Source organism: Carcharodon carcharias, chromosome 15, assembly GCF_017639515.1.
Source record: "Carcharodon carcharias isolate sCarCar2 chromosome 15, sCarCar2.pri, whole genome shotgun sequence".
Classification (NCBI taxonomy): Eukaryota; Metazoa; Chordata; class Chondrichthyes; order Lamniformes; family Lamnidae; genus Carcharodon; species Carcharodon carcharias.
Genome location: NC_054481.1, coordinates 10,799,612 through 11,029,845, shown reverse-complemented (window position 1 = coordinate 11,029,845; position 230,234 = coordinate 10,799,612). Strand labels below are relative to the sequence as shown.

Sequence of the window (230,234 nt, the reverse complement as noted above, 5' to 3'; positions counted from 1 at the left end):
AACATGTCCCATCTCATGAGACTCTGTCACATGAGGTGGGGACATGTTCTTAATTCCAAAATAAAGTTTACATTTAATGTTTATTTGCTTTAGGGAACCTCTTTCCGCTCATGGATGAGGTTTCCCAAAATATGTAAAGGCCGCTCGGCCTTTTCGCCTGCCCACCAACCATAAGGTTGGATGGGCAGCGTAAATTTGAATTTAATTAGCTTGTTAATGGCCTTATTAGGCCTTTTAAGTATCGGCAGTTATGCAGCCGACTCTGGCGTGCGCCAGCCAAACGAAACATCGCGCAAGTGTCGGGATGCACGCCCGACATCATCCTGCGTCATTTTACACTCGGGCATGTTGGACACGCGCCCACACGCCAAACATAAAATTCTGCCCAAGGAAGCTTTTTTTTCTCTCAGAGAATCGTGCGTCTTTGGGACTCTCTTCCCTGGAGAGTGGTGGAAACAGGTTTAATATTTTTAAGGCAGAGGTATATAGATTCTTTATTTATGGGGGAGTCAAAGTTTATTGGGGTAGACAGGAAATTGGAGTTGAGGCCACAATCAGATCAGCCATGATCTTATTGAATGTCAGAGCAGGCTCGAGGGGCCAAATAGCCTACACCTGCTCCTAATTTGTATATTCATATGATTGATCCTGCTTGAAGCTACACAAGACTGATGGGAGAAAGGCACTGAAATTTCCCTAATGCGAATGTCTTCAAATTCTACCAGAAAGTAATACGCTGTTTTCTCCATGCCTCAGGTTTCATTTAGTTGTCTCACCTTCCCCAATCCTACTTGATTCTCATGCGCACCACCCATTTCACAGTCAAGAGCAGCTATGCAATCTTCTAGGCGTCAGACAATACCATTCTCTAGGTAATTGACATTATCTGCGCAATAGCAGCCTCAGGTGACAAGCAATTTGACTTATCAACTACGATGGAAGTTTAAACACCCTTTGATGGCTCCCCATGACAGCACAGCTGACATCAAATGCACATAATGTGAAGGATCATTGATACAAATCCAAATTCTATCATTCTATATCACACTGCATTACTATCACATTTCACTGATGTGCAATTTATCTATTATATGTTAAAAGTGTTGAATGTGTTAGAACATTTCTTTTAAAATTGCCTAGTATCACGGACAGAAGGGGGGTTAATTTAAACAGCCCTGATTTCTCCTCTCACCACCATAAACAGAAAGGTGTTTTGATTTGCTTCCCCCTTTATAAGCAGTGGTGCGTTTCCCAACCATTCAGTTTTGGTGTGATCCAATTTTTCTATAAATAACCCACAGCAAATCGAGATAGGATGAACTCAGAGGGTTAGTTTACTTGCACACACTCAAACGCGGGAGGAGGGTAGCAACAATGCCTCCTTTTCATTCATACAGTAAAAGAGGGATAGAGAAAGAAAGATTTACAGGGCAAAGACCACAGAGAAAATAATGATTATTTCATGTGAGTCCAGAGTCCAGAATCAAAGTCCAATGGTGTAATTTTTCCACAGAGGTCAGCAGGCTGAACTGATGCTGGATAATTCACTTTTCCTGTAGAGCTGACTTCCACGATGAAATAGGCCCGTAGGGATAAATTAGTCTTGTAGGCGATGGTACAAAAGGTTCAGTAGAAACAGTATAGATGGGGCCAGGTATCCAAACCTGGACAGAGACTCTTTTCTATGCTGTTGCTAAGTAGATGGAAAGATGGCAGACTGAGGTTTCTTCGTATCACGAGGCAATATTATTGGTTCCACCAGCTAGGGGATCATGTCACATGACTCCCACCTCTCCACTTTGGTCTTGATGAAGGATGTGTACCCCTTTTTCTGGGTCCCTAAGAGAGTTAACATTCCAATCATTAAGTCTTGAATGGGAGGTTACGGGGCCCTTTGTCCGAGCAGATGAATCGGCTCTAGTTGGTCAGGCCTGGCTTAGGAAATGTAGATGACCTTTGTTTTTGAATTTGGTCTTGACAGCCCACAGGGGGTCATTAGGGTTTCTTCAGAGATAACGAGGTGCAAATTTCATTGATACTGCCAAATAGTTCCTTTTGTTCAGGCAGACATAGCTTCGGCCATTTTAAAAGATCATTGCGTAGTTTTTAAAATTTTAGAATTTAGCCATGAGGATATCTATAAAAATATATTTTATAAAAATATATAGTATGAAGTCTTAGCCCCTTGACAATGGCACATCCCCATATCAGGCTCAGCCAATGGCTAAAACCATTATAAAAATGTCAACATGCACTGATAGTATAATGTACATCTTATCATGGTAACATTAGCAAGAATACTAGTTTCCCACATACTGACCAACTGTTGAACACTTTTGCAGCTGTTTCCTCAGACCTCCTATTAATAAGGTCTTTTCCCTGAATGCCCTGTTACTGCTGCTTCTGATTTGCATAGGCAAATTTTGTGTTTAGACTGATGCCTAATTGCTGTTATTAAGTAAGCTCTTTCTCTCAGAACCTACCCCCCCCGCCCCTGACTCACAGCCCACCAGCAATTTGGCTCTCTGGTCCCTCCACACAGTAAACTCAATGTTCCCACCACATTCCAGGTAGATGGCCATCTGATCAGCAAACTTGGATTCTGTGACTCCCGCCTTATTGAATTTCCAGCTACATCTATGTCCAAAGCTCCTGACACACTCCTGCCACTCACCACCCCAACCCCCCTAATTTGGCCCGAATATCCCATTGTATTTTGTGCTGAAACTTCACCCACTCACTTTACAGAATTACATTTACCTTCTATGGGACACCCCTACCACCATAGAACCCACCCCCCCCCAACCCCCCACCATTCTGAGACAAAATACAAGCCATCATAGGAGGTCTTCCCCTTTCAAAATAGACACAGCTAGAGGCTCTCTGGATATGTCTGTCTCACTATTACCCTATCTGCCCCCTTCCTTATCCTCCTTCTCCACCCCCCACCTCGATTTTCCCTCTTCCATCTTCCTATCTCTCTCTCTGCCTCCCTACTTCCCCTCTCTATCTCAACTCCCCCTTCACCTTGTCTGCCTTCCTCCATTGTTCTCTCCAATCCCAATTCACTCCCACTCCTCTCTCCCTTTCCCAATCAACCCTTGCCTCTCCCCTGTTTTCCACTCTCTCTTGCTCCCCCCTGCCACTCTCTGCTCCCCTCCTCTTCTCTCTGCTTCTGAATCTGGTCATCCCCTTGCCTTCCAGCCCTGTTTGACCAGAATTGTACATTTGGTCTTTACTTTCCATGCACAACACCACAGAAGATTGGCTAGTATTTTTGATTAAAAGATATTTTAATATTTTCCTTCATCACTCTCTCTTGAGTCCCTATGGTAGGGGCTCAAGAGATGGGGTAAGAATGACTTCTCTTGACATCAAGCCAGCATTTGACCGAGTGTGGCATCAAGAAGCCCTAGTAAAATTAAAGTCAATGTGAATCATGGGGAAAACTCTCCACTGTTTGGAGTCATACCTAACACAAAAGAAGGTGGTTGTGATTATTGGAAGCCAATCATCTCAGTTCCAGGAGTTCCTTAGGGTAGTGTCCTTGGCACAACTGTCATCAGTTGCTTCATTAATGACCTTCCCTCCACCATAAGGTCAGAAGTGGGGATATTCACTGATGGTTGCAGAATGTCCATCATTTGCAACATTTAAGATACTGAAGCAGTTTGTGCCCACATGCATCAAGAACTGGACAATATTCAGTCTTGGTTTGATAAGTGGTAAATAAAATCTGTACCACCAAGTGCCAGGCAATGACTATCTCCAACAAGAGGGAATCTAACCATCTCTCCATGACATTCAATGGCATTTCCATCATTGAATCCCCCACTATCAACATCCTGGGGTTACCATTGACCAGAAACTGAACTGGACCAGCCATATGAAAACTTTGGCTACAAGAGCAGGTCAGAGGCTGGGGATTCTGTGGTGAGTAACACACCTCCTAACTCCCAAAGCCTGTCCACCATCTACAAGGTACAAGTCAGGAGTGTGATGGACTATTCTCCACTTGCCTGGATGAGTGCAGCTCCAAGAACACTCAAAAAAACTTAAGATCATTCAAGAGAAAGCAGCCCACTTGATTGGCACCCCATCCACCACCTTAAGCATTCACTCCCTCCACCACCAGCGTACATTTGCAGCAGTATGTACCATCTACAAGATGCACCACAGGAACTCTCTAAGGTTTCTTCAATAGCATCTCACAAACTTGCAACCTCTACAGCCTAGGAGGTCAAGGGTTTCAGGCTCATGGGAGCACCATCATTTCCAATTTCCCTTCCATGTCACACACTATCCTTCATCATCTCTGATTCAAGTTCCTGGAACTCCATACCTAACAGCACTGTGATACCATCTTCTCTACAGGGACAGCAGCGGTTCAAAAAGGTGGTTCACCCCCACCATCTCAAGGGCAATTAGAAATGCTCATCTTTCCAGAAATGCTTACATCGCATGACCAAATGAAAAAAATTGCAAGTCACCCTTGGCAAGACCTATTCTCTCATTTTCTCAGCCTCATCAAATCTAAGCAGAAGTTCCCACCAGGATAACTAAAATTCTGATCTTAGTATGTACCCCACAATGTATGAAACCTCAATTGTAAACACATATCTTCCACACTTTGTACAGTCCATCAGCCCCCAGTACACTGAGACATTGCCACTATTCATACACAATGGTATGATATACGCTAGAATATATTATAGACTTTTAGAAAGGCTTGCAGCATGCAGGGAGCCAAGCAAAAATAGCAAGTTTAGCTTTCAAAATAAATTTCACAAAAGCCTGTACTTCGCTTCCTCTAAAGATGTCAATGAGACCACATAATCACCTTCTGCGCATCCTGCTTTTTGCCTGCCCTTATCTAGCCTTACAGTAATATACATTCCCCATTGTAAGCAGCTCAGCAAGGCCAATGGAATAGCGTGCAGCACAAAACCATTCCGAGGCCTTCTATGTCTGGTAACCTATCATGATAAAAATAAAAATGCATTTAAATAGCCTTATTTACTTAATCCTCTCCCGCTGTAGTGATTATCTGTGTGGTTTTCCTTGTTGGACCAGCTACGCAAAGAGCTCAGGGCAGCCCCATATTGCCCACACGCCTCACTTTAACAGCCAGTCACAAAAGCTGCAATTTGCAACACCGTCAAGCTAAAAATGCTGCGCAGCTGCTTTTATAGATTAGGGAATGAACCCTATGTGGCTGCTGAGAGCTGTTTTTCCTGACTCCGTCTGCCTTTTGATGGACCTTTTTTCATTTTTCCCTGCTCAGAACGAAAGAGAGACTTGAAAGCAAAATCCTACCAACAAATAACCTTCAATAAACTTATCAAGAAAAGGTCCAAGTATTCTTCAAGTCACCTTCTTCACCGAGGGGAGGGTGTCTTTGAAAGCAACATAGAAGCAGCTACTCGGTGATAAAGGGTTAGTGGTGATAACATAGGACTGTTCCACAGTGTAATCTATCCAGCTGCTGAACTCAATTAATAAAATACATTGCACTGATTATAGGGTACTGTTTCCCAATAAATTTCTATCTTCCTGTGAATTACCCATTATCAGGAGGATTGTGTCGTGATTAAGGTGAGTTATTTGTTAACTGCTTCACATTTCCATGGTCTCTGAGGATTGTAATGCAAAGCTGTGGTGCTTGGGCAGCCAATCGCACCACACTCTGTAAATTTACAAGTTTATGGAACTTGTGGGACATTACCACATGCAAAGTCAGAGCAAAATCAATCATTATGGGATGCATAGAAAGAAATGCTTTATGGTAACGTCCAGCACCAAGAGGCCCTGAAAGAAAAACCTGCAAGTTCAGCTCAATAAAAAATTCAAAAGGGGATGACTGGTGTGTATTATTATGGGATGACTTGTGTTTATTTTGGTTTCTTTATTATCACTGGCAATTAACCACCGTGTGATGTGGAATTATAATAGAAAAGACAACAAGAAATACCAAACGGTTGGTGGACGGCCTATTTTCAGGCCTCTGTTGATGCTCCTGTAACGTTTGCCATTGTAGTGTGGTGTTTTTGGTTTTCCTGCCCCCACCCCTTCAACTCTTAGATAATCCAGGTAAAATCGGTAAGTCTCATCGCGTGGAGGCTGCGAACACAAACAGTCTCACTCCCACACTCTGTAATGCAGAATGTTTGTACCCAGCTCTACCTGCATGAACTTCTGTTTCTAATTTCATGATCGACAAGGAAAAATGAGAAGCCTTGAGGAAGCCAGATCCAATATAATCCTTCTGTGTCAAGGCAATCCTTTTGTTTTGTTGTCAGTGAAACTTTGACTGCTAAAATAAATCTAAACTTAAAGTTGTTGCAGGCCTCCTTCTCTCACTGGTGTCAGGACAAGCCCTTACGAGCCCGAACAGAGTGTGGGGAACATAGCTCCCGCCTCCTTCCTGACAGTAGCTCGCCAAAAGAAGCAATGAAAAGCTCCCCAGTAGGCTGTGAGCAGCCAGCGTGACCTGGAGATTAAAACATCAGCCGGTCACAGCTTGGTACCAGCTCAGCTCTGCCAGTCACTCATTCAGTTGTGTGCAGCTAAACAGCTGGTAAGCAAGGTGAAGTCATAGTAGCCAGAAACTGAGCAAGATTGGGCCTGTTACACTTGAGTTCTGATTTACAGTGGCTGTATTCATTGCCTTAGAATGAAGTAAAGACTGACAGGATTGTGATGATGCTCATAGTCAATCGGATGTCTGATAGCAGACCCAGTAAGGCACAGAGAAGCAACTGGGATTTATCATTTTCCCTGTGAGAAAGACTTAACTCTGCAAAAGAAAAAAACACTCCTACAGTGTATTGAGAAGTTGACATACTGACAAAATAACTAATACTGTTGAGTGAATTTTCTCTACCCAAGGTCAAAACCAGATGCTAACTCCACAGGAATAATAGAAGTTGATGTTGTAGTTGTTATTTGAGCCTGCTTTTTCTCCATAAGTCTTGCTGTGTATTTGCCATGATTGGTCTGTGCCCCAGCCAAGAAATAGGTCGCACAAACATGCATTTCTCAGGTTTCCAGGGCATGTTGCATATCCACTCATCCTTTCGAACTGGGTAAAGGTCATAGAGAATTATCAGTTCATTGATCCCTCCCCCACTTATCCCATGCTGAATCTCCCACCAGCACCACACACCCCGCGCCCCCCCCCCCCCCCCCCCCCCCCCGCCACCGCCTTGTGATCCAACACCACAACCCACCCATAACACAAACTCACTATGCAGCAAATCACAGGCAGGAACATATATCCATTGCACCAAATTAATCACATCCACTGCATTATAAACACTCAAATAGCTGAGCTGGCTTGCTTTACAAATAGGAATATTTAGACAAGTTTCAATTCCAGTCTTATGTTTTTAATCAAAAGTAGTGCAGTGATTAGTTCACTTTAATTCATTCTGGGAATGGTGACACTGGAGCTGGCTTTTGGTTTGTCATTATGTTGTGGAACTGTACAGAGAATCTGGGCTTGTAAACAGAACATATTGGGTAGATATTTTTAGATTATGAATGGTGCTGCAAACCTATTGCCATGTGATTGACTCACCGATTTTACAATTATGTGCAGACTTTTTTTTTATTTTACATGAGTCAGAGTGAGACTGAATGAATAACCCAGGTCCTACGTTGTGTTAATGAAATGAGATGACAGACAGAGATAGTGCAGTTGAGGAGTGAACAATAGGGAAGGGGAGATTCCACTGTTGGGTACACAAGCATGATAGGGTGAGCAGGGAGTCAGTTAAGTAGGTCCGCATTTCACCCAGTTTAAAAGAGGAATGATGAAGCAGCAAGAAAAACAAATGCTTTTATATTAAAATTGCAAGTGCCTCATTACTGATGCAGATTTATGTTAATGACTACCAGCTGCAATTTTCCTGCCTTTCACCAGGATTTTGCTAACAGAATTGCAGACCCATATAAAATGTGCATTGGAGGGGAGGGGGTAGGGTGTTTTGGCCTTTGAGAGTTAAATCTAAATTTTGCAGTACAGGTGCAGCCATAAATGGCTAAAATTGAATGCTGAGCTCACCTGAAGTGCATGCTGACTGCCTGCATTTTTCTGTGACTGACTCACTAGCATAGCGTTCATACTGCAGGTGCAGGGAGTGGCAGAACTGGTAATTACAATTCAGGTTAAAATTTTAAGGGACGTGGACATTTAAAGAGGCATGGCAGAATAGAGGGTCAAATGTTGTTGCAGCTTTTGGAAAAGCCCCAAAGGTATTTCAATTCATTGGCAGTCTGTGTTTGAAGTAGATTGGATGCAACCTTTAACACGAAGGCCTGAATTTTCGCTCCCATGTTGGGAGCGCAGAATCGGGGCAATTCCCAGCTTCACAAACCTGACCCAGGAAAAAGTGCCCCAGAAGTTCGGATTTTCAACCTTGGGAGAGGGGAGGTGAGTGGGGGCGGTGGGGGGGGGGGGGAGAGTTCGGAGGCTGCAAGGTGAAGAGGTGGGCTTGAGTGAAAAGCCAGCCTTGGGGACCTGGCACTTGGTTGGAAAAGAGAATAAAACAAAAAAACAGCCATCCAGCCCTCACTGATCACACCAACTCACACTCCCCATGCCCCATCCATGTCAACTCATGCTACCTCTTGCCCCTGCCAACCGCCACGGTCCGTCATACCCTCCACGCCAACCTATGCCCCCACTCATCCCTATAGGCCGACATGCCAACTTGCAGCAACTCATACCAATGCATTCTCTCCCCCCACCACTTTGCCCTTACACCCTCCATGCCAACTTACCCAATATCTACCATGGGCAGACCTCAGGACCCATGTTAACATTAAATAAAATTTTGAAGTGTTTATTGGTGAATTCACTATTTTATTTAAAAAATACACTGTCATTGATAAAAACCCAGTCACTACATTTAGCTTCCTTAAATCCCTTATAAAAATAAGCATTTGTATTCATAGCCCCACTTCAAACGCTTTATAAGCATTTGGAGCTGTCACCTAAACTGTAAACTGACAGGCACCCCACTGTGATAATGATAGGTTGTGGAGTCAGTCAGTCATGCAGCACTAATCCTATAATGGTAACACTTAGCTTATGTCAACAGACAGAGTGATATAGCAAGCACTTCTTTTTAACCCTACAGACAGTTTATTCAGATATAAAAGGCAGTAGATTTAAATCGCTTGACAGCTCCCTTTGACAGTTCTAATGAGCTTTACAGTTCCATTGAGTTTATGCACTTTTTATGCACACTCATGTCTAATTTTAACAATCCCAAAAGGCACTTGACCTCTCACAAAGGACACCTTACCTCACCAAAGAATTCTGGTAAAGTTAGACCTTCACCTACCAGGTCTAATATGCACAAGTCGTGTTTGGCACATCCCACTAGTGAACATCAGATCTGACTGAGGCAGCTGCACTATAACATATGTAGATGTCTTCCTGAACCACAGATGTGTAAATTAGAACCTGCCCTCATTACCCGTCCCCCTGCGAAAATGGAGGGGATTAGGTTCACAGCAGGACTGCCAGATTCATGCCTCAACAGCCACTTTTAAAAATAGGGAAAGCCTCTCCATCTGCATGAAAATTCAGGCCTAATAGATTAATTAGTCAGACTTTCGCATATTTATATTATCGGACTCACTGACCACTGCAACACCTTTCCATGAGAAATGGAGTTTCTTATTCCAGTAGTACTGTGATAAATTGAGGTATGTGCACCACTGTAAGTAGATGTGGGTGGACGGGTACCAGCAGATGAACACAGGGCACTATGGTGCAACCTGGTCCAATTTGGCATCCCTCCATTGGTCCTTCTCTTCTAAGAAGATCAGATATTTGGAGATTCATATTGTGAAACCCAATGGAGTGTAGGGGGATACGTAGTGACAGTATCTCTGCTACAAAGGCTTCTGAACACATAAATAGAAGAAGGGAGGGAGGAAAAACTTATTAAAAACCACATGCAGAAATGGCCTAAAAATTGTTCAATGAATCTTCATACAAGGATTGCCAGGTGTTTGGTTTTCCTAAAGGCAGAACACGTGTGACCATCCAAAACAGGTGACACCAACCCCATAACAGCTGATGCCCAATCAGTCATGAGCGTCCATTATATATGGGCAGGATGAGAATACTATAACTTAAACACACCACGCAGAAATGACCAGTTTACCCATTGCTTAATTTATATACTGGAGATCAGTTCCTTAGGAGGAATCAAGAGGCAGCTGTGATTACCCTGATATTTGGTCTTACACCACGGATCAAGCCTATAAAGCAAGCAGGAAATCTGCCTTCAATACCTACACTTCGCAATGGAGTCAATGACTGAGTTGTGTCATCTCCTTGAGCAGGGAATACATTGAGAACAAATGGCTGTGAAGGTATCGACAGCCTTAAATTTCTGCACCCCTCGATCATTTCAAACTACTACAAGTGATATGTGCGAAATGTACAGACACATTAAGTACAGAAGTATTCTTTGCACCATTGCAGGGAGAATTATCATAGAAAATTGCAGTATCATGACAGGGCACAGAACCTTTTCTCGATGGCAAGTTTTCCCAAAAGTGGCACATGTGTGACCCTCCAATCTCCCACCATCATTGCCAAAGGGGGAATCTAGAGTCTATCTCAGCTTTGAATATGCTGAATGGCCCAGCCTTTACAGCCTTCTGCAGTAAAGAATTCCACAGATTCACTACCCTCTGAGAGAAAAAACTCCTAATTTCTGTCTTAAATGGGTGACCCCTTACTCTGAGATTATGCCCTCTGGTCCTAGACTCTCCCACTAGGGGAAATAACCTCTCAGCATCTACCCTATCCAGCCCCCTAAGAATCTTATAATTTTCAATCAGGTTGCCTCTCATTCTTCTAAACTCCAACCAGTACAGGCTCAACCTACTCAACCTGTCCTCATAAGAAAATCCCTCCTTGCCCGGGATCAACTAAACCTTCTCTGGACTGCCTCCAAAGCCAGTATATATTTCCTGAGATAAGGGGACCAAAACTGTTCACAGTATTCTAGGTGTGGTCTAACTAGTGCCTTGTATAGTTTTAGCAAAACTTCCCTATTTTTATACCCTATTCCCTTTGAAATAAAGGCCAACATTCCATTTGCCTTCCCTATTACCTGATACTAGGGTGAGATGAAATACAATAGGAGGAAACTTGTGTGCAGCAAAAACCAGCATGGACCAGTCAAACTGAAACAGCCTGGTTCTGTGTCATAAATTCTGTGTAATCTATGCAACTTATGGAGCAGTGTGCAGAGTCAGAATGGGGAGTTTTGTACAACGAATGCACAAAACCTCTGGGGCCATATGGATCAAAGAAAGCAAATTAATACTCAATACCCTGGTAACATTCGGGCACATTTATTTTGGGGTAGATGTTATCAATCTGTGCTACTGACACAGGGTGTCACATGTCAAGAATAAATATCAGGAATGTCTGTGCAGAGGTCAGAATTTTTCAACCACTAAAATGAATAGCTGGAAAACTCTGCAGGCTTCAGCACTGAATAAATATCAGCATTTCCCATTGAAGTTTCAGATTTCCAGCATCTGCTGCAATTTGTTTCTTAAAATAAACTAATTTCATTTCTCTATACTTGAGCAATGTATGTCAATATCTTTCCTTTAACCTCAGCTCCACTCCATGCAGTACCTTCTGCAACCTGGTTTAGAGCTCCTTCTAGTGCTTCTTGAGTGGAAAGAGTGGTGACTGGGCGCCTGAGGTCTGTGCACAGAGAAGGTCCTGTAATTCTACATGCCATTTCATGACATGACCTTGTGACTCCTGGCAGTATGTCAGATGCTGCAGTGACACTTGTCTGCTGCCCACTGTCTGGTACTTGTGACATGTGAGGGGGCGGCTGAGTGATACAGATGTGTGAGGGCTGATCATTACCTGGAATGAGTATCAGGCAGCAGCTGGTGGTTGGGCAGGATGCTAAGTGGGGATGGGGGTGGGGTGGTGGGGGTGCGGCGTGTGGGACGAATGCAAAACCCACCTAGTGGCCTGAGTTTCGAGCTGATGTTTTTTAAACTCCTGAGCTTTATTTAGCTCTGCATTGATCGCCAGCAGCAGAAGTAGGCCATTCGGCCCGTCGAGTCTGCTCTGCCATTCAATGAGATCATGGCTGGTCTGATGACCCTCAACTCCACTTTTCTGCCTTTTCTCCATTACCCTTGATTCCCTCACTGATTAAAAATCTGTCTATCTCAGCCTTGAATATACTGAATGGCCCAGCCTCTATGACCCTCGGCGGTAAACAATTCCACAGATTCACCACCCTCTGAGAGGAGAAATTCCTCCTCATTTCTGTCTTAAATGGGTGGCCCCTCACTCTGGTCCTAGACTCTCCCACAAGGGGAAACAACCTCTCAGCATCTACGCTGTCAAGCCCCCTAAGAATCTTATACATTTCAATAAGGTCACCTCTCATTCTTCTAAACTCCAATGAGGCCCAACCTACTCAACCTCTCCTCATAAGAAGATTTCTCCATACCCGGGATCAACCTAGTGAACCTTCTCTGGACTGCCTCCAATGCCAGTATATCTTTCCTTAGATAAGGGGACCAAAACTGTTCACAGTATTCTAGGTGTGGTCTAACTGCCTTGTATAGTTTTAACAAGACTTCCCTATTTTTATGCTCCATTCTCTTTGAAACAAAGGCCAACATTCCATTTGCTTTCCCTATTACCTGTTGAACTTGTATGTTAGCTTTTTCTGATTCATGCACAAGGACTCCCAAATCCCTCTGTGCTGCAGCTTTCTGCAGTCTTTCTCTATATAAATAGTATTCAGCTCCTCTATTCTTCCTGCCAAAGTGCATGACCTCACATTTTCCCACATTATATTCCATCAGCCAAGTTTCTACTTACTCACTGTGTACGGGCAGAATTTTCTGCCTGTCGGGTGGGCTGAGAGGAAAAGGACACAGGCAGACGCGGACCTGACTGGCACGCCCGATTGGGTCTGCGCAGCCATTTTACATGGGCGGGCCAATTAAGGCCCCGCCCAGCGTGATGCACACAAAAGAGCGCAGAAATGTGCCTCAGGGAGATTAGTTTCATGTGAAAAAGTTTAATAAAGTGGCGAGAAAATTTTTTATGACGTGTCCCGTCATGTGAAACTGTCACATGAGCTGGGACACGTGCATTAATGTCAACAAAACTTTTTGTCAAAATTTAAAATCATTCATGGAACCTCATCCCTCCCGTGGATGAGGTTCCATGAAAAATGGGAAGGCCGCCTGGGCTCTTTGCCTGGCCACCGCCAGCATTAAGGTTGGACGGGCAGCTTCATTAATTACTTTAATTGAGAGTTAAATGGCCTTAATAGGCCTTTGACAGTTCGACGGGGGCACCCGCCGAACTGAAAGTTTGAATGACGCGCAGTGACATTGAGACCCATGCCCGCCATCACCACGCATCATTTTACCCCTCGACAAGCGGGCCCTGATCCTGCTCGACAAGCCGACGATTCAGCCCAATACCTCTCTGTAGACTCTGTGCCATCCTCACCGCTTGCCTTCCCACCTATTTCTGTGTAATTCTCAAACCTGGCGATAGTACATTCACTTCCCTATTTAAGTCATTCATATATATTGTAAATAATTGTGACCCCAGCACTGATCCCTGTGGCACTCCATTAGTTACAGGTTGCCATCCTGAAAATGTCCCCCTTATCCCAACTCTCTGTCATCTATTAGTTAGCCAACCCTCTATCCATGCTAATATACTACCCCCAACACCATGGGTTCTTACCTTATTAAGTAACCTTACATACGGTACCTTATCGAACGCCTTTTGGAAATCCAAATATATTATATCTACTAGTTCATCTTTATCTATCCTGTTTGTTATCTCCTCAAAAATTCTAACAAATTTGTCAGGCACGATCTCCCCTTCATGAAGCCATGTTGACTCTGCTTAATTATATTATGAATTTCTAAATGCTCTGCTATTACATCCTTTATAATAGACTCCAAGATTTTCCCAATGACGGATGTTAAGCTAACTGGCCTATAGTTACCTATTTTTTGTCTTCCTCCTTTTTTGAATAAGGATGTTACATTGGCAGTTTTCCAAACCTCTCGTACTTTTCCAGAATCTAAGGATTCTTTGAAGATTACTACCAGTGCATCTACTATCTCTCTAGCTACTTCCTTTAATATCCTAGGATGCAACCCATCAGGTCCAGGGGACTATTCAGGCTTTAGCCCCCTTAGTTTCCCTAGTACTTTTTCTCTAGTGATAGTTATTGTATTTATTTCCTCCCCCACTTTTGCCCCTTGATTATTTAGTATTTTTGGAATGCTCTTAATGTCTTCTACCCCGAAGACCGATGCAAAGTATTTATTCAACTCCTTTGCCATTTCCTGGTTCCCCATTATTATTTCCCCAGCCTCATTCTCTAAGGGGCCTATATTCACTTTGGCCTCTCTCTTCCTTTTTTATATATTTAAAGAAGCTCTTACTGTCCATTTTTATATTACTGGCTAGTTTACCCTCTCAGTTTATTTTCTCCCTCTTTACTTTTTTGGTCATTTTTTGTTGGTTTTTAAACTTCCCCAATCCTCTGGTTTACCACTAATCTTTGCCACATTGTATGTTTTTTCTTTCAATTTGATACTATCCTTAACTTCCTTGGTTAACCATGGTTGGTTTATCCCCTTCCTAGAATCCTCCTTCCTCACTGGGATATATCTTTGTTGTGAGTCATTAACTATTTTCTTAAACGTCTGCCATTGTTCATCAACCGTCTTTTCTGCTAAACTCCTTTCCCAGTTCACTCCAGCCAATTTTGCCCTCATTCCTTTGCAATTACCCTTATTTATGTTTAGCACAATTATTTCTGACCCAAGTTTCTCACTCTCAAATTGAATACTAAATTCTACCATGTTATGGTCACTTTTTCTTAGGGGATCTTTTACTCTGAGGTCATTTATTAAACCTGCCTCATTATGCATTACCAGGTCCAAAATAGCCTGATCCACGGTTGGATCCACAACATATTATTCTAGGAAGCTGTCCCGAATACACACTATAAATTCTTGCTCATGGCTACCTCTGCCAATTTGACTTAACCAGCCTACATGAAGATTAAAGTCACCCATTATTAATTTACTGCCTTTTTCACATGCCTTCATTATCTCCTGATTTATTCTCTGTCCTACAGTACAGCTACTGATAGGGGACCTATAGACTACTCCCACCAGTGTCTTCTTCCCCTGGTTATTTCTTACCCCCACCCATATGGATTCTATATCTTCCGATCCAAGATCATTTCTTGCGATCATACTTATTCCATTTCATACTAACAAAGCTACCCCACCACCCTTTCCTTCCTACCTGTCCTTTCAAAAAGTCACATACCCTGAATATTTAGTTCCCAGCTTTGATCTCCTTGTAATCATGTCTCCATAATGGCTATAAGATCATACTCATTAACATCTATTTGTTCCGTTAATTCATTAATTTTATTCCGAATACTACATGCGTTTAGGTAAAGAGATATTAGTTTTGCCTCTTTACCATTTTTTCCCCCGTTGACCTTATTTTTTGCTTTTTTTTATGCTTGCACACTCTGCCCCTTCCTATCACACTCTGGGTATCATCACCTAAATAGCTGCCCTGCAAGGCTGCCATATCCTTTTGCTTTGTAAGCCTACGTAACCCCTCTCCAGAACCTACCCCACCCCCCCCCCCTCTATTTGGTTTAAAGCCCTCTCTATAACTCCCAACCTAACTGCAATGTGGGCTTATCTTCACCTCATGGGCTGCAGCTGTCCCAGGCAGTGGCTCACCATCAACTTCTCAAGGGCAACTAGGGATGGGCAACAAATCCTGGACTGGCTATTGAGACCCTGTTCCAAGAATTTATTTTTAAACAATGAGTGAGGAGAAGACATAGAGTGACTGCAAGTTGAGGGAGGTCAGGAGGCCCTTGGGCATTGCTTTGTAAGTGACCCAGAGAGTCTCGCAGGAAGACATGTTGGGAGTATTGGGAATGGTAAGCCACGAATTTCTTTATAGGGCGCAGAGGACCACTTACTTTCCGGTCTTTGGAAGGCCTCTTCGTCCTTCCCACCAACTGCTGACCTGCTTCAGCGTAGACCATAAGACATACGGAGCAGAAATTAGGCCAATCAGCCCATCGAGTCTGCTCTGCCATTCAATCATGGCTGATAAGTTTCTCAACCTCAATTTCCCGCCTTCTCCCCGTAACCTTTGATCCCCTTACCAATCAAGAATCTATCTATCTCGGTCTTAAATACACTCAATGACCTGGCCTCCACAGCCTTCTGTGGCAATTAATTCCATAGATTCACCACTCTCTGGCTAAAGAAGTTTCTCCTCATCTCTGTTCTAAAAGGTCTTCCCTTTACTCTGAGGCTGTGCCCTCGGATCCCAGTCTCTCCTACTAATGGAACATCTTCCCCAGGTCCACTCTATCCAGGCCTTTCAGTATTCTGTAAGTTTCAATCAGATCCCCCCTCATCCTTCTAAACTCCATCGAGCATGTGGAGGAAGAGCTCTGTCCAGACCCCTCATGATTTTGAACACCTCTATCAAATCTCCTCTCAACCTTTCTCTTCCCCTAGGAGAATACTCCAGCTTCTCCAAACCAGCCACATAACTGAAGTCCTTCACCTCTGGAGCCATTCTAGTCAATCTTTTCCACACTCTCTTTACAGGCTCCACACCCTTCCTAAAGTGTGATGCCCAGAAATGGACACAGAACCCCAATGGAGGCTGAACCAGTCTTTTATAAAGCTTCATCATAACTTCCTCGGTTTTGCACTCCATTGGTGGAGTGGGGGTGGGTGGGGGGGGTGGTGGGTGTGTGGTTATGGAGCCCAGAAGAGCAGAAACATGGCATGCAGGATGACTTAATTAGGCGAAATGCAAAATCTCAATTTCCTGACGGCAGGCTGAAGTGCAGAGGTTAAGTCAGTGGCGTGTTTGCGGCATGTCGAACCTCGCACCAACCCGAAGCAGGTTCCTACTTGTAATACATTTGCATTCCATGAATATTCATTAACGCAAAGCATTTTTTAATCACGTCCTACATTCAAGATTAAGTCAGCAGCGCACGGGAATCTCCTGGCGCCTGGTTCACGTTCGCTTAAATGTGGCGTGCAGAGGTCGGCTCGGTTGTGCAGTTGTGTCTCAGGTCAGCGGTTTTGTTGAACTCTACGGCACACGGAGGGGACGCGGCGGAGCGGGAGATTGGCAGCTCGCGTGGAGGCTCGGGACTGGCAAGGGCGAGTCAGGGTGAGCCGGGTTATGGGGCGGGGTCGAGGGCGTGGAGGAGTAGAAGAGGAATCCAGGGGAGGACAGAGGGTGGGGTTGGGGGTATGGAGGAGTGAAGTGGGAAAGGCCTCGCATCCTGGGTGTGGTGAGGAGTGGTGCTGGGAACAGTCAGTCAAAGTAAGAAAATGAGGGGCCTAACTGGAGGTGTCAGTGCTGTCCTAATGTGTGTCCATCTCAGGGCATTGGCTGGCAAAGTCCTTAATGGGCTTTGGGTTCACTTAGAACATTTGAATTATACCCACTGAGAGTGATCTTGGACAATGTCCTTTACAATGCAGAGAAGGGAGGGCCAACTGAGCCTGTAAGTTCAGCCACGTCCCACAGAGCGATGAGTACAACACTGGGCACTAATATAAACATTTAATGAAGGGTGAACAAGGAAACACAACATTGGGCAGGATTTTCTGGTCCCATCAGCAGCTGGTGTCATGGCGGGCGGAATGGGAAAATGTGGAGAAAGGCCAAAGGTCAGTTTCCGACCAGCGTAAAAAGAGTTCGCAATTTTCCGCTCCCGACTTTCATGGTGGGTTTGGTAGCCCATCGTGTCATGTCAGGAACCGCGTTTACATCCATTTGAATATCATGAATACTCATTAAAGAGGCAGCTCGCCAGAATTAGCCCCCAATCCGGATCAAATGGCCACACCGGCGGCAAATTGAAGTGGTGTGATTCACAGCCGCATATAAGTGACGTGCACCTGGCGAGCACCACTTCACTCATGACCAAAAGGTACGTTCACCTACCTTTCATTGTGCTGCACTCACAGCTGCTCTGACTCTGTGCCAAGGCTGCCAGGCAAGACCGGTGGGAACTCCAGGAGGGATCAGAGCCAAGGTTTACCATGAGAAACCAGTGGGAAGGTGAGGTTGGGGGGGTGGGGGGGTGTGCATGGTGGTGTGTTTGAGGCAAGACAGAGGCAAGGGAAGGGGTTGGAGGGCAAAGGCTTGACTGAGGCGGGAATGGCTGGGGAAAAGAGCGAACAGTCACATGACTGTGGGGTGGCGGGGGGGGAGTCGGAAAAATTAGTCGGGGCCAGAAAGCCTAGACGGTCCCCGTCCAGTGAAAGGGTGGGCTCGTCGTTCCTGTGTCAGCCATGCCCAGCATGGTGCACAGGCCATGGTCAGTCCCTCACACACGTTGGTCCTGGGGTTGGTGGCTTGATACTAGGCCGCTGATGGCACAGTCGCAGTCGGGGGAGGCATCTGCAGCCTGTAGGTGGGGAACAGGTAATGTTGGGGTTGGGGGGAGCGGGGGTCACTCAACAGTCTCGTGGTGGGGGAATCTCTGTAAGTCAAGGTAAAATGGTCTTCAAGAAGGGGAGGAGTCAGGTCTACATGGGACATCGGGAGATCAACATCAAATAGCTCAGGTGGGAGGACAGGGACATCAACAACTGTAACAATGGGATCAAGGGTTAGAGGGAGATGGAGGAGAGGGATTAGAGGGAGGGAAGTCTACACGTGATGCTCCTCCAGAACAATGGGAAGGGTTTTGATGGGCACAGTGTGTGTGGTGGGGTTGGGGGGAGAGGGTGGGGTGGGTGTGTGTGGCCTGATAGTAAAACCTGAGCACCATCATTTTTCAAGCTGATCCAATGAAGCGGTACAAAAACAAGCTCTGTGGAGGGCTGTCATGGGTTGTGGGAGGAGTCAATGACAGCACTTGTGGGCCGATTGAAGGGGTATCCTACTAATTTCCGCTTTTCCAAATGGTGAGAAAGGGACAGCTGAGACATGTTAGGAATAGCCTAATGCCATTGAAGGGAATGTGGCACCTTACCTCATGTTGCACATTCTTGCAAAAGTATAAACCCCACTGGGGCCATTGAAAGATTGGCTTCCAAAGACCCTTTGTCTGTCTTGTGGGAAATCCCGAGCGTCAGAAGGAACCAACTGAAAAGGGGCCACGGCAAAAACGCATCTAAACCTTCCAGTTGGCAATTTAAGATCCAGGAGGCCCACCTCCCACAATAAAATGAGTGCAAGTTGGTGCTGCTTTGTAATCCAAAGGATACAGTCTGACAGTGCTTTCACTGACACTTCTATCATGTGGCAAAACTCAGTCAGATCCAAGCCCTTGTGTCTAAGTCCTGTCACGCCGGTATCGTTTGCAGGGTGCGGGCAGGGGTTTGGGTGCCCTGCCAGTGGTCCAGAAGGCTGTACTAGCACTCCAAGGGACTCAGTGGGGATGTAATGTCTGGGATGAAAGTGACCCATGGGCTCCACAATGACTGCCTAGTTAGCGACTGGAAAGTGACTTTTGCAGGCTTATGTTCCTTCATGTTTCTGTTCAATGTTTCTGCAGACACGAGCACAAGTGCCTCATAGATGGAGCAGGCAACTTTGCATTTATCCAGGCAATCAGACAACTAAGAAGGAGGAGATTAAGGGTCCGTTGCTGTCAGGCTGGGCTAAGGGAAGAGCCTCATCCTAAGGAATAAGGGCCAGCAAGGTACCCCTCAAGACCCAGAAGCTGAAGCTGGCAGGGCATTGAGTGGAGGCATCTAGCAAGACCAAGGGTGTACAGAAGGTGCCTCTCATACCTCCAGATGAGTGAGAGACAGTGTTATAGATGCCTTCGCATGTCTGGGGATGTGGTGTTTCACATCTGCCATAGGAGGGCAGAGTTAGCACTGCAGGGACTTGGAGGCCACCCATTACCACTGGCTCTTAAAGTGACCACCGCTCTGAACTTCTCCGTGAGTAGCTTGTCCCAGGGCTCCACTAGGGATCTCTGCAGAATTTCTCAAGCACCTGCTCGCAAATGCATTCAAGAGGTTATGGATGCCCTATTTATCAAGGTGCACAATTATATCCAGTTCTCCTTAGCCAGGCTGCCAGGGCAGTGGATTTGCAGTGACCTCCAGATTCCCACTGGTGCAGGGTGCTATCGACTACACTAATGTGGCTTTAAGAGCTCCTTGGCACTTCAATTTGTCATCTGACAACCCTGCTTGATGTTCCCATGTCTGTTTTTGCAGCTCCAACATCTGGGTGAGGGCTGAGTCCAGAGGCTCATCACCTGGCCTCCAGCAGTCCCCTGAGCGCCAGTGACCTTGGCTGTCCCTACCTCCGCCTGCTGTGAACCCGAATCTGTGCTGTGCTCCCCAGATTGTGACCCCCCCCCAAGCCTGATCCACAACGAGGCTCCACCAAGGTGTGTGCCTCCGGACTGGTGGAGGGTGCGGGGGGGGTGAACGCTGTGATGGGCCTACATCTCGTGGGTCCTCAGTATTCTTATCCGAGGTGGTGTGGGGGCTGGGGCTGACAGGCTGGCTGGCCGTGGGCCTCTTCTTTTTGCTGCTGGTGCCTGTCAAATAGAGAAGAGATAATTAGTGACTGGCTGCATGGTCACCAACATTGCAAAACACTCACAGCTTCGTTGGGTGACCGATGAGCTGTTGATGAGTCCTCACTGGCTTGAGAGACGCCAGTCTCACCCTTGGTGCAGACGCAGTTCCGGTCCTAGCCAGCTCTATCCCATGCTCTTCATATTGAGCAAGGGCCTGCAGCTCCGGCATGTCCCCTCTGGTCTGGGATCTCTCCCTTTTGTGTGGGCGAGCTTCTCTTGCATAAAGACAGGTGGACAGACTGTGAGCAGGACGGATGCCAAGGCAGGTGATAAGGACGCCCGACTTCTGTGTGTACCGGCTGGACCTGTGTCAGGGCTGAGGACGTGAGCTGCACAGGTTCGAGAGGAGATGAAGATGCCAAAGTGTGTGTGAGAGAGTCAGCGGTGATGTCACTTGTGCTGGTAGTCTGTGAGATCCCTGTAGACTGTAACCCTGCGAATGCCTGATGGGCTTGTGAGAGCGCGAGTCGAGATTGAGGGGAAGGTGGACTTAGCCCTGGTGGAGCGGATGAAATCATTCATCCTCTTCCTTCATTGGAAGGCGGTCCTCCTCTGAGGAGGGTTGGCACTGAACGCCTGGGCGATCTGCTCCCAAGCCGGCACGATGGGAGTAAAGAATGTCCTGGCGTGCCTCCACAGTCTCCAGAAGTGCCCCCAATGCATTGCTGCCGCACTTGGGGACAGTTGGCGTCTTACCTCTCGGGGGCCATCACTCACCTAGCCCAGTCCCGGGCTGCACAGAGTGAATGATGTGCGGGTACGCAGTTTAAATATGGCGCCCAGATAGATGATCCGATGAGACCGTAGCGGGCAGTCAAATCCCAGCCTGCCCTGTCACGAGATACGATGTGCTTCATGTCCATACATATATAAAGAGCTGAAAAAGCGGACGGTGTGGAGCGGAAACCTGCCAGGCTGCCCACCAGAGCAATTAGTCTCCGGAGCGGAAAATTCCACCCAGTGTTTCTTCCACAATAAAGGAAATGTCCCTAACTCCCATGCAACCCGCAATGTGTGTCAACCATAAGGCGTCCTAGCTCTCTGACTAAACTGGTCTCAACAAATAACAACGATGTGCATATGAATAAAGTGAAACCAATGCAACGTGAGATATTACAAGTGAAATCTAAATTTGAAAAAAAAACACCTTTGTGCTCTCAAGTCTTATGTTACTGGTAATGGAGTTGGGCAGGGAGGGTTTTGGCCATAATGTAGAACTTCCCTGTTTGACCTCTTTTGACCCTTCCCTACCTGCTGCATTGTCAGCTGACGGTGGGTTTCACCAATGAAAAGCTTCCCCTGACACATGATCAGCACTTTAAATTTTAATTGTAATCACGTGGGAAATGGGAAAAAGTGGAAGAGGTAGCCACTTCTGGTTACGCCATGGGGAACAGCGCAGTGTTGACAAAATCACCCCCACACCCCTTCCCTCTAAACCCCCGCAGTTCTCTTTATAAGACCCAGGATCATGTTTACTTTTTTCTCAGCCTACCCTGCTACCTTCAATAAGTTGTGCACATATGTCCCCCAGGTCTCTCTGCTCCTGCACCCATTTTGAGAATTGCACCATGTAGTTTATATTGTCTCTCCATGTTCTTCCTACCAAAATGTATCACTTTATTGCTCTAGGTTAAATTTAATTTGCCACTTGTCTGCCCATTCCACCAGCCTGTCTATGTCCTCTTCAAGTCCCTCACTCTTCGCCTCAGAGTTCACAATACTTACAAATTTCGTGTTTTCAGAAAATTTTGAAATTGAGCCCTGTACACTTAAGCCTTTATCATGAATAAATACCAAGGGAGAGCTGTGACCCTAATACTGGCCCCTTCAGAACTGTGCCATTAAGTCCGTATTGCTTCTCCTATCCCTTCTGCCAAAATGCATCACCTCCCACTCCTCTGTATTAAATGCCATCTGCCTTTGTCTGCCCTTTCTGCTGGCCTATCCACATGCTGCTGTGGTTGATGTGTATCATCCCCACTGTTTGCCACAGTCTCTAAGTTTGGAATCATTGGCAAATTTTGAAATTTTACTCCGGATTTCAATATCCAAGTCATTTATACATAACAAGTGTTCGCAGCCCTGATGGTAACTAATCAGTTGCCCGCTGGCTAAAAGTATGTTTAGGGTCCCCTCCCTTATGCTGTAGAGTTAAACAAGGAAAACTGCTGACCTTACACAAAACTGTACAAAGCCGACTGCTGCACAATTGTGAACCGAGTACCAGGAGATCCCCATGTGCCACTGACTTTCTCTTGGAATGCAGAACGTGATTTTAAGAAGTTTTACGCTAATGAATATTCGTGACAAGCAGCCGAGGAGGAATTGCCTCAAGCGTTTGGGCTCATTGTCGGGGGGGGTGGGGGAGGTGGTGGTGGGGGGGGTCCTGCTGCGCCAGCAAAATTCTGGCTTAGGTGTGAGATTTTGGGAGTCAGATGAGGGAGATATTAGAGGGTGTTGTCTCCTTGCGCAGAAACAACATAAGTCCACCTTGATTTAAAACGATCTTATCAGGAAGTCAGAGGAAACTTTGGGTGAAATACTGAGGTGTGAAGCACAAGTGGAGGGGTGGCAGCATAAAGACAGGAAACATCTGTCTGGAGGGCCAGCTTGAGCTCTTCCTCAGCTTCCTGACATCAGCCCTGAAGGATCCAGCTGTATTTTTAAAGTTATGTCCCTTTGTCCTGGACTTACCCAGCAGAGGAAATCGTTTCTCTCTATCTACGCCATCAAATAATTTAATCATCTTAAACACCTCAATTAGACTATCCCTTAGTCTTTTATGCTGAAGGGAATACACGCCTAGGCTTAGCAACCTGTCCTCATAATTTAACTGTATAAATAGAAGTTGTTGTAGTTAATGGTGCACGTTTCATTGAGAAATGACTCGCAGTTTACTACCAGGAGGAGTATGTATTGTACTGATGCCATTTGAATTTGAATTAATTTGATTGTTGGATGTGTGTGTGGTACAAAGTAGCTTTATAATGAATAACGGTAAGCTACTGCAGTCTACTTGGTTGAGTTGTAGTGATTGATGAGTCACCTAAGTGCAACACATTCCCATGTCCTTACTGCAAAGGAAGCATTTAATAAGCAATAAGAATAATGAGCACCAACTGTTTGGAGAGACATTTAGGCTGAGGAAGGTGAGTCTTCTGACACCCAGTGACAGTACCAAGCTGTTAGCCCCAGCTCCCATTATGTGATAGTGATAGCCACGCACATGTGGTTAGTGACAGAGTCTCAGATGGGAGAGAACCCAATTTCAGTATCGAAATAGGAATACCAATGATGTGAATATTTAAGTATATATTATATATATATAATGTCATAGCTGATAGGTAGATTGTGGCCGCATGTTGAGTTAGAATGGTTATATTTGCACTGCAAATGCATTGTTCCCACATGTTGAACTATGCTCTACACAAACTGCATGGGACGTCTTTATGTTGATATTGCAGCCTACTCCAGTCCATTCCATTCGATTCTGAACCTATTCTGCTTCACACTACCGCAATGGGACACATCTATACCTGCACTGCCTCACAATCCAAGATGACATTTATTAACTTGATGAAACTATAGTGGAGGGTAACTTCGATTCCTATGTGGCAGATTGGGCCACCTGTCCGTTCTAGAACTCGCCTGAGCTTCGTTCCATTGACTGATGGAAATCAGGGAATCTCTACAATAGGTACGCAATCCATTCAGGCAGCACAGGTAAAAAGGGATTGCCCAGATCACCATCAAAAGGAACAAACTGAGTAAGCAAGTGCCACATCTCACCAAGATATGATTTACACATGTGATTGTGCAGAGAGTGAATTCCCAACTCAGCAGAGGTGGGGCACACTCCCACAAAGAGAAAAGGGAAAGCAGAGGGTTAGTTAACATGGATACCGTCATATATCTCCCAGTGGCTGGTTACAGTGCAACACTGACAAAGAGCAAGTCCCCTACCCTCCTAATCAGAAGGGAAACAGCAGAGGAGGCACAAGACCGAAGTGAAATAAAGTGTAAAAGAAACACATCATGAACAAAGCAAACCCAAAGTAGTAAAATACAACAACAATAGCATTAAAACCATTCAGCTCAGAAAGAAGGGCTTGCATTTAGTCTTCCATGGCCTCTGGACATCCCAAAGCATTTCACAGAATTTGAAGTGTATACACTGCTGTAGGAAATGCATCAACCAATTTGCATACAGCTAGCGCCAATAGACAGAAATTAGCTAAATGGTCTGATAACCTGTTTTTTTTATATATATATTCTTTTGCAGGATGTGGGCTTCGCTGGCTGGGCCAGTATTTATTGCCCATACCTAGTTGCCCTTGAGAAGGTGGTGGTGAGCTGCAGTCCATGTGGTGTAGGTATAGCCACAGTGCTGTTAGGGAGGGAGTTCCAGGATTTTGACCCAGTGACAGTGAAGGAACAGTGATATATTTCCAAGTCAGGATGGTGAGTGACTTGGAGGGGAACTTCCAGGTGGTGGTGTTCCCATGTATCTGCTGCCCTTGACCATCTAGATGGTAGTGGACATGGGTTTGGAAGGTGCTGTCTAAGGAACCTTGGTGAATTCTTACAGTGCATCTTGTAGATGGTACACACTGTTGCTACTGTGTGTCAGTGGTGGAGGGAGTGTATGTTTGTGGATGTGGTGCCAATCAAGTGGGATGCATTGTCCTGGATGGTGTCATGCTTCCTGAGTGTTGTTGGAGCTGCACTCATCCAGGCAAGTGGGAAGTATTCTATCAGGCTCCAGACTTGCGCCTTGTGGACAGGCTTTGGGGAGTCAAGAGGTGAGCTACTCAGTGCAGAATTCATAGCCTCTGACCTGCTCTTGTACCAGTACATATATGGCTAGTCCAATTCAGTTTCTGGTCAATGGTAACCCCCAGGATGTTGATAGTGGGGGATTCAGTGATGGTAATGTCATTGAACGTTAAGGGGAAATGGTTAGATTCTTTCTTGTTGGAGATTGTCATTGCCTGGCACTTGTGTGGTGTGAATGTTACTTGCCACTTGTCAGCCCAAGCCTGGATATTGTCCAGGTCTTGCTGCATTTGGACATGGACTGCTTCAGTATCTGAGGAGTCGCGAATGGTGCTGAACGTTGTGCAATTATCAGCGAACATCCCCACTTCTGACCTTATGATGAAAGGAAGGTCATTGATGAAGCAGCTGAAGATGGTTGGGCCGAGGACACTACCCTGAGGAACTCCTGCAGTGATGTCCTGGAGCTGAGATGACTGACCTCCAACAACCACAATCATCTTCTTTTGTGCTAGGTATGACTCCACCAGTGGAGAGTTTTCCCTGATTCCCATTGACTCCAGTTTTGCTAGGGCTCCTTGATGCCACACTCTCGGTTAAATGATGCCTTGATGTCAAGGGCAGTCACCCTCACCTCACCTCAGGAGTTCAGCTCTTTTGTCCATGTTTGAACCAAGGCTGTAATGAGGTCAAGAGCTGAGTGGCCCTATAGGAACCCAAACTGGGCATCAGTGAGCAGACTATTGCTGAGCAAGTGCTGCTTGATAGCACTGTTGATGACCCCTTCCATTACTTTGCTGATGATGGAGAGTAGGCTGATGGGGCGATAATTGGCCGGGTTGCATTTGTCCTGATATTTGTGTATAGGACATAGCTGGGCAATCTTCCACATTGCCAAGTAGATGCCAGTGTTGTAACTGCACTGGAACAGCTTAGCTAAGGGCACGGCAAGTTCTGAAGCACAATCTGTACTATTGCCGGAATATTGTCAGGGCCCATAGCCTTTGCACTATCCAGTGCCTTCAGCTGTTTCTTGATATTATGTGGAGTGAATCGAATTGGCTGAAGACTTATATCTGTGATGTTGGGGACCTCCAGAGGAGGCTGAGGTGAATCATCCACATGGCACTTCTGGCTGATTGTAGCAAATGCTTCAGCCTTATCTTTTGCACTGATGTGCTGGGCTCCACCATCACTGGTGGAGCCTTCTCCTCCAGTGAGTTGTTTAATTGTCCACCACCGTTCATGACTAGATGTGGCAGGACTGCAGAGCTTAGATCCGATCCATTGGTTGTGGGATCATTTAGCTGTGTGTGTCAAGCTGCTTGTGCTGTTTGGCACACAAGTAGTCCTGTGTTATAGCTTCACCAGGTTGACACCTCATTTTTAGATATGCTTGGTGCTGCTCCTGGCATGCCCTCCTGCCCTCTTCATTGAACCAGAGTTGATCCTCTGGCTTGATGTTAATGGAAGAGTAGGGGATATGCTGGGCCATGAGGTTACAGATTGTGTTCGAGTACAATTCTGCTACTGCTAATGGCCCACAGTGCCTCATGGATGCCAAGTCTTGAGCTGCGAGATCTGTTCAAAATCTATCCCTTCTATCACAGCGGTAGTGCCACACAACACGATGGAGGGCATCCTCAATGTGAAGACAGGGCTTCATCTCCACAATGACTATACCGTGGTTATTCCTATCGATACTGTCATGGACAGGTGCATCTGCGACAGGCAGGTTAGTGCTATCCAGTATGTATTTCTCTCTTGTTGGTTCCCTCACCAACTGTCGCAGACCCAGTCTAGCAGCTATGTCCTTTAGGACTCAGCCAGCAATGTTGCTACTGAGCCACTCTTGGTGATGGACATTGAAGTTCCCCACCCAGAGTACATCTGTGCCCTTGCCACCTTCAGTGCTTCCTCCATGTGGTGTTCAACATGGAGGAGCACCGATTCATCAGCTGAGGGAGGGTGGTACGTGGTAATCACCATGTTTGACGTGATGATGGGGTCCGGAGTTGATGCTGAGGGCTCCCAGGGGCAACTCTCCCCTGACTGTATACAACTGTGCCACCATCTCTGCTCGGTGTGTCCTGCCAATGGGATAGGACATACCCAGGGATGGGGATGATGGTGTCTGGGACAATATATGATTCTGTGAGGATGACTATGTCAGGCCATTGCTTGACTAGTCTGTGGGACAGCTCTCCCAATTTTGGCACTAGCCCCCAGATGTTAGTAAGGAGGACTTTGCAGGGTCGACAGTGCTGAGATTGCCGTTGTCATTTCTGGTGCCTAGGTCAATGCCGGGTGGTCTGTCTGGTTTCATTCCTTTTTTGAGGCTTTGTAGCAGTTTGATACAACTGAATGGCTTGCTAGGCCATTTCAGAGGGCAGTTAAGAGTCAACTATATTGCTGTGGGTCTGGAGTCACATGGTAAGGATGACAGATTTCCTTCCCTTAAGGACATCAGTGAACCAGATGTGTTTTTACAACAATTGACAATGGTTTCTTGGTCATCACTAGACTATTAATTCCAGATTGTTATTGAATTCAAATTCCACCATCTGCCAAGGCGGGATTCAAACCCGGGACCCCAGAGCATTACCCTGGGTCTCTGGATTACTAGTCCAGTGACAATACCGCTATGCCATCGCCACCCCCCAACCAACCCCCCTCCCCACCTCAGATTTGTTAAGATCCTTTCAATAGAGCATAAGTCTGTATTTATGATTATACTGACTGGTTTATTAACATTCATTGAGGAATAAACATTGGCCAAAACCTGACTGGGGAGATCTTCTCTGCTTTTTTAAAATAATGGCATGTGTTCTTTTCTGTCCACCTGAAAGGAGAGAAGGGCCTCACCTGAAGGGCAGAAGCTCCCAAACTGGAACTGGGTCAGTTGAGATTTTTGTGCTCAAATCTATGAAGCGGAGACTTGAACCCACAACCTTCATGACTCAGAGGCGAGAGTTCCACTGAGACATAGCTGACACTGTACACTCATACCAACAGCCACAGCTTTGGCTTTAGGCAAGAGACAAACTCCAGATAAATTACACTGACCTTATGAATGCTGTAGATACCCAGGGAGCCCAGCTGCTATGAAATGCTGAAGATTTTGAGCATTGTGTCACAATACTCCCAGCTACTGCTGCTGTAACATGACAGAAATAGAAGAGAATTGTAAGAAATTGCTGCAACCTCGTAATTAAGGGCAACGCTGAAGCTGAATCTTTCAACAAAAATGCAATGAGTGCATGGGCAGTGCTTAAACCCCTCACTGATACTAACATGAATAACGTTGTAAATAAATTACGAGTCTAAAGGAACCGTTCAGCTTTGCTTTGCGCTCACAGTGGGCTCTTTGTCACTGGTGCCTTGTTGTCTTTCTAAGCAAAGGGAGTGTTATTATCAGCACATGCTCCATGTCACAAAATCCTATAATTTTCTCCGCATGAAGGTAAGTCATGACCACCAAACCCCAACCCCCACCCCCACCTTTAGCAGTAAAGAGAACAAACAATTCATGACACACTGATGGTAAAAAAATATTGCTGTCAGTTAAAGGGGACACCCAATCTGAAGCACAGGAAATATCTGGGAAACAATTCATTCACCTCAAAATATTCCCTCAGATTTCTTAAGATCCTTTCAATAGCGCATAAGTCTGTATCTATGATTCCACTGACTGGAATTTGTGTCGGAATCTTTCCTGGGCTGGAGCTTATATTTAGCTGTGACATGTTCTTGATAAGGTTTCTCCCAGGTTTGCAGTGGGCCAGAGATTGCTTTGCTCTGGAATTTTCAACAGAGTAGCTTTTTTGTTGAGTGGAATCTATATTAAAGGAGGGTTACTTCTGGAATGAGCTATGTATTACGATAGGGATCGTTCAAGAGAGTGATTTATGCTAAAGTGGTGTTTGGATTGAGAATTCGTTCATGGGTCGAGAATTGGTTAGTAAACAGGAAACAGAAAGTAGGAATAAATGGGTCTTTTTCGGAGTGGCAGGTGGTGACAAGTGGGGTACCGCAAGGATCAGTGCTTGGGCCCCAATTATTCACAATATATATCAATGATTTGGATGAGGGAACCAAATGTAATATTTCTAAGTTTGCTGACGACACAAAACTTGGTAGGAATGTAAGCGGTGAGGAGGGTGTTAAGAGGCTTCAAGGTGATTTAGACAGGTTAAGTGAGTGGGCAAATACATGGCAGATGCAATATAATGTGGATAAGTGTGAAGTTATCCACTTCAGTAGGTAAACAGAACGTTGGCCTTCATTGCAAGAGGACTTGAGACAGGAACAAGGATGTTCCTGCAGCTGTACAGGGTCTTGGTGAAACCACAACTGGAGTGTTGTGTGCAGTTTTGGTCTCCTTACCTAAGGAAAGAAATACTTGTCATAGAGGGAGCGCAGTGAATGTTCACCAGACTGATTCCTGGGATGGTTGGATTGTCGTATTAGGAGAGATTGGACCGACTAAGCCTGTATTCACTGGAGTTTAGAAGAATGAGAGGGGATCTCATTGAAATGTATAAAATTCTGACCGGGATAGACAGGCTGGATGCAGGGATGATGTTTCCTCTAGCTGGGGGACTCTAGAACAAGGAGTCACAGGATGTGAGGTAGACCATTTAGGACTGAGATAAGGAGAAACTTCTTCACTCAGAGTATGGTGGACCTATGGAATTCTCTACCACCGAGGGCTGTGGAGACCAAGGCACTGAATGTGTTTAAGAAGGAAATAGATTTCTGGACTCTAAAGGTGTCAATGGGTACAGAGAGAGTGCAGGAGTATGGTGTTGAGATAGGGGATTAGCCATGATCATATTAAATGGTGGAGCAGGCTCAAAGGGCCGAATGACCTACTCCTGCTCCTATTTTCTATGTTTTTTTGTTTCCATACCCTAGAGCGAACTCTGTATTAAAGTGGGGTTTATTCAGGAGTAGGATTTATTTTTGGATGGGAATTTTTCTGGCGTGGATTTGTACTAAAGTATTGTGTTCTAAATCACAATATCACACCCTTCTCAAAAGATCTATCCTTGACCCTCTATTCTTGAAAACTATCGCCTCCATCTACAATCTCAAAATTCCTTAAACATGTTGCCACCTCCAGAATCCACACTCATCTTTCCCCCAGATCCATTTGAATCTCTTCAGTCAATATCACAATGGCGTTCTTTGTGACTGTAAACATTATCCATCCCATTCCCCATCTTCCTTCTCAGCTGCTCTGCACCTTTTGACCCATTGACAATACCATCCTTGTCCAATGCCTCTGCTCCATTGTCTGGCTCTGTGGGACTGCACTTGCTTGGTTCCTCTCTAACTGAACTCACAATATCTCCAGCAATGCCTTCTCCATATTCCCATAGCATCACTGCCAATTCCCAAAGATCCAGCCGCATCTTCCTCATTTACATGTTGCCCCTAGGTGACATCATCTGAAAACAAAGGGGTCATGTTCCACATGCTCTGAAGAGCAAAAAATTGCGAGACTATGTGGGAAAGGGCCGGGGAGTGAGACTAACAAAATTGCTTATGCAGAGAGCTGGTGCAGACTCCATGGGCTGAATGGCCTTCTGTGCTGTAATCATCCTACAATTCTATTCTATGATTCTATGTATGCTGACAGCAAATAGCTCAACCACTTGCTTCATTCTTTCCACTGCCTCTGTGTCCTTTTGACTGACATCCAGTCTTGGATGAGCTGTAATTTCCTCCAGCTAAATATCAGCAAGACCAAAGCCATCATTTTAGCCCCATGAAGATCATCTGTACACTTGCCATTGATTCCATCACACTCGTTGGACACACTCTCAAGCTGAACCAGGCTGTTGGCAATTTCAGAATCCTTATCAATCCTCAGCTGTTTCAAACCCCAAGCTCTGCTTCCAAATTTCATCAGAAAGACCGCCCCTCTCATCTCTGCAGCACTATTCACCACCACCTTCAACCCTCTACATGACCCCCTCCACTTCAACAACAGCCCCTCTGCTGTTGGAGTTGTCTGCCATGCCTTTGTCACCTCCAGACTCGACTAACCTGCGCTCTCCTGGGAGACCTCCCCATTCTCCATTCTACACCTTCCATTGAGCCTATGCCACCTAGAAGGCTGCTGCCTATAACCTAGCTGGAAAGGTCACCTGACTGAGTTCTTGGAACAAGATAAAAAGGCAACAGACAATGATTTCAGTATAACAAGTTAACAGAATTTATGAAGTAACTGACTGAACAAAAATACTTAATAGGCGATAGCTAACAAGCAGCTTACGATCCTTGCTCCTCAAAGTTGCCTGGACACAGGTGATGTTGGCTTCGGTTCTCTTCACAGGCTCCTCCTCCTGTGATGTTGTGTGCTTCAAAGTCCCTGCTTTTATACCTTCTCAAGGGCTGCCTGTGTGCAGTTCTGCACATCAACCCCCCCCCCCAAACCCCCGCCCTCTGTATCCCTCTCCAAACTCCCAACCTCCCTCCTCTAACTCTGGCCTATTATGAATCTCACCCTCCCTTCACCTCTCCATCGCTAGTCACATCTCTCAACTCCTCCTTTAGGACCCTCCTTAAAACCACTGCTTTGACTTTTGATCACCCCCTCCTACTTTCTAATGAAATGGTATTCATTCATTCCCCACTGTGGGAAGCACGTTAAGGATGTGTTTTATTTCTGTTGAAGGTGCTTGGTGTTGTAGCTATGTTAATAATGGACTAGCAACAAAGTGGGGGTATTAAAGCGGGGTTTGCTCTGAAGTGGAATCTGTATTAGCAGAAAACTTTGATTGCTGGGAACCTGAAATAAAAACAGGAAATGCTGAAAACACCCAGCAGGTCAGGCAGTGTCTATGCAGAACCATTTGCAGCATTTTCTGTTTTTATCTGTGTACTAGCATGGGGCCTGCTCAGGATTGAAATTTGCCTGGGAGTGGGGTTTGCCTATATTGAAAGATGTCTGCATAACAGCAACACTCTTTATGGAAGAAGTTTGTACAAAGTTTACATCACAGCCAGGCTACATTTGGGATGAGGTGGAATTTGTACCAACTAGAATTTTTAATAGAGTAAGATCAGGGCAAGGTAATATTTCTACCACAGTGGGGAAGGCTAGAATTTACTCTAGAACACCTTGCATTGATTTGAACTGCAGTGAGGTTTACTGGACTGGGGTGTGTGTATGTAGAAACAGAAAAATTGCCAATTTCAGAGATGTGAAATTTGCTTTATTTGGCAATATGAGTCAGTTTACTTTATAATTAAGTTGATTTACAGATACAAATTATATACTTATTAATGTGTGCATCCTTTGAGAATAATGACTATATGAACAAACTGCCATAAAAACGATATGCCCCAATAATCATATTTTAGTCATTTGCTCTTGCTCCTCCTTCATTATACTGATTAGTTTAACATAGATGGCATCTAAATTTCTTGAACTACAGGCAAAATGTGTTTTCTGATTAGCCTAATCAGTTCATTTACATCGAATAATCTTATTCCTATTCACTTAAGAAATGCTCCTCCAAGCTTCTCAAAGCTAGCTGATACATTTTGTGAGTTAGTTAAAGTGGAAGATTGATAGCTATGACACATCTTCCCCTTTCTTCTTCTTACATATTGTCATGTAATGGACAAACAGCGGCACATCTCCTGTATGTATACTTGGACTGGAATTAGACTCCTGCAGAAAAGCCTGCATCAAATCTCTCAAACAAATTAATTGCTGCCCATTGGGAATAACTATTCAAATCACAGGATTAGTATAAATGCTCTAATTTATAGACTTTAAACGTAGCGTAGTTTCTATTATATACCCCTAAGGAACATGACCTGCAAAGCCTGATTAATGTTTTAGTGTCTTATACTATGGCCCATTGTACAACAGACAGCGTGGCACTGAAGGGAACATTACATCAGACGGTGTTAGTGGCATGGTACATCAGGGATGTTCTCGTGAATGGCATGATATATCAAGCAGTGGTATATTGGAAGACATGGTATAGTGAAAGATATGACATATTAGATAGTGTTATATTGTGGGGCATTGTTCATCAGACTGTTACAGTCAGAGTGTGATCCATCAGACAATTTGAGAGTGAAGAATGTGATTGGACTGTATTTTAGCAAGTAATGTAGTACACCAGAGAGCTTTGTAGGGACAGTATGATGTGTCAGACGGTGTCATAGCAAAGGTGTGGTACATCGTTCAGTGTTAAAGTGATGTTCTAGAGAGGAGGGAGATAGATCAGAGTGTTTTACAGGGAAAATGCAGAAGTATTTTTGTGAAGGACTCTGTTAAGCCATATCATAATAAAAAGGTGTGGTATATCAGGAAGTGAGGTGTGTCGTATATCATGTAGTGTCATAATGAAGTATGAGACGTAGCAGAAAGACTTGTTGTGAGGTCAGGAAATATACAATGTTACAATTCAGTTAGGGATTGTTAAAAGTGAAAAGAAACCCAAATACCTCATTTTAACCAATAGAATTATGCCACAAGATTTCACCTTTATTTTTAGCAAAACAAACTTTATTATATAATAAAAGAATTAAATAAAAGAAGCACGATTAACTTAACAATATTGTTTATAACTATATGTGTTATGTGCTCAGGTTTACTTCCTACTTCCACCAAGAATCGTCTTATAAAACACATCAACCTTAAAGCTATTTATGGACCACCCATAAGTATGCCACAGTCCTCAAGAAACATTTCCTCAGCTCTAGCTGTTCTCAGAGGTAAAACTTTAATTTACCCTCTCTTGACTGTGGAGACCTCAGTTCCTTGTTTTGGTTACTTTACCAATACCCCCAAGCTAATCTGCTGGTTACTTCCTTTTGCAATAAGACACTATAAGGCCGTCTGTAGATTCACCCACGAGGCTCAAACTAGAAAATCTTCCAGCTTTGGTCCCTCACAAGATTCAAACTGAGGTTAAGCCTCACCCACTTTACAACAGTCAGTGATGAAGTTAGGGTTTTACTCTGCTTGCAGTGCAGGTCTGTCATTCATTTTGGCTAACTTCTCTGTGAGCTGCAAACCACAGGAGGTCCAAACTTTAACTAAAAATCTCTCCCAGGAAAACAACCAAAGAGCCTTCCTAAGCTCCACCCATCTGCATGATGACATTGCCTGCCCTCAAACTGACCTTTAAGCTGATTAACTCTCAGTTGCAATTGCCTTTTTGATCTGATGAAGTAAATGGATTTTATAACCTTTCAGGGTTCACTGACTGCTTTTAAGCTAAGTTAGCTCTAATTCGCAAACAAAAACATCTCTCTGGACTGCCCTTCTGTGCAAGCAGTGCAGACATCACAACTCCAGATGTTTTGCTAAGTAAACCTACCTGTGGTTTTATGATCATACCTTTCTAGCTGTTAACCTCTTAAGGTAACTTGGCCCCAACTTTTTCAGTGTAATAAACTCCAATCTGCTTCAATTGCATTTATCCCATTTTCTAGTCAAACTTTAGTTCCTAAAAATAAAAAAAATATACACTAAAACTCATGAACTAGATATTTGCAACAACATCTTTATGTTCAAGAAGGTTAGAATTAAATTTAAGTAATGATCCAGGACAGAGTTTCCCAATTTTTTTTCCCACTGTGACCCCATTTTGGGGGAGGGGTGAGGGGGCGCAGGGTGAGCTGTGAGAGCAGGGCACGGGAGAAAGAGCTGTGAGGTGGGGTGGGCGGGGTGGCGGTGGTGGTGGCGGTGGGGTGCTGTTTGAGCTGCAGCGTTTTTTAAATAAAAAGCACCTACCTTTTCACTGACTTTTTTGGAACAGGAATCAGGCCTCAAAGATCTGTTAGGCCACACCCATAAGTTAAAAAAACGTGAGGATTTAAAGGGGCCTTGCAGTTGTTAACACTCAGTCTGAGCTTCAGTGCAGCCTTTGCTTCCTTGGAGCTCACGACCCCAAAATTTCATCTTCGGGTTTGTGTTTGACAATTCAGAAAGCCTTGCTCTAAGGGTCATGCTTACATTTGGTTTGGGCCATATAAGTCCATCATATTTTGGTACTATGTATGTTGTAATTTGTAACCAGAATTAAGCGACAAAGACAATATTTCCTATCCAGAGATATGCCAGACCAGGAGTCTAAAGGGCCTGATGAATCACTGGTGACTCTCTGTGTTGCTGATTAATCTTGTAACACCAGAAAGATGATGGCTGTTTACTATTCATCAGGGAACTCCTGAAAACTGTCTGCTGGCTTCATATTGTTAATGTTCATCTCCTGATACACAACCATTCTGACGGATTCCTTCAAAAACGATCCCAGATTCTTACCCCTTGAATGGTGGGTCTGTTTAGGATCAAATCTTCTGTTTTGAAAAAGGCCTTCAACATCAAAATGGTCACTGGATTCAAAGAAGGGAAAAGATTAGTGGCTTCATTGGAGAGGGAGGATGACAGTGCTTTCCAATGCTGTGCATTTCTCCTGTGAGTGATTCATTCCCTGTCTCTCTCTTTGCAGCTTGGGGCACACACGCTCATTTCGGAGTTGTCAAATTGCTGATATTAATGTCACTGGGAATACAGGTGAATGCAAACCAGCCTCTGACCCCTCCCTGACCCCACAAATCATTTGTGCCGCTCAACAGTAAAACCCATGTTTATGTTTTTAAGCCAGGGACATTTTTTTTGCAGTAGAGCTGCTCACTTGTATCAACCTTAAAAAAAATAAGATTTGGAGCCAAGGCCTCAAAATTTCAGTGGGCCATTTACATTGGTTTTGTGTAGTTGGAAACTTATCCTTTGCAATGTTAGCCCTGCTATGACTTGAGGGGACAACGCATTTAAATGTCCATGCTGAAAGGGTTGCCAATCCCCCAGTATTGGCCTGGAGTCTCCAGGAATCGAAGATCAATCTCCAGGACATTGCTGTGTGCGACCCTGGAGAAAAATCATCAGATCATTAAAACTTTCTTTGATTTACCAGATACAAAGATATTGAAAATGGTGGGGGGGGGGAAGAATAGTTGTTTGGCTGACACTCAAGCCTCTTCCAATTGGGTATTGCGTCTTTTTGTTTTCCAATTGGTGTAGAAAGGCAGCGCGTCCCAAGGATGTATGTGTTTGCCAACTAATAGCTGGAATGTGGGGGGTAAGTCATGTGATGAAACCTCCAGGAATACAATTTAATCATAGTTGGCAACCCTATGGAAAATCGACCAATGCACCGGGACTATGGCATTGCATGGAAAAGAAGAGCATACAGTTTTAATAAAATTGACCTTCAGACCTTCCCAGGACTAGGCAAACCCAGCAAATGGGAGGGAGGGGGATAGGGGGGCCTTCCTGGGAGGAAGCCACAGAACAGGGTTTTGCACGCTGTGTGGAAGGAGATAGCAATGGTGCTATGTACCACCTTTCTCACATCTAGAACCACAGTCCAGTTCTGGATTAAGCTCAATGACCTGATGGAGGCAAGCAAGGTAAAACAATAGCCACTCTCCTCTTCTTCCTTGCACACCCTCAAAAATATATAACTTACATACGGCGCGATTGTTTGGCATCTCCCAATCTTTGTTGTTGTCTCCCTGAACAGCAAATACATCCATGCAGGAATTTACAAGCCCTTCCTTCACTTCTAAAGAGCGATAGCAGCAGCTCTATTATATCAGATATCTGATGCCACTTGGGCAAAACTCCTCAATTACATAGAAACATAGAAAATAGAAGCAGGAGTAGGTCATTTGGCTCTTCGAGCCTGCTCCGCCATTTAACATGATCGCGGCTGATCCTCTTTCTCAACGCCGTACTCCTGCTCCCGTTTTAGCCTGGGCCTCTGGATTACTAGTCCAGTGACATTTTAACTACACAACCATCTCCCCCAGTGATGCTGTGTGCAGCTAAATAAACAATCTCCATACAAGACCACATAGCAGGCAGGTAGCCTCAATGTGAAACATTACAGTAAGAGCTTAAACTAATGCTTGCACAGCCATTTGGGCAGTGCCTAAAAGGTATTAAGATCAAACAACAATGCCAAGAAACGATGACGCAGATGGAGAGGTATAGGACCTTTGTGGTCTATGACTTAACAGGTTATGATTAAACATGCAGTCATATCTATGTGCAACACTAGAGGCTGGAGTCGGCTGACTAACTCTGTGTCACAGATTGAAGCTTTTGTGTTCAATGGATCCCATCCCCAGGTTCAAGAGAGAGCAAGGCACAGGTATAGAAAGCAAAACAGTCTATCAACAAAAGCACATGGCAATTCCCTTGTCTTGGATGAAACATCACATGTTGCTGTTTCAGTGACTTTATTTGCGGTACAGTGCTACACGTGGCTTCACAGCACATCAGTACACCTAAGTCCTGGGGTTTTCACAGATAGTATGGGTTAAATCCACATCAATTTGGATTTGTCCCTTCTTTTCTCTTTCACCACTCTTCAATTTTTTTATAATGGACGGGTATTTTCCTGCTAACAAGCTATTAGCCCTATCATTCTCCTCTTCAGGTTTCTGGTCTTTCACTAACCTTGTGCTCTCTGATGCATTGCACCTGGATCTGCTCGTTTATGCATTTGAGCGATGATCACAGTTTGCTTAAAAACCTCAGAAAGGCCCCCCACTGAGTTTTATACTCGAGTGCTAATTACCTGCATTATTTCTCTCTTGTTGATCTTGTTATAGACCGGACTCAGCACCCTAACTCTGTTAAAAGCAAGGATAAATGTTTTCAGTCATCAGTGGTGACGGACAATAAAGGGTCCAAAATTGCACAAGGGCCCTCCCACTATCTTGCCATCGCTTTGTGAGGCCACCTGAACTTGCAGGGAAATGGCGCCAATGCCGAGAAAAATGGCCATCGCGCTGGATATTCTGCTAGAGATACAGCAGGAGAGCAGGAAAACCCCCACAACATTTGAAGGCCACAAATTCCAATTGTAATTGTCGAGGAGAAAGTTCATAAGAACTGAATGGCGAACTGTCTCTGTTATATAAACCACAAATGTTTTGGAAGAATGTTAAAAGTTTGGGGCTTGCATAACTGAGTGAGCCAATTAAGTTCAATCTTACTTTATGATAATTAATTCTTCAGATGGATTATAGCTGAATCACAAACTGAAACATAAAAGGCCTTGTTGTCTAGCAAAGTGTATGCCTTTCACACTTCAAAATAGTATAAGTAATTCATTAAAAAAAAAGGAAAGTTGTCACTCGTTGACCTGGAGGCTGAAATATAAAAGAAATGATAAACACCCTCTGATTAGCCTCAGTGCCTTAATAAGAGCTGCAAATAACTGGGCTTGCCTGTTTAGATCAGTAGCTTGAATTGACAGGCCAAGTAAGTTGTTGAACATCACAACCATACTTCAAATGCATGACTGTTGATGAGTAAACCCATGGGAGATATGACTATATACATATTAATCAGTCTCCCATGGCATTGCATATGGGTGGGTGGGGGGTGTAGGGTGAGGTGGCAGGGCCGGTGGTAATTTTGACATTAGGTGCTAATTTAAAATTGTTGACATTGGATTCAGACAGAAATGAAAATTGAAAGGCCAATCCAATAGCACCTGCTTTGCTCGATTACCTGAAGTCAAAAATCCCTTCATTGTGTTGTATGGCACTACCGCCATGCTAAACGGGCTAGACTTCGAACTGATCTAGCATTTCAAGACTAGGCATCCATGAGGCACTGTGGGCCATCAGTAGCAGCAGAACTGTACTTCATCATGATCTGTAACCTCATGGCCTGACATATCCCCCACTCTACCATTACCATCAAGCCAGGGCACAACCCTGGTTCAATGAAGAGTGCAGGAAGGCAAGCCAGGAGCAGCACCAGGCACACCTAAAAATGAGGTTTCAACTTGGTGAAGCTACAACTCAGGGCTACTTGTGTGCCAGACAGTGTGAGCAGCTAGTGATAGACAGAGCTAGGCGATCCCACAACCAACAGATCAACCGTACAGTCCTGCCACATCCAGTTGTGAATGGTAGTGGACAATGAAACAACAATGTGGTTAACTCTTAAATGCTCTCTGAACAAGGGCAATTAGGGATGGGCAATAAATGCTGGCCTAGCCAGCAACACCCATAGGAACGAATAAAAGAAAACTCACTGGAGGAGGAGGCTCCACAAATATCCCCATCCTCAATGATGGAGGAGCCCAGCACATCAGTGCAAAAGATAAGGCTGAAACATTTGCAAGAACCTTCAGCCAAAAGTGCCGAGTGGATGGTCCATCTTGGCCTCCTCCGGAGGTCCCCAGCATCACAGATGCCAGTCGTCAGCCAATTCAATTCACTCCAAGTGATATCAAGAAATGGCTGAAGGCACTGGATACTGGAAGGTCTATGGGCCCTGACAATAATCCAGCAATAGTACTGAGGATTTCTGCTTCAGAACTTGCCATGCCCCTAGCCAAGCTGTTCCAGTACAGCTAAAACACTGGCATCTACCCAACTATGTGGAAAATTGCCCAGGTATAACCTATACACAAAAAGCAGGACAAATTCAACCCAGCCAATTACCGCCCCATCAGTCTACTCTAGGTCATCAGTAAAGTGATGGAAGGGGTCATCAACAGTGCTATCTAGCAGCACTTGCTTAGCAATAACCTTCTCATTGATGCTCGGTTTGCATTCCACCAGGGTCACTCAGCTCCTGACTTCATTTCAGCCTTGGTTCAAACAGAGACTAAAAAGCTGAACTTCAGAAGTGAGGCGAGTGTGACTGCCCTTGATGACATGGCAGCATTTCACTGATTGTGTCATCAAGGGGCCCGAGGAAAACTGAAGTCAATGGGAATCAGGGGGAGAACTCTCTGCTGGTTGGGGTCATACCTAGCACAATAGAAATTGGTTGTGGTTGTTGGAGGTCAATCATCTCAATTCCAGGACATCACTGCAGGAGTGTATCCTAGGCCCAACCATCTTCAGCTGCTTCATCGATGACCTTCCTTCCATCATTAGGTCAGAAGTGGGAATATTCACTGATGATTGCACAATGTTCAGCACCATTCACGGTCCTCAAATACTGAAGCAATCCATGTCCAAATGCAGCAAGACCTGGACAATATTGAGGCTTAGGCTGACAAGTGGTATGTAACATTTGCGCCACAAGTCAGCCAATGACCATCTCCAACAAGAGAGAATCTAACCATCACCCCTTGAAGTTCAATGGCATTACCATCACTGAATCCCCCACTATTAACATCCTGGGGGTTACCATTGACCAGAAACTGAACTGGATGAGCCATATAAATACTGTGGCTACAAGAGCAGGTCAGAGGCTAGGAATTGTGCGGCAAGTAGCTCACCTCCTGACTCCCCAAAGCCTGTCCACCATCTATAAGGCACAAGTCAGGAGTGTGATGGAATACTCCCCACTTGCCTGGATGAGTGCAGCTCCAACAACACTCAAGAAGCTCGACACCATCCAAGGCAAAGTAGCCCGCTTGATTGGCATCACATCCACATTCACTCCCTCCACCACTGACACACAATGCCAGCAGTGTGTACCATCTACAAGATGCACTGCAGGAATTCACCAAGCCTCCTTAGACAGCACCTTCCAAACCCACGACCACTACCATCTAGAAGGACAAGGGCAGCAGATAGAAACATAGAAACTTGGAGCAGGAGTAGGCCATTTGGCCCTTCAAGCCTGCTCCACAATTCGATATGATCATGGCTGATCCTCTATCTCAAAGCTATATTCCACTTTCTCTCCATACCTCTTGATGCCCCTAATATCCAAAAATTTATCAATTTATTTCTTAAATATAATCAGTGACCAGGCTTCCATGGCCTTCCGAGATAGAAAATTCCCCAGGTTGAGCTGTGGAACAGGTTCAACCCTTCGAGTGAAGAAATCTTTCCTCCTCTCAGTTCTAAACGGCCTGCCCCCATATCCTGAGATTGTGGCCCCTGGTTCTAGACTCTCCAGCCTGGGGAACACCACGACCTGGGAGTTCCCCTCCAAGCCAGACTTGGAAATATAATCGATAAAAGTAAAATTCTGCGAATGCTGGAAATCTGAAACAAAAACAGAAAATGCTGGAAAATCTTGGTAAGTCGAGCAGCATCTGTGGAGAGAGAAACAGAGTTAACGTTTCAAATCCGTATGACCCTTCCCATGTACTCGAAACGTTAACTCTGTTTCTCTCTCCACAGATGCTGCTAGACCTGCTGAGTCTTTCCAGCATTTCCTGTTTTTGCCTTGGAAATATATCGCCGTTCCTTCACTGTCGCTGGGTCAAAATCTTGGCACTCCCTCCCTAACAGCACTGTGGGTGTACCTACACCACAGGGACTGCAGCGGTTCATGAAGGCAGCTCACCACCACCTTCTCAAGGGCAACTAGGGATGGGCAATAAATGCTGACCCAGCCAGCGACGCCCACATCCCATGAATGAATAAACAAAAAACCCAGAGAGTCAAAACCATGTGTTATTCTAAAACAAAAACAGAATTACCTGGAAAACCTCAGCAGGTCTGGCAGCTTCGGCGGAGAATAAAAGAGTTGACGTTTCGAGCCTCATGACCCTTCGACAGAACGTTCTGTCGAAGGGTCATGAGGACTCGAAATGCCAACTCTTTTCTTCTCCGCCGATGCTGCCAGACCTGCTGAGATTTTCCAGGTAATTCTGTTTTTGTTTTGGATTTCCAGCATCCGCAGTTTTTCGTTTTATCTCTGTTATTCTAAAGTTGGTTTTGGAGGGTTAGAAGAGGGGGAATAATTGGATCAGGTTGTTTAGATGTAATTCAGTCTCCATTTGCAATTAACTGCCCTAAACACATAATGTAACCATTGCACTGTCGGAACTGTGGCAGTGCAGAGCTTCCATCTGCCTCTAGATTGTACTGGAGCACTGATGCCCCATCCCCACATTAATTCAGGGCTCGATTAAATTAAATACTTAGAATTGTGCAGAAAGCCTCAGGTATCAAGGGGCGTGAAGAGAATTTCTCCCTTCTCACCTAACTCAAAAGATCACCAATGACAAGGAGATCCCACACTGGACCAGCTACACTTGTTCTACCTCCTACAAATTACGGCAGCGAAGGTTTGACAATAAACATCTCCGTAAGTCAACAGAAGAACATAAGAAAAAGGAGCAAGAGTGGACTGTGCAGCCCATAGAGCCGAGTCCGCCATTCAATATGAACATGGCTGATCTTAGGTTTTAACACCCTTAAATATATTCAGTTATGGCACCTCCACAACTCTCTGGGGTAGAGAATTCACAACCCTTCGAGTGAGGAAATTTCTCCTCATCTCAGCCCTAAATGATCGGCCCTTTATCCTGAAGCTGTGCCCCCCTGTTCTAGTTTCCCCAGCCAGGGGAAACAATGTCTCAGTATCTATCCTGTCAAGCCCCTTCGTAAAATGAATGTTTCAATGAGATCACCTCCTCCAAACTCCAAAGAACATAGTCTAAATTTACTCACCCTGTCGTCATAGGACAATCTCCTCATCCCAGGGACCAATCTAGTGAACCTTCGCTGTACAAGTATATCCTTCTTTAATTATGGAGACCAAAATTGCATACAGTATTCCAGATGTGGTCTCTTCAAGACCCCATTCAATTGTAGCAAGCATCTTTATTGTGGTACTCCAATCCCCTTGCAATAAAAGCTAAGATGCCATTTTCTTTCCTAATTGCTTGCTGTATTTGAATGCTAACTTTGCGTGTTCCTTGTATGAGTACACCCATGTCTCTCTGAACATCAATATTTACAAGTTTCACACCTTTTAAAAAATATTCTTATTTTCTATTCTTACAACCAAAGTAAATAACTTCACGCCTCCCCACATTTGCCACACTCCCTTTGTCACCTTGTTGCCCACTCACTTAAAATGTCTCCATCGCTTTGCAGTCTTTTTGTGTCCTCCTCACAGCTTACATTCTCACCTAGCTTTGTATCACCAGCAAACTTAGATACATTCCGTTTCCTTGTCCAAATCATTGTTGTAGATTGTAAATAGCTGAGGCCCCAGCACCGATCCTTGTGGCATTGCACTAGTCATAGCCTGCCAACTTGAAAATGTCCCATTTATGGATCCTGTCTGCTTCCTGTCCATTAACCAATCCTCTATCCCATGCTATATCACCCCAACCCCCAACTCCATGAGCCCTTATCTTGTGCATTAACCTTTGGTGTGGTACATTATCAAATGCCATTACCCATATCACTACCCTGCCCTATCCTTTCTCTTTAACTTTCCAAATCTCCACTCAAATAAACCTTTCCCACCACTATTTAGTTTAAAGCCCTCTTTACAGCCCTAGTCATATGACTCGCCAAAACACTGGGTCCCGGCACAGTTCAGGTGAAGACCATCCCAACAGAACAGCTCCCACTTTACCCAGTGCTGGTGCCAGTGTCCCACGAACTGGAACCCATTTCTCCCACACCAATCTTTCATCTAACTCCCTGATCATATTTACCTTATGCCAATTTGCTTGCGGCTGAGGTAGTAATCCAGAGATTATGACCTTTGTTGTTCCTCTTTTTAATTTAGCCCCTAGCTACATATACTCCCTCAGCAGATGATCTTTCTTAGTTCAACATAAGTCATTGGTGCCAATGTGGACCATGACAAGCGGATCATTCCCCTCCCCCTCCAAGTTTCTGTCCCGCACAGCGGAGATGTTCTTAACTCTGGCACCAGGCAGACTATAGCCTTCAGGACTCACAGTCTCAGCTACAGAGAACAGCATCTATCCCCCTAATGATACTGTGCCACACTTTTTCACTCACCCCACTTGAATGGCTCACTGCATCACAGTGCCCTGGTTAGTTTGTTCATCAATCCCCTGCTCACATCCACACAAGCTTTTAGAATCTCAAATGTGTTGGACAATTGCAGGGGCTGAGGCTCCTCTATTGCTACCTTTTGGGTCCCCATACCTGCCCCAGTCACAGTCACACCTCCTGCCCGTGACCATAGACCTAAGGGGTGTGACTGCCTTCTGGAACAAAGTGTCCAGAGAACTCTCTCCCTCTCTGATGCATCATAGTGTCCAAATTAAGCTCAGGCTCCAAGCTCATCAGCTCTGAGCCAAAGTTTCTCCTCCTGCACATACTGCAGGTGTGGTTGGCATGGATCACACTGATATACACCAGCTCCGACATGCTACAGCTACAGCTACGTGTTGGATACTACAGCTGCAACACATCACCTGCCCTGTCGTCTTTATTGTGTTTTATTTGACTAATTATGTTTCAAATTTAGAAATATCACTCAACAGTTTTCTGTAGTTATTTTTAAGTAGTTTAGTTTTAGTTTAAATGGTGACGCTATACTGTACACTACAACCTAAGTCTTAGTTGTTGTCACCACACTCCTGTACTGCGGTGAGTCCTGGACTGTGTATCAGCGATACACAAGAGCACTAAATGCCTCTGCAGCATCCTCCAGATTCAATGAACAAATGCTAGTGTCTTTCTTGAAGGCAGCTCCACAAGCATTCTGGCAAAACTTCTGCAAAATCAACTTCAATGGGCTGGTCACTGTATCTGCATGGCTGAAAATCATCTGCCCCGCCAGGTCTTTTTCTCTTACCTCTCAAATGGCTAATGTTCCAGGAGAGGACAAATTAAGCACTTCAGAGAAGCCCCTCTTGAGGTGCAGCTGCATTGATATTAATGACTGGGAGAATCTTGCTACCAATCATTCAAAATGGTGGTAACTTGTCCATCAAGCTGCATCACGCTTTGAGTCCCACTGCCTTAGTCATGAGGCAGAACAATGGCAGAGGAGGGAAGAAAAGGAAGCAAATCCTGCATTCTGCATTCCACAACCTTGAGGGATGCCCTGCCCCTTGTGCCCAAAGATCCTGGATCGGAAATCGGCCTGTTCAGTCACATGAAGACCCATGGCAGAGACTCACAACCTTGAGTAGACAACAAATACTTGCCAGCGAAACTCAGATTCTAGGAGCAATAAAAAAAATCCTCTTAATTCAGGCCCATACTTCCTGTCCATATTTTTATTTCATGCTTTTGCAAAGTTCACAGCCATTTAGCAAGCAGAGATGTTTGCCATGTTGTAGTCTCTCTGCAGTATAGGAGGGAGACAAAACTAAGGTACTGCAGCACCACCACTGGCAGGGGAGGGTGTAACTACAGCTCGGCAAGTTTACATATGCAGTTTCCATTCTAAAAGTTGACATCAAAATTTATAATGGAAGGAGTTAACTTAGAAAGTGAAAATGCTTCCTAAGCAGCTAACTCCTCTTAATTCAAATTATTAAATGATACAAATGATAAAAACAAATAACTGCGGATGCTGGAAATCCAAAACAAAAACAGAAATACCTGGAAAAACTCAGCAGATCTGGCAGCATCGGCGGAGAAGAGCAAAGTTGACATTTCGAGTCCTCATGACCCTTCAACAGAACTAAGTAAAAATAGGAAAGGGGTAAAATATAAGCTGGTTTAAGGGGGTGGGGTGGAGAAGGGGGAGAAGGGGGGTGGGTGTTGTTGGGATAAGCAAGCAGTGATTGTTTTGGTTATCTCCTCTTATCACTGCTTGCTTGTCCCAACAAAGCCCGCCCCCCCCCACTTCTTCCCCCCCACCTTAAACCAGCTTATATTTCACCCCTTCCCTATTTTTACTTAGTTCTGTTGAAGGGTCATGAGGACTCGAAACGTCAACTTTGCTCTTCTCCGCCGATGCTGCCAGACCTGCTGAGTTTTTCCAGGTATTTCTGTTTTTGTATTAAATGATACACTTTTGTTTGTGCAATGAATGATTAAATTATCAGAAGTAGACTATTGAAAGCCTCGAATAGAGGTTTAAATTTGCTTTTATTTATGAATCATTTGTATTTATGAATATTGATTGTGAATTCACTATACAACTTTCACATACATCTTACTGGAATTAAATCCTGTCACTCCATTGTGCACCAGCATAAGAACAGAAGAATGTAAGAAATAGGAGCAGGAGTAAACCACACAGCCCATCGAGCCTGTTCCACCATTCAATACGATCATGGCTGATCTTGGGCTTCAACTCGATTTTCCCATCCGCTCCCGATATTCCTTAATTCTCTGAGAGACCAAAGGTCTGTCTATCCCAGCCTTAAATGTATTCAGTGATGGAGCAATCCATAATCCACTGGGGTAAAGAATTCCAAAGATTCACATCACTTTGAATGAAGAAATTTCTCCACATCTCAGCGCTAAATGGTTGGTCCCTTATCCTGAGGCTCTGTCCCCTTGTTTTAGATTCCCCGACCAATGGAAATGGCCATGTGTGACCAAAACCCAAAAGAAAAGAAAAAAAATTACCTTTTAAGTCGGAGTTCGGGTCCTTGGAGTTCAGGAACGACAGTTCCCAGCGGGCCTCAGCAGTCTCTGCGCCTGCGCTGGCCCTGGAATAGCCCCACGTGCGCACATCATTCTTTATTACATTCTTCAGCTTCTGCGCACGCACCCGCCGGAGAATGACCACACAGGGTCAGTCGTGGCACGTTCTCACCTTCGTGCCGGTAAACAGCCCCGCACACATACGCAGTTTGTTTTTTTAAATCTTTTTTCAGGTTGGAAGCCAGCTCTGCGCTTACGCAGAAGAGGAGTGTAAGAAAGCAAAGCAGTGCAAAAAAGGTGGTCTGGTGTGGTGACCTTCTATGTCTCTGCAGAGGAGCGCCGTTCTTCAAAAAGTGCCAGAAGAAGCAGAACGCAGGAGCTGCAGGGAGCAGGTCTCAGGGCAAAGAAGATAGTCCCAAAAACCAGGGAGTGGGACCGAAAAAGGTCCCAGGGGGACAGTCAAGTCAAGGGACAAGAACGGGAACCTGAAACAAGTCCTGTTAAGTGAAATCGAAAGTAAGGAGCAAAAGAAAAGTGTGATGTTTGCGTTTAACATTTATGCTTTTTAGTAAAAGGACATTTTCATTAAAAAGAATTGTTATATAAAAAACTTGACAGTAGGGTGTGCTAAGTCCTGGATGCATTGCCCTCTGGGGTGGAATAAGGAATAGAGGGACCTTCTGTTTTGTTACAAAGGAAGTTGGGGTTTAGAAACAGATAGCTGTGTGTGTGTGTGTGTGTGTGTGTGTGTGTATGTTCTTAATTGTTAAGAAGTGAAAAACACTTCAAATGGTGAAAAGGATGGGAATCATCATTATTAGGGGTTTTAGAGGCTTTTGATCCAGCTATTATGGACTTTGTAGTTTATGTCGAGCAAATGGAACAGTTTTTCCATTGTGAATGAGATTGAAAAGGAAAATCAGGCCTCAGTGTTTCTCACAGTCATTGGAATGAAAAATTTCACTTTACTGAGAAATCTCGTTGCTGCTGACAAGCCAGCAGATAAAAGTTTTAAAGAGCCCGTGGACATTTTGAAAAAGCGCTTCGATCCCAGACCAGCAATTATTGCCGAGATTCTAGTTTCACCGAAGAGAACAGCGTGAGAGTGAGTCTGTTTCCCAGTTCCTGGCTGAGTTAAAAAAAATTAGCTGAACATTGTGACTTTAAAGGTTACTTGGAAGAAGCGCTGCATGATCGCTTGGTTTGTGGACTAGGAAACGAAAGAATTCAGTGTAGATTGTTAGCGGAACAAGAGTTGACACTGAAGAAAGCGTTCGAGATTTCGCAAAGCATAGAAAAGGCAGAGAAACAAGCTGGAGATTTGAAAGCGCATTCTAACAATGTCAAAGTTAAAATAGTAAAGTCAGGGTTTACTCACTTTCAAACATGTTACCGCTGTAATGGAATAGGGCACAATGCAGACGCCTGTAAGTGGAAAACCCACTGATTGTTGCTGTTGTGGAAAAAAACGACACATACAGCATGCATGTAGATCAAAGGGCTGGTCACAGTAAAGCAGTACCACCAAGAAAAGGGCATCACGAGGAGCACACAGACAAGTCACACTTGAAAATAAACAGGCAGTTTAAAAAGGCATTCCTTGGAAACAAAATACAAAAATAATGCAAGTCCAGACAAAGTGACACTAACAGCAACAATGAAGAAGAGCAGTTGTATTGCATTCAGTCTGATCTGAAACTAGATTAAGGACTAAAAGTTGGCATTGCCTTAAATGGTAAAATGATCGAAACATAGGTTGACAGTGGAGCATCTGTTTCTATTACTTCAGAGAGGACATAGGAGAAAGTTTTCAAGAAATGCCTATTGGAGAAAACCCTGGAATAAAATAAAGTGCATTGCAACCCCATGTTGCAGTCCTTGTTGAGACAAGCCTACTGATGTCTTCAAAGAAGGTCTTGAAGTTATTAAAGACATTGAAGCCAAACTTGCTGTGAAGGCCGAAGCTTCTCCAAGGTTCTTCAAACCATGTTCAGTTCCCTACTCAATGTGACAAAATCGAGCAGGAGCTAGAAAGACTTGAAAATTTTCAGATAATTGAACAAGTTGATTATGCAGAGTGGGCAGCTACAATATAACCAGTAGTGAAGGATGACAGGTCTGTCAGAATATGTGGTGACTATAAAATCACCATTAATCCTTTCCTGGATGTGCATCAGCACCCGCTACCAAAAATTGAGGACCTGTTCACTGCTCTGAATGGAGGTGAATTATTCACAAAGCTTGACCTATCACAGGCATTTTTGCAAATGCAGCTGAGTGAAGATTCCAGAAAGCATACAACCATCAGCACACACAGAGGTCTATATCAATATAAATGACTACCATTTGGAATTGCATCATCACCAGCCATATTCCAGCAGGCCATGGACAAAATACTGCAAGGCCTCCCTGGTATAATCTGCTTCCAAAGTGACTTGCTCATCACTGGGAAAAACCTCCCAACTCATTTGGAGAACCTTGGCAGAATCCAGAGTTGACTGTAAAAATACAGCATCCTCTGTAAGAAATCCAAATGCTCATTCCTGAAGCACTCAGCGGAGTACCTGGGACATGTGAGCAATGAAACCGGTCTCTCAACCTCACCCAGAAAGGTGGGAGCAGTGGTGATCCAAACCCAGGCCCACTACCATCTAGAAGGACAAGGGCAGCAGATAGATGGGAACACCACCACCTGGAAGTTCCCCTCCAAGTCACTCACCATCCTGACTTGGAAATATATCGCCATTCCTTCACTGCCACTCGATCAAAATCCTGGAATTCCTTTCCTAACAGCATTGTGGTTGTACCTACACCACATGGACTGCAGTGGTTCAAAAAAGCAGCTCACCACCACCTTCTCAAGGGCAACTAGGGATGGGCAATAAATGCTGGCCCAGCCAGTGAAGCCCACATCCCCTGAAAGAATAATTTAAAAAAACACAGCCCAAAAATGTTAAGGAGCTTTCCTTGTTTTTGAGACTTGTGAATTACAACGGCAATTTCATTTCCAGTTTGGTTACCAAGGCAGCAGCACTGAATAATCTGCTGAAGAAGAATGCAACATGAGATTGGTCACAAGTCCGTCAGGAAAGTTTCAAGGAAGAGCTCACTTCTGCTAAAGTCCTGACACATTTCAATGAAAAGTTGCCTGTCAGCCTGGCTTGTGATGCATCTGGATATGGTGTTGGAGCTGTCATCTCCCACACATTTCCTGATGGCAGTGAAAAGCCCATTGCATTCGCCTCATGGACACTGTCCAAGGCAGAACAAAATTATACACATTGAGAAGGAAGCTCTTGGACTAATCTATGGAGTCAAGAAGTTCCACCAATACTTGTATGTGCGTAAATTCATGTTAATTACAGATCACAAGCCATTGAACCTGGTTACTTAGCCCGAAGTCACAAACCCTGACACTTGCCGCCGCACACCTACAACGGTGGGCACAGATCTCATCTGCTTACCAGTACGAGATTATATTTCGCTCTCCTGAGAATTATGGAAATGCAGATGCACTTTCCAGACTTCTATTACACCACAGCTCCACAACCCGAAGTGAAGTCACTGCTTTCAATGTGAACCAGACAGACATGTTACCCGTTAAAGCGAATCAGATTCGACTTGAAATGAAGAGGGATGCTGTGCTCTCAAAAATTTACCTGCACACACAGAAGGATTGGTGTGTACCTCAAGAAGTGACGACAGCTTAAACATTACCATGTACGTAGATTTGAGCTGACTCTGCAAGGTGGTTGTTTGTTATGGGGAATCAGAGTTGTTATTCCTCCAAAATTCCAAACATGAGTGTTAGAAGAACTTCATCTCAGTCACATGGGAATCATCAAAATGAAAGCATTGGCTCATCTACATGTATGATGGCCACACTTGGATAAAGGCATCGAAGGCATGGTCAAGTGATTGCCTTCCATGCCAAGAAATGAAGTCTTCGGCCGCATCTGCTCCATTACATCCGTGGGCTTGGCCTGACCACCCATGGCAGAGACTTCATGTGGACTTTGCCGGACCACTTCTCGGACACACGTTCCTGATTGTGGTGGATGCCCACACAAAGTAGCCTCATGCTATTCCCATGAAGTCGACTACTTCAGCAAAGGTCATTGATGCTCTCCGGAATGTGTTCACTACTTTTGGATTGCCAGAGCAGATTGTGTCTGACAATGGCACACAGTTCACATCATGTGAATTTCAAACATTCCTGATAAATGGGATCAAGCTGATTCTCATCTCACCTTACCACCCATCCTCAAATGGTGAATGCACTTTGCACTTTGTCCATACATTCAAAACGGCCATATTGAAGGGGAGGACTGGAAGTTGAAGCTGAAGAACTTTTTGATGTATTGTAACACTCCACATGCAACAACAGGAGTATCTCCTGCTGAGCTGATGTTTGGAAGACAAGTGCGTACTAGAATGGATTTACTGTGTCCGGGTTTGAAAGGAAAGATGGGTTCAAGGCAACTTGATCAGAAAAGGTCACATGACACAAGTAAACCAGCTCATGAGTTTAATCTGGATCAGTCTGTTTGGGTCCGAGGTTACTGTGGGACACCAAAGTGGCTCCTGGGAAGAATCATCAAGTGTCGAGGACCACTGACCTATGATGTTGAATCTTCCTGTAGAATCTAGAAGAGACATGCTGACCAGATTAGAGAAGCCAAATCCAAGGAACCAAATTTCCAGGGATCTTCAGTCACAGTAGAAGATTTCTGGGAAACATCTGCTCCATTTGGTGAAACCCGACTTGACTCAACTGACAAACCTGTAGCTGCAACTGTTGAACCTGAACAGCAACAAGTGGAACAGGAGAACTTTCCATTTCTAAGCAAAGAAACTGAGATACCTAAGCCAACACTCCTCTTTAGACCAAACCGCCTGACCGATTTGTTCCTGGCTAAAGGGGACAGAGATGTGATGTTTGCGTTTAATGTTTAGACTTTTTTTATAAAAGGTCATTTTAGTTCAAAAGAAGTGTTATATAAAAAAACCTGACAGTAGGGTGTGCAAAGTCCCGGATGCATTGTCCTCTGGTATAGAATAAGGAATAAAGGAACCTTCTGTCTTTTACATAGGAAGTTGGGGTTTAGAAGTGTGTGTGTGTGTGCATGCAAGCACGTGTATATTCTTAATTGTTAAGAAGTGACAAAACATTTCAAAAAGACTCCGAATTAAAGAGACAGAGCTGCAAAGAGCAGACTTGAAGCAAAATTGGCTTGAGAGAAGTCAGAAGATTCGAGGAGATAGCCAAAGTTTGGTGACACCGCTTTCGGAGCGATTGCGTTCTGTTGTCACAGCTGAAATCCGAGAGTATGCACGTGGAAGGTGAAGCTTGAATGCAAGTTGAGATCCAGGAAAAGAAATATCGGAAGGGGAGCTTGAAACCCTGGAGGTGGGTCAATGTTGAAGACGTCCAAGTGAAAGGCAGGATTTTCAGCTTGGCGTGCAGGCATGTGCTGGACACACACAAGCGTGAAATAGCACGCGATGATGTCAGGCGAGCATCCCAATGTCATCGCGCACTTGCATGTTATTTCAGTCAGCAGGCACACGTGGGAGTCAGCAGCACGCCTGCCAACCATTAAGAGGGCTGTTAAACGCTATAATCAATTAATTAAAGTGAAATTTTCCCTGCCTGACCAACCTTACAGTTGGCGGGCGGGCAAATAAGCCAAGCAGCCTTTGCATTTTTCGCGAAACCTCATCCACAGGCAGAATGAGGATTCGAACAGTGATTACAAAAAGCAATAAAAAAAATTTTTAACTAATTTTTAACATGTCCCTGCTCATGTGACAGAGTCACCTGAACAGGGACATGTTTACCTTATTTTTGAAATCTTTATTTTTAATGTTAAAAATCTTCAAGTCCCTGAGGCAGCTGTGTACCTTCAAGGAGCTTTCAGTGAGCGCACCAGCGTTCATGCGCACACTTCAGCATTCACGCTCCTCCCACCACTGCCCAGGCAGCACTGAGGTTATCAGCGCGTGTTTCATGCTGGCTGGCCGTTAATTAGTCAGACAGCGTGAAACTGTGGTCGGGGCTAAATTGCGGGCAGCGGATTGTTGCATGGCCACTCCCAGCCCTGCCCGCTGCACCCACCTGACAAGGTTAAAAATTCTGCCAAAGGGTTATTTGGGGGAGAATTTCCAAGGTGAGTTCTTCGAGTGTGAAGATTGGAAACCCTCATGAGGAAGTCAGAGTTTCAGTGAGAACTTATGGTGTGACGAGCAACTTGCAGGGGCTGATGGGAGACCCATAGAATCTACTTTGGTGTTATCTGTCACCTGGTTTTGGAGTGTGGAGTGTCAGACCACAGGTTGCCTATTAGTTTACATGGACTGAATACTTACTGTGAACATTAGAGTATCAGATAGATTTTTTAACTTGTGTTATCCTTATGACTTTGCATACATCTGTAAAGGTATATTGGAGTGAAGGAGCAGTTCATCTTTTCTGTTTAGTAAATTTTTTTGTTAAAAGTACGCTAGGAGACTCCAGTGAATGTACTCAGTAACCACTCTCCCCATTTCTAAACAAAAAAAAATATAAGTTAGGATCTACCAAGCTGGGTTTCACCCTGGGATCTGACTTGTCCAGTAGTAACATCAGCTGGGATCATAACAAGTTGTCAATTTAATGCTGAGACACTTGTGAGGGGTTAAAAAAAGTATGGTGGCTCAATTATTCAAATAATAACGCATCCCATCTAATATTTACATAAAACTGAAGAATGGCAGCTTTTCCAAAGGTTTATGTATTATTAATTCAAATCCCGCTTGATTGGGATTGCAAGCTGCAAACGTGTAAGTGTGTAAAAGTGTGTGTGCTGTTCCTGTGCCCTTTCACTGTGTAAGACTGGGTGACAGGACCTGAATCGTTGGGATTCTCTGGAGTGTTTTATTTGGCTGTCAGGACCTAACCATCACAGAGCTGAGATCTTATAAAAATGATTGGAATTATGGCAAGGCCTTTGCTGACTGACACTGTCAGGGACAGGTTAGGCTGCTGATGACTACTGCACAGCTGTTGTTATGGAAACCAACATCTCCTAGCAACAGGATGTTTTCTCAGCTTGGACAGAGGCTTCTTGGTGTGTTGCTGTTTGGCAGAGTAATGTTGGAATAACTCTGGGCCAGGATCTTCAATGTTGCATTAGCTTTGACTCTAATATCAAAACAAAGCTATATGAAAATATCACTGGACACCCATCCTTTGACACAGAGAGGCTTGGAATAAAATCTGGATTTGGCACAGTTTCTGGTACCACAATACATCGATTGTCATGGAGTTCTTCAGCAACTTCCTGAGGCTAAACTAGACTGTTCAAAACCTTGGTGTCATATCTGACCCCAAGATAAGCCTCTGACGACATATCCACGCCATCACAAAGACCACCTACTTCCACTTCTATAACACCGTCCAAATCTACCCTTGTCTCAGCTCATCTGCTACTGACCCCCTCAGATTACCTTTGTTACCTCTAGACTTGACTATTCTAATTCAGCTCTGACCGCCTCCCACATTCTATTCTCTGAAAACTTGACTTCATTCGAAACTCTACTGCCTAAGTCCTAATTCGTACCATGTTCAACTCACACATCACTCCTGTGCCCATTGACCTACATTAGCTCCAGATTAAGTAACACCTCGATTTTAAAATTCTCCTCCAAATTTGCAAATTCCTCCATGACCTTGCCCCTCCCTGTGGTATAAGGGCCTGGCACATACATGGTTAATGTGGACTGAGTACAGTACTGCCTACACAGTGATGTAAGAAGGTACATAGCCCAAACCTAGGGTCAGCATGGTGTTGAGCAGAGACATATAAAGACCTAGACATGAAGATAGTTCCTTGCCTGTACCCTTTACTGTACATATGTACATAGTTACAAGTAGTTAATAAAGACTTGTTAACCTACTGAAGACTAAAAAGACTTCTTTAAGAGACACCACTCTGTAACCAACACCCTCCCAACACTCGCTATCTCTGTAATCCCCTTCAGCTCCACAACCCTCCGGAATGTCTGCGCTCCTCCAATCCTGGTCTCTTGACCAACCCCAATTTTAATCGCTCCACCACTGATGACTTCATCTGTCCCAACTGTAAGTTCAGGAATTTCCTCCCTAAACCTCTCCACCTCCCACTTTCCTCTTTTGAGATGCTCCTTAAAACCTATCTCTGAGCAGACTTTTGGGCATCTCCCCTAATATCTCCTTATGATGCTCGGTGTCATAGTTTCTGTTACAATTCCCCTATGAAGCACCTTGCGGCTTTTTGTTACATTAAAAGTGTTGTGTAGGAACAAGCTGTTGGTGAACCAAAGCAGAGGATTCTTCCAGATGTTGACTGACCTGATGTACAATCTCTGTTATTATTTATTATCTCGCTTCCTGTTCTACTCAGTGCCAATATGGCTGTGAAGGAAATCTCTGGCAAATTTCCTGATTTGTATATTCAACATTCACTCATGTGTGTTATTGCCCGAGGATAGGTCCTTGGCTCATTGTCTGTTGATATTTCATCCCAAGCCTTTTTCTTGGCAGCTTTTGTCAGTGGTGGTTTGCCATTGCCTTCTACTCTCAGGAGCAGGGCAGGAGGCAGGTCCCGAGTCTACCTCAGACCAGAAAAGGAATCAAACCCATGCTGTTGGCATTATACTGAATCACATGCAAGCTAGCGAGTCACCTGAGCTATCTGGCCCCCTACATCCTATACCTATTAAATATATTCAGTACATATTCAAGGCTGAGTTAGACAGATTTTTGATCTACAAGGGTCTCAGGAGTGATTGGGGGGGGGGGGGACAGGCAGGAAAATGGAGTTAAGGCCACGATCAGATCAGCCATGATCTCACTGAGTGGCAGAGCAGGCTCGAGGGGCCGAATGGCCTACTCCTGCTCCTATTTCTTATGTTCTTACAACATGTTGGAACTCAACTCTCCAGCTGCTGATATTTACAAATCATTAATTAATTGATGTAAACAATGGCACTTCCTTGAATACGACAGCAATAAGATTGGGAGTGCAAACTTAGTTCCCATAGCATTGCTGGAGTTGACATTACAGAAGCCAAGCACTCTCTTGCTGGTGTGCACTATGTTGCCAGCACTAACCACTTCTGGTACAACACATGCTGTATGTCTTGAGACAGGTGCTCATGCAGGCACCCCTCGCCTGCATTGGAAGCAATTGATTCGGCACCATCCTGACATCACACTGTCTTGCTGGCTGATTGGACACTCATCTATCAAATTTGCGCCACGCAGGTCCATTCAACAAATTCACACGTCACTCACAAAAAAAAAATCAAGCATTTAGCTGGAAGGTGGGCCCTGCACTAGTGTTACTTAAAGGGCCAGGCAGTCAACTTACAAGTAAGCTAATTTTGGAGAAGTTCTGCTATTAAGCGTTTTTGGAGGTGTTGTGGTGAGTTTCTGGATTTGGCAAGGAGGGTTGCTGCATCCTCACAGGAAGACAATGGAGTAGGTGACCTGTCCACACAAAGGCTGCAACAGGTGTAGGGGAGGCAATGGCGTAGTGGTATTGTCACTGGACTAGTAATCCAGGGTTCGAATCCCGCCACGGCAGATGGTGGAATTTGAATTCAATAAAAATATGGAATTAAAAGTCTAATAATGACCATGAAACCATTGTTGATTGTTCTTAAAAACCCATCTAGTTCACTAATGTACTTCAGGGAAGGAAATCTGCTGTCCTTACCTGGTCTGGCCTATGTGTGACTCCAGACTCTTAAATGCCCTCTGAACAGGGGCAATTAAGGATGGGCAATAAATGCTGGCCCATAGCCAGTGATGCCCACATCCCATGAATGAATTTCAAAAAAAAGGTGTGGGAGTGGGGGGAAAGCAATTGCCGTACCTCTGGATCTGCAACACAACAGGGAGATGGAGAGGGCATGCTCTGTACAGTGCCCAGTGCCAAGTTTAAGTCAGATCCCTCCATGCTCCCTGACAGTGACAGGAGGCTGTCTGCCAGACCAGCCAATGCACCAGTGTACATGCCATCAGCATTTTCTTGTATGCTGCCCCATCTGACTGAGCGAGCCATCTTTACCTCTGACCTGACTGTGGAGACCACCCCTGCCTGATGACTCACCATATGCTGCTTCCCAGCCCTACACTGCCCACAACATTGGAATAGGAGGAGATCATTCAGCCTGTCGAGCCTGCTCCGCCATTCAATTGGATCATGTCTGACCATCTACCTCAATGCCACTTTCCTATGCCATCCCCATATCCCTTGATATCATTAGTCCCCTGAAATCTACTGATTTCTGTTTTGAACATGCTCAATGTCCTGAGTGAAGAAATTCCTCCTCATCTCAGTCTTAAATAGCCTGCTGCATATTCTGAGATTGTCTACCCTGGTTCTAGAATCACCAGTCAGGGGAAACATCTTCTCCATTCGTGCCCTGTAAGAATTTTGTAAATTTCAATGAGGTCACCTCTCATTCTTCGAAACTCCAGAGGGTACAGACCCAGTCTCCTCAATCTGTCCTCATAAGACAATCCCGCTATCCCAGGGATTAGTCTGGTGAGCCTTCATTGCACTCCCTCTATGGCAATGATATCCTTCTTTAGCTTTTAATCTAAGTGCTGTGCCAATAGTTGAGCTGATGGTTATGAGTGTCAGGTCAAGTGACAGGTCTTTCTTCATCTCTCCTCATCACCTGTGACTGGGCAGGAGGCAGTTCCTGGTTGTCTGAAAGCAGGAAATCAGAAGGAAAAGGTTGGGGTGAGGGAAAGGTGGACTGGGAAGCAGGAGGTCATTTCTCATGGTGCTGTAAAGATTACTGTAGTTGCAATAAAGTACAAGATCAAAGGAAGTTTGAGAGTCTCTCTGATTTGTATCTCACTGTACCATTATTATGCAGAAATAAGAGAGTCAGTTTAAACCCAAAGTCTGTTCAGAATGGAAAAGGGGTGAGGTGGGCAGGATTCCCTCATTGACTCCTTGGTGTAAGGCTTGGGTCAATCTAACTACCAGACTCTATCAGCAGCTTGTTCGTCATGCCAAATAGCAGGATAATGATGGGCTGGCAGTTGAAAAAGGGCATAAGGCAGCTACATACCATCATCCACCATCTTCTCAGTGAACCTGGATGCCAAGGGCCCTGGTGCAGCTGGCCCCAGGATGTGGAGAACCTCGCGGAGGCTGAGCGTCAACTCGCAGACACTTCCTCCTACCTCTCCCTGGACCATGACCCCACCACTGAACATCAAGCCATTGTTTCCAGGACTGTCACTGACCTCATCTCCTCTGGGGATCTTCCTCCAACAGCTTCCAATCTGACAGTCACCCAATCTCGGACAGCCCGCTTCTACCTCCTACCCAAAATCCACAAACAGGACTGTCCCGGCAGATCGATCGTGTCAGCCTGTTCCTGCCCCACAGAACTCACTTCTCATTATTTTGACTCCCTTCTCTCTCCCCTTGTCCAGTCCTTTCCCACCTACATCCGTGATTCCTCTGACACCTTACGTCACATCAACAATTTCCAGTTCCCTGGCCCCAACCGCCTCCTCTTCACCATGGACGTCCAATCCCTCTACACCTCCATCCCCCACCAGGATGGTCTGAGGGCTCCTAGCTTCTTCCTCGAACAGAGGCCCGAACAATCCCCATCCACCACTACTCTCTTCCGTCTGGTTGAACTTGTTCTCACACTGAACAATTTCTCCTTTAACTCCTCTCACTTCCTCCAAATAAAAGGTGTGGCTATGGGTACCCGCATGGGCCCCAGTTATGCCTGTCTCTTTATGGGGTATGTGGAACATTCCTTGTTCCAGTCCTACTCCGGTCCCCTCCCACAACTCTTTCTCCGGTACATCGATGATTACTTCGGTGCTGCTTCATGTTCTCATCGGGACTTGGAAAAATTTATTAATTTTGCTTCCAATCTCCACCCCTCCATCATTTTCAGATGGTCCATCTCTGACACTTCCCTTCCCTTCCTTGACCTCTCTGTCTCAATTTCTGGTGATAGACTGTCCACCAATATCCATTACAAGCCAACCGACTCCCACAGCTACTTCAACTACAGCTCCTCACACCCCATTTCCTGTAAGGACTCCATCCCATTCTCTCAGTTCCTTCGCCTCCGTCGCATCTGTTCTGATGATGCTACCTTCAAAAACAGTTCCTCTGACATGTCCTCCTTCTTCCTTAACCGAGGATTTCCACCCACGGTCGTTGACAGGGCCCTCAACCGTGTCCGGCCCATCTCCCGCGCATCCGCCCTCATGCTTTCTCCTCCCTCCCAGAAACATGATAGGGTCCCCCTTGTCCTCACTTATCACCCCACCAGCCTCCGCATTCAAAGGATCATCCTCCGCTATTTCCGCCAACTCCAGCATGATGCCACCACCAAACACATCTTCCCTTCACCCACCCCGGTGGCATTCCGTAGGGATTGTTCCCTCCGGGACACCCTGGTCCACTCCTCCATCACCCCCTACTCCTCAACCCTCACCTATGGCACCTCCCCATGCCCACGCAAAAGATGCAACACCTGCCCCTTCACTTCCTCTCTCCTCACCGTCCAAGGGCCCAAACACTCCTTTCAAGTGAAGCAGCATTTCACTTGCATTTCCCCCAACTTAGTCTACTGCATTCGTTGCTCCCAATGTGGTCTCCTCTACATTGGAGAGACCAAACGTAAACTGGGCGACCGCTTTGCAGAACACCTGCGGTCTGTCCGCAATAATGACCCAAACCTCCCTGTCGCTTGCCATTTTAACACTCCACCTTGCTCTCTTGCCCACATGTCTGTCCTTGGCTTGCTGCATTGCTCCAGTGAAGCCCAACGCAAACTGGAGGAACAGCACCTCATCTTCCAGCTAGGCACTTTACAGCCTTCCAGACTGAATATTGAATTCAACAACTTTAGGTCTTGAGCTCCCTCCTCCATCCCCACACCCTTTCTGTTTCTTCCCCCTTCCTTTTGTTTTATTCAATAATTTATACAGATTTTTCTTTTCCCACTTATTTCTTATTTTTAAATCTTTTATGCCCCCCACCCCCACTAGAGCTGTACCTTGAGTGCCCTGCCATCCATTCCTAATTAGCACATTCATTTAGATAACATCATCACCTTCAACACCTCTTTGTTCCTTTGTCTGTGACATCTTTTGATTATCTGCTCCTATCACTGCTTGCTTGTCCCTACAACAACACCACTCCCCCACTTCTCCCCCGCCACCCCCACCCCACCTTAAACCAGCTTATATTTCACCCCTTTCCTAATATTCAATCAGTTCTGTTGAAGGGTCATGAGGACTCAAAATGTCAACTCTTTTCTTCTCCGCCGATGCTGCCAGACCTGCTGAGTTTTTCCAGGTAATTCTGTTTTTGTTGTGGAGAACCATCCATTCAGGGGTCCCAGGAGATTCAGGCATCCTTGCTCCGCATTGGTTTTCTCTTTTTCCTTCTGCTGTATGTCACCTTGTCCAGTAAGAGAGAGGGAAGAATGCCAGTGATTGTGTTGCTTTGTGTTGGGATCTTCAGCCTGCCACAGCTGAGCTAGAGCTATGTGGAGACAGTGCGGGGTGGGTGTGATGCTGGCAGCGTTGGTAAGTGTATAAGGGTGAGGTGGAATATCTAGATATTAGGTGTGAGTCCTGAGTGCCAGGGACTGTTGATGAGTGAGTGATGGTGGTGTGGTCCATTGAACAGCGTGAGAGGCCAGTGGTGTGATGGGTAGATGTCATATGAAGATGAATTCACTCTCCTTGACAACCTGCATGAGCTCATTGTGACCAGATCCTCAAGTCCAGATACCAGGAATTGACCTCAGTGGTCATCTGCTCCCACTGCCTTTGGGGACTGGTCCTTGAGGGCTTCCTGGATCCCACATAATCATGGTGTCTCTCCTCCTTCCCATCTCTACCACTAGGACATCCGTGACCCTGGATCTCTCTCTCTGCCCCAGTGTTACATTTCCTTTATTCAGAATTTCGGCAATAGCATTCTACATCAGCTCTTTGCAGCTGCCCTTAAAAATGGATAGACTGCCTTTAAGAACAGAAAGTTGGTACACCACATACTAACAGCACAACACTGTTCAGCTCGCGACTGTGTGCAGAGGCAGACAATAGCACAGGGGCCATTTGGTCCAACTATCATGCAAATAAGGTAACGGTACCAAATTTGCATGCTGCCCCCCTTCCAACCAAACCAGCTGCATGGGCAGGTCATGAATCATGACCCCCATATCTAAATAACAGCGCTGACAACATTTTTGGTCCTACATGTTGACCATTTTGTTATACATGGGAAAGTCACAGCCTAGTGACATCAGCACAGCCAGCTTATTTTAACTGGAGATGGCAGAGGGCGAAGACCCTTCAGTGAAACCTGGCGGGAGGTAGAATGTGGTCAGGAGAGGCCAAGGGGAGTTTTAATTTCTAGTTTTGTGAGGATTCCTTGTGGGTCTAAAACAGCAGAAGCATTTGGAGACTCTCTAGCCCTGGCATTCCCTCTTCTTGCCAACATAGGCAGCAGAATGGCCTCCTCCTATGCTGTGGCCATTCTATGATTCCATATTTGGAACCCCCTCCCTCCACCCTCACCCCACCCCCCAATCCAGCTACTGTTTCCCTGGGCGTCTGGGGGGTGGGGGGGCGTTGGTGGTTGAGGACCTCATGCCTAATTTCGAACTCTGCCCACCATCTTGTTCCTGCCAACTTTGGGGGGCGTGGGGGAAGGATGTGCAAATAAATGTAACTAGGCCTGGGAGTTAGAAGGCCTCAGGCCTCACACTGAAGAGTCAATGAGGGATTCCCGCCCACTTCACCGTCTTTCCACATTGAACAGACCCTGAACTAAAATCTTATTTCGCTCATAATAATGGCGCAGTGAGATGCAAATCAGAGAGACCCTCCTGATTGTATCTTATCCAAGCTACAGTAACCTTTGCAGCACCATGAAAAATGACCTGACTTATAGGCACAGACAGTCCAAATGGGAAGTGAAGCGGTTTAACATACTTGCCTATCACTTGTAGGGCCTGGGTTTGATCTCGAGATAATGGTCTAGTGTCATAACTGATCATTTCATTCAATTTTCAATCAGAATGGACACTGTCATTGTTTTGCCTTTGAATGCACAGCTCTGAGGAGAAAAGAGATTTAACCCACACACCACCTAATAACTAGTTGGTTGCTTTCAGCAGCAAGCCTACTGGGCATCCTTGTCAGAAGAGGTAAACGTTGGATATGTCAAAAAACACAGTGAATGTTGCAGCTTTGAACAGCTAAGGAAAATATTTTTCACCCTATCAACAATGAGACAGCATCTGTTGTGCAGTCGTCCTCACTGTATCGCTCATTTCAGACAGGGTGCCTGCCTGGAGTGAACTCTATGTGTTTGGAAGTTTGACATCACAGGCCTAGGTATGGAAAGCCCTGATTTTAACCCACTCCTGAGCCTTGGCCCACAAGGGTGTCAAAAAATAAACGTAACCTTGCTATCTGGGCCTCTTCTGTCTCTAGCTCCTCTAGCTGACGGGTTTATCTGGCGGAGAAGACAGGACAATTTCTCCACGCAGACCGCGGGTTAAAATTGCAGTCGGGCCTTGATGACACGATTGGATCCCAATCTGCATATTGAAAGGACTCCGCCTCCTTCCATCAGGCTCCCCTAACAGCTGCTCAAAACGTCAGGTTAAACTTGAGCGCAGTGAGTCACTCTGGCCATTTTAGCTGCCGCCTGCCTGGTTTCCATGGGGAGGGGGAAGGTTAAAAGCAACCCCTTTGCGGTCTGCCTCTGTTTGCAAATAGCTGTGGGGAAAATGAAGGGAATTTGACCACTGGGGAGTATTTGGGTTTGGACGTGGATGGGGGTAAAAACCGGGGAAAATATCCGGGCGTCGGGAAGCCAACTCCAACCTGCCGACTTTCACATTTCACTCGAGTGTATCACAACCCCCTTGGAAGATCCCAGCCGTTGACAAAAAACCTAACTGGACCAGCCTCATAAATAGCGTGACTATAAGAGCACAGGAATTCTGCGTCTCTAACTCACCTCCTGACTCCCCAAAGTCTGTCCACCGTCCACAAGGCACACATCAGGCGTGTGATGGAATACTCTCCACTCGCCTGGCAGAGCGCAAGCTTCAAAACCACCCAAGAAACTCGACGCTATCCAGCACAAAGCACCCAATCCACCACCTTAAACATTCACTCCCTCCCCTACACATCCAGCTACAAGATGCACTGCAGCAACTCACCAAGGCTTCTTCAAACAACTCTTCCCAAATCCGCAGCCTCTACCACCTACAAAGACATTGGCTGATGCTTGGGAACACTACCACCTGTAAATTCCCATCCAAGTTACTACTATCCTGATTTGGAACTACATTGCTGTTCCTTCACCATTGCTGGATCAAAATCCTGGAACTCCCTCCCTAATATCCCTGTGGGATGTACCTACATCACATGGACTTCAGCAGTTCAGGAAGGTGAACACCTAGTAATGGGCAAAAAAATGCTGAATTTGCCAGCAATACCCACATCCCATAAATGAATGGAAAAAATCTCATGGAACATTCCCAAAAAATAATCAGTAACAATCTCACAGCTGTTTTCTTAGTGGCTTGTGGGAAAGGGTTTGCTCGCAGTACTTTTGCTGAGAATTTATTTCTTCGGACATCTGTTCTATTACATCGCTAATTCACCCTCTGTCAACACCTTGGGGGTTACCGTTGACCAGAAACTGAACTGGACCAGCCATATAAATACTTTGGCTACAAGAACAGGTCGGAGGTTGGGAATTCTGCAGAGAGTAACTCACCTCCTGACTCCCCAAAATCTGACCACCATCTACAAGGCACAAGTCAGGAGTGTGATAGAATACTCTCCACTTGCCTGGATGAGTGCAACATTCAAGAAGCTGGACACCATCCAGGACAAAGCAGCCCGTTTTATTGGCACCCCATCCACCACCTTCAACATTCACTCCCTCCACCTCCGCAGTACAGTGGCAGCAGTGTGTATCATCTGCAAGAAGCACTGCAGCAACTCACCAAGGCTTCTTTACCAGCACCTTCCAAACCTGTGATCTCTACTAGCTCAAAGGATAAGGGCAGCAGATGCATGGGAACATCACCGACTGTAAGTTCCCATCCAAGTCACACACCATCAAGACTTGGAAATACATCGCCATTCCTTTACTGTTGCTGGGTCAAAATCCTGGAACTCCCTCCCTAACAGCGCTGATTGTGTACCTACACCACATGGACTGCAGCAGCTCAGAAGGTGGCTCACTACAACCTTCTCAAAGGCAATTAAGAAAGGGCAATAAATATGGCCTGGCCAGTGACGCCCACATCCCATGAAAGAATTAACATCAGGACGAATAGCGGCTTTGGCTGAACTTAGAACCAACCTCAGACGAGGAGAAACGTAACCATAAAATTAGAACGTGTTTCTGATAAAAGATCACATTTCTAACGTTTTCTGCTTTCATTTCAAATTTCCGGCATCTGTGGTATTTCGCTTTTGTACCAGCACCTTCAGCCTGCTGGTCAAACACCTGTTGCTGCACAGGAGAGAGGAGAGCAGCAGAGAATGGACCTGCAGAGAGGGCAGCACCAGAGAGGAGAGCAGCAGAGAATGGACCTGCAGAGAGGGCAGCACCAGAGAGGGGAGCGGCAGAGGAGGGGGGTGGAGTGGGGGGCAACTCACAGGAGGCACTACCTGTGAAATGGGCAGTTGCGCTGACATGTCTGGACAGCAGCATCCCAGGTGGCTTAGGCTGTCACACCGGGCACTGGGGGGGCACCTGCAGCCTGATGGAAGAAGAACTGCTCTCTACTGGATGTGGTGGCCGTGCTTTTCTATTGGCTGTTAAAGTCACCCGCTGCCCTCACCCGTCTTGCCTTCTGATCCTTCCAGATATAATTTCCCACCCACCAATATATGGCTGATGCGTGACTGATGGCTGGTTTTCCAGGGCCAATAAGTATATCACTTGCAAACGTGGCTGATTCCCTTCAGAAACGGCTAGTGTAGTGCCAACAACACTACGATGAATGCCATGTGATCCTCATTGCCAGTCTGAATGGGTAGATGCCATGGTCTGCACCACTGCCCAGCTTCCCACTGACTTGATACATGAGCCAATCCAGGCACCCCCAGAACAACCAGACGTTTTCATCAACTGCAAAGGCTTCTCCTCCATCAACGGCCAGCTCATGTGCTACCGCAAAAAGATATTTCTGCAGGTCTGTACCTGATTCCTGTATCATCAGTGCGGCAAGGTGTGGCTGTGATGCAACAGAATACTCACTGTAACAAACGCGAAATACTGCAGATGCCGGAAGCCTGAAATAAAAACAGAAAATGCTGGAAATGCTCAGCAGGTCTGACAGCGTCGGGGAGAGAGAAACAGGGGTTAGCATTTCAGGTCGATGACCTTCCGACAATGGACAAAGTTAGAGAAGTTATAGGTTTTAAACAATCTTAGAGGCAGGGAAAAGTTAGGGCATAAGAAAAGGGCAGGTCTGTAGTACGGTGGAAGGTAGGAGAGATTCAATGTCAAAAGGGATGATGGTGCAAGGCTAAAGGAAATAGTAATGGGGCAAGTACAGAAAGAAAAGTTGGCTCCAGCGGAGGTGTTAATGGAAATAGCAGAATCATTACCAGCAGCTGCTGTCTGAATACATGGTGGCAGAGGTTATTACTTGAAATTGTTGAAGTCAATATTGAGTTTGGAAAGCTGTAAAGTGCCCTAATTGAAAGATGAGGTGTTTGTTCTCAAGTTTTTGCTGAGCTTCATTGGAACAATTTGGAGGCCAGGGACAGAGAAGTCAGAGGGGTAGTAGTCTGGAGAATTAAATGACAGATGATTAGTATTAAAAGGTCAATAGACCATGTGTTATTGAACCCTTCCCCTCTTCGCCCACCCAACTCCCACAGCACACACGCACACACACACACAGCCTTCATTCCCAGTACATCTCCTGGATAATGCTGGGATCAATATATTTGCATGTTTCTAGCAACAGTTTCCATGGTTTCCATGTAATTGTTAAACAAAGGAGAGAAGAAGCAAAGTATTCACTATTGTTTTCTCACCTACTAACTGTGAGGTAGGAGCCCCCAAAATCCTGTCACATGCACCCTCACTCCATATGGTGGAGTGGAAAAGATACTGAATTCCATTTTTTCCCACAAATCATTGATATATTCCAATCATTCCATAACAGCGCTAATCAAAAGTAACATTTACCACCCTTTAAGTTCAAATCTCTGTGTATGCAGTTCAAAGTCATGTTATTCTGTTGGAGCACTACTACAAGGGCCATGATATTCATTGCTAGTCACCCATCTCTCATCAAAAGACAGTGTTGGCCACTCAGCATGACAAAGCTGCTCCAGCTGGCAGTACAGGATGGTGTAATCAGAAGAGTTTCCATAAAAATTGTCAATGCTGTTTTCCCCTCCAATTGTCTCTCCTCCTAAAACCACACAAGGAGCTGAATGGCCCACTCCTACTTCTATGTGCTTATATTCTAAACAGTCACACCCCCCCCCCGCCTCACCAAGCCGGTCTCAAATCTCTCTGCCCTGTCTTTAAGCTAGTCACTTTTTTTTCTATTTGTTCATGGGATGCAGGCACTGCTGGCTGGGCCAGCATTTATTGCCCATCCCTAGTTGCCCTTGAGAAGCTGGTGGTGAGCTGCTTTCTTGAACCATTGCCGTGCATGTGGTGTAGGTACAACCACTGTGCTGTCAGGGCCATTCCTTTTAGATAATAGTAATAGAGTCAAAGATATGACAGAGAGCCCAACACAGTTGCAAACTGGAAAATAATGGGACTGAAAGATAAGCATGCATGCCACTTTGCCTACACTTAAGATCATATTTGAATTAAAAAACAATTAATTATTTAAATTTTCTAGAAAGCATGCCATCTCCTTAAAAAAAGCACCTGAATCATAAGCGAAGTTCCTCAATATTTTATTAAGATAAATATGAGCTATTAAATAAGATTATTCAACGTGTTTTGCCTCAGTGGGGATGAACTAAGAGCAAATTTACTCAACACAGGTCCTATCTCATAGAGATAAACAATGGAAGGAACTGCAGAAATTGTAACGCAAAATAACCACAATCCTAAATTATAAATTGCACCCGATTTCCATTCTGAAAGAGATAGCTGCCTACTTAACAAAATTATTACATTCTAAGATTTAAAATTTTATCGATGTAATGGAATGGAAAATTGTCATTTGTCAGACCGTTGCTTTCCTGCTGGGATCATGTAAGTTTTTGCAGGTGATCTCAATATCCTGTATCCATCTATCCAGACTTGTTCAGACCACATTTACAGTACTCTGCCTGTTTTGGCCCCATCATGGAGTTGGTAATATAAAGGCTTTGGGAAAGGATTGCGAGGAGGGCCACAAGAACGGTGTCCAGTGTATACAACTTTAGTCACTCAGATAGAATTGGAGAACAGGGCCTATTTAGACACCAGGTTTGGCGGGGTGGGGGGGGGGGGTGGTGTGTTTGATAGTGTTAGTATAAAACAGTAAAGGGCTAGACTAAAAACAAAAAAACTGCGGATGCTGGAAATCCAAAACAAAAACAGAATTACCTGGAAAAACTCAGCAGGTCTGGCAGCATCGGCGGAGAAGAAAAGAGTTGACGTTTCGAGTCCTCATGACCCTTCGACAGAACTGGAGTTCGAGTCCAGGAAAGAGCTGAAATATAAGCTGGTTTAAGGTGTGTGTGTGGGGGGCGGAGAGGTCTGTGAAAGCGGGTTTTAGTAAACACCTTGTCAAACACTAGGAGAGAAATGGAAAGCAATGAAGGTGAACAAGGCAACAGAGAGATCCGGAAATCTTGTCGCAGAGAGGAACAGAACTTCTTCAAGGAGGTAGGCATTTCTTGAAGAGTAGTGGCAGTCAATTAAACACAGAGATAAAAACAAAAAAACTGCGGATGCTGGAAATCCAAAACAAAAACAGAATTACCTGGAAAAACTACATTGGCATTGACGGATTATTTCAACTTGACAGATCAGGGACTATGCCTTAAAGTTAGGCAAGGGTCACACTAAGTTAGATGTTAGGCGGATCTTCAATGCTCAGAAGATAGCGGGACAGGTTACAATGGCACCATGAGCGCTGATATGGCAAAACTGAATGGGAAATGTGGACAGGAAGTTTTAATGGGAAACGTTAACACAAGAATCGTGACAACTGTAAGTAAGATATGTGAGTGGAAAACGTGCACTCTACATTAGACTTTGAAAATAATAATGGTATATCAGCCCATTTACCATTGCTGATGGTCGCAAGCAATATTGGCATCGCCTCTCGCCTAGATATGACCCTTCTGCATTCACATTTGTGCCAGGTTTTCACTTATATTCAGTCGGAACGCATGAATCAAATAGCTCACATTATACAGGATCAATTTAACGTCTAAATAACTTTTTCAGTAGTGAACATACCCAGTGGAGTTTGTATCTTCTAACGCTCTGGTAACATTATATTAGGATTCTTGTATTTGCAGCACTCTGCTCAGGGGAGTCCTAAGCTGATGCTGCAGGTGGTGCTAGCAAATAAATGAGGTACCAAGAGTGAAGTAACCACGATGAACTGACAGATGATATAAGTATGTGTGCAATTTTATGAGGCTTAAATATAGCACAGAGCTTTTCTTCAGTACACTATCCCACAGAAAATAGTACCGCAGATGATTCAATATGTGAGACGACATGGACACTTATACTTGGCTTTTCTAATCTTTGATGTGTAGCCTGGTGCCACCCGAACTCCTACCCCTGCCTGCTGGCCAGGTAGTGATTTCTGTCGCCGATTGCAGCCTGAATATTAAAGTGAGGCCTGAGAGTTAAAAATTTCTCTGGGACTCAACCTGCGAGCTTGTTGCTCACCCAGGCCCTTCGCACAGACCGATCCCATGCCGCAATAAAATCGGGGTCATTATCACAGTTTCACAGGATTGTTACAGCACAGAAGGAGGCCATTCAGAATTGGAAGGAAGAATTCACCTAGTGCCACACCCCCTCCTTCACCCCTTAGCCCTGCATGTTCTCTCTTTCCAGCTGGTAATGTAATTCCTTCTTGAATCCCTTGATTGACCCTATCTCCACCACAGTCTCAGGCAGTGCATTCCAGGTCCTAACCACTTACTGTGTGCAAAATTGCCTGCGATTACTATCTTTTTCTTCTGAATGATCTAAGACTGTTACCCTAACCTCAAACCCAACCTTATCTTTCAGTGAAGGGGCAGACGGATGTGGTAAGTGGCTGCAGTGAGTTAACACTGTGCCCTGCCGTATCCAATAAAATATTGTTAACTGTGAGTGGTAATGGGGTAGATATATATCTTATAGAATCATACAATACAGAAGAAGGGCATTCAATCCATTGTGCCTGTGCCAGCTCTTTCAAACAGCTAACCAATAAGTCCTACCTTTCAGCTTTTATCCAATAGCCCCTCCAAATGTTTTCTCTTCAATTATATCTCCAAAATGCTGTTGAACCTTATTCCCTTGGCTTTTCAGGCACTGCATTCTGTGTTACAAATACTAGTTTTTATAAGATGGTTATGTTTTAGACTGTCTCTTAAATTCGAGGTAAAATGAGGTAATGAAGAGGGTCATGTGATCCCCAACTAGTTTAGCCTGGCAACAAGTCTGTGTGGCCTGGTTGCCCTGGGGACCCAGGATGAGTGTAATTGAAACCCACGTACCAGGATTAACACCCCAAAGCAAAGGGAGTGACAGATATTTTTGCTATTGCAGAGTTACTGTCTCAGTTATTTGGAACAGAGGGAGAGAGTTAGCTTCCAGACAGAGTGCGGGTCAGAAGATATTTTCTGGTCAAAGAGACAGAGCCCATGGAAATTTAAGGACCCTGAAAGATTCATCCCGGCATGGCCGGTGGAAGGAACCCCCATTATGATTTGGAGGAGCGGGGAGAGGCAAACTCATTGGAAGCTGAGAGTGAGCATGCTTGGAGTTATTGGTCATGTTAAGGCATTAATAAAGGCTATCTTTTCTATAGTTTACAGTATTAGTTGCCTACTAAGTAATGATTAGTCGATGTTGATTTTAGATTGTTTGTTACAGTAGAAGTCTTAAAACTTAAAATCTTGTCATGCAATTCCTTTCAATTGGTCACAGGGAATTCAAATCCTTTACTTTAAAGTTATCAGTCTCTATGGGGTTCATAACAATTGAAAATAACAACTCACTGTATATGAACTTAGCACCTATATTACAAAGTTACCACCTACCCAAGTGCAAAAAGGAAGACATTCCGCTTACAGAATCTGTCAGAGCTTCCTTCCTTTACTTCCAATGAAAAGAAAGTCAGTTGTGTTCCATTACCGGTGAGGGGTCCTCCCTAAAACTGAGAATAGGACCACAAACAGAATAGAATGGATAGCTGGCTGGCTGAGAGACAGAAAGCAGAAAGTAAGTGTGTGGGCTAGCTATTCATTGTGGGAGGTGGAAAGTGGGGGTCCCACATGGATCAGTGCTGGGCTCACTGTTGCTGGCAGTTTATATTAATGATTTCTAAATTTGTAGATAACACCAAATTGGGGGTTAGTCAATACTGGTGAAGGCTGCAACAAATTAAAAGAAGACATTAATAAACTTGCAGAATGGGCAGATAATTGGAAATGACCAAGCACACTATTCAAGAAGAAGTGTTTATGTTTACATTTCATGGACTGAAGAGTGCCTTGGCTGAATTAATGATGTTATACCGAGGGGGAAAGTAAACAGCAAAAACATCGCCAACAGTTCAGCACAGGCTAAACAATTGTCCAGGAGCAACAATACTTTCCAGTTTTCTTCAAATCCAGCCACCTGAATTGCGCAAGTGCCTCTGATTCAAAGTGGTTGTAAAACCAATCAGAAAACATGTCCCTGGTTACCTAGGCTCTCTTATTGGCATAATAGTGAACAGGAGATGTCCGAATACCCTTGAAGCACCTGGGGCATTTGATCTTCCCGATTACAGCCAATTTACACTTGTGTGTGCCCTCCACATTGGCACAACCAAGGAGAGTCAACCTATCCTTCGCATCCCCCTTAACACCCATTGGTGGACCCTCCTCAGCCGTTGCTAGTGCTTTCCTAGGGACATATTGCCAGGATAGAACAGAAAGCAATGTTTCTTTCATTTTCTTTCAAGTGCGTGGGTGATTTCTTGAAGTGTGCACTCCCAATAAATTTTGATTTGAGCAGCCATACGCACGCAGTAATTTAATGGGGTCGACCTGTGGGTGACCTGCAATAAATTTTGTTTGTTATATTATCTTTTAAAAAAATAAAAGCATGTCACACATTTCTTGGAAAATAAGAACGTGAATGGGGTAGAGGAGCGAGGGGAACTGTGAGTACAAATACACAAATCACTAAAAGTTGTGATGTAAAAACTCTGTAAAAAACAAGGCCATAAAAATAAACAAACTAAGCAATAGGGTTTATTTTTAAAGGGCAATAGGGTTTATTTTTAAAGGGATAGAATGGAAAAGTAGGGAAGTAATACTAAACTTGTACCTTTAGCATGGGGAGTCTCTGACATGAGTCGACATGACCCAAGCCAACACGAACCTCGCCGACTGCACCCAACCTTTACCACGGGAAGTCAAGTTATTTGTCTGCACCATTTACCTTGCGATTTTTGTGGTGAATATGTCAAAAAGACCATCAGATACCCTCATAGCTAACAACGAGGAAAGGAAAAGGAAGCACAATTCGTTATCAATTGCTAAGAAAGTAGAGCTGTTGCAGAAACTTGGCCATGGTATATCTGTGAGTCAATTGAGTGAGGGATATGGGGTGGGTATCACCACTATATTTGGTTTAAAGAAGCAGGAAGGCAAATTGTTGAAATTTTATATTGAAAGTGATTCACAGAAGTTAATGAATATTATGCAAACTTTGCATTGGCCGAGAAATGATGAGCACAATCGTGTTATGAAGGAGTGGATTCGTAAGAGCAGGAGTGAAAGGTTTCCACTGACTGGCCCACTGGTCATGCAGCAAGCCAAGATCTACCACTGAGGACTAAGGCTTGAAGCCGCCTGTGAATACATGACAAGTTGCAGAAATTCAAGAAGGGTCATGGTATCAAGTTTTTGAAAGTTTATGGTGATAAAGCATCTGCAGACCATTGATGGGTTTGCTAAACTAATTTCAGACGAAAATCTTTCTGCCTGAGCAAATTTACAATGTTGACGAAACGAGTATGTTCTGGCAAATGTCCCTAGGAAAGCATTAGCAACGGCTGAGGAGGGTGCACCAATGGGTGTTAAGTAGGATGCTAAGAATAGGTTGACTCTCCTTAGTTGTGCCAATGTGGCTTGCACACACAAGTGTAAATTGGCTGTAATTGGGAAGAGCAAATGCCCCAGATGCTTCAAGGGCATTCAGACATTACCTGTTCATTATTATGCCAATAAGAGAGCCTGGGTAACCAGGGACATGTTCTCTGATTGGTTTCACAACCACTTTGTAACAGAGGCATGTATGCATTGTCGGGTAGCTGGACTTGAAGAAAACTGTAAAATCATGTTGTTGCTGGACATCCCTGTGCTGAACTGTTGGTGATGTTTTTGCTGTTTACTTTCATCCAGAATAACGTCATTAATTCAGCCAATGGACCAAGGCAATCTTGGTTCCTTGAATTGTAAATATAAAGACTCCTTCTTGAATAATATGGTTGGTGCTGTGATCAAAGGCCTAGGGGTGGAAGGCTTCCAAAAGGAGTTTACAGTTAAGAATGTCATCCACGCATCTACTAATTACTGGCGCCTTGTTGACAAAGACACGTTGACCAACAGCTGGCACAACCTCTGGCCCGCAAGAACGTTCATTGAGGATGATAATATTGATGAAGATTTTGAAGGTTTTTCTGCGAACATGGGAAAAAAGCTGGTAAACCAGCTCCTTGAGTATGGAAAAAGTATATCAATGGGACGTGTGAAAATGCTGAAGGCTGAGGATATTGAGGAAGTGTTTAACATTGATAATATTCTTTGACTGATGGGGAGATTGCAGAAATGGTGTTACCTCAAGATCAACTTGATAAAAACAGCGATGACATGGGTGACATAGTGAATATGGCAGAGAAAGTACCCATAGACGATACTATCAAGATGTGTGACAGGTTGATAGATGCACTCGAACAACATGCATTTATAAGTGAGCAAGAAATAATGTCAATCTATAGAATAAAAGATAAACTTATGAAACAAAACCAATGCCAGTGAGGCAGGTGAAGTTGAAAGAGCTATTCAAGAATGCCTCCCAGCAGAGTACATTGAATGCTCTGAACCCTCTCCTGCAAGCAGAATCTCAGATGGCACCATGGGTGGAACTTTTTACAGTGACCCTGCATTTATTATTCAGTGATACATCTTACTTTTCTTTTCTAATCATTTTATCCACTTTAGACTATAGCTAACCTAGGCTTAGGCTATTTTAATGTAAGTAGACCTCATCCTATATGCCGTATTCGAAAACCGAAGTTACCTGAAATCTGAAACACGATTGGCCCCACGGATTTCGGACACTCAACCTGTGTAGCACCTTGCTTAGATTATACTTGGAATACTGTGCATATTTCTGATTGTCAAATCATTAAAAGGATATAGAGATTCTGGAGAGCATGCATAAAAGACTTACAAAGATACCACCAGAACTGTGAAGGTTATACCTACCAAGAAAGGGTGATCTGGCTAAGTGTCTTTTCTCTTGATAAGAGAAGTCTAAGAGATTTCCCAAGAAGACTTTAACATTAGAAAAGGTTTTGATTGTGTAGATTTGTGGTGCAGACACAAACTAGAGGCCATCAATATAAGATATTTACCAAGAATTGAGAAGAAACTTACTTACCCAGAGAATGGTTAGAATGTGGAAATCGCCACCATAGGGAGTAGTAGTTGACGTGAATAATATCAATGGATTTAAGGGGGAGTCAGAGAAACGTATGAGGAAGAAGTAAATAAAGTAGGTTGTGCTGACTGAGTTAGGCTTGAAAGGATGGGAGGAGGCTTGAGTGGAGCATGGATGAGCTAGACAAAATTTTTCTGTGCTCTATGTTGTATGTAATTCTATGTAAATGATTCTCAATTAGATTTCAGTTCCTCCACAATGTGGTAAATGTCTAATTATTGATGAATGTAAAATGGAACCATCTCCAAACACTCTCCATGGCACTGAATCCTAATCAATGTGATGTGATGTCACTAGTTCTCAATTAAATGTACAGATTCACACCACTCACTCTGGCATCCCACTTAATTTTGTGGGATAAACTAATTCTTCAGATCTATTACATGAATGAATTCTCCCTGATGAGAAATCTCTCCAATGATTACAACAAGTTCGAAGCATTGTTTTTGGATTTTGTTTGAAGGAGACTAGGATAAGCTTTCTGCAAGCCATTCAGAACAAAGAGGCAGGTAGAATAACTCTACTGCTTCTCCAGGAGTGTCACTCGATATTTCAATGACATACTGGAACTGATGAATGAGTGTTACATCAGGAGTATAGAAAATGTTACGGACAGGAGGGGGATTAATTTAAACAGCCCTGATCTTTCCTCTCAGCACCTGTCCATAAACAGAAAAGTATTTTGATTTTGATTTCCCCCTTTATAAGTGGTGGCATATTTTCCCAACCCTTCAGTTTTGGTGTGATCCAACTTCTATGAACCACTCCTCAGCAAACTCAAGATAGGTTAAACTCAGAGGGGTAGTTTATTCACACACACTTAAACATGAGTGGAGGAGTTGCAACATGGCCTCATTTTTCACTCATACAATAAAAGAAGGGGGAATAAAGAAAAAACGGGGTTTACAGGGCAAAAAAAAACACAGAATAAAGAATTATTGTTTCACGTGAGTCTAGAGTTCAGAATCAAAGTCCAATGATGTGTCCTTTCACAGAGTCAGCAAGTTGAAGACTAAAGCTGGATAATTCACTTTTCCAGTAGAGGTGACTTCCATGATGGGATGGGCTTGTAGGGATGAATTAGCCTTGTAGGTGCTGGTACAGAAGTTTAGAAGTTCCAGGAGAAACAGTGAAGATAGGGCCAGGCAGTTAAACCTGGTCAGAACTCTGGTTCCGATCTGCTTCTTGCTAGATGAAAGACGGCAGTCTGAGCTTTGCATTTCCACAAGGCAATATTACAGGTTCCACAAGATTGGGGGGGGGGGAGGGGTCATCATGTGACTCCCACCTCTCTACTTTGGCTTGGACAAAGCATGTATATTCCTCAATCTGGATTATTGAGATTGGTAATGTTTCAACCATTACAACCATTAATAATTTCAAAAGAGATTTCAAGGTCCTTTGTCCTATCAGACTGGTAGTCTCTGTTGGCCAGGCCTGGCTTTAGAAATGTAAATGGCCTTTGTACAATTCCCTTAGATGTGATATTTGCAGTCACAGGGCTCTTAAGTATCTCTTTAGAGATGATAAGGTGTCAGCTTCTCTAAATGCCAGAATGTTACTTTTGATTGAGTCATATCCAGCCATGGCTTCAGTCATTTGATATGAATAATTTTGGAAGCTTAGGTCAGCTGGTTTTCACAAGTTTCCCAGTGATTAAATATCTGATTAACTCACAAAATGTATACAATATAAGCATAACCTATGATAAAGGCACAAATGTGAACTAAAATGCATATATATTGGGTTAAATTTTCCCACAGGCTCCAGGAGAAAATGGGGGACCTGGGCCCACACTTGCTGGGATCAGCACCGATTCAGCAATGTTTCAGGAGGCAGCCTCCTAATTGGCCACCTCCTGGCTCACTCTTCTATTAAGGATGGCAGGTGGGCTCTTGATGTTGTTGGGCCGGCAGCTCTGGAACCTCAGCAGGCCCACCGGGAAAGGTAGGTGCTGCTGAGGCAAGTTGGAGACCGTGAGGACACTTCAACATGGAGGTTCCCCCGCTGGCCTGCACAACTCAGAAGAAACCGGCGGGTCTATAGGGATGGAGGGAAAGCATCCCAACCCATCCCCTCCCTCCCCCAAACTCCCTCCTGATTGGGCACGGCTGAGATTGCAGTCTTTCTTGGTTGCTACCCCTTCAATGGGGCATGGAGCTCTGATGGCACCCCAGTTTGTCACAGGATAGGCCAATTCCATTGAGTTGGCATCCTCCTCATGCTGTGTGGTGCCATTGCCATAGTGGAAAAAAGACGTGAAAAGGCCACTAAATCATCCCGAATTGGAGTTACAGTCACCTTAATTGGCTTCCACCTCTTTACTGCAAGGAGCTGATCCTCTTACTAACCCGCTCTTGGGATACTTCCATGGTGGCAGAATTCATCTGTGGGCTGTTCCAAGCAGCTCCCTCCACATTTCCCAAATTCACCACACCAACGCCCCACACCCCCTCTCCAACCACCCCCCCCCACCCCTTTTACACCACCAGCTCCAGCCCCATCTCCACTTGGCTGAGAAAATCCAGCCCATTAATGCAGAGAGTGTGAGACAAACTAAACTGGAGAACTGGAGTCCATGATTAAAGTCGAAAGCCATGATGGAGTAGCAATCATCAAAGAATGACTGAGCTAAATATTCTTGAATACAAAACTTTCGGGAGAAATCTGGAAAGAAGAAAGGGGGAAAGAAGAGCAGGTAGATTTTCGGATACAGGAGAATCCAAAGATGTGAGCATTGGGCGGAAAAATGACATTGCTGTAAAGGTTCAGCCATGATCTTATTCAATGGCAGAGCATGCTTGCTGGGTCATATGGCCTACTCCTGTTCCTATTTCTTGTCTTCTTTTGTGCTAGTGTGCTATTTAGAGACAATGGGCAGGATTTTACAGGTTTTTTTTTATTCATTCACGGGATGTGAGCTTCACTGGCTGGGCCGGTGTTTATTGTCCGTATCTAGTTGCCCTTGAGAAGGTGGTGGTGAGCTGCCTCCTTGAACCGCTGAAGAGCACCCCACCACCAAAAGAGTTGCTGTAAAAATCACCCCCACTCTGCGGAGTTGCACCAGTACAATTTAACTCTCTCAGGAGCACTAATTGGCTTGCGACAGGGCTTTTACCCCCATCTGGGGAGAAAGTCCAGCCTCTGAGAGCTGCTGGCCAATCTGACTTGCCTGCAGCCCTCTGGTCTCAGCAGTGTCACCGGGATCGGTGTCCACTGCTGGGACTGCACCAGTCCCCAGTGAACCAGATGACAGGTAAATTAGGGGGGGTTATCAGCGGAGCGGAGTAGAAGGATGAGGGGGAAGGGAGGTGGGGTCCGGGTGCACAGGCTAGGGGGGTGGGGACACAAAGGAGGGGCAGACCTTGGGGAGAGGGCCTCCAATTGGACAAGGGGCACTGGGAAGGAAATACCTCCTGCCCAAGGCCCAAGTGGGCTTCCTGTCCATCGCCAACCCTCCATCCACTGGCTGAAAAGTTGCGGCCAGGAAGCAGCCCTTAAGTGACCATTAACCGGCCACATATAGGCCTCAAACGGTGCGAGGGTGTGGGTGTGGGGGGTGGTGGCGAGGGCCCACCTGCTGTCCATTAAATTGCAGTCTGGTCAAGGCTGGGCAGGAAAGTCACCCACTGAATTTTACTGGCACCCCCACCTGAAAACCGGCCCAAAGGAGATCTGTCCAATATCTTACCTGGAGTAAAAGGACTTAAGCGGAAACGTAGTCAAAAAAAAAGTCCTTTACATCGAGTTGAACAGCAAGGGATTATTACATTATCACAACATTGTTCAGAATATATTTTAGATCGAATAATTGAAAGGAAATTTTGAGGTAGATTTGTCCACAAATTAGAAAGATGTTTACTAACAATGCGATAATGATGGTTGACTGTAATTATCCAAAAATAGATGAGGATACGGAGTTGAGAAGATTAAGGTGTGAACTAATAGAGATACACAAGATGCTGAAGGATTACGAATGAGTAGATAGTGTTAGGTTGCTTCCATTGCTCGGCAGGACAGTAACGAGAGGTCACAAGTATAATTAAATCATTGAAGCAGAGTTCACAAGTCTTCTAAAAGAGAGATCTCTAATTTTCTGCAAGAGAATACTAAAGGCTATAGGAATCAAACAGAAAAAAGGGATTAGATTAAATAGCGAGAAACATTGATGCAGGTTTGATAGGTGAACCATTATTTTCTATGCTTAACAGTCACTGATTCCCTGCCGAATGTGCTACTTAACCTTTACCTATGAATTGATGGTACACTAAGATCACTGGAAGCAAAATAGCATTGGTAGAGTGGGAAAGAGAAACATTAGTATACAATGTAAAATAAATTGGCAGCACACAAAATACCATTGGTAGGACAAATGGGATTTTTGACTCATCCATTTTCTTAACCCTCCCGTTGCTTCAACAGTAACCCCACAATCCTTGGGCAAAAATGTGTGAATCACATTAAACCCCGTTCAAGTCCCCATTGGAGGGCTAAGTGCTTCACCTTGTATTCTGTTTTCTTTTAAGGCCCTTGTCAAGCAGCTTTACTTTCCCACAAAGAAGCGACATTTCAAAATAAAATATCAAAAGCTGAACACATACTCTCAACACCAGCGTGCACCAGCTGTAACCATGGCAACTTGCTCCTCAGATCTACAGCTGAGCTCCTTGTGCCATCAATAACACAAACAAAACAAACTAGATGACAGGAAATAATGTACTTACCCATCATAACTAAATTAAAAAATTACCTGCTTAATATAGTCAGATAAGACAAGCTGTTAATATATCTTTAATTGCCGACAGTAATGAAATCATAAGACCAGTACTAAAATAAAATTGAATGAAGCAAGCTTCCTAATATGTCTGGATAAACAGCAGGAGCACACATTCCTTCATTGTATCTTTGACGACCACCTACCAGCTACACCATGGTAATGACAAATAACAAGCTCTGCTCAATGCAGGAGAAGAAGACTTCCACTCAGTTAAATGTTTCAACAAATGTTGGTTTGCAATAAGGTTTAATTAAGGTGCACGTGGAGAAGATGTTTCCACATGTAAGAAGAGACCGAAACTGGGGATCATCAATATGACCTGGTTACCAATAAATCCAAGAGGGAATTCAAGAGAAACCTCTTTACCCAGAGAATGGTGAGAATGTGGAAATTGCTACCACAAGGAGCAATGACCATAAGATGCATTTATGTAGAAAGCTAGGTAAGAACATGAGAGGAAAAGAGTAAAAGAGAGGGAAAGAGAGAAAATGAATTACATTTATAAAGTGTCTTAAGTGCTCTCAAAATGTACAGAAGTTCTTCACATCTAATGAACCGCTGTAATACACTTTCTTTCTCTCTCTCTCTCTTTCACTCTTTTCCTCTCTCCTCTGCTGTTTCCTTAGGAGTGAAGAAAGTTGTTGCTAGGGGCAAGGACATTAAAGACTGAGGTGAGGATCTGATTGAGCAAATTGGTGTCTGTAGGAGGGACGGTCACACGAGGACGGCCGTAAGTAGGAGCGGAATCTTCCGGCCCCGCCAGTAGCGGGAAGTTTGGTGGGCGGAGGAGCTTCATTTGGCAAGAGGCCAAAAATCAGTTCCCCGACGGTGGGATGAACTTTAGCAATTAAGTTCTTGGGACTTTAAAGACAGGTCGAGCTTCCCGATGAACATTGTTGGGAACTCTATTTGCGTGCATTAGCATGTCATGTATGCCCTTTAAAAGGGCACCTCAGCAGAATTAAGCTCCCCTCCAAATTGAGTGCCCCGCCAGCAAGAAATTAAAACGTTCGCTTTTATGACCGCACATAAATGGGGTGTGCCTGGCGAGGTAGACTTCCTTCATGATTTACATTGAGTTGCATTGTCCTCTTTGGGGAGCGTCTGTAAATGCCAGCCTTTGCTTGAGAGGGGGAGGTGGCAGTGCATGTTGCGTGGAGGATGACCAAAGAAAGGAGGAAGGGTTAGCGGGGAAGGGTGGAGAAGTGGCCGGGCAAAGGTGGAAGGGATGGTGCAGGTTGTCTGGGTGCCCTTTAAGTATGGCACCCTGACCTTCGACCCCAAGAGGTAACGGCAGGTGACTTCCTGCTTGCCCCTCGCCATGAGAATTGGCGAGGTCCTCGAAGATGCATATTTAATTAGATGAACAGCGCAAGATCACGCGTGTTCAGCTGTCCCGCAGCATCCCTCATAACAAGGGAAATCACACCCACTTCCATGCCCACCATCGAACATAGACTCCAGAAAGGAAGATTCCGGCCTAGGTGGGTTATAAGAACATAGGAACATATGAAGAAGAGTAGATAGTTCAGCACCTCGAGCCTACTCCACCATTCAAGTAGACCATGGCTGATCTGTACATTAATTCCACCTGCCCACCTTCATTCCATAACCCTTAACACACTTGCCTGACAAAAATCTATCAATCTTAACTTTGAAATTTTCTATTGACTCCCAGGCCTCAACAGCTTTTTGGGAGGGAAGAGTTCCAGATTCCCACTAACCTTTTGTACAAACAAGTACTTCCTGGTGTCACTACTGAACAGCCTAGTGCTAAATATAAGTTTATAACCCCTCTTTCTGCACTCCTCCAGCAGGGGGAACCATTTGTTTCTATCCCCTGCTATGTAGTGGAGCCAGTTAACTCAGTTGGTTAGCATGCGAATCCAATTAACATCAACTGTGTGGGTTCGATTCCTGCTCTGGCTTGAGGTAGACTTTGGGATTTATCTCCTTGCCCTGTCCTTGAGAGTGGAAGCCAATGATAAAAAAACGGCCAAGAAAACAGCTCAGGATGAAGCATCAGCAGATAATGAGCCAAGGACCTGCCTTGGAGCAGAGCACACATGAATGAATGATCCTATCCAGGCCTTTAATTGTCTTAAACACCCCAGTTTGATCACCCATTAACCTCCTGTGCTCAGTAGGGTACAAGCCTATATGCAGCCTGCCAATGTAATTTAACCCTTTCAGCCCCAGTATCATCCTGGTGAATATGGACTGCACCCCTTCTGAGGCTAATCTCTCCTTCCTGACAGGAAGCATCCAGATCTGAATGACAAACTCTAATTGGGTCTAACCAGAGCTTCATCTAACTATAAAATAACTTAAACCCATTTGTATAGAAACCCCCTTTGAGGTAAAGGACCATCACTCCATTCATTTCTTTTTAATTGGATCTCAATTAGCTCTTTGGAGGATAGGGAGAGACAAAGAGAAACTGTAGGTTTATCCAGAAAGGAAGCTAGTCTGGGAGACGTGTACCTTTCCAAAATCATTGTGCTGGATTAACAGGGAGGGGGTGGTACAGGGGCAGATGGCTCACCACTCTGGGAGCAAGTCTTTAGCAGGGAGGGTTTGGGCAGGGCAGCGAGGGAAGCGGGGGTGAGGGTTTAAGGCTGTGGGTGGGTAAGAGGAACGTGGGGTTTCTATCTTAAGGAGGCCAACCCGTAGTCGGCAAAGGGAAGCTCCTGAAGATAGAGCCACCTTCCAAACCCAGGACCACTACCATCTAGGAGGACAAGGGCAGCAGACACATGGGAACACCACCACCTGGAAGCTCCCCTCCGAGCCACACACCATCCTGACATGGAAATATATCGCCATTCCTTCACTGTCGCTGGGTCAAAATCCTGGAACTCCTTCCCTAACTGCGCTGTGGGTGCACCTACACCACAGGGACTGCAGCGGTTCAAAAGGTGGCTCACCACCACCTTCTCAAGGGCAATTAGGGATGGGCAATAAACGCTGGCCCAGCCAGCAAAGCCCACATCCCATAAAATGATTTTTTTTTTTTTTAAATCCCGTTGCCGCCGGGAGTTAACCGGTGGCGGGAGGCCCACTCCAAGTGCCCCAGTTTTACCCTGTGTGGGCTGGTGGCAGGCTGGGTGTTCCCTCCTTAATGGATCCCCTGGGCTTATCAGAAGCCTCCCCCACCCGAGGTGTAAAACAAATTCCTCGCCCCCACCAGCCTTTCCTCCCACCCCCCACCCCTCACTCGCCCCACCTCACTGAGGCCTGCCACCTTGGCACCCGAGGAGTCCCCTGACTCAGCTGCTAGGCGGATCCAGTGAAGCCCGCCTTACGCTCAGCCTGGCTGCAGTACCAGGAATGGCCACTGCTCCCAGTGGCGCTGCCAGTACAGGAGAGCTGTCTGCCTCTGATTGGTCGGCAGCTCTCTGAGGCTGACCTCTTGTGCCTGAGGGGCAGAAGTTCCGCCTCACCTCTCTTAGTTGGCAACCGGGCATATAATGACAGCGAGGCAGCCACCATTCTGCTGGGCGGGCACCACACTGACATGTTAGCTTTGGTGGGGGGGTGGGGGGGGAGGTGATGCTGGGGACTGCGGCACTACAGAATATCCAGCCAATAGGCTGCAATGCTTGTTCCAGGTCCCCACTGTCAGATTGCTGAGGCGGTTTGTGCCGATGCTGGTTACGCTCTGGAAAATCAGTCCTTGGGGCCACCTGTTACAAGCAATGTAAGTTTTTTAAATATACTTACCTGAATGTGAAGCCAGAAAGAGGAGTGCTGCTGACCTCTGACCGTCCCCTCCCAAGGTTTTCCATTGCCTACTTGCCTCTGCTCCCACCACCCCTACCTCCTGAAACACCCAGGGCTGGATTTTCAAAGCGGGGTCAGGAGCCTCACACCCGGGTAAATTCTGAGTCCCGACCCCATGCCCAAACTGCATCTCCTTCCTGATGCTATCTTAAAATGGTAACAGGCTGATTGGGCGCCGAGCACCTCCAGAAGGAGCTACCTGTTTGGCACCAGCCGCAAAGGCAGGCGGCAGCCATGTTGGGGGCTGCTGCGACCAGGTGCTGGGGAAAGAGGGCAGCTCATGAAAGGTGAGCAAAGATGGAACAAAGTTGCCATGACACAAGTCAGGGTACAGCGATCAACCTCGTGCTATTGACCCCTCAAATTTGACAAAAATGACAGACAGGAACAAAGTTCCTTCTGCCCGACAAAGATCATGACAGCTGTATACTAATGTGCACCAGACTGCTTGGGTTGACCCAGAAGAGGAATTGAAAATCCCATTCCGTTCCAGACAGGCCCTTTAACAAGCTCCTGAAGGAGTTTAGAGGGGCATTAATTGGAGGCAACCAGCTTTTCTGTGCCCTCTGAAGAAGTCATATTAGACTTAAAACTTTAGAACTCTGTTTCTCTCTCCACGGATGTTGCCAGGCCTGTTGAGTTTTTCCAGCACTTTCCATTTTTATTTCAGATCTCCAGCACCTGCAGTATTTTGCTTTTATTCCCAATCCCTCCCTTCCTTGCAAGCCCTTTGAAAATTGCAAACTGTCCCAGAGGATGCAGGATCCAGTGCCAGGTTGTGGGAATGCAATTTTCAAATTGCGCCCACAAGCATTCCTGGCCCCCAGAATCCATTCTCCCCCAACCTCCAATCGAACAACCAAATCCGCTCACCGCAGTCTCCAACAACCACCCTGCAGCCTCTGTTCCTTCCCACCCAAACTCCGATTCTCCCCACCACCCCTCCTCCCCACCCCGGACTCTGATCCCCTGGCCCAGTACACCCACGATGCTAACCCCCCCACCACCCCCAACACCCCCAACACCCACCTCCCCCCAGCCCCCCTACCCCCACCCCCTCCGCCCGGCAAATTTTCAAAGTGCCTGTGAATATGAGGCCAAGTCTCCATTACATTTTTATCTTGAACCCTGTGACTGAGTAGAGCTGTGAATACCAGGCCGGTCTGTGTGCCTTCATAAAATGACGATATAACCCACACTGTGCGGAGACTCACTGTACAAATAGATTAGTTATGCACTGGTAGCACGTGGTCCGATTAGACTCATGTATAAACAATGAATAAAACAAATATAAGTGGTTGATTGTAACAACGTACAAACAATCTTATGCTTTATGAGGCCAGACCATTTATCACCTATTCATGAGAAAGAAGCAGGGATTCCTGCAATGATGTTTGGGGACTGATTCGGATCTGGAGCTGGGCAGTGAAAATGCTCCATGAAGGAGCTTCTGTACATTTAACCTGATAACACAGGCTGCACTCTGAATAATTTATTCTTTCCGTGTGTGTGTGTGTGTGTGTATCCGTGTATTTCATTCATGCTCCTTTCAAACCAGCTGCTCTTTATTCTTGGGGTCCACCCACTGTTTATAAGTGCAGGATCAGCTTAACTCAAGCCATTGGCGTCAGCACTTGCGCACACAGACCTGGAGTGGAGGTACATGAAAGCAAACACTGCTCAAGCGCGATGGAAATGATTGTTGCCTCTCCTCTTTGTTCCCTTGTTGCAGAGAGAGGCCAGCCATTGTCCCAGCTGTCTCCTTTTTTTTTAATAGCTCCAGCCTATTCAAAGTTCAGTATTTTCAGCTTTATCCATCTCCAAACAAATGATAACCATTAAACTGTCAGTGCTGTATGAGGGTGAGAGCACACCAATGAAGCCTTCCTTCAGATCCACACTTATTAAAATTTCATTCAGTCTCGTCGGCAGAGATTAAAAATGAATAAACAACAAGGAGAAAGTAGAGTAGAAAATAATCACTCCTTCGATGTTCCTTAATTATTCATTCCTTACTGAGGCTGCCTGAGACTCAACAAAAGGTGAACAAATGAAGGAAAGAAATATCACTGGGCTACTTCGATTTTTGTAAAAATTAATGCTGATTTTTTTTTCTCATTTAAGACAAGAGTTGTACATTGTTAATAAACTAACCCTTTAATAACTTGCTGGCAGCTTTAAACATTTCCAGGTCAGATGTATTGTGGGATAAGCAGATAACAAATACCATTTGACACTACCCAAAAAATAGATTGTTGCAGAAAGCTGTATGGAGAGTTTGGCATTGTAACAACACCAACAAATTGCATTTATGTAATGCCTTTAATGTAGTAAAATGTCCCAAGGCACTTAAGTATGTCCATTCAGTGCCTGATGTCATACTTGACCCCGAAATGAGTTTCCAATCACATATCCCCCGTCATCATTAAGACCACCTATTTTCACCTCCATAACATCACCTGATTTCGCCCCTGCCTCAGCTCATGCGGCTGCTGAAACCCTCATTCACGTCTTTGTTATCTCCACACTTGATTATTCCAATGCCATCCCAGCCAGCCTCCCTCCTTAAGCTTGTGGTCACCCAATACTCTGCTGCCCGAGTTCTAACTTGCACAAAGTTCAGTTCACCAACCAGCCCCCTGTGCTCGCTAACCTATTTTGGCTCCTGATCAAGCAATGCTTTTATTTTAAAATTCTCATCGTTGTTTTCAAATCCCTCCATGCCCTCACCACATCCCCCCCTCCTTATCTCTGCGAGGTGGATGTAGCTCAGGGGCAGAGCATTTGACTGCAGATCATGATATGCCTTGGTTCAAATCCAGGTGGTTCCCTCCCTACTTACCCTGTCTGTTTTCAAAGGTAAGGTTGGCTCATGTGTCACCAGCTCAGGAATCATCCTGAATTTTTCAGTCAGCGGGGGGGTGGTGGGGGGGGAGGTTGGTGGTTGTGGAGCCAATTGGCTCCGTGCCGCCATTTTACACGGGTGGGCCAATTAAAGCCCACCCAGCGTAAGTTGCGAGCTGTAGCCATGTCAGGCTTGCCCCCCCCCCCCCCCCCCCCCCCCCGCTCACCACACACACACCCCCCCCCCCCACCCCCCCCAACCCCCAGCACGCCAACTGAAAAATCCTGCCCGTCGAATAGTATAACACAGAAAGTGGTCACTTCAGCCTATTGTGAAAGACCGAAACTGGTAGATTTCTAGGTACTAGGGATATGGGGAAAGTGTTGTTGAGGTAAGTGATCAGCCATGATCTAACTGAATGGCAGAGCAGGCTCAATGGACTGAATGGCCTACTCCTGCTTCAATGCAATCTCCTCCCACCCTACAGCGCTCTGAGATATCTGTGCTCCTCTAACTCTGGCCTCTTGTGCATCCTTGATTGGAATCATTCCACCATCGGTGGCCACGCCTTCAGCTGCCAATTCCTTCAAATTCTGGAATCCCCTCTCTTCCCTCCTTCAAGAGGCTCCTTAAAACCACACCTCCAGTGTAAAATTCAGCCTGATTGAAGGATTGACTGTCAATGAAAAAAAAAACCCACAAATTTTTGAACGCCCTATGATTTTTCAGCTGCAGTTACGCACAGCAGTGTCCTGGAGATTAATCATTAATTCTTGGAGACTCCCAGAGATTCATTGAAGGTTGGCAACCCTACCTTGAAGCTGATCCAGACTTTGGCTGAAACAGATGTATGTGTATATTAGATATTAAAACCCACTTGTCACGGTGCAGCCAGGCCTAATGATATGTGTTATTGGGGTCATTCGCAGCGTAATTTATCAAACGTATCTCTGACAAGACACGTGGCCTGTGCAGTCCTGAATGAGAATCCGTTCTCCTTGTGTCTTGGTGAACCGCTTTTGTTTTTGTCTAACCATACCCAGCACTTGGTTTGAACTTGGCAACAGAATGGATCAATCAGCTCCTGCTCTCAACGACAGGGATGATAAAAGCTGAGGGGACCCACTTTACAATGTTCTCCCGTTGAATTACATTGACGAGTGCTGGACTGGACACTGTGAAGCAAAGGACTAAGTCTTCTCTACATCAGGGCTATTCATATAGAAAGGCTGGCCTAGTTCTCAGGCTCTGGGGAAGCTGCCGACAGTATATTCCTTTACAAAAAAAGTCCTTCAATTAAAGAGCATTCTCCAGCGTTCTGGTTAATCTGAGCATTTTACTAACAGTTATTTTCTACAAGGAATAAAATGCCATCTTTAGCTGATAAAAAGGCAGGACCCAGGGTCAAACGTCTGGGCTGCACCCTCCATGTCTGCACCCTGTTGACCAAGTGTTAGCCCTGGGACTGGTGGCATGTTGGACTGCCTGTGGATTATTCTGCGGAGCAGTGGGATGTGAACTGGTTTCTGGGCTCCCCTCATAGCGCAAACCTGACCTCATCTGGAATGTTTAAGGGATTCAGGGTCGGGGCGGGGAAGGAAGCCAAGGGAAAGGAAAGGCCGATGAATAGCCCACATGATGGTATTGTACCATAGTTCCAGAGGGCAGAGGCCTCATCGAAACACAGAGCACAAAGTGAGGCCATTCGGTCCATCGTGTCTGTGCCGGCTTTTTAGGCACACCGCCTGCCCCCTCACTCAGTCAGCCAATACAAGGGAAAGGTGCCTAAAGTAAGAGAGAGAATAAATCATTTTCGAAAATGAGACACAAGGAATAAGATCCAAAATTCTCTTGCCAATAGCCGAACTGGACAATCCACTGGCCCAGTGCTGGATTAAATAGCACCACAGACTGATTAAGGCAAACAGAGAGCTAACTCCCAACAGAGCTAACAGCCTGATGAAAGGTTGCCTACATATATCATGTTTAGTGAAGGTGAGCTGCAGTATTAGTCAGGGCACTCTGGAGTATCTCGTGACAGGTTGCAATCTGTTTCAAAACGGTTCCTGGACCCAGGAGACAGTACTTAGATCACCAACTTTCATCATCACAGAACTGAACCAGTTATTTGACAGTTAGCTTACACGTGTCTTCCCAAAATGCCTTGCCAGCTAAAAGCATTATTGCGCCAACTGTGTTAGTGAACTCTGATATGAATTTTATTTCAGTCCCCTGTCGTTACAGCCCTGGGCTCCACTTCTGCACTTACAGACACTGTAATTACCTAGGGAGCTAGCCTGGATGCTAAATAAAGGAATGGATCTTAAAAACAGAATTGATTAACTATTGCTAGAAATTCCTCCTCAGTCTCTGATGGTCTTCATGAGCATTATCATTTTCTGTCCCATAATCCTCAGGTATTGATCTATTCCAAAAAAATTCTACATGTGTTTGCAATCACTCAGATACAAGAGGCCACTTACCAGTCTAAACTGGCAAAGAGCTATATTTCATTTTCTGTATCCACTATTTTTGATGTTTCATACAAACATATGAATTAAGAGCAGGAGTAGGCCATTCAGCCCCTCGAACCTGCTCCTGCATTCAATAAGTTCATGGCTGATCTGATTGTGGCCTCAACTCCACATTCCACCTACCCCCAATAACTTTTGGCTCCCTTGTTAGCCAAGAGCCTATTTACCTCTGCTCTAAAAATATTCATTGACCCTGCCTCCAGCACTCTCTGGGGAAGAGAGTTCCAAAGATTCACCATCCTCTGAGAGAAAAAGTTTCTTCTTGTGTCCGTCTTATAGGAGACCCCTTATTTTTAAACTCTGTCCCCGTATCTAATCTTTCCCACAAGTGGAAACATCCTCTCAGCATCCACCCTGTCAAGTCCCCTCTGGATCTTGTATGTTTCAATAAGATCACCTCTCATTCTTCTAAACTCCAGTGGGCACAGACCCAACCTGTCCAACCTTTCTTCATAAAATAACCACCACCCCGCCATCCCAGGTATCAGTCAAGTGAACCTTCTCTGAACTGTTACTAACGCAACGCATGTGTTCCAACTGCTGCTCATGGGTATTCTGGTGCAATATAGACCTTGCCCAACAGGAGATCCCACACACAGCATGGCTTATTGCTGTAATACGTGAAGCAATAGCAAGGCTGCACTTATCCTCCCATTGTTGTGTCAGAACAATAATGGGATGCACGTTAATGAAAAAGTGCTAACATAACACACAAGACTCCAAGCACATTAACCCAATCTGCCTATTGGGAAACTAGGAGCCCTGGGGTGTTGAATTTTTTTGTGCTCCTATGATGCACCCTGAGATGTTTCCCTATGTTGAAGGTGAAATTTACATGCAATTTGCTGGGTTATTTTGTGTTTGTTAAGACCCCACATACCCTGAGGTGTAATCCCATCCCTCCAGAATGTCATCACACATTGGTTAGAGTTCCAAAAGCGCTTTGTAAAATGACAGACTAAACCTAACTCATCAGGCAGGGACCCCACAGAATTGGATGAAACACCATTTTAATGGAGAGTTAAATTGGGGGAGTGTTGCACCCAATCCCGTCAGTTTCCCAATAGGCAGATTGGGTTAAAATTATCCCCTGAGAATCTTAAGATTGTACCCCAACTGTACAGCATGTATAGAAAATAGTGATTGATTCTCCCATCACTTCAGCAGATGAGTGTTCAGCAAGCGGAAAAAAGATCGATTAGTCTTGGTTGATGTCATCTATGTGTGACATTAGGTCAAGTCTTGATTTGTATAACCGATTGCAAATGTTACATGTGAGGTCAGTGTTGGAGGGAATGCATGGAAGGGTTGGCTTTGTGCCACACTTGCTTTTCCTGAAGGCACGTGACTTTGTTCTCCTCAAATGTCGAAATCGCTGGATGACAGGGACTTCCCTGCCCTGAGTATTGGGATCCAGCTTGCAAGCCCCAAAGGTTGGCTTTCAGACTGTCTTTATACCTAAGTTTAGGACACCCTGCGGTGCCGGTTCCCGTGCTCAGCTGACTGCAGGGTATGCGGGAATCCTCCATGAGAACCACATGACCGACCCAGTTAAGTTGGGCTCTCAATGTCAGGGATGCAGCACTTTGCAAGAACCTTGGTGTTGGGGATGTTGTCCTTCCACCTGATGTTGCAAATAGATCTGAGACAGCGAAGCCGGAATGCTTCTAGTTGTTTTATATGAGGCCGGTAGGCTGTCCAATTCTCGCACGCATAAAGAAGTGACATAAGTGCCACCACCTGGTAGACTTTGATCTTTGCTCCAAGACAAACCCCGTGCTCTTTCCAACCGAAATAAGATCTTCATATAACCTATGGTGCAAATGTAAGCGTTCAAACACCAAGCTTAGAGCAGCCTTTTACCAAGAAAAAAGATTGAGCGACAGACAACGCGCAATGCAGCATATTAGAGCACCAGTGCTTGGCTGCCCAGTGCAGCAGGCACAGGGTTAATCCCATCACACGGCTGAGTTATTTACCTTAGGTACACTATTCCGGGAAGAGGCAAACTGGCATCAGCCACCTCAGCAGCAGCGTTAAAAATGGAAAGAAGGTGCTGGCTGATGCTTCTACAGATTTTAAAAGGTGATTCAAAGCATTGTAGGGTAGCTTGGTGGTTATGTTATTAGAGCAGTAACCCAGAGATTGTGAGCTTGTAATCCCATAATGGCAGTTTACAAACTTGAGTGCAGTAGGAAAAACCTGGGCCTTGCTGTGTGTCTATTGGCTGCTACATTACAATGACCACACTTCAAAAAGTACTTGATAATTCTAGGAGTGGATGTGGTTGATGGGTAAATAACCAGAGATAAAAAGCATGAGAGGCATTGGTCATATTTTGTAAAATGCAGCAGTGTCGTTTGAATTGCATCAACTGTTCTTCGCTAGTCTGCGGGATTCTGAAGATAACCTCAGAGTTATCTGCTACTGCTACAAACTGCCCAAGGAAATTTACCATTCAAATATTTCAAAGCACCATCTAATGGCCCAGTGCCACCCTATGATTTGGCAACAGGAATCCGTGAAATGTCATGATTCAACCTCCAAAAGAAGCAAAGATAATTTGCCACAAAATTCAGCTCTATAGCATCAGTAGTTTGGTTTTTAACATCTTGGTGAGGGCTTTAACAAAGGCATTGCGAGCATGTGGTGAAAGTCTGCAGAGTAAACAGATAGTGAGGTCAGTCAGTGCCTAGCACTGATTTGGCAATTGGACCCAATCAGGGGTCGCAGAAACAGCAAATGTGTTGTGAGCTCCCCCACCTCTGAGACTGCGCATCCCACCCCTCCGACCACAAAGACCAAAGCCCATGCAGCATCCGGTCCTGCTCATCTCGGTCACTCTCTTTGGACCATCGGTTCCTGTCCATGGCTAATAGACTGAATCTTGAAGCTCAGCCCTAATGATAAACTCAGCCATGATTCTTCCATTACTAAGCTGCAGCATGTCTCAGCCCATCACCCTGGCGCTGCATAACAACCTGGGCTCCAACATGACCCACCTAAAGACCCTCAACCTATGCTCCTGCTGCTTCCTGGCCAAGATCCACGAGTTGGAGTGGCTCAGATGATGGACTGGTGAGTACATAAAATAATAACATTTTTGCAAAGTGTATTAAAAAAAGATTTTCATATTTATATGATGAGTTATATGTTGATCTACAATACATGAACTTTAATAATTATATGCTGAAAGTTACTATGATGTTTTGTAGCTGTCTTATTTTTGTTGGCATATGGGGTCATGCTAATTTTCAAGTGTTACTACGGGGGCGTATTGGAAAACAGTTTGGGAAGTGCTGCTCTAGTTAATGCACTCTCTTAAACATGCACAGCTGAAGGTGCATTCAGCAGCACAGTGAACCCACCCTTCTGCCACCAATAATATTTAAAGGGGTCATCATTAACTTGCAGGTTAGTTGCAGATTACTTTCTACCGGCTCTCTTTGAGTTTGTGCAAGTGTTGGGTTTTGGATGGGTTGCTTACAATTTTTGAAGACTGCAGGGATTGGTGGTGCACATGGGGAAGACCATAGTTGTCACGGCAAGGGCTCTAAACACACCATTTGCTGCCACAGTATCAGTCCCAAAGCAGGCTGCAGCACAACAGGGAGAAGGAAAAGAGACAGCAAAAAGGAAGATAAGATTCTGGGAGAGGGAGCAGGAGGCGCAGGGGGGGCGGGAGAGAAGATCTCAGCTGGAGGCCTTATCCATCTAGGGCGTTCCAGGATCACTTCCCGTACCTCCATCTCCAATGTGTGCATTGTCTGCACTTTACAAAGGAGGCACTCACAGATTTCTGTCACCTCTTGTAACCAGACCTGCAGCCTCTGAGCAGGGTGAGGACAGCGTTGTCAATGGTCATGAAGATGACCAAGGCCCTTGAATTTCTTCACGTCAGGATTCTCCCAGGCTGGAGCAGATGATATACATGACATCTCCCAGTTCACCGACCTTCGTTGTATCTGAGAAGCGACAGACGCTCTTTATGCCATGAGAGGGAATTCATTATCTTCTCTCTGAATAGCAAGAAGGGATTATATCAAGCAGTGCTCTTATCAAAGGATTCAGATAACATCATAAATTGTGAAACATGAATCTAGGCTGGTTTACAATTATCCTACAAATATTAAAATGAAATTGCTGCCTACAGAACATCCAACTATTTTAATAATCTAGCCGATCTCTCATGGCTTTGCTCACAGATATTTTGGAGTGAATACAGTTGGGATGTTCAGCTGTTTTTTTTAAGATAACCTATCCATTCAAAGCCATTGTTCTGACGCTCCCTGTGGGGAAGCAGCCGAATTAGACACATCGTGGGATGAGCTAGAGATTAGTTGTCATTAAAGGTTCCATAGATTGACAGCTACTTTGTGGAGAGACCTGGTCTTCAAGGTCATTACAACCAGCTAAAAGTGGCACAGTTACTTTCTTTATAATATTTTCAATGTTGTGGGTTATGATGACCCCAGATGAGATTGACATGTGCTAGTTGTAAGAAGTTTATGTGGAAATACATGAAGAGATTGGGGAAGCAGTGTGGCTTTTATACCTAAATCTTGATGGTATCTCAAGGATTATCCATGCTGATGTAATCTATGGATATTCTGAAGCTGATTGGCAGAAAAAGGATACGTTTATTTTCTCACGCACAAAAGATATTGCAAGATCATAAACTCTTAGCAGCACAGACCAGACCAGGAAACATGTATAATACACGTGGTACTATTATGGCTCCTTGATAATCGTGCTGGAATGCACCAATGATTTAATGATTACATCAATGACTTTAAAACTCTTATAGCTCTTTGTCCATTATCCATCATCTATAGAAAGTTCATTCCCTTCAGAACTTTAGTAATTTTCTTTTGCTCATACTTCACTACAAATAGTTACTAATCCAACGCTTAATGCTTATCACCTTAATAATATTTCATATATTTTTATAGAACAGTGATTCACTACATTTCTTTTCAACAGGCAGTTTCAGTTACTTTGTGGCCCTCACAAAAGCCATTCTGTTATGTCTGACACATTCGGATGCAGAATGACCCCAACAGTGTGAGTTCAATCCCTGTACCGGCTATGGTAATTCATGGAGGCCTTGCCTCCTCGCCTTGTCCCACGCTTGTGGACTGGTACCCCTCAAGCTACAACTAGCCAAAATGTCCCTGTCAAACGGAGAGAGATGTCTATGATCCTTTGGGACTACGGCTAGATATATGTCTAATACTTATTCAATGGGTGGACCCAACAAGAACTTAATATTTATTACTTTTGGGACAGGAGAGAGATTGGGATTTTTTTTTACCATATCACCATTTTTGAAGGTGGCCTAACAATGGACACCACTCATCTTAGGAGATACAAGACAAGGTGAAGCTGAAATATCTTTACCCATTAGAACTCGTGTACCCTTCACACTTAGCTGTTACACTGCTTGTAAGTATGTGGCCTCACCAGCATTGCCCACGTCACATAAGTGATGGAAGGTTTCACAGGATTCAATGCGCAAAGCAGTCATGAGCTTCTGGGGGTGCATTTTGGAGCATTGAAATGCAATTTATCCTTGTGTTTGAGCAGGGAAGAAATGCAGGTTGATGCCTCTGGGTTATGCAGACAAGAGGCATGAACTCTGCATGGTGATGCGTGCTTGGGTAAATGCAAAAGGAAGCGCTACTTTTTCTACCTTTACTCTTTCATGGGAAGTGGGATCGCTGGCAACAGCAGCATTTGTTGCCCATCCCTAATTGCCCTTGAACTGAGTGGTTTGCTAGACCATTTCAGAGGCCATTTAAGAATCAACCACATTGCTCTGGGTCTGGAGTCTAATGTAGGCCAGACTGGGTAAGGATTCCTTCCCTAAAAGGCATTAGTGAACCGGGTAGGTTTTTACAACAGTCAATGATAGTTTCATGGTCACCATTACTGAGCCTAGCTTTATATTCCAGATTTATTGATTGAATTTAAATTTCACCAGCTTCTGCAGTGGGATTTCAGAGTATCAGCCTGGTGTCTGGATTACTAGTCCAGTGATGTTACCACTATGCCACCATCTCCATCTTTTTCTTATTCATACATGGGATGTGGGCATCACTGGCTAGACCAGCATTCATTGCCCATCCCTAATTGCCCTTGAGAAGGTGGTGGTGAGCTGCCTTCTTGAACTGCTGCAGTCCATGTGGTGTAGGTACACCCACAGTGCTGTTAGGGAGGGAGCTCCAGGATTTTGACTCAGCGACAGTGAAGGAACGGCGATATAGTTCCAAGCCAGGATGGTGAGTGGCTTGGAGGGGAACTTGCAGGTGGTGGTGTCCCCATGTGTCTTCTGCCCTTGTCCTTCTAGATGGTAGTGGCCGTGGGTTTGGAAGGTGCTGTCTAAGGAGCATTGGGGAGTTCCTGCAGTGCATCTTGCAGATGGTACACACACTGCTGCTACTGTGCATCAGTGGTGGAGGGAGTGAATGTTTGTGAATGGGGTGCCAATCAAGTGGGCTGCTTTGTCCTGGATTGTGTCCAGCTTCTTGAGTGTTGTTGGAACTGCACTCATCCAGGCAAGTGGGGAGTATTCCATCACAGTCCTGACTTTTGCCTTGTCGATGGTGGACAGGCTTTGGGGAATGAGGAGGTGAGTTAATTGCCGCAGGATTCCTAGTCTCTGACCTGGTCTTCTAGCCACAGTATTTATATGGCTAGTCCAGTTCAGTTTCTTGTCAATGGTAACCCCCAGGATGTTGATAGTGGAGGATTCAGGGATGTTAATGCCATTGAACGTCATGGGGTGATGGTTAGATTCTCTCTTGTTGGAAATGGTTATTGCCTGACACTTGTGTGGTGTGAATGTCACTTGCCACTTGTCAGCCCAAGCTGGATATTGTCCAGGTCTTGCTGCATTTAGACATGGAGTCCTTCAGTATCCGAGGGGTCACAAATGATGCTGAACATTGTGCAATCATCAGTGAACATAAGCTTGGAATAAGATAGAAGAGTATTTCATAGCAATAAATCCATGGGTTAGAGGTGACTGATGCTTGAAAAAACTTTCTGGTTTGGCTTCCTTCATAATTATTGAGTCAAATTCCATTTAAATTTATACAAGATGAGATAAATGGCTCCTCAATCGTTTTCTTTTGTTACCACTGAAAATCATGAAGCTCTTTGTCAGGTATAGACAGCCTTTAATTTTCTCCTGCTGTTTTTTCTATAGTCTCTCCTAAGGATATGCTGACACGGTGCCCTGGGAATACTCACAAAATAAAGCTTGTTTGCTGGATTCACAAATTTACCAGTTGTTGGCACTGTTCAGAATGACATAATCGTTTATACACCTTTCATGGAACACAATTCGTAAGAGAATGTTTCTGTCTATTTGAAGATTTTTTTTTCTTTTCCTGTGTGAAGGTTAGTACAAATCCTTTCATTCATGTCTGCAACAAAATGCAGTTTCCACAGGAAGTCTTGTGGCTCCAATGACCAGAATTGTATACCATACATATTAGTAAATGGAAGCCAGTGCGCTAAAGCACTAACAATTACCCCTTTACTATTCTCACGCTGGAGAGCGCACAGTTTATTCACCTTGCACCTCAAAAAATAGAAGAATAGCACACCGAGTGACCCATATCTGACAGATAATATGATAAGCTAAATTTATTTACAAAAATTAAGATTACAAAGATGCAAGACATGACAGTGGGACTGATAGAAGCAAATACATCAAAACATGCTTTTTGTGTATATAGCTCCTTTAAAACAGAAAAGTTACTCATTGCTCAGTACCTATCATTAGAGTTAACCCTTTACTCTACATATCCTCCCGATCTTTATTTCCATACCATCATACACACAGTCTCCTACACCATCCACCCACTCCGCACCACACCCCCCCCGCCCCCAAAGTATCTTGCGCTGGTGACATCAATCTCCAATTGTGTTCTCGACTCTCTTTGAGGATGTGTAGGGTGTATGCTTTCCAGAATTTTCTCTGTGGAAGGCACCACCTCCTCAGGCAGAGATTTCTGCTCCTGGTCAGCAATATAAAGGCGACAAACGGAGACTTTCCTTTTCTTCACTTTTTTTCTTTCCCTTATTCTTGGTACTTTGGGGAAAGATTGGACCGCTGGTTGCTCTTGCTTGAAAGAATGAAGCTCATTTAGATCCTGTGAAGATTTGTACAGCTGTAGAGGGTCTACAAATTTCTATTGCTGTAATGAACAAAGTATTATCTAATGCCTTATCCATGAACGAATCAGGTGGCTGAAGAGAAGGATGAAGAATATTCCAGAGAAAAAAACGATAATTGTCTTTAGTTAGAAGTTCAACTTGCACACTATCTTCAGTGAATTTACTCCTCAGCAAACCTAACTGTCACTGGAACTTCATCAGAATTTATGCTGTCTTCCAAAGGTTCAGCATCTCATCCTGTGACAAATCATCGATATCAGTGGCAGCTTGGTTATCATCCTCTTCCACTCTTTACTGAATGAACAAATTAAAGTCTAGAATGTCATCTCACGGCATGTAACCTTCATCCCTGGTGCACCTGTCTCCCATTTCAATTAGCCTCTCCTCAAAGAGAGATGAAAGGTCTACAATGTCCTCCTGTGGTCATAGGGATAGAGTTTTGTCAATGAAGACTGATTCACAGCATTCTGAGTCAACTTGAATTTCTGGAATGGAGGCTCCTCTAACAGATTTTTCCTTCTTACTCTAGAAGAGATCTTGCTGGAGAGACTGGTCAATTGTTCAAAAATATTTATTTACATGCTAACTATTTACAAAGGTTAAATAGGACCAAGACATAGCTGGAGCTACTCCCGGAACTGCTTCTCACTCATCCCTCTCATTGCTTGACATCCCTGTGACATAGATCTTTATGCGCATGCCTTGTAGCGAGCGTTAGAGTTAACCCTTTACTCTACAGCCTCAAATCTGCTTTCCTGCTGGCCCCCCAATTACCCCTAGCTCCTTTGTCAACAAAAATCTATCTAATTCAGCCTTGAATATACTCAATAACCCAGCCTCCACTGCTCTCTGGGGAAGAGAATTCCACAGACTACCAACCCTCTGAAAGAAAAAAAAATCATCCTCGTCTCCATGCTAAATGGGAGACCCTTAATTTTTATACTGTGACCCCTAATTCTAGAGACCCCCACAAGGGGAAACACCCCTCAGCATCCATCCTGTCAAGTCCCTTCAGGATTGTATATGTTTCAATAAGATTGCCTCTTATTCTTATAAACTCCATTGGGTATAGGCCCATCCAGCTCAACCTTTCCTCATGAGACAACCCCTTCATCCCAGGATTCAGTCAAGCAAACCTTCTCTGAAGTTCTTTGAATGTAATTATATCCTTTCTTAAGTAAGGAGATCAAAACTGTACACAGTACTCCAGATGCAGTCCCATCAAGGCTCTGTATAGCGGTAGCAACACTACCCTACTTTTCTACTTGATTCCCCTTTCAATAAATGCCAACATTCTAATTGCCTTCCGAGTCACTCGGTGTACCTGCTTACTAACTTTCTGTTATTCATGTGTCAGGATACCAGATCCCTCTGTACCGTAGAGTTTTGCAAACTCCCTCTATTTAAACAATTTGCTGCTTTTCTGTTCTTCCTGCCAAAGTGGACACGTTCACATTTTCCCACATTATACTCCATCTGCCATTTTCTGTCCACTCACTTAACCTATTTATATGTCCCTTTGTAGGTTCTTCATATCCTCTTGACAACTTACTCTCCTACCCATCTTTGTCAGCAAAATTATACCTAATTGTTTATCTCATTGGTGTTTGTGCTGTGAATTCCCCACATAACAACAGTGACAACGCTTCAAAATTACTTCATGGGCTGTGAAGTGGTTTGGGAATGTCCTGAGCTCCTGAAAGATAAATAGGAGTGGGGGGGGGGGAAGCAATTTTTTTCTGGTTGCTTGGCGGCATGAAATGAAGTAAACTGAATGGGTGAAATAACAGATTCGCAATTGCTACACTCCACTCCTGGTGGTAATGCTCAGCATGGTGAGATCTAATATCCACACCGCCACCAGGAGGTACCCAGTGGTACTGCAGAAGTTTGAAGCGACCCCACAATTTTACTTGCGCCTCGAATTTTACCTTTGGCGGGCGGGCGGGCCTGGGAGTGGTCAACAAACGGGTCCCCCGGCTGCGATCGGCAGCCAACTGGCCAATTAACAGCCAGCCGGTGTGAAACGCGCGCTGAAAAGCTCAGCGCTGCCAGGGCGTGGGGCAGGAAGGGTGGGGGGGGCGATGACGTTTCCGCTGGCCCGGGGTGAGCGCTGCGAGAGAGAGAGAGAGAGCGCCTCCCCCTGGAGGCAGACGGCTGCCTCAGGGAGCTGCAGACCCGAAAATGTCCAAATAAAGGTTTTTCTAAAAGCTGAAAAAAGAAGGTCCATGCATCACACTCCATCGCCTGAAAATATAACTGATGAAAATGCTTCCCACGGATATATTTATTTTTATTTTATTCCGTAACGGAAAAATGCAAAGGCCGCCCAGCCGATTCACCCATCCGCCGACCGTGAGGTTGGACGGGTCACGAAAACTCGGAGGCAATTGTGCCGCTAATGGGCTTGATCGGCCTCTTAATTGTCAGCAGGCGCGCTTCCTACTTTTGAGTGCGTCTGCTGCGAAAAATATTGCAGGATTGCGCTGTGCCGTTGGGATATTTGCCCGACGTCTTCTCGTGCGATTTTTAGGCTCAATCGGGTCGGGCATGCGCCCCACCCATGGGACGTAAAATTCAGCCCTTGGTGTTTGCCAATAACTTAGCACACGCAAGTCCAAAGTTTTACATTTCAGTCATTCTTTGGGCATGAATGAGCGCTCGAATGCCCTGCAGTATTATCGGCTGGCATTCAGCAGGGAAAGGCATAAACTTTAGGGAGACAAGTAGTAAAGTAAGTACTGTCCAGAGGTGTCATATGAATTAGGAGCAGGGGTGCCCCTTCGAGCCAGCTCAGGTGGCATGAAAGAGGGACAATGTTTGAATCCCATTGAGTAGCGCCAGTTGAGATGAGATGGGCGAGACAGTTTGAGCACAAGGTGTCAGCTGCAGTGGTCTTCTACTGTGGCATTTATTTCCCTTGAAGTGAATGTACACAGCCAATTTTAACTCTGTGCGAGTGGGTGAGTTTTGAATGAGTTAAAATCTAAAACGTATGTAAGTCTGAAATGTGAGGCTATCCCCCAGTTAGTGATATGTAATGGAGTCTTAGCCTGGTGCAGACTGGTTACATGGACTCACTGCAAACACACGTCCATGCCAGGTTTCATAATTGCAGTGAGAGGTGACAATAACTCCAGTATTTCAGTGAGTTAGTGTTGATGCATGAGCATCAATGTTGCCAGACCAGGAGGTAAAATGCCCAACGACCATGTCACCATCAAGGTGCACTGGGATATAAATGCGAAATTTGTGTCATACACTTACTGGTACACTGACTGCCAAATTGAGTTAATCTGGAGCATTAATGATGAAAGTGCATCAGGATCTGCAGTGTTCTGAACTTTCTTCTTACAATTGGCAGGCTTGCAGTACACCAGTATCAATTATAACAACAATGCAGTAAAGTTATTTACCTCTGAGTGCTCAGCACTAGAGGTTGAATTTCTTTCATCCGTTGTTCAAATGGAACATTTACTTCTGTGGAAAAATCAGAACCTGAACCTCATCAGAACCCCAACCCAAACAGACTAACGGGACACAAGATGAAATGCCAATATCTAGTCTACATGAAAGATTAACAGCCATGGCAATATTTGTAATGCTGCAAGAGAAATCCAGAATCCTTTCTTGACCAATGCAAACCTTTGCAAGTGCCACTCACAAAGGAATGGTGGAACATTTTTTTTGTTTCACATCTTAGCTAAAGCTTTGACTTGATGGCGTTCAGCATCTTACTATAGCAATACCCCAATGCCTTAGCTGGAAAGGCGACTTGCTGAAAGAAGAAAATGTAACAAAGCCCAAAGAGAGGAGGAAAGAGGAGCAATAGAAGAATAACAACAGGTGCCTGAGAGCATTCTTTTAGTCACCTATTCCTGCTTCATTTTTAAATATTACTAATTAAATGATGACTTATTTTTCTATCTTCAGAAGATATTTTAAAAATCGACACACCCCTCAGCAGCAGTAACGTACTGTGTTTGTTGTAACAAGATACAATCTACTGCAATGAATATTTAACAACAGACGGAACTTCAAAAAGCTGGAATCAACGCTAACGAGGGTAATTTTACAAGTCATTGTTATTAGAAAGAGATATAGTGACATATAGGGAGATATATTACAACTGAGAGCCTTATAATGCAGGTAGGGGGTAATAGGAGTGGCACCAGAACTGAGGATGAGATGCATGATGTATTATAACTGAGTCTTATAATGAGGGTTGGGTGCAAAACCAAAGTGTGGATATGGGATTTATAAGGTAGTAAGTGAGGGCTTATCCCAGTACAATGTCCCTTGTTGGCTACATCAAAATGATTCCTCTTTTAACATGTTCTCTAGGAACTATTGGTTGTGTTTGAAGGGAATTAACTAATGTTACTCTATGGTGTAAATTGTTTGCAGAGTCTGATGTTTACAACTCACTGTTGGCAGCAAAGCAGTTCCAATTGGTGTCCCTCAGCCGAGAAAGAATAGACAAAGGGTACTGATGAAAGCTATATTTCAAGACGCGACGGTTTCCTCTTGTGAGATGCTGATGGTGCTGTGTTACCATTCACTCAGGGAGTCAGGGTCGCTGTGGCAACAATGAATTTTTGTTGTGGTCTGGCATGATGGATAACTTTGGTAGAGACGTCAACATTCTTTCCATCACACGGCTGACCAGGGTTTTCTCCTGCTCTTGCTGCCTGCCTTTGGTGTGTGAATGGATTTTCAGGTTGATACTCAACCTGTTTGGCCACTTTATGAATGCACCTTCCCTGACCATCAATTCCTGGGCTGGGGCTTGAAACCCTGGAGCTCCTGGCTCTGAGGGAGGGACACTACCCACTGTGCTACAAACCTGTGAGATGACAAAAGATAGCTCCAGATATTTTGGTTTAATTCAAATAAGAATCCAGCAATGAATATGAAGGTGATGGAAAATATGGTATTCCATCGTTTAAATGGCTGTTGTAGCAAATGGGAGATTGAGGAGTGTCCATCTGTGGAACTAGAGGATCAATATGCATTCAAAACCATATGAGTCTGAAAACGCCTGATTTCAGAAGCTAAACAGGCTCAGGCCTGGTTAGTACTTGGATGGGAGACTACCTGGGAATATCAGGTGCAGGAGGCTTTATTCTCCAACTATTGGTTGGAGAAGGCTGTTATGGGGGAGAGATGTCTGGTCGCGGTAAAACCAGAGGCAAAGGGTGAGCCAAGACCAAGACTCGCTTCTCCAGATCTGGTCTCCAGCTCCCTGTCGGCTGCATCCACCGGCAGCTGCACGAGGCTCACCATGTCGAGCGTGTCGGGGCCAGAGCCCCTGTCTACTCGGACTCCACCCTCGAGTATCTGACGGCCAAGACCCTCGAGCTGGCCGGCAATGCGGCCCGGGACGACAAGAAGACCTGCATTACCCCCCACCCCCCCCCGCCACCTGCAGCTCACCATCCGCAAGGGCGAAGAGCACCACAAGCTGCTGGGAGGGGTCACCTCAGTCCAGAGTGGGGAGCTGCCAACATCCAGGCTGTGCTGCTGCTCAAGAAAACCAAGTACCCCAGCAAGGTTTATGCCTGAAGGAGTGAGATCAGAAAAAGTTCAGAATTGGCAACTGTTAACTTTGTGTCAAATATGTTTGATTATGTGTAGGTGGAGGGCATTAATTGGGATTTCATTCGAGCATATATGAAGAGACACTGTGGTGCAGTTGAGTTAGGAGGTATATGCTTGTAATGTTTCACTCTGTAAATAAATGTGAGACTATGTAAAAATTGGCTCCAGCACTATCCTTCATCAATTGGCTTTCCAATTTATAACAAGACAGATTTCTACCTTCTTGGTATTGAAAAGTTCAAAACCTTTCGATACCATGGTTACAGTCACAGAGGATGCCATTCATGCCTTTAGCTAGGATTGTTTTGGTGCTATAAGATGGGTTTGAGCCAGAGCTGAGGGCTTCAGACAGGGAGTTTCAAGAGAGATGGCAATAGAGTTGAGAGGAAATGGCATGCAAAAGGACTTTAAAAAACAATTAGAGAGGCCAAGGCATGTCTAGCATTGGGACAATGAATCATGGAATAGAACCGGTAACATTATTACAATAAGACATGAAAAGAAACCAAAACTGTGTGTACCAAAACTTTTTGCTATTTTAAAATTGACTTCTGCTAAACTGCAAGATGGCTGATACAGGTCACATGACTCCTAAGGGAAACAATGGATTTTGGCCAGAAGCACAGAAACTGCTTGCAAGGCTGCAATTAACTCATTGATGGGCCACATCACATGACCGCCTTTTGTATCATTTTAATATTACATTTCTAGCCTCACAGCTCAGACTGCTGCTTTAACACCAATTGAAAAAAACACCAGCATTTCCGGCTGACCAAGCAGTTGGCTACCATCTCTCAACTCCTTGAAGTCTGTTTGATTTTCAAAGTCTCTAATCGTTGCCTGCCAAATGGTCAAAGCACAAAAACCCCATCGTGCTTCACTGTCATTCGTTCTGAAGATTCTCGTGTTGCTGTCTCCAACCAGAAACTCATCTGGATTGAACTCAGCCACAAAGGAAACACCCTCTGGACTTTCACTTCTCAGACCTTGGAAATCACTTGAACTAATATTAATTTCGGTGCTGCTTTTATTGTTGTTGCCTATAGTTCTAAATCTTCCCCTTTTCTATCTCACCTTACTGTATCTGTGTGTGTGTGTGACTGTGAACACCTCCCGCCCCCAGGTTTGGATGTGAATAAACTAACCTACTGAGTTAATCATAACACGAGCTTGCTGTGAGTTATTTTTAAATTGGATAACACAAGCTGAGGGTCTGCAGAAACATGTCACAGCCTACTTTAAAAATAATTCAAAATACCTCTGCTCACAGACAGATGGGGAGAGGATAAATAAGTTCGGTTTCTCTCTGTCCCATCTGCAATGAAAGGGACATAGGAATATAAGACTTAGGAGCAGGAGTAGGCCATTCGGCCCCTCAAACCTGCTCCGCCATTCAATAAGATCATGGCTAATCTGGTTGTGGTCTCAGGTCCACTTCCCTGGCTGCTCCCCACAACTCTTGACACGCTTGTCTATAAAAAGCCTACCTAACTCAGCTTTGAATAAATTCGGTGATCCTGCGTCCAACCTGTCATGTTTGTACTGACTCCACAGTCGAGGGCAGCTCAGTCCCAGGTAAGTAAGCCTTGCCCCCTTTTTTTATGGCAATAGCTGCTGCAAACCTGATGGGTTTAAAGGTCCAGCCAAGTTTAAAGGCCTTTGGCAAGCCAGGGAGGAGGTAAGTGTAACAAGGTAAGTAGGTAGGGGGGATCAGGGGTATCGGGAGTCAGACCTGGAGAGGTGGAGTCAGGAGTCGGGCCTGGGGGGGTTGGGGTGACGGGAGTTGGGCCTGGGCGTTGGTGCCAGGAGTTGGGAACGAAGCCTTGGTGGGGGGGAGAGTAGTTGGGAGGTGTGGGGGAGTCCCATGGGGGTTGTGGGGGTGGGGGGGGTTGCGGGGGGGGGAGTCCCATGGCAGGTTGGGAGAGGTCAGTACAATTATTACCCAGAAGCTAGAAGTGGCTTTATTTCTTTCAATTTTTTCTGGATAACTATTGATGTAAGACAGTCAGAACCATCGAAGTTTGCGATTTAAATCTTGTTTTCAGCTGGTTCCCAGTGCAGGGCAATTGCACTGGGAATAGAGCAGGAAAGAGGAATCCAGGTAGAAGATCAACTGACCGAATGGCCTCTGCCCGCTCCTGTTTCACGTTCTCCCAGAACAAAGCAACCCTCTGAATAAGTTTGTCATTTCCCCTCTGGTTCTTTGTCAATTACATTAAATCTACGACCTCTGGTTAGTGGCCCACTTGCTCCAGCAAAACTCATCATCATTTTGAATAATTCTATTAGGTTTCCCTGCAATCTTTTAGATTAGTTTTCAAGGGGGGACGGGGGCAGTGCTGAAAGGGTTTCTTCAAAGTGTAATCAACACATAAAACAGATGGCTGAATATGATAGTTGAGATGAAAGCCCTGGAATTATTTAAGTGGTATAGCAGGATGCAGTGATCAAGAAATTGCTGACCCTCCAGGGTTGACCAGGAGTCTCCAGGAATTGAAGGTCAATCTCCAGGACACTGCTGTGTGCAATCCTGGAGAAAAATCATCAGGGCATTAAAAAAGATTGCTCCTTTGTCATTTTTTTTGAACATTGCTCTTTAACCATGATATAGAAATATTGAAAATGGGAGAAAAAGGCTGTTTGGCTGACAGTTAAGTATCATCCAATTGGCTGGGATTTTAAAAATTCATTCATGGGATGTGGGCTTCACTGGCTAGGCCAGCATTTATTGCCCATCCCTAACTTCCCTTGAGAAGGTAGTGGTGAGCTGCCTCCTTGAACCACTGCAGTCCATGTGGTGTAGGTACACCCACAGTGCTGTTAGGAAGGGAGTTCCAGGATTTTGATCCACCAACAATGAAGGAACGGCGATATATTTCCAAGTCAGGATGGTGAGTGATTTGGAGGGGAACTTGCAGTTGGTGGTGTTCCCATCTATCTGCTGCCCTCGTCCTTCTAGATGGTAGTGGTTGTGGGTTTGGAAGGTGCTGTCTAAGCAGCCTTGGTGAATGCCTGCAGTGCATCTTGTAGATGGTACACACTGCTGCTACTGTACATCGATGGTGAAGAGAGCGAATGTTTGTGGATGTAGTGCCAAATAAGCGGGCTGCTTTGTCCTGGACGACATCGAGCTTCTTGGGTGTTGTGGGAACAGCACAAATACAGGCAAGTGGGGAGTGTTCCATCACACTCCTTCTTGTTTTCCAATCTGTGTAGGAAGGCAGTTCATCACAAGGACAGATGTGTTGGCCAATTAATGGCTGGAGCATGGGGGCAAGTCACGTAAAACCTCCAGGAATACATTTAACCACAGTTGGCAACCATAAGAGACTGTAGGGTATTTTTGAATTAATCAAATCGGCCTAATCTACTTTATGATATGAACCGTACCTAAATACTTTCACTACAGTGAACAGAATGATTATATGAAATGTAGTTGAAATGCGTTACTGATTCTCCTGGGGGGCAAGCTTATTTGGAGGTCTGAAATAAAAACAGAAAATGCTGGCAAAACTCAGCAGCTCTGGCACCATTTGTGGAGAGAGAAACAGAGTTAACATTTTGAGCCACTATGACTCTTCATGGACTCAAGAGGTTAACTCTGTTTCTCTCTCCACAGATGTTGCTAGCCCTGCTGAGCTTTTCTAGCATTTTCTGTTTTTATTTCAGATTTCCAGCATCCGCAGTATTTTGCTTTTATGTTATTTGGAGGCCTGAGATGCTGTCAGGGACATGCAAAATGGACTTCAACTCCCATGATGCCCTAGTCCACGCGGTGCGCGATGGGAAACGAGTCTGGCCGAAGGTTTCCACCGCCCAACCCCCCCCCCCCCCACGGTGACGCTCGTGTCGTTACGCGTCGCGCGGTGCGCGATGGGCAATGTGTGCTGGCCGGCGGCCGGGGAGGTGGGGGCGGGGTGGAGGGACTACTGCTCCCGTCGTGCTTTGCGAGCACGTCGCTCCGCCTCTTTTGGCGTCGGCGCGCCGTGCGTCCCTGCGTGCGGGAGCCGACAGCTGGAGCTTTACCGAGGTGGACGGTCGTGTGAGCGGCTATAGATGGAGCCTCGGGGCCTGCTCGCACTGACAGTGCTGGCCGCAGCATCAGCGGGAGAGCTGGAGGCGGATGGCGGCTGGTGAGAGGCGGAATCCGCGCTGCTTTTTCCAGTCAGGGAAGACTTGCATTTCTGTAGCGCCTGTCACCACCTCAGCACATCCCCCAAAGCGCTGCAAAGACACTGTGCTATTTTTCGCGGCGCAATTTAAATTGTTTTCAGATTCCCCCTCCGCGGCCTCAGGGCTTCTCCTATCTCTGTAATCTTCACCAACACTGAGATATCTGCACTTCTCCAGTTCTGGCCTCCTGTACATCCCTCAGTTTAATGGCCCAGATTTAGGGTTGCCAACCCTCCAGGATTGAAGATCAATCTCTAGCATGGTCCCAGATTTTACACAATGATCCTGTAATTGTCCCTAACCCTAACACCACCCCCTCCCCCCCCCCCCCACCCACCCCCCATCTCCAGCAGCACCCCCTACCCCCTCTCACACCTCTAGCAACCCCCAACCCGCTCTCACCTCTAGCACTCCACACCCCCCCCCCTCCCCCCCCCCAGCTCCTGCACCTCTGGTAGCAAAACTGTGCCCTTCCCCCCCCCACCCAATCTCTATTTCCTTCTTTAAGATGTACCTCTTGGCCAAGCTTTTGGTCATCTGACCTAATATCACCTTGTGTGCCTCAGCATCATACTTCGTTTTATGACACTCCTGTGAAGTGCCCTGGGATGTTTTTTTTATGTTAAAGACGATATATCAATATAAGTTGTTGTCACTGTTGTAATGCAGGATACGCTGCAGCCAAATTGCACACAGCAAGCTCCCACGAACAGCAATGTGATACTGAATGCATAATCGAGATTTTTTTTTTTAGTGATGGTGTTTGAGGGATTAAAATGGCCAGGGCACCAGGGAGAACTGCATTGCTTTTCAAAATAATGTCTCGGGATCTTTAATGACCACTCGCGATAGCAGACAGTGCCTTGGTTTAATGTCTCATCTGAAAGATGGCTCCTCTTGACAGTGCAGGATTTCTTCAATATGTACTGGAGTGTCAGCCTAGATTTTTGTTCTGAAGTCTCTGAAGTGGGACTTGAACTCATAACCCTCTAACTCTAAGTCACAGCCCAATCCCACATCCTTGCCATCACCAAAACTGTACTTCCACCTCCAGAACAGCCCTGCCCATCTGCTGCTGAAAGCTCCTCCATGAAGTTGTTACCTCCTAGATTTGAGCACCGTAGTGCTCTCCTGATTGAGCACTCACCTTGTGTACCCTCTGTAAACTTGACCTCATCCAAAACTCTGCTGCACCTATTATAACTCACACCAAGTCCTGCTCAACAATGCTTGTTGACCTAAATTGACTCCTGAATCAGTAACACATTTCAACTGCATTTCATATAATGATTCTGTGTACTATGGTGAAAGTATTTAGGTATGGTTCATATCATAAGATAGATTAGGACAATTTGATTAATTCAAAAACACCTCGTTATTAAAATTCTCATCCTTGTTTTCAAATCCCACCATGCTCTTTCCCCTGCCTATCTTTGTAACCTTTGTAACCTACAGCCCTAGAACCCTCTGAGATCTTTGGACTGCTCCGATTCTGGCCTCTTGCGTATCCTCGTTTTTCATTGCTTCACCATTAGTATCTGAGCCTTCAGCTGCCTTCCCTACAGCTTTGTATCTCTTTCTCCTTCATGACAGTCCTGAAAATCTACCTCATTGGTCAAGATGGGCTTTTTTTGGATACCTGTTCTAATATCTCCTTATGTAACTTGTCAGCTTGTGTTTGATCGCATTCCTATGAAGTGCCATGGGCTTTAGCTTTGTTAAAGACGCTATACAGTGCAATTTGTTGTTCTACCAAACTAGATCCGAGAGCTGTCAAGATTTTTGTTTATTCATTCACAGGATGTGGGTTTCGCTGGCTGCGCAGCAGCATTTATTGCCCATCCCTAGTTGCCTTTGAGAAGGTGGTGGTAAGCTGCCTCCTTGAACTGCTGCATCCCATGTGGTGTAGGTACACCCACAGTACTGTTAGGAAGGGAGTTCCAGGATTTTGCCCCAGTGACAGTGAAGGAACGGCGATATATTTCCAAGTCAGGATGGTGAGTGACTTGGAGGGGACCTTCCAGGTGGTGGTGTTCCCATCTATCTGCTGCCCTTGTCCTTCTAGGTGATAGTGGTCATGGGTTTGGAAGGTGCTGTCTAAGGAGCCTTGGTGAATTCCTGCAGTGCATCTTGTAGATGGTACACACTGCTGCTACTGTGAGTTGGTGGTGGAGGGAGTGAGTGTTTGTGGATGTGGTGCCAATCAAGCGGGCTGCTTTATCCTGGATGGTGTCAAGCTTCTTGTGTGTTGTGGGAGCTGCACTCATCCAGGCAAGTGGGGAGTATTTCATCACACTCCTGACTTGTGTCTTGTCGATAGTGGACAGGCTTTGGGGAATCAGGAGGTGACTCGTCGCACGATTCCTAGCCTCTGATAGCCTCTTATAGCCACAGTATTTATATGGCTAGCCCAATTCAGTTTCTGGTCGGTGGTGACCCACCCCCAGGATGTTGATAGTGGGGGATTCAGTGACGGTAATGCCATTGAACATCAATGGGGTGATAATTGGATTCTCTCTTGGTCATTGCCTGGCACTTTGTGTGGCGTGAATTTTACTTGCCACTTGTCAGCCCAAGCCTGGATATTTGTCCAGGTCTTGCTGCATTTGGACATGGACTGCTTCAGTATCTGAGGAGTTGCAAATGGTGCTGAACATTGTGCAATCATCAGCAAACATCTCCACTTCTGACCTTATGATGGAAGGAAGGTCATTGATGAAGCAGCTGAAGATGTTGGGCCAAGGACACTACCCTGAGGAACTCCTGCAGTGATGTCCCAGAGCTGAGATGACTGACGTCCAACAACCAGAACTATCTTCCTTTGTGCTAGGTATGACTCTAACCAGCAGAAAGTTTTCCCCCCTGATTCCCATTGACTCCAGTTTTGCTAGGGCTCCTTGATGCCACACTCGGTCAAATGCTGTTTCGATGTCAAGGGCAGTCACTCTCTCACCTCACCTCACCTCAGGAGTTCAGTTCTTTTGTCCATGTTTGAACCAAGGCTGTAATGAGGTCAGGAGCTGAGTGGTCCTGGCAGAACCCAAACTGGGCGTCAGTGAGCAGATTATTGCTAAGCAAGTGCCACTTGATAGCACGGTTGATGACCCTTTCCATTACTTTACTGAAGGTGGAGAATAGACTGATGGGGTGGTAATTGACTGGGTTGGATATGTCCTGCTTTTTGTGTACAGGACATACCTGGGCAATTTTCCATATTGTTGAGTAGATGCCAGTGTTGTAGCTGTACCGGAGCAGCTTGGCTAGGGGCGTGACAAGTTCTGGAGCACAAGTCTTCAGTACTATTGCCGTAATGTTGTCAGGGTCCATATCCTTTGCAGTATCCAGTGCCTTCAGCCGTTTCTTGATATCACGTGGAATGTATCAAATTGGCTGACAACTGGCTGGGGACCTCTGGAGGAGGCTGAGATGGATCATCCACTCGGCACTTCTGGCTGAAGATTGTAACAAATGCTTCAGCCTTATCTTTTGCACTGATGTGCTGGGCTCCTTCATCATTGAGGATGGGGATATTTGTGGACCTCCTCCTCCAGTGAATTGTTTAATTGTCCACCACAATTCACTGGATGTGGCAGGACTGCAGAGCTTAGATGTGACCTGTTGGTTGTGGGATCGCTTAGCCTTGTATATCATTTGCTGCTTGACACGCAAGTAGTCCTGTGCATAGCTTCACCAGGTTGACACCTCATTTTTAGGTATGCCTGCTGTTGCTCCTGGTATGCCCTCCTGCACTCTTCATTGAACCAAGGTCCCCTGGCTTGATGATAATGGTAGAGTGAGGGATATGCCAGGCCATGAGATTATAAATTGTGTTCGAGTGCAATTCTGCTGCTGCTGATGGCCCACAGTGCCTCATGGATGCCCAGCTTTGAGTTGCTGGAACTGTTCAAAATCTATCCCATTTAGCACGGTGGTAGCGCCACACTGCATGATGGAGGGTATCCTCAATGTGAAAGTGGGACTTCTTCTCCACAACGGTTGTGCTGTGGTCATTCCTACTGATACTGTCCTGGACAGATGCATCTGCAGCAGGCAGGTTGGTGAGGATGAGGTCAAGTACGTTTTTCTCTCTTGTTGGTCCCCGTCACCACCTGCCACAGACCCAGTCTAGCAGCTATGTAATTTAGGACTTGGCCAGTGCAGTCAGTAGTGGTGCTACCGAACCATTCTTGGTGATGGACATTGATGTCCCCCGCCCAGAGTGCATTCTGAGCCCTTGCACTCCTCAGTGCTTCCTCCAAGTGGTGTTCAACATGGAGCAATACTGATTCATCAGCTGAGGGGGGGTGGGATGTGGTAATCAGCAGGAGGTTTCCGTGCCCATGTTTGACCTGGTGCCATGAGACTTCATGGGGTCAAAAGTCGATGTTGAGGACTCCCAGGGCAACGTCCTCCCGACTTTATACCACTAAGCCGCCACCTCTGCTGGGTCTGTCTTGCTGGTGGGACAGGGATGCTTGTGCTGTTTGGCACGCAGACATACCCAGGGACATTATCTGTAAGGTATGATTCCGTGAGGTTGACCATGTCAGGCTGTTGCTTGACTAGTCTGTGAGACAGCTCTCCCAACTTTGGCACTAGCCCCCAGATGTTGGTAAGGAGGACTTTGCAGGGTCACAGGGCTGAGATTGCCGTTGTCGTTTCGGGGTGGTTGTTTCCAATGCCAGGTGGTCCATCCAATTTCATTCCATTTTTGTGACTTTGTAGTAGTTTGTTATAGCTGATTGGCTTGGCTGAGCTATTTCAGAGGGCATTTAAGAGTCAACCACATTGCTGTGAGTCTAGGGTTATGTGTAGGCCAGACCAGGTAAGGACAACAGATTTACTTCCCTACAGGGCATTAGTGAACCGGATGGGTTTTTACAACAATTGACAATGGTTCCATGGTCATTATTAGACTTTTAATTCCAGATTTTTATTGAATTCAAATTCCACCATCTGCCATGGCAGGATTCCAGAGCATTACCCTGGGTCTCTGGATTACTAGTCCAGCGACAATACCACTGCGCCATCACCTCCCTAAATCAGAGAAATGTGATGGATGAGATTCAACCTCGAGCAGTAATACTGACAGCTTTAATCACAATCTTTTTTAGCATATCTGCATACCCTATTTTCCCTTTAGTTGAACCGCGTCATGAACGCTCCTTCTGTGACCAACAAGACCTGGCATGGGACTTGAACCTGGAAGGGGTAGGGCCACTACCCACTCTGCCACATGTTTATACAAAAGTGCTTGAACATGGGGAAGTGTGTGTTAAATGGTATTCCTTTTGTTTTACCTCCAGCTAATGAGTGTTTTTCTTTTGTTTCTAAGCTGGAAAACTCTAACATGCTATTACTTAACTAAATTAGTAACTAATCAATGGATCAAATAAATAATTAAAGCTAGTCAGACATGGCAGGGCAGGTGGTATGTTGTAACTGCAACATGTGGGAATTTGTGGAATGCATTGCAATTCCAGACAGCCATATCGTGGTAAGTGTCTGCAGCTCAAGCAACTTTGGCTCAGAGTCGTTAAGCTGGAGTCCGAGCTTCAGACATTGTGAGGCATCAGGGAGTGGGGTAGTTACCTGGACACCTGTTCCAGGAGGCAGTCACACCTCTTGGGTTAAGTAGAATTTGAGTTGTTCAGTGAGCAGGCTCAGGAGGCTGTGACCTTGAGTCAGGCAGGAATGGGGATCCAGTGATGGAGGAGCCTCGGCCCTTGACTTTGAACAAAGGATGCGAGTTACATGCTTCCTATGTGAATGAGATGAAGGACTGCAGGGTGGATGCAAAAACTGACTATGGACCAGGATGCAGGATTCCATTGAAGTGGGGACAGTGAAAAGAAAAGAGCTAACGTAGGTGACAGTATATTCAAGGGAATGGATATTGTTCTGTGTAGCCACAACCGAGAGTTCTGCAGGTTGTGTTCTTTTCCAGTATCAACATTAAAGACATCCCCTTGTGGCTGGGTGCGAACTTGAAGTCGGAGTAGGAGTGGTAGAGTCCAGTTGTCATGGGCCACGTAGGAACCAATGACACAGGTAGAATTAAAAATGTTTGGAGGAGTTAGAGTGTGGTTCAAACCATGCTGTGTGAAGGAGTTTCTATTCATGGGGAACTCACACCAGTACTAGGGACAGAGGGAGCTATTTCATTGGGTTCCACTTAAACCAGGCTGGGATCAGCATCCTGACACTGTATACCTAGGGCTGTAGATAGGGCCTTAGAGCGGGAGAGAGGTCTGGTGAAGAGAAATTTAGAAATCTAAAGAGAAAAGGCAAGGCAATAGAGCAATGTAACAATTTGGGTAAAGACGAGCAGAGAATTTAACAGTAATAGTGCATCAGCGAAGGTCCATGCAAAGAGAAAAGGAACACAATGTATTCATCACAAGATGAGCAAACTGCTGGCACAAATAGAGATAAGTGGGTTTGATCTAATCGCCATTACTTAGGTGACCAAGGTTAGGAAATAAATATCCCAGCGCACACCATATTTGGAAAAGGCAGACAGAATGGAAAAGGAAGAGCAGTAGCCCTGCTAATACGGATGACAATGAGGATAGTGAGAATGGATATTGGCTCAGAAGATTAGGAAGTTAATTCTATATGGGCAGAGATTAGGAATAACAAGCATCAGAAAATGCTGGTTGGGGTAGTTTATAGGCGCCCTAGCAGTAGAGGGGAGATGGTAGCCTAGTGATAATGTCACTGGGCTGGTAATCAAAAGACTCAGGCAAATACTCTGGGAATATGGGCTCAAGTCCAACTACGGCAGCTGGTGGAATTTAAATTCATTTAATAAATCTGGAATATCAAGCTAGTCTCAGTAATGGTGACCATGAAACTATTGTCGATTGTTGTGAAAACCCATCTGGTTCACTAATGTCCTTTTAAGGAAGGAAATCTGCCACCCTCACCTGGTCTGGCCTACATGTGACTCCAGACCCACAGAATTGTGGTTGACTCTTAACTGCCCTCTGAAATGGCCTAGCAAGCCACTCAGGGCAATTAGGGACGGGCAAAAAATGCTGGCCTTGCCAGCGACACCCATATCCCATGAAAGAATAAAAAAAACAGTTATAATGTTGGACAGGGCATTAAGGAAGAGACAATTGGAGCTTGTAACAAAGGTAATGTAATAATCACGGGGGGTTTTAATCTTCATATAGACTGGAAACATCAAATGGGCAAATGTAATCTGGAAGATGAGTTTGTAGAATGCTCTCACAATAGCTTCCTGGAACGATGCATTGTGGAACCAACTAGAGACAATGTGTTTTTGTGTAATGAGGCAGGGTCAATGAGTAATCTCAATGAGGAAAATGATCATAATACAGTTGAATTCAATATTAAGTTTGAGAGTGATGGACAAAAAGGAGAATCTTAAACTTAAACAAAGCCATTAAATAGTATGAGGGGAGAGCTGGATCGGGTTCATTGGGTAAATAGATTAAAAGGTATGAATGTAAATAAACAGAAACATTAAAAAAAAATTCAAAATGTTCCAACAAAAATGTATTCCTTTAAAGGAACAAAAACTCAGCAGGGAAGATCTACAGGGCTGCCATTGACCAGAAGCTGAACTGGACCAGCCGTATAAATATTGTGGCTACTAGAGCAGGTCAGAGGCTAGGAACTTTATGGCGATTAACTCACCTCCTGACTCCTCAAAGCCTGTCCATCATCTACAAGGCACAAGTCAGGAGTGTGATGGAATACTCTCCGCTTGTCTGAGTGCAGTCCCAATTATACTCAGGAAGCTGAACACCATCCAGGACAAAGCTCGCTTGAGTGGCGCCCCATCCACCACTTTCAGCATTCACTTCTTCCACTGCCGACGCATAGTGGCAGCAATGTGTAGCAGCAGTGTGTACCATCTACAAGATGCACTGCAGCAACTCATCAAAGCTTCTTTGACAGTGCCTTCCAAACCCATGACGTCTACCACCTAGAAGGATGAGGGCAGCAGATGCATGGGAACAGCATCACCTGGAAGTTCCCGTGCTAACCATACACCATCCTGAATTGGAAATAGATCACCGTTCCTTCACTGTTGCTGGGTCAAAATCCGGGAACTCCCTACCAGCACTGTGGGTGTACCTACACCACATGGGCTGCAGTGGTTCAAGAAGGCAGCTCACCACCACCTTCTCAAGGGTAATTAGAGATGGGCAATACGACGCCCACATCCCATGAATGAATGAAAAAAAATCCATCCATGGCTTACTGGAGAAGTTAAGGATAGTGTTTGATTAAAAGAAGCAGCTTATAACATTGTGAAGAATGGTAGCAAATGTGAGGATTGGGTGTGTTTTAGAAACCAGCAAAAGACGATCAAAAGGTTGTTTAAATGGGAAAAGTAGAATGTAAAAGAGAAAAGGAAAGACTGACATTCACGTAGCACCTTTCGCAACTGCCAGAGTTTCAAAGCCCTTTACAGAGTGTAGGCACTGATGTAATGTAGGAAATATGAGAGTAAACTAGCCCGGAATATAAAAACAGTTTTTAAGAATTTGTCCTTTAGAGGCAGGGACAGGAGAAATTATCATGGGGAAAGAGGAAATGGTAGAGACATTGAACAAATATTTTGTTTCTGTCTTCACAGAAGAAGACACAAATTACATACCAGAAGAAGAGGGGTAACCAAGCGGCAAATAAAAATGAGGAACTTTAAGTAACTAATATAAGCAGAGAAAAGGTATTGGACAAAGCTAAGGAACTAAAAACCCACAATCCCCAGGATCTGAAAGCCTGCACCCTAGAGTTCCAAAAGAGGTAACTGGAGATTGTGGATGCACTGGTTATGATTTTCCAAGTTCCCTAGATTCTAGAACAGACCCAGTGGGCTGGAAATGAGCAAGCTTAATGCTAATATTCATGAAAAGAGGGAGAGAGAAAAGGGTACAACAGGCTAGTTAGCCTGACATCAGTCATTGGGAAAATGCTGGAATGTGTTATTAAGGAAGCCTTAGCAACGTGCTTAAGAAAACCACAGTATAAACAGACAGTGTCAACATGGTTTTCCAAAAGGGAAGTTGTGTTGGACAATTTTTTTTAAGGAGTTTTTTGGGGATTCACCTGGTAAGGTAGCTAAAGGGAAGGCAATGTATGTAGTATAATTGGATTTCCAAAAGGCACCTGATGAGGTGCCACACGATAAGGACTCATGGAGTTGGGTGTGGTATATTTAGTGTTTTTAGAGGATTGGTTACTGAACAGGAAGCAAGGATAAATGGAGCATTTTCAGGTTGGCAAGCTACAATTAATGGAGTGCCACAAGGATAAGTACTGGGGCCTCAACTATTCATAATTGACAATAACTTATACAGAGAAGTAGAGAGTAATGTATCCAAATTTGCTGACAATACAAAGCTAGGTGGGACTATAAGCTAAGTAGTATGTCGTAAATGATCAGCTGTCCTTTTTTACTAACAGGCAGTTTGATGTTCATTCTTGATCATGCACAACTTAGAATTATCAGAAAGCAAAGCATGATTTTCCTTAAAAAATTTAAAAAATAAAGTTCAGGATTGAGATCATCAGGTTTTAAGTTACAGCCCAAAAGGAACATGAGAGAAGCAGATTTGTTGCTGACATACAGCAGGTTGTGGATGAGGCTGCAAAGAGATATAGACAGATTTAGTGAATGGGCAGCAAGGTGGCAGATGGAGTATAGTTTGGGGAGGTGTGAAGTTATTCACTTTGGTAATAAAAATAGAAAAGCTGAATATTTTTTAAATAGTGTGAAACTTAAATGTTGATGTACAGAGAGAGTTGGGTGCAACTGTACAAGGAACACAAAGCTAGCATGCAAATACAGCAAGCAGTTAGCAAGACAAACGGCATGTTGGCCTTTATTTCGAGGGAACTGCACTACAAGAACAAGGAAGTTTTGCCACAATTGTACATGGCTTTGGTGAGACCACAGCTGGAGTACTGGGAGCAGCTTTGGTCTCCACATTTAGAAAAGGATGTATTTGTATTGAAAGCAGAATGGCAAAGGTTCACTAGATTGGTTCCCGGGATGAGAAGCTGAGTAAAATGGGCTTATACTTTTTTGGAATTTAGAAGAATGAAAGATCATTTCATTGAAACATACAAAATTCTTAAAGGGCTTGACGGGATAGTTACTGAGAGGTTGTTTCCCCTGGCTGGGGAATCTAGAACACGGGGACTCAGAAGGACTAACCTTCTCAAGGGCAACTTGGAATGGGCAATAAATGCTGGCCCAGCCAGCGAAGCTCACATCCCATGAATGAATAAATAAATAAAACCTCAAAATAAGGGGTTGATCAGTTAGGACTGAGATGAAAAATTTCCTCATTTGGAGGGTTGTGAAACTTTGGAATTCTCTGTCACAGAAAGTTGTGGATGCTCCACCATTGAGTATATGTAAGGCTGGCATAGATCAACTTTTGATCTCTCAGGGATATGGGGAGTGGGCAGGAAAGTGGAGTTGAGGCAGAAGATCATTCATGATCATAGTGAATGGTGGAGCAGGCTCGATGGGCCATATAGTCTACTTCTGCTCCTATTTCTTATGCCCTGATGTACTGATTCGTAAATGTTAGTGCCAAAGTGGATAAGACCATAAAAAGAGCAAATAATGTGGAACAAAGGATGGAAAAAGACCATCTAGCTCCATCTGTGCATAATGCAGCCACATAGATCACTGACACCCACTGCCATCCCACAGCCTCACACAGTCAATCCCCTGGAAGTGCTGTGAAACAGGTCAGTTTAGGAAATACTTTACAACTTGTATTTATATAGCACCTTTAGCTTAAGTCGGTTTTAAAGAGGGTCTTAGAGGACAGTGTGGTGCAGAGGTTTAGGGAGGGAATTCCAGAGTGTGAGGGCGAGGTGGCCTAACTCATGGCTATCATTGGGATGGGGATCCACAGAAGACCAGAGAAAGAGAAAGTGCTGGGGGATGGGGGGGTGCGGTTTGGAGCAGAGAGTGAGCAGTTCTGATGCTGGAAAAAGTTTGGATGAGGCAACATCTATGGAAGATTGGAGGCCCGGTGGTGGATTTATTTGATGGAAATGATGGCAGTTTTGAAAGGGAGTAGAATAGTAGGTGAGGAGCGGGAACCATTTACAATCACAACTAGCATGGGGGTTAGGAAGGAAGTTGGGTGGTCAGCACTTGGGAATGGAGTTAATGCTGCAAATGGCAGGTCTTGTGCATGAGATGAACTTGGAGAGGGCATAAGCTGTCAACTTATGCCCAAGTCTCTAGAGGGGAACTTGAATGTACGGCTTGACTTGGAGACAAGAGGTCTACCACTGAGCCAAGGACTTAAGGAATGCATTGTGGTATAGCTACTGCATGCTTCCACTATCAGCTGAATTTGGAAAAAAAAACAGATCGTCAGCAGGAGATATCCTTCCCTACACTTTTTTTTTACCATTTATGCATCATCATAAACTTACTCCATCTGTGTTTCTCGCAATCAACCTGCAGTGAATATACCAGCCAAGTCCCCATGAGCTGTGTTTTATGAAAAGTTCTGCAAATATTGAATGCTTCCTCTGGTTTGCAATATTACCTGAGCTTGATTGAATTACTGCCTCTAATTTCTCACCAGTTGTTTGTTATGCAATTGCATAATAAATACTAAAGACATGCTACTAAAGGATCCTCACCGGAAAACAAACCAGCTTGCTTGATGTCACGTAGTTTTTGGTCCAGTGCTACAATCCGTTAACTCTTACAAGTAGTCTTGTAATGTCCACTTCTGCAGTATTCAAATAATGGTTAGTAAGCCAGATTTTGATTCATGTCGTAATTGGAGTTACCAAACAGATTGCAAACTGATCGTGCAAACTACATACTGCATAATGACATAATAACTTTTTATTTATCAATTTGCCATTGTATATTTTCTTTAAACCATGCCATTGTATATTTTCTTTAAACCATGTATTGTATAATCCCAATAGAGGCATGTTTAGATTTATTGGGATAACTTATTTTAGTCTGTTGTAGTTGTAGAGTGAACTTTAATAACTCATGAGAAATAGCTATCAACAATGATTTAGTTAGAAATTGTGAGCAAGTGCAGCCCTAGCTGCTGTGTATTTTGATCAGTGTCTAAAAATTATTTCAGATCTTTGAACTGTTCTGTTCTTGTGATTAATGGTTTGCAAACATTAATGATACCGATGTCTTGTTGGGTTTCAGGAATAAACTGTTTTGCATCCCTTCAGAACTGTCAGTTTTAAAGATCATTTTTCTTACAGTACCTGTGAGTCACAAGGTTAGAAATATGGGACTCGGTGCTGTGGCAGATTATTATATCACGATGCTTTTGAAACACCACAGGCAAGGTCCCCAGAAACTGAATAGTCCCAATCCCCAAGGCTGAATAAATTACACACATACAGTTATGTAAATTTAAAAAAAAAACAGTGGCCTGTGTGTTAATGTGAATGGTATAAATGCTATTTGCAAATAAATATTTGACTGTGAGCTTGTGGCCCAAATTTTAGTTTTGAAGCTTGGATGTTAGTTTTGATATCATGGAAATCATTCACCATTTGAGGTCCTTGAAAATCTAGCGAAAAAAGAAAAATATGTATTTGCAGTCATGTCCCAGAGTGCTTCCCAGTCAATGAATTAGTTTGGAAAAACAGAATTACCTGGAAAAACTCAGCAGGTCTGGCAGCATCGGCGGAGAAGAAGAGTTGACGTTTTGAGTCCTCATGACCCTTCGACAGAACTTGAGTTCGAGTCCAAGAAAGAGTTGAAATATAAGCTGGTTTAAGGTGTGTGTGTGGGGGGCGGAGAGAGAGAGAAGTGGAGTGGGGGTGTGGTTGTAGGGACAAACAAACAGTGATAGAAGCAGATCATCAAAAGATGTCAACAACAATAGAACAAAAGAACACATAGGTGTTAAAGTTAAAGTTGGTGATATTATCTAAACGAATGTGCTACCATCCATTCTTAATTAGCACATTCGTTTAGATAATATCACCAACTTTAACACCTATGTGTTCTTTTGTTCTATTGTTGTTGACATCTTTTGATGATCTGCTTCTATCACTGCTTGTTTGTCCCTACAACCACACCCCCACTCCACTTCTCTCTCTCTCTCCGCCCCCCCACACACACACCTTAAACCAGCTTATATTTCAACTCTTTCTTGGACTCGAACTCAAGTTCTGTCGAAGGGTCATGAGGGCTCGAAACGTCAACTCTTTTCTTCTCCGCCGATGCTGCCAGACCTGCTGAGTTTTTCCAGGTAATTCTGTTTTTGTTTTTGTTTTGGATTTCCAGCATCTGCAGTTTTTTTGTTTTTATTAATTAGTTTGGAAATCCCTGTTATTTTATCGGCAAACCCAGATCACATGCCTCCCTTCTGGCTGTCTTGCCAATTTACTGTTTTGAATGATTTCATCACGTCAACAGCAATGCCCAATAACTTGGAACCAACATTTTTGCACCTCTTCTTTGCAGGAAGACGGACCACTCCGAGCAGATGGTTGGCAAAGGGCCCTGCAACGTGGAAGTGAGAGACTCTTTGACCTATTCTGAATTTGTTCACAGGTATGTTTTTTTGTGCAGCACACCTTCCTGGTCCTCTCCTCTTGGAGCTTGAAGTGCATCTGATCTGAGCACAGCCCATTGCCAAATCTGTTTCACCTGCCTCACACACCCCCATCTTTTTGACTCTGAATTTGCTGAAAACTTGTGCCATGTAGGTGGTGCATCCTTGGTGTGTACCATTATTGTAGTGCAAATGTTCCAAGAAATTATGTCGCTAATGGTGCATCAGGCCAAGCCTAATATCTGGAAAGTATAACAACACTTTGTCATTTTTTATTATTTTCAGATGATCTTGGTTGAACCAGTACCTCAATTCCTGATTAATTAAAAATTATTCTTATCATTTTTGTGTGAACTTTTAATTTCAGGTCAGCATGTCAGCTTGCGTAACAAATAGCTATAGTCTCTCTAAAGGCAGCTTTAAGTGTCTGATCTAATAAAAATAACAAGTCTGTGATCAGGTTTTGGCTTGGATTCATAGAGTCAGGAGTGACTCACACCGCCCTATATGATTTCCTGGGGCTTTTGCACAATTTCCACTTGCTGATAACCAATAGAAAGCCATTATTGTAACTCCACCCACATGGGAACCCGCAACGATCACAGATTTGCTGCACTTAACTGCTTTTAAGCCATGCTTCATGCTGCTGTCATTTAAACCGAAAATTAATGATGAGGGAGACTGGGCAGCAGTGTGATTTACAGACTTGAGACTAAGGACTTGTGACTTGCTCTATTTCTCAGAGGCTGAGAGTCTTTGTGAAGTTCCACACAGAGCAGACACAAACTTTTCCCTAGGCTAATTTGGATCAACAGGCAATCAATCTAAGCAACCTACAGGCCAAATTTTTCCCTTGATCAGTACAGAGCTATTGACTTGGAAAGTAACCTGGCGCTTCATGAGATATATCCCCATCTCCTGACTCCATGAATCCAAGCAAAAGCTTGAATTGTCATTTCGGTTGGAGCAGCCTCTTAAAGGCTGCCTTTAAAGAAATTGTCGCCATTTATTACACAAGCTGACATGAAATTAAAAGTCCACACCAAAAAAGTAGTTTTTATTAACCGGGTGTTGAGGTATTAGTTCAACCCAAGATGGTCTGAAAGTAGAAAAGTTATAGAAAACACTGTTATACTTTGCACATTTGTTGGGTTAGCATGATGCACCATTAGCGTCAGGATCAATACTCTGGCCATTGATCCACATCCCTTCTGATTCGTTGCTATGCACGTTGCAACGTATTTCAATTAGTTCTCCAGAAAGCTTTGGCATAAATTTTCTCCTGGAGGATCAGGGCAGGCAATGGCAGCAATCACTGTCAAGTTAGATCAATATCGTTGTTGCAGCAAATGTTTGCTCTCTGATGACTCAGGAAATTCTCAAACATTGAACCTAAAGCTACCAACAGGGATGAGGATTTGGATTAAGTAGAGTAATTTTTTTTACGTGAAATGGGTGTGAACGGACCATGTGGGGTCCAAAGACTGTTTGTGGTCCTGTTCCTCATTCCCTTGTTTTAGGTGCATTAATTTTGTGAGCTGCAGATTTGAAAATGATTGTTTTTGGCACTGCTGCTTCATTGGGTAAATCTTAAATGAGAACTCCAAGCTCAGTCAGTATAAGCAACGATTTTAAAAATTGCCAGTCAGTGGGAGCATGGATTTAAACTTTTCACATGCTATTCTTCTAGCAGCCAGTGAGGACAAAATGTTTGGATGTTTCAATCCTAGAGGAAAGAGTAAAATGGGCGATGTCCTTGTTTTATAGGTATGCATATTCCAAGCCAGTGATTATCCGAGGAATCACACAGAATGAGGTGAATGATCTTTATGTACTGTTTCCTGTCCAAACTTAACTGAGTGAAAAGCAATATTTCGGCACATTGAAGTACTCCCAATACATGTCACATTTGGTAAATGCTGCATGTGTGTTGAAAGGCAATAAAACTTAGTATGAAATATATACTCTTATCACTTAGAATCATAGAATGATATAAAACAAAAAGGCCATTTGGCCCATCATGTCTTTGCCAGCTCTTTGGTGGAACCATCCAATTATTCCTACTTCTCTTTTCCCCATTGAGCTGTAAATTCTCACCGTTCAAGTATTTATCCCATTTTCTTTTTGCAAGTTTCACCGCCCTTTCAGGCAGTACATTGCAGTTCACAATAACTTGATGTTTTTTAAAAAAAAGGTTTCCTTATGTGGCCTCTGGTTCCTTTGCTCATTACCTTAAATCTGTGTCCTGTGGTCATCGTCCACTGGAAACAGTTTCTCCTTACTCTATTAAAATCATTCCTTATTTTGAGCACCTCTATCAAATCTCCTGACAATCCCGGCTCGAAGGAGAAAAACCCCAGCTTCTTCAGTCTCTCCACATACCGGAATTCCCTCATCCCTGGTACCATTTTATTCCTCTTCTGCATCCTCTCTAAGGTTTTGACATGCTTCCTAAAGTGTGGTGCACAGAACTGAACAGGGTATTCCAGCTGAGGACTAACCATTGTTTCATAAAGTACTTCTGGCACCTGGCCAGGCATACGGGTTGAAAATCCCCTCTTCGGAAAAGCTGATGATCGACTGGATTGGATCACCGTTCTTTTATATGTTTTTTTTGGAACCCATTCAGGCAACGCTTTCCCCTCTTTTATGTTGGTATCCAGAGTGAAACAAGTTTAATAGGTCAGTGTGGTATTCCTGGCATTAAGCTGCCACCCCATTCAACATTGACCCAGCAATTGAGAGTTTTAAATGAAATGACACACTGATAATGTAGTTAATCTATAATGGTTACCTCTCACATTAGGCTTCATATCAGTGCGGTCTGCCTTTTCTGGTTAAGTGTATTATACAACTTGCTGAAGGATTTTGGCTCATAAATTGGAGATTTAATTAAAATAACTAGACACATGTTAACCACAGTGATGCCATCCTAACTAGACTGCACAGCAAGAAGAGACGAAAGTAACTACATTTGGATAGCACCAGTATCACAGCTCTAAGAAATTCCCAAAGCACTTTGTATAAGCACTTCATATACTACAAATTATTTTTGAAGTACAATAACAGTTTATGTAATGAACATGGCACCCATTTAGTGTGCGACAAATTCTCTCAAATGTCAAAGAGATAAATGATCTGTAAAATAAAAGCATACTGCAGCGGATGCTGGAAACCTGGAATAAAAACAAAGTGCTGGAAAAACTCAGCAGGTCTGGTAGCATCTGTGCAAAGAGAAACAGAGTTCATGTTTCGAGTCCAGTGTGAGACCCTTCTTCGCAACCGGTAAGAATGATCCGTTAGTCTGTGTTTGGTGCTGTCGGCTAAGAGATGCATGTTGGCCGGGACATGCTATGGGATCTTTAACATCCACCTGATTTTCTGGAACCTGCAGCAACAGGAGCAACTCCCCTGCCAGTGAAGACAGTGCAGTGTTGCAGGGTTGGCTTCTCTGTTTTCTGGGATTTATTCAAGATGCAGTCAAAGCCAGCCCAGTACACCAACCACCTGCTGACTGTTACTGTGCCAAATGAAAACCTATATAATTATAGTCGGCTGTTGCGTGGAAACACAGTTGTACACTGGATACCAGGGCTGTAATTTAAACTCTGTTGTGTTCAAGTTTTAATCTCGTACTCATGCTCGTCATGTGGTTCATGATGTAATTTGCACTCATCCTTTAAATTATAGTCTTATTGCTCACTCCCAAACCAATCCATTATCCGCACATCATGTGATGTCGAAATATAGGGATGTCGGTTACTAAGCCAACAGCAGTTATTAGTGTCAAATACTTCGGCTGAAAATATTGAAATGCCAAACCCCCTCTGAAAGCTGTACTGCGACCTGGCATTGTATGTGTTTGAATCTTGCAGCAATTCCGGGCTCTCTGTTCGAAGCAAAGTCTCCTGCAGGAGTTTGGAAATCGGCTGGTGAGACTGAGCACAGCAAACACTTACTCCTATCAGAAAGGTACACATATGTTTAATAAACACATTCCATGCTCCTTTCTGGCTAAATATAATTTTAACCTTGCAGCCTTACAGTTCTTTCAGTGGGTTAGTTCGGTATACTTTGCTTCCATCCCCCTTTTTTTATGTCAGTAGAAGTTTTTGGATTATCCTGCTTGCACCAGCTCTTTGCTAAAGCAATCTAAATCTGATCTCACTGCCCCACTCTCTTAAAGTCCTGTATGTTACGCTGTTCCATATCTATATCTAATTTCCCTTTGAAATATCCAATGGTCTCTGTTATTTTTAAAAATACCATTGGTCACTTTTATGATTTTATCTGCCTGTAATTTCAGCGGTTTATGTATTTGAACTGCTAAGTGTCTCTTCATCCACACCCTTCATTTTTCCATTAAGCATATACTCTCTTTCCTGGTTTCTCCTTCCAAAATGTATTACCTTGCTCTTACGCAAATCCTTTACTTTAGTGTTGTCGGCAAATTTTAAGCTTGTACACCTAAATTGTATATGTGTAGATGTATGTATACATTGAGATGCTGAATGCCTCTTTGTCCATAATCTTGTACTGTGATGTATTCTTCTCTTCCCTTTCCCACCATTCACATACGTGAACTCCCCATAAAAAGGTGCGAGCAACTGACTTCTTCACATTCCCTGGAAGATGCTGCAAGGTTTGAGAAGTATTGGTTGGTTCTCTGTCCATTCAATGTCTTGTCGGATAGATCTGACTTTCTCACTGGTACACTCGCTGCAATAGCTTTTGGCATTGGACTCTCATTAACACACACAGTTTTCTCACTGAATTTGTAGAAAGTGTATTTGTAAAACCGCATGGCCAGAACAGCTTTCTGTTGCTGTTCCTGATTTCCATCTGTTGATTGGCTCCCCCCTTTTTTTTGTCTGTCTGCTATAACATATCGGTCCATTAGGACTCCATAAAAAGTGTTTCAGTCAACAGTGAATCAAAGAACCATTATGATTTAAATGTAAACAGAAATATCCTCTTAAGACAATGTGATATGTTTTCTACTATTTTTTTTTCTTAACTCACTCCCCACAATATGCAAGTAGTATTGTAAATGTAAAAAATTGAGGATCAAAGGAATATCTGCAATTTTCATGAAAATCACTATAAATGCTAAGAAAAGCACACACTGTCCTTTCTAATTGTTCTTCCTCTGGAACTAAATAGTTTCCCTTCTCTTCCTCACAGTCGATGTTCCTTTTAAAGAATATGTTGAGCACATGATGAAGCCTCAATCTTTGGATTCTTTGGGTAGTGGTGAGTTTTCCTTTAATCATGTAACTCTAATTAAAACATTATTGCTTCCAAAAGCTGTCCCTTCATGCATGATAACATGTATGCAGAGGAAGCAACAAACAAATGAATAATAATAAGTCAAAAGATAGTGCTCTGCAGAGCTTCCTGTTCAAGCAAGAGGTTCCTGCGTTTTGACTTGATTTATACTTTGAAATTTTTATGTCACATCAATGCCAGTTCCAGAATTATTGCTCAAAATTGGAACACTAAGTGAATCATTAACGAAAGAGAGTTCACATGTGATACCATTACAACTTGCGTCAGAACTCACTTTTACTTAGAACCATTTCAGATGAAGATGTAAATAGGCAAGAATGTTTATTTTTGTATCACACAGGGCCATGTTGAACTTGCTACCTGTTTTCGCGCCTCCATCAATATCACCCTGCTCTGATCAACAAGAGTTAAAATGTGAGCCCAGCCTGAGCCGAGCCCCCTTCCAGTATCCCTTTTTTTTTTGTTGGGAGTCACTTGAGCTCCCCAAGACAATCTAGGACAGATCAGGAAGGTATGGCATGGCAGAACTAAACCCTTATTCCGCCAGTGTCACACATTAAGACGTAGGCCTGCACCACCTACTAAAGATATTGTTAATTAAACTAATAAGTGTACTCCCCATAAACCTTCATGTCATAACCCACTGTGATGACCATATGGTTAGTGTGGAGCAAGAGTGTATGTGGTGATTGAGGTCTGTAATCACAAGCTGTTTAAATATATTTGTTATGTTTCCTGTTTGAATAGATACATTCTATTTTTTTGGAGATAACAATTTTACAGAGTGGGACTCGCTCTTCAGGACATATGTCCAGCCTCCATACCAGCTACCGGGGACCACAGGAGCTTACAGCTTCGGGATCGCAGGTTAATCTCTAGCTTCTGCACTGCTAGTTTTGAACAAGATAAACCCATTGACGATAGATCCCTTTTATTGCCTGTATAATATTGCATCAATGCAAGCCAAAAAATAAACTTATTAATATAGCTGCCAGTACAGATGGATCTGGTAGGCAGAGAATGTCTTAGATGGACTAGTAAATCTGAATATAGTTTATACTGGAGTGACTTCAAATTGATTCAGATTTGAAATATTGAGAAGTCACAGACCGAAACTAACATGAAAGGTAACAGCAAGGCTGTGAGATTGAAGCTGGCAGGAATGGGTGGAGCAAAGTTATGGGAATCAAACCGACGGTGAAGAAGAGGGAGCGCAGTCATTGGATTTGAGCCAATCGTGGGCGCAAGAACAGTGAGTCCGCAGGGTCTTCGCCATTTGATAGAGGGAGGGCTGGTAACAGGAGGAATAAAGCAGCAAGACAGATAATGTTGGAAAAGAGATCAAGCAGTTTGACCTCAGAAAGGCAAGCATGTCTCATAGTGAAACCTTAATTGAAACAGGGGCTGTGCACAAGACTGAAACATTTTCAGTCTTTTACTAATCTCGAGAGATTGGGAGTGGTCACGTAGTTGATAACAAGTGACAATCCTGTAGGGACTGGTTGAAGCAAGAGCCAAATGGCCAACTGCACAGTTCAATTCCATTTTAATCTCTGGGGGAGTTCTTTTTCTGGGATATTGCATTTATGGAAACCTAATTTTTGTATGTAAACAGGGAAGTATAGAGGAGACTTAGCTTTCGAAAATGGAGGGTGGGAAATTCAAGAGGGTTGAATTCCCTAAGGCTCACTTGGCTGACCTGGTAACTGATTTCAAAGAGCCACAGGTTGGTTACAGGTTGCTTGCTGCATGCATCTGGTATATGGAAACCAAAGAGCCACTGAGACAAGACGCCACAATAAGAAGGGAGTGTCTTACTGACATAAAAGTGTACGAATTAAATCTGGGGGAGGCCTTATTACTTGTGAGGATGATTTGCTATGTCAGCCCTAACCTCTATTAAAAGGACTAATATCCTAGGAATAGTATTAATGATATTCTGTAATATTCTACTGTCTCTGCCATGCATATTCATAATGGGTATGAAGAAAACATGTTCTCTTCCTCTTGACTGTATATAATTTGGAATGGAATGAAGATAAACTAAAAAAATGTTTTTCTTTTGGGGGGTGTGATGTTGGTTTGGCTTTTAGGTGCAGGCACAGGAGTGCCATTCCACTGGCATGGAGCAGGATACTCCGAAGTTATATACGGACGAAAGGTAAGAATTTCGGCCTTCAGTAGAATTCACTACCTGCAAAAAGAGAATGATCATAAGCATTATGAAGAATAGAACCAAACAGCCAAAAGCCATTCAGACCATCGTCCCTCTGCCAGTTCTTTGAAAGAGCTATCCAGTTGGGTTCCACTCTTTCCCAAATCCCAGCAAATTTTTTCCTTTTCAATTATATATCCGGTTCCCTTTTGAGAGTTACTAGTGAGTCTGCTCCCACTATCCTTTCAGGCTGCACCTCATCTTCCCAACTCTTTGGAAGGCAGGTCACAGATGCAATTTATTACAGAGAAGTACAGGGAAACCAGGGAGGTGTGTTTGAAGGGAGGAAAAACAAGGATTGGGAGTACGCAATCACTGAAAAGATGCTGAGAGTTGTGAAGCAGCAGAGAGACCTGGAGGTTAATATGTATAATTTCTTGAGAGTGCTTGTGCAGGTACGTGAAGATATATATTTTAAAAAAAACTAAAGCATTTTGGAATTTACATATAATAGTACAAGAGCAAGGAGCTTATAATAAACTTATACAAGGCAGTGGTTAGGCTACAGATAGGGAACTATATGCAGTTTTGGGTACCCCAGAACATTTAAGACACACAGAGTGTACAGCATAGTTTCAACAAGATGATATCAGGGTTGCCGAGTTATAGTTATAAGATTAAAATTATGAAAGGCTTTGATGAAGTGAATGGGGAAAGACAATTTCATCTGGTTGGGAAGATTATGATAAGGGGTCATCTGTTTAAAAATTAGAGTTAGGAGAAATTTCCTTGGGTTGGGAGTTGTCTGAGTATGGAATGCTTTGTCACGGAGCAATTGAGACAGGGACAACTGCAGCTTTTAAATAAAAATGTAAAGTAGAGGAAGGTACAGAGTTATGGAGATCAATTGGGGCAATGGGGTTAGTTTTAATTTGCTTTATCACACAATTGGCACACAGTGGGATGGATTACCTTTTTATGCGTCTAATTTGTTTTTAAAGATCAACCAAAAACTAATTTTTCAAAAGGACGGAATCTCATTGTATAATGTGTATAGAATCAGGCAATATAAAAGAAAAAAAATAGAATTTAAACATATGTCAGCACATACCACTTGCCTGAAATTTAAACTCGTGGAAGTCCACAGTTCTGTTGCCTTCTGCATAGTCCCTGCTGTACAATCCCGCAAACTGTTACAATCCCAATGTTGTGGTTAATCATGGAGTTAGGGAGAGCTGTCAATAAATAGTCAAGGTGTGGCTTGATTCTCAGGTATTTAATTGAATGTCACATAGAACCATAGAAAAGTTACAGCACAGAAGGAGGCCATTCGGCCCATCGTGTCCAGGCCAGCCCGAGGACACCCAGGTGCCCTTTTTAATCCTACCTTCCTGCTCCCGGCCCATAGCCCTGCAGCTCACAGCACCCAAGGTGCAGATCCAGGTACCTTTTTAAAAGAGTTTGGAGTTTCTGCCTCTACCACCAACCTGGGCAGCGAATTCTAGACACCCACTACCCTCTGCGTAAAAAAAGACCCTCCTCATGTCCCCCCTATACCTTGCGCCCCCCTTCTTGAATCTATGTCCCTTGGTTCTAGAATTCTCCACTAAGGGAAACAATTTTATCCTGTCCACTCTATCTATTCCCCTCATAATTTTGTACACCTCAATCAAGTCACCTCTCAGCCGCCTTTGTTCAAAGGAAAATAATCCCAACCTATCCAATCTCTCCTCGTAGCTACACCTTTCCAATCCTGGCAACATTCCTGTAAGCCTCCTCTGCACTCTCTCCAGAGCTATTACATCCTTCCTGTAATGTGGTGACCAGAACTGCACACAATACTCCAGCCGTGGCTCCACCAGTGCCCCATACAATTCCAACATCACATCCTTACTTTTATATTCTATACCTCTGCCAAAGAAGGAGAATTTCTAAAAAATTGTTGAAATTTGCCAATGGTGCATCGTATAAAGCTGACTTGTCTCCTGTTGCCATCACATCACTTAATATTGGTTTATGAATAAGACAAAAATTTCATCCTGAAAAACTGTTTGGAGGTTTTTTAAAAATTCTTTCATAGGATGTGAGCATCTCTGACAAGACCAGCATTTATTGCCCATCCCTAGTTGCCCTTGAGAAGGCGGTGGGGAGCGGCTTTCTTGAACCACTGCAGTCCATGTGGTGTAGGTACACCCACAGTGCTGTTAGGGAGGGAGGTCCAGGATTTTGATACCATAGCACTCAGGATGCTGGTGTTCCCATGTGTCTGTGGCTCTTGTCCTTCCAGATGTCGAGGTTACAGGTTTGGAAGGTGCTGTCTAAGGAGCCTGTAGTGAGTTGCTGTAATGAATCTTGTAGATGGCACACACTGCTGCTACTGTTGATTGGTGATGGAGGGAGTAAATGTTTTTGGTGATGGATCGCCGATCAAGTGGGCTGATTTGTCCTGGCTGGTGTCAAGCTTCTTGAGTGTTGTTGGGGCTGCACTCATCTGGGCAAGTGGAGAGTATGCCATCACGCTCCTGACTTGTGCCTTGTAGATGGTGGACAGGCTTTGGGGAGTCAGGAGGTTGAGTTACTCTGCAGAATTCTCAGCCTCTGACCTGCTCTTGTAGTCACAGTAATTATATGGCTGGTCCAGTTCAGTTTCTGGTCAATGATAAACCCTTGGCTGTTGATAGGGAGGGATTCAGTGATGGTAATGCCATTGAATGTCATGGGGAAATGGTTAGGTTCTCTCTTGTTGGAGTTGGTCATTGCCTGGCACTTGTATGGTGTGAATGTTACTTGCCATTTATCAGCCCAATCCTGGACGTTGTCTAGTTCTTGCTGTATATTAACATAGACTGCTTCAGTATCTGAGGAATTGCAAATGTTGCTCAATGTTGTGCAGTTATCAATGAACATCCCTACTTCTGACCTTATGATGGAAGGAGGATCATTGATGAAGCAGCAGCTGAAGATGATTGAACCTTGGACACTTTCCAGGACTTTTCTGTGATTATATTCAGTTACTTTTATTGTAAGATTATAAGTCGATCTATCAAGCCTGCTCCTCCATTCAATAAGATTATAATTGACCTGACTGTGGCCTTAACTCCTCTTTCCTGCCTGCCCCCCATAACCCTTTTAGATCAAAAGTCTGTATAACTCAACCTTAGATATATTCAATAACCCAGTCTTCATTGCATTCAGAGGGTCGTTAGTCTGTGAATTCTCTTTCTCAGAAGAAATTTCTCCTTATCTCCGTTTTAAATAGGAAATCCCTTATTCTTAAACTGTGTCCCCTAGTTCTAGTCTCTCCCATAAAGGGAAACATTGCCTCAATCTTGTGTTTCAATAAGGTCGCCTCTCATTCTTCTAAACTCTGTGTGTTGTAAATCGATTGTTGTATCTTTTCCATTGGTGTTAGAGCTTCTGTTGTGTCAAATGACAATATATTGTTTGTTTGACCAATGATGATATGTATTATGTGAACTGTTGATAGTGAAGAGGATAGCTGTTGACTCCAGAATGATATCAATGGTTTGGTTGAGTGGATGGAGAAGTGGCAAATGGAATTCAATCCAGAAAAGCATGAGGTAATGCATTTGGGGAGGGCAAACAAAGCAAGGGAACATTCAATAAACGGGAAATTATTGAGAGGGGTTGAGGAAGTGGAGACCTTGGAGTAGAACAAAGAACAAAGAAAAGTACAGCACAGGAACAGGCTCTTCGGCCCTCCAAGCCTGCACCAATCATATTGCTTGTCAAACTAAAACATTTTGCACTCCCAGGGTCCGTATCCCTCTATCCCCATCCTATTCATATATTTGTCAAGCTGCCTCTTAAACACCACTATCGTACCTGCTTCCACCACCTCCTCTGGCAGTGAATTCCAGACACTCACCACCCTCTGCATAAAAAAACTTGCTCTGCACATCTCTAAAGTTTTCACCTTTCACCTTAAATCTATGTCCCCTAGTAATTGACTCTTCCACCCTGGGAAAAAGCTTCTGACTATCTACTCTCTCCATGCCACTCATAATTTTGTAAACTTCTATCAAGTCACCCCTCAATCTCGGTCGCTCTAGTGAGAACAATCCGAGTTTCTCCAACCACCCCTCATGGCTAATAACCTCCAGGCCAGGCAGCATCCTGGTAAACCTCCTCTGCACCCTCTCCAATGCCTCCATATCCTCCTGGTAATGTGGCGACCAGAATTGCACACAGTATTCCAAGTGTGGCCTAACCAAGGTTTTATACAGCTGCAGCATGACTTCCCAGCTTTTAAATGTAATAACACTGCCGATGAAGGCAAGCATCCCATATGCCTTCCTGACTACCTTATCCACCTGTGTTGCCACTTTCAGTGACCTGTGGACCTGTACACCCAGATCCCTCTGCCTGTCGATGCACTTAAGGGTTCTGCCATTTACTGTATAATTCCTGCCTGTATTGGACTTTCCAAAATGCATTACCTTGCATTTGTTCGGATTAAACTCCATCTGCCATTTCTCTGCCCAAGTCTCCAACCGATCTATATCCCGTTGTATCCTTTGACAATCCTCTTCACTATCTGCAACTCCTCCAGCCTTTGCAGTTGTCTGCAAACTTACTAATTAGCCCTGTTACATTTTCCTCCAAATCATTTACGTATACTACAAACAGCAGAGGTCCCAGCACTGATCCCTGCGGACACAGGTCCTTGAAGGTGGCAAGACAGGTGGACAAGGAGGTCAAGAAAGCATATTGAATGCTCTCCTTTATTGGGAGGGATATGGAATACAAAAGCAGTGATGTAATGATGGAACTGTATAAAATGCTGGTTATGCCACACCTGGAACTTTGTGTACAGTCCTGGTCACCACATTACAGGGAGGAGATAATTGCCCTGGAGAGTGTGCAGAGGAGATTTACAAGAGCTTGAAAATTGCAGCTATGAGGAGAGATTCGATAGGCTGGGGTTGTTTTCCTTCAAACAGAGGATGCCAAGGGGGTGACCTAATTGAGGTGTACAAAATTATGAGGGGCCCAGATAGGATTGGTAGGAAAGACTTGTTTCCCCTAGCTGAGGGGTCAGTTACCAAGGGGCATAGATTTAAGATGATTGGTCGAAGGATTAAAGGGGACATGGGGAAAAACTTTGTCACCCAAAAGGTGGTGGGCATCTGGAATTCACTGCCTAAGTTTGGTGGTTGAGGCTGAAATGCTCAGCTCACTTAAAAGGTACCTGAATTTGCATCTGAAGTGCCTGTAACCTGCAAGGCTACGGACCAGGGGCTTAAAATGAGCGGCTAGTTTCTTTTTTCTCTTTTTGGCTGGTGCAGACACAATGGGCTGAATGGCCTCTTTATGCACCTCTCTATGGTTCTAAATAGACAATGCAGCAAATGGTCAGTAGATTACACTGAACTGAGCTAGTACAAGATATTTGTGATTTTGTTTTTCGGAAGTTGTACATTTTAGACCTCCTGTTACTGAAGTTTATCTGAATAATTCATAAATACTAAGTTCCAGGTCAATTCATTTGTTCTAATTACTTCTTATATATTTTGGACAGCGCTGGTTTCTTTACCCACCAGAAAAAACACCAGAATTTCACCCAAACAAGACCACACTCTCATGGATGTTCGACACATACCCATATTTAACAGAAGTGGACAAACCCATGGAGTGCACCATTCACCCAGGAGAGGTGAGCGAAAACAATGTACATTTTATACAATGCACATACGGACAATTAGCAAGGATGACAACGACAAAAGCTTGTGTTTACAACAGAGCCTCTGAAGTAGAAAAACATCGCAAGAGGTTTTACAGAGGTTTAAGAGGAAAAATGGACACCGATTCAAAAAAGATATTAAGAGGAGTGACTGAAGTACTTTCTAAAGAAGGTGTTAAGGAAGGAAAGGGAAAGAATTTCAAAGCATGAGGCTTGGGAATGAAAAGGAAGGAATTGGTCTTGGTTGTGATGTTTCCAGTCAAATATCCTTTCAAAAAGCACCAAGGCATATTGATAAGATTATGGATCATATGAATTAGGAGGGGGAGGAGCAGCTCGAGCCTGCTCTGCCATTCAATAAGATCACGGCTGATCTGACTGTAACCTCAACTCCACATTCCTGCCCACCCCCTTGCTTATCAAAAATCTATCCAGCTCTGCCTTAAAAATATTCAAAGACTCTGCTTCCACTGTCTTTTGAGGAAGAGAGTTCCAAAGACTCACAACCTTCTGAGAGAAAAAGTTTCTCCTCACCTGTTTTAAATGGGCAACACCTTATTTTTTAACAGTGACCCCTAGTTCTAGATTCTCCCCACAAGAGGAAACATCCTCTCCACATCCACCCTGTCAAGACCCCTCAGGATCTTAAAGGTTTCAATCAAGTTGCTTCTTACTCTTCTAAATTCCAGTGGATACAAGCCTAACCTGTCCAACCTTTCCTCATAAGACAACCTGGCCATTCCTGGTATTAATCTAGTGTGAGATTTCACTAAATTCAGCACTTCAAAGGTTGACATCCCTGTTGTACTGTACAGTGTAGTGCACTGGACATTAAGCCCCCTAATTTATGGTGTGTTATCTTTTATCTGCACTGATCTTTTCAATGTTAATTGAAACTTGTTCTTCCTGTTGCAGGTGTTGTATTTTCCAGATCGTTGGTGGCATGCAACCCTTAATATCGACACCAGTGTCTTCATTTCCACATTTTTAGGATGAACTCAGAAAATTCATATGTCTCGCCATTTTCTTTCAGCCCTCCCTGAATCTACACTGAATTGAGAGACCATAAACCTCCTTCCAAAGCAACAGCCCTAAATGGACATAACAATGTGCACAATTGGAAAAAAGCCATTGCAGTCCATCTAGCTGGGAGGTGTTCATGGCATCAATATGGTTAAGAAGGAGCTTTCCGTGTCCAAATATATCTGAGTCTGTACTCCCCTTCCCCTTTCTTTTTGGGGTGGGTTGGGGTGTATGGAGGAGAAAGAGTTTGCAAAAATTTTCCAATGGTCTTTGTGTTTGGCTCAGGAATGTTGCTCAGGGTGCTGCTTTGGGACCAGGTCAAGCCCTTTGACCTCAACAGAATCCATTAAAAACACTGTTTGAAGCAAAGTCTCTGCAGATGAACATAAAGGTGACCAGAGACTCTTAAGAGATGTCAGCACTAATATACACAGATGGAACTGACTGACTGACTGACTGAAGAAAATACTAGTCACTATCAATATCAGGTTATTATTCCAATGCAGGAATCCAAACTGGTAAACCAGAGGTGTCTAACCCATGAGTAATTAGTGTTAACTGTGTACAAAGTAACTAAATGATTCCCACGGGCAGTAGAATTGTTGCAGATAATAACCTGAATCTTCCAAGCAGCAGCAATGCTGTGTGCTTTGTTGCTGTGCATGAACGTTCTCCCGAATTAACACATTTTTTCCAGGATCTTCCAATCCCAGCTGTCAAAGAATTGCATAGCACAGTGTCCCTGAGGAGCTCTGTCAGGGCAGAGTAGAATCAGGGGAAGTGAGGACGACACCCCCCCCCCCCCCCCCCCCACTCCTTTTTATTTTTACAACATTAGCTGCTATATTCGGGGAAGTTTAAAGGTCCAGTCTTTGTGTGGGTGAAGTGGGGAGGTAGGGGTGGAATATTGTGGAGTTACCCAGGTTTTAAACTGTCTAACATTTCCTGGGTAACTATCCAGTTACATCATGTGGATCTGTCCCAAGTCTCTGACTCTAGCTCAGAGCTGGAGTCATTCGTAGAGGATCCTGAGGAGCAGGAGAATTGCCCATCGGAAGTTCAAACTTCCCGAGCAATTCCTACGTCGGTCTGTGTGTCTGGACTTTCGCGGGGTCCTGATATGTTTCTTCCAACGTGTGTCTGGTCTCCACTGATCCAGAGACTGGATGATTTGGGTCATTATGCTGCCTGCTAATTTATGAATATTTCCTAGCAGCATTTCCTTTGACTTTCAGGAAATGAAATGCATTCACTTGCTGTGGAAATTGTGAACAGGGGCCACCTGGTGGGATCCATTAAAACAAGACATAAAATAAAATATGCCTTCCGTTAGCAATGATTAAATGCATTATCCTGATAATGTACTTCAACACACATAGGCCTAGCTGTTCTGTGCTCTCTACCTTTCTTAATGTTGGGTAACTTGTATTATGCCTTTTACTAGATTAGCATCAGTGACCTGAGTCTATTGTATTTTTCAACTATGCAAAACTGATCATATTCCAGAAATGTGCATTTTGCACACCTCCCATTCTCAGCAGTATTCAGGGCAAGCAACTTTGTAAACTACCAAGACAAAAATTGGACTAACTGGGAGAAACAGTTGTATTATACACAGCAATATTTTTATCTGCCAGACAGGTGCCTTAAGTATTTGTCAAATCAGTCATGTTATTACAGTAATCTCTGCAGAAATCATATCTAGATCAGGGAGTAATTCACCAATCCTGGGTGCAACTGTAATTGAAGGGACCACAGCTTAGAGATAAGACTACGTTGTTCTAGCACCAGTTCTGACCCAAATCTGCTTTGACACTGCCACAATGGAGTGAGAAAAATGTCTGCATGTCTTGTTCCAGCAAGGATCAAAATTAACTAAAATAAATGCAAAATACTATGGATGCTGGAAATTGAAATAAAACCAGAAAATGCTGGAATTACCCAACAAGTGAGGCAGCACCTGTAGAGAGAGATTCATGTTTCAGGTCAGACCTTTCTTCAACATTGCAATGGTGGTGAGGGTGGGTGGAAGTCACTACGTGTGTGTGTACTTTGTCCACCATCTATGATCCCTGAAAAACCACTTTTGTCCATTTTGTACAAATTAATCTATGTCAATGTTTATTGATCCTTTAATTTGTGATAGGCTAATTATTAATGAAGCTGCAGCGAGATGTGGAAGTTGTAAGTTCTGCAGCCTTGATCAAACAGGAGTGATGTTTATACGTACATGATTAGATGCAGAATTTGGGATCTTTCCATTCACTTTATTTTAATGGCTTTCAATAATGTCAAGTGTAGGGTGACTACTTGATGTACTCCAGAATTATTTCACATAAGGATAGATTATTGAAAAAAAAAGTGTAAACTTTCAAGTTAAAGTAGAATCACAACACCATTGGTTTGACAATGAACTGTCTCCAACACATGCTATTTTTACAGCCTTCACTTACAATTGCACCATAGCTTCCCCCTCCCACCACAAAAGTACTTCCAGATTAACTAAGGTAACTAGGGACCAGTCAAAAAATATTCTAATGATCTTTCATTGAATATGGCTGGAAACAGTATTCAAAGTGTTTCTTCATCCTATTTAATAGCATTGAAATTGGCTTGTGCCAAAATTGGGAGAGCTGATTTATAGACAAGTCGAGCAACAGCCTAATAGTCATATTCACCAAATCATAACACAATGTCCCAGACAACACCATCGCCATCCCTAGGTATGTCAGGTTATTACAGTAATCTCTACAGAAATCTTATCTAGATCAAGGAGTAATTCACCAATCCTGGGTGCAACTGTAATTGAAGGACAAACCCACCAGAGGAGGCAATAGTGGTATACATTCAGGAGGGAGGTGCCCTGGGAACATTGATTCTAGATCCCCATGAAGTCTAATGGCATCAGGTGAAACATGGGCAAAGAAAAGTCCTACCTACTTGACCTCATCCTCATTAATCTACCTGTTGCAGACACATCTGTCCATAATAGTATTGGTAGGAGTGACCTTACTGTCCTTGTGGAGACGAAATCCTACCTTCACATTGAGGATACCTGTGCAAAATAGGTCAGATTTCAAACAATCTAGTAACTCAAAACTGGGCATCAGTGAGGTGCTGTGGTTCATCAGCAGTATAATTGTATTCAATGACAATCTGTAACCTCATGGCTCGGCATGTACCTCATTCTACTATCAAGCCAGGTACGCCACAGAGGTTCAATGCAGAGTGCAGGAGGGCATACTAGGAGCAACACCAGGCATACCTAAAAATGAGGTGTCAACCGCTGAAGCTACAAAACAGGACTACTTGCATATCAAACAGTGAAAGCAGCAGCAATAGACAGCTAAGCAAGTCCAGAACCCATCAGATCTAAGCTCTGCAGTCCTGTCACATCCAGTCCTGAATGGTGGTGGACAACTGAACAAGTCACAGGAGGAGTAGTAGGCTCCACAAATATCCCCATCCTCAATGATGGAGGAGCCCAGCACGTTAGTGCAAAGGACAAGGCTGTAACATTTGCAACCGTCAGCCAGAAGTGCTAGGTGGATGATCTATCTCAGCCTCCTCCAGGCTTCAGCCAATTCACCCAAGTGAAATTAAGAAACAGCTGAAGGCACTGGATACTGCAAAGGCTATGGGCCCTGACAACACACTACAATAATACTGCAGACTTGTGCTCCACAACTAGCCATGCCCCTAGCAAAGCTGTTCCAGTACAGCTACAACACTGGCATCTATCTGACAACGCAAGGGGATCAGTAAGGGACGTGCAAAAAGACAGGAGACTACGCCTGAGTGAGACCAAATGAGTAGCGAATTAGGTTCACGTGGGAATTCGGTGCATGGGGTTAAGAGGTGTACTATACATAGAATTATTCTAACTTAATTAATGAAGAAGAAGCCAATTCCATTCATGTGATATCAAGAACGATTGAACAACAATGGCATTACCATCACTACATCCCCCACTATCAACATCCTGGGACTTACCAAATACCAAAAACTGAACTGGACTAGCCATACAAATACTGTGGTTATAAGATCAGCTCAGGGGCTAGGAATTGTGCAGCAAGTAATTCACCTCCTGACTCCCCAAAGCCTGTTTACCATCTACAATGCACAAGTCAGGAGTGTGATGGAATACTCCCCACTTGCCTGGATGAGTGCAGTTCCCACAACACAAGAAGCTTGACACCATCCAGGACAAAGCAGCCCCTCCCTCCACTACTGATGCACAGTAGCAGTGTGTACCATCCACAAGATGCACTGCAGAGATTCACCAAGGCTCCTTAGACAGCACCTTCCAAACCCATGACCACTACCATCTAGAAGGGCAAGGGTGGCAGATAGATAGGAACACCACCATCTGGAAGTTCTGCTCCAAGTCACTCACCATCCTGACTTGAAAAATATCGCCATTCCTTCACTGTCATTGGATCAAAATCCTGGAACTCCCTTCCCTGGGTCTCTAGATTACTAGTCTAGTAGTAATACCACTATGCCATCACCTCCCCAAAGGAGTGAGTGGGTTGTCTTATGAGGAAAGGTTGGACAGATCAGGCTTGTTCCCACGAGTTTAGAAGAGTGAGGGGTGATTTGATTGACATATAAAAGATCCTGGATGACCAGGTGAACATGTAAAGGATGTTTCCTCCTGTGGTTGAGTACAGAACTAGGGGGCACAGTTTTAAAATTAGGGGTCACCCTATTAGGACAGAGATGAGAAAATTTGGAACTTTGCCTCAGAAGGTGATGGAGGCAGGGTCATTCAATATTTTTAAGATGGAGGTAGATTGATTCCGTTGCCTATCAAGCATCTAAGGTATCAGAGGTAGATGTGAGTGTGGAATTCAAAACACTAACATGTCAGCTATGTTCTTATAAAATGGCGGACAATAATCAAGGGGGCGAATGGCCTACTACTGCTCCTACTTCGTATGTTTGTATGTAAATCCAACCCAGCCAGTTACCACTCCAATCTACTCTCAATCATCAGCAAAGCCATGAAAGGTGTCATTGACAATGCTATCAAGCAGCACTTACTCAGCAATAACCTGCTTGCTGATGCTCAGTTTGCGTTCCACCAGGACCACTCAGCTCCTTGTCTTATTACAGCCTTGATCCAAACATGGATAAAAGAGCTGAACTCCAGAGGCAAGATGAGAGTGGCTGCCCTTGATATCAAGACTGCATTTGCCTGAGTGTGGCATCAAGGAGCCCTAGCAAAACTGGAGTAAATGGAAATCAGTAGGAAAGCTCCACAGGATGGAGTCATATCTAGCAGAAAGGAAGATGGTTGTGGTTGTGAATGTAAAACATCTCAGTCCCGGAACACTGTTACAGCAGTTCCTCAGGGTAGTGTCCTAGGCACACCCATCTTCAGTTGCTTCATTAATGACCTTCCTTCCATCATTAGGTCAGAAGTGAAGATGTTCCCTGATGATTGCACAATGTTCAGCATCATTTGCAACTCTTCAGATACTGAAGCAATGTGTGCCCAAATGCAGCAAGACCTGGACAATGTTCAGGCCTGAGCTGATAAGTGGCAAGTAACATTTGTGCCACACATGCCAGGTAATGCCCACCTCCAACAAGAGAGAATCCAAACATCGCCCCTTGATGTTCAATGGCTTTCACATCACCGAATCCCCCACTATCAACATCCTGGGGGGGTTACCATTGACCAGAAACTGAACTAGCTATATAAATACTGTGGCTACAAAATCAGATCAGAGGCTAGGAATTGTGCAACGAGTAACTCGCCTCCTGGCTCCCCAAAGCCTGTCCACCATCTACAAGGCACAAGTCAAATGTGATGGAATACTCCCCACTTGCCTTGATCAGTGCAGCTCCAACAATACTAAACACCAACCCAGCATTTTGCAGCTACTTGATTGGCACCCCATCCACCAACTTCACCATTCACTCCCTCCACCACCGACGCACAGTGGCAGCAGTGTGTACCATCTACAAGATACACTGCAGGAACTCACAAAGGCTCCTTAGACAGCACCTGCCAAACCTGTGATCACCACCTAGAAGGACAAGGGCAGCAAATGCATAGGAACACCACCACGTACAAGTTCCCCTCCAACACACACACCATCCTGACTTGAACATATATCGCCGTTCCTTCACTGTTGCCGGGTCAAAATCCTGGAACTCCCTACCTAACAGCATGGTGGGTGTTCCTACAATATGGACTCCAGCGGTTCAAGAAGGCAGCTCACCACCACCTTCTCAAGGGCAATTAGGGCTCAGCAATAAATGCTGGCCACATCCCATGAACAAGTAAAAAAAAACTAGATGGCAGAAAATACTAGAATCTGGCCTGATTGGGATCTGATGCTCTTCAAGTATTGAATGAAAGTGGAAATTTCCATGGCACTTCCAAAGGTTGCTTTTATCTGCTGCTTTTGCATTTCAATTTTGCATATTTCAGAGACACAAGGATTGGGTACAATAGTGAACCAGGTATAATTCTGATGGACCATAGAGCTGTTTAAGACATTCAAGTGACCAATGGTCATTCTCAGGAGGAAGACTGCAGGCAAACAAAAGTATTGTAGTAAAGATGCATTGGCCCACCCCAGTGAAATGTAAACATGGAAAGAAGCCTCCTCATTCTCAGCATGTAGCGCTGCATGACTCAGAAGAAACCAAGAATGCCAGATCAACGGCGTCTTGTGAGAAGATTAATTTTGAATATTGCTGCAGGGTGACACAAGATACTGAAGCTTTTCATCTTGCACTCATCAGGATAAATTCAAGAATGCCAAATTTCGAACAATCACAATAACTTATACCACAGCAGAAAGGGATACTGATTGGCGGGCAAGTCAACTCTGATTGGCCAATGCCAAAGATTGATTTTAGTCCTTCTCTGTAAAGTTTCTTCTTTACCGTTGGACTTTGGTCTAGGTGCCCACCAAAGCTGATCCCTGTAACCATTCACAAGCATACTCCAACCACAAAGGTACAGAGCCTTTATTCTGCATCTTCCTTATCATAGTAAGATGAACCTACTCCTACAGAATTAGGGACAGCAACTTAAGTCGTCGCATTGAGATAGCACTATATTATGAAATTGACTATATGTTTGTTCAATAAGTTATTAACTCCAAATAGAATTACTATTCTGAAAAAGATTAGAAGTGAGGTAATAAATCTCACCAGATAAACAAAATTAAGACATCTTAGTAACTGAACATCTAGTAAGTTCAGGCCGTGTCTTACCCCTCACTACCACACAAGTAGCATTTTACCAAGGTTTTCCAGCATCTGCTCTCGATATTATTTTAACATGGAAGAGTAAAATCACATGATTCCATTTTCAATTCATACAGATCAACATTTGATTGCATGATAGCACTCAGAACGTAGCTTCATTTGGGCAATAGACTCAAAGGTGGAGTTTCAGTAGTTTGCCCAACTCCAGAAGGGCAAAGTTATTTCATTCAAACAATGACAGATGGAAGATCCTATCATCCATCCAGCCTGTCCCACGCAATTGTAATATCTTATATATCATTATATACACACACTGTTCTCCCCTCCACCCAAAACCATGTCCCAATAAGCCCAATTTAAGTCTTATAAAAACCCAATGTAGGTCCAATGTCATTCCAAAGATTTATGATTGATGTTGGCAGTTTAGGAAAGGAAAGGAACTGAGGAATATCTCTCCAGGTCACTCTTGCATGCCTTGGTGAATGTGTTAGCTTTATCATATGTCTGGGAGGTTAGCTGAGATGATGGAACGATAGAGATGAAAGCAAATCCATGAGCGAGTTTTTTTTTTAAAAAAAAGTACTTCCAAATACATTCCTCACACACAAGAACAAAGAAAGAAAAGTCACAGAACAATAAACACAAATTAATTCCTCCCATGGACATGTAGAAGAAACTCCTGTTACTTTATTAGATCACATGGTTTTACTCCTAGTCAGATACTGATCAGGTAACATTGTCAATCAATTTCTGGAATTCATTACAGAATGTAAAACCTTCTTAACTATTATGACTAGTCAACACACTGTTAAACAAATATTGACTTTTCAAGTCTTAGACATAGTATTAAATCTGATCCAGGACGAGAGGATGATTTGCCCTCTCGGACAGCTAATTAGACAGAGGCCGCGAATCCACAGCAAAAGGTGACTTAAAGATGTCTCATTCCGAAAGTTTACAAGTCTAGGAAGCAATTCATGAAATGTTTGAGTAGCTGTAACAGTAGAGCAATACACTCAATTTGTTCCATACTTGACTGGGATTCACACACTAGATTCCTATGCCAGCAATGTTTCCTAGTCATGGCCAAGTCATCTGAGGATTATTAACCCCAGACTGCGATCAGTAGTCAGGACAGCATTCAGAAAACTCGTAACTTAGGCTGCCCTCCTTTCTGGACTATATGAAGCAGGGAGGTGGGTAAGAGGGATGAATTTGGAAATTTATTTTTTTTCTTAAGTGAGGGAGCCTGTTTTGGTTTACAAATCATGCCCTTCCATGGTACAGAGCAATGCTGAATGAATAAATGAACAAGTCAGACCAGTCACATTCTTTAGCTGCAGGAAGATCACACAGAAATGACACTTTTTAAACTGACATTGGTGCAGTGGAGTATTCTCTCTATACAGTTTGAGGAACAAAAGAGTAATTTGAGCCTTGCCTTAGATTATCCAAACCAGCCTACATATAGTACAAATTAGTTAGTGCACTGTAAACTGTGAATTCTTACAACTGTTTAATTCTGTGTCGATGTAATAATGCATGCGCAAAACACAACTGCCTCGAAATCCATAGATAAAATATTTAATCTACAAGGTAAAACTGAACAGAAATCATAACAGTTGCAAGTCTCCAACATTTTTACTCACACTTATATGGATTGAAACAGAAAGTGTACATTTGTTACAATGATCAACTAAAACCAAATAAAACATGAAGCTGATGGAACAACTGTATGCAATGTTAGAATAGCCCATTCCACCCAAAGCAGGTACACAAAACAAAGCTTTTTTCTTGGACTTGAGTTCCTGATTGTATTCAGGGATACCACACAGATATACACTAGGCATGGACTAATCAGTGGCCAAAATTCCAATGGAAGCAGATGTAAACCAAAGCTATTACACCCCTAGGATGCTTGTAGAACAACTGTTTCCATCACCCATCATTCCTTCAATGCAGCTGGATACCACCAGTGCTGAAACCTCATACTTTGCTGTGGTATCCTACCACCATCTCCATTTACAAAATCACAGATAAGCAGTAGGAGGAGAGGGGAGGGATATGAGACATCTCAGTATTGGCAGGTACAGAGCTGAATAATTTACATAATCAAAATTCCAATTATTTATAATTTTATTAACATAATGAACACCGTCTTTAAAAGGGACTTAACACCCTAGAAGTATGAATATTTCAATACTTGCATTCAGAAGTGCCAGGTATATTCTAATTTTCTGAAAAGAGTATCAAAGGAAATAAAAGTGATGGGAATCATCAGTGTGCTAAGTGAAATACTGATAAAAATACACCCAACACAGGAATCACCTGGGTAATAGCACACATTTTTCAGAAACCTTTTTAAGATAGATCAAAAACACATGGGGCAAATAATTAAGATTTTCACCGATAGTTATCTTCCTAATTGAAAGGAGGAGCAAACTCCAAAGATCTATGGACTAGGTTGCATACCTTTGAATTCCAAGGTTTTCTGCTTTAGTATTCAGTTATGATCTGTAGGCATTTCATGCACATTTGCAGCAAGTAATTAGTTTGTCCTTTCTGATGGACAAGCTACTCTGAATGGCTCATAGTGGCCACGTTACTGTAGGCACAGGTGAGCATGTTGCTTTAGTTGCTGATCTAAAATGATCCATAGGTACTTGCAAAGAAAAACTCTACTGAGGTCACAACTTTTCAAAACAATCACAGGCACTGTCCTCAATTCACAGATTGCTAGCTCTTGCCCTTGAACTCCTGATCTATTACTGGCATGGCATGCATCAATTAGTTAGGGATCCATAGAAATTTCAGGAAAAGAAGAAAACAAACCACTCAATTAACTCCGCAGGTGCAGCCATGAAGATCAGCTCCAGAAAAGCACTGGCTCACATCGATCTCACACTCCTTACATGTAGACACATATCACCTTGTCTGGGGAAAACCCAGGACCAGCACTGAACAGAGTCATGAATTCCACTGCCCAGTCCTACAACGTCCTCTTGAGATACACCAGCTGATGATAGTACTGACAATAAACTCCGCAGTCCTTCCTTGCTGAACCAGCTGAGGCGCAAAGCATTATGTCAGGAAGCAGATCTAATGAGGGGAGGGGACAAGGATTGAAATATGAACTGTGCATAAAACAAGTTTAAATCTGCCCTCAAATGTAAATGCAGGACACAAATTACACATAAGGTCATACAGACTGCTCAAGTGCACTTGATGTCAGGGACTTTCATTTTTCAAACGAGAACAGATACCAATATTTCACAATCAAAAACCTCATCTCAAAGGCCTACAGAACAGTCTTCAATTCATTTATCTCTCATACTTAAAAGACTAAAATAGACAAAGAAACAAAAGCTGAGTGAAAGAGACTACCCCCACTGCACCAAGCATTATTAAAGAGCCTGTAACACTTTAATAATTGTTCTAGGTTCAGATTTTCTGTGGCAAATGAGATTTATATACATGCACGTAAAGAAGTTTAAACACAAGCAAAATGATAAGTCCCCCCTCAGGCGCAGAGCCACAGGCACCTCCTGCACATCCCCTTTCTCTCCCTTGCTCGGTCTCTGTGGCTTGCTCACTCTCACTCTTCTGGTTAGTACAATTCATCGAGTTGCCACTGCAGTGCAAATGTGCAAGTCCTGATGGTGTTATTCCAGTTCAGTATTCTTCCACCCAGCCATTTTCTGATATAAATGCATCAATTACCTCCTTCATGGCCAGATTTGGAATCAGCTGTTCTTGGGTCAAAGGGCTTCGAGTTACAGGATCAAAGTGGCCCACCCGCTGGAAAAAAAAGAAATATATGAATTAAATACATCTGCTTTGATGTACAGTAGAGAACCATAATACTTGCTAAGTGTCACAGTTCATCAATGTTTTCCTTTGCTGACCTGAAGGTGTTCCTCTATATCTTTCCTGTCATATGTGATTCCACTTGGTGTGATGCATGGCTCCCTCATCAACTCAAAGCTGATCTTTCCACAAAGGTAGTCAGGAATATCCCGCTTCTATACAGAAGAGTGGATCGCATTAGATGCAATATAGCAATAACAAAAGGAATTTAATATATATATATTGATTAGTACTCAGTAACAAACTGTTAATTAGTCGATAAGCAACAACTGTCATAATTAATACCCACACAGAAGAATTATCTTACAATTATATGTATTAAACTGGAATTCATTTATAGCTTTTAAATTCATCCCAAGTTTCAATTACTCACTATATAAATTAACAGGATCCTTTGATTAAATCACCATTATGAAATAGCTCTAATTATACATAATTCTCCCTATGTCACTCCGAAAACAGAAATATTTTAAAATAAAAAGCTTTCTCAAATGTATGAAACCGCAATCTGAGTTTGTTGAAGTAACGTGGCATGCCCGGACAAAGATCCTTCCCAACAGACAATTTTGGATTACAGAGTGGGTTAAAATTGTCACTGCAATAGACCTATCAGGCCAACTGTGGTCACCCAGGCAAAGAGGGATTTGAAAAAAATATGGTTGGAGTTACTTGTTTCTGTCAGAACAATTATGATTTACTATGGTGACATCCTATTCACGGAATCATTCATAACAGTCCCTAGAGAACAGTCGTGAATTCCGCACAATTAAGTAGCGAGTCTGACAGAAATTTACAGGTAAAATCTAGCAATTGACAAATAGTTTAGAAATAGCAGGACTGAAATAAAAAGACAGACCCATGATAGGCATCTCAAATCTGGTCAAATGATGCAAAATTTACTTCAAATCTGGCTGGTGGAATCGCATTTAAGGTCAGATGATTTTAATCTATCACAATAATTAATAATACCTGCGGCGATCGTCTTGAATTTTATCTAACTGGATTTTCACGTCCCTACTGCTAGATTGAAGAGTGCAAAACATGGGAGATGTGTCTCAGATAAAGTGTAATACCTGAAGACCAAGTTTTTTCCAACCAGATCAAACAACAACACACTAACGATTCATCTCAAATCTGGCACAAGGTAGATTAATTGTTAATGGTGACATACAAGTCATTTTCTGCAAATTAAAATCTGTAGCTGCAATTTCTAATTATTCTGCTCAGCCAAGGTTCAGAAATCAGGGGTTATCAGAAGTTTCTAACCTACCACATCTTTCACACCACAAGACCTCGTTCAGGATTCTCAGCCTTAAATTATTCTCCAGTCGCAAGTATGAATAAGAAACCTGCTTCCAGATGTCTAGCAATGCTGCTGTTGATCTGGCTATTGTGTGTGTAACAGCGCATTAGTAAATCCATCCTCCAATTTGTGAATGAGTTACAGTCTAGCCAACAGTCAGCAAACCATATCTACCCCAAAAGGCCGAGCATAAAAGAAAGCTAAAAAAATCAGTTACATTATGCAGCAAGATATAGCAACATCACCTATACAATGTGGTTAATTACCACATTATGTTTCTTCAATTCAAGTTTATTTTCATTTGTCACCCAGGTTCGCCACCATATATTTTCTCCATCCCCGCCCCCAATAGTGTGAGGGCATCAGGGGAATAGCGTTCTATGAATAATAAATGTTTTGATACCAACAAAAACTCGCATCAGTTTGACCTTTATATGTATCAAACCCTAATTTCCCCATTCAGCAGCCCACCTTTCTCTTTTCATCCACCTGGGAGAATAAATCATCCATTTCATTCATGTACTTGTCCTGTGAAATACAAGTAAAATCTATAGTTAAACATGGACAAAAACACAATAACTCGTAATCCCTAGCTGTACATTACCAATGTAAGGCACTCCTGCAAGAGAGATTTGCTGTGAAAAGGCAAAACAAAAAAAAAATGTATTTCTTTAATTTACCAATGCAAAAGCATTTAACCCACATTTACAAATAATATACTTATTTGCTTGCACAGAAAACCTCAAAGTTTGATTTTCTTTCATTTCATTGCAGCACTGTTGTCAAAAAAACAATGGAAAAATGGGACACAATCCAACTATGAGAGGAAAATAACAGGTAGGGAGGTAGAGGATATACATTCTTTTATCTGTTGACACCAAAAAGCCTCCGCACAATCAACCAGTTTTTAAAAATTCATCGTGGGTGCAGGAATCTTGAAAACCAGCTGTTTTGAAGGCAATTAGGTCGCCAACAAAAATGGTGCACTCGATTCGGCTTTGGCTCTTTTAATAATGTCGCAAACAATAGAGAACTAAACCTAGCATCAACACAGAAAGAGAGAACTAAACCCAGCATCACCACAGAAACAGAGAAGTAAATGCAGCGCCACGACAGAAACAGAGAACAAAACCAAACATCACAACAGAAATAGAGAACTAAACCCAGCATCACCACAGAAACAGAGAACTAAACCAAGCATCACCACAGAAACAGAGATCTAAACCGAGCATCACCACAGAAAAAGAGAACTAAAACCAGCATCACCACAGAAACAGAGAACTAATCCCAATATCAACACAGAAAAGGAGAACTAAACCCAGCATCAACACAGAAACAGACAACTAAACCCAGCATCAACACAGAAACAGAGAATTAAACGCAGCATCACCAGTGAAACAGAGAACTAAACCCAGCGTCAACACAGAAACAGAGAACTAAAACCAGCATCAAAACAGAAACAGAGAACAAAACCCAGCATCAACACAGAAACAGAGAACTAAACCCAGCGTCAACACAGAAAACAATGGAGAACTAAAACCAGCATCACCACAGAAACAGAGAACTAAATCCAGCATCACCGCAGAAACAGAGAACTAAACCCAGCATCAACACAGAAACAGAGAACTAAACCCAGCATCACCACAGAAACAGAGAACTAAACCCAGCGTCACCACAGAAACAGAGAACTAAACCCAGCATCAACACGGAAACAGAGAACTAAACCCAGCGTCACCACAGAAACAGAGAACTAAACACAGCATCACCACAGAAACAGAGTACTAAACCCAGCATCAACACAGAAACAGAGAATTAAACCCAGTGTCACCACAGAAACAGAGAACTAAACCCAGCGTCAACACAGAAAACAATGGAGAACTAAAACCAGTGTCACCACAGAAACAGAGAACTAAAACCAGCGTCACCACAGAAACAGAGAACTAAATCCAGCGTCACCACAGAAACAGAGAACTAAACCCAGCATCAACACAGAAACAGAGAACTAAACCCAGCATCAACACAGAAACAGAGAACTAAACCCAGCATCACCACAGAAACAGAACTAAACCCAGCATCACCAAAGAAGCAGAGAACTAAACCCAGCATCAACACAGAAACAGAGGACCAAACCCAGCATCAACAAAGAAACAGAGAACTAAACCTAGCATCAACACAGAAACAGAGAACTAAACACAGGATCACCACAGAAACAGAGAACAAAACCCAGCGGCAACACAGAAACAGAGAACTAAACCCAACATCAACACAGAAACAGAGAACTAAACACAGCATCAACACAGAAACAGAGAATTAAACCCAGCATCAACACAGAAACAGATAACAAAACCCAGCGTCAACACAGAAACAGATAACTAAACCCAGCGTCAACACAGAAACAAAGAACTAAACCCATCGTCACCACAGAAACAGAGAACAAAACCGAGCATCAACAAAGAAACAGAGAAATAAACCTAGCATCAACACAGAAACAGAGAACTAAACCCAGCATCAACACAGAAAGGGAGAACTAAACCCAGCATCAACACAGAAACCGAGAACTAAAGGCAGCACCAACACAGAAAGCGAGAACTAAACCAGCATCAACACAGAAACCGAGAACTAAACCCAGCATCAACACAGAAACAGAGAACAAAACCCAGCGTCAACACAGAAACAGAGAACTAAACCCAGCATCACCACAGAAACAGAGAACTAAACCCAGCATCAAACCAGAAATAGAGAACTAAACCAGGCATCAACACAGAAATAGAGAACTAGACCCAGCATCCACACGGAAACAAAGAACTAAACCCAGCATCAACAGAGAAACAGAGAACTAAACCCAGCATCACCAGTGAAACAGAGAAATAAACCAAGCATCACCACAGAAACAGAGAACTAAACCCAGCGTCAACACAGACACAGAGAACTAAACGCAGCATCAACACTGAAACAGAGAACTAAACCCAGCATCAACACAGAAACAGAGAACTAAACCCAGCATCAACACAGAAACAGAGAACTAAACCCAGCATCAACACAGAAACAGAGAACTAAACGCAGCATTACCACAGAAACAGAACTAAACCCAGCATCACCAAAGAAGCAGAGAACTAAACCCAGCATCAACACAGAAACAGAGGACCAAACCCAGCATCAACAAAGAAACAGAGAACTAAACCTAGCATCAACACAGAAACAGAGAACTAAACACAGGATCACCACAGAAACAGAGAACAAAACCCAGCGTCAATACAGAAACAGAGAACTAAACCCAACATCAACACAGAAACAGAGAACTAAACACAGCATCAACACAGAAACAGAGAATTAAACCCAGCATCAACACAGAAACAGATAACTAAACCCAGCGTCAACACAGAAACAAAGAACTAAACCCATCGTCACAACAGAAACAGAGAACAAAACCCAGCATCAACAAAGAAACAGAGAAATAAACCTAGCATGAACACAAAAACAGAGAACTAAACCCAGCATCAACACAGAAAGGGAGAACTAACCCCAGCATCAACACAAAAACCGAGAACTGAACCCAGCATCAACACAGAAACCGAGAACTAAACCCAGCATCAACACAAAAACAGAGAACTAAACACAGCATCACCACAGAAACAGAGAATTAAACCCAGCATCAACACAGAAACAGAGAACTAAACCCAGCATCAACACAGAAACAGAGAACTAAACCCGGTATCAACACAGAAACATAGAACTAAACATGGCATCAACACAGAAACAGAGAACCAAACCCAGCATCAACACAGAAACAGAGAACTAAACCCAGCAAAAACACAGAAACAGAGAACTAAACCCAGCGTCAACAAGCAAAACACTGGAGAACTAAACCCAGCGTCAACACAGAAACAGAGAACCAAACACAGCATCAACACAGAAACTGAGAACTAAACGCAGCATCAGAGCAGAAACAGAGAACTAAACTCAGCATCACCGCAGAAACAGAGATCTAAACCCAGCATTACCACAGAAACAGGCAACTATACACAGCGTAACCACAAAAACAGAGAACGAAACCAGGCATCAACACAGAAACAGAGAACAAAAGCCAGCATTACCACAGAAACAGAGAACTAAACCCAGTATCAACACAGAAACAGAGAACTGCACCCAGCATCACCACAGAAAGGGAGAACTAAACCCAGCATCAACACAGAAACCGAGAACTAAACGCAGCACCAAAACAGAAAGCGAGAACTAAACCAGCATCAACACAGAAACCGAAAACTAAACCCAGCATCAACACAGAAACAGAGAAAGAAACCCAGCATCAGCACAGAAAAAGAGATCTAAACCCAGCATCACCACAGAAACAGAGAACTAAACCCAGCATAAACACAGAAACCGAGAACTAAACCCAGCATCAACACAGAAACAGAGAACAAAACCCAGCATCACCACAGAAACAGAGAACAAAACCCAGCGTCAACACAGAAACAGAGAACTAAACCAAGCATCACCACATAAACAGGGAACTAAACCCAGTATCAACACAGAAAGAGAGAATCAAACCCATCATCAACACAGAAACAGAGAACTAAACCCAGCATCACCAGAAAAACAGAGAACTAAACCCAGCATCAACACAGAAAGGGAGAACTAACCCCAGCATCAACACAAAAACCGAGAACTGAACCCAGCATCAACACAGAAACCGAGAACTAAACCCAGCATCAACACAAAAACAGAGAACTAAACACAGCATCAACACAGAAACAGAGAACTAAACCCAGCATCAACACAGAAACAGAGAACTAAACCCAGCATCAACACAGAAACAGAGAACTAAACCCGGTATCAACACAGAAACATAGAACTAAACATGGCATCAACACAGAAACAGAGAACCAAACCCAGCAACAACACAGAAACAGAGAACTAAACCCAGCAAAAACACAGAAACAGAGAACTAAACCCAGCGTCAACAAGCAAAACACTGGAGAACTAAACCCAGCGTCAACACAGAAACAGAGAACCAAACACAGCATCAACACAGAAACTGAGAACTAAACGCAGCATCAGAGCAGAAACAGAGAACTAAACTCAGCATCACCGCAGAAACAGAGATCTAAACCCAGCATTACCACAGAAGCAGGCAACTATACACAGCGTAACCACAAAAACAGAGAACGAAACCAGGCATCAACACAGAAACAGAGAACAAAAGCCAGCATTACCACAGAAACAGAGAACTAAACCCAGTATCAACACAGAAACAGAGAACTGCACCCAGCATCACCACAGAAAGGGAGAACTAAACCCAGCATCAACACAGAAACCGAGAACTAAACGCAGCACCAAAACAGAAAGCGAGAACTAAACCAGCATCAACACAGAAACCGAAAACTAAACCCAGCATCAACACAGAAACAGAGAAAGAAACCCAGCATCAGCACAGAAAAAGAGATCTAAACCCAGCATCACCACAGAAACAGAGAACTAAACCCAGCATAAACACAGAAACCGAGAACTAAACCCAGCATCAACACAGAAACAGAGAACAAAACCCAGCATCACCACAGAAACAGAGAACAAAACCCAGCGTCAACACAGAAACAGAGAACTAAACCAAGCATCACCACATAAACAGGGAACTAAACCCAGTATCAACACAGAAAGAGAGAATCAAACCCATCATCAACACAGAAACAGAGAACTAAACCCAGCATCACCAGGAAAACAGAGAACTAAACCCAGCATCAACACAGAAACGGAAAACTAAACCCAACATCAACACAGAAACCGAGAACTAAACCCAGCATCAACACAGAAACCGAGAACTAAACCCAGCATCAACACAGAAACCGAGAACTAAACCCAGCATCAACACAGAAACAGAGAACGAAATACAGTATCAACACAGAAACAGAGAACTAAACCCAGCATCAACAAAGAAACAGAGAAGTAAACCTAGCATCAACACAAAAACAGAGAACTAAACACAGGATCACCACAGAAACAGAGAACAAACCCAGCGTCAACACAGAAACAGAAAACTAAACCCAGCATCAACACAGAAACAGATAACTAAACCCAGCGTCAACACAGAAACAAAGAAATAAAAAAAGCTTCACCAAAGAAACAGAGAACAAAACCCACCATCAACACAGAAACAGAGAACTAAAGTCAGCGTCAACACAGAAACAGAGAACTAGACCCAGCATCAACACAGAAATAAAGAACTAAATCCAGCGTCAAAACAGAAAACAATGGAGAACTAAACCCAGCGTCAATACAGAAACAGAGAACTAACCCCAGCATCAAGACAGAAACAGAGAACTAAACCCAGAATCAACACAGAAACAGAGAACTAAACCTAGCATCAATAAAGAAACAGAGAACAAAACCCAGCATCAACACAGAAACAGAGAACTAAACCCAGCATCAACACAAAAACAGAGAACTAAACCCAGCATCAACAAAGAAACAGAGAACTAAACCTAGCATCAAAACAGAAACAGAGCACTAAAAACAGGATCACCACAGAAACAGAGAACAAAATCCAGCGTCACCACAGAAACAGAGAACTAAACCCAGCATCACCACAGAAACAGAGAACTAAACTCAGCATCAACACAGAAACAAAGAACTAAACCCAGCATCAACACAGAAACCGAGAACTAAACCCAGCATCAACACAGAAACCGAAAACTAAACCCAGCATCAACACAGAAAACGTGAACTAAACCCAGCATCAAAACAGAAACAGAGAACAAAACCAAGCGTCAACACAGAACTAAACCAAGCATTACCACAGAAACAGAGAATTAAACCCAGTGTCAACACAGAAACAGAGAACTAAACCCAGCATCACCACAGAAACAGAGAACTAAACCCAGCATCAACACAGAAATAGAGAACTAAACCAGGCATCAACACAGAAATAGAGAACTAGACCCAGCATCTACACGGAAACAAAGAACTAAACCCAGCATCAACAGAGAAACAGAGAACTAAACCCAGCATCACCAGTGAAACAGAGAAATAAACCCAGCATCACAACAGAAACAGAGAACTAAACCCAGCGTCAACACAGAAACAGAGAACTAAACGCAGCATCAACACTGAAACAGAGAACTAAACCCAGCATCAACACAGAAACAGAGAACTAAACCCAGCATCAACACAGAAACAGAGAACTAAACCCAGCATCACCACAGAAACAGAACTAAACCCAGCATCACCAAAGAAGCAGAGAACTAAACCCAGCATCAACACAGAAACAGAGGACCAAACCCAGCATCAACAAAGAAACAGAGAACTAAACCTAGCATCAACACAGAAACAGAGAACTAAACACAGGATCACCACAGAAACAGAAAACAAAACCCAGCGTCACTACAGAAACAGAGAACTAAACCCAGCATCAACACAGAAACAGAGAACAAAACCCAGCGTCAACACAGAAACAGAGAACTAAACCCAACATCAACACAGAAACAGAGAACTAAACACAGCATCAACACAGAAACAGAGAATTAAACCCAGCATCAACACAGAAACAGATAACAAAACCCAGCGTCAACACAGAAACAGTAACTAAACCCAGCGTCAACACAGAAACAAAGAACTAAACCCATCGTCACCACAGAAACAGAGAACAAAACCCAGCATCAACAAAGAAACAGAGAAATAAACCTAGCATCAACACAGAAACAGAGAACTAAACCCAGCATCAACACAGAAAGGGAGAACTAAACCCAGCATCAACACAGAAACCGAGAACTAAAGGCAGCACCAACACAGAAAGCGAGAACTAAACCAGCATCAACACAGAAACCGAGAACTAAACCCAGCATCAACACAGAAACAGAGAACAAAACCCAGCGTCAACACAGAAACAGAGAACTAAACCCAGCATCACCACAGAAACAGAGAACTAAACCCAGCATCAAACCAGAAATAGAGAACTAAACCAGGCATCAACACAGAAATAGAGAACTAGACCCAGCATCCACACGGAAACAAAGAACTAAACCCAGCATCAACAGAGAAACAGAGAACTAAACCCAGCATCACCAGTGAAACAGAGAAATAAACCCAGCATCACCACAGAAACAGAGAACTAAACCCAGCGTCAACACAGACACAGAGAACTAAACGCAGCATCAACACTGAAACAGAGAACTAAACCCAGCATCAACACAGAAACAGAGAACTAAACCCAGCATCAACACAGAAACAGAGAACTAAACCCAGCATCAACACAGAAACAGAGAACTAAACGCAGCATTACCACAGAAACAGAACTAAACCCAGCATCACCAAAGAAGCAGAGAACTAAACCCAGCATCAACACAGAAACAGAGGACCAAACCCAGCATCAACAAAGAAACAGAAAACTAAACCTAGCATCAACACAGAAACAGAGAACTAAACACAGGATCACCACAGAAACAGAGAACAAAACCCAGCGTCAATACAGAAACAGAGAACTAAACCCAACATCAACACAGAAACAGAGAACTAAACACAGCATCAACACAGAAACAGAGAATTAAACCCAGCATCAACACAGAAACAGATAACTAAACCCAGCGTCAACACAGAAACAAAGAACTAAACCCATCGTCACAACAGAAACAGAGAACAAAACCCAGCATCAACAAAGAAACAGAGAAATAAACCTAGCATCAACACAGAAACAGAGAACTAAACCCAGCATCAACACAGAAAGGGAGAACTAACCCCAGCATCAACACAAAAACCGAGAACTGAACCCAGCATCAACACAGAAACCGAGAACTAAACCCAGCATCAACACAAAAACAGAGAACTAAACACAGCATCACCACAGAAACAGAGAACTAAACCCAGCATCAACACAGAAACAGAGAACTAAACCCAGCATCAACACAGAAACAGAGAACTAAACCCGGTATCAACACAGAAACATAGAACTAAACATGGCATCAACACAGAAACAGAGAACCAAACCCAGCATCAACACAGAAAGAGAACTAAACCCAGCAAAAACACAGAAACAGAGAACTAAACCCAGCGTCAACAAGCAAAACACTGGAGAACTAAACCCAGCGTCAACACAGAAACAGAGAACCAAACACAGCATCAACACAGAAACTGAGAACTAAACGCAGCATCAGAGCAGAAACAGAGAACTAAACTCAGCATCACCGCAGAAACAGAGATCTAAACCCAGCATTACCACAGAAACAGGCAACTATACCCAGCGTAACCACAAAAACAGAGAACGAAACCCAGCATCAACACAGAAACAGAGAACAAAAGCCAGCATTACCACAGAAACAGAGAACTAAACCCAGTATCAACACAGAAACAGAGAACTGCACCCAGCATCACCACAGAAAGGGAGAACTAAACCCAGCATCAACACAGAAACCGAGAACTAAACGCAGCACCAAAACAGAAAGCGAGAACTAAACCAGCATCAACACAAAAACCGAAAACTAAACCCAGCATCAACACAGAAACAAAGAACAAAACCCAGCGTCAACACAGAAACAGAGAACTAAACCAAGCATCACCACAGAAACAGAGAACTAAATACAGTATCAACAAGAAACAGAAAAGGAAACCCAGTGTCAACACAGAAACAGAGAAGTAAACCCAGCATCAACACAGAAATAGAGAACTAAACCCAGCATCAACACAAAAATAAAGAACTAAACCCAGCATCTACACAGAAACAGAGAATAAAACCCAGCATCAACACAGAAACAGAACTAAACCCAGCATCACCAAAGAAGCAGAGAACTAAACCCAGCATCAACACAGAAACAGAGATCTAAACCCAGCATCAACAAACAGAGAACTAAACCAAGCATCAACACAGAAACAGAGAATAAAACACAGGATCACCACAGAAACAGAGAACAAAACCCAGCGTCACCACAGAAACAGAGAACTAAACCCAGCATCAACACAAAACAGAGAACTAAACACAGTATCAACACAGAAACAGAGAATTAAACCCAGCATCAACACAGAAACAGATAACTAAACCCAGCTTCAACACAGAAACAAAGAACTAAACCCAGCGTCACCACAGAAACAGAGAAAAAAACCCAGCATCAACACAGAAATAGAGAACTAAACGCAGCATCAACACAGAAACAGAGAACTAAACCCAGCATCAACACAGAAATAGAAAACTAAATCCAGCATCAACACAGAAATAGAAAACTAAATCCAGCATCAACACAGAAAACAATGCAGAACTAAACCCAGTGTCAACACAGAAACAGAGAACTAAACCCAGCATCAACACAGAAACAGAGAACTAAACCCAACATCAACACAGAAACAGAGAACTAAACCCAGCATCAACACAGAAACAGAGAACTAAACCCAGGATCACCAGAGAAACAGAGAACTAAACCAAGCATCATCACAGAAACAGGGAACTAAACCCAGCATCACCACAGAAGCAGACAACTAAACCCAGCGTCAACACTGAAACAGAGAACTAAACTCAACATCAACACAGGAACAGTGAACTAAACCCAGCATCACCACAGAAACAGAGAACTAAACCCAGCATCAACACAGAAATAGAGAACTAAACCCAGCATCACCAAAGAAGCAGAGAACATAACCCAGCATCAACACAGAAACAGAGAACTAAACCCAACATCAACAAAGAAATAGATAACTAAACGGAGCGTCAACACTGAAACAGAGAACTAAACGCAACATCAACACAGGAACAGGGAACTAAACCCAGCATCACCACAGAAACAGAGAACTAAACCCAGCATCAACACAGAAATAGAGAACTAAACCCAGCATCAACACTGAAACAGAGAACTAAACCCAGCGTCAACACAGAAACAGAGAACGAAGCCGAGCGTCAACACAGAAACTGAACTAAACCCAGCTTCACCACAGAAACAGAGAACTAAACAGAACATCAACACAGAATCAGAGAACTAAACCCAGTATCAACACAGAAACAAAGAACTGCACCCAGCATCACCACAGAAAGGGAGAACTAAACCCAGCATCAACACAGAAACCGAGAACTAAACGCAGCACCAAAACAGAAAGCGAGAACTAAACCAGCATCAACACAGAAACCGAAAACTAAACCCAGCATCAACACAGAAACAAAGAACAAAACCCAGCGTCAACACAGAAACAGAGAACTAAACCAAGCATCACCACAGAAACAGAGAACTAAATACAGTATCAACAAGAAACAGAAAAGGAAACCCAGTGTCAACACAGAAACAGAGAAGTAAACCCAGCATCAACACAGAAATAGAGAACTAAACCCAGCATCAACACAAAAATAAAGAACTAAACCCAGCATCTACACAGAAACAGAGAATAAAACCCAGCATCACCACAGAAACAGAACTAAACCCAGCATCACCAAAGAAGCAGAGAACTAAACCCAGCATCAACACAGAAACAGAGATCTAAACCCAGCATCAACAAACAGAGAACTAAACCTAGCATCAACACAGAAACAGAGAATAAAACACAGGATCACCACAGAAACAGAGAACAAAACCCAGCGTCACCACAGAAACAGAGAACTAAACCCAGCATCAACACAAAACAGAGAACTAAACACAGCATCTACACAGAAACAGAGAACTAAACCCAGTATCAACACAGAAACAGAGAATTAAACCCAGCATCAACACAGAAACAGATAACTAAACCCAGCTTCAACACAGAAACAAAGAACTAAACCCAGCGTCACCACAGAAACAGAAAAAAACCCAGCATCAACACAGAAATAGAGAACTAAACGCAGCATCAACACAGAAACAGAGAACTAAACCCAGCATCAACACAGAAATAGAAAACTAAATCCAGCATCAACACAGAAATAGAAAACTAAATCCAGCATCAACACAGAAAACAATGCAGAACTAAACCCAGTGTCAACACAGAAACAGAGAACTAAACCCAGCATCAACACAGAAACAGAGAACTAAACCCAGGATCACCAGAGAAACAGAGAACTAAACCAAGCATCATCACAGAAACAGGGAACTAAACCCAGCATCACCACAGAAGCAGACAACTAAACCCAGCGTCAACACTGAAACAGAGAACTAAACGCAACATCAACACAGGAACAGTGAACTAAACCCAGCATCACCACAGAAACAGAGAACTAAACCCAGCATCAGCACAGAAATAGAGAACTAAACCCAGCATCACCAAAGAAGCAGAGAACATAACCCAGCAACAACACAGAAACAGAGAACTAAACCCAACATCAACAAAGAAATAGATAACTAAACGGAGCGTCAACACTGAAACAGAGAACTAAACGCAACATCAACACAGGAACAGGGAACTAAACCCAGCATCACCACAGAAACAGAGAACTAAACCCAGCATCAACACAGAAATAGAGAACTAAACCCAGCATCAACACAGAAATAGAAAACTAAATCCAGCATCAAACCAGAAAACAATGGAGAACTAAACCCAGCGTCAACACAGAAACAGAGAACTAAACCCAGCATCAACACAGAAACAGAGAACTAAACCCAGCATCAACACAGAAACAGAGAACTAAACCCAGCATCAACACAGAAACAGAGAACCAAACCCAGGATCAACACAGAAACAGAGAACTAAACCAAGCATTACCACAGAAACAGGGAACTAAACCCAGCATCACCACAGAAACAGAGAACTAAACCCAGCGTCAACACTGAAACAGAGAACTAAACGCAACATCTACACAGGAACAGGGAACTAAACCCAGCATCACCACAGAAACAGAGAACTAAACCCAGCAACAACACAGAAACAGAGAACTAAAACAGCATCAACACAGAAACAGAGAACTAAAACAGCATCAACACAGAAACAGAGAACTAAACCCAGTATCAACACAGAAACAGAGAATTAAACCGAGCATCACCACAGAAACCGGGAACTAAACCCAGCATAAACACAGAAACCGAGAACTAAACCCAGCATCAACACAGAAACCGAGAACAAAACCCAGCGTCAACACAGAAACAGTGAGCTAAACCAAGCATCACCACAGAAACAGAGAACTAAACCCAGTATCAACACAGAAACAGAGAACTAAACCCAGCGTCAACACAGAAACAGTGAACTAAACCCAGCGTCAACACAGAAATAGAACTAAACCCAGCGTCACCACAGAAATAGAACAAAACCCAGCGTCACCACATAAACAGAGAACTAAACCCAGCATCAACACAGAAACCGAGAACTAAATCAGCATCGACACAGAAACAGAGAACAAAACCCAGCATCACCACAGAAACATAGAACTAAACCCAGCGTCAACACAGAAACATAGAACTAAACCCGGCATCAACACAGAAACAGAGAACTAAACCCAGCATCAACACAGAAACAGAAAACTAAACCCAGCATCAACACAGAAACAGAGAAATAAACCCAGCATCAACATAAAAACAGAGAACTAAACCCTGCATCAACACAGAAACAGAGAAATAAACCCAGCATCAACACAAAAACCGAGAACTGAACCCAGCATCAACACAGAAACCGAGAACTAAACCCAGCATCAACACAAAAACAGAGAACTAAACACAGCATCACCACAGAAACAGAGAACTAAACCCAGCATCAACACAGAAACAGAGAACTAAACCCAGCATCAACACAGAAACAGAGAACTAAACCCGGTATCAACACAGAAACATAGAACTAAAGACGGCATCAACACAGAAACAGACAACTAAACCCAGCATCAACACAGAAACAGAGAACTAAACCCAGCAAAAACACAGAAACAGAGAACTAAACCCCGCGTCAACAAGGAAAACACTGGAGAACTAAACCCAGCGTCAACACAGAAACAGAGAACCAAACACAGCATCAACACAGAAACTGAGAACTAAACGCAGCATCAGAGCAGAAACAGAGAACTAAACTCGGCATCACCGCAGAAACAGAGATCTAAACCCAGCATTACCACAGAAACAGACAACTAAACCCAGCGTAACCACAAAAACAGAGAACGAAACCCAGCATCAACACAGAAACAGAGAACAAAAGCCAGCATCACCACAGAAACAGAGAACTAAAACCCAGCATCAACACAGAAACAGAGATCTATACCCAGAGTCGCCACAAAAACAGAGAACTAAACCTAGCGTCACCACAGAAACAGGGAACTAAACCCAGCGTCAACACAGAAACAGAGATCTAAACCAAAATCACCACAGAAACAGAGAACTAAACCAAAATCACCACAGAAACAGAAAAATAAACACAGCATCGACACAGAAACAGAGAACGAAACCCAGCATCGTCATAGAAACAGAGAACAAAAGCCAGCATTACCACAGAAACAGAGAACTAAAACCCAGCATCAACACAGAAACCGAGAACTAAACTCAGCATCATCACAGAAACAGAGATCTATACCCAGTGTCGCCACAAAAACAAAGAACTAAACCCAGCGTCACCACAGAAACAGGGAACTAAAACCAGCATCACCACAGAAACAGGGAACTAAGCCCAGCATCAACACAGAAACAGAGAACCAAACACAGCATCAACACAGAAACAGAGGAATAAACCCAACATCAACACAAAAACCGAGAACTGAACCCAGCATCAACACAGAAAGCGAGAACAAAACCCAGCATCAACACAGAAACAGAGAACCAAACACAGCATCAACACAGAAACCGAGAACTGAACCCAGCGTCAACACAAAAATAGAGCACTAAACCCAGCATCAACACAGAAACAGAGATCTAAACCCAGCATTACCACAGAAACAGAGAACTAAACCCAGCATCAACACAGAAACAGAGAACTAAACCCAGCATCAACACAGAAACAGAGAACTGAACCCGGCATTAACATAGAAACAGAGCTAAACCCAGCATCAACATTGAAACAGAGAACTAAACCCAGCGTCAACACAGAAACAGAGAACTGAACCCAGCATCAACACAGAAACAGAGAACTAAACCCAGCGTCACCACAGAAACAGAGAACTAAACCCAGTGTCACCACAGAAACAGAGAACTAAACCCAGGGTCACCACAGAAGCAGTGAACTAAACCCAGCATCACCACAGAAACAGAGAACTAAACCCAGCGTCAACACAGACACAGAGAACTAAACCCAGCATCACCAGAGAAACCGAGAACTAAACCCAGCATCAACACAGAAATAGAAAACTAAATCCAGCATCAAACCAGAAAACAATGGAGAACTAAACCCAGCGTCAACACAGAAACAGAGAACTAAACCCAGCATCAACACAGAAACAGAGAACTAAACCCAGCATCAACACAGAAACAGAGAACTAAACCCAGCATCAACACAGAAACAGAGAACCAAACCCAGGATCAACACAGAAACAGAGAACTAAACCAAGCATTACCACAGAAACAGGGAACTAAACCCAGCATCACCACAGAAACAGAGAACTAAACCCAGCGTCAACACTGAAACAGAGAACTAAACGCAACATCTACACAGGAACAGTGAACTAAACCCAGCATCACCACAGAAACAGAGAACTAAACCCAGCAACAACACAGAAACAGAGAACTAAAACAGCATCAACACAGAAACAGAGAACTAAAACAGCATCAACACAGAAACAGAGAACTAAACCCAGTATCAACACAGAAACAGAGAATTAAACCGAGCATCACCACAGAAACCGGGAACTAAACCCAGCATAAACACAGAAACCGAGAACTAAACCCAGCATCAACACAGAAACCGAGAACAAAACCCAGCGTCAACACAGAAACAGTGAGCTAAACCAAGCATCACCACAGAAACAGAGAACTAAACCCAGTATCAACACAGAAACAGAGAACTAAACCCAGCGTCAACACAGAAACAGTGAACTAAACCCAGCGTCAACACAGAAATAGAACTAAACCCAGCGTCACCACAGAAATAGAACAAAACCCAGCGTCACCACATAAACAGAGAACTAAACCCAGCATCAACACAGAAACCGAGAACTAAATCAGCATCGACACAGAAACAGAGAACAAAACCCAGCATCACCACAGAAACATAGAACTAAACCCAGCGTCAACACAGAAACATAGAACTAAACCCGGCATCAACACAGAAACAGAGAACTAAACCCAGCATCAACACAGAAACAGAAAACTAAACCCAGCATCAACACAGAAACAGAGAAATAAACCCAGCATCAACATAAAAACAGAGAACTAAACCCTGCATCAACACAGAAACAGAGAAATAAACCCAGCATCAACACAAAAACCGAGAACTGAACCCAGCATCAACACAGAAACCGAGAACTAAACCCAGCATCAACACAAAAACAGAGAACTAAACACAGCATCACCACAGAAACAGAGAACTAAACCCAGCATCAACACAGAAACAGAGAACTAAACCCAGCATCAACACAGAAACAGAGAACTAAACCCGGTATCAACACAGAAACATAGAACTAAAGACGGCATCAACACAGAAACAGACAACTAAACCCAGCATCAACACAGAAACAGAGAACTAAACCCAGCAAAAACACAGAAACAGAGAACTAAACCCCGCGTCAACAAGGAAAACACTGGAGAACTAAACCCAGCGTCAACACAGAAACAGAGAACCAAACACAGCATCAACACAGAAACTGAGAACTAAACGCAGCATCAGAGCAGAAACAGAGAACTAAACTCGGCATCACCGCAGAAACAGAGATCTAAACCCAGCATTACCACAGAAACAGACAACTAAACCCAGCGTAACCACAAAAACAGAGAACGAAACCCAGCATCAACACAGAAACAGAGAACAAAAGCCAGCATCACCACAGAAACAGAGAACTAAAACCCAGCATCAACACAGAAACAGAGATCTATACCCAGAGTCGCCACAAAAACAGAGAACTAAACCTAGCGTCACCACAGAAACAGGGAACTAAACCCAGCGTCAACACAGAAACAGAGATCTAAACCAAAATCACCACAGAAACAGAGAACTAAACCAAAATCACCACAGAAACAGAAAAATAAACACAGCATCGACACAGAAACAGAGAACGAAACCCAGCATCGTCATAGAAACAGAGAACAAAAGCCAGCATTACCACAGAAACAGAGAACTAAAACCCAGCATCAACACAGAAACCGAGAACTAAACTCAGCATCATCACAGAAACAGAGATCTATACCCAGTGTCGCCACAAAAACAAAGAACTAAACCCAGCGTCACCACAGAAACAGGGAACTAAAACCAGCATCACCACAGAAACAGGGAACTAAGCCCAGCATCAACACAGAAACAGAGAACCAAACACAGCATCAACACAGAAACAGAGGAATAAACCCAACATCAACACAAAAACCGAGAACTGAACCCAGCATCAACACAGAAAGCGAGAACAAAACCCAGCATCAACACAGAAACAGAGAACCAAACACAGCATCAACACAGAAACCGAGAACTGAACCCAGCGTCAACACAAAAATAGAGCACTAAACCCAGCATCAACACAGAAACAGAGATCTAAACCCAGCATTACCACAGAAACAGAGAACTAAACCCAGCATCAACACAGAAACAGAGAACTAAACCCAGCATCAACACAGAAACAGAGAACTGAACCCGGCATTAACATAGAAACAGAGCTAAACCCAGCATCAACATTGAAACAGAGAACTAAACCCAGCGTCAACACAGAAACAGAGAACTGAACCCAGCATCAACACAGAAACAGAGAACTAAACCCAGCGTCACCACAGAAACAGAGAACTAAACCCAGTGTCACCACAGAAACAGAGAACTAAACCCAGGGTCACCACAGAAGCAGTGAACTAAACCCAGCATCACCACAGAAACAGAGAACTAAACCCAGCATCAACACAGAAACAGAGAACTAAACCCAGCATCACCAGAGAAACCGAGAACTAAACCCAGCATCACCAGAGAAACAGAGAATTAAACCGAGCATCACCACAGAGACAGAGAACAAAACCCAGCATCACAACAGGAACAGAGAACAAAACCCAGCATCACCACAGAAACAGAGAACTAAACCCAGCGTCAACACAGAAACAGAGAACTAAACCCAGCATCAAAAAAGAAACAGAGAAATAAACCAGGCATCAACACAAACAGAGAACTAAACCCAGCATCACCACAGAAAGAGAACTAAACCCAGCAAAACCAAAGGAGCAGAAAACTAAAACCAGCGTCAACACAGAAACAAACTAAACCCAGCACCAACACAGAAACAGAGAACTAAATCCAGCATCAAAACAAAAACAGAGAACTAAACCCAGCATCAACACAGAAACAGAGAACTAAACCAAGCGTCAACACAGAAACAGAGATCTAAATCCAGCGTCACCACAGAAACAGAGAACTAAACCCTGCATCAACACAGAAACAGAGAACTAAACCCAGCATCAACACAGAAACAGAGAACGAAACGGAGCGTCAACACAGAAACAGAGAACGAAGCCGAGCGTCACCACAGAAACAGAGAACTAAACCCAGCTTCACCACAGAAACAGAGAACTAAACCCATCATCAACACAGAAACCGAGAACAAAACCCAGCGTCAACACAGAAACAGTGAGCTGAACCAAGCATCACCACAGACACAGAGAACTAAACCCAGGATCAACACTGAAACAGAGAACTAAACCCAGCGTCAACACAGAAACAGTGAACTAAACCCAGCGTCAACACAGAAATAGAACTAAACCCAGCGTCACCACAGAAATAGAACAAAACCCAGCGTCACCACAGAAACAGAGAACAAAACCCAGCATCAACACAGAAACAGAGAACTGAACCCAGTGTCGCCACAAAAACAAAGAACTAAACCCAGCGTCACCACAGAAACAGGGAACTAAAACCAGCATCACCACAGAAACAGGGAACTAAGCCCAGCATCAACACAGAAACAGAGAACCAAACACAGCATCAACACAGAAACAGAGGAATAAACCCAACATCAACACAAAAACCGAGAACTGAACCCAGCATCAACACAGAAAGCGAGAACAAAACCCAGCATCAACACAGAAACAGAGAACCAAACACAGCATCAACACAGAAACCGAGAACTGAACCCAGCGTCAACACAAAAATAGAGAACTAAACCCAGCATCAACACAGAAACAGAGATCTAAACCCAGCATTACCACAGAAACAGAGAACTAAACCCAGCGTCAACACAGAAACAGAGAACTGAACCCAGCATCAACACAGAAACAGAGAACTGAACCCAGCATCAACACAGAAATAGAGAACTAAACCCAGCGTCACCACAGAAACAGAGAACTAAACCCAGTGTCACCACAGAAACAGAGAACTAAACCCAGGGTCACCACAGAAGCAGTGAACTAAACCCAGCATCACCACAGAAACAGAGAACTAAACCCAGCATCAACACAGAAACAGAGAACTAAACCCAGCATCACCAGAGAAACCGAGAACTAAACCCAGCATCACCAGAGAAACAGAGAACAAAACCCAGCATCACCACAGAGACAGAGAACAAAACCCAGCATCACCACAGGAACAGAGAACAAAACCCAGCATCACCACAGAAACAGAGAACTAAACCCAGCGTCAACACAGAAACAGAGAACTAAACCCAGCATCAAAAAAGAAACAGAGAAATAAACCAGGCATCAACACAAACAGAGAACTAAACCCAGCATCACCACAGAAAGAGAACTAAACCCAGCAAAACCAAAGGAGCAGAAAACTAAAACCAGCGTCAACACAGAAACAGTGAACTAAACTCAGCATCAACACAGAAACAGAGAACTAAACCTAGCGTCAACACAGAAACAGAACTAAACCCAGTGTCACCACAGAAGCAGAAAACAAAACCCAGCGTCAACACAGAAACAAACTAAACCCAGCACCAACACAGAAACAGAGAACTAAATCCAGCATCAAAACAAAAACAGAGAACTAAACCCAGCATCAACACAGAAACAGAGATCTAAATCCAGCGTCACCACAGAAACAGAGAACTAAACCCTGCATCAACACAGAAACAGAGAACTAAACCCAGCATCAACACAGAAACAGAGAACGAAACGGAGCATCAACACAGAAACAGAGAACGAAGCCGAGCGTCACCACAGAAACAGAGAACTAAACCCAGCTTCACCACAGAAACAGAGAACTAAACCCATCATCAACACAGAAACCGAGAACAAAACCCAGCTTCAACACAGAAACAGTGAGCTGAACCAAGCATCACCACAGACACAGAGAACTAAACCCAGGATCAACACAGAAACAGAGAACTAAACCCAGCGTCAACACAGAAACAGTGAACTAAACCCAGCGTCAACACAGAAATAGAACTAAACCCAGCGTCACCACAGAAATAGAACAAAACCCAGCGTCACCACAGAAACAGAGAACAAAACCCAGCATCAACACAGAAACCGAGAACTAAATCAGCATCGACACAGAAACAGAGAACAAAACCCAGCATCACCACAGAAACATAGAACTAAACCCAGCGTCAACACAGAAACATAGAACTAAACCCGGCATCAATACAGAAACAGAGAACTAAACCCAGCGTCACCACAGAAACAGAGAACTAAACCCAGGATCAACACAGAAACAGAGAACTAAACCCAGCATCAACACAGAAACAGAAAACTAAACCCAGCATCAACATAGAAACAGAGAAATAAACCCAGCATCAACACAAAAACAGAGAACTAAACCCTGCATCAACACAGAAACAGAGAAATAAACCCAGCATCAACACAAAAACCGAGAACTGAACCCAGCATCAACACAGAAACCGAGAACTAAACCCAGCATCAACACAAAAACAGAGAACTAAACACAGCATCACCACAGAAACAGAGAACTAAACCCAGCATCAACACAGAAACAGAGAACTAAACCCAGCATCAACACAGAAACAGAGAACTAAACCCAGCATCAACACAGAAACAGAGAACTAAACCCGGTATCAACACAGAAACATAGAACTAAACATGGCATCAACACAGAAACAGAGAACCAAACCCAGCATCAACACAGAAACAGAGAACTAAACCCAGCAAAAACACAGAAACAGAGAACTAAACCCAGCGTCAACAAGCAAAACACTGGAGAACTAAACCCAGCGTCAACACAGAAACAGAGAACCAAACACAGCATCAACACAGAAACTGAGAACTAAACGCAGCATCAGAGCAGAAACAGAGAACTAAACTCAGCATCACCGCAGAAACAGAGATCTAAACCCAGCATTACCACAGAAACAGGCAACTATACCCAGCGTAACCACAAAAACAGAGAACGAAACCCAGCATCAACACAGAAACAGAGAACAAAAGCCAGCATTACCACAGAAACAGAGAACAAAAGCCAGCATCACCACAGAAACAGAGAACTAAACCCAGCATCAACACAGAAACAGAGATCTATACCCAGCGTCGCCACAAAAACAGAGAACTAAACCTAGCGTCACCACAGAAACAGGGAACTAAACCCAGCGTCAACACAGAAACAGAGATCTAAACCAAAATCACCACAGAAACAGAGAACTAAACCAAAATCACCACAGAAACAGAAAAATAAACACAGCATCGACACAGAAACAGAGAACGAAACCCAGCATCGTCATAGAAACAGAGAACAAAAGCCAGCATCAACACAGAAACAGAGAACTAAAACCCAGCACCAACACAGAAACCGAGAACTAAACCCAGCATCATCACAGAAACAGGGAACTAAACCCAGCATCACCACAGAAACAGGGAACTAAGCCCAGCATCAACACAGAAACAGAGAACCAAACACAGCATCAACACAGAAACAGAGGAATAAACCCAACATCAACACAAAAACCGAGAACTGAACCCAGCATCAACACAGAAAGCGAGAACAAAACCCAGCATCAACACAGAAACAGAGAACCAAACACAGCATCAACACAGAAACCGAGAACTGAACCCAGCGTCAACACAAAAATAGAGAACTAAACCCTGCATCAACACAGAAACAGAGAACTAAACCCAGCATCAACACAGAAACAGAGAACTGAACCCGGCATCAACACAGAAACAGAGCTAAACCCAGCATCAACACTGAAACAGAGAACTAAACCCAGCGTCAACACAGAAACAGAGAACTGAACCCAGCATCAACACAGAAACAGAGAACTAAACCCAGCATCAAAAAAGAAACAGAGAAATAAACCAGGCATCAACACAAACAGAGAACTAAACCCAGCATCACCACAGAAAGAGAACTAAACCCAGCAAAACCAAAGGAGCAGAAAACTAAAACCAGCGTCAACACAGAAACAGTGAACTAAACTCAGCATCAACACAGAAACAGAGAACTAAACCTAGCGTCAACACAGAAACAGAACTAAACCCAGTGTCACCACAGAAGCAGAAAACAAAACCCAGCGTCAACACAGAAACAAACTAAACCCAGCACCAACACAGAAACAGAGAACTAAATCCAGCATCAAAACAAAAACAGAGAACTAAACCCAGCATCAACACAGAAACAGAGATCTAAATCCAGCGTCACCACAGAAACAGAGAACTAAACCCTGCATCAACACAGAAACAGAGAACTAAACCCAGCATCAACACAGAAACAGAGAACGAAACGGAGCGTCAACACAGAAACAGAGAACGAAGCCGAGCGTCACCACAGAAACAGAGAACTAAACCCAGCTTCACCACAGAAACAGAGAACTAAACCCATCATCAACACAGAAACCGAGAACAAAACCCAGCGTCAACACAGAAACAGTGAGCTGAACCAAGCATCACCACAGACACAGAGAACTAAACCCAGGATCAACACTGAAACAGAGAACTAAACCCAGCGTCAACACAGAAACAGTGAACTAAACCCAGCGTCAACACAGAAATAGAACTAAACCCAGCGTCACCACAGAAATAGAACAAAACCCAGCGTCACCACAGAAACAGAGAACAAAACCCAGCATCAACACAGAAACAGAGAACTGAACCCAGTGTCGCCACAAAAACAAAGAACTAAACCCAGCGTCACCACAGAAACAGGGAACTAAAACCAGCATCACCACAGAAACAGGGAACTAAGCCCAGCATCAACACAGAAACAGAGAACCAAACACAGCATCAACACAGAAACAGAGGAATAAACCCAACATCAACACAAAAACCGAGAACTGAACCCAGCATCAACACAGAAAGCGAGAACAAAACCCAGCATCAACACAGAAACAGAGAACCAAACACAGCATCAACACAGAAACCGAGAACTGAACCCAGCGTCAACACAAAAATAGAGAACTAAACCCAGCATCAACACAGAAACAGAGATCTAAACCCAGCATTACCACAGAAACAGAGAACTAAACCCAGCGTCAACACAGAAACAGAGAACTGAACCCAGCATCAACACAGAAACAGAGAACTGAACCCAGCATCAACACAGAAATAGAGAACTAAACCCAGCGTCACCACAGAAACAGAGAACTAAACCCAGTGTCACCACAGAAACAGAGAACTAAACCCAGGGTCACCACAGAAGCAGTGAACTAAACCCAGCATCACCACAGAAACAGAGAACTAAACCCAGCATCAACACAGAAACAGAGAACTAAACCCAGCATCACCAGAGAAACCGAGAACTAAACCCAGCATCACCAGAGAAACAGAGAACAAAACCCAGCATCACCACAGAGACAGAGAACAAAACCCAGCATCACCACAGGAACAGAGAACAAAACCCAGCATCACCACAGAAACAGAGAACTAAACCCAGCGTCAACACAGAAACAGAGAACTAAACCCAGCATCAAAAAAGAAACAGAGAAATAAACCAGGCATCAACACAAACAGAGAACTAAACCCAGCATCACCACAGAAAGAGAACTAAACCCAGCAAAACCAAAGGAGCAGAAAACTAAAACCAGCGTCAACACAGAAACAGTGAACTAAACTCAGCATCAACACAGAAACAGAGAACTAAACCTAGCGTCAACACAGAAACAGAACTAAACCCAGTGTCACCACAGAAGCAGAAAACAAAACCCAGCGTCAACACAGAAACAAACTAAACCCAGCACCAACACAGAAACAGAGAACTAAATCCAGCATCAAAACAAAAACAGAGAACTAAACCCAGCATCAACACAGAAACAGAGATCTAAATCCAGCGTCACCACAGAAACAGAGAACTAAACCCTGCATCAACACAGAAACAGAGAACTAAACCCAGCATCAACACAGAAACAGAGAACGAAACGGAGCGTCAACACAGAAACAGAGAACGAAGCCGAGCGTCACCACAGAAACAGAGAACTAAACCCAGCTTCACCACAGAAACAGAGAACTAAACCCATCATCAACACAGAAACCGAGAACAAAACCCAGCGTCAACACAGAAACAGTGAGCTGAACCAAGCATCACCACAGACACAGAGAACTAAACCCAGGATCAACACAGAAACAGAGAACTAAACCCAGCGTCAACACAGAAACAGTGAACTAAACCCAGCGTCAACACAGAAATAGAACTAAACCCAGCGTCACCACAGAAATAGAACAAAACCCAGCGTCACCACAGAAACAGAGAACAAAACCCAGCATCAACACAGAAACCGAGAACTAAATCAGCATCGACACAGAAACAGAGAACAAAACCCAGCATCACCACAGAAACATAGAACTAAACCCAGCGTCAACACAGAAACATAGAACTAAACCCCGCATCAACACAGAAACAGAGAACTAAACCCAGCGTCACCACAGAAACAGAGAACTAAACCCAGGATCAACACAGAAACAGAGAACTAAACCCAGCATCAACACAGAAACAGAAAACTAAACCCAGCATCAACATAGAAACAGAGAAATAAACCCAGCATCAACACAAAAACAGAGAACTAAACCCTGCATCAACACAGAAACAGAGAAATAAACCCAGCATCAACACAAAAACCGAGAACTGAACCCAGCATCAACACAGAAACCGAGAACTAAACCCAGCATCAACACAAAAACAGAGAACTAAACACAGCATCACCACAGAAACAGAGAACTAAACCCAGCATCAACACAGAAACAGAGAACTAAACCCAGCATCAACACAGAAACAGAGAACTAAACCCAGCATCAACACAGAAACAGAGAACTAAACCCGGTATCAACACAGAAACATAGAACTAAACATGGCATCAACACAGAAACAGAGAACCAAACCCAGCATCAACACAGAAACAGAGAACTAAACCCAGCAAAAACACAGAAACAGAGAACTAAACCCAGCGTCAACAAGCAAAACACTGGAGAACTAAACCCAGCGTCAACACAGAAACAGAGAACCAAACACAGCATCAACACAGAAACTGAGAACTAAACGCAGCATCAGAGCAGAAACAGAGAACTAAACTCAGCATCACCGCAGAAACAGAGATCTAAACCCAGCATTACCACAGAAACAGGCAACTATACCCAGCGTAACCACAAAAACAGAGAACGAAACCCAGCATCAACACAGAAACAGAGAACAAAAGCCAGCATTACCACAGAAACAGAGAACAAAAGCCAGCATCACCACAGAAACAGAGAACTAAACCCAGCATCAACACAGAAACAGAGATCTATACCCAGCGTCGCCACAAAAACAGAGAACTAAACCTAGCGTCACCACAGAAACAGGGAACTAAACCCAGCGTCAACACAGAAACAGAGATCTAAACCAAAATCACCACAGAAACAGAGAACTAAACCAAAATCACCACAGAAACAGAAAAATAAACACAGCATCGACACAGAAACAGAGAACGAAACCCAGCATCGTCATAGAAACAGAGAACAAAAGCCAGCATCAACACAGAAACAGAGAACTAAAACCCAGCACCAACACAGAAACCGAGAACTAAACCCAGCATCATCACAGAAACAGGGAACTAAACCCAGCATCACCACAGAAACAGGGAACTAAGCCCAGCATCAACACAGAAACAGAGAACCAAACACAGCATCAACACAGAAACAGAGGAATAAACCCAACATCAACACAAAAACCGAGAACTGAACCCAGCATCAACACAGAAAGCGAGAACAAAACCCAGCATCAACACAGAAACAGAGAACCAAACACAGCATCAACACAGAAACCGAGAACTGAACCCAGCGTCAACACAAAAATAGAGAACTAAACCCTGCATCAACACAGAAACAGAGAACTAAACCCAGCATCAACACAGAAACAGAGAACTGAACCCGGCATCAACACAGAAACAGAGCTAAACCCAGCATCAACACTGAAACAGAGAACTAAACCCAGCGTCAACACAGAAACAGAGAACTGAACCCAGCATCAACACAGAAACAGAGAACTAAACCCAGCATCAAAAAAGAAACAGAGAAATAAACCAGGCATCAACACAAACAGAGAACTAAACCCAGCATCACCACAGAAAGAGAACTAAACCCAGCAAAACCAAAGGAGCAGAAAACTAAAACCAGCGTCAACACAGAAACAGTGAACTAAACTCAGCATCAACACAGAAACAGAGAACTAAACCTAGCGTCAACACAGAAACAGAACTAAACCCAGTGTCACCACAGAAGCAGAAAACAAAACCCAGCGTCAACACAGAAACAAACTAAACCCAGCACCAACACAGAAACAGAGAACTAAATCCAGCATCAAAACAAAAACAGAGAACTAAACCCAGCATCAACACAGAAACAGAGATCTAAATCCAGCGTCACCACAGAAACAGAGAACTAAACCCTGCATCAACACAGAAACAGAGAACTAAACCCAGCATCAACACAGAAACAGAGAACGAAACGGAGCGTCAACACAGAAACAGAGAACGAAGCCGAGCGTCACCACAGAAACAGAGAACTAAACCCAGCTTCACCACAGAAACAGAGAACTAAACCCATCATCAACACAGAAACCGAGAACAAAACCCAGCGTCAACACAGAAACAGTGAGCTGAACCAAGCATCACCACAGACACAGAGAACTAAACCCAGGATCAACACTGAAACAGAGAACTAAACCCAGCGTCAACACAGAAACAGTGAACTAAACCCAGCGTCAACACAGAAATAGAACTAAACCCAGCGTCACCACAGAAATAGAACAAAACCCAGCGTCACCACAGAAACAGAGAACAAAACCCAGCATCAACACAGAAACCGAGAACTAAATCAGCATCGACACAGAAACAGAGAACAAAACCCAGCATCACCACAGAAACATAGAACTAAACCCAGCGTCAACACAGAAACATAGAACTAAACCCGGCATCAATACAGAAACAGAGAACTAAACCCAGCGTCACCACAGAAACAGAGAACTAAACCCAGCATCAACACAGAAACAGAGAACTAAAGCCAGCATCAACACAGAAACAGAAAACTAAACCCAGCATCAACATAGAAACAGAGAAATAAACCCAGCATCAACACAAAAACAGAGAACTAAACCCTGCATCAACACAGAAACAGAGAAATAAACCCAGCATCAACACAAAAACCGAGAACTGAACCCAGCATCAACACAGAAACCGAGAACTAAACCCAGCATCAACACAAAAACAGAGAACTAAACACAGCATCACCACAGAAACAGAGAACTAAACCCAGCATCAACACAGAAACAGAGAACTAAACCCAGCATCAACACAGAAACAGAGAACTAAACCCAGCATCAACACAGAAACAGAGAACTAAACCCGGTATCAACACAGAAACATAGAACTAAACATGGCATCAACACAGAAACAGAGAACCAAACCCAGCATCAACACAGAAACAGAGAACTAAACCCAGCAAAAACACAGAAACAGAGAACTAAACCCAGCGTCAACAAGCAAAACACTGGAGAACTAAACCCAGCGTCAACACAGAAACAGAGAACCAAACACAGCATCAACACAGAAACTGAGAACTAAACGCAGCATCAGAGCAGAAACAGAGAACTAAACTCAGCATCACCGCAGAAACAGAGATCTAAACCCAGCATTACCACAGAAACAGGCAACTATACCCAGCGTAACCACAAAAACAGAGAACGAAACCCAGCATCAACACAGAAACAGAGAACAAAAGCCAGCATTACCACAGAAACAGAGAACAAAAGCCAGCATCACCACAGAAACAGAGAACTAAACCCAGCATCAACACAGAAACAGAGATCTATACCCAGCGTCGCCACAAAAACAGAGAACTAAACCTAGCGTCACCACAGAAACAGGCAACTATACCCAGCGTAACCACAAAAACAGAGAACGAAACCCAGCATCAACACAGAAACAGAGAACAAAAGCCAGCATTACCACAGAAACAGAGAACAAAAGCCAGCATCACCACAGAAACAGAGAACTAAACCCAGCATCAACACAGAAACAGAGATCTATACCCAGCGTCGCCACAAAAACAGAGAACTAAACCTAGCGTCACCACAGAAACAGGGAACTAAACCCAGCGTCAACACAGAAACAGAGATCTAAACCAAAATCACCACAGAAACAGAGAACTAAACCAAAATCACCACAGAAACAGAAAAATAAACACAGCATCGACACAGAAACAGAGAACGAAACCCAGCATCGTCATAGAAACAGAGAACAAAAGCCAGCATCAACACAGAAACAGAGAACTAAAACCCAGCACCAACACAGAAACCGAGAACTAAACCCAGCATCATCACAGAAACAGGGAACTAAACCCAGCATCACCACAGAAACAGGGAACTAAGCCCAGCATCAACACAGAAACAGAGAACCAAACACAGCATCAACACAGAAACAGAGGAATAAACCCAACATCAACACAAAAACCGAGAACTGAACCCAGCATCAACACAGAAAGCGAGAACAAAACCCAGCATCAACACAGAAACAGAGAACCAAACACAGCATCAACACAGAAACCGAGAACTGAACCCAGCGTCAACACAAAAATAGAGAACTAAACCCAGCATCAACACAGAAACAGAGATCTAAACCCAGCATTACCACAGAAACAGAGAACTAAACCCTGCATCAACACAGAAACAGAGAACTAAACCCAGCATCAACACAGAAACAGAGAACTGAACCCGGCATCAACACAGAAACAGAGCTAAACCCAGCATCAACACTGAAACAGAGAACTAAACCCAGCGTCAACACAGAAACAGAGAACTGAACCCAGCATCAACACAGAAACAGAGAACTAAACCCAGCGTCACCACAGAAACAGAGAACTAAACCCAGCGTCACCACAGAAACAGAGAACTAAACCCAGGGTCACCACAGAAACAGAGAACTAAACCCAGGGTCACCACAGAAGCAGTGAACTAAACCCAGCATCACCACAGAAACAGAGAACTAAACCCAGCATCAACACAGAAACAGAGAACTAAACCCAGCATCACCAGAGAAACCGAGAACTAAACCCAGCATCACCAGAGAAACAGAGAACTAAACCGAGCATCACCACAGAGACAGAGAACAAAACCCAGCATCACCACAGGAACAGAGAACTAAACCCAGCATCACCACAGAAACAGAGAACTAAACCCAGCGTCAACACAGAAACAGAGAACTAAACCCAGCATCAAAAAAGAAACAGAGAAATAAACCAGGCATCAACACAAACAGAGAACTAAACCCAGCATCACCACAGAAAGAGAACTAAACCCAGCAAAACCAAAGGAGCAGAAAACTAAAACCAGCGTCAACACAGAATCAGTGAACTAAACTCAGCATCAACACAGAAACAGAGAACTAAACCTAGCGTCAACACAGAAACAGAACTAAACCCAGTGTCACCACAGAAGCAGAAAACAAAACCCAGCGTCAACACAGAAACAAACTAAACGCAGCATCAACACAGAAACAGAGAACTAAACCCAGCATCAACACAGAAACAGAGAACTAAACCAAGCGTCAACACAGAAACAGAGATCTAAATCCAGCGTCACCACAGAAACAGAGAACTAAACCCTGCATCAACACAGAAACAGAGAACTAAACCCAGCATCAACACAGAAACAGAGAACGAAGCCGAGCGTCACCACAGAAACAGAGAACTAAACCCAGCTTCACCACAGAAACAGAGAACTAAACCCTGCATCAACACAGAAACCGAGAACAAAACCCAGCGTCAACACAGAAACAGTGAGCTGAACCAAGCATCACCACAGAAGCAGAGAACTAAACCCAGGATCAACACAGGAACAGAGAACTAAACCCAGCGTCAACACAGAAACAGAGAACTAAACCCAGCGTCAACACAGAAACAGTGAACTAAACCCAGCGTCAACACAGAAATAGAACTAAACCCAGCGTCACCACAGAAATAGAACAAAACCCAGCGTCACCACAGAAACAGAGAACAAAACCCAGCATCAACACAGAAACCGAGAACTAAATCAGCATCGACACAGAAACAGAGAACAAAACCCAGCATCACCACAGAAACATAGAACTAAACCCAGCGTCAACACAGAAACATAGAACTAAACCCGGCATCAATACAGAAACAGAGAACTAAACCCAGCGTCACCACAGAAACAGAGAACTAAACCCAGCATCAACACAGAAACAGAGAAATAAACCCAGCATCAACACAAAAACAGAGAACTAAACCCTGCATCAACACAGAAACAGAGAAATAAACCCAGCATCAACACAAAAACCGAGAACTGAACCCAGCATCAACACAGAAACCGAGAACTAAACCCAGCATCAACACAAAAACAGAGAACTAAACACAGCATCACCACAGAAACAGAGAACTAAACCCAGCATCAACACAGAAACAGAGAACTAAACCCAGCATCAACACAGAAACAGAGAACTAAACCCGGTATCAGCACAGAAACATAGAACTAAACATGGCATCAACACAGAAACAGAGAACTAAACCCAGCAAAAACACAGAAACAGAGAACTAAACCCAGCGTCAACAAGGAAAACACTGGAGAACTAAACCCAGCGTCAACACAGAAACAGAGAACCAAACACAGCATCAACACAGAAACTGAGAACTAAACGCAGCATCAGAGCAGAAACAGAGAACTAAACTCAGCATCACCGCAGAAACAGAGATCTAAACCCAGCATTACCACAGAAACAGACAACTATACCCAGCGTAACCACAAAAACAGAGAACGAAACCAAGCATCAACACAGAAACAGAGAACAAAAGCCAGCATCACCACAGAAACAGAGAACAAAAGCCAGCATCACCACAGAAACAGAGAACTAAACCCAGCATCAACACAGAAACAGAGATCTATACCCAGCGTCGCCACAAAAACAGAGAACTAAACCTAGCGTCACCACAGAAACAGGGAACTAAACCCAGCGTCAACACAGAAACAGAGATCTAAACCAAAATCACCAGAGAAACAGAGAACTAAACCAAAATCACCACAGAAACAGAAAAATAAACACAGCATCGACACAGAAACAGAGAACGAAACCCAGCATCGTCATAGAAACAGAGAACAAAAGCCAGCATCAACACAGAAACAGAGAACTAAAACCCAGCACCAACACAGAAACCGAGAACTAAACCCAGCATCATCACAGAAACAGAGATCTATACCCAGTGTCGCCACAAAAACAAAGAACTAAACCCAGCGTCACCACAGAAACAGGGAACTAAACCCAGCATCAACACAGAAACAGAGAACCAAACACAGCATCAACACAGAAACAGAGGAATAAACCCAACATCAACACAAAAACCGAGAATTGAACCCAGCATCAACACAGAAACCGAGAACAAAACCCAGCATCAACACAGAAACAGAGAACCAAACACAGCATCAACACAGAAACCGAGAACTGAACCCAGCGTCAACACAAAAATACTAACCCAGCATCAACACAGAAACAGAGATCTAAACCCAGCATTACCACAGAAACAGAGAACCAAACCCAGTATCAACACAGAAACATAGAACTAAACCCAGCATCAACAGAGAAACAGAGAACTAAACCCAGCATCAACACAGAAACAGAGAATTGAACCCGGCATCAACACAGAAACAGAGCTAAACCCAGCATCAACACTGAAACAGAGAACTAAAACCAGCGTCAACACAGAAACAGAGAACTAAACCCAGCAGCAACACAGAAACAGAGAACTAAAGTCAGCATCACCACAGAAACAGAGAATTAAACCCAGCGTCACCACAGAAACAGAGAACTAAACCCAGTGTCACCACAGAAACAGAGAACTAAACCCAGGGTCAACACAGAAGCAGTGAACTAAACCCAGCATCACCACAGAAACAGAGAACTAAACCCAGCATCAACACAGAAACAGAGAACTAAACCCAGCATCACCAGAGAAACCGAGAACTAAACCCAGCATCACCAGAGAAACAGAGAACTAAACCGAGCATCACCACAGAGACAGAGAACAAAACCCAGCATCACCACAGGAACAGAGAACTAAACCCAGCATCACCACAGAAACAGAGAACTAAACCCAGCGTCAACACAGAAACAGAGAACTAAACCCAGCATCAAAAAAGAAACAGAGAAATAAACCAGGCATCAACACAAACAGAGAACTAAACCCAGCATCACCACAGAAAGAGAACTAAACCCAGCAAAACCAAAGGAGCAGAGAACTAAAACCAGCGTCAACACAGAAACAGTGAACTAAACCCAGCATCAACACAGAAACAGAGAACTAAACCCAGCATCAACACAGAAACAGAGAACTAAACCCAGCATTACCACAGAAACAGAGCACTAAATCCAGCATCAACGCAGAAACAGAGAACTAAACCCAGCATCAACACAGAAATAGAGAACTAAACCCAGCATCAACACAGAATCAGAGAACTAAACCCAGCATCACCACAGAAACAGAGAACTAAACCCATCATCACCACAGAAATAGAGAACTAAACCCAGCATCACCACAGAAACAGGGATCTAAACCCAGCATCACCACAGAAACAGAGAACTAAACCCAGCATCACCACAGAAACAGAAAACAGAACCCAGCATCACCACAGAAACAGAAAACAGAACCCAGCATCACCACAGAAACAGAACTAAACCCAGCATCAACACAGAAACAGAGCACTAAACCCAGCGTCAACACAGAAATAGAACTAAACCCAGCATCAACACAGAATCAGAGAACTAAATCCAGCATCACCACAGAAACAGAGAACTAAACCCAGCATCACCACAGAAATAGAGAACTAAACCCAGCATCACCACAGAAACAGAACCCAGCATCAACACAAAAACAGAACTAAACCGAGCGTCAACACAGAAACAGAACTAAACCCAGTGTCACCACAGAAGCAGAAAATAAAACCCAGCATCAACACAGAAACAAACTAAACCCAGCATCAACATAGAAACAGAGAACTAAATCCAGCATCAAAACAAAAACAGAGAACTAAACCCAGCATCAACACAGAAACAGAGAACTAAGCCAAGCGTCAACACAGAAACAGAGATCTAAATCCAGCGTCACCACAGAAACAGAGAGCTAAACCCTGCCTCAACACAGAAACAGAGAACTAAACACAGCATCAACACAGAAACAGAGAACGAAACGGAGCGTCAACACAGAAACAGAGAACGAAGCCGAGCGTCAACACAGAAACTGAACTAAACCCAGCTTCACCACAGAAACAGAACTAAACCCTGCATCAACACAGAAACAGAGAACTAAACCCAGCATCAACACAGAAATAGAGAACGAAACCGAGCGTCAACACAGAAAAAGAACTAAACCCAGCATCAACACAGAAACAGAGAACTAAACCCAGCATCACCTCAGAAACAGAGAACTAAACCCAGCATCACCACAGAAACAGAGAACCAAACCCAACATAAACACAGAAACAGAGAACTAAACCCAGCATCGCCACAGAAACAGAGAACTCAAAGCAACATCAACACAGGAACAGGGACCCAGCATCACCACAGAAACAGAGAACTAAACCCAGCATCAACACAGAAATAGAGAACTAAACCCAGCATCACCAAAGAAGCACAGAACAAAACCCAGCATCAACAAAGAAACAGATAACTAAACTGAGCATCAACACAGAAACAGAGAACTAAACACAGGATCACCACAGAAACAGAGAACAAAACCCAGCGTCACCACAGCAACAGAGAACTAAACCCAGCATCAACACAGAAACAGAGAACAAAACACAGCATCAACACACAAAAAGAGAGAACTAAACCCAGTATCAACACAGAAACACAGAATTTAACCCAGCGTCAACACAGAAACAGATAACTAAACCGAGCGTCAACACAGAAACAAAGAACTAAACCCAGCGTCACCACAGAAACAGAGAACAAAACCCACCATCAACAAGGAAAAAGAGAACAAAACCCACCATCAACACAGAAACAGAGAACTAAACCTAGCATCAAACAAGAAACAGAGAACAAAACCTAGCATCAACACAGAAACTGAGAACTAAACCCAGCATCAGCCCAGAAACAGAGAACTAAACCCAGTGTCACCACAGAAACAGAGAACTAAACCCAGCATCAACACAGAAACAGAGAACTAACCCAGCATCAACACAGAAACAGAGAACGAAACCCAACATCACCACATAAACAGAACTACACCCAGCATCAGCCCAGTAACAGAGAACTAAACCCAGCGTCAACACTGAAACAGAGAACTAAACCCAACATCAACACAGGAACAGGGAACTAAACCCAGCATCACCACAGAAACAGAGAACTAAACCCAGCATCAACACAGAAATAGAGAACTAAACCCAGCATCACCAAAGAAGCAGAGTACAAAACCCAGCATCAACACAGAAACAGAGAAATAAACCCAACATCAACAAAGAAACAGATAACTAAACTGAGCATCAACACAGAAACAGAGAACTAAACACAGGATCACCACAGAAACAGAGAACTAAACCCAGCATCAACACAGAAACAGAGAACAAAACACAGCATCAACACACAAAAAGAGAGAACTAAACCCAGTATCAACACAGAAACACAGAATTAAACCCAGCGTCAACACAGAAACAGATAACTAAACCGAGCGTCAACACAGAAACAAAGAATTAAACCCAGTGTCACACACAGAAACAGAGAACAAAACCCACCATCAACAAGGAAAGAGAACAAAACCACCATCAACACAGAAACAGAGAACTAAACCTAGCATCAAACAAGAAACAGAGAACAAAACCTAGCATCAACACAGAAACTGAGAACTAAACCCAGCGTCAAAACAGAAACAGAGAACTAACCCAGCATCAACACAGAAACAGAGAACGAAACCCAACATCAACACAGAAACAGAGAAATAAACCCAACATCAACACAGAAACAGAGAACTAAACACAGCATCAACACAGAAAGAGATAACTGAACCCAGCATCACCACAGAAACAGAGAACCAAACCCAGCATAAACACAGAAACAGAGAAGAAAACACAGCATCAACACAGAATCAGATAACTAAACCCAGCGTCAACACAGAAACAAAGAACCAAACCAAGCGTCACCACAGAAACAGAGATCTAAACCAATCATTACCACAGAAACAGAGGACTAAACCCAGTATCAACACAGAAATAGAGAACTAAATCCAGCTTCAAAACAGAAAACAATGGAGAACTAAACACAGCGTCAGCACAGAAACAGAGAACTAAACCCAGCATCAATACAGAAACAGAGAACAAAACGCAGCATCAATACAGAAACAGAGAACAAAACGCAGCATCAACACAGAAACAGATAACTAAACCCAGCATCACCAGAGAAACAGAGAAGTAAGCCCAGCATCACCACAGAAACAGGGAACTAAACCCAGCATCACAAAGGAAACAGAGAACTAAACCCAGCGTCAACACTGAAACAGAGAACTAAACGCAGCATCAACACAAAAACAGGGAACTAAACCCAGCGTCAACACAGAAACAGAGAACGAGACCCAACATCAACACAGAAACAGAGAAATCAAACTAACATCAACACAGAAACAGAGAACAAAACCCATCAGCACAGAAACAGAGAACTAAACCCAGCATCACCACAGAAACAGATAATTGAACCCAGCATCACCACAGAAACAGAGAACCAAACCCAACATAAACACAGAAACAGAGAACTAAACCCAGCATCAACACAGAAACCGAGAACTAAACCCAGCATCAACACTGAAACAGAGAACTAAACCCAGCATCAACACAGAAACAGAGAACTAAACCCAGCATCAACACAGAAACAGAGAACTAAACCCAGCATCAACACAGAAACAGAGAACTAAACACAGCATCACCACAGAAACAGAGAACTAAACCCAGCGTCAACACAGAAACAGAGAACTAAACCCAACGTCAACACAGAAACAGAGAACTAAAGCCAGCATCAACACAGAAACCGAGAACTAAACCCAGCATCAACACAGAAACAGAGAACTAAACCCAGCATCAACACAGAAACAGAGAACTAAACCCAGCATCAACACAGAAACAGAGAACTAAACCCAGCATCAACACAGAAACAGAGAAATAAACCCAGCATCAACACAAAAACAGAGAACAAAACCCAGCATCACCACAGAAACAGAGAACAAAACCCAGCATCAACACAGACACAGAGAACTAAACCCAGCATCACCACAGAAACAGAGAACTAAACCCAGCATCACCACAGAAACGGAGAACTAAACCCAGCATCACCACAGAAACGGAGAACTAAACACAGCATCAACACAAAAACAGAGAACTAGACCCAGCATCATCACAGAAACAGAGAACTAAACCCAGCATCAACACAGAAACAGAGAACTAAACCCAGCATCAACACAGAATCAGAGAACTAAAGCCAGCGTCAACACTGAAAACAATGGAGAACTAAACCCAGCGTCAACACAGAAACAGAGAACTAAACCCAGCGTCACCATAGAAACAGGGAACTACTCCCAGTGTCACCACAGAAACAGAGAACTAAACCCAGCGTCACCACAGAAACAGTGAACGAAACCCAGCATCAACACAGAAATAGAACTAAACCCAGCGTCACCACAGAAATAGAACAAAACCCAGCGTCACCACAGAAATAGAACAAAACCCAGCGTCACCACAGAAACAGAGAACTAAACCCAGCATCAACACAGAAACCGAGAACTAAATCAGCATCGTCACAGAAACAGAGAACAAAACCCAGCATCACCACAGAAACATAGAACTAAACCCAGCATCAACACAGAAACATAGAACTAAACCCAGCATCAATACAAAAACAGAGAACTAAACCCAGCGTCACCACAGAAACAGAGAACTAAACCCAGCATCAACACAGAAACAGAAAACTAAACCCAGCATCAACACAGAAACGGAAAACTAAACCCAGCATCAACACAGAAACAGAGAAATAAACCCAGCATCAACACAAAAACAGAGAACTAAACCCTGCATCAACACAGAAACAGAGAAATAAACCCAGAATCAACACAAAAACCGAGAACTGAACCCAGCATCAACACAGAAACCGAGAACCAAACACAGCATCAACACAGAAACAGAGAACTAAACCCAGCATCAATACAAAAACAGAGAACTAAACACAGCATCACCACAGAAACAGAGAACTAAACCCAGCATCAACACAGAAACAGAGAACTAAACCCAGCATCAACACAGAAACAGAGAACTAAACCCGGTATCAACACAGAAACAGAGAACTAAACCCGGCATCAACACAGAAACAGAGAACTAAACCCAGCATCAACACAGAAACAGAGAACTAAACCCAGCATCAACACAGAAACAGAGAACTAAACCCAGCGTCAACAAGGAAAACACTGGAGAACTAAACCCAGCGTCAACACAGAAACAGAGAACCAAACACAGCATCAACACAGAAACTGAGAACTAAACGCAGCATCAGAGCAGAAACAGAGAACTAACCTCGGCATCACCGCAGAAACAGAGATCTAAACCCAGCATTACCACAGAAACAGAGAACAAAACGCAGCATCAACACAGAAACAGGTAACTAAACCCAGCATCACCAGAGAAACAGAGAAGTAAGCCCAGCATCACCACAGAAACAGGGAACTAAACCCAGCATCACCACAGAAACAGGGAACTAAACGCAGCATCACCAAGGAAACAGAGAACTAAACCCAGCGTCAACACTGAAACAGAGAACTAAACGCAGCATCAACACAAAAACAGGGAACTAAACCCAGCATCACCACAGAAACAGAGAACTAAACCCAGCGTCAACACAGAAAGAGAGAACTAAACCCAGCATCAACACAGAAACAGAGAACTAAACCCAGCATCACCACATAAACAGAACTAAACCCAGCATCAACACAGAAACAGAGAACTAAACCTAGCATCACCACAGAAACAGAGAACAAAACCCAGCATCAACACAGAAACAGAGAACTAACCCAGCATCAACACAGAAACAGAGAACTAAACCCAGCATCAACACAGAAACAGAGAAATAAACCCAGCATCAACACAAAAACCGAGAACTGAACCCAGCATCAACACAGCAACCGAGAACCAAACACAGCATCATCACAGAAACAGAGAACTAAACCCAGCATCAACACAAAAACAGAACTAAACACAGCATCACCACAGAAACAGAGAACTAAACCCAGCATCACCACAGAAACAGAGAACTAAACCTAGCATCACCACAGACACAGGAAAATAAACCCAGCATCGACACAGAAACAGAGAACTAAACCCAGCATCAACACAGAAACAGAGAACAAAAGCCAGCATCAACACAGAAACAGATAACTAAAACACAGCATCAACACAGAAACAGAGAATTAAACCCAGCATCAACACAGAATCAGAGAACTAAAGCCAGCGTCAACACTGAAAACAATGGAGAACTAAACCCAGCGTCAACACAGAAACAGAGAACTAAACCCAGCGTCACCATAGAAACAGGGAACTATGCCCAGCGTCACCACAGAAACAGTGAACTAAACCCAGCGTCAACACAGAAATAGAACTAAACCCAGCATCAACACAGAAACCGAGAACTAAATCAGCATCGTCACAGAAACAGAGAACAAAACCCGGCATCACCACAGAAACATAGAACTAAACACAGCGTCAACACTGAAACATAGAACTAAACCCAGCATCAGTACAGAAACAGAGAACTAAACCCAGCGTCACCACAGAAACAGAGAACTAAACCCAGCATCAACACAGAAACAGAGAACTAAACCCAGCATCAACACAGAAACAGAAAACTAAACCCAGCATCAACACAGAAACAGAGAAATAAACCCAGCATCAACACAAAAACAGAGAACTAAACCCTGCATCAACACAGAAACAGAGAAATAAACCCAGCATCAACACAAAAACCGAGAACTGAACCCTGCATCAACACAGAAACCGAGAACCAAACACAGCATCAACACAGAAACTGAGAACTAAACCCAGCATCAACACACAAAAACAGAGAACTAAACACAGCATCACCACAGAAACAGAGAACTAAACCCAGCATCAACACAGAAACAGAGAACTAAACCCGGTATCAACACAGAAACAGAGAACTAAACCCGGCATCAACACAGAAACAGAGAACCAAACCCAGCATCAACACAGAAACAGAGAACTAAACCCAACATCAACACAGAAACAGAGAACTAAACCCAGCGTCAACAAGCAAAACACTGGAGAACTAAACCCAGCGTCAACACAGAAACAGAGAACCAAACACAGCATCAACACAGAAACTGAGAACTAAACGCAGCATCAGAGCAGAAACAGAGAACTAAACTCGGCATCACCGCAGAAACAGAGATCTAAAGCCAGCATTACCACAGAAACAGACAACTAAACCCAGCGTAACCACAAAAACAGAGAACGAAACCCAGCATCAACACAGAAACAGAGAACAAAAGCCAGCATCAACACAGAAACAGAGATCTATACCCAGCGTCGCCACAAAAAGAGAACTAAACCTAGCGTCAACACAGAAACAGAGATCTAAACCAAAATCACCACAGAAACAGAGAACTAAACCAAAATCACCACAGAAACAGAGAATGAAACCCAGCATCGTCACAGAAACAGAGAACAAAAGCCAGCATCACCACAGAAACAGAGAACTAAAACCCAGCATCAACACAGAAACCGAGAACTAAACCCAGCATCATCACAGAAACAGAGATCTATACCCAGTGTCGCCACAAAAACAAAGAACTAAACCCAGCATCACCACAGAAACAGGGAACTAAACCCAGCATCACCACAGAAACAGGGAACTAAGCCCAGCATCAACACAGAAACAGAGAACCAAACACAGCATCAACACAGAAACAGAGGAATAAACCCAACATCAACACAAAAACCGAGAACTGAACCCAGCATCAACACAGAAACCGAGAACAAAACCCAGCATCAACACAGAAACAGAGAACTAAAACCAGCATCACCAGAGAAACAGAGAACTAAACCCAGCATCACCAGCGAAACAAAGAACTAAACCGAGCATCACCACAGAGACAGAAAACAAAACCCAGCATCACCACTGAAACAGAGAACTAAACCTAGCATCACCACAGAAACAGAGAACTAAACCCAGCGTCAACACAGAAACAGAGAACTAAACCCAGCGTCAACACAGAAACAGAGAACTAAACCCAGCATCAAAACAGAAACAGAGAACTAAACCCAGCATCAAAACAGAAACAGAGAAATAAACCAGGCATCAACACAGAAACAGAGAACTAAACCCAGCATCACCACAGAAAGAGAACTAAACCCAGCAAAACCAAAGGAGCAGAGAACTAAACCCAGCGTCAACACAGAAACAGAGAACTAAACCTAGCATCAACACCGAAACAGAGAACTAAACCCAGCATCACCACAGAAACAGAGAACTAAACCCAGCATTACCACAGAAACAGAGCACTAAATCCAGCATCAACACAGAAACAGAGAACGAAATCCAGCATCAACGCAGAAACAGAGAACTAAACCCAGCATCAACACAGAAATAGAGAACTAAACCCAGCATCAACACAGAATCAGAGAACTAAACCCAGCATCACCACAGAAACAGAGAACTAAACCCATCATCACCACAGAAATAGAGAACTAAACCCAGCATCACCACAGAAACAGGGAACTAAACCCAGCATCAACACAGAAACAGAGAACTAAACCCAGCATCACCACATAAACAGAAAACAAAACCCAGCATCACCACAGAAACAGAAAACAGAACCCAGCATCACCACAGAAACAGAACTAAACCCAGCATCAACACAGAAACAGAGCACTAAACCCAGCGTCAACACAGAAATAGAACTAAACCCAGCATCAACACAGAAATAGAGAACTAAACCCAGCATCAACACAGAATCAGTGAACTAAACCGAGCGTCAACACAGAAACAGAACTAAACCCAGTATCACCACAGAAGCAGAAAACAAAACCCAGCGTCAACACAGAAACAAACTAAACCCAGCATCAACACAGAAACAGAGAACTAAATCCAGTATCAAAACAAAAACACAGAACTAAACCCAGCATCAACACAGAAACAGAGAACTAAACCAAGCGGCAACACAGAAACAGAGATCTAAATCCAGCGTCACCACAGAAACAGAGAACTAAACCCTGCATCAACACAGAAACAGAGAACTAAACCCAGCATCAACACAGAAACAGAGAATGAAACCGAGCGTCAACACAGAAACTGAACTAAACCCAGCGTCACCACAGAAACAGAGAACTAAACCCAGCATCAACACAGAAACAGAGAACGAAACCGAGCGTCAACACAGAAACAGAACTAAACCCAGCATCAACACAGAAACAGAGAACTAAACCCAGCATCACCTCAGAAACAGAGAACTAAACCCAGCATCACTACAGAAACAGAGAACTAAACCCAGCGTCACTACAGAAACAGAGAATGAAACCCAGCATCAACACAAAAACAGAACTAAACCGAGTGTCAACACAGAAACAGAACTAAACCCAGTGTTACCACAGAAGCAGAAAACAAAACCCAGCGTCAACACAGTAACAGAACTAAACCCAGTGTCACCACAGAAGCAGAAAACAAAACCCAGCATCAACACAGAAACAGAGAACTAAACCCAGCATCACCACAGAAACAGAGAACTAAACCCAGCATCACCACAGAAACAGAGACTAAACCCAGCATCACCACAGAAACAGAGACTAAACCCAGCATCACCACAGAAACAGAGAACTAAATCCAGCATCAACACAGAAACAGGGAAATAAACCCAGCATCAGCACAGAAACAGAGAACTAAACCCAGCATCAACACAGAAACAGCGAACTACACCCAACATCAATACAGAAAACGAGAACTAAACCCAGCATCAACACAGAAACAGAGAACTAAACCCAGCGTCAACACAGAAACAGAGAACTAAACCCAGCATCAACACAGAAACAGAGAACTAAACCCAGCGTCATCACAGAAACAGAGAACTAAACCCAGTGTCATCATGGGAACAGAGAACTAAACCCAGTGTCATCATGGAAACAGAGAACTAAACCCGGTGTCATCACGGAAACAGAGAACTAAACCCAGTGTCATCACAGAAACGGAGAAGTAAACTCAGTGTCACCACTGAATACAATAGAGAGCTAAACCCTGCATCACCAGCTCGATGCAATACATGCCAATTGCTCAGTTGGTCACCAGATAGTATGCTCAAGGGAGGAGAGAAATGTTAAAGCAAATATAGACAGTATAATATGCCCATATGTTTCATTACATGTTACAGGCAGCCTGTAACTGATAAATGGAAAAGGGTTTTTTGCACTAAGAAATCTGAATGGTTTAATAGTTTGGATAATGCAAATTATTTGATGTCTTTAAAGTCCCTCAATTCAAGTTTAAGTAGACTGCATCTGAAAGTCATGAAGCTCCAGCTATTGGTTCAGGGGTTTTCAGGTTCTCTTTATCAAACCACTGATAGTGATCTAGAGTCTTTGAAGAGAGAATTGCTGAAGGGAATTAGCTAAGTCAGATAATTTCTGTAGTTAGCTAGGAAGAAGTTTAAGGTAACACTACCTAAAAGAGCAATTCTAACACAATTTACAGAAAGAGTTGCTGCTATTTTCCCCTATCCAAATTAGCAAATTTGGCAGGGCAGGCTCAAAAGGACCAAATGATCTTATTGACTGGCTGTTATGGCAGAGCCGATGGTAAATGGAGTTGTCCAAATCCCAAAAGGAACCTTGAAGCAACTACCACAATTTGTTTTGCAATTAGTATAAATTTTGAGACGAGTGCCTTGAATTCAGTCGTAATAAGACCACCAAGTCTTGAAGGTTTTTACAAAACTAGATTAAACATTTATTAATAAGAGAAATGATCTTAAACACATACATAGGTCTACAAATTACTACTATGAAAACTTCTAAATCCCCTAATTAATCTGACTTGCACTTACATTTCCGTTAAGGCAACAGTAAGACACAGGTTTTAAAAGACCCAGGCAAGGTGACACACAATACCCTGAACCAGTCAGATTCAAACTGAGTTTTCTTAACTTCAGTTCTTTGAAAACAGCAGCTTGAGGCATAGATGCTGAAGGCTTTTAACACTGTGAAAAGGTCTGGGGTACTCTGTTCATGGCAGCCAATGTCTGGTTACAGAACTTACCATTAACACAAGAAAAATGCATTGGAAAAACTGAACTGTAACCCACGTTCAATATTTTATTTATTAAAGTAAACAAAAAAGAGAAAGTTATTTCCCCAGCTATAAAAATGCCTACCATTACACACAGCCTTCACACCTTTATATATATTTTCCCCTTTGAATGCAAATTCCCATTGTTTCACTTTGTCTTTGTACTTTATCTTTCTGATAATAAAAATCTCTCATAGCACTAAGTTTTACCAGTAATCTTTGAGAAAAATAAACACACAGTTTCTAAACTTCACCTGGCAAGGTGACACATTTCACCCCTGCTTTGAAAACAATCTAGTCTGATTTATTTTAAAATGCGAATGTCCTTTTACTCCTTACATTCTAAGCTTCCCCCATGTTTACAGCAAAGCCTTCAGACCAGCTGCCTTTAAGTCAATTAAGTCTGTCACACACATAGACACCTACAGACACAGATACTATTTCACAATAAATTCCAATAACATTATGAGAATTATTATATCTTCCGGACACTGGCGGAGCAGGTTCAAAGGATCAAATGGCCTATTCCTGCATCTTATGCTCTTAACCCAATACCTTCCAAACTTGATTTCTTAAAATAAATGTCTTTACATCAAACAGAATCCAATGGATCTCAGTTCTAGCAAAAGCATATCCAATTCTGTCAACATTGGAAGCTCCATGTTTAACACCTACAATTCAAAACAGTGTTCAATTTATCAAAGAACACCTGAAAATGTATCACCTTCATCAAAAAAAAAAGCTGTTCCATTCTTACAATTAATATTCTGAAAAGGATATACCACTTTCTGGACTGATTCCAGTCTTCTCAAAGTATTCTATGTTTTTGATCATGTTAACTTTATTATTACATAAACTTAAGCAATTGTTTAGCCTGTGTAAAGTTAATTAAACATGCTATTTATTGATGCCCGAATTATAATGGACATTATACATAGTTTCCAAGAAGCAATTTATTGTGACTAAGGTTAAGTCTTGGGTCTGGGGTACTCTGTTCATGGCAGACAATGTCCGGTTACAGAACTTACCATTAACACAAGAAAAATGCATTGGAAAAACTGAACTGTAACCCACGTTCAATATTTTATTTATTAAAGTAAATGAAAAAGAGAAAATCATTTCCCCAGCTATAAAACAACAGGGGAAATTTTTTGGAGGCGACAGGATTCTCGGTTGCTGGTTTTGAATGACCCACCTTGCCTCCTGCTGGCAAATCAGAGGCCAAGCACTCTCCTGAATGGCAGTGCCACTGGGAGGCAGTGGCTGCTGCCAGAACACAATTCACTGAAGGCCAAGGGTCACGGAGAGACTCAGGCCAAAGATAAATGATGACAGGAGGGTTTTTGTGGTTGGGTTCAGGGGGGACAGAATGTAGGGGGATCTGCAGCAAGGAGGGATGGGAAAAATTGGTGGCGGGGGTCTAGCAGTGGGCTCCCCCCTTCCTGATGTCAGTCCCCTTAAATCAGGCAGTGATTGCCTTTAAACAAGGGACACTCCCCCACCCCCCAAAACCTTTGGAGGCCACAAGCAACTGCACAATTTTGCATGTCGTGCTCCCCGCACGGCAATAGACCCACCTGCCACTGGGTTAATACATGTGGCAGCAACTAGAGACCCTTAATCGAGCATTAATTGTCCACTTAACGGCCTCAATTGGCAGAAAGATTTAATCAGGGTACAGGCAAGAAGGTGGGCTTGGCCTAAATAGCCAAATGGTTATGGTACTGGGTTTGTAACCCCAAGATCAAGAGTTCAAATCTCACAATAGCAAACTATGAAACAATGTAACTTCATGTGAAACAGATGGAAACGGGTTTGTACTCAAAAGAGTTACAGGCAAGAAGGTGGTGGGCTCCCCACTCACCACAAAACCTGCCTAATTAAACGCCCTCCCTGCCTCCAAACGCACCACAGGGGATAACATAAAATACCATCTGAAAAGGAAAATAAAAAAAAGGAAGTGATCAAATTCTTGGTACTGTTCAAGTAATTTTAACCATGAACTACAACATTCCTTCACTGGATTCATGAAGACCAAAGATTGTACATCTATCTTATTCCATTTTAATATTCAAACAGTAAAACACTCACAACAAAGAAAATAGGCCTTACATGTCTGGCTTCTATCTTTGCAATTTCCATTCGAGTTCGGGAATCATCCACGTTCTCTTCATAGTGTTTCCGTTTACATTGTTCCACTTCCCTATTGAATGGAAAGAACTAATACAGTAACTAATTACCAACACGTCTTCATGCAGTGGAACTTTAACACTGCAGGAGTTTATTTCCTGTCACCAGAGCAGCAAAACTGCTTTGACTTGAGAGTCCACCAAAATCAGAGAGGCCAAAGATCCAGGGTCCTTCCTACACACTCATACCATAATGCCACCAGGAGTGTATCAGAAGAACTCAATCACTCCTGGATTTGCACTAGGGATTCTATGAGTTTGTAAAGGCAGCATCTGGAGGTCTTATGGTGCAGTGGTAGCATCCCTACCTCTGGATTCAAGTCCCACTTCATGACCTGATGGTCTTGCAAGATATATTCTAACGTAGCCAAAGAGGTTGATTATCAGCCTGTAAATCTTTCCAATGAGCCTGATGGCAGGTGGTAAAAGTAGGAAAGTTTTCTGGTTAGCCATACTGCAGAACCATTGGAATATTTTGTGAAGCATAATCATGGACCAATCCAATGGAAGTCCATTGTCACCAACACCCTGTTATCGCACAGTACCTGAAGGAGTTTCTGCCTACAAGATAAGCTATGCAAGGCAGGGTGACCATGGATTCCTATTACAAGGAGCTCACGCAATACAAGGTGCACATCAGCTGGCACATTGGCAATAGTATGCCATGCCTAGCAGGCTCCAAATGGCACCCACCAGTGTCCAGGCTAAGACTGGACCGTGAAGATTTAACTCCTGCAGTTTTTAAAAACAAACACTTTTTTAAAAAACAATTTCATTAAGAGATCAGAGGAGGTGTCACTTCATCCATTAGCAATTGCGAAACCTCCGCTCTTAACCTGGCACAATATGGTGCAGTTTGTGGCACAGGCAGGCACCTCGTTTAAACCCCTCCATGACTTCACCCTTCCCAACTCTGTAACTTCCTTGAGCACCACAAGTCCCTCCCACCACCCCACAAAATACATTGCCTTGTGCATTCCCCTTAAACTTCTGCCACCACTGGTGGCTGTGCCTTCAGCCTTCTAGGCCCAACGCTTTCTAATTCTTTTTCCAAACCCCTCAGGGCCTTCCTTATTTCTTTGACCAAATTTTTGTTCAGCCCTCCCAATATCTCCCTTTTTTAGGTGTGTCTACTTTTGTCTGGTTACACATCTGTAAGTGCCTTAGGATGTTGTCACATTGATTCACATTGTTGTTATTGGGAGCTTAAACTAAGTCTAACGATATGCTCTACTAGTGCATATATATTCTTGGTAGCAATTCATAGTGCTTAAAACCTTCAACATAATGTCTGAAATTAATGCCAAAACAGCAATAGGGAACTAAACTGAACCCTTAGAAATCTGAAGGGAAACAAAATCAAAACAAAAAAAAAAACTGTTGGTGTGAATTTGAACCTCACAGTTATGGTCTGGCAGCAATGGGAAACAAGACCCAAAACTGCAAATTAAATTACAAAATTAATTAATTTTATGCTGTTTGGGATTGACGAGATGGATATTGCCAATGGCTGCACGTTCATACTATTTTAGTGGCATCCCTTAAGCAGCAGAATTTCCCATGTAATTCCACCATTAACAATCTGTGGAATGTGCTTTATTTTAAAAAAAATGAGTAATGGTATTTCTACCCCATATTTAATGTAGCTTAGACATCTATCTTTTGTATGAGCCATTTTCCAGGCAACAAGGATGGCAAAAGATCCCGGAAAAGCCAACATAAATAAATACTGGGATAAGAAGTGAAATTGTTATATTTGGGATTAATGTTATGCATAAGTGGCGAGGAAGCTTTTTCATACTGGAACCAATGCTGTACCTTGTCCTGAGAGTGCAGGCTCCTGACAACAAGGGGTAAAAGTGTTCCTTTGCACGCCTGCCTTCTTGGTTAAAATCTCTAACCTTAATGGAAATAAAATCAAACAAGCTTTCTCAGAGTGTTTGGAAATTAAACCCATCTAGTTGTTCTCTGTCCTATAAATGGAGGCACTCAAAACTAACCACTCCATACCTTTCCTTTTCTGAGAGGATCAATTTGGTGAGGTAGTCGTGGAGGTCATTCTCCTGCTGAATTCGTTTATCTTCAATGCTGTTCCATCGCTTCTTCTTTGCTATCCTCAGAGCACTTGGAATATCATCTCCAAAATTCAGCCTTTGTTCTTTTGCCAAATTATAAGCTGGAAAAAGGGAGTTTGTACACAAGCTATAAAAACAGAAAGCAACAAATCACCCAAGCTTCCCGAGAATGAGCAGGGCTCAAATAAGGGCAGCCATTACTTAACAAGCATTACATTTGTTTCATACTTTTAACCAAATATAAATCAAGGAACTGAATCCAACTTGACCAAGGTCAGAAGTGAAATTGTCAGCAAGTTCTAAATGTGGCATTAACATTGTTCATTAGTGGAGAGGAAGCTTTTTTTATGCATACAACCAATGATGTACCTAACATAGAGCACACACTGCTGCCCACAGCTGGTTAAAGTGTTCCACCCACCCCCCATATCCCATCCCCTGCCCTGACTTCTCAAGTAATATCGGCAACTTAAATGAGCATAACACTTGTTCCATTCAGAATAATTACTAATTATAATAACTCTTTGGGATTAACATCACCTCAAACTATTATCTCTCTCTAATGTTCATCAATAACAGCAGCCTGTTAAAGATTGCAGTCCACTTCCCTTTAAATTTCAGGAACAAATTTACAACAATGTCAATTCAGAGGGGTCCTTTTTTAATTAGAACTGATAGCAACTATTTTGCAGGGATTCAATTTGAGTTTCTTCTGTTTTATATTTGGCACTTACGCTCTCACATGGCTGTGAAATATCTAAATAAGAAAAGTCTGTGCACGTTTACACATGGAAAATATGCGCACCTATGTACTTTAAAAAAAAATTTAATAGAGATCTGCACTGGCCCAACAATGATGCGGCTCCATATGTCAAGACCAGATTAAAGCACCAGGGTCTTGACATAAATAGGACTTTAGCAGCTTGTACATGGCACCCAACTGTCAGAGATAAAGGATTTGCAAAGACAATAAATTTAACCCTTAGACCACTTGCACAACTTAGCCTGGTCAACAAATTTAAAGCTCCAGTTCACACACAAAGGTAGATAACCTGATTACACTAAGAATAATGTTAAAGTTTCTGAAGTAGCTTCATTATAAAGTTTTCGAAGTTTACTGGCTTTTTGTTATACCTTCCTCTGTATCACTTTGCTTCAATATTTGTTTTAAATCTTACATAATTTATTTTATTTTTTAAAAATTGACTTGGTTTTCTTGCATCATTCCATCCTCCTTCCCAGACCTGCAATATGATTTGGTTGAAAAACTGACCCTTGGAATCGTTTTCCAGCTAATCAAGGAGTTAAGCATCAATATTTGACTTGGTCACATTGCTGAGTGACATGTTTTTGGAACCAGTCTTCACAGTGCAAAAGGACCTGATGAAATAACTTGTCAGAGGTCCTGAGGAGTGACCACAATGAATATTCATTCCTCTCCTACCTTCAACTATCTATCTGATGGGACAAATGTCTCTCCCCTTAGAGCGTAGCTATTAGGTCTTTTATGAAATTATTTGAAAGCACTCTCAACTTGGCTCCATTAATCATCTAACTATAAAGCAAAATTGCATACATCTGGTAGTGTTGTTCAGAGACACCTAGTGATGGTTAGTATAGAAATTGCCATGGCGGTGCACCTGGATTGAGAGGGTCAGCACATTGGCAAGACACAAGGAGCTCCACCCTGCATCTGGCCTGTGCTACACCAGACCTTGAAAATGCTGGATATTGGTGTAAAAAAAGTGAGAGAAAGCACTTGACTCCACAACACTGGGTATTCATACACTTTTGAGCACAGCTAACTGATTACACTTATCCGGTGAATATCTCACTTTGATTAAGTTCACAGTGGGAATAGTTACAAAAAAATCCAATGTACTTTTATAAAATACCTGAGTGGGACAGTGGAAGTCCAATTAATTTAAAGGAGCACAGATATATTCTTAAACTTGTGGAGAGATATCAGGGAACTAAATGGTCACCATTTTCTAAGGTCATTGCTTAACAGCACTTAAACGATTAGAAAGTTTCCTTAAAAAGTTTAAAGCAATGAAATTGTTGTTAAGTCAGTAATCAAAGACACGTATGACCAGCTCTATACAGTGTTACAATCTGCACCCATAATCGTTCTCATGCAATGTTCGCAATTGCTAGCAACTCTTATCTGTAGGCCTACAGAGATAAGATCGCTTGCCATTCCTATTGACGCATTTCAGTAAACACTTCTGCAGTGATTGGCTATGAAGAAGAAAAGCAGGACCCCTCACCTCGTTGAAGGTTGCCGATAGCTTCATCATAATTCTCCATTTCCAGTAGGCACTGTCCCAGGAAGAAGTGAGCTTTAACAGACTGGCTGTCTAACTCGAGGGCATGTTTACAGTCTGCCACTGCCTTATCAAATTGTTGCATCTTCACGTAACACAGTGCACGATTAGTGTAGTACACAGCCACAGATGGGTTACGGTTCTGAAAAACAAAGCCAAAGAGATGGAAGTAAATATCATGAGAGTAAAGAGGTAAACTGGAAAGTTACAGCTTTAATCAGCAAACTAAACAGTGCTAACACAAATAAATCAGTGCTGCACTCAGGACAATATTATATTAGAAGACAGTGAATTCCCTTGAAATCTTAATCAGGAAGAATGCAATGTCTTTAGGAGCTTGCACATTTGTTAACTGCTAAAATTGATTTTTCTGTAATATACTGTTTCTCATTCTGCTTTTTAAGGCAATAGCAAGAGTATAAATAAGAACATTGTTTTAAAAAATTAAAGCACAGGAAAATGTTGGGAGTTTTCAAAGACCGACAAAGTAGTGTCTTACAACATAGAGTGGAGCCTCTCCAAATCAGGTGCATCGAGTCCCACTTCAGTACACTTACTCTGGATTTTTGCTTTGGGAAAGGAAAGAGAAAAGGGATGGAATAAAAACCATTTCTCTTTTTCCTAGGCCAAAGAATTCCTTCCTGCGTGATTTATGAGTGAAAGCTTTAATTTCCACCCAGAGTTTTCTGTCAAGAATGCATTCTCTTACCCATTTCAAAGGACCCAATGAATCTTTGGATATACCTCAGGAGTTTGACCCAGTCATCCAATGATAATGGCTCTTCACTGTATTGCAAATTTGGTAAAGACAATCTCTCAAAGCGCCCAACTGCTGCAAGATGTGTAAGAAAAGTCAGGACATCAGGAAATAGGCAGATAACCTGCATTCCAGGTGTAGTTTATATATATTCAGACACATGCTTTATCTACATTTGAAAGTCCTAGAGCAAGAACTTCTATGCAGCTTAGGGGAATGAGTTTATGTCAGATTCTTCCCAATGACAGGTTTCTGAACGCAGAAGTCAATCCGAGGACTGAAGACTACAACCACCGGGCACCAGACATGACACAACCTGGAATTACTCAGCAGGTCAAGCAGCATCTGAGACAGATTGGAAATGTTAAACTCGGTTTCTCTCTGCGCAGGTGCTGCCTGGCCTGCTGAATTTTTCCAGCATTTTTTGTTTTTATTTCAGATTTTCAGCATCCGCAGTATTTTGCTTTTGCATGATACAGCCTGAAATGCCTGAAAAAAATATAGCTGAAGCTCTAGTAGAAAAAGTGTTTTCTACTGAATGGTCACCCAATCTTGTGTGTTGTAAAGGGAGATACATATACACTCACTGGTGCCTCTCAGTGAACCCTTCTCAATCATTTATGCTATAGAACAGGTTGGCAGGTACAGACTGGGACCAGATAGTGTTGAACATCCATTATTTGATATCGAAAGCTTCAAATGAATCCCACAGCCCACAGTTCCAACTTATGTTGTCACTGCGACAATTCTACATTCGTTTTTCGCTTTAGCATTTTAGTGGATCCGCAAATATCCGAGACCATACCTGATAACAGTAATCCCAATATTCAGGAAAGGAAACTGCACACCTGGCCCACCAAGATCAACAACTGGCATTTATATAGTGACTTTAAAAGTCATAAATGACCTTCTATGTGACTGGGACAAAGGTGAACTATCACTCCTCGTCCCTCCTGGCCTGTCTACAGTCTTTGGTATGGTTGACCACTCCATCCTCCTTGAACATCTTTCCACAGTTGTCCAGCTGGGTGAAACTGCATTCGTCTGATTCCATTCCTTTATGTAACCAGTTGCAGCCAGAGAATCACCTGTAATGGCTTCACTTCTCTTCCTACTCCTGCAATGTTACCTCTGATGTCCCCCAGAGATCTACCCTTGGACCCTTCTATTTCTCATCTATATGTTGCTCCTTGGAGACATCATCCGAAAACACAATGCCACTTTCCACATGTACACTGACAACCCCCAACACTACCTCAACACCAACTCTCAACCACTCCACTGTCTCTATATTGTCTCACTGTTTGCCTAACATCCAGTACTGTGATTCTAACACAAACTGTCTTTAGCCACTGACTCCGTCCCCCTCCCTGGCAGACTCAACAGCAACATTCAAAACATTGAAAAAAAGCTGGAAAAAATTACAGGTCTACGGAGGGACAGGAATGGTGGAATAATTGGGTAGTTGTACCAAACAGCCCCCTCAAGCACTTTGGTGCTGCATCATTGTATGACTCCAGGTGCGAAAACTTCTACTGGGGGTCAGTGCAAGTTTACAACATCCACCAGCATAAAGCCAGCCTAAAATTAGTAAGTTCCAATAACAAATTGCATTATTCGAAGGTATTCATAGCTAAACATGCTCATCATGTGAAACCACCTCCGAATTCCCCAAAATTTTAATTTAAAAAAGTTGAAGCGGCAGGGCCTGATGCCACCATTAAGACATCTTCTCTCCTCCTGCCCCTCACCACAGTAACAATTTCCTGTTTAGCACACTAATCTTAAATTAAAGACAAAGTTATTCTTATATTTGCTACCGATACAGCTACTTTAACTATATAAAAATCTGCATATTAAAGTCATATTTGGAATAACGTTTATGCCAAATTTCAATCTCCTTTAAGCTGATGTAGAAAGGAACAACAAATGGAATTTTATGCAGTAAAATCTCAGCTCAAGTAGTTCAATATAGTCAAGTATTTATATATTTTAGTCATGTAAGGCATCAGGAATGTTTTCTTTAAATCAACATTTCCTCGTAAAAAAGGAGAACACGACAACCAAACTCAAACTAATGTTAACTATTAAAGGAATTGATAGCTCTACAGAACACATCATACAGTGAGGACCAGTCCCAATGTAACAGTAAACACCAGAAACTGTTACTCAGGAAACCTAGAACTGGGTGAAGTCCATTAGGATATGGCATCAAACAATCTTTGTGTGATTACTAATCATTCACTAAACATACTTCATTCAATTCGTAATCACCGTCAGCAAGGCTACTCAAATCCTGACACATTTCAAGGGTACTTGATAAGAAATGGAACCAAGTTTCTTTTAAATCTTATATAATCCATCAGCAGGAACAGATTGCAGCATTATTTCAGAGTTGTGGCCACATTATCTTCATTGCCTTAATACCTTCAAGGCACAAGTCAGGTTTATGCTGCAACACTCTCCACCTGCATGGGCGAGTGCAGCACCGACGAGACTCAGCGACAAAGCAGTCAGCTTGATTGGCACCCCGTGATTCCCCACATAAAAAGCTGCAGGGCATCGACTTGGTATACTTACTTTCCATTCATGTTATTACACACAAGAAGTGCACTTTACAACTTTTTTCAGCAAATTTTACAATTTATATAAGGCTTTATGAAAAAAAAGCCAGGGTATCAGCCAATTAATTACTGAACGCTATTACTATGACATTAATAATAGACACCTGGGAGTAGAGTTTTAAAAAAAGAGTACAATCACATGGAGATCTTCGGCACTGGATCCAGTTCATGGCAGTAAGCAGGTGATGTAGAAAGGAACAACAAATGGAATTTTGTGCACTAAAATCTCAGCTCAAGTAGTTCAATATAGTCAAGTATTTATACATTTTAGTCATGTAAGGCCAAAAAAGGAGACCAGCTGCTATACCTGGCACATCTAGCTTTTGCTCAAAGGACACAACTGCTTACATCAGGTAATCACCTAATAAATAAGCGCAGCTGATGTTAAATGCAGCAATATCTGATATATTCACATGCATGACTTAACCTACATTTGATTCATCTATGTGTCTGTGTTCTCTAACTGCTTCTGCCTAGTACTGTCATGGTCATACTGCTTCTAACAAAGGTGGGTTAACTTCCTAAAATCTATTTTAAACCAAAATGATCAGAAATTATTTTAAAACTTGCAAGGCTTTAGAAATGTAAATGGCAGGGAAAGTTGAAGGGCATCTTGCCCAAAGTACATTCTCTTTATATACTGGAAAATAATGTTCCTTCCTGATGCTCGATATTTTTTGTTTAATCACTGATGCAGTGATCCTGGGAGTTGTGTCACCCTGATGATGTTAAGTTTTGGGGGACGTTCCCCATGAATCACAGAGCAGCTCCTATGCAAATGAAATGGAGAGGAGATGTGCCTTTAAAGCAATCTGAGAGACTCTCCTAAGCCACCAGACCCTAGTAAACCATATTAATGGCTGGACTGTCTGATATCAAGGGGGTAACTTTGCAAGAAAGGAGATCATACTCGGGGATCCCCATACCAAAGACAAAAATTGACATATGAAAATAAAACAAACTAAAGATGTTTCCAATATCCTCCCTCTAGATTTCTCTCCCCCTTTAAAAGAGTATAGGAAGGGGAGGAGGCCATTCAACCCATGAAGTCCTGTCTGCCATTCAATTAGATCATGGCTGATCCGTATCTTAACTCCATCTACCCACCTTGGTTCCGTAACCCTTAATATCCTTGCCTAATAAAATTAAGGTAATTTATTGAATGTTATCAGGTACATTCAATACAACAGAATGGGCTAATAAAAATATTATAGAAAATCTTCTTACTGGAGTTGGTATTGGCCAACCAAGGTATGTTTTGATATTGTATGTTGTTTCTGATTTTCAAATACAGGCTATAATCATCATGCAACCCAGCATTGGCATTTGATATCAGTGCTATTGGTGATGCAGGTACTACCTGTGAAAAGAATCACCAAGGATACTACACCACAAGTTGCCTGATATGGAACAGATCCAACAGGTTGTACAAGTTCTGCTAACAAGTGTGATAAGTCCATAATCAATAGTTTATTATTGGCCAAGTGAACAATGTAAATATAATGGTTGTATTCATTTTCATCCTGTGCCACTGTATATATGAAGGCTGACCTTCATACCACCCACATCTTTGTGTGAGTCTCTCCTTGTCCCTCCTGAAGATTTTGCATACTGTGTTAAAAACATCACACCTAGGATAAACAGGAAGTGCACAGGCTCAAAATCTTGCTGTATATTTTCATACCATATATTGTGTTTCTGTCTGTGACTTTCCATTCTTATATCCTCTTAATATTTAGTAATATTTCATCAGTGGTAGGATGCAGCCTTACCGATCTCCACCAGCAACAGGGGCACTCTCTCCGCTTCAGTTCCTTCCTGACCTGCCGATTTTAAAAAATATTTATATTTATAGTGCCAGTGAGCTAGGGAGATAGAACCTTAGACTGGCTCCATGACAAATCAATGAATGCACACAGTTTGGGAGCACTGATGAGACAGCCTAGGGAAGACCACCTCACCTCCATACCTAGATTATACAAATAAGATGCTACTGAACAACAATGTAAAGGTCCACATGTGCTCTAAAAATTGACAGACTGTATGTTATCTATTTAGATAAAGATCATATAGTCTAGGATCACACCAGAGCAGAATTACCAAGACATCTTATGAAAACACATCAAATTTCTGTTCCTCCCCTGGCAAAGAGATTCTGGTACATTCACACAGTATTTGCTGCCAAGTTTAGGCAATAAATTGGGTTAGGCTTAAAGGTACAATCTAACTAAAACAGGCTGTGAAAATAGCTTTCTAAAAACATTCATAAAACATAGAATTGAGAAAACCTGTGGGACAACATTATGTTCGAAGACAAAGGGATATAAACAGATTGGGTGGTTAAAACGATGGCAGATGGAGATCAATGTGAGGGATTGTGAAGTCATCCAAAATCAGAATATCAGAATCAAAACAAAGTGTCCAACGTTAGATGTGATTCTGTGACTGGACAACACTTACTAAACAATCCTGATTGTGTAGCAATTACACTGAAAACCAATTTAAGAATGTCAGTGGGGCTCACTTGCGCATGCTAGAAGCCACATATATTCCAAGCAGGGGCCTGCTCTATTCAGACAGGAGGAACGTGTCCACATGTTGTGCCTTTTTCAATGAAACAAAAGCTTGGGGAACAGTCATTCCTTGGTTCGTACCCCAGGGTAATGCCTGCCAGGGTCGACCTGCTCAGGTTGAGTTTGAGCAAAGCTGGGCAGTTAACCGTTCCGTGCTGCATTCTCCATGGCCTCCACCAATCAAAGTCCACTTGCCAACCAATCAGCACTCTCTTCTCTTCCAGTTCCACTTTACTGTTGGTAATTTCTTGCGAATTGTCCTGATAAGTGCAAGACGAAAAGCTTTGGTTGTGTGTCTCTTCCTTCAGCAATACTCAAGTTCTGTATCACCAAATGACTAATGAATATTTTGTTAATGGTGAGCCTCAGAGCTGTGGAGAGCAAAGGGATTTAGGTTTCCATTTACACAAATCAGTAAAAATCCAGTGCTCAGATACAAAAAGCAATTAGAAAGGATTCTGGAACGCAGAGTTTTACCTCAAGGAGTGGGAAAGCAAATGATGCTTCAGCATTCAGTTTTGGGCACAGCATTTCAAGGAAGGTCGACAGGCCATGGGGGCAATACACTGCAGGTTCACCAGAATGAGGCCACAGGTAAAACTGTGGGCTAGATTGCATGAAATTGGTTTGCATTCATTTGAAAATACGAACTTGGAGCAGGAGTTAGGGAGTTATATAAAACATTAGTTCAGCTACAATCTGAGAATTTCTGGTCATCTCATTACAAAAAGGACATAATTGCGTTAGAGAGAGTACAGAGGAGATTTACAAGAATGTTGCCCGAACAGGAAAATTGCTATGAGGAAAGACTGGATAGGCTGGTGTTGTTCTCCTTGGAATAGAAGAGGTTGAGGGGAGATTTAATTGAGATGTACAAAATTGTCAGGACCCTGGACAGGGTGGATGGGAAGGGCTTATTTGCTTTAGCAGAGAGGTCAGTGACCGGGGGCTTAGATTTAAAGTGATTGGTAGAAAGATTAGAGGGGAGATGAGGAAAATGTTTTTCACCCAGAGGATTGTAGGAGGTCTGGAACTCACTGCCTGTAAGAGTAGGAGAGGTTCCTTCCATTCATTTAAAAGTTCTCTGGATATGCGCCTCAAGAGCCATAACCTGCAGGGCTATGGACCAAATGCTGCAAAGTGGGATTAGGCTGGGTGGCTCAGTTTTTGGCCTCTTTCTGTGCGGTATGATTCCATGGGTAGGCCATTCAGCCTCTCGAGCCTGCTCCACCATTCGATAAGATCATGACTGATTTGATTGTGGCCTCAACTCTACTTTCCTGTCTGCCCCCTATATCCTTTGACTCCTTTGTCAAGTTTGAGTTTAGAACTTTGAGAGGGTTGAATGTCTTATTCCTGTTTCTAGGCAAATGGTAGCAGCACATTCATATCCACCTAATCCTATTCCACAGATTCCTATGGGCAGTAAAATCTATAAATAGTTTAAAATCCAAGAGGGCAAGAGGAATATTTTTAAAACATAGTGAAAAGATGTGACAGTAATTTCTGGAGGGATGAGGGCATTAAATAAATCTTTAAAAAAAAAACTGCTCAAATTCTGTACATTGAAACATAGTGATATTGGAACACTGTGGGGAAAGCAAGACCAGGAAAACGTCCAACACTTCAGTTAAAGAATTGAGACATCACAGAGGGTCTTTAAACTTAAACTAAATCGGAAAGAGGAGAGGGCACTGCACCATGAAAAATAGTCAACAATGAATAATGAGGATCAACTCTATCTGTTACAATAAGAAAAAAAAAGAATCATTAGCTTGTATCCAGAAATAAAGAGGCAGTGTTTTCTTCAACAAATCTTGTGAACTTTGTTTCGGGTGGAAAGGCCACGCACTGTTTGTAAAAAATGCTACCATGCACAATTGGCATCTAAAGTCCTTATAGTCTGAAAGACCTGTCAAGAACTTCAATGCACTGTGCCCATTAAGTGTATAGCTTTAAGACTGCACGCAGTCTTTTGGCATTCTGTCAAATACTGATTCAACTGATTAACATGCATCACTGTAACAAAGACCCAGATTCTAAGTTACATGTAGATGAATCATTCCTCTTTTACATTATTACTGTGATTTAAAACATAGCTTCACGTGTGCATTTATGCTTACGCACCCATATGTGTGCACTCACGCATGCACACACGCATACATTGGTATGCGCCACACACACACACAAATACACACACACGTGCACTCAAGTGTGCACATGCATAGGTACAGGTGCAGTCGCACACTTACACACACACATACATGTGCAAGTGCACACACAAACATGCACAAGCACACAGCCACAGCACACACATGTACATGCACACATCTAAACACACTTGTGCACACATGCGCACGCATACACATACACACAGATGTCTGCAAGCACGTGTGCACATACACACGTGCGCACTCGCACTCACAAACGCGCTCGCACTCACACGCAGATACACACCCATACGTGCACACGTACATGTGCCCCAACTGGCCAGTTAGTAAAATGTAGACTAAAACCCTGCTACAGTCTTTGCAGCAGCAAAATCGCAGTGTACTGTAGTGGATCACATAATAACATAAAAAAAGGAGCCAGAGTAGGCCATTCAGCCCTTCAAGCTTGCTCTGCCATTCAGTAAGATCATGGTTGATCTGAACATGGCCTCAACTTTGCTTTCCTGTCTGCTCCCCATAACCCTTAACTCCTTTGTCTATCAAAAGTCTGTTTAACTCAGCCTTGAATATATTCAATGACCCAGCCTCCACTACTCTCTGGGGTAGAGAATTCCAAAGGTTAACGACCCTGAGAGAAATTCTTCATCTCCTGCTTGAATGGGAGACACCTGATTCTTAAACTGTGCTCCCTAGTTCTTGATTCCCCACAAGGAGAAACATCTCTCAGCATCGACCCTGTCAAGCCCCCTCAGAAACTGATAGTTTCAATAAGATCATCTTTCATTTTCCTAAACTCCACTGAGTATAAGTCCAATCTGCTCAATCTTTCCTCACAAGGCAATTCCTTCATCCCAAGAATCAACTTAATGAACGTTCTCTGCACTGCTTCCAATGCAAGTATTTCCTTCCTTAAATGAGGAGACCAAAACAATATGCAGTACTTAACTGTGGTCTCACCAACAGTTGTAGTAAGACATTTTATACTCTACCCCCTTGCAATAAAATCCAACATTTCATTTGCCTTCCTAATTATTTCCTGTATCTGCATGCTAACTTTTTGTAATTCATGTACAAGGACACCCAGTCCCTCTGTACTGTAGCATTCTGCAGTCTCTATCCATTTAAATAATATTCTGCTTTTCTATTCCACCCAAAGTGGACAATCTCTCATTTTTCCACACTATACTCCATCTGCCAAATTTTTACCCACTCAATTAATCTATGTCTCTTTGCAGACACTTGCTTTCATACCTATCTTTGTATCTTATCCCAATATTACTGTATTAAAATGCCTGAGTGGAACAAGGAATTTTTAAGCCTGTTACAACAGTGTGATCCAAAAATGATTTTGATGACATCTAAGAACAACTCTTAGAAACTTATGATCAACATGCACAATTCAGAAGTTTTCCAAAACATACAGCCATCTATCACATTGTTACCCCCACCCCCCCCCCACCAAACCACCCACCTCCCCAGTTATGTAACAAGTTCATAAACATATCTTTAGGATTGGCATCCACTTTGGATCAGGTGTGTTGTAATTTATGGCATATATATTTCCCTATGTGTACATACGCATAGAATAAATGCTACACATACTGTATTTTGAGCTATCAAGATTAGCTTACACTGCACTGAATATGGCAGAAGAACAAACTGGTGGACTGTCTATGGAAACATCCAGAGCCTGAACATGATCGTTGATGCTAAACAAGTCACATGAACCCTTTTATTCTGGCGTTTGACATTCAAATACTGTAAAGCAGGAATGACAAAGCACAATGAATGACGGGCACCGCATGTGCTCTGGGCAGTCTGTCTGGAAGCTGAGCTTATTTTTGCTCTATGACCTCTCCCTCTGACCCTGGCTGAGATACTCACGATGGCCTTGCTGTAGGAGGCCGCAGCTTCCTGGTACTTTCTGCTGAGGAACAGGCGATTCCCTTGCTCCTTCAGCTCCTGGGCGGTCAGGCTCTTCTCGGGGCTTCCGGACATGTTGTTGTTCCTTCCCACTGGGTGAATGCAGACAGACGGGCTGAGGGGGGGGGGGGGGGGGGGGGGGGGGGAGAGAGAGAGGGGGGGAGAGGGGGAGGAAAAGGGTGGGGGGGAGGGGTAAGAAGGGGAAGAAACCGGCTTCCTGCAGCTGCTAATGGGGCCTGTAGTTGGGTGGCAAGAGCCCCAGGCTGGGGACCAGGCCCAGCGTGTGTGAGGGAGGAGAGGGATCTCCGAGTGACTTCAGGCCGAATGCAGTTCAGAGGCGGCCGGCGGGGGTTCGGGGATCCGGCCTGAGGAGGAGGAGGAGGAGGAGGAGGGGGGGGGGGCGGGGCGGGGGGTAGGGAACCCGATCTCGAAAAGAGTCTCCACAGCGGCGGCCGCTGTTTGTGTACAAACCGCAGGTAACCAGCCGCGTCATCCAACGGCGCCCACCAGTGACGTCGCACAGGCGCTGACATCACCTCCGTGCGCCGAGGCTGGGCGGGTGACCCAGCTGGGGCCTGGTGACGTCATCTTTCAGCGCCGGCAAGGGCGCGTAAAGCCGAGCGCGACGCCCCCGTGAAGCCGGAGCGTCGCTCTTTTGAAAATTCAAGTTTCCCCTAGAGACCGTTGAATCCGACTGATATACTCGGGTAAAAAAAAAAATCAATTAAATCGCAGAAATATCCAGCGGTGTGAACCTGATCGTCAGAAAGAGGGAGTCAGGCAGATTCCTTTGTTCTGAAAGTTATTTTTTTTTTAAAAAAGTTTTGTCAGCGACTTTGGATCTGGCGCAATTTTTCTTTGGTCGATAAACGAAAACTTCACCGGAGCAGCTGAAATCAAACCTCCGTCCAGCATTCAGAGATTGGTTTTAATCTGAGGTCGGATTTTGTTTCCCGGGCGTTTTGGCGGAAGTTTCAAACGTGCGGTCTTTGAGCAGACGAATCCTGTCACCAGGGTGAACAACTCTGACGAAGTCAAAAACAAAAACAAAAATACCTGGAAAAACTCAGCAGGTCCGGCAGCATCTGCGGAGAAGAGCACGGTTAACGTTTCCGAGTCCGAATGGTCCTTCAACAGAACTAAGTACAAATAGAAGAGAGGTGAAATATAAACTGGTTTAAAGGGGGGAGGGGGGGACAAGTAAAGCTGGATGGAAGGCCATGCTCTCGTGTGGACATCGATGATTACTTCGGTGCTGCTTCATGCTCTCGTCTGGACCCTGGAACAATTTATTAATTTTGCTTCCAATTTCCACCCCTCCATCGTTTTCACATGGTCCATCTCTGACACTTCCCTTCCCTTCCTTGACCTCTCTGTCTCAATTTCGGTGATAGACCATCCACCGATATCCATTACAAGCCTACCGACTCCCACAGCTACCTCGACTACAGCTCCTCACACCCAGCTTCCTGTAAGGACTCCATCCCATTCTCTCCGTTCCTCTTTACCTCTGTCGCATCTGTTCTGATGATGCCACTTTCAAAAACAGTTCCTCTGACATGTCCTCCTTCTTCCTTAACCGAGGTTTTTCACCCACGGTGGTTGACAGGGCCCTCAACCGTGTCCGGCCCATCTCCTGCGCATCCACCCTCACACCTTCTTCTCCCTCCCAGAAACATGATAGGGTCCCCCTTGTCCTCACTTACCACCCCGTGAGCCTCCGTATTCAAAGGATCATCCTTCACCATTTCCGCCAACTCCAGCATGATGCCACCATCAAACACAACTTCCCTTCACCACCACCACCAGCACCATCTCCCCCCCCCCCCCCCCAAGCACGGGCGGCATCCCACAGGGATCGTTCTCTCTGGGACACCCTGGTCCACTCCTCCATCACCCCTACACCTCAACCTCCTCCAATGGCACCTTCCCATGCAGCCACAGAAGGTGCAACACCTGCCCCTTTTCTTCCCCCTCCTCACCGCCCAAGGGCCCAAACACTCCTTTCAAGTGAAGCAGCATTTCACTTGCACTTCCCTCAATTTAGTCTACTGCCTTCGTTGCTCCCAATGCGGTTTCCTCTACATTGGAGAGACCAAACGCAGACTGGGTGACCGCTTTGCAGAACACCTTCGGTCTGTCCGTCAGCATGACCCAGACCTCCCTGTCGCTTGCCATTTCAACACTCCACCCTGCTCTCATGCCCACATGTCTGTCCTTGGCCTGCTGCATTGTTCCAGTGAAGCTCAACGCAAACTGGAGGAACAGCACCTCATCTTCCGACTAGGCGCTTTACAGCCTTCCGGACTGAATATTGAGTTCAACAATTTTAGATCATGAACTCTCTCCTCCATCCCCATTCCCTTTCCGATCACCCCCTTTTTTTCCAATAATTTATATAGATTTTTAAATGTATTTCCATCCATTGTTTTATCTCTACCTTTTAGCCTTTTTGGATTCCTTCACCCCACCCCACCCCCACCAGGGCTATCTGTACCTTGCTTGTCCTGCTTTCTATCCTTAATTAGCACATTCCTTAGATAATATCACCACCTTCAACACCTCTTTGTCCTTTTGTCTGTGACATCTTTTGGTTATCTCCACCTATCACTGGCCCTCTATCCAGCTCTACTTGTGCCCCCCCCCCCCCTTAAACCAGCTTATATTTCACCTCTTTTCTGTTTTTACTTAGTTCTGTTGAAGGGTCATTCGGACTCGAAACGTTAACTGTGCTCCTATCCGCAGATGCTGCCAGACCTGCTGAGTTTTTCCAGATATTTTTGTTTTTGTTTTGGATTTCCAGCATCTGCAGTTTTTTGCTTTTCTCTGATTAAGTCAATTCAGAGGCACTTTGAGAGAGGCGGTGGGGTGGGGTGATGCTTTCAAAATGAGATGGGGTCTTGAGACCATAATAGCAGACCAGGGGAGGAAGGGTTTAAAATCAGCTAAAACTTGCAATTTATCAGCAGTTACAAAGAAATGTCATGCTAGACTCGAAATGTTAACTCTGCTTCTTCCTCCGCAGATACTGCCAGAGCAGGTGAGTTTTTCCAGCACTTTCTGTTTTTGTTTCAGACCTCCAGCATCCAGCAGTATTTTGTTTTATTACAATTTATCTTGCTGAGTCACAACGTTATTATCTCTGATGACCGGCTCGTTGACTTGCAGTCCTGCTCGATTCACTCAAAGCTACTCTGGAGACTCCCAGGCTTAGTCTCCCACAGGCTGTCCTCGAAACGCAGGACAAAAGGTGTCCCTTAAGGGACATGAAACCAATAGTCAAAATAAGAGACACCCCCTTAAAATACAGTGCTGTTGGTCACCCAGCAGATCCCATATTTAAGGAAAAAATGATAAGTTTTATGGGTTTTTTTTCCCATGCCAGGCAAATCTTTAAAGTTTTAGGTCTCGATGGCAATAGGTAGAGCAATGTTTTAATCATGGAAACCTAGTTCGGAGTCATTTTAAATGACATTTCTTTACAGGTTGAAACTGCTTGGCGAGTGAAGCCATGTGTGGAGAATTGTATAACTGCAAGGATCCTGCTGTATGGAAGTCTGTGTTTGCTCTTTATGGGGATGTGGTTGAAGCAAAGACAACAGCATCGAAAGGAGGGAAGGCCCGCAAACTGGCTGCACTGGACAAATGGTGAGAGGTAGATCTTTCATAATTTAGAGGGGGCAGCTAAAGCAGAAAGACAAAATCTAGCAGGGGAAAAAACTCTTTTTCTGCTTTTTTTTTCATTTTGGCTAATTTATACACTCAGGTCTGAAACTAAAGGCCAGATTTTCATCTTGGAGGTGGGAGTGACGTTACGATTCCACCTCCTGCCAGGCTGTGTTCTATTGTCATGGTGGAGAGTCAGTGATGGGCTGGAGTCAGGTCTGCTGCCTCTGGAAGTAGGCCCGAAGTGGAAATGGAGGGAGGTAGATGCTGAGGTGGGCGGGTTAGAAGACCCACTTCCATTTACTGGGACATGGGCCAGTGTGAGGCCCCCTAACCTCACACCCTCTTTATCGGCAGCCTTGTAAATAGGGCCAGAGCTATTTGCTCACCATGCAAGCTTGATGCTGAAATAGGGCATAACAGAGGCAGCCTGCAGGATAATGGCTACCCAGGTCAGATCATTTCATGCTGTATATTGTACAAACTCATGAACGGGCCTAAAGTTGTCACTTTCGGCCCTGAAAAGTGCCCAGTCTACCTCAGGTTACCCTAGAAGTGCAAGGTACCTCAAAAATTTGAGCAGCAGGTGAAGCAAGTTGTTTCATGCTGCTACTATGCAGTAGCAACATGAACAGTATTCACCACTAACAGGATGCTGCTGTCAAGCCAAAAAGACGTTCTGCCAATCACACAGATGAGAGATGTGGTATATGAATTTCAGTGCCAGTGTGATGCTAGGCATGTTGGCCATATTTCCCAAAGACTGGCGGATCATATCAAACACCATGTTCCTTCTGCTGTTTGCAAAGGGCAAGGTACAGACATTAGTTGTGATTCGGCGATCGAACATTTACTAAACAATCCTCAGTGTGCTAAGAAACCCCCATGACAGCCAATTTAAGATTATCACTCGGGCTCACAGTGTGGCGTATTTGCGTGTACTGGAAGCTATATATATTAATACTCAGGGCCCTATACTTTGCAGACAGAAAGAACATGTACACACGTTGTGCCTGTTTCAGCTAAACAAAATAAGTGATTGCCTTGCGAATGAACCAGCAAATGGCTATGCCTTGACCGATCAGAGTCAAGCTGTCTGGTTTAAATTACAAACAATGCTTGGCAATTAACTGTCAGTCACCATCAACTGGTTCATTCTCTACCAGTCAGAGCCCACTTGCCAGCCAATTAGCACTGTCATCTCATACAGCATAAATTGTTGTTCCCTTTACATTTGGTATTCTTGCAAAATGTCCTGATGAGTGCAAGATGAAAAGCTTCGACAAAAAATCTATTTCTTCAGCCCTATAATAACATTGGGAAGCCGTTAAGATACACATAAAATTGTCAAAATAAAAAAAAACTTAATAATGCACTTGAAAAGAACTATCATCCTATTAGAATCTCATAAAACTGTCAAGATAAACAATGTCATTCAAATATCACTTGGGGGGGAATAAAGATATCCTATTAGTTATAGTTATTCTAAAACTGTCAAAATAACCAAATTCTCACTCCCCTTGACAGCAATTGTCAACAACCCCTGCGGAGCTGAATCCATTAGTGGGCTTGGAGCTCAGCCAAGCATTCATAATGAGACTCCATTGCGCAACTGTGTTAACAAAATCGCCTTTAATTTATTCACAGGATGTAGGCTTTGCTGGCTGGGCCAGCTTTATTGCCCATCCCTAGGTGGTGATGAGCTGCCTTCTTGAACCACTGCAGTCCCTGTGGTGGGGGGACACCCACATTGCTGTTAGGAAGGGAGTTCCAGGATTTTGAAGGAGCAGTGATATATTTCCAAGTCAGGATGATGAGTGACTTGGAGGGGAACTCCCAGGTAGTGGTGTTGCCATCTATCTGCTGCCCTTGACCTTCTAGATGGTAGTGGTCGTGGGTTTGGAAGGTGCTGTCAAAAGAGCCTTGGTGAATTCCTGCAGTGCATCTTGTAGATGGTACACACTGCTGCTACTGTGCATCGGTGGTGGAGGGAGTGAATGTTTGTGGATGTAGTGCTGCTTTGTCCTGGATGGTGTCAAGCTTCTGGAGTTACACTCATCCAGGCAAGTGGAGAGTATTCCATCACATTCCTGACCTGTGCCTTGTAGTTGGTGGACAGGCTTTGGGGAGTAGGAGGTGAGTTACTCATCACAGGATTCCTAGCCTCTGACCTGCTCTTGTAGCCACAGTTTTTGTATGGCTAGTCTAGTTCAGTTTCTGGTCAATGGTAACCCCCAGGATGTTGATAGTGGGGGATTCAATGATGGTAATGCCATTGAATATCAAGGGGTGATTGTTGGATTCTCTCTTGTTGGAGATGGTCATTGCCTGGCACTTGTGTGGCATGAATGTTACTTGCCATTTGTCAGCCCAAGCCTGGATATTGTCCAGGTCTTGCTGCATTTGAACACGGACAGCTTCAGTATCTGAGGGGTCGTGAATGGTGCTGAACATTGTGCAATCCTCAGCAAAAAACCCCACTTCTGACCTTATGATGGAAGGAAGGTCATTGATGAAACAGCTGAAGATGGTTGAGCCAAGGACACTACCCTGAGGAACTCCTGCAGTGATGCCCTGGAGCTGAGATGACTGACCTCCAGCAACCACAATCATCTTCCTTTGTGCTAGATATGACTCCAGCCAGAGGAGAGTTTTCCCCTGATTCCCACTGACTCCAGTTGCTAGGGCTCCTTGATGCCACACTCTGTCAAATGCGACCTTGATGTCAAGAGCAGTCACTCTCACCTCATTTCGGGAGTTCAGCTCTTTTGTCCATGTTTGAACCAAGGCTGTAATGAGATCAGGAGCTGAGTGCCCCTGGCGGCACCCAAATTGGGCGTCAGTGAGCAGGTTATTGCTAAACAAGTGACGCTTGATAGTACTATTGCTGCCCATTCCATTACTTGACTGATGTTCAAGAGTAGACTGGGGTGATATTTGGCTGGATTGGATTTGTCCTGCTTTTTCTGTACAGGACATACCTGGCAATTTTCCACATAGGCAGGTAAATGCCAGTGTTGTAGCTGTATTGGAGTAGCTTGGCTAGGAGTGCGGCAAGTTCTGGAGCACAAGTCTTCAGTACTATTGCCGGAATGTTGTCAGGCCCCATAGCCTTTGCACTATCCAGTGTATTCAGCCGTTTCTTGATATCTTGTGAATCAAATTTCATGAAGACTGGCATCTGTGATGCTGGGGACCACCGGAGGAGGCAAAGGTGGATCATCCACTCAGCACTTCTGGCTGAAGATTGTAGCAAATGCTTCAGCCTTATCTTTCGCGCTGATATGCTGGGCTCCTCCATCATTGAGGATGGGGATATTTGTGGGGACTCCTTCTCCAGTGAATTGTTTAATTGTCCACCACCATTCACAACTGGATGTTGTAGGACTGCAGAGCTTAAATCTGATCTGTTCGTTGTGGGATCAGTTTGTTCTGTCTATCACTTGCTGCTTATGCTGTTTGGTAAGCAAGTAGTCATCAAGTTGACACTTCATTTTTAGGTACGCCTGGTGCTGTTCCTCGCATGCCCTCCTTCACTCTTCATGAACTCGGGTTGCTCCCCCGGTTTGATGGTCATGGTAGAGTGGGGGATATGCCAGGCCATGAGGTTACAGATTGTTTTTGAGTACAATTCTGTTGCTGCTGATGGCCCACAGCGCCTCATGGATGCCCAGTCTTGAGTTGCTAGATCTGTTCAAAATCTATCCCGTTTAGCACAGTAGTAGTGCCACACAACACTGAATATGTTAAAGCCTTTGAAGTCATTCAAAGAACTCAACCATCCATTAAAGCCTTAAAGCAGTGAAACACCTGACTTAGCTGAAACTAAATTTAAAAAGTAGAGCACGGTGACAACTGACACAATCAAATAGAATTTGAGTATTTCACTCTGCAGAAGAACATTTTATCCAGTGGATAACATACTTTAATGCATCTGAAGACTTATCCATTTTCAGAACTTTTAAGAACAAGGCCCTATCTTTAAGCACTGCATGAAAAACATATATAACTTACACAGCATTTCATTATGAGATGTGAAGTTAGCAACACCTTTTGAACTTAGGAAAACGATTCCCAAATCCAGAACAGAGTTTCCCCACGGTTCATGACTCCTCTGAGATGGCGTGAACCACATCACCTCCAAAAGCCGGCCTGACTTCATAAAAATTGCGAGGGATCTGAAATGTCCACCCCTGCAATGGAGCTGGCATGGCTGGGATTGCTGTATGCAGACTCGTGCCACACACTCTATCTAAGCTGGTCAAAATTGCTGGCGATGGGATTGGGTGGGAATCTTGGAATCGGGTCCCACCCAGCACTTTTAAAGCCTGCCCGATACGGTTAGTCCACATTGGGACAGGAAAATCCAGCCCTAAAACTGTTCTAGATTTAGAAAATTGCAGTTCATTTACTTAAACCAATAATTTTCACTGCTTCCATTCATATTTTGTTTCATTGCTTGTTTCATTTCCAGATGTAATGGGTAAAAGATGAAGGCTAAAGTGCCCTTCACACAAGATATACCTTAACTTAAAACCACCAGAAGTGAGTGTTGTGGTTAATAACTTACATTATTATAACACCTTGTAAGACAGAGAAGTATTTTAAATCTCTATAGTGCTCATCAATTGGAAAGATACATCTCCAAGCATACAGAGCAGAGTGGGAAATGATAGACTCAGGACACAGCAAATTCATACCCAAAGAAAATAGTCATAAGGAAGTTTTTGAAGCAACTAGAGAGGTGGCAAAGCAGACTGCTGAGGGTGGGCAGTTCAGAGTATGGGAGCAAGGAGTGGTTGCCCATGGTGGAACAGAGGGAATAAAAAGTAGGCTGGTACTGCCATACTAGAGCTCATACAGCACAAGGGACTGGAGGAAGTCATAGAGGTGTGGAGAAACAAGGGTAGGAGGATTTGAAGGTGAGGACAGGAATCATAAAGGTGATTCTCCACAACACAAAAAGCCAGTTGAGTCTGGTGAGGGCAAGAGTGATGGGCAAATGAACCTTTGCACAGGTGAGGACATGAGTTTCTTCATTCGGAATGAATTGCACTTTAAGAATGGGTGATAGGGGGAGGCTGGCAGTGAGAGGGTCGATGGGGGAGGCTGGCAGTGAGAGGGTCGATGGGGGAGGCTGGCAGTGAGAGGGTCGATGGGGGAGGCTGGCAGTGAGAGGGTCGATGGGGGAGGCTGGCAGTGAGAGGGTTGATGGGGGAGGCTGGCAGTGAGAGGGTCGATGGGGGAGGCTGGCAGTGAGAGGGACAATAGGGGGAGGCTGGCAGTGAGAGGGACAATAGGGGGAGGCTGGCAGTGAGAGGGACAATAGGGGGAGGCTGGCAGTGAGAGGGTCATTACGAGAAGGCTGGCAGTCAGAGGGTCGATAGGGGAAGGCTGGCAATGAGAGGGTCGATAGGGGGAGGCTGGCACTGAGAGGGTCGATAGGGGGAGGCTGGCACTGAGAGGGTCGATAGGGGGAGGCTGGCACTGAGAGGGTCGATAGGGGGAGGCTGGCACTGAGAGGGTCGATAGGGGGAGGCTGGCACTGAGAGGGTCGATAGGGGGAGGCTGGCACTGAGAGGGTCGATAGGGGGAGGCTGGCACTGAGAGGGTCGATAGGGGGAGGCTGGCACTGAGAGGGTCGATAGGGGGAGGCTGGCAATGAGAGGGTCGATAGGGGGAGGCTGGCAATGAGAGGGTCGATAGGGGGAGGCTGGCACTGAGAGGGTCGATAGGGGGAGGCTGGCACTGAGAGGGTCGATAGGGGGAGGCTGGCACTGAGAGGGTCGATAGGGGGAGGCTGGCACTGAGAGGGTCGATAGGGGGAGGCTGGCACTGAGAGGGTCGATAGGGGGAGGCTGGCACTGAGAGGGTCGATAGGGGGAGGCTGGCACTGAGAGGGTCGATAGGGGGAGGCTGGCACTGAGAGGGTCGATAGGGGGAGGCTGGCACTGAGAGGGTCGATAGGGGGAGGCTGGCACTGAGAGGGTCGATAGGGGGAGGCTGGCACTGAGAGGGTCGATAGGGGGAGGCTGGCACTGAGAGGGTCGATAGGGGGAGGCTGGCACTGAGAGGGTCGATAGGGGGAGGCTGGCACTGAGAGGGTCGATAGGGGGAGGCTGGCACTGAGAGGGTCGATAGGGGGAGGCTGGCACTGAGAGGGTCGATAGGGGGAGGCTGGCACTGAGAGGGTCGATAGGGGGAGGCTGGCACTGAGAGGGTCGATAGGGGGAGGCTGGCACTGAGAGGGTCGATAGGGGGAGGCTGGCACTGAGAGGGTCGATAGGGGGAGGCTGGCACTGAGAGGGTCGATAGGGGGAGGCTGGCACTGAGAGGGTCGATAGGGGGAGGCTGGCACTGAGAGGGTCGATAGGGGGAGGCTGGCACTGAGAGGGTCGATAGGGGGAGGCTGGCACTGAGAGGGTCGATAGGGGGAGGCTGGCAATGAGAGGGTCGATAGGGGGAGGCTGGCAATGAGAGGGTCGATAGGGGGAGGCTGGCAATGAGAGGGTCGATAGGGGGAGGCTGGCACTGAGAGGGTCGATAGGGGGAGGCTGGCACTGAGAGGGTCGATAGGGGGAGGCTGGCACTGAGAGGGTCGATAGGGCAGCCCAGCCAGAAGATAATAAAGGTGGGAGATCAGATTTTGCTTTGGATACCTGGTGTGGGTGGAGATCCCAGAGGGGGTTAAAGTGATAAATTTCTCAGGCCTTGGAGGAACCACTTGTACTCCTCCCAGCCCATGAGCAGTGCTATAAATGCACTTACGTATGGTTCCAGATTTTCTCGTCTCCATTTACCTGCCAGAATTCCCAAGGCCCAGAAAATCCAGCCATCATTGGTTAATAATACAAAAACCCATTAAAATGCAGCTTCCTTAAAAAAGATTTTAGTAACCAACCCACCTCCTGAGAGTGAATTGTTCCCTTGACCCATTTCTGTTGCTTCCCACCGAACCTGAATACACTTGATTTTTTGGGCTTTAAATGGTATTATTGACCAATTATCGTGTATTGAAGTTGTTGATTGCGGGAAGACTAATGGCCAACACACCAACAGAATTCCCTGCTTCATTCAAGTGCCATCAACCTAAAGAAAAGTAGTTAGGATATCTGTTTAATGTATGTATGAATGGTGTGTGGAATATAACAGGGAAGGGGAAAAGTTCATTAAAACTCTTATTCACTCACTCACTCACGCTGACAGCTATTTATGGGCAATCTGGCCAATACTTCCTTTTCTAATCCTTCAGGTATCAAGAAGAATTACCAGGAGCCGTGTGTAGTCGCGCAGAGAAATACCTCACTCATGCCGAGCTGATTCAGTTGATGGAATGGAAACTGACAGTAAGTCTGCTGGGCAGGGTTGGATTTAAATATTAAATGTCATAAAAATCAAGTTTGGTTCTGGATGTTTGTGTATCACTATATGACGTTCAACAGTGAGAACACTGCTATTTTTATCCATCCTCCACACCTAAGGGAAGAGAGTATAGATGTTGTTCCTGGCCTGAGACCCACTATCTTCGCATAGGCTAGAATCAAACTTGACACTTTTGAGTCTGTAGGTTTAGTGTTGCACAGAGGAGTGTTATTCTCTGACCAGGCCTTTGGGGGAGATCTTTTCATGTTTAAATCTTGGAAAACTATTCCCCCATGTACAGACTGACAGGGAAGATCTTGTGGCACAGTGGGTAGCCAACCCCTGCCTCTGAGCCAGAAGCTCTTGGTTCACACCCCTGTCCAGGACTTGTTGGCTGCAGAAGTAGCTTGAATGACATGGCTAAACAGTTTGACAATTAACCTGCTAATCCTTCCAATACGCCAATGACAGGTGGTAAGAGCAGGAGAGATTCTTGATCAGTCATGCTTGATTTGTTCAACTATAACCACTTGTCCCTGTAAACAGAGAGGTTCCACAAACAAGTCCCTCATGGACTATGGCTAATTATGGACAGAGTAACAGAAATCCCTGCCTTTTAGTTGTTGTTAATGTTTGTAGTGGGATTAAGATTTGATATAACTTGTTTCTGGTCTTCAGGGTCTTTAGCGACATGATTGTTCACTATTATTTGTTCCTTCTCCTCTCAGTTCTCCCTAATGCCCTGAGGATGTCATAAGCTGCTCTATGTACACAAAATTCCCATTTAAACATGGAAGCTCTGAACGCCACAATCTCCAGAAAAACTCTAAACAACAACGTTTTATTTAGGTTTAAATCATTACGGACCTCCAAAGAAGAATAACAAAAGACGTACCTTTTTTAAAAAAAGAACAAAAATTGGGTCCTCGGAGTTGGGAACTACAGTTCCCAACCGGCCCCAGCAGTTTCTGCGCATGCAGCGGCTCTGGAAAGGCCACACGTGTGCAGATCGTTCTTTTTTTTTTCCGATCTTTGGGTTCTGTGCACGTGCAGCCTGGAGAATGGCCATACGTACATTTTCTCGGCGTTAGGCCGGTAAATGGCCCAGTATTTTTTTTTAAGATTTAAAGCCAGCTCTGTGCACGTGCAGAAGAAAAGGAAATGAAAGTGAAGCAGTGCGAAAAGAGGGTCAGACGGCCCAGAGAAGAGCGCCTTTCGGCAGACAGTGCCAGAAGAAGCTAGACATGGGAAAGGGACAGAGAGCAAGTCCCAAAACCAGGGAGTGAGACAAGAAAACGTCCCAATTAAGTCAAAGGACGAGGACAGGAATCTGGAGCAGTTCCTGTTCAGTGAAGTTAAAGTAAGGAGCAGAGGAAAAGGCTCGGAGTTAAAGAAAGAAAGCTGTGGCGAGCAGAATTAAGGCAAAGTGGGCTTGCGAGAAGCCAGAAATTCCGAGGAGACAGCCAAAAGTTGGTGACTCCTTACTATGGGCCTCTAAAGCAGTGGTGTTCTGTGGCACGATCGAGTATCCGAGAGAGTGCATGGAAGGGGAAGTTTGAATGTATGGAGCGTTCCAGGGGAGAGGAACATGGGAAGGAGGGATCGAAACCCTGGAGGTGAACCCTTGTTGAAGATGTCGAGAGAAAGCGTCATTTGGGAGAAGGTTCCAAGGCAAGTTCTTCAAGAGCGGAGATTAGAAACCCTCGTGTGAAAGACAGCATTTTAACAAAACCAGTTGACTCACAGTGTGACAAATGTCTGGGAGAGTTGATGAGGGATCCATAGCATCTGCTTTGGGTGGCACCTGTCACTTGGCTTCAGAGTGTGATGTCCGACCACAGGTCGCCTATTGCTTTACATGGACTGCATATTTACTGTGAACATTAGAGCACAAGATAGATTTTGTAACTTGTGTTATCCTTACCAATCTGTATATATCTGTAAAGGTACGGTTGTGAGTGAAGGAGTAGTGTAGTATAGTTCATCTTATTTAATAAATGTTTTATTATTTTGTAATATAGTTCATCTTTTTTGTTTAATAAATGTTTTATTATTTTGTTAAAAAGTTCATCAGCTGAATCAGTGTTCACTAGCCGCCCTCCACTTTCCAAACAAAAAGTGAAAGTTAGGATCTATCAAGCCAGGTTCCACCCAGGGATCTGACTTTTCCAGTAGTAACATCAGCTGGGATCATAAGAAAATGTTGTATTATTATATGGATGATGTTTCCCTCTGGACTTTTTTTATTATTCATTCACGGGATGTTGGCTTCGCTGGCTAGGCCAGCATTTACTGCCCATCCCTAGTGCCCTTGAGATGATGGTGGTGAGCTGCCGCCTTGAACTGCTGCAGTCCCTGTAATGTAGATACTCCCACAGTGCTGTTAGGAGTTCCAGGATTTTGATCCAGGAACGGTGATATATTTCCAAGTCAGGATGGTGAGTGACTTGCCTTCTGTCTTGGTTCAGTAACCAAACTGTCTTCCCCATTGTGTTTCTAGATTTCAAAAGCCCATTGTTGCTACCGTGCAAAGGCTGCAGACAGTGTGACAATGCCTGGAGTTTACTCATTGGAGTCGATCCTGGTACTACAAACGTGACAGATAGGGAAAAAAAACTCATCCAGCAAACGTGCCCTACAGATTCTTGATAGATGAAGCATCATAATTAGATACCTCCTTCCCCCAGCCCCTCCAGAAGCCAAGTAATCTCCAGGGAGGAACCAAATAAAAACCCAAGTACAATAATGGAACAAAATCTGGAAAATCCTTCTGGCAGTCAACTACAGGGCCAGGAAACCACATTGACCCTTCTTGTATTACCTGGTATTTCACATTCCTCTTTATTAAATGTAATCCCTTTCCTCAACCAGGAACTAGTCCAGCTCCCTTTTGAAAGGTTGCAGCAAGTGAACAATTTATTACATGGGTTTGCTTTTCTCTGGGGAAAAAATAACTGTCTAAAGTAATCTGGCCTTATCCTTGCATAATTTTTGTGGATGAACACCAGTCTCCCCTAATCCATCTTATCAGAATACAGTCTACTGCTTTGACTGTTTTATACCTTAACATAAATAGACCCAGCTTTTTCAACTTATTTTCGGTACTTAAGATTTTTTTAAAGCTAGGAATCATTTTAGTGGCCCTCCTCCTGAACCTTTTTCAAAGTCTCTGCATCATCCAATGATTGAGGTAACCAAAACTGGGTGCAATATTCCAAATGCAGTCTAACCAAAGTCTTGTACAGTGACAAAATAGTTTCTTCTGTTCTATATCGAATCGTCCAGGTATTGCAATCCTATACCCTATTTGCTTTGGCTATGGCTTCTTGGCACTGATCATACACCTTTAGAGAACTATGTTCTGTATCGGTAAAATCCTGTTCTCTCTCAACTCATTTCCGTTCTCTTCATGTAACCTTTTCTTGGTTGAACACCATTAACCAGACTTTGGCCCATTCTCCTAGTGCGTCGCAGTCTGCTACAGAATGCTATTCTCCACAGTATAAAAATGCACAAGAGCCTGAAATATCTTCACATTCAGATATTGTACCTTGGAACTAGACCTACCATTCTTGTGATATGCCAGTATATCTTCATAAAAGAGATAAGCTGGTTGTGCTAGAATACTTAGAAGAGTATCCAACGGATCTTAAGTATGTAGAAATAGGAGGGCAAGTGGAGTAAAGGAACATGTAGTGTCCCAGAATGTCACATTGCCTTAAAGGGGAATGTACCGTATGGGTGTAATGTTACCAGAATGGGAACCTGTGTTGCCTATAGATATAGTTGGCAGTGTAATGGTCCAAGCGGTGACCCAATTATTTATTTATTTACTTTAAAATCTTTAAGCGCAAATGAAATCATTCAACTTGACTCCATTTTAATTTGATTTTTCTCTCCCTTTCCTTTCTCTATAACCGTAGAGAGGCAAGTTCCGCCCAACACTGCAGCAGATGGTAATGAGTAATTCCAGTGACACTGTGGAGGCCTGCACACGGAAGGCTTTCAAGCTGCTTCCTGACATCTCAGCTGCAATCACAGAGATCAGTAAGCTGAAAGCTGTAGGACCTGCTACTGCATCAGGTAGAAAAGAAAACAATTGTCTGATTACTTGCATTACTTTTTCATGCAATACGTTTGTATTCTAATGAAAACTTTTCTCTCAATAATGCTTAGCTGTTCTTGTGGCTGGTGTTCCTCAAGAAGCTGCGTTCATGGCTGATGAAGCAGTGGAATCAATCCCAGGCTTGGTACCCATCAAGTACACACTTAAACACTACATCCTATACTTGGATAAAGTGAGGGAGTGTGCAAAGCAACTCAACAAGAGTAAGTTTCTCCTATTTTCGCAGCTGTACACTTTCTTCACTTGCTATGCGCCAAAGGAAATCCTGCTGGTGTGTTAATGTAATAATGCTGAGAATATGCCAGCAGTTAACGTTGCACATACTGGCCTGAACAGGGCAATGTGCTTACTGATCACTTTAAGCAATGCATTAAAGGCATTCTCTTGCAAGGGCCCTACTTTGTATGTAGGGCGAGTACAGGGACCAGTGAAAGAGTTTGATGGTTGAATAAAAGTTGGGAGCAGGCTGTTGTACTGTGGTAAAGTAAGCAAGGGAGCCTTACGTGAAGTCAATCTGCTTGGTGCTGAAATTGATACTTCTTTGTTTCAAATTTTGTTCAGTGTATAGATGCTGTTTCTCCATTGTACAACAGTGACTGCACTTCAAAAGTAATTCATTGCCTGTGAAGAACTTTCCAACTTCCTGAGGTTGTGAGATGTGTTCAATAAATACAGGCTCTATCTTTCTTTAGCCACATCCTTGACAGGTCCAGCTTGCCCAAATACGATACTATGGTTTTATTGAATTAAATGATCCATTTGGGAAAAGTGGGGCTAAGCTTGGAACCTACTACTGCAGTAGGCTTGTATCATAGAACAGCCAATTGCATTTTCAATTGTGTATCTGGACTTTCTAAAGGTGTTTGACAAAGTACCACAGGTTAGGCTTATTAGCAAAATTTAAGATCATGGAATAAAAGGGGCAGTAGCAGAATGAATATGTAATTGGCTAAGGGATAGAAAACAGAGTTGTGATGAATGGCTGATTTGAGGACTGGAAGAAGGTATATGGTTAAGACACCCAGAGTTCAGTAGTGGGACCACTGTTATTTTTAATATGCCAATAACTTGAGCTGTGAGCTATAGGGCACAATTTTGGACTTTGCACTTGACACTAAACTTGGAAGTGTGTAACAAACCATGAGGAAGATAGTGATCGACTTCAAGAGAACGTAAACAGGCTGATGGAATGGGCACACACGTGGCAAATGAAATTCACAGAATCACAAGAATGCAGAAGAGGCCCTTTGGTCCATCAAGTCTGCACCGACATGTGAGAAACACCTGACCTACCTACCTAATCCCACTTATCAGCACTTGGCCCATAGCATTGAATGTTATGACGTGCCAAGTGCTCATCCAGGTACTTTTTAAAGGATGTGAGGCAACCCGCCTCCACCACCCTCCCAGGCAGTGCATTCCAGACCGTCACCACCCTCTGGGTAAAAAGGTTTTCCTCACATCCCCACTAAACCTCCTGCCCCTCACCTTGAACTTGTCCCCACGTGACTGACCCTTCAACTAAGGGTAACAGCTGCTCCCTATCCACCCTGTCCATGCCCCTCATAATCTTGTACACCTCGATCAGGTCGCCCCTCAGTCTTCTCTGCTCCAACAAAAACAACCCAAGTCTATCCAACCTCTCTTCATAACTTAAATGTTTCATCCCAGGCAACATCCTGGTGAATCTCCTCTGCACCCCCTCCAGTGCAATCACATCCTTCCTATAATGTGGTGGCTCCCCGTATCAATTTGCTCAAGAACCTCGCAGTCTCTCTCCCCGAGTTCGATACCTTCATCCTTGTTCTCTTGCTGTGCAGAAAAGTGAAGTGTTACATTTTGGTAGGAAGAATGAGGAGAGACAATTCAAGCTAAATGGTACAATTTTAAAGGGAGTGTAGACTAAGGAGACCTTGGAGTATTTGTACACAAAATATTTGAAGGTGGCAGGACAGGTTAACAAAGCAATTAAGAAAGTGCTCTTCAGAAATGGAGACATAGAAGGCAACAGATTGGAAGCGATGGTAAACCTATGTTAGACATTAGTTTGGCTCCCTCTGGAGTACTGTGTCTAAATCTAGGCATCACACTTTAAGACGGTAACAAAGACTTTGGAGAGGGTACGGAAGAAATTCACTAGAATGTTTCAAGGAATGAGGAATTGCAGTTATATGGACAGACTGGAGAAGCTGGGGTTGCTCTCCTTAGAACAGAGAAAGCTAAGAGGAGATTTGATAGAAGAGGTTAAATTCATGAAGATAGAGTTAAATTTAAGTAGAATAAATGAAGAGAAATTTCAAATGGCTGAAGGGCCATTAACAACAGAGCACAGATTTAAGGTGATTAGCAAAAGAAGCAGAGGTGACACAAGGAAAAACTTTTCAACAGGCATTTAGGATTTGGAATGATAGGGTGGTGGATACAGGTTGAAAAGGGAATTGGATAAATACATGAAAAAAATTTAGGGATATGGGGAAAGAGCAGGGGAATGGAGCTAACTGGATTGTTGTAAGAGGCTAAATGGCCTTCTGCACTGCTCTATTCTATGATTCTGAACACATTTTCAGGGCTAGTTTGAGCAAGCTGTCCTATCAGCTTCTTTCTCACTCAGACAACTCAGATGACACCTTGGACAAAGTAAGGGAAAGAAATCGCCAATAATAAGTTTTCTACCATTTCTAGATTTACAGAGTAAGTGGTGTTTATAAAAGTAATGGATGAAGATTACAACTGTTTTGGACTGTGATGGGAGACGAGCGCGGTCAATTCCAGCCCCACTTCTCCACAAGTCGAAACAATAGTTTGAATGTTTAATTCCCTCACCAATCTGGCCAATTATTTACCTTTGCTGCTATACCCAGCATAAAAATACTTTAAACAGGCTTCTTTCAATAAATACAAAATTCTTGATTTATTATAAAACAACATTTTTAAAAACAAGTTGCAAAACCAGTTAACGTGCAGTTTGTAATTTGGAAGTGTAACAATTCCCCCTTTTTTTACAAAACAGATATCCCAACGCCCTTACACTCACACACAAACACAGGAGAGGACAAAACAAACACTGTCTTTGCAGTGGCTGGAGTATAGGAGCATTTTTAAAAAGGATAAAGTTCAAAAAGGTCTTCATTCTGTTGATCTAACAGAATTCTGATCACTGTGGATCTGGAAGACCTTTCAGATGGATCCTTGGTGACACACTGTCTTTGATAACTCACTGGTCACAACTTGCAGACTTTCAAAACACAAATGAGTTATTCCGATGAGAATTTTCTGACTGAGGCTTAACTTACTCTGAACTGCCTGTTACACAATAGGGACAGAGAGTGAGAGAGTCTTCCTTTTGCAACCTGCTGTCAAGGCACACACACACTCTGACTTCAGAAGGATAAAATGTTCAAAGAATACTTCTCTCAGGCCACTTGCTTTCAAGCAATCCGCAAGAGTCCCTAGCCTGGCAACAACAGTTCTTCTTTAACTCAGATGAACAAAGTAACTCTTCTCTCACGAGGTGATCCAGCCAGACATCTAGCTGTTGACCTGTGTGTTTTTTTTAAATAGCATGTTCACAGCCCAGAATTAAACTTGTAGACTTTTAAAATCAAATTGGGGGAAAGATTGTCCAAAATTCAATGTCCTTCCAATTTTCCAAACAGGGGATCCTTCACAGATAAATCTACCATAATTCCACAGGATAACAGGAAGTAAATAAGAGTTTGCATTATATGTACAGTAGAAACCATTGACTTAATAAGATTTCGGGAGGGTGAGAGTGACTGCCGTTGACATCAAGGCAGCATTTGATCGAGTGTGGCATCAAGGAGCCCTAGCCAAACTGGAGTCAATGGGAATCAGAGGAAAACTCTCCACTGGTTGGAGTCATACCTAGCACAAAGGAAGATGATTGTGGTTGTTAGAGGTCAGTCATCTCAGCTCCAGGACATCACTACAGGAGTTCCTCAGGGTAGTGTCCTAGGCCCAACCACCTTCAGCTGCTTCATCAATGACCTTCCTTCCATCATAAAGTCAGAAGTGGGGATGTTTGCTGATGATTGCACAACATTCAGCACCATTCACGACTCCTCAGATGCTGAAGCAACCCATGTCCAAATGCAGCAAGACCTGGACAATATCCAGGCTTGGGCTAACAAGTGTCAATTAACATTGGCGTCACACAAGTGTCAGGCAATGCCCATCTCCAACAAGAGAGAATCTAACCATTGCCCCTTGACATTCAATGGCATTACCATCAGTGAATCCCTCACTATCAACATCCTGGGGGGTTACCTTCAAAACTGAACTGGACTAGCCATATAAATACTGTGGCTACAAGTGCAGGTCAGAGACTAGGAGTCTTGTGGCACGTAACCTACTTCCTGACTCCCCAAAGCCTGTCCACCATCTACAAGTCACAAGTCAGGAGTGCGATGGAATACTCTCCACTTGCCTGGATGAGTTCAGCTCCAGTAACACTCAAGAAGCTGAACACCATCCAGGACAAAGCAGCCCACTTGATCGATAGCAATACCGCAAACATTCACTCTCTCCATCACCGAAGCACAGTAGCAGCAGTGTGTACCATCTACAAGATGCACTGCAGAAACTCACCAAGTAACCTTAGACAGCACCTTCCACCACTACCATCTAGAAGGACCAAGGGCAGCCGACACATAGGAACACCACCACCTGGAAGCTCCCCTCCAAGCCACTCGCCATCCTGTTATGCCCACAGCTGGTGTTAATTGCTGCGCAAAGCAAATCCCAGAGAGAAACTTGGCTTACGGGCCATAATTTTTTTTTGTATTCTGAAACCAAGAAGAAAACGCACCAATCTCAGCAGTAAGAGGTCCAGTAACACTTTTGGGATTTAAAAAATTAAAAGTGGAAGTTTTATGAACAAAAATAAAAGAAAATTTAAGCACACAAGATTGCAGTTGCACAATTAAGGTTAGCCTTATAAAACATTCCCTCAAAACTCCTCTACTTGATGAAACCCATGAACGCACTCAGGGAACACTCCATTATAGATGTCTACTCTGAAATCCAGTAATATTACACAAGGCAAACTGCTGTAGCTTCAGTAAAGGCATACCGCATGACCTTTACTCTCTTCCACCCTGCGATGGAATCCATTCAGAATAAAACTGCTTACTGCAGCCCAAGACTTTTCTAGCTTGACTGGATGGGTGATTCAAACTGCATCCTCTCCCAACCCAGAACTCCAGCTATAGCTTAACAGCTCAAACGGCAGCTGCTATCCACAGTAACTCCAATATACTTTTTCCCTTTTCATCTCCGTTCCATTGTTCTCACACCTCTGTGAAACTCAAACCCTTCCAAATATAAGATCTTTCATGTTTCCATCTTGTCTTTGTTTTTGGGTGAATAAAATATAATACCCCCACTACTATTTACCTATTGAACTCCTGCAAGATGCAAACATGTTTCTGTCACCTCTGATTCCCCTTGATATTCAAACAAACTCTCAACTTATCTAAAAATGCAAATGCTAGATCTAACCTATTCTTTTCATGTTTTAAACTCCCTAGACAAACTGACTCTTATCAAACTCTGCCCAGTTTAATTAAATCATACATACACGCACAGACACCCAGCCTTCCTTACAGAAAACACAATATTTCCCAAAATATTAAAGAACATCCATTCTCATAATCCTGACTTGGAAACATATCTCCATTCCTTCACTGTCGCTGGGTCAAAATCATAGAACTCCCTCCCTAACAGCACTGTGGTTGTACCTACACCACATGGACTGCAGCAGTTCAAGTAGGCAGCTCACCACCACCTTCTCAAGAGCATTTAAGGATAGGCAATAAATGCTGGCCTAGCCAGCGGCGCCCACATCCCATAAATGAATTTTTAAAAATTCACCTCTTGGTGTGAGGTTTTATACCTTCTGTTTTGAGACATGCCGTACCCAATGGTGTAGTTCTATTAGAAGGGAATGCATTATGCAGTGATGGCCTGTGCTACACTGTAATGTGACATGACAATACTTGGTTTTTCCATGAGGTAATGGAGGGTTCACCTTTTATATAAGTTTACCATAACTTCCAAGCTGGTGTATGCTATGCCTCCATTTATAAAGATCAGGATCACATACACTATTATGGGTTCACCTTTTACAGATGATTTGGTGAAGGACTGGACCCCTCACAGAATCGAACAGTGTCTTTGGACCTGGGCTGTGGCCCAACGGATTAAACCCTCATTGCTGAAGGGCATCACGCTGCATCAAAACAGAACAGTGGACAAAGAAAAAGTCATGGCAGCGAGACCTGTGAAAAGGCAGAAAACGCAATGATGAGCTGATCAGTCCTTGATGAAAACAGCCACATCATGAGTAAGAGATTAAATTCCAGCATCAAACACTTTGTTGGTGCAGCAGATAATACCGAGGGATGAAACTGTGCAGTAAAACCAGACAATAGAGAGTGATTTGAACCCAGAAGAAGGGCAAGCATCATTATTATCCCTCGGCATCGCACAGCATAAAAAAAATTCTTGCTATTCATGTATTCTTGCATCTAACATATCCTGTCACACTTGACAGCATTGCTCGTGTAAAATGAATGTAATGTGACCTGATTGGGATTATTTTGCCATTTTATGAGCCAATAATCCCATCGAACAGATAAATGACTTCCCAATGAGCCAAGTGCAATTTCAAAAAATGGCTGAAGAAAGGCAGTAATTTATTGCTGGTTTCTTGTGGCCTTAGTAACCAGCCAACCTCAATGGGTAAAAACTATAGTGTAGTTTATAATCAGCTACACACTTGGTTCACCAACAGTGTGTAACCACTTATTAACCTCACGTTATGGCCATTAAAACATTTGGCTTATGGGCTTAAAGGGGCAGACCAGGTTAAAATATCCCAACTTTGACAGAAAATAATGCATTGCATGTTACATGGTATATGCTCCTGTCAATGTCCTCCAGTTTACCTCAAACGATGTTATAGAAGATCTGCTTGTACAGGCAAGAAAAGGGTTAGATGAAATAGTGACACACACAAAAATGACTCAGAGCTGATGCCTGAGTGAATTACATGATTTCCGGCGTAATGAGTTGACTGTTTCCTGGTTTCCCACAGCTTCTATAGATACTCCGAGTTTGTGTGCAAAATGACAAATGCTGAAGTGATGATTGCACCCGGGCGTGATATTGGCTGTAATTCCTAATTCCTAAATACATAGGTACAAATAAACTTAAGATTCTGAACTAGAGGATACACAAAGTGTAAATATGAAAATTTAACACCCATCAAGTTGTATATTTTTATCAGAAGTGTCATCAATACAATCTGATGAAAACAAAGATCATTTTGACAACTTTTATATAGAGCTGCTTATAATGGGACCAAATATTCTGCTTTATAGAACAGTAAACTGCATCGCAAATCATTGAAAATTGATGGCCCCATTCACAAAGTACTTTACGCCAGGAGTTTCCTCAGGTGTTCTGTTGATCATTTGTTGTAGGTTTGGCAGAAACCTTATTTCTGTATCTACCCAGGTTCTTCGTCAGTCACGGCCGCCAATCGGAAGAGCCTTGAAGAAATTCCTGGCCTGAATATTCGCTTACTGACTTTACACATTTAAAAATGTTTCACTTGAGTTGAAACCATAAGAAACTCAGGGCCCCACCTTTAACTCATGCAAAACTTAGTGTCAAAATTGGGCCACAGTTTGAAGGCGGAGATAGTGATTGTTTTTCTGTAAGTACATGCTGAGTTTCAGGTGGAGTGTGCAATCTGAAGCAATGAAGATTTCACCCCCTTATTTAGATTATATACTTGGGGATGAATTACCACGGTGGTTCACTTGGTTTTGTTTATTCCGTTCGTTTTGGGGTTTTCACAACAGTTACGGTGAGCAGTGAGTGTGACTCTGCAGAAATTCACTGCCTTAGAATCTCTGCACATTGTGCAGTTTTCAACTGAGCTGTTTACTGTGGTTCAATTTGCTATTCTTCCCGATTTCCTGACCTGGAAACATTTTGCCATTCCAAATTCTGCAACCCTCCTGTTACTTTGCTTTATAACACAACAACATTTTCCCCTTATGGTCAGTTGTATGATCATTTCGTGCCTGGCGTTTGGTCATAAATTGGACATGCAAATTGATATTACTCCATGTACCTCTGTTCACTGTAACACCACACTGCCACCCATGACACATTCCATCTGCAGTGGAGTCATGTACTAGGAATGCCATAGTTAAGGGTGACCTTTAATAACACTGATTTATAAATCATACTTTTCTAGCTGAATTCTTTAAAAGCATTTTTTTTTTATGTTACCAACCTTTTCATCTCACTTGTACTGAAGTATTTTTTTAAATAAATTGCAGAGAATATATGTATTCCTTTCTAATAAAATGTAGCAGTTGAATAGAAAGTGCAAGTGTGTGCCTCTAATAAAAGCCAGGGACCAGTAGAAAGTTTACAAAGCCAGTCATGTCCACTAACTTTATTCAGTGCATTGCAGAGATTTAGATGCGGGAGTCATCCAAAGTGAAGCCTTCAGAGAGCAATGTTTTTCCAAGGTTTGTCTTGATGAAGAATCGATTTCAGAATGTGGCACGGTCTGTTAGTGCATTATAGTAGAGCATTTGATAACAACAGCAACTCATATCTATATAACATCTTTGATGCGGTAAAATGCCCCAAGGCACCTCACGGAAAAATCATCAAACAAAAACGGACACTTTCACTAAAGAATAGTTAAGAACGGGTTGAGCTGAAGTGAATATTAATGCTAAATGAATAGTAACTGATAGTTTTCAACTTCTGCCTATTGTGATGAGTGGGAAGTGTGCCATCCCTGTCTAAGTCCTGCTCATTTCTAGATAGTCCCAGCTCTCAATTCTAGGTTGATATCCAGCAAGATACTCTACACCTCCATCCCCCCACCAGGATGGTCTGAGGA

General features: G+C 43.7%; 3 protein-coding genes across 9 annotated transcripts; 2 read left to right on the top strand and 1 right to left on the bottom strand.

Moving 5' to 3' along the window:
• Positions 1-105,471: 105,471 nt before the first annotated feature.
• jmjd8 (jumonji domain containing 8) lies at positions 105,472-135,787 on the top strand. The gene is made up of 9 exons (XM_041205718.1): positions 105,472-105,616; positions 119,131-119,220; positions 120,989-121,037; positions 123,097-123,193; positions 124,406-124,474; positions 125,258-125,377; positions 126,604-126,671; positions 132,208-132,342; positions 133,285-135,787. The coding sequence occupies exons 1-9, from the start codon at positions 105,540-105,542 to the stop codon at positions 133,363-133,365; spliced, it is 786 nt and encodes a 261-aa protein (XP_041061652.1). The 5' UTR covers positions 105,472-105,539; the 3' UTR covers positions 133,366-135,787.
• A 5,505-nt stretch (positions 135,788-141,292) lies between these two features.
• stub1 (STIP1 homology and U-Box containing protein 1) lies at positions 141,293-206,241 on the bottom strand. 4 transcript variants are annotated; one of them, XM_041206077.1, is made up of 8 exons: positions 206,089-206,241; positions 201,233-201,283; positions 196,023-196,221; positions 193,688-193,853; positions 191,601-191,691; positions 146,267-146,323; positions 144,531-144,647; positions 141,293-144,423 (listed from the first exon to the last, which is right to left on the bottom strand). In XM_041206077.1, the coding sequence occupies exons 1-8, from the start codon at positions 206,200-206,202 to the stop codon at positions 144,298-144,300; spliced, it is 921 nt and encodes a 306-aa protein (XP_041062011.1). In that variant the 5' UTR covers positions 206,203-206,241; the 3' UTR covers positions 141,293-144,297. The 4 variants fall into 4 exon arrangements, with proteins under 4 accessions (XP_041062011.1, XP_041062013.1, XP_041062012.1 ...); XM_041206079.1 differs by lacking the exon at positions 146,267-146,323; XM_041206078.1 differs by lacking the exon at positions 201,233-201,283.
• A 439-nt stretch (positions 206,242-206,680) lies between these two features.
• zgc:112496 (uncharacterized protein LOC541336 homolog) lies at positions 206,681-229,703 on the top strand. 4 transcript variants are annotated; one of them, XM_041207401.1, is made up of 6 exons: positions 206,681-206,834; positions 209,613-209,775; positions 217,046-217,139; positions 221,079-221,238; positions 221,332-221,484; positions 227,431-229,703. In XM_041207401.1, the coding sequence occupies exons 2-6, from the start codon at positions 209,639-209,641 to the stop codon at positions 227,604-227,606; spliced, it is 720 nt and encodes a 239-aa protein (XP_041063335.1). In that variant the 5' UTR covers positions 206,681-206,834; positions 209,613-209,638; the 3' UTR covers positions 227,607-229,703. The 4 variants fall into 4 exon arrangements, with proteins under 4 accessions (XP_041063335.1, XP_041063336.1, XP_041063338.1 ...); XM_041207402.1 differs by having other exon boundaries at positions 206,769-207,287; XM_041207404.1 differs by lacking the exon at positions 206,681-206,834 and adding an exon at positions 206,861-207,065.
• Positions 229,704-230,234: the final 531 nt, after the last annotated feature.

What these genes read in the sequence shown, in the direction of transcription:
- jmjd8 (XM_041205718.1), top strand. Translation starts at nt 105,540, where the DNA reads ATGGAGCCTCGGGGCCTGCTCGCACTGACAGTGCTGGCCGCAGCATCA. An exon ending in GAGGAATCACACAGAATGAG is followed by an intron (nt 121,038 to 123,096) that starts GTGAATGATCTT and finishes TGAATCTTGCAG; the next exon opens with CAATTCCGGGCTCTCTGTTC. An exon ending in AAGTTATATACGGACGAAAG is followed by an intron (nt 126,672 to 132,207) that starts GTAAGAATTTCG and finishes TATTTTGGACAG; the next exon opens with CGCTGGTTTCTTTACCCACC.
- stub1 (XM_041206077.1), bottom strand. Translation starts at nt 206,202, where the DNA reads ATGTCCGGAAGCCCCGAGAAGAGCCTGACCGCCCAGGAGCTGAAGGAG. An exon ending in CCTCCTACAGCAAGGCCATC is followed by an intron (nt 201,284 to 206,088) that starts GTGAGTATCTCA and finishes TAAAATCGGCAG; the next exon opens with GTCAGGAAGGAACTGAAGCG. An exon ending in ATCCTCTCAGAAAAGGAAAG is followed by an intron (nt 191,692 to 193,687) that starts GTATGGAGTGGT and finishes TCCATTCAATAG; the next exon opens with GGAAGTGGAACAATGTAAAC.
- zgc:112496 (XM_041207401.1), top strand. Translation starts at nt 209,639, where the DNA reads ATGTGTGGAGAATTGTATAACTGCAAGGATCCTGCTGTATGGAAGTCT. An exon ending in TGATGGAATGGAAACTGACA is followed by an intron (nt 217,140 to 221,078) that starts GTAAGTCTGCTG and finishes CTATAACCGTAG; the next exon opens with AGAGGCAAGTTCCGCCCAAC. An exon ending in TGCAAAGCAACTCAACAAGA is followed by an intron (nt 221,485 to 227,430) that starts GTAAGTTTCTCC and finishes CACCTTTTACAG; the next exon opens with ATGATTTGGTGAAGGACTGG.